The following is a 288,358-nucleotide window of genomic DNA, read 5'->3' as shown; positions in this document are numbered from 1 at the left end:
CACTTAACAACTGCAGTGGTTTGGTTAACAACTGTGGGAAAAAAGATCATAAAATCGGGCTCGGCTCACTGAACAATCTCCTTGCTTAATAATAAAAATTCCGATCCCAAATGTGGTTGTAAATCGAGGACTACTTCTATGTAAGTTTTGAGAAATCTGAGAGAGAGAGAGGAACATGCTAAAGAAACAGTTATAAAAGATATTGATTGAGTCCACTGGAAAATCCTTCTTTGGCAATTACTGCGCTGACCCCAATTGCAAATTTTAAAGTATTTGCTGTACCAGCACAAAGGTCTGTAATAAGAATTTTATAATGTACTTCCTTGGCTGCCCGGTTTGTGAGGCGAGGCGGCGGTGGCAAAGGACGATAATAAGAATGCAAACAGCAGCTTGTGTTTATAAGCCTATTAGGAGCTTATGTAATTTGCCATCTCTGGGTTACAAAGCTTTCTGCTCCTACCTAAATAAGGGCATTGCTCTCTTGACAAACAGGGGTACCAGTGCCCGAAGAAATGTAAAGGCCAAAGGGAATTGGGTGCCGGTAGTCAAAATGGCTTCTGTCTGCTTTGGGATGTGGGTTTGGCAAAGGGGCTTGTGCAAACCATCTCTTCGGTTGTCATCATCATCATCATTTTAGCCATTGTCTATCCACTGCAGGATGAAGGCCTCTTCCGCATGTTTCCAACCCATACGGTCCTAAGCTTTCTTTTGCCAATTCGGCCTGCAATAATTGCTGATGTCATCGATCCGTCTTGTTTTAGGTCTCTTTTGTGGATGCTTTTTATCAAATGGGATCCATTCTACGACTGCCTTGGTCCACCTGCCATCTGTTCTTCTTGCTATGTGACCAGCTTATTTCCATTCTTTTACTCTCTTGTGTAGGGGTCTCTAACTTTGGCAACTTTAAGCCTGGCGGACTTCTCATATTGTGGCACAATATGCTCCAGATTCAACATTCAGTTTGCTGAGAATGTAAGCTGTCATTAAAAAAAAAAAAATCTAGCTCTGTACCTTTTACCTCGGTTAGCTTTTGTAATTCTTTCATTATGTACAGGTAGTCCTCGACTTACAACCATGCATTTAGCAGCAATACAACATTACAAACAAAACGCACAGGTAAAGTGTATGTGGTACTTTGCTCAATAGTAGTAACTGTGAGAGGGATCTTGGAGTCCTAGTGGACAACCATTTAGATATGAGCCAGCAGTGTGCAGCAGCTGCCAAAAAAGCCAACACAGTTCTAGGCTGCATAAACAGAGCGATAGAATCAAGATCACGTGAAGTGTTAATACCACTCTATAATGCCCTGGTAAGGCACACTTGGAATACTGCATCCAGTTTTGGTCACCACAATGTAAAAAAGATGTTGAGACTCTAGAAAGAGTGCAGAGAAGAGCAACTAAGATGATTAGGGGACTGGAGGCTAAAACATATGAAGAACAGTTGCAGGAACTGGGTATGACTAGTTTAATGAAAAGAAGGACTAGGGATTACATGATAGCAGTGTTCCAATATCTCAGGGGCTGCCTCAAAGAAGAGGGAGTCAAGCAGTGAAGGGTTGCCCCCAGTTTGCATCGGTTCTATAGAACCGGTAGTAAAACTGGCAAGAGGCTCCGCCCACCGACCACGACATCATCAAAATGTTTCTGCGCATGGCCCCGCTGCGAACCGGTAGTAAAGGTAAGTAGAACCCACCCCTGACCTGATGGCAGGACAAGAAGCAATGGGTGGAAACTAATCAAGGAGAGAAGCAACCTAGAACTCAGGAGAAATTATCTGACAGTTAGAACAATTAATCAGTGGAACAACTTGCCTCCAGAAGTTGTGAATGCTCCAACACTGGAAGTTTTTAAGAAGATGTTGGATAACCATTTGTCTGAAGCGGTGTAGGGTTTCCTGCCTAAGCAGGGGGTTGGACTAGAAGACCTCCAAGGTCCCTTCCAACTCCGTTATTCTATATTCTACATTCTATACTATATTCTATAGAATATATTTTATATTCTATATCAGTGATGGCTAACCTTTTTGCCGTCGCGTGCCAAAAGTGGGGGGGAGAGAACGGGGGGGTTGTGTGCACATGTGCCCACACCCATAATTCAATGTGTCCTGTCCCCTGCACATGCACGCATGACCCCCCCACACTCCCCCCATTTTTGGCATGTGATGACATGGTGGGCCCGGTAGGCCTGTTTTTTGCCCTCCCCAGGCTCCAGAAGCTTTCTAGGAGCCTGGGGAGGGTGAAAACAGCCTTTCCCACCCCCCACCCCCCCGGAGGCTTCCAGAGGCCTAAAACAGCCCGTTTACCGACTTCCAGTGGGCCCGGAAGGCCCAAAAATCAGCTGGCCAGTGCGTGCATGCGCGCTGGAGTTGAGCTAGGGCAATGCTTGCGTGCCCACAGATATAGCTCCGAGTGCCACCTGTGGCACGCGTGCCATAGGTTCGCCATCACGGTTCTATATTCTATACAATGGAACTGAAGAAAGAGACTTACAATTGGCTTTTGCATTTACAGCCATCACAGAACCCGTTGACTTTGGTCAGGTGTACAAACTTGGGACACTTGGCAACTGGCCTGTATTTACAATGGTTGTAACAGTCAGAATTATGTGATCGCCATATGCAACCTTCCCAATTGGCTTCTGACAAGCAAAGTCAGTGGGGGAAGCCAGATTTGCCTAACAATCATGTGATTCACATCTGCAGTGGTTCGCTTAACAATCATGCTAAAAAAGAACATAAAATTGGGTGTGTCTCAAATAACAACCATCTTGCTTAGCAAAGGAAATTCTGGTCCCAGTTGTGGATGTAAGTGGCGGACTACCTCAGGTAGTCCTTGACTTACAACCATTCATTTAGTGACCATTTGAAGATACAACGGCACTGAAAAATGTGACTTATGACCATTTTTCATACTTAACACTGTTGCAGCATCCCCATGATCACGCGATCATAATTCAGAGGCTTGGCAACTGACTCATATTTATGACGGTTGCAGCGTCCCAGGGTCATGCGATCCCCTTTTGCAACCTTCTGACAAGCAAAGTCAACGGGGAAGCCAGATTCACTTAACAACCGTGTTACTAATTTAACAACTTCAGTGATTCACTTAACAACTGTGGCAAGAAAGGCTGTATAATGGGGCAAAACTCACTTAACAATTGTCTCACTTATCAACAAAAATGTTGAGCTCAGTTGTGGTTGTAAATTGGGGACTACCTGTATACCTCTGAAGGAAGAGCATGATTAAATTCTCAGATTTTAGGGGTGGGAACAGGTACCCTTGGCCCTCTCAGTTGCTCATTCCAAATTTACAAGTGTCAAAACATTCCCTCCTGACATATCTATCTCCCTTCCTGCTATGAGTGTTGTGAACATCCGATGTCCTTACCTACAAGTTCTGGACAGAGGCTGAGCTGCGTATTACCGAGATTAATCCTATTTGAGCTGCTAATTCCAAAGTCCAAAAATAGTTTGGTTAGCTCTCTCTCTATTACTCAGATACCTAGCCAGCTACTTATCTATCTATTTATCTATCTGCCTTACTGTCTCTCACTCCCATGTCTTCTGCTAGAAGATTATTCTATTAACCAATTGCTCATGGCAAAGGGATGTGATGGGAGAATTTTTGGCTAGTAAATATTACCTTTTCTGAGTCCCAGGGCCATCAAGAAGGCATGAGCATCTCAGAATCCCATATCCATGATGCCCCAAAGGACACTTCAGAAATTTACTTTCAGTTTTCCTTTGGGTCAGACCAATATCTGGGCAATTAAATAGCTGATGTCTTGGACATAACAAGAGAGTCTATTTTGGAGACAGTTCAATGATTCTACATGGCCACAGAGAGGACCAAGATGCTAATGCTAAAATCAATCATTGGACATCTGGTTTTATGCAGCCAACATGGCAGACTCAAAGGAAAGGAACCAGGGGTGAAATCCAGCAGGTTCTGACAGGTTCTGGAAAACTTGTAGCGGACCTTTTGAGCAGTTCGGAGAATTGGTAGCAGAAATTTTGAGTAGTTCAGAGAACCTGCAAATACCACCTCTGGCTGGCCCCAGAGTGGGGTGGGAATGAAGATTTTGCAGTATCCTTCCCCTGGAGTGGGGTGGGAATGGAGATTTCGCAGTATCCTTCCCCTGCCACGTCCACCAAGCCATATCATGCCCACAGAACCGGTAGTAAAAAAAATTGGATTTCACCACTGAAAGGGAACTCACAAGTTGCAGAAATTATAAGCGCACAAAACTACTGTTGTTGTTACTAGAGGACTCCCAATAATCCTTCTGATCATCCTGAAGCTTTTGAGCTTCAGATGGGATTGTGTTAAGCTCAGGATAATTCTGGAGTGGCGGTGTCAAAATATTTTATGCATCTCTAGCAGAAATAAAACAGGCAAGCAAAACACCCATGAAATCTCTCCCCCAGTTTTTTTTTTTTAAATAAAACAATAAAATAAGGTAAGAATTTCTTCCCTCTCTCCCAAGAAAATATAAAAGAGATTAAAAAAACAAAAGCAAAACAACTTTGCTTTTATAGAAGAGCAGAAAATTGAAGGAAGGAAGGAAGGAAGGAAGGAAGGAAGGAAGGAAGGAAGGAAGGAAGGAAGGAAGGAAATGGAATATTCTGGAAAAGTTTATGGCAGAAAGGGATTCCGAAAGGAGCAGTTTATGATGCAACGATGCAACACTTTTATTAACCTCAGAGACAGAGAAAGTGTAACCCTTCAAATGGTTTTGAACTACAATTCCCAGAATCCCTTATGACTCTCCTAACTAACCTGGCAGGGTCTGCTGGCAGTTGTAGTTCCTTGACAACTAGGATAGCTACAGGGACACCCCTCCCCACCCCAAAATTTAAAAATTTGGAAACCTGTCATGTTAATTAGGACTCCTTTTTTTTAAGAGTCAGAACTGAATGGGCAAAGAGTTGAAGCCAAGAGAAGCAGTATGGAACGTTGTGAAGGGTCTGCAGGCCAAAGGTCAAGAAAGTCAAGATGGCAGTCACTACTCTTGCTTAGGTTTGCAAAGGCATTAAAAAAAAAAGGCACAAGGATTCAATAATACTGTTGTGGCTGATATCCTGAATTTTGTAATTCCATTATGGATGCCCCTATCATGCTGGCAAGTTTAGAGAATTGTACAGGCCTTCAAATTTACTTCATCTAGTTCAGGGGTCTCCAACCTTGGCAACTTTAAAACTTGTGGACTTCAACTCCCAGAGTTCCTCAGCCAGCTTTGCTTTGCTGGCTGAGGAACTCTGGGAGTTGAAGTCCACAAGTCTTAAAGTTGCCAAGGTTGGAGACCCCTGAACTAGATGAAGTAAATTAGAGCTACTCTATCTGGGCTGCAAAAATTGGGCAATCCTTAAATGACGGAAGTAGGATTTAGAAAAAAACTAGCTCTCTGCTCCCATCTAGTGATTGTCCCAAAGTAAATCTTTAACCCAAATGCCTCAGGATTACAGAACATGTGTAGTAACATCCTACACAATTGTACACCACAAGAATTCCCATTAAGTTCAGTGACGTTTGTCTGGAGGCAGGTAGGTTTCAGTGTGCAACCTGAACTCCAAATTAAACAAAAAAAAAAAAAAAATTCCACATGCAAACCTTGCCTGACCCAAAATTAATTACAGTATGGTTTTCAATAATTTGGTCATTCTGCCTCAACTTTAGCCCTTCCATCTCCAGTATGGAATAATAATACCCTTACAAAGTTGTTGGCTTACAGCAAAGAGAGCCAGTTGATATGGGAGCCAGTTTGGTCCAGTCCAGTGGTTAAGTCACCAGGCTCGAAAACTGGGAGACCTTGAGTTCAAATTCTGCCTGAGCCATAACCAGCTGTGGGTGATTTTGGGCCAGTCTCTGTCTCATACTCCATCCCAACTCACAGGGTTATTGTAGAGAAAATAAGAGGAGTCCTGATTATTTGTAAAAATAATAAAGGCAGACTACAAAAAAAAAAAGAAAAGTAAAATAAAAAAGTGTGCATGTCAATGTCTTTATTTCAACCATTTAATCCAGGGGTGGGAAGCTTTACAACCTGTAGACTTCAACTCCCAGAATCCACCTGATTTAGGAATTCTGGGAGTTGTAGTCCACAGGTTGTCAAGTTTCCATAGTTGCCCACCGAGCTATAATCTGAAAGTTTCCTTTGGGAAATGCTGGAATTAAGGTTTGTTCCTTCTATGGATTTCTCCTATGGATACCTCTAGCTCAGGGGTGGGTTTCAAAAATTTATACTACCGGTTCTGTGGGTGTGGCTTGGTGGGCATGGCAGGGGAAGGATACTGTAAAATCTCCATTTCCACCCAACTCCAAGGGAAGGTTACTGCAAAATCCCCATTTCCTCCCAATCAGCTGGGACTCGGGAGGCAGAGAATAGATGGGGGCGGGGCCAGTCAGAATTTTTACTACCGGTTCTCCGAACTACTCAAAATTTCCACTACCGGTTCTCCAGAACTGGTCAGAACCTGCTGAAACCCACCTCTGCTCTAGCTATCTTAAGCTTTTGGAAGACAAGAGGAGCTCTATCTAATTAGTCGACACAAAGCAAATCCCATTGAAAACATAATTTCTGTATACAAAAATGATCAAATATGATCATTTGTTTAATGATGGTTCAAAACAATAACAATGCTGAAAAAGTGACTTATAACCTATTCTTGAAGGTACAACCACGATGCCATCCCCATAGTCCAGACGTGAAATGCTACAGTTTGTCCTGGTTCACTACCAGTTCGGGCGAACTGGTAGTGAAAAAAAGCTACGGGTTCAGGCGAACCGATATTTCCGACGATCAGCTGTGCCGTGCGGTTTATATTTGCTAGAAAGCAAGAAATCCTGTGCATGCACATGCAGCATGCTTTTGGTGTGTGCTGTGCATGTGCACGCGGTGTACTTTTGGTGCGTGCTGCTCATGCGCGGGTGCAGCGCATGTTTGGCATGCAGCTCACGTGAGCGGGAGCAGTGCGTGTCTGCTGCGCAGCACACATGTGCGGGCAGAGAACCGGTGGCTATCCTCGGAGGATTTCACCACTGCCATAGTCATGTGATTCTGGTTTGGGTGCTTGCAACATTTATGATGGTTGCAATGTCCTACAGTCACATGATCATGATTACTCAGCTGGCTTCCAACAAGCAAAATTAATGGAGGAAATTGGATTCAATCAACCACTGAGGTGTTTTGCCTAACAATCACAGTAAAAATAGTGAATTCTGATCTGGTCACATGGTGACTCACTTAATGACTGCATTGTTAGCAACCAAAATTCCAGTCCTCATTGTGGTCATAAGTTGAGGACTGCCTGTAAAAATGATTAGACTTTTGTGATTAACTCTTATTTCTACAGGTAGTCCCTAACCTACGAGCACAATTAAGCCCAACATTTCTGTTGCTAAGTGAGACGTTAAGTGAATTTGGCCCATTTTACAACCTTTCTTGCCACAGTTGTTAAGTGAATCACTGCAGTTGTTAAATTAGTAACATGGTTTTTAAGTGAATCTGGCTTCCCCATTGACTTTGCTCATCGGAAGGTCACAAAAGGTGGATCACATGACCCTAGGATTGGCAGCGTGGAAGCTTCTGGGGTTAATATGGCTTCCAAAGCTGACACTGCAACCGTCATAAATATGAGTCATTTGCCAAGCATTTGAATTATTTATCACGTGACCATGGGGATGCTGTAATGGTCGTGTTTTTTTCAGTGCTGTTGTAACTTTGAATGGTCACTAAACAAACTGTTGTAAGTCGAGGACAACCTGTATTTACACTGAGGAAGACCAAATGTTCTAAAAACAGTACTGCTTAAACTCAGCACCACTACATAAATATTGCCATCAAATGGCAGAGTATTTATTGTTCAGCATGAAGAGAGAATTGTATGTGAGATCCAGACCTCACTATGTATTTTGACTGCCCACTCACTTTTTCCGCCGGGTACAAATTTTAGGGTAAACTGTGTTTCAATTCTCCTTGTTAAAAGCTGCATATAATCTTTTATGAGCCTCATCTCCAAGTGCAACATCCAAAGTACAATAAAACATGATTTTAATAGTCAACTTTGGCTGACTTGGAATAAAAAAGACACAGCAATCCTGGCTTACCCATTTTCTGCTTAGAGGTAGGCAGGGAAAAATATTTACTTAGCTTTAATTTGCACTGTAATTAGCCCACAGGACAATACGTGAATTTCTTTAGGGCAAAACTGTCTCGAAGCCTTCCTTGAGGTGGGTTTCAGGTTCTGTGTGTCATAAACACAACGGAAACATAATAGTTTCAACCCTGAAGAAAAGGCACACTGCACATGCTCAATGAAGGTCTTTCCTAGGTAGCACAATACAGGTAGTCCTTGATTTATGACCACCATTGATCCCAAAATTTCTGTAGCTAAGTGGAACACTTGTTAAGTGAATTTTGCCCCATTTTACAACTTTTCTTGCCACAATTGTTAAGTGAATCAGTGCAGTTAGTTGTTCAGTGAACTTGGCTTCCCCATTGACTGACTTTGCTTGTCAGAAGGTCGCAAAAAGGGATCACATGACCCCAAAGCACTGCAACTGTCATAAATGTGAGTCAGTTGCCAAGTATCCGACCTTTGATCATGTGATCATGGGGTTGCTACAACAGTTGTAAGTGTGAAGAATGGTCATAAGTCACTTTTTTCAGTGCTGCTGTAACTTTGAATGGCCACTAAATGAACTGTTGTAAGTCGAGGACTACCTGTACAAACATATAAGGCAGGGGTCAGCAACCTGTGGCTCCGGAGCCTCATGCGGCTCTTTGGGCCTTCTGCTGTGGCTCCCTGTCAGGTGATCCCACCATTGGCTGGCCCCACCCCTCACCATCCCCTCCCATTCACTCCTCGCCTGGCCTGATAAGGTAAGGGCGACGGTGGGGTATGGAGAAGCGGCCAGGGCAGAGACAGAGAGATACAGAGAGAGAGGCAGAGAGAGAGACAGAGAGACAGGGAGAGTGGGTGGGAGAGGGAGGAGGGAGGGAGGGAGGGGAGAGAGAGATATGTCAAAAAGATTTTGTAGTTCCTGGTGTTTTTTAACAACTGATTCTCTGCCCCAATGACCGGCTGGATAAGCGTGGCTGGGGGGGGGCATGTGACTGGTGGAAGTGAGTGACATTGAGTTGGCCACGCCCACCCAGGTTTTGTGGCTCCTGGTGTTTTCTTTTCTGTGGGAAACGGGTCCAAATGGCTCTTTGAGTATTTAAGGTTGCAGACCCCTGATATAAGGCTTCTAAGAAAGAGAAGCAGTTGTAACCTACTGAGACAAATTCATATATGTTGTAATACAGTGGTCCCCAACCTTTTGGGCAACATGGACCAGAGGTGGGTTCTACTTACCTTTACTACCGATTTGCAGCAGGGCCACGCGTGTGCGTTTGCTTTGCTCGTGCACGCGTGCGCTCTTCTGCGCAAACGCAGAAGCATTTTGATGTTGTCGGGGTCGGTGGGTGGAGCCTCAGGCCGGTTTTACTACCAGTTCTATAGAACTGATGCGAACTGGGGGCAACCCACCACTGCCATGGACCGGTTCTGTGGAGAGACGTTTTTTCCCCTGATCAGAGGAAGCGTGGTTTCGTGTGATGCCTGCATCCCACGGATGGGACTTTGCTTGTTTGCGTAGCCCAGTTTCTGGCATGCGGTGACCCTGTGCCGGTCCATGGATCTGGGTTGAAGACCCCTATCTTGATGTGATGGCCTGGGTCATTCAACCTGCTAAGACATTTCCTGAGTTTTCAGAAGATCTTGGATCACAAATTGCTCGGACCCATTTATGTTTAGAGAGCACCGGGATTGAGAAATCTCTGCTGTCAAACCTCAATCCCTCTTCCCTTCCATTATTTAGTCTAGAGAAAATGCCTGCATGGATAGAAACACACACGGCCTCCCAAAGTGTTTGTTTTAAAACGGGATGCTTTTGTTGTTTTCTTTCTTCTCCCTCTGGTTTGTTTTATCCTTGATGTTTTGACGATATTCTGTTTCTCTTCATAAGAAAAAGACTAAAAAAACCCAATAAATAAGTGATTCACTGTTGCTCAGACATCTTTGTTTCATCTTCTATGCAGGCCACACAATCAGGAAAGCTCATTTAAATTTATTTTATTTCACTTAACATATTGCTGTCTACCGAATAATGTTAACATGTGACATACTTGTAATATGAGATGTCACTTTTTTTAAAGGTAATCCTTAATACATGGGTTTTAGGGTTAGTCTTTTGAATTACAGGAAGAACTCGACTTACAACAGTTCATTTAGTGACCGTTCGAAGTTTCAATGGCACTGAAAAATGACCATTTTTCACACTTATGACTATCGCAATATCCCCTTGGCCACATGATCAAAATTCAGAAGCTTGGGAACTGTCTCATATTTATGACAGTTGCAGGGTGATCATCTTTTGCAACTTTCTGACAAGCAAAGTTATTGGGGAAGCCAGATTCACTTAACAATTATTGCAAGAAAGGTCTTAAAATGGAGCAAAATTCACTTAAACAAATGTCTCACTTTGCAACAGAAATGTTGGGCTCAGTTGTGGTCGTAAGTAGAGGACTACCTATCTTATATTTTTGTAATATGAGATGTTACCTATTTTTAAGATAATTCTTCCCACTTTGGTTTTAAGATTGTTCTTTTGGATTCCTTTGTATTAATGCTTCAGCAAAATTGATGTCATGGTTTTTAGAACTTCCTTCCTTCCTTCCTCCCTCCTCATTCCCTTTGTATCCCATCTTGCCTCTAGGACAGTGTTTCTCAACCTCAGGAACTTTAAGACGGGTAGACATTAACCCCCAGAATTCCTTCAGCCATCCTGGTTTGGGGGGATTCTGGGAGTTGAAATCAGAGGTGGTATTCAACCGGTTCTGACCAGTTCTGGAGAACCGGTAGCGGACGTTTTGAGTAATTCGGAGAACCGGTAAATACCACGTTTGGCTGGCCCCGCCTCCATCTTTCTCTGCCTCCCGAATCCCACAGTGGGTTTCAAATTTTTTTACTCCTGGTTCTGTGGGTGTGGCTTGATGGGCGTGGCATGGCTTGGTGGGCGTGGCTTGGTGGGCATAGCAGGGGAAGGATACTGTAAAATCTCCATTCCCACCCCACTCCACTCCAGGGGAAGGATACCGCAAAATCCCCATTTCCTCCCAATCAGTTGGGATTCAGGAGGCAGAGAATAGATGGGGACGGGGCCAGACAGAGGTGGTATTTGCAGGTTCTCTGAACTACTCAAAATTTCCGCTACCGGTTCTCCAGAACTGGTCAGAACCTGCTGAATACCAACTCTGGCATCTCAGCTGATTGGGAGGAAATGGGGATTTTGCAGTAACCTTCCTCTGGAGTAGGGAGGGAATGGAGATTTTACAGTATCCTTTCCCCTTCCACCCCCACCAAGCCACCCCCACCAAGCCATGCCACCCCCACCAAGCCATGTCATGCCCACCAAGCCACACCCACAGAACCGGTAGTACAAATGTTTGAATCCCACCACTGGTTGATATCCACCTGTCTTAAAGTTTCTATGGTTGAGAATCACTGCTCTTTGAACCAAGAAGTGGCTTACGAAGCAAGGTGGCTTCTAATTTTGTCCCGCAGCAACCATCCTGTCAGATGCGTTAGGCTGAGGGAAACACATTGGCCCAACATCTCCCAAGACACAGTTAGAAAGAGAGAGAATCAGAATCAAGTTTTCTGACTTACATTTATTTATATGGCAAACTAAAACAAACATTCTCTCAATAGATTGCAACATAAAAATAATCAGATTTCAGAAACAAACAAACCTGCCTGTAAAAAAGCATGGAGACACAAGCCAATTAAACCACATAATTAAAACTGAGGGAAAACACAAGAAAACCCACAGACCGGCTGCTTTGAAAAAGAAAACAGAGGGGGGGAAAGTTCATGGGATGAAAACAAAATTAAAACCATACCATGATTTAAATCAGGGGTCTCCAACCTTGGCAACTTTTAAGACTTGTGGACTTCAACTCCCAGAGCCAGCTTTGCTGGCTGAGGAACTCTGGGAGTTGAAGTCCACAAGTCTTAAAAGTTGCTAAGGTTGGAGACCCCTGATTTAAAAAACTTGGAAAGATAAAAATGCCTGGCATCAGAAGAAAATTAGAATATGTACTCAAGCAGGTAGGGACTTCCAAAATTTGGTTTTGTGCAGCTTAGGCTGATCTCTCTGGATGCTTGTGATAACAATGTATGTGACAGAAAAGGATTTTAATTTTTCCATCTAAATGAGTATTATAGCTTCATTCCTACAGGAAGTCTTCAACTTATGACCACAATAGGAACCAGAATTTCTGTTGCTACGCAAGGGGATTCTTAAATGAGTCACGTCCAATTTTACAACCTTTTCCCCGCAGTTGTTAAACGAATCACTGAAGTTAAATGAATCACATTTTTTGGTCTTTGCTTGTCAGAAGCTGACTGGGAAGGTTGCAAATGGCAGTCACATGACCTCCTAGGATGCTGCAATCATCATTAATACATGCTGATTGCCAAGCACCGGACTTTTGATCAGGTCACGATGGGGATGCTGTGATGGTCGTAACTGCGAGGACCCATAGTAAATCACTTTTTTTCAGTGCTGTTGTAACTTCAAAGTTTTGTAAAACTGTAAACTGAGCAAGAACTTTGCAGGATTACGTTGGGTCCATTTTATTTCTTAAATTAATGGTCCTTATCCTTCTTGAATGTTTAGAATGTCAAGAATTTCCTCCAAGGGAACAGGATTAAGGTCTCTAGGAAAAACTTCCTTGCATGGCCCTTAGGTTGCTGAAATTCCAGATTTTCTTCTAAATAAGAGACCTTTATCACAGGATAAAAACAATAACACTGCCATTTTTCAGAGCCTTCCTCTTTATAAGACCCCCAGGGGGAGGGCCTTCTCTGTGGCAGCACCTGCCCTCTGGAATGACCTGCCCCCGGAGATACGTAGGATCTCAGATCTCTGTGCTTTTCACCGTGCCCTTAAAACTTTTTTATTTCATCAAGCTGGGCTGGCTTGACTCCCCCCTTAGATATTTTTAATTATTAATTGATTTTAGTTGGGGTGTTTTAAATTTTATATTGGGCCAAAACTTGTTTAATTCTTTTAAAATTAATCTTAAATTTTATATGTGATGTTTTTATTCTTGGCTGTTCACCGCCCTGAGTCCAGTAGGAGAAGGGCGGTATAAAAATCTAATAAAATAAATAAATAAATAATCAATCAGAATAGAGGTGGAAGGATCCTTCGAGGTCTTCTAACAACTATCTTCCTTAGCAATTCTGGTCCCAATTATTATCATATATTGAAGACTACCTTAATAGGCACCATAATTTTTCGGGCAAGCACCTTGATTCTGGACTCTGACTCTGGATTTTGGATGGACAGCTCCCCTCCTATCTCTACAATGTTACCCTAAAGTTACTCATTCCTTGCTCTGCTGGACAGCTCCCCTGCTTACTGTTAGCTAAGCGCAGGGAACATCTGAGCATCGTTGAATCATGTCACTGTCGGGTAAATTGAGCACCAGCGCATGTAAGATTTCTGTGTGATTGTGGGAACGTTATTCTATGCTTAACTGATCTCATTTCAGTCTGGTTTATTGTGTGAACCTAACACATGCGATTTATGCTTCAGTGTGCCAAGTCAACAGAGGAAATTAGGTTAAGTGAAGAGCCCTGGTGGCGCAGCAGACTAAAGCACTGTTATTATACATCAGCTGCCTGCAATTACTGCAAGTTCAAATCTCACCAGGCTCAAGGTCGACTCAGCCTTCCATCCTTTCTAAGGTAGGTAAAATGAGGACCTGGATTGTGGGGGCAATAAGCTGACTTTGTATAAATATACAAAAGTATGAAGGCTATTGCTTAACGCATTGTAAGCCGCCCTGAGTCTCCGGAGAAGGGCGGCATATAAATCAAATTAAAAAAAAATAATAAAATAATATTTTTAAAAAAGTGAATACATCATAGTTCAGCTAATCATGGATAAGTGGACCACAAGACCACTGAGCTGTGTTTGCAGAATAACATAACCAAGTCACTTAAAGACAAACTGCTTTCATTTACAAAAAAAAAAAAAAATGGTCTCTTGGTTGATGTTAACTTTGGTTTGCTTTTTGTGGCTTAACATGTTGATCGACTCTAGCCTGTTTGGTTAGTTTATACTTCACTGGACTGGGTGAACCCAGGAAATGGGTTTAAATTAATAATCAGTAAAGTTTAAGAATGTAATCACACCCCTTCCTATTCTAAACCTCTGGATTTCCCCCCCCCTTTTTTTTTTTCTTTCCAAAGTGACCTTTGGCTCACTTATACCAAAGTTTGTGGGCATTGTTAACATTCTACAGCTGTGTTCTCATCGTCTTTTTCATGCCATCACAGAGCCTCAGCCAGTGATGGAGGAGAATAAAGGCAAGAATGACAGGCAAGGAATGGTCAGCCTTGGTTATTGCAATTTCTCTCCAGCCTAATTATGAAACTATTTGTTGTTTTTGTATCTGCCTGATGGTTGGGCCATCCAACCCAAATCCTGAAATTTAAGCAGCTTTGTGGTGGATCCTGAAAATGCCGGTTATGTATTTTAATTAGCAGACAGAATAACAGAATTGGAAGGGATCTTGTCTGACTAGGTGGCTCAGTGGCTAAGACACTGAGCTTGTCGATCAGAAAGGTCGGCAATTCAGCGGTTAGAATCCCTAATACAGAGTGACCAAAACTGGGATGCAGTATTCCAGATGTGGTCTTCCTAAGGCTTTATAAAGTGATACTAGTAATTCATGTGGTCTTGATTCTATCCCTCTGTTAATGCAACCTAGGATTGCATTGGCTTTTTTGGCTGCTGCCGCGCACTGCTGGCTCATGTTTAGATGGTTGTCCACTAGGATTCCAAGATCCCTGTGTGAACACTTCTGCTTTGATCAGGGGTGGGTTCTACTTACCTTTACTACCGGTTCGTAACCGGTTCTGCATGGGCAGAAACTTCCTGATGACGTCCGGTTCGGTGGGTGGAGCCTCCTGCTGGTTTTACTACCGGTTCTTGCGAACCGGTTCGAACCAGGGCCAACCCACCACTGGCTTTGATGCAATACAGTAATTGGGGCAGTGATTTCAAAAAGCTGCAACTGCATAATGTAACATTTTGGTGCACCTTGGCATGCAGAAAAATAGCAGATTTGAAATGCAGGAATATTCTTTTTTTAGAAGGCCAGATAATTATTGCAATGATACAATTAATGCTCAATACAACATTAATACGGTAAGAGGTATTTGTAGTAATCATCTTCATTCAGGCTCTTAATGTTATTTTCGTGGAGCATCTTGATTCCTTCAGTTTTCACTATTTTTCCTTATTTGATAGTGAGTGTAGCACATTTGTCCAATCCAAACTCCACTGCAATATCTTGGCTATATACACGGGCAGTGTTGAGCAGCGATTCTGTTTCAGATGGAGTTTTTCCATACAGCTTCAGATTGTCCATGAAAAGGAGGTGGGATAGTCTGGCAGATGTTTTTGATGTTTGATAGCCATGGCCCGAGTTATTCAGTAGTGTTGACAGAGGAAATAGTGCAATGACAAATAGTAGTGGTGATAGTGAATCTCCTTGAAATGTTCCTTTCTTGATATTAACCTCTCCCAGTCTCTCACCACTGACCTGCAACTGTGTCTTTCCTTGTGCCATCGATCTTTGCACAAAGCTTCTGATGTTTCTACTGACTCCTGTTATTTCTAGGCACTTGATTATCCAGTCAAGTGGCAGAGAGTCGAATGCCTTTTTGTAGTCAATCCATGCTACATTCAGGTTCGTCTTCTTTCTCTTACAGTTTTCCAAAATCAATTAGGAGTTGATCTTTTATTCTTCTGCTATTGGGGTGGGTTTTTATATTTTTCTTCTTTTTTAATAATGCATTCACATGCCATGGAAATGCAAATGCTCCATTGAATATCGGGCATCTTCCTTGTTGACCACATCACGAATGACACCATTCGATAACATTTTGGTGTAGCATCAATTATAGAGAAGAGAGAAGGCTGGCTCCATTGATATGGACATGTCCTGAGAGCAGCACCTTCCACCATTGCCAAGACTGCCTACCAACTAGAAGTCAATGGCTGGGGATCTCGTGGATGTTCAAAACAAAGATAGCAAGACACCAGCGGTGAAATCCTCAGAAGTCTGCTACCGGTTCATGTGTGCTTTGTGTGCATGCGTGCCTGAGGCGCACCTACACAGCACTTAAAAAGGAACATTTTGAAGCCTTCCGCATCTGCAAAGGTAAGTAAAACAGCGAGGGGTGGGGAATCCACTGTGCCACATGATTTAGATTAGAAAGCAGGAAATCAGATTATATAATATAAATATAAATCGCGCGTCACAGCTGATCGTCGCCTAGCTGATTGTCGGAAATACTGGTTCCCCCTGAACCAGTAGCATTTTTACTACTGGTTCGCTCAAACCGGTTCAAACTGGTAGCATTTCACCCCTGCAAGACAGCATCAACAAAGATATGCAAGCTATGGACCTGCGCCCTGGAGACGCAGCTGACCATGCAAAGTGGTATTCAATTATCCGAAAAGCGGACCCTGCACTTGTGGGAATACGCTAGGAAGAAGAAGATTCTTGCTTTGCTTTTGCGATTTCTCCATGATTGAGATCCTGTGTTGTCCAGCTGCGTTGTTAGTTGTTCATGAGTTTGTGATTCCAAACAGACTGAAAAAAAAAGTGGTCCATGGCTTCCGGAAGGCATTTAATGATAGTGTTGCATCCCTGGCTTATCCACAGGGCTCTTCTTGGCAGAGATACTAGGAGAAGCCATAGGCATACTCCTCCCCTTTCAAATGGGGAGGGGGATAAAGTATAGCTGAAGAGAAAAGAGCGGCAGAAATGGGAGTGATTGACTTATATTTTATCCGTCTGGCAGTTATTTGTTCTGATTGATTATAATTATGATTTGCTCACATAATAACAGAATTCTGGGAGCTGAAGTCCACATATCTAAGTTGCCAAGGTTGTGAAACACCGATTTACGCACATAAAGCATTATTTTTGGATGATATAAAGAAAGGAGGGGATCAGATATAGATAAAAGAAAAAAGATGTAATGTAAATTAAAGGGAAAAAGGGGAAGGGGAAGGGAAGGGAAAGGAAAGGAAGGGAAGGGAAGGGAAGGGAAGGGAAGGGAAGGAAAGGAAAGGAAAGGAAAGGAAGGGAAAGGAAGGGAAAGGAAAGGAAAGGAAAGGAAAGGAAAGGAAAGGAAAGGAAAGGAAAGGAAAGGAAAGGAAAGGAAAAGGAAAGGAAAGGAAAGGAAAGGACAAAAAGAAGAAGGGAAGGGAAGGGAAAGGAAAGGAAAGGAAAGGAAAGGAAAGGAAAGGAAAGAAGGGAAGGGAAGGGAAGGGAAGGAAAGGAAAGGAAAGGAAAGGAAAGGAAAGGAAAGGAAAGGAAAGGAAAGGAAAAAATGACAGTCCCTGTCCAAGGAGATTATAATCTAAATTGTCATAATCTGGACCAGTCTGGAAATTTAGGAAAATACTTCCTTTTGTTAAGGTGAAAACTCCATCTGAGATAGGAGGGTACTGCCACACTCTTAAGAATATAGGTTTAGAACTCATTTACCAAACTCTTTTTTATGTATTTAATATCAGCCTCTAATTTCCTAAAATCCGTTCCAGAACAGTCCCTGAGAGAATAAACCTTCTACTAATTGTACATTCAGCACATTTGAGCCAGATGAAGAAACAGGAACACCTACGGGAGAATTGTCTCTCGTCTCATTCATGGCCTGCTAGAGCACAGACAAGGGGGTCGAAAAGGGTTTTCTATTTTTCCCCCTAATTGGCAGAGGCCATTCTGACATTCTGCTGTTTGGCACTACGAGATGACCCATGTTATTACTCTTAAAATCAAGGGACGGGGGAGAACGGGCTCAAACCTGCTTAGTAGACAAGAATAAATATTGCCCTCCCTTATCCAGAGATGCCTGCCTGCCTCCCCCATTGCTGCGGTTGGATCGAGCTCGGCAGCTCCGCCTTGGCACACTGGCCCAGATCTGCCATTCCACATGGCTGCTCCATCGAAGTCTTCCCGGGGGCCAGCCCTGAGCAGGCAGAAGGACCTTCACTGTGACTGGGCTAATCCAACATGACTTTTCCATTAGGGTTGAGAGGCTAGCAAAGAGCTTTTTAGTGTAGGGAAGAGCTCTTCCGCCCCCTTTTGCCCTCCCCCTCCACGTTCTCAGCAAGCAAATGTGCCATCTCTACCCGAGACCTTGCCTTCCTTCTCCCCGGCACGATCTGCTTAAACTTGCCAGTAAAGCCAAGGCAAAGAGAAAGACGGCAGGACAATATACAGGTAGTCCTCGAGTTACGGCCACATTTGGGATCACAATTTCTGTTGTTAAGCAAGAGGTGTCCAGTTTTACGACCTTTTTCGCCACAGTTGTTCAGCAGGTGGCTGCAGTTGTTAAGTGAATCGGGCAGTTGTTCAGCGAATCCAGCTTCCTCCGTTGACTTTACTTGCCAAAGGATGACTGGAAAGGTTGCAAAAAGTGATCATGTGATCTTGGGATGCTGCAACCATTGTAAATGAATATGCTGGTTGCTAAGTGCTCAAATTCTGATGCTGTGATGTTTGTATGTGCAAAGACTGGTCCCATTGTAACTTTGAACAGTCACTAAATGAATGGTTGAAAACCGAGGACTGCCTGTATGAAAAAGGCCAAAGCCTCTGACCGTTATTAGATTCATTTCAAAATGCACTACTGTAAGTGTTACTTGTTGGAATTTTGAATTCAGCAGGAGCCCTGATTAGAAGGTTTGCTCCTAAGCATGTGCAAAGTGTTGAACAATATCAGGTGAGTAAGTAGCAGAGGCCTTTTTCAAAAAGAAAAAAAATGATTGCAATGTAGGTGTCAGATCCAAAGAAAAGACTTAGCCTGACAATCAGGAAATGCTGACAGACCAGAGGTGAAATTCAGCAGATTCTGGAGAACCGGTAGTGGAAATTTTGAGTAGTTCAGAGAACCGGCAAATACCACCTCTGGCTGGCCCAAGTGGGGTGGGAATGGAGATTTTGCAATATCCTTCCCCCAGGAGTGGGGAGGGAATGGGGATTTTGCAGTATCCTTCCCCTGCCATGCCCATCAGGCCACGCCCACCAAGCAAATATTATTATAGGAACTAAAACAATTCGGTAAAGTAGCAGGGCTTAAAATAAATAAAGAGAAAACTAAAATGTTAACTAAGAATCTTTACCAATAGACAAATTGAAGAACTGGAAGAGAAATTGAGGATTTTGAGGGCCAAAAAAATTAGATATTAGGGAATATGGTTAATGGTGAAATCAGTAGTTGCCTCCGGTTCAGACTGGTTCGTAAGAACCGGTAGTAAAACCGGCGGGAGGCCCCGCCCATCACCCCGGATGTCATCATCAGCGATCTGCGCATGTGCAGAAGCAAGGCGTGTGTGCTTGCTTTGCTCACGCGGGCACGCAATCCCGTTGCGAACTGGTAGTAAAGGTAAGTAGAATCTACCCCTGGGCAAAATGTATTACGATAAAAGAAGATAATTACAACAGACTATTACAACAAATACAAAAGGACTTGGACAATTGGGCTAAATTACAGATATCATTAATTGGCAGAATCTCAAGAATTAAAATGAATATACTACCTAAATTACTGTATCTCTTTCAAACAATACCAATAAAATTAGGGATTTTTTTTTTTAACAATTAAACAAAATGGTATCCAAATTTATTTGGTTAGGGAAAAAAGCCCGCATAAAACGTAAACTCCTGCAGGATAGCAGAAATAAAGGAGGTTTTGACCTCCCAGACTGGGAACTTTATTATCAGGCCGCAGCCATGATGTGGCTCAAGGATTGGATCCAACTGAAAAATAAAAGGATACTAACAATAGAAGGTCTCCAACTTGGCTGGCATGCTTTCCTCTGGGAGGGGAAAAATAAATCCCATTCATATTTCCAGAGGCATCTAATAAGAGATGCCCTGCTAGATACCTGAGAAAATTTTTTAAAAAATCATTATACAAAGATCCCAACTTGGTTATCGACGATGGAGGCAATGATCTATCCAAACACTACAGATCTCAATAAAATGGTGAGCTATGCAGAACTTTTGGATAACAAAGGAGAATTAAAATCGTCCCAGGACTTGAAAAAACAAGGAATTGCTATGGAATGGTGGCCTTATTTACAAATTAAGACAAGATTCAAAAAAGATTGTGAACAATATGGCATATATGAGAAACAATTGTGGAATTGGACCAAATATTGCAAGGAATAGGAGGGAAAATGATTACCAAAATATACAATTTTCTTTTAAGATATAAAATGGAGGAAGAGACAGTAAAGGAGACAATGATAAGCTGGGCCAGGAATTTTGGTTATAATATTGAGCTAGAACATTGGGACAAATTGTGGGAAAGAAATTATAAGCTTACGATAGCGATAGCCTGTAAGGAGAATCTATATATTATGTTCTACTGATGGCATTTATCCCCAGCGAGATTAGCCAAAATGTTCCCAAACTATCCCCTCAGTGTTGGAGATGTAGACATAAATCTGGAACATTCTATCATATGTGGTGGACATGTCCCAACACCAGGAAATATTGGCTCAAAATTAAGGAATGGCTGGAAGAAATCACGGAACATAGGATAGAATTGAAACCAGAATTATGTTTATTAGGCATACTAGATCTAAAAATGGGTAAGAATTATCAATACATAATATTACACATACTAACCGCTGCCAGGATCGTTTTTGCACAAAACTGGAAACAAATAAATACTCCCTCAGATGAAATGGTAATTAGGAAGATACTTGAATGTGCTGAAATGGACAGGATGACTATGGAGTTAAAGGAAAGAGAAGAGTCGGATTATTATAAAATTTGGAGTAGACTGTACAAGTGGGTAGCGAATAGCAGCCAAAACAAGAAATAAAAGTTCAAAAACCATTGAATATAATATAAAGATAAATGTATATACGTATAATCAGAACGTATTATATTATTATAATACAATTATAGTATTACTAGAATTGTTAAAATTTATGAGAAGGCAAATATTGAATAGTGAATTATAAAAGCAGAATATAAGCAGAAAATCAGAATGCTGATACGGAAAGCTGTAAAATTAAATTACATTGTTGTGTTGCTTGTGTTTTTTATTTGTTTGTATTTGTATTTTTCCCCCTTTTTTCTTTTGTACTTGTGTTTTTTTTAAGTTGAAAAATGTTCAATAGAAACTATTTTTTTAAAAAAATAAATAAATATGTGGGTCAAACATTTAACAAGTTACTAGGAGTTGCTGGGAATAGGACAGTATAAAAATTTAATAAAAGAAGTAAATAAATAAATAAAGACAAATCTTTTTATTTTGTTTATACTTTAGTTTCTCCCTTGATAATCCTCACACGCATTTTCTTGATGGTCGCTGTTTATCACAAAGACCCATTCTTTTTCCAGGCTGTAGATGCTTTTCTACAATGAAAATATATTTGTTTTGATACCTGTTAAGGGTTTTCACAATTTTCTTTCATATTTTTTTGTCTGTTTTTGATTCTGACTATCATGAGCCCTGGACAGAGAAAAAAAACGGTTCAAAGATGGTTTCCTAACAAGAAGCACTAGCTTTTTATTGCAATTTAATAATTCATCTTAAACACTGTTGGGTGTCTCAAAGAGGCATTATAGAAGGTTTCCAGCAATACTGGAATGGATTTAAATATATTTTAAATTTGAAGTCCATTTTTAATCTTTTAAAGGACAGGCAGTCAAAAAAAAGAGAAAAGGTTACATCGCGGGCTTAGCCTTAGCAGGGTGAGTGAATCTGTCAAGCTCACTTTTGCTCATTTCCGAATTTTCCTGTTGTTCCATTGACTTGGGAGTTTCTGCATCAGTTCACAAATTATTTTTAAGGTCCCCACAAAATTTTAAGTCATGTCTTTGTCACTATGTCCACCATATATGCAGTTTGGAATGCATGATCACTCAAGTGTACAATTTCCCTGATGTAATTGCTATTTTTGCATTATTTTCATGAATGTGTGCCGTTACGTGTACGCTTTCCCTTAATAAACGGATTTTTGTGTCCTCTTTCTGATGGGTGGGAATTCAGGAAAAGTGTATCATACTTTCAATGAATCATACAGTCATAAGTGGAAGGAGATGGGTGGTGGGAACAATGAGAAGATTAATAGTAGTGTAGACTTAGTATATAGTTTGACAGTGTTGAGGGAATTATAGATATAGATGATACTTGCTGATCTATTCCCTTCTAGCCCCTGCCCAACCTGGGGAGGATTTTTGCTCCCCTTGTGACATCATGGTTGGAGCGAGGGGCTAGCGGTTTGGGAGAGGTCCTGAAGGGTGCTTGGGACGCCGAGGACGCCGCGGAGCGCCGCAGGGTTGGTAGCGGCGGCGGCGGCGGCGACGGCGACGCTGTGAGACCTTCCTGGGCGCTGTGGGACTGCCTGGAGCCCCGCGAGGTTGTGGCGGCGGTGAGGGCGCCGTAAACAACTGAGGGCGCCGAAGAACAGCTGAGGGCGCCGAGAAAGCATCGGCGGTGATGGCGGCGGCAGCAGCAGCAGCGGGAATGGCGGTAGCAGCGATGGTGGGAGCAGCTTGGCGTGGCTGCAAAGAGTCATCTAGCTGCGGTCCTTGTTTTTTTTTCCATCGGAGAAGAGGGGCTGGAGGGGGACGGTGGCTCCGGCGGTGGTACGAACTGCCGTGGGGCGATGCCCCCCCCTCCTCCCCCTCCCCCCCCCACTCAAAGCAGCAGAACCAAGGCGGTGCTGGCGGTGGAGGCCAGTTGGCGGCGCTGGTTCCCCCCCCCATGCATCTGTTATGGTGCTGGGGTGGGGGGTGACACTGGCTCCGGTGCGACGTCTGCCACAGAATGCTGCAGTGGTGGCTTGCTGAGAGTGGAGAGGAGAAGCCGAAGTGAGGGGGCCTGGACTTACAGATCGGCAGAGGAGGAGATGTTACCCTCCTCTGGGGATATTGTTTCCCCCCCCCTCCTTCCCCCTGCCTTCCCCCCCCCTTTTTCATGGGGGGTGGGGCTTACGAACTACTATGCTGTGGACATCCTGGACCCCCCCCCCACTATGTTCCACTCATGCCCTCGCTGGTAGGAGAGACTGAACACCATTTGAAAGAACTGAGGAATTTTTGTATCCCAACGGGGAGGATAGAACATTGTTCCCGTTAACCCTTGTAACGGGACCGGCCATCGTGAGAGGATGGTTGGCTATTAGCCTCTGTTGGAGAAAAAGAACATTGGACCTTCTCCCTGTCGTGAGAGGACAGTGGAGTCCAGCTCTACAAATGGACATTTTTGTGATCTGTATGTTCAGTCACCCCTTTGGACTATGATAGACCCCCGGACTGGCCTTTTTCCCATCTTTGGTTCGGTTGATGCTCCAAAAAGCCGACCTTCTTGCGCTGCGAGACTCCCCCCTCTCGCAGGCCTGGCCCTCCACATTATCGAGGGCCTATCTTGATGACGGGCTTTGGAACCCCGAGAGATGGCATGTAGCGAAGAGGGGGTTGAGGGGTTTTTTAGGAAAATTTTTTAAAAAAATTTTAAGGGGACCCGGGAGGGAGGGGGGGGTTGTAAAAGCGGACCTGGGGGGGTCCAGATAGCAACCGAGCGGGATGATGGGTCGATTAGTTGCAGCAGGAGGGTCGCGAAAGGAAATTCAACCGGGAAGCAGGGGGATGACAGGAAGGGCTGTGAAATTGAAATAATGAGTGGGAGGGGCAGGTATGACGGACGCAGGGGGCCATATCAAGTGTCGGGGGTGCGCATACGCTGTTTACGAGCGATTGCGCACTCCGGCCCCCGATGCGTGACTCGTGTCCTGGGTTGTGTAGAGTCTCAGGCCCTGGGTCCGCGGCTGATGTTGTGTAATGCCAGGTCGGTGGTTAATAAAGCCCCCCTCATTTGTGACCTTATTTCGGAGGGGGGTGCGGACCTGGCAGGTATCACGGAGACCTGGTTGGGCCAGGAGGGGGGGGTCCCCCTCGTTGAGATGTGCCCGCCAGGTTTCCGTGCATTTCATCAGCCAAGGGCCCAGGGGAGGGGTGGGGGAGTGGCGGTGATTATTAGGGAAAGTCTTTGTCCGAGGGAGACCACTGTTCCTCAGATAGCCGGATGTGAGTCCCTCTGTGTAAAGTGGGGCCGTGGGGTGCAGATGGGTTTGCTGACTACGTACCTGGCTCCCTGCCACGTGGCAGCGACCCTGCCCGAGCTACTCGACGTCATTGCCGGGGTGGCGGTTGATACCCCCAGACTTATTGTCATGGGGGATTTCAACCTTCCATCCGCGGGTGAGGCGTCAGAGGTGGCTCGGGAGTTCATGGCTTCCATGACGGCCATGGACCTGACCCAGTTAGTTCAAGGCCCCACTCACATAGGGGGACACACTCTGGACCTGATTTTTGTCTCTGGTCAGTGGTTGAATGATCTTGGTAGAGGGGACCTAGATATTAAACCCTTGTCATGGACAGATCATTCGCTCCTCCAACTAGACTTTCCTACCGCCGCCCCCCGCCGCAGGGAGACGGAGCCAACTAGATGGTTCCGTCCCAGGCGCCTGATGGAACCCGAAAGGTTCCTGACGGAGCTTGGGCCGTGTCCTGAGACCCTAGCACACGACTCGACTGAAGAGCTGGTGGCCGCCTGGGAAAGGGCGGCCGCTGGAGCTTTGGACCGCGTCGTGCCTTTGCGGCCTCTGACCCGATGCCGATCTCAACTGGCTCCTTGGTTTTCTGAGGAGCTGAGAGAGATGAAGCGTCGGAAAAGACGCCTAGAGAGCATTTGGAGGACTAGCCAATCCGATTCCGACCGGACACAGGTGAGGTCTTATATCAAGACCTACCTAGTGGCGATAAAAGCGGCAAAGTCTAACCACTTTTCCGCTCTTATCGCATCTGCAGAGAACCGCCCAGCCGCCTTGTTTAGGGTGACCCACTCCCTCCTCCGGGGGGGAGTGCGGGAAGATCCCTTGCAGGGTCGCGCTGAGGATTTTGTGCAATTCCTGCACGATAAAGTCGCTCGGATTCGGGATGGCTTGGACTCCGACTGGATGAGTCCACGGGAGGAGACGAGGGCAGGTCTTGAGAATGTTATCTGGGAGGAGTTTGATCCTGTGACTCCCGAGGATGTGGACAGGGTTCTGGGTAGGATTAGTGCCGCCACGTGTTTATTGGACCCGTGTCCCTCCTGGTTGGTGCTGGCCTCCCGGGAGGTTACACGAGGCTGGCTCCAGGGGATTATAAGTGCTTCTCTGAGTGAGGGTGCCTTTCCTGCCGCCTTGAAAGAGGCGGTAGTGAGGCCCCTCCTCAAGAAGCCTTCCCTGGACCCGGCTGAATTAGCCAACTATCGTCCAGTCTCCAACCTTCGTTTTGTGGCGAAGGTTGTTGAGAGCGTGGTGGCACGACAACTTCCCCGGCACCTGGATGAAGCTATCTATCTAGACCCGTACCAGTCGGGCTTCAGGCAGGGGTACAGCACTGAAACGGCATTGGTCGCGTTGGTGGATGATCTCTGGAGGGCTCGGGACAGGGGCTGCTCCTCTGTCCTAGTCCTATTAGACCTCTCGGCGGCTTTTGATACCATCGACCATGGTATCATGCTGCAGCGGTTGAGGGGGTTAGGAATAGGGGGCACCGTTTTGCGGTGGTTCTCCTCCTTCCTCTCCGACCGCTCGCAGTTTGTGTTGGCAGGGGGACAGAGGTCGACCTCGAGGCATCTCGCATGGGGAGTGCCACAAGGGTCGGTCCTCTCGCCTCTCCTGTTCAACATTTATGTGAAGCCGCTGGGTGAGATCATCCGTGGTTTCGGGGTGAAGTGTCATCTGTACGCTGACGATACTCAGCTGTACATCTCCACCCCAGACCACCCCAACGATGCCCTTGATGTGATGTCCCGCTGCCTGGAGGCCGTGCGGGCCTGGATGGGGAGGAACAGGCTCAGACTCAACCCCTCCAAGACCGAGTGGCTGTGGCTTCCGGCGCCCCGATATGGTCAGCAGGTGCCATCGCTGACTATTGGGGGTGAATCTTTGCCCCCCACAGAGAGGGCTCGCAATCTGGGTGTCCTCCTGGATGCACGGCTGTCTTTAGAAGAGCATATGACGGCCGTGGCCAGGGGGGCCTTTTATCAGGTTCGCCTGATTCGCCAGTTGCAGCCCTTTCTGGATCGGGACGCCTTGCGCACGGTCACTCACGCCCTTGTCACCTCCCGGTTGGACTATTGTAATGCTCTCTACATGGGGCTCCCCTTGAAGAGCACTCGGAGGCTCCAACTGGTCCAGAATGCGGCCGCGCGGGTGGTTATGGGTGCAACCCGTTGTGCCCATGTGACACCCCTCCTGCGCGAGCTGCACTGGCTCCCAGTGGTCTTCCGGGTGCGATTCAAGGTGTTGGTTACCACCTTTAAAGCGCTCCATGGCATAGGACCCGGGTACCTTCGAGACCGACTTCTGCCACCAATAGCCTCCCACCGACCAGTTCGCTCCCACAGAGAGGGTCTCCTCCGGGTGCCATCAGCCAAGTTATGTCGGCTGGCGACACCCAGGGGGAGGGCCTTCTCTGTGGGAGCTCCAGCCCTGTGGAATGAATTGCCCCCCGAAATACGAAAGATTTCCGACCTCCGGGTGTTTCGCTGCGCTCTGAAGACCCTGTTGTTCCGCCAGGCAGGGCTATTAACATAATGTTTTAAATTGGGGTATTTTAAATTTCTGGGATTTTAATTGGAGCCTAATTATTTAATGATTTTAAATTTTAATTGTTGTCGTGTTTTTTGTTTTGTGTTTTTAAATAGGCTGTACACCGCCCTGAGTCCTTCGGGAGAAGGGCGGTATAGAAATAAAATTATTATTATTATTATTATTATTATTATTCACCTAGCAAAATATTTGGTGGCCTTGTATTTATCTCCAATTCTTGCTCCATGAGATTCTTTTCTTACAACCTTTGATTTAGTTTATGGGTACAGGTAGTCCTCAACGTACGACCACAACTGAGCCCAAAATTTTTGTCGCTAAGTGAAACAGCTGTTAAGTGGATTTTGGCCCATTTTACAACCTTTCATGCAACAGTTGTTAAGTGAATCCGACTTCCCTGTTAATTTTGCTTGTCAGAAAGTTGCAAAAAGTGATCACATGACCCTGGGACACTGCAATGTCATAAATATGAACTAGTTGCTCAGTATTCGAATTTTGTTTGTGTGATCATGGGGATGCTACAATACATCAGTGTGAAAACAGTCATAAAGTCATTTTTTTCAGTGCTGTTGTAACTTCAAACAGTCACTAAATGAACTATTGTAAGTCCAGGACTACCTATATTTGCAAATGGGGGGGGGCAGAGGTGGGTTTCAGCAGGTTCTGACCAGTTCTGGAGAACTGGTAGCGGAAATTTTGGGTAGTTCAGAGAACCAGTAGTAAAAATTCTGACTGGCCCCCCCATCTATTCTCTGCCTCCCGAGTCCCAGTTGATCAAGAGAAAATGGGGATTTTGCAGTAACCTTCTCCTGCCACGCCCATCAAACCATGCCACGCCCACCAACCCACACCCACAGAACCGGTAGTAAAAAAAATTGAAACCCACCACTGGGGGTGTGTGTGTTAGGAAGTAACATTGTAATGACATCATCTCGTAAATGTCAGAAATAACATAATTTTTGACATTTGCACAGTGGCCTCTTCCAGATGCCTATCATTTAGTCTCCTCATATGGAAACAAAAACATACTATGAACAGAGAATTCATAGGAAAAATGATAAAGAGGAAATGAGCATTGAAGAGAAACTAGGATTTTATTAGGATGAGTAAACAGTATGAATCATCACAAGATGCTGAGGTGGACAAAAACAAGCATCTTTTTAGGGATGGGTGCATCTGTCGGTTTTAGTTTTTCTCATTTTCTCATTTTTGAGACACTGTCAAATTCAGTTTATCCAAGTTGAGAGGCTTTTGTGAAACCTGCACTATATTTTGCGTGCATTTGAATGCACCTTTCTTCAAATATAGATATTTGTTGTCCTTTCACAGGATTTTTTTTTTTTTGCAAATAAATTTCAGGAAACCTTATAAGTTATTTTTCAAGAAAGTGTGCATTTTAGGAAAGTCATTTCTGAGGTGTATATTTTTTACATGTTGCATATTTCCCCCCCATCTCTTAGAAACGGAAGTAAAAAGGACAAGAATTTCAAATTTGTGCATTTACACATGGAATACTTCAGTTTATCCCTTTTGTTTTAGTTACCAGCTACCCACTCCCCCATTCAATCCCATGAAAAATCCACTAAGTGAAACAATTCATGAAAAAAAATAAAGCTCTTTTGAGACTTACAGGCCTTTTAAAGACAAAATATGTTACCATTTGAATGGGTTTCGTTCAACTACTACAGGGGCTATTATGTTTGGTGTTTTTTTTTAAATCACATCTTTAAGCTGAATAAAAAGCATCTGGCTGTCAGATGAGTAGAAAATGGATCATGGATGAAGAGAGAATTGGAAGGTGGAGCAGAAATGTTGGCACAGGATGTTGCAGTGACTTTGATATAATAATTGCAGAGTGGGGCCTAGATTGCACTATGCAAGCATATCCTTGATTTTTCACCTACAAAATATGGGTGAAGATTGTTTAATAGCCTTGAATGTACCAGAAAAAAAGAAATAATCTGATAAGAGCTGCTGCTGCTTCAATGGGAATCCCCCCTCCTTTTTTTCCCCCTACATTCCTATCAACAAATATGTGCCTCGACCTGATGCTCCACTTTGATTTATCTCGGCACCAATCACATCCTTTTCCCGTTTGCTGAAGATCAGACGCTTGCGCCCACCCCAACTCCCATGGCGTTTTATTTATTCATTTATTTGCATACCATCTTATAAAATCAAACTATACCCAAAGCAGCTTATAGAGGATTCTGAATTATTAAAAAGACACGGCGATAGGAACAGAACAAGCTCTTCCCTGATGCAATGTTTTAACAGGCTTGAAACTGCAGAGCCGGGAGGGCGGGTGGCAAGGAGCTTAGACGTCCTCAGAAGATTACGGCCTCGTGCTTTATTTCCCCCCCTTCCTCCCCCCCCAAATATTGCAAGCGGCTCAGGAGCACTAGCCCGGATCCCCACCCTCATGCTGAGCCTGCAGTGCGGGAACCGGGAATGGTGGCGGGGACGGTGAAGGAAGCTCCTGTCAAAATTCATTAGGGCCTCCTCGCCTGGCACAAAAGCATGGTGCCCCCGCTGCTTTGCTGAGCTGGTTGGAAGGAGGTGGAGGAGCACCCTTCCCCAGCCAGGACCAGTCAAAAGCAATCAGTTGATGGGAGGGAAAATCCAAAACCAAGAAAGGGCTGCCACCCACAGATCAGGGTGGAGAGCCATGTCTGAGTGGGCTTTTACGCTTGGTCCTGGGGAGAGGGCACGTTTGGGGCTTGAACCCCAAGGGGAAAAAAGCAAGAAAGTGGATTGCCAACAAACCCCCATTTTGGCCAATTTAGAGCAGGGAAATAAATCTCTGCATGCAAAGGGGGCGGTTGCTCGGCCGTCCTCTTGCCAGGCCCCATTGATAGGTTCCCGGCAGCCATTTTCCATAAAAATCAGCAAAGGGAAGAAAGAAAAAAAAAGGCCAGCTGAAAAATGGGGGATCTGTCTGAAGGGATTTGTCTCCTGTGAACAGTCAGGCATGAATAGCAGAGATGATGCGGAAGTTTGGGTTAGGCCAGGATCTTTCGTCTAAACATGGACAGCGGAGGAAATCTCTGGAGTTTCACTAGTCATCATCGCATTTTTTTCCCACCCGCTTGTCATTTAAGGTTTACTGCTCCTAAAGATGGAAGTTCCATCCTACGGTCACATCTAACGATTTTTTCCTTAGGAAGACCCAATTATCCATTGAGCATGTTTGGACTTTTAGCCTTAAAGATGTCACCGAGAGGACACAAAGAGGACAAGGCCCAGTTTGTTCCTGATGTGTGCACTTCCAGCGAGGTAGACTGCCACTGAAGAGGGAGCTTCCCACAGGGGAAAAAAAAACAAAAACCCCACCACAGGCATGTGTTGATTTGTTCATTTGGCCTGACACACTTTCTACACGAAAGACATAAAACCTGCTCTACAAGTTTAAAAAAGCCCCACTTACAGCATCTAATCCTCGGACCAATAAACGATGCTGTTTTTGTTCGGCATCCCAACACTGGTGCGACCTTAAGCATCTGTTTTTCTTCTCCGCAACCCAGAGAAGAACTCTGCGACGGGGCCCTCATTCAGACCTCTATTATTTGGTTGCAAACTGCTTAATCTCCTGGACAACAACAACGAAATTATATTTTTGTTGCTGTTTCTGTTGTTGTTGATGGCCTGCCTCCCCCCCCCCCCATTTTCTGGTGTGGTACAATCTGGGGGTGGGGGGGGCGGTGTGATTCTATTCATCCATTGCCACGGCAACCAGACTCCATCAATGGCCATCAGTGACTGTGGACAATTAGAGAGTTGCTGTGGAAAAAGGAAGTGGGAGGTGGGAGATGAGCAGCCCCCTCACTCCCGTCCCATCTTCGACAAATGACTTCAATTATCCGCGCGTTATTTCTTCGCTCCCCCCCCTCCTACGATTGCATTCACTGGCACCCCAGCTGCTTTGCTACTCAATTTTGTTACATAAATGCCCAGCGGGAAGAAACGCTGGTAGGCCAAGGCTTAACGGGACAACTGGGAGTGACCTCCAGCTGTAGGTGGCTTTCCTTCAGCTGGCTTTCCTACACCTTTCCTGCCCAGCTCAATCCCTCCAAAGCAGGTTACTGGAGCACCAGCAGGAGTAGTCATGAAGAGAGGGAACTAGAGATACTCGCAAACTGCCATTGAGACCCCAATTCTCTCCCTTCCCATAGCCCTGTTTCCTGTTTTGCTGAATAAAAACATAAATATGCCCTTGGCTTGATCATTACTTTTACTGGAATTCTCTGAGCAGCCGTATGGAATTGATTTATTAGACTGCTTTCCAGGGGTGAAATGCTCCCGGTTTGGACCGGATCGCCCGATCCGGTAGTGATGGCGGCGGGTGGTTCGGAGAACCGATAGCAAAAATCCCTGCCTTCCCCCATGCCCAGCTGAGCCGCGCGATCATCAGAGGTTTTTTTTTTTTTTACTTTTAAAAGCATTTTTTCTTTGGCCGAAAAAAATACTTTTAAAAGTTAAAAAAAAAAAAAAAAGGCGACGCCCACCCAGTCACATTAACCCCCCCCCCCCACCAAGCCATGCCCACAGAACCGGTAGTAACAAATTTTACATTTCACCACTGCTGCTTTCCCACCTTTATTTGATGCAACTCAATGGCACCTGTATACAGGTAGTTCTTGAGTGACGACTACAATTGAGCCCAAAAATCCCGTTGCTAAACGAGACAGTTGTTCAGTGAATTTTGCCCCATTTGACAACTTTTCTTGCAACGGTTGTTAAGTGAATCACTGCTGTGGTTAAGTTAGTCACGCGGTTGTTAAGTGAATCTGTCTTCCCCATTGACTTTGCGTGTCAGAAGCTCACAAAAGGTGATCACATGATGTGGGACACAGCAACTGAAGCACCCACAATTTCTGAAAGCAAGCTGTTCCACTAGCTCAGGGGTCTGCAACCTTAAACACTCAAAAGAGCCATTTGGACCCGTTTCCCACAGAAAAGAAAACACCAGGAGCCACAAAACCCTTCCCGTGCCTGACTATTTCTTGAGCGGCCACAAAACTAGCATATGTAGTTGAATTAAACGTTCTGTTTTCTTCTGAAACTTTTCTTTTCTTGGATTTATCCACGGTTGGCCTACTGGGGGTTGAAAAGATCAATAAATTGCATGCCGGCGGGTGTCACACATTGGCAGTTGCGACACATATTTTGAGTGACAGGGAGCTGCAATAGAAGGGTGAAAGAGCCACATGCGGCTCCAGAGCCGCAGGTTGCTGACCCCTGCTCCTAAGTGTGAAAAATGGTCATACATCACTTTTTTTTCCAGTTCCGTTGTAACTTTGGATGCTTAATAAACAAATTGTTATAAGTTGAGGACTACCTATAATATTCTCTCCTGTTTTTCCTGCAACAACAATCTTGCAAGGTGTATTTTCTCTGCAACAGCTACTTTTCAAGATGGGCTGAGCTGAGAGGGAGTAACCAGATCAAAATCATTCAGCATTGTTCTTAATCCAGCACTTTAAACATTATATCCCACTGATTTGCTATAACCATCTTCCCTATCTTTTTAAAAATTTAAAGTAAAATTTCCTTGAATTAAAGGAAATTTCTCAAGGATTTAATGTCAGCCTTGACAGTTCCTTGTGGTCTCTCATCCAATTATTAGGCATCATTTTTAAGTCATCTATATGCTATCATCTTGTGTCAGGATACCTCCTCCAAACTGGCAGCAAAGACAAATACAGACTTTTTAAGCAAGCAATATTTTCTGCCATAAGGAAAGAATAGAGAAATATGTTCTCTAGTGATTCATCTACCACTACAACAAACTTTGATGTATAATGAGCATATTTTGTGAATGTTTTTTTTGTTGTGTGTGTGAATATTTAATGCTGATAAAAAGGGAACTAAAAATGGGAGAGGTAAAATAGCCCGAGAGTAGACCAGGAAGTGTATCAAACTGCAACGTTTTGTTGTAGATCCTCTTGTGATGATTACTGCACCGTGTCTCTTTATAGATCCTTTGCATTAATATAGCCAGTTTAGTGTCTGTTTCAAAGCCACTGTATTCTGATCCTTTTCCCCCCCCTGTTTTTACATTGCAATTTTCTTTGCCTGATAGTTCTTGTAAACACAGTGTCCTTAATCTTTCATATCTTGAACTGGCCAAAATCCATGCTTAATATGGAGTTTAGATTTTCCTTCTCTTGTCAGACAGCTTTATGAAAAGTTGATCAAAGTCTCATTTGTTGTTCAATATCGCCACCTGCTGGCCAAAAATAAATCAGCTTTATCCTTATTTCCTAGGACTAAGAATGCGTACTGCAATCTCAATTTTTTTTTATTCCCCAATTTTCTATCCATATTATTTTCCTTGTGGCAATATTTAGACTGCAATTTGCTTGTGTCAATGAATTTATGATCTGTAGAAAACTTACAGCCCCAAGCATATTTAAATAGCATGAAAGAATTTCTTGGACCTCCAGGAATAGAATAGAATAGAATAGAATAGAATAGAATAGAATAGAATAGAATAGAATAGAATAGAATAGAATAGAATTGAATTGAATTGAATTGAATTGAATTGAATTGAATTGAATTGAATTGAATTTTTTATTGGCCAAGTGTGATTGGACACACAAGGAATTTGTCTTGGTGCATATGTTTTCAATGTACATAAAAGAAAGGATACGTTCATCAAGAATCATAAGGTACAAAACTTAATGATAGTCATAGGGTACAAATAAGCAATCAGGAAACAATCAAATTAATATAAATCGTAAGGATACAAGCAACAAAGTTACAGTCATACAGTCATAAATGGAAAGAGATGGGTGGTGGGAACGATGAGAAGATTAATAGTAATGCAGACTTAGTAAATAGTTTGACAGTGTTGGGGGAATTATTTGTTTAGCAAAGAGATGGTGTTTGGGAAAAAACTGTTCTTGTGTCTAGTTGTTCTGGTGTGCAGTGCTCTATAGCGTCGTTTTGAGGGTAGGAGTTGAAACAGTTTATGTCCAGGATGTGAGGGGTCCGTAAATATTTTCACAGCCCTTTTTTTGATTCGTGCAGTATACAGGTCCTCAATGGAAGGCAGGTTGGTAGCCATTGTTTTTTCTGCAATTCTAATTATCCTCTGAAGTCTGAGTCTGTCTTGTTGGGTTGCAGAACCAAACCAGACAGTAATAGAGGTGCAGATGACAGACTCAATAATTCCTCTGTAGAACTGTATCAGCAGCTCCTTGGGCAGTTTGAGCTTTCTGAGTTGGCACAGAAAGAACATTCTTTGTTATGCTTTTTTGATGTCATTTTTGATGTTAGCTGCCCATTTTAGATCTTGCGATATGGTAGAACTTAGAAATTTGAAGGTCTCTACTGTTGATACTGTGTTGTCTAGTATTGTAAGAAGTGGAAGTATGGAAGGGTTTCTCCTAAAGTCTACCACCATTTCTATGGTTTTGAGTGTGTTCAGTTCCAGATTGTTCCGATTGCACCACGAGGCTAGTTGTTCAACCTCCTGTCTGTATGCGGAGTCATCATTGTCTTGAATGAGACCGATCACTGTTGTGTCATCTGCGAACTTCAGTAGTTTAACAGATGGATCGTTAGAGATGCAGTCATTGGTATACATAGTGTGAATACATACTATGAAAGATACATGCTCAGCATCACAAGATAGAAAGACCTGCAGATGGATTAGAGAACAAATGAAAGTGTACAATATCATCAAGCAGGGTGGATAAAAATCAATGATTTTTTTTAAAAAATCAAAAAAATCAGATTTTTTAAAATTAAATCGGATGTTTTTGATTTAAATCAGATTTTTTTGATTTTTATCGAATTTAATTTAATAAAAAACTGTTGGGGTAAAAATCTATCGTAAGATAGTGTTAGATCAGGCGCAGGAACAGAAGACGTAACCAGCTCGATACATTTAATAACTTTATTGGTTACAAAAGTAGCAAGACAAGACTGCTGGCGCGCTGCCGGAGCTCTCCTTATATTCGCTCCCGGCAGACGCACCGCCCCTTGACAGGGATTCAAATCTCCCGCCCGATTGCTAGCAGCCAATCAGGGCGGATGTCCTTATAAGGACATAACACTCCTCCCCCCTTAGTCCGAGCTGTCAATCTCATCCACAAAAGTCACGTAATCACGCAGGTACGTAGGACGCCTCGGCACCCTAGCTGACCTGCGCAGTCTCACTTGTTCTCCGTCTCCGGCCTGGATGGACGGGGCTCTGTCGTCTCCCGGTTCCCTCTCCGGAACCGGGCTTGGTTCGGCTGTCGAGTGAGCGGGGTCACCCCCAGCGCCTCCGGCCGGACCGCAGACCTTGGATGGCTGGTTCTGATGGTCTTCCTCCTGGCCTGTGGATCTATCGCCTCGTCTCGGTGGCTCGGTTCCAACCCGGGAAGAGCGTCTGAGTCTCGGTAAGTCCATCGTTTGCTCCTCCCTGGTCTCCCGGGCGCTGCGGTTCGGTTGCGGTTCGGCCTGGTGTTGGGTGAGGGGTGGTTCTGTTCGGTGCCCTCTGGACCGGCCCGCCGGCTGCTGGTGGTGCTGGCTTGTGTTGTGTTGTTCGACCTCGCAGGGGTGGTGTTGGTCTGCTAGGTCGGGCTGGCGTTGGTCTACCCCGTCTGGTTGGTGGTGGTCGACCTGGCCGGGCTGTTGTTGCGGCACTACCTCTGCGGGGCGGCGGAGGTCTCCCCTGCCGGGGTGGTGCAGGTCTCCCTGGCCGGGTTGTTGTCGGCTTTCCCTTCCTCCTAGTCCCTGGTCTACCGTCTGGTGGTGCCTGGGGCCATCTGGGTCGGGTTGTTGTTTTCTGGCTGCCTCTTGTGATGGGCGGGGGTCCCTCTCGCCGGGGAGTCGTGTGCCACCCTTGCCCATGGGTCGGGGGGTGCCCGTCTTGGATGGGTCCCGGTCTACTCGCCTGGAACTGCAGTCTCCTTGGCTGGGCTGGCGTAGGCTGCCGTCACTGGTGGGGTGCGCCGCTCCTCCTCTGGGCAGGTACCGGTCTACTTGCGGGCTGGGTTGGTGGTCCCTAGCCCCGTTGTGCCCGGTGCCCACCTGGCTGGGTTGGTGTTGCCATCCCCCGTGTGGTTGGCCCCGGTCTACCTCGCTGGACTGCCGCCGTGACAGTACCTGGTAGTGTGCTGGGCCGACCTCGTCGGGATGGCGTTGCTCTGCCTCGCAGGGGTGGGGTAGGCCTACCTCGTCGGGGTGTTGTAGGCCTACCTCGTCGGGGTGTTGTAGGCCTACCTCGCCGGGGTGTCGTAGGCCTACCTCGTCTGGGTATGGTAGGTCTACCTCGCCGGGGTGTTGGAGGCCTACCTCGTCTGGGTGTTGTAGGCCTCCCTCGTCAGGCTGGTTTTCATGTGATCCCCCCCACCTTTTCCGGAGTTGGTCGATGTGACGTCTACAGACCTGTCCATCTTCCAACTCGACGGTGTAGGATTTGGGGCCGGTTGTGCTGGCAATCTTCCCTTTCAGCCACTTAGGAGAGCCGTTGAAATTCAGCGCGAAAACTGAATCTCCCTTGCTGAAGGCGCGAAGCGGGCGGCTGGCGGTTGCGGTTACTTCCGGGCTGTATTGGGGGTGCAGCCGGTCCAAGGGTGACCTCAACCTTCTGCCCATCAGCAGTTCGGCCGGACTCTTGTGGGTGGTGGCATGTGGCGTGATGTGCTGGGTGAGGAGGAAGTTATCGATGCGTTCTTGCCAGTCTCCTGGGCCCATCTTGGTGATGGCTTCTTTGGTCAGTCTGACCATGCGTTCCGCTTGTCCGTTTCCGGCCGGCCTGTAGGGGGCGGATAGGGCGTGGCGGATGCCCAGTCCTGCCAGGAAGGACTCCATGGCCAGGGATGTGAGCTGGGGGCCGTTGTCCGAAACTAGCACATCCGGAAGTCCATGTGTGGCAAACAGACGGCGCAGGGCTCGGATCGTCGCTTCTGTTGTGGTAGATGCCATGGATATCACCTCTAGCCACTTGGAGAAGGCATCTACCACGATGAGGAGGTGTCGCCCCTGCATCGGACCCGCGAAGTCGATGTGGATCCTCGACCAGGGGTTGCTGGGGGTCTCCCACCTTGCGACTTCAGATTGCGGCGGCGCTGGGCGAACTTCTTGGCACGGGTCACATCTGGAGACCCATTGCTCAATGTCTCTGTCCATGGAGGGCCACCAGACGTAACTCCGTGCCAGGGCCTTCATGCGGACGATGCCCGGATGCCCTTTGTGCAGAGTCTCTAGCGTCCGCCGTTGCAGAGCGCTTGGGATCAGCACTCTGTCTCCCCATAGCAGACAGCCCTTTATGGTGGACAGCTCCTTCTGTTTCCTGGCGAATGGGCTGAACTTCTCCTCTGGCTTTTCCGATGGCCACCCTCTGAGGATCCAGGACTTCACTTGACGGAGTGTGGGGTCCTTTTGTGTGTGAACGGCCACATCTGCGGATGACACCGGACAGCTGGCGTCGTCATCAATATGGAACAAGTGGAGCGTGGGGGCTGGGTCTTCTACTGGATTTTTCGACGGGCATCTGCTGAGCGCGTCGGCATTTCCTATGGCTGTGCCTGGCTGGTGCACGAGCCGGTAGGAGTAGCCGGCTAGGAAGATGGCCCATCTCGTCATCCGTGGCGACATGAAGGTCGGGGTGGGTTGGTCGCCTGCGAGGAGTCCCAGGAGTGGCTTGTGGTCGGTGACTATGGTGAAGCGTCTTCCGTAGAGGTATTCGTGGAAGCGCTTCACTCCAGCCACGATGGCCAGGGCTTCTTTGTCCAGCTGACTGTAGTTCCGTTCTGCGCCGGACATGGTCTTTGAGAAATAGGCGATGGGGGCTTCCGTGCCGTTGGGCAGTTCGTGGCTGAGGACTGCCCCCACCCCATATGGCGACGCATCACAGGTCAGCTTGATGTGCAGCGTCTCACTGTATTGAATGAGGACGCTTTTGGACGTCAATAGTCCCTTGATGGCCCGGAACGCTGCTTCCTCTTCCTGGCCCCACTTCCAGGCAGCCGATTTCCCCAGCAGGCGGTGGAGTGGCTCAGCAACTGTGGCTTTCTGCTTTAAGAAAATGGCATAGAAGTTGAGCAACCCAAGGAAAGCCTGAAGCTCCGTTTTGTTTTTTGGGCTTGGAGCTTCATGGATTGCTTCCACTTTTGATTTGGTGGGGTGGATGCCTGTGCTATCAATGAGGTAGCCCAGGAACTCGACTTCCTGTACTCCTATGATGCACTTATCACGCCTGACCCTCAAGCCCTTGGCCTTGAACCGCTGCAGGACAAGCCTGAGCCTTTCAAGGAGTTGAGCTCTTGAGTCACCGGAGATGAGCACATCGTCGAAGTAAGGCACCACCCCTGGAACGCCTTGGAGAAGGCGTTCCATCATAGATTGGAAGATGCCGGGGGCAGCGCTGACTCCAAATTGGAGGCGGTTACATTTGAATGCCCCCCTGTGCGTGACAATTGTTTGGGCCTCCGCCGTTTTTTCATCCACTGGCAGTTGCTGGTAAGCCTGGGCCAGGTCCAGTTTCGCGAAAATTGATCCAGATCCCAGGGAATGCAGCAGGTGTTGCACCACTGGGACTGGGTATGCGCTCTGTGCCAACGCCTTGTTGATGGTACAACGGTAGTCGGCGCAGATGCGCACAGACCCATCATGCTTCAGTGGGGTCACAATGGGAGTTTCCCATGAAGCATGATCGATCGGTTCCAAGACGCCCTGGGCGATCAGCTTATCCAGCTGTTCATCTACTTTAGGCCGCAGGGCAAACGGAACTCGGCGGGGCTTAAGCCTAATTGGGGTGATTCCCTTGTCCAGATTAAAAGAAATTGGCCTCCCCACAAATTTCCCCAGCTTACCATCGAAGACTTCCTTGAACTCTTCGATGATGGTGTCGAGTTCGTCCCTGTGGATCTCGTGGATACCCTGAATTGAAAGTCCTAGCGGCTTAAACCACTCCACGCCTAACAGGTTCGGTCGGCTGTGCTCCACGATGGTGATGGGCAGCTTTCCGTTGAAGTCGTTGTACTTCACGTGGATGGTGGCTCTGCCCAGGATTTCGACGGGGTTTCCATTGAAGTCCACAAGCCTCGCCTTCGGGGTTTTCAGCTGGGTCTTTTTGTATGAGGGCTTCAGCTGCTGTAGGTGCTGCCAGTCCATGATGGAGTAGGCGGATCCGGAGTCTACCTCCATCTTGCACGGTGACCCCTCTGCCAGCAGCGTCACGTGGAACTTGGTGGTTCCCTCGTCGCTTGTGTGAGCGATGGTGGTCTGGTGCACCGTTCTGTTGCGGGGATATTCCTCCTCCCCGCGCCGGGACTGGTTCGAGGACCGTTTGGATGTCCTCTGGTTGTCCTTGCGATTTTCGCGGAAACGAGGTCTGGGCGGTTCCGGGGCTGGATCTGTTGCTCTGCAGGCCTCGGCGATGTGCCCCCTCTTCAGGCATCGACGGCAGGTCGCGTCCCTCCATTTGCAGGTTGTCCTGGGGTGGTCGCCTCTGCAGCTGCCGCATCGTTCTCCCCGGTCGCCATGCTGTGGGTTTTCCCGCCTGGGGGGGCGGGAAACCTTGTAGACGGCCATTTCCTCATCAGACTCGGATTGCGTGGTTGCCTCGTCTGATGAGGTCAGGCCCGACTTGTGGATCTTGTGGATCCCTCTGGCTTTCACCATTGCGGCGGCTGCCTTCTCGGATGTTTCAGCCGCTGTTGCTTCGTCGAGGACGTCTTTGAGTGGGATCCTCTTCCGGCTGAGGAACTTCTTCTGCAGCCCCACGTCTCGCATTCCAAACACAACGCGGTCTCGGATGGCATTCTCCACGTTGTCGAATTCGCAGTTGGCAGCGATTTGGCGAAGCGCTGCCACAAATTCCTTGATGGATTCACCTTCCCGCTGGTTTCTTTGCTGGAAGGTGAACCTGTTTGCGATGGGGGTGCCTGAAGGTGCGTAGTGCTCCTGTAGGACTTCCTGCAGGTCGTTCCAGGACATCTCCTCAATGTCCCTGGGTGCCACGAGGTCAATCGCCATCTCTAGGACGTCCGCTCCGCAATGAGCCAGGAAGAGGGCTCTTTTCCGCTCATCGTCGAGGTTCTGGTAGCCATTACCTCGCAGGAACTGCCGGAACCGGACCATGTACGACCTCCATTTCTCTCTGGATGGGTCGAATGGGTTCAGCGCGGTCATCGGGGCTTGCGGAGTTGCCATTCTGAGAGTCGCTGTGTGGTAGTGACTTCAGCTCGGTGGCGATCGTGCCTTGAGTCTTTCTCAGGTTCTCTTCTCTAGTCCTTCGTCGCCAGTGTTAGATCAGGCGCAGGAACAGAAGACGTAACCAGCTCGATACATTTAATAACTTTATTGGTTACAAAAGTAGCAAGACAAGACTGCTGGCGCGCTGCCGGAGCTCTCCTTATATTCGCTCCCGGCAGACGCACCGCCCCTTGACAGGGATTCAAATCTCCCGCCCGATTGCTAGCAGCCAATCAGGGCGGATGTCCTTATAAGGACATAACAGATAGTTTTCTATTTAAGATACATAAATAATTTAGTTTATTCAGCATGAAATGGAGCTTAGTTATGTAGCATGAGGCTGTATATTCTGCAACACTGGGACTATCGGTGAGTCAACAATGGGTCAAAGGAGTAGCAGAGATGACAGTTGCTCTTTAAAAATTATGATTTAAATCAAGTTGATTTAAATCAAGCCTTTTTACTAGTGATTTAAATCAAATCCACCCTGTCATCAAGAGAGTAAAAGAATGGAAATGGAAATGGTCTGGTCACATAGCAAGAACAACTGATGGCAGGTGGACCAAGGAAGTCATAGAATGGATCCCACTTGATAAAAAGCATCCATGAAAGAGACCTAAAACCAGATGGATCAACAAAATCAGCATGTATCGCAGGACAAATTGGCAAAAGAAAACTCAGGACCACATTGGTTGGAAATATAGGGAAGAGAAGAGGCCTTCAACCTGCGGTGAATAGACAATAGCTAAAATGCTGCTGCTGCTGAATACATCTTTTTTTATTCCTGAATTAGTATTTAAAACAGTTGGTGCACTTCAAGCTATCTGGATTTCTTTAGCTTCCAATTGATTCTCCAATCTAGTCCTTTTGTTGTTTTTTGGCTTTGATTCTCTAGCATCTTCTAAAATTCCATCTTTATTAAGGGGGTTGGGTGTTCTCTGACTGCATAAAGTTGTAGTTTGCTTTTGTCACAATTTGAAATAAAAATACAAAATAAACTTGTTAATTATTTGTGTGACTTTAAAAATTGCACTAAATTGCTTTATTAGCAGTGAAACAACTTCATTTGATTTAACTTGAGCTTAAAGTAGCAGACATTTTATTTTTAATTAAATGGACCCTTCAGACAATGTTTAATAAGGCTTGTTAAGTCTTGCTGAAGTTATACATAATTTAGTAGTTGGAAAATACCTCCCATCATTTGGGTTTGCCTTGAACTACAGGTGGTCCTTGACTTACAACCATGCCTGTTGCCTAGCATCTGAATTTTAATCACATGACCATGGGGATGTTGCAATGGTCATAAGTGTGAAAAATGGTCATTAGTTACTTTTTCAGTGCCGTTGTAACTTTGAAGTCAGTAAACAAATGGTTTTAAGTCTAGGAATACCTATACTGCAGGGGTGGTTTCTAAATTTTTTTACTACCGGTTCTGTGGGCGTGGCTTATTTTGTGGGTGTGGCTTGATGGTCATGTGACAATTATTTAGGATTTAGCAGAGGTACTGGTCTACCAGGCCTTTAACTGCTTGCAGAGCTGTACCGGTCTACTCATTTGTTTTTTGCAGGCACTGGTCTACCTATTTATTTTTGCAGGCACTGATCTACTCATGTATTTTTGCAGGCACTGATCTACTCAGGCATTTTTGCAGGCACTGATCTACTCATGTATTTTTGCAGGCATTGATCTACTCATGTATTTTTGCAGGCACTGGTCTACTCATTTGTTTTCTTTTAACACTGATCAGCTGTAGGGCGGTCCTTTGAAGCCCCATGGCAAGAGTTTAAACAGTTTTTTTCCCTCTAACCATCAGATGGGACTCAGGAGGCAGCAATAGATTGGGGGTGGGGCCAAATAAAAGGTAAGAATAACACGGGGGGTGGGTGGAGGCGCAGGGGTGGGGGATAGGGAGGGTGGGGGGGGCAGAACCGGTTCAGTGACATCATATTGTCACCACTACCGGCTCGGGAGAACTGGGCCGAACCGGGAGGAACCCACCACTGCTATACTGTAGTTTAAAGTTCATCAAATGCAGGTAGTCCTCAACTTATGACCATTTGCTTAGTAACTATTTGATGTTAAGACGGACATCCTCTAAATGGGTGGTAGTGTCTATCTTAACTTCAAATAGTATCCTCTAAAGCAGGGGTCTCCAAAGCTGGCTGAGGAATTCTGGGAGTTGAAGTCCACAAGTCTTAAATTTGCCAAGTTTGGAGACTCATGTTCTAAAGGTACCTTATGACTTGGTTTTGAAGTTTCAAGGCTCCCATGATTGCATTTCAGGGGCTTGGCATCCAGCCCACATTTATAGCCATTTGCAGTGTCCTATGGTCACATGACCACAATTTATGATGTTTTTGCTAAAGACTTACTACCAGTTTTCAGCCAACCCCCCCCCCCCTGAGAACCATGGGTTCGCTTAACGACTGCAGCAAAAAAAGGATATAAAATTGGGTTGGTCACAGGATGACTTGCTTATGCCCATCATGCCTTATGAGCCTTGGTAGTACAAGGGTTTAAGGCACCCTGTTATTAAGCTGGTTATTAAGACCAGCTGCCTGCAATTACTGCAGGGTTCGAATCTCGCCAAGGCTCAAGGTTGACTCAGCCTTCCATCCTTTCTAAGGTAGGTGAAATGAGGACCCAGTTTGTGGGGGCAATAAGCTGACTTTGTATAAAATATACAAAAGTATGAAGGCTATTGCTGAGCACATTGTAAGCCGCCCTGAGTCTTCGGAGAAGGGCGGCATATAAATCAAATTAAAAAAAAAAATGACTGTAATGGGCAGGTTAATGTACACAAATCTGATACAAACACCCACTTTATTTAAGATATAGACAACCACCATTTTATGTATGATACTTCTCAGCTATTGCGCAAGACAATTTTTTTGTTTGTGTGCCTTTGAGTCACTTTTGATTCCTGTTACGGCCTGCAGTTTTTTTGGCATGGAGTTTTGGAAGTGGTTTGGGATTAACTTCTTCCTAGAGTGGAGATTGACTGGCCCAAAGTCACTTAGCTGGTTTTATGCCCAAGGCAGGACTAGAACTCATGGTCTCTAGTTACTAGCCTCATAACTTAGCCCCTACACCAAACTGACTCCGGTGCCACATCATGGCTTCCTTTTATATCCATACTGCATTTTAATTTGGTTTTTATTCTGAGTTAGCTTTATTATCTCCCCACTGTTTTCTCTAGCCTTGTTTGTATTTTAGTTTGATAGAAGAGAAGCAAAAAGATCTTCAAAAAAGCAAAAGCACTAAAATTAATCAATATTTTTATTTTTAGCTCTGTCAAGTGGGAGTGACATAGCAGGTTTCCTGAGTGAAAGTGGATTGGACTAAGTCTCGCTGAAGGCCTCTTCCTGCTGTAGGCTTCAAAAGCTCTGTATTTCTACCACATTCTAACATACAAGGAATTGAATCCTAGTCTACTGAACTAACCCACTTTAAAATATAACACACAAATTTTAAACCACCCCGTAGGGTTGCCAGGTGTCCACTATTTGAGCGGACAGTCTGCTTTTTTCACATTATGTTCACTATTTTTTTTCACAAAATAGTGGACATTTTTTTTATATAAACGCTTTATGATGAAATGGTACGTAAGTTTTGCGAGTCAGAATTCCATGAAGTTTTGCGCCATGTTCCAACACGTTGGTTAAGTTTGTTTAAAGCGGTCGAAAGACTTCTTTTAAACTGGATACCTCTAAAATCGTATTTTATTTCTCTTGGATCTGATGAGTGCCATAAGGTTATCTGGAACCTTATTTCGGATCAGGAAAATGAACTCGCAAAGGACGATGAACCAACAATTTCAGAACTGTATTTATATTTCACGCACTTCTTCATGTCAATAATGCAAGACACCCTACTGAAGCTGGAAAGCAAAAAAATTCTTGCATGTGATCTTCACATTATCATGTGTAAGCTGCGTGATTCTTTGCAAAAAAAATACGATGAGCAGTTTTTTGGAATGAAAGTTTTATTTGCCTTACATAAAAAACATTTGTCTGAGAATGCCGTGCAAAAGTTCAAGAAAGAAGCCATCAACGTGTATCAAAGAGCCATTGCGTACCTAGAAAAGTGGTATAATTTCACCGATTCAGTATATGAGACGCTATGTTGTTTCAATCTAATTGATCGCAATAATCCTCCAATTTTAGAAGAAATGACGAACATCTGGTTATTATCACCATGGCAAGAAGAACTTCCACCCAACACTCTCTTCGATGAAATTTCTGCCTTAGAAGAAGTTTATGTTCATCTGCAGGGTGATTCATCCCTTGATAAGTGGACGTACTTTTTCAAGAAAGAGCCAGCTCCGAGTTTACTGAAACTGTTCCAGTATTGTGCATCAATTCCGGTATCAAATGCAAACGTTGAACGAATTTTCAGCATCATGGGAAATTTGTGGATTGACGAACGTAACCGACTGCTTGTACCATCAGTTCGAAGCGAACTTTGTATATTTTTTAATATTTCTCAACGTTGTACTGAAATTAAAGAATTATTCCTTAAACACAAAGAATTGATCAAAGCTGCGCAGTCAAATAAAAAATACACACGACAGCAAAGTAAAATGTAATTTAATATTATACTTATTATTAAAATATAATTGATGTTTTGAATTTTAAGTAAAGTTTTGAAGTGATTATTTTAATACGTGTTAAAATGTTTGTAAGAAAATATATAATTTAATTGTAATTTTATTTTTATTTTTTTACTACTTAACACCCCCCCCCCCCCCGCTTGTCTGCTATTTTTTGGAAGCAGACCTGGCAACCCTACACCCCAGTTAGAGCTACACAGTATAGGACAGTGATGGCTAACCTTTTTGCCGTCACATGCCAGGAGGGGAGGGCAGGGTGCGTGTGGCGCAGCTCCCCCCGCTCCTGGCACGCAATGGCCCGGTAGGCCCGTTTTTCTCTCTCACCTGGTTCCAGAGCCTCTCTAGGAGTCTGGGGAGGACAAAAACAGTCTTCTCCACTCCTCGGGAGGTCCTCTGGAGGCCAAAAATGGCCCATTTGACAATTTCCGGTGGGACTGGAAGGCCCAGTTTTTTTGCTGTCCCCAGCCTCCAGGGCCTCTCTAGGAGTCTGGGGAGGGCGAAAATAGCCTCCCCCCCCCGGAGGTCCTTTGGAGGCCAAAAATGGCCCATTTGACAACTTCCAGACCAGAAGTTGTCAAACGGGCTGTTTTCGGTCTCCGGAGGACCTCCGGGGGTGGCGGGAAGAAGGCAGTTTTTGCCCTCCCCAGACTCCTAGAGAGGCCCTGGAGCCAGGTAAGAGTGAAAAACGGACCTTCCCCACCCACCCCTCAGGCCCTCCGGAGGCGGGAAACATGTTTCCCTACTTCTGGTGGGCCCAGAAGACTCGAAAATCAGCTGGCCCGGAGCTGAGCTCGTGTGCCCACTGATACGGCTACGGCACGCGTGCCATAGGTTCGCCATCACGGGTATAGGACCATGGTTGATTCAACTAACCCCAGTTTATTCCAGCATATTGTATGAACCTTCTTTAAGAGAGCCAACTAACGTGTGCACACAACACACAACTTAATAGACGTAGTCCTCGACTTACAACCTTTCGTTTAGTGACCGTTCAAAGTTATCACGACACTGTAAAAAGTGACTTATTATGACCATTTTTCACATGTCCATTGCAGCATCCCCATGGTCACGTGATCAAAATTCAGATGCTTGGCGACCGGCATGTATTTATGACGGTTGCAATGTCCCAGGGTCATGTGATCACCTTTTGCGACCTTCTGACAAGCAAAGACAAGGGGGAAGCCAGATTCACCTAACAACCGTAGGTGAATCACTAACCAAACAACTTAGAATTGCTAACCAAACAACTGCAGTGAGTCACTTAACAACTGTGGCAAGAAAGGTCCTAAAATGGGGCAAAATTCACTTAACAACTGTCTCACTTAGCAATGACGGTTGTGGTCGTAAATCGAGGGCTATCTGTAATTGAATTAACCCACTTTTAGCTTTACATTAGATAAATAGATAGAGAGAGTTTCTGGCTCAAAGACATGGGCTTGTGCAGTTCATCTGTGGACAGAGAGATGACTGTGCAGTCCCAGTCTGGAAGCACAGAGTCTAGCACAATGGGAGCACTGGAAATCTATTGTTGTAATAATTGCGGGTGTTATTCTGTGATGCCATTCATATTGCTCTGTTGAGCGACGGGGGGCAGTAACTGAGGTAAGACAGGTGTAAGGGGAACCAAAGGTTTAATGCTGACAGCAACTCAGGCGTTTGACAGCTATTTCTACAGTAGCTGTCAAACCGCTCAGCCAATGGTGATGCCAGAATTCTCCCGCCGTCTCTGGGCGTGTCTTAGCCAATGAGGGTGCTGCGTGGTAAGTCCGAGGACCTCGTTGTAAGGCTGAGGACTTAGCACATATGTTTCAGGTTTTGTCTTCGGACCTTGTAGAAGCTTTGTAGCGTAGTTCTCTTGGCTGGATATCAGAATGGTGTAGGACCGTGATGGCGAACCTATGGCACGGGTGCCACAGGTGGCACGCGGAACCATATCTGTGGGCACATGAGTGTTACCCTAGCTCAGCTCCAGCGCACATGTGTGCAATGGCCAGCTGATTTTTGGGCCTTCCGGGCCCACTGGAAGTCAGGAAATGGGCCATTTCCGGCCTCCGGAGGGCCTCTGGGGGGGTGGAGAAGGCTGTTTTCACCCTCCCCAGGCTCCAAGGAAGCCTCTGGAGTCTGGGGAGGGCGAAAAAACGGGCCTACCGGGCCCACCATTAACCTTTTTGCCGTCATGTGCCAAAAGCGGGGGTAGTGCGAGGGGGGGGGGAGGATCGTGTGTGCATGCGTGGAGATGCGGGGTATGGGGGGGCATTGAATTATGGGTGTGGGCACACACGGGCACAACCTCCCCATGCTCCCCATGCTTTTGGCATGCAATGGCAAAAAGGTTAGCCATCACTGGTGTAGGATTTCCTTCACAGCACCTTGGTAGTGCTTGTGTGGATGACCTTAAGAATCTCTTCCCCAGTCTCTGGTATACCATAGAGCAGAGGTGGGACACAATGGCCCCTTTATGAGTTGTGGACTTCAACTCCCAGAATTCCTGAGCCAGCATGGCTGACTCAGGAATTCTGGGAGTTAAAGTCCACAACTCATAAAAGGGCCATCGTTCCCCACCCCTGCCATAGAGCAACTGGCAAGTCATCCATTCTGATGACATGTCCCACACACCACATGATCAGGGACTCAATGCTCAATGATTAGGACCTCCAGATTGTGGGCATAGTCTTGCCAATATATGCCGAGCAGGGGTGGGTTCTAAATTTTTTTACTACCAGTTCTGTGGCCGTGTCTTATTTTGTGGGTGTGGTTTAGAGGTCATGTGACTAGGTGGGCGTGGCTAGCTGGTCAGAGTCATTTCTAGAAGGTCCTCGCACTTACGACCAGTCCTCACACTTACGACCCGACTCATTTGTTTGCTTTTATCACTGATCAGTTGTAGGATGGCCCTTTGAAGCCGCAGGGCAAGAGTTTAAACAGTTTTTTCCCCTCTAGTCATCAGCTGGGACTCAGGAGGCAGCAATAGATTGGGGGTGGGACCAAATAAAAGGTAAGAATAATGTGGGTGGGGGGGTGGGATGGCGGGGGGGAGAACCGGTTCGGTGACATCATAACGTCACCGCTACCGGCTCGGCCGAACCGGACTGAACCGGGAGGAACCCACCACTGATGCCGAGGATGGCGCTCCATCACATAATGACATAATATACTAACCATAATAATAAAATCACATAATAAATAAAAAACACATAACACATATTGTGATGGTCCCTTAACACCTAGCATGCTGAGTTTGGAGAAGACAATGTTGATTGTAGTCTTCTGAACTTGCTTTCATATTTTGGGGGTGGTGGTGGTAGGAAGAATTATCCAGAGCTTCTCCAGACTAATGGATGAAAAATGGTGGGTTTACTTTAGCAACCCTGCAGCTTTCAAGTGGTCATCAAGAATAAATTCCTAATAGAGGGAACAAACCACAGGTGTCCTGCTCTTGGCAGGTAACAGCTACCAACAGCTGCCTGACAATAGAGCAGCCTAACACAACAGATGGTAGACTTTGCAAAGGCTGGATGGCCATCTGTCAGAGATGCTGCCATAGGGACAGGGAGTTGGGACAAATGATAACCAAGATCCCTTCCAAGCCTTCTGTCCAAAGTTCTCTGCATATAATACGCAATGTTGGAGTTTAGCTATGTGCTGTATGAACTCAACCACGGTAGCAATAGCAGTTAGACTTATATACCACTTTCCAATGCTTTCCAGCCCTCTCTAAGCCAGTGGTGGAATTCACTGGTTATAACAATCGGTGCGCTTTGTGTGCCCTCCAGAGGCTGGAAATGGGCCCATTTCCGGACTTTCGGTACTTCTGGTAGCCCGGTTTTCGCCCTGGAGCCTCCTGGAGGATGAAAACGGCTTCCCTCAGGTACTGGAGGCCCTCCGGAGGCCGGAAACAGGCCCGTTTCCAGACTTTGAGTAGGCCTGTTTTTCACCTGCCCAGAGACTCCGTGCTCGCCCTGCACTTACCTGGCATCCAAAATGGGCCACGTGAAGACTCCTGGGAGTTCAACCAGTCCTTGGAACAACTGGTTCGCCGAACAAGATTAAAATTAACATCCGGTTCTCCCAAACTGGTCTGAACCGGCTGAATCCCCCCCCTGAGTCTAAGCCCGCTCTAAGGTTTTACAGAGCCAGTCTATTGCCCCTGACAATCTGGATCCTCATTTTACCCATCTTGGAAGGATGGAAGGCTGAGTCAACCTTGAGCCTGGTGAGATTTGAACTGCCAAATTGCAGGCAGCTGGCAATCAGAAGAGGTAGCTTGCAGTACTGTTACTGTTAACCTACCTACAGTAGGTTAGGTTTATGTTTTATCTAGCACATAAGCACACACAAACACATGTATACATAGAAACTGTCCTTGACTTACAATAATTTGTTTAACGAAAGAGTTACATTAGCCCCGAAAAACGTGACTAATGACCGTTTCTCATACTTACAACTGTGGTAGTGTTCCCATGGTCAAGTAATCAAAATTTGAGTGCTTGGTGACCGGCATGTATTTAAGACAGCTGGAATGTCTTCTGCTCACCTGATCACCAGCTGCGACCTTCCCAGCTGACTTCTGATAAACAAAGTCAATGGGGAGGCTAAATTTGCTTAATGACCATGTGATTCACTTAACAACAAAGGGAAAATTATAATAAAATTGGGTGTGACTCATTTAACAACCGCCTTGCTTAACAACAGAAACTCTGGTCCCAATTTTGGTTTAACTCAAGGACTACCTTATGTACATATGCATTAACAATTAGGAGTCCTAGTGGAGAACCATTTTCGATATGAGCCAGCAGTGTGCAGCAGCTGCCAAAAAAGGCAACACAGTTCTGAGCTGCATAAACAGAAGGATAGAATCAAGATCCCGTGAAGTGTTAACACCACTTTATAATGCCTTGGTAAGGCCACACTTGGAATACTGCATCCAGTTTTGGTCGCCACGATGTAAAAAAGATGTTGAGACTCTAAAAATAGTGCAGAGAAGAGCAACAAAGATGATTAGGGGATTGGAGGCTAAAACATATGAAGAACAGTTGCAGGAACTGGGTATCTCTAGTTTAATGAAAAGAAAGACTGGGGAGACACGATAGCAGTGTTTCAGTATCTCGGGGGTTGCCACAAAGAAGAGGGAGTCAAGCTATTTTCCAAAGCACCTGAGGGCAGGACAAGAAGCAATGGATGGAAACTAATCAAGGAGAGAAGCAACTTAGAACTAAGGAGAAATTTCCTGACAGTTAGAACAATTAATCAGTGGAACTACTTGCCTCCAGAAGTTGTGAATGTTCCAACACTAGAAATTTTTAAGAAGATGTTGGATAACCATTTGTCTGAAGTGGTGTAGGGTTTCCTGCCTAAGCAGGGGGTTGGACTAGAAGACCTCCAAGGTCCCTTCCAACTGTTATTCTATTCTATTCTATTCTATTCTATTCTATTCTATTCTATTCTATTCTATTCTATTCTATTCTATTCTATTCTATTCTATTCTATGTACTTTATTGGCTTGCCAGTTATGGTTTATTTGAGCAAACCATGGCTTATGACATGATATACTTAATCAGATCAGAAGTAAACTTACTGACTGAATTTGCATAGTATACTAAGCTTAATATAGCAGTAACCTGCTCATTAGTTAGGGTATTCTTTGCACATTTTATAAATGAATGGGTTATATTTTTATATTTAATTTATATTTTATATTTGCATAGCATTAGTTGTGCAAATGCAGAGTACTGCAGAACACATTTATACCCAGTTCTTTGAATTTTTGCTTTTAGTGCAAAACACAGCAGCCCAGTTTGGTTACCTGCCAAGAGCATCTAACACCTGTGCTCTAGTCTCTAAGTGGTTACCAGTCAGTTTCCAGGAACAATTCAGAACTCTAGTTATTATTTATAAAACCCTGATGACCTGGCACCTTGCTAACTGCAAGTCCACCTTATCTAAACTGGCTCACCCAGTATATATGGAACCACGCATTCCCCACCATTTGTGGAGATTAATTTCTCAGAAACAATTTCTCATTTGTATCTTGTAGCCTTGTAGAATATTCTCCCATGAGAAATAAGATTTGCTGCATCCTTTTCTAAAGTTCAGGAAGCTATTTGCAACGGGACTTTTCCAACCAATGTTGCTTGAATTGATTACGACATCCCTCCTTGATTTATTTCACTTTGTGTATCTTATTATAAATTTAATTGGTATTATTCAGTTTGGCTTTTTAAGATTGTTTCATTACCCTTTTATCGTTATAACCTTGATTCATTTTCATTTTATGTCTACTGTGGTTAATAGTTTTTTTCCCCCAGTTCTTTGCTTGGATTTGGTAGTATCCAAATTGAATGAACAAACTGATTGCCTGGTTCTCCATCAAGCAGAGAAGAATTGGAGCCAAAAGTGGATAGGAACATTCGTCTCAAGTTGATACTCACCTTTTGTTCTCTCTGGCATATTTTTGTTTCTCAAGGAGGAAGCTGCAGAAGGACATTGATCAACTCCCTCGCAATAGAGCTGTATTACTTTAGGCCAAAGAAGTACATGTGGTCCTTGACATATCACCCACCTCTGGCTTATAGAAAATTTGTAGCAAATAGCAAGACATCTTGCAAAAACACTACAGAAAGCACAAAGTTAGGGTTGCAGGGCTGTAGGTCACTGCTGACGACACACACAAAAACAGTAGTGTGAGCCCAAATTCAAGTTTCTGGTCCCTAAAGTTGAAAGTATGTGCTTGAAAAAAATGTTCAGTTGCAAACTGGGTTAAGATGTTCTTTGGGCTTCAGAAATGTGTCTAGTTCCTTGCTCCGTCTTCTATGAATAAGAGAAAAGGTGATGGATCTCATCAGGGACCATATACAATTAAGAGGGAAATTTTCCTCCCTCCCTTCTAAATGGCAGAGAAACTCTAATTAGAGGATGAGCGAAAAGAATGTTCAAGGCTCCCTACCCAGGCCAACATTTCCCATCATCCCCTGCTGAAGTTAAAAAATATGGAACAGCCTGCTTCCTGAAGCTGTGGATGCTCCATCAATGGGATTTTTCAAATAAAGATTGGGCAGCCATTTGTCTGAGATGATGTAAGATTTTTTTTCACCGAGCAGGGGGTTAGATTAGAAGACCTCCATGGTCCCCAACAACCTTAGGATTCTGGTGTTTATACAAAGGAAAGAAGCCAGAATTTGCCAGTCAGGTACAGTAAAAGCCAGTAGATGCAGGCAGAGAGGCTGTTTTAGAGATATAGCAATAGCACTTAGACTTAGGGTATATATTGCTTCATAGTGCTTTACAGCTCTCTCTAAGCGGTTTTACAGAGTCAGCCTATTGCCCCCAACAATCTGGGTCCTCATTTTACTGACCTCAGAAGGATGGAAGGCTGAGTCAACCTTGAGCCGGTCAGGATCGAACCCCTGGCAGTCAGCAGAATTAGCCTGCAATACTGCATTCTAACCACTGCACCAGGACTCTTTTAATATGGGGAGAAACCTTCTTTTAAAAAATATTGCAGAGATTACAAAAAAACATTTTTCTACCATTTCTCAAAGAAATACAAGTTGTCCTCCATTTATGACCGCAATTGAACCTCACGATTATGATCATAGATTATTATGGTCCTAAAGTGGGTCATCCACTGACCTGATTTTGACTTTTTGCCTTGGGTGTTAAGTAAACATAATGGTCATTAAGCAAATGTGGCCTTTGTTAAGCAAATCCCTTGTTTGCTAAGGACTGGATTTTTGCTGAAATCTGAAAGTAAACACTGGTTTCCGGCAAATATGCCATAAACTGGAATCACGGGAACGTGGGATGCTGCAAAAAGCTGTGAATGCAGACTGGTTGCCAAGTGTCCAAAATGCGGGCGTGTGATGGGGGGAGGGGGAGTTGGAACTTTGGGGAAACCAGGTGGTCAGTTTTGATGGTCCCATCTTAAATTTGAATGGTTGCTGAGCAACCGGTCGTAAGTTGAGGACTATCTGTTATGTGCTTAGAGGAAGAATTCTATAAAACAACAGAATATAATTGGAACCGCCAGAAAATCAGTGTGATATAGTGGTTTCAGTGCTCGACTGAATCTGGGAAGACTCCTCCTCAGCCACAGGGGCTCTCTGGAGTAGGGGTCTCCAACCTTGGCAACTTTAAGACTTGTGGACTTCAACTCCCAGAATTCCTCATCAGCCAGGTTGCTGGCTGAGTTGGCAAGGTTCGAGACCCTGCTCTGGAGGACGTGGGGCCAAACCCTCCCTCTCAGCCTTACAGCCAAGATACATTCATTAAGGTGATGGACTAATAGCAGGGACAGCCAGTCCCACCTTCTCAGCCCATGAGCCAATAAGGTGTAGTAAGGAAGGGGAGTGGGGAAACCAAATTTAAGTCCCTTTTCAGCCTCAGAAGCAGGGGTGAAATGCTCCTGGTTCGGACCGGATCGCCCGATCCGGTAGCGATGGAGGCGGGTGGTTCGGAGAACCAGTAGCAAAAATCCCTGCCCACCCCCCCACCTCCATGCCCAGCTGAGCCGTGTGATCATTAGAGGCTTTTTTTAAAAAAATTTTTAAAAGCATTTTTTCTACCACCTCTTCGGCCGAAAAAATGCTTTTAAAAGTGAAAAAAAAAAAAGCCTCTGATGATCGCGTGGCTCAGCTGGGATCGTCAGAGGCTTTTAAAAGCATTTTTTTCCCTACAACTTCTTCGGCTGAAGAGGTTGTGGAAGAAAATGCTTTTAAAAGCCTCTGCCGATCAGGCAACTCAGCTGGGATCATCAGAGGCTTTTAAAAGCATTTTTTTTACAACCTCTTCAGCCGAAGGTTATAGAAAAAATGGTTTTAAAAGTTAAAAAAAAAAGTTGGCCACGCCCACCCAATCACATTACCCCCCTCACCAAGCCACGCCCATTTGTAGTACTACAAATTTGTAGTAACAAATTTTAGATTTCACCACTGCTCAGAAGCTCATTGGCTGACTTTGGGCCAGCTCCTCCCTCTTGACCCAACCCACCTTGCTGAATTCTAGACAAGCTATAAAGACAAATAAAACGTGTGAATTGTTAATTCCCAAGAGTGACATTACTAGATTACCAGGACATATTTGTCAGATAGTAAAAAGTCTTTTATTATTATTATTATCATCATCATCAGCATTATCATTATTATTATTAAGAAGGCTTTGAAGTTTAAAAAAAAAATAAAACTCTGGATACAATTTTCATAACTGTCAAGTCAGATCAACAAATATATATATATGTATATATATATTTATATGTATATATTTCAGAACTTTAGCCGTTGGATGGTTAAAGGTCTGGTCCTTGCCCCCACCCAATGCCAAGCCCCTTTTCTTAAAAAATAAAATATATTTTAGTTCTTAAAATTTATTCAATAAAGTAACTATTTTCCTAGAAATTCCCTACATATACACAGAGGTAAAAAATAAACTTTAAAAAGTCCAACATAAAAAAGAGACTTTTTTTTGCGTGTGCGTATTATGCTGATATTTATTTTTCCTTCTTTGCCCTCCCTAAGGGAGCCTGCCCGACTTCTCCCCTCCAGCTTATTGGTCCCCCTTGAGAGTTAGTATCAATTTATATAATTTGGGGGACCAGCCAAATGCAGGTAACACTTGTCTTGCCAACAACAAAAAATTATGTTCACGCTTTCTTTCTCTTCAGAACTGCATACAAAAAAAGGAAAGGAATAATAAGAGAGAGGAAGGAAGGAAGGAAGGAAGGAAGGAAGGAAGGAAGGGAGGGAGGGAGGGAGGAAGGAAGGAAGGAGAGTTGGTGGGAAAAAAAGAAAGAAGGAAAGAAAGAAAGAAAAAGAAATCTTAAAAGTGCACAATATGGACTTTTGCTTGATTTATCTTTGCAAAAAGGAATACTGTTTGGGGCAAAAGGGCATGAGGAACAGCAAACATTTAACCCAACCCAGCCTGTGCTTATGGGGTTGAGAGTTAAAGCTATTCTGTAAACAATATTTGAACAGATTTTTTGTTTCTTTTTGCCCAGCTCTGAAAGCTGGCTCTTGCCAAGCACAAAATACAATTCAGCCCTCAGGTGTGTGGTATTCCAAGTCCCAGAATCCTCAGCAATGCTTATGACAGGGAATTCTGGGAGCTGACATCGATACATCTGAAAGCTGCCCTAAATGATGAAGACTCTTATCGTCTTCTCCTCCCACCACCAATATTATTTTCCCCCTCTCTACCTCGACGTATCTCCTTTCACCAGGCAAGATCCAAAAAATACATATTCCATTTCCCTTCCCACCCTTTTCCAGGTTCTTTCGCATGTCCTGATTTCCAAAAAAAGGTTGATATAAACAATTAAGACGCTTGAAAAAAAGCCACGTTCTTTGTTGTTCTTGTGGGTTTGTTTTGGAGGGAAAGGAAGTGTGTGTGTGGGGGGGGGAGGGCAGTAAATGCATGGTGAGTCCCACCCACTCAGTGGCTATGAGAAAATATGGATGGCTTGCGTGGCTGGTGCGTGGCAGGCAGGGCACTGGGGCTCAACCCGGCCACAGATGCGCATGGCACACTCCATGCAGAAGAGGTTATGGCCACAGGGCACGAGGGCAGCAATCACTTCGCTCTCAAAGCACACCATGCACTCGCGGGAATTCTTGCGAGCTCGTTCCGAACTGTTCGAATCAGTAGGCGAGCCCGAAGTAGCGGAGATGCTGCTTGGTAACGGGGAAGAGGATGAGTAGCCGGTGCTGTTGGAGAAAGATGACATGGAGCCCTGGGCCGGCAGCCAGGACAGGGTACTGACTGGATCGCTCTGGATGCGGCGGGCCAAAGGATGCTCCAGAGCCACGCCAGGGTCTGGAAGGGTGGGTGAATGCCGAGGTGTGGCGGTGGTGCTGAGCGTGCTGTTGCGTCTCTGAGTGTTGCCGTTCACTGAGGAGGTGGAAGAACTGCTGAAGACCTGGAGGGGGTTGCTGGGAGCCTCAAAGGGGGACCAGATGGTGGTTGGCGTGGTGAGGTCCAAGGCCAAGAAGTCAAACCCAAAATCACCGTCATCAGAGCCCAGTCCGGGAGCTGGGGGTTCGCTGAATGAGTAACTGCTGTTGTTGGAAACAAAGGAGCCCGTGGGGGGACTTTCAGCCACATGGCCCCCGAAGTAAGGCTCGGTGGCCGAGGTAGCACTACCCGAGGAACCAAGGCTATCGTTGCGTAAACTGGGCACAGTCCGCCGGGTAGGGTGAGGCGCTTTTGACCACAGGCTGGACGGATTGCCACCCATCAAGTCGAGGCAAACGTCAGTGCCGTTGGAATGAAAGTCGTTGTTGATGTTGATGTCGATGAAGGAGCCCGTCCTCATGGTGATGTGAGCCTCGATCTCCTCACGCGCCCGATCCACATTCTCCGGCATGCCCGTCACTTCAAACACCGGTTCCTTGTCCCGACTCGGGGTCACGATGTAGGTGTGTGTCTGTTGCTGGATGCGCTTGATGGTGGCTCCCTTTGGGCCCACCACTAGCCCGACCACACGGTAAGGAACCCGTACTTGGATGGTGGTCTGCCCGGGGAGATTCGGAGGGGCCAGGACTGAGCCAGCCATGCCGTTGACTTTGTTGCGAGTGGCCCGGATCACGGAGAAGTGTTCGGCAGCCGAAAGGATTTCTCGCTTGGCCATCTCCACGTCTTCTTTCCGGCCCGTCACAATAAAAATGGGTTCTTCTCCTCTCACTGGTGTTTTGATATAAGTGTTAGTTTTCGCTCTCAGGGCTTTGATCTTGCATCCTGAAAGACAGAAATATCGAAGACGAGAAGAACAAAAGGGACATGTCAGCTAGTGGAGAACTCTATTTATAAATCTTAGTCTTGGTTAGAAATGTATCGCTGCATAAGAAATTGCGCTGTCAAAAAACAGTTTTCCATAACAACAAGTAGAATTTCTATGACTATCCCAACCTGGGCCTTTCAGATGTAATGCACCCCAACTCCCAGAATCGCCTCCAAATCCTGGAGGCCACATTTTCCCCTGCCCCAAAGCACTCCATCTGTAGCTACAGGTAGTCCTCGACTTACAACCATTTTGCACAGTTTTTTTTTTTTTCTAATTTGTATACCGCCCTACTCCCGAAGGACTCAGGGTGGTGAGCAGCCAAATAAAATACATATAATACAAATGTTAAAAAAACCCCATTAAAATACAATTAAATAATTGGCCCGGAAAACTAAATTTAAAACACCCCAAATTCATAAGACAAATTTAAAATTTAAAAATTTTAATTTTTTTTTTAAAGAAACAGTTTAAAAGAGAGGTTAGGCCAGGCCGGCCTGCTGGAAAAGAAATGTTTTGATGGCACGGCGGAAAGTGCACAGGTCCGGGATCCTCCGTATCTCCGGGGGGAGCATGTTCCAGATGGCGGGTGCCCCCACAGAGAAGGCTCTCTCCCTGGGGGCCGCCAGTCGACATTGTTTGGCTGACGGCACCCTGAGGAGCCCCTCTCTATGGGAGTGTACTGGTCGGTGAGAGGCTACTGGTGGCAGGAGGCGGTCTCGTAGTTAACAATTGTTGCAGCATCCCCAGGGTCACATGATCGAAATTCGGATACTTGGCAACTGCCACATATTTACCTGGGGACAGGTAATCACCTTTTGCGACCTTCTGACAAGCAAAATCAATGGGGAAGCTTAACAACTGCAATGATTCACTTAACAACTGTGGCAAGAAGGGTTACGAAATGGGTCAAAACTCACTTAACCGTCTCACTAAATAACATAAATTTTGGGTTTAATTGTTGTCATAAATCAAGGACTGTCTGTATTGTAACTCTCTGGAAGAGGTAGAACTACCTCTTTCTCCTCTTGCTATTTTAAATAACTGGAGAGGTTAAGGGCAAAATACAGATTTTTTTCTTAAGAACCCCTTCTTAAGAACCCCAAATTCTATCCCTTTTCTCCCGCATCCCAGAGGTCGTATACAGCAGGTTCTGACCTGTTCTGGAGAACCGGTAGCGGAAATTTTGAGTAGTTCGGAGAACCGGTAAATACCACCTCTGACTGCCCCCGCCCCCATCTATTCTCTGCCTCCTGAGTCCCAGCTGATCGGGAGGAAATGGGTATTTTGCAGTAACCTTCCCCTGGAGTGGGGAGGGAATGGAGATTTTACAGTATCCTTCCCCTGCCACGCCCACCAAGCCATGCCATGCCCACCAGGGGTGGGTTCTACTTACCTTTACTACCAGTTCTCAACGGAAGCATGCATGTGTGCTCACTTCGCTCACACGCGCGCTTCTGCGCATGCACAGATCGTCAATTATGACGTCCGGGCGGGTGGGCGGAGTCTCCCTCTGCTTTTACTACCGGTTCTAAAGAACTGGACAGAACCGGGAGTAACCCACCACTGATACCCGCCAAGCCATGCCATGCCATGCCCACCAAGCCACGCCCAAAGAACCGGTAGTAAAAAAATTTGAATCCCACCACTGCCGCATCACTTTCCACAGAGAGGGGAGAATCAAGCGGCAAAATCAAGATCATGTGAAGTGTTAATACCATTTTATAACGCCTTGGTAAGGCCACACTTGGAATACTGCATTCAGTTTTGGTCACCACGATGTAAAAAAGATGTGGAGACTCTAGAAAGAATGAATAGAAGAGCAACTAAGATGATTAGGGGACTGAAGGCTAAAACATATGAAGAACGGTTGCAGGAACTGGGTATGTCTAGTTGAATGAAAAGAAGGACTAGGGGAGACATGATAGCAGAGTTCCAATATCTCAGGGGCTGCCACAAAGAAGAGGGAGTCAAGCTATTCTCCAAAGCACCTGAGGGCAGGACAAGAAGCAATGGGTGGAAACTAATCAAGGAGAGAAGCAACCTAGAACTAAGGAGAAATTTCCTCACAGTTAGTCAGTGGAACAACTTGCCTCCAAAAGCTGTGAATGCTCCAACAGTGGAAATTTTTAAGAAGATGTTGGTTAACCATTTGTCTGAAGTGGTGTAGGGTTTCCTGTCTAAGCAGGGGGTTGGACTAGAAGACCTCCAAGGTCTCTTCCAACTCTGTTATTCTAAATTCTAGTCCCTGTGCTGTCTGATTATCTTTGTTTTCCACAGAAGGGTCTTAACTCCACAGGATGGGAAAATGTTCCAGTTTGCTTTGTGAAGGCAAAGCATGAGGATAAAGAGGTTTTTGGTCACATCAGTGATTGCAAAAGTGTTTTTTTCCAATCTGAATGGCCGAAAAGTGCCCTCCGTGCATCTTCATAACGCTTTTGTGTCAACAGTGCTTTTTAGGATAAATTAACATTGGGAGGCTCAGCATTTTATTTGGGGTCCTTTGTGTTATTTATGAGCAATAAATACTCATCGTTATCGACAGTTACGTGGAGCTTCTGTATACAGGAGCAATACAGGTAGTCCTCAAATTGCAACCTCATTTGAGAGCAGAATTTCTGTTGCTAAGCTATCGGTGACTCACACTCAATTTTACGGACTTTTGCCGCAGTTGTTAAGTGAATCAAACGGTGGCTAAGCGAATCCAGGATCCCCCCACTGACTTTGCTTGACAGAAGCTAGCTTGGAAAATCACATAGGATGATCACCTGAACCAAATGAATTGTTGTATACTAGAACCCAAAGACCAGCAACAAAACAGGGGAAGGGTTTATTTTCTATTTTATTATTTATTCTATTCTATTATTTTCTATTTCTCTTCCAAATTTCCTTGAGGCATCTAACTATTTGGTCTGATCTCTGGGAAATAAGAGCCTTGGTGGTGCAGTGGACTGAAGTGCTGTTAAGTAGCACTTAGCTGCCAGCTGCCTGCAATTACTGCGAGTTCGAATCTCACCAGGCTCAAGGTTGACTCAGCCTTCCATCCTTCCGAGGTAGGTAAAATGAGGACCCGGATTGTGGGGGCAATAAGCTGACTTTGCATAAAAAAGAACACCGCTTGGGGGGGGGGGCAAAAGCCCTACTAAGCAGGTATATACAAAAGTATGAAGGCTATTGCTTAACGCATTGTAAGCCGCCCTGAGTCTCCGGAGAAGGGCAGCATATAAATCGAACCAATAAATAAATAAATAAATAAATAAATAAATAAATAAATAAACTACACCTGGGATTTTCTCAAAATAGCTCCTCCAACTTTCCTGGGTGGTACAGCTCTAAAATCCAGCTCCCTTCCTTTCTGATGCCAAATGCTCAGAAGAAAATTTAAAGATAAATAACTCCAAAAAGATATGAGGGAATGGGGACAAAAAAAAAAAGAGATAGATTCTATAAAAATAGTCCGTGGACATCTACAGTCTCTATTCTAGGAAGAGAGGGGGTTGCTTTCTTGAACCATCCAGGAATCTTTTAAAAATGAACTTTAAAGCAAATGAAAATCTAGCTTTGTGTGTAAACCTTGCTTCCCTTGCCTAAGAATCTCCCCTTCTGTTAAAATTCTGTTAAAAAGAGCCTGGTGGCGCAGCAGACTAATAGCCTGTTATTAACATTCAGCTGTCTGCAATTACTGCAGGTTCGAATCTCCCCAGGCTCAAGGTTGACTCAGCCTTCCATCCTTTCTAAGGTAGGTAAATTGAGGACCCAGTTTGTGGGGGCAATAAGCTGACTTTGTATAAATATACAAAAGTATGAAGGCTATTGCTTAACGCATTGTAAGCCGCCCTGAGTCTCCGGAGAAGGGCGGTATATAAATCAAATTTAAAAAAAAAAAAAAGAACAAAAAGTTTCTAGTCCTTAACCAGTAAAGGTAGTCCACAACTTACAGCCATTCATTTAGTGACCATTTGAAGTTACAAGTTGAAGTTACAATGGCACTGAAAAAAGTGACTTACAACTAGTGATCACACTTACGACCACTGCAGTATACCTATAGTCATGTGATCAAAATTCGGGCTTTTGGCAACCAGCATATATTTACGAATCGTTGTAGCATCCCAGGATCATGTAATTGCCATTTGCAACTTTCCCAGCCGGCTTCTGACAAGCAAAGTCAGAATTCCCCATGCTGCCTGGGAAATTCTGGGAGTTGGGATCCACAAATCTCAAATTTGCCAAGGTTGGAAACACAACCTTAAGCGGCCGGAAATGGAGCATTCTATTCCTCTGTTTATGCAACCTAGAACTGTGATCCCTCTCACAGTTACTACTATTGAGCAAGGTATCACATATACTGCACCTGTGCATTTTGTTTTCCTTGCCTAAATGTAGAACCTTATTTTTTTCACCATTGAATTTCATTTTGTTAGATAGCGCCCAATGTTCAAATCTGTCAAGAACTAGCCACAATTACTCAGATAATCTGTCTGGCCTCCTCTTAATATTATCCAGATTGGCTACCGCTGTGCCATGTTGGGTCAGAGGAGCACCAACCTTTATTTAAGAAAATTTATACACATAGTCCTCGACATTTTAGGCCCAATGGAGCCTAAAATGTCCATCGCTAAGCAATTGTTAAGTGAATTTTATGGTCATTTTATGACCTTTTTTGCCTCAGTTAAGTGAATCCCTGCAGTTTTTAGGTGAATCATGAGGTCGTTAAGCGAATCTGCCTTCCCCACATTGACTTGGCTTATCGGAAACCAGCTGGGAAGGTTATAAATGGTGATCATGTGACCCAGGACAGTGAAACTGTCATAAATACAGGCCAGTTGTCAGGCGCCTGAAAGCGTGTGGCCATGGGGATGCTGTAATGGTCATAAGCGTGAAAAACTGTCGCAAGTCACTTTTTTTCAGTACCGATGTAACTTTGAACGGTCACTAAATGAATGGTTGTAAATCGAGGACTACTTATATGCTGCCAAATTCACTCCAGGCAGTGACTCCAGGCAGCTTACAAGGATTTAGTCACACTCTGCAAACTCCTCCATTTTATCTGCCACTGATCCATTATTCCATTAATATAATGTGCTTATGTGATATATTTACTAATCACATACCTAGTTTCTATTTGATATATTTTCTTCTCTTCTGAATCAATCAGTGGTGGGTTGCTCCCGGCTCTGTCCGGTTCTATAGAACCGGTAGTAAAACCGGCGGGAGGTTCCGCTCACCCGGTGCGACATCATCATTGGTGATCTGTGCATGTGCAGCGGTAGTAAAGGTAAGTGGAACCCACCCCTGGAATCAATGGCCTAATATTTTATAGGGGTGAATCCACTGTGATCTTAGCTCTGTCCACATCTCCAAAAGCTGCACACACACAAAAAGATATGCCAGGAAAAAAATGTGCGCAACACTAAATTTTTCAGGAGGCTGAAGAGAAAATCGGACAGAGGAAAATTATGATTGAATCCATACAACACTGATCGGGCCAGGAAATTGCTGCCCTCCCTATCACTATTTAATAGATGATCCTGAGGACAATCTTATGAGAAAGGAAATTTGCTCTTAGCCATGTTGCAGGAGGGAACAGAGGAAAAGCTATTTTTTTAACAAAAGAACACAATTTATGGAAAGGATTAGCTTGCAAAGCCTTGAGTTGCCGTGTGTGAATAGGCAGCAATATAAATTTCCAAATAAATAAATAAATAAAACCTAATTGTCCGGTTTCCTTTTTTTTTCCCAGTCTGAAGTGCTCAAGCTCACGTTCTGAGGAGGATTTCACAGGTACTTCTTATACTGAGACTACCCTGTTTCCCCAAAAATAAGACCCAACCGGAAAATAAGCCCTAGCATGATTTTTCAGGATGCTCGAATGATAAGCCCTACCCCCAAAATAAGCCCGTTAAGACTGTCAGCCAGATGGGTGCCTTTAGTACCGTATTTCCCCCAAAATAAGACCTAACCAGAAAATAAGCCATAATGCATCTTTCGGAGCAAAAAATAATATAAGACCCAGTCTTATTTTCGGGGAAACTTGGTAGCGTGGAAGGATTCTCCGTGCAATGCCTTGATAGGCATGGAGGTAGTCCTCAACTTACATACAGTGGCCAAAGTTACAACAGCGCTGAAAAAAGTGACTTATCGTTGGTCTCTGCACCTATGACTGTCACAACATACCCAATTACATGATCAAAATTCAGGGGTTTGGCAATTTGCATATATTTACGATAGCTGCAGCATCATTGGGGGACTGGGTCACATGATCGCCATTTGTGACCTTCCGGGCTGGCTTCTGACAAGCCAAGACAATGGGAAAAACCAGATTTATTTAACAATTGTGTGATTCACTTAACAACTTCAGTATTTCACTTAACCATGGCAAAAGAGGCCATCAAAGTGGGTGTGACTCATTAACAACTGCCTTGTTTAGCCACAGAAATTCTGGTCCCAATTGTGGTCATAAGTCAAGGACCACTTGTATGCTTCTAGAGCAGTGATGGCTAACCTTTTTGCCATGGCGTGCCAAAAGTAGGGGAAGAGCAGGGGATTTGCATGCGTGCATGTCCACAGCCATAATTCAATGCCCCCTGCCCCCTGCACATGTGTGTGACCCCCCCGCGCTCCCCCGCTTTTGGCACAGTGGGCCTGGTAGGCCCGTTTTTCGCCCTCCCCAGGCTCCAGAGGCTTTCTAGGGGCTGGGGAGGGTGAAAACTGCCTTCCCCACCCCCACAAAGGCCCTCAGGAGGCTGGAAACAGCCCATTTCCTGATTTCCAGTGGGCCCAGAAGGGTCGAAAATCAGGTGGCCGGCACACCCATGCGTGCTGGAGCTGAGCTAGGGCAACACTCGCGGGCCCACAGATACGGCTCCACGTGCCACCTGTGGTACGTGTGCCATAGGTTTGCCATCACGGTTCTAGAGCAACTTACACATGTGTAATTAAGAGCAAAGCATGCTTGGCTTCTGTTCACAAACCACAGGATTAAGCTCTGAAGCAGATTGGTTAAATTCTGACTAGGTGGACTATTTCTGACCCTAGAATTACAATTCCTAGAAATGTGACTTGATTGGGTGGGTGTAACCAACACTGGGTGAGAGAGACAGCCTGGGAACTCATAGTTGAATACCAAAGCTTTTTTTTTTTGCCTAGTGAAGGTTCTGGGTTCGATTTTTGGAATCTTTCAACAGGACCCCAAGGCGCCAAGATATACCACATTGTCTTGCAAAAGCACTTGGCCATTCTATCTTGCAAAGATCCAGGAAGACCAAAAAAATCCAGGAAGAGCTTGGAGTCTTTTGATCTTTTAGAGCCGAGGTGGGCAACTATGACCCTTTTTATGACTTGTGGACTTCAGTTCCCAATTCAGTTCCTGGCTCAGGAATTCTGGGAGTTGAAGTCCACAAGTCATTAAAAGACCATTGTTCCCCACCCCGGTTTTAGAGGGAATGTAGCCCTTTATAGAACAAAGGATAAATCTTTTATTGACCCGTTGACCATTTTGGTGTAGTGGTGAAGGTGCTGGCCTAGAAATCAGCAGACTATGAGTTCTAGTTCTGCTTTAGGCATGAAAGCTGACTGGGTGACTGGGCCAATCACCAGGAGACTGTGAGTTCTACTCCCGCCTTAGGCATGGAAGTTAGCGGGGTGACATGGCCCCCCCTCTCCCTCCCTCCCTCTCTCTCTCTCTCTCTCTCTCAGCCAACCCACCTCCCAGGGTTGTTATTGTGGGGAAAATAGGAGAAGGAAAGAGTATTAGATATGTTTTCTGTTTTGAATTATTTATAAAACTAATAAAGGCAGGATAAAAATCTAATAAATACTCATCCACTTCAATTCAGTCAAAGGCTGTATGCACCCTTATGCAGTCCAATAATGAATCTAAGCAAGGCTACTGACAGCTCAACTGGACTTAAATTACAATGCTGAGGGCCACAACCTGAAGGGGATTTTTAGATCTTTGATAGCGGGTTGTAGGCACTCTCACAGAATGGCTTCCATATAGAGGGAGGGCATGGTTGATTTATTTATTTATTATTTACTTATTAGTCACATTTTTATGCTGCCCAACTCCCGAGGGACTCTGGGCGTCTTACAACAGAGAATAAAACAATGCGGACAATATCCCATACAAGAGTTTAAAAGAAAACATTAAAACCCATACACTCCAATTTGTGGCTGGGTCTCGCAAGATCACCGTAGCGAGATCAACGGCTCCAGGCCTGCCAGAAGAGCCAGGTCTTCACCACTTTCCGGAAGGCCAGTAGGGTGGGGGCAGTCCGGACTTCAGGGGGTCATTGGTTCCAGAGAGCCGGGGCAGCCACAGAGAAGGGCCTCCCCCGCGGGCCTGCCAGCCGACATTGTTTAGCTGACAGGACCCAGAGGAGACCGACTCTGTGGGATCTTAAATCTTGATCTCAAAGCCCCACTTGAAATGGAGACCTTACTATTCATCAGCCTTTCTGGCTTCTGGTAGAAGATACTTTCTACCATTTCTGTCTTATTTTTGATCAGATGGACAAAGAGGCCCAATAAAGAGGCCCTTTATTTTCTAAGAATGCTTCTGTTCTTCATGGGATCCAGCAATATTGGCCAACTATCGTCCTGTTTCCAACCTTCGCTTCATTGCGAAGGTTGTTGAGAGTGTGGTTGCGCAACAGTTTCCGCAATTCCTGGAGGAAAAATCCTATCTAGATCCGTTCCAGTCGGGTTTCAGATCTGGGCACAGCACGGAAATGGCATTGGTCGCGTTGGTGGATGATCTCTGGAGGGCTCGGGACAGGGGTTATTCCTCTGTTCTGGTCCTATTAGATCTCTCAGCGGCTTTTGATACCATCGACCATGGTATCATGCTGCACCGGCTGGAAGAGTTGGGGGTGGGAGGCACTGTGTTGCGGTGGTTCTCCTCCTTTCTCTCCGACCGGTCGCAGTTTGTGTTGGCAGGGGGGCAGAGGTCGACCTCGAGGCCTCTCATCTGTGGAGTGCCGCAGGGATCGGTCCTCTCGCCCCTTCTGTTCAACATTTATGTGAAGCCGCTGGGCGAGATCATCCGTGGCTTCGGGGTGAGATACCACCAGTACGCTGATGACACCCAGCTGTACATCTCCACCCCAGGCCACCCCAACGATGCCCTTGAAGTGATGTCCCAGTGCCTGGAGGCTGTGCGGATCTGGATGGGGAGGAACAGGCTCAGGCTCAACCCTTCCAAGACTGAGTGGCTGTGGCTCCCAGCATCCCAATATAGTCAGTTGACTCCATCGCTGACTATTGGGGGCGAGTCTTTGGCCCCCACAGAAAGGGCTCGCAATCTGGGAGTCCTCCTGGATAGGCAGCTGTCTTTGGAGGAACATCTAACGGCTGTTACCAGGGGGACCTTTTATCAGGTTCGCCTGATTCGCCAGTTGCGGCCCTTTCTTGATCGGGATTCCTTGTGCACAGTCACTCATGCCCTCGTCACCTCTCGCCTTGACTACTGCAACGCTCTCTACATGGGGCTCCCCTTGAAGAGCACCCGGAGGCTCCAGCTGGTCCAGAATGCAGCAGCGCGGGTAGTGATGGGGGCAACATGGCGCTCCCATGTAACACCGCTCCTGCGCGAGCTGCCCTGGCTCCCGGTGGTCTTCCGGGTGCGCTTCAAGGTGTTGGTTATCACCTTTAAAGCGCTCCATGGCATAGGGCCTAGCTATCTCCGAGACCGCCTGCTGCTACCGACGACCTCCCATCGACCCGTGCGCTCCCACAGAGAGGGCCTCCTCAGGGTGCCATCAGCCAAACAATATAGGCTGGTGGCCCCCAAGGGGAGGGCCTTCTCTGTGGGGGCTCCCACCCTCTGGAATCAGTTGCCCCCGGAGGTAAGAAGAATCCATGACCTCAATGCTTTCCGTCGTTCCCTGAAAACCTATCTTTTTCAGCAAGCCGGGTTGGCTTAGAAGAAATTTTTAAATTCTTTTAATTAGTTTGTGATTCTTAACTTTCGGGCCAAAATTTATATATATTTTTAAATGTTTTAATATTTGTATTCTATGTTTTTTATCTTGGCTGTACACCGCCCTGAGTCCTCAGGGAGAAGGGCGGTATATAAATTGGGAATTAAATTAAATTAAATTAAATTAAATGGGGCCGAGTGATGGTTGAAGATCATGTCTGGTGTTTTGCTTTGCAAGCCTGCTAGTCTTCCATTGTTAAGATCTGAGGAGATGGGAGAAGTTAGGTCTCTAGGGAAGTGTCCCCATAACTGTGCTGCTTGCAGGTGCTATGTTGCCTATGTGCAGCACATATAGTATGGTATTGTCTAGTATTCCTTAGGTATCACTAGAAGTAATCTTCCATTTATAATCATTTATTTAGTGACTGTTCAAAATTACAGCAGCACTGAAAAAAATTGACTTATGACTGTTTTCACACTTATGACCGTTGCAGCATCCCCATGGTCATGCGATCAAAATTTGAATGCTTGGCAACTGTATTTATGATGCCCTGCATGTCCTAATGTCATGTGATCACTTTTTGTGACCCGGTCAATGGGGAAGCCAGGATTCACTTAACAACTGTGTTACTAACTTAATAATGGCAGTGATTCACTTAACCACTGTGGGACGAAAGCTTGTAAAATGGGGCGAAACTCACTTGACAACTGTCTCACTTAGCAACAGGGTGGATAAAAATCAATGATTTTTTTTAAAAAAAATAAAAAAAAATCAGATTTTTTTTTATTTAAATCGGATTTTTTTGATTTTTATCAAATTTATTTTAATAAAAAACTTTTGGGGTAAAAATCTATTGTAAGATAGTTTTCTATTTAAGATACATAAATAATTTAGTTTATTCAGCATGAAATGGAGCTTAGTTATGTAGCGTGAGGCTGTATATTCTGCAACACTTGGACTATCGGTGAGTCAACAGTGGGTCAAAGGAGTAGCAGAGATGACAGTTGCTCTTTAAAAATTATGATTTAAATCGAGTTGATTTAAATCAAGCCTTTTTACTAGTGATTTAAATCATGATTTAAATTGTGATTTAAATCAACTTGATTTAAATCAAATCCACCCTGCTTAGCAACAGAAATTTTGGGCTCAATTGTGATTGTATGCCAAAGACTACCTGTATTTGGTCCTCGAAGGGGCTAAAGAAAGAACTTTGCAAGGCAACATTCATTCTCCAAGACTCAGTTCCACCAGTCAGTCCAGAAGGACCTCACAATCCACTGAACTAAAAATCATCAAGAGATCCAGAAAGAAAAACAGGAACGGATCCATTTCTCCATGACGCTCTTGGGGGAGATAATCCTTCAAAGTGAGAAAAAGCAAACACACTCCTATTATTTGCCTGATTTCAAATTCAATCTTGGAAGGTGTTTTCAACAACCTTGGCTGAAAGTAATAAAAAAAATGACCATTATATAGAAGATGCTTCATTCTTTCCAACAGTGGTCTTTTCTGGACTGACATGAGATGTTTAGGCCCTTCAAAGGAAAAAAAATGCAAGATGCCATCTTTAAAAATAAAAAGCAAAGAGACCCTAAAAGAAAAATGACCCTAAAAGAATTTTTGACCCAATACCTATCCTGCAGGTGAAACTTTAGGAGGCACCAGCCTTTTTTCCATCCTAATTGCCTCCTCTTTAACAACAAAGCATGATGGCTGAACAAATGTGGAGAATCTGGGTTCATAACTGAAGTGAAATTTGAATTTCAGGTCACAAAGGAAGACAGATGGAAACTCTGTTCTAGAGTTAGAAACTTGAAGCTGAATAGGGGATCGTTGTGCATTTCCAAGACAGAAGATTGTGCTATTCTACACAAAACTCAGCTACCTAAGAAATCTTTTACCTAACAAAATATAAAAAGGAAATGCAAAAACTGTATATTTTGCACTGCACAATGAAACTTTATCGGATAAATTTCTTCTTCTATAAAATTTGTTGTTGGATGTATGCTAGTAATAACTTTTAAAAAAAGAGTTGCCCATGCATCAGAAAACATATTTTTCATGGTTGCATAAAAAATGCTACAGTTTAAAAAAAAATCTTTTAAGGCAATACTACTTTAATCAAAATCTATTTGGTCAACATCACTATTTACAAGCAGTGTGAGACAGGGCCAGATTTTCTAAAAAAAAAAAAAAAAAAGATATCTTTGAGCAAACACTGTTTTTATCCACCACTAACCAATCACACTCTTATATGTTAGAGATAGTGAGAAATTTTACCTGATTGGATAGTAAAAACCTCAGGTTGCCTTCTTGAGGAATTATTAAACCCTGACTTCTGCTAAGGCAGGAGAAGCAGAAAAAAAAGTTGGAAGGAGAGCTGCATGGCCTAATATAAATTGGGCGTGGTCAAATAGGGGCGGGAGGGGAAGGGAGGGCACTTCCAGAATTAGCCAATAGGATACAAGGAGCGTGATGTCACCGCGCTCAACACAGCATGGTCTCAGCTAACAAAGCGAACAATAGGGCAGATATGTGCCCCATTGACAAGGGGAAAAAGACTGATACAGACCCCAAAATTACAAACTTTAAAAATACAAAAATGTTACGCAACAACTTAGGCTGGCTATAAACAAAGAGGCAGAGTAGTTCTTATTTAGATGCTTGGACAGCTCTTAAAATGTCCCAGCTTTGGAAAAAAGAAAGGTACATTTTCCAACAAATATATTTTGGCATTTATTATGGTAGCTTTCAAATGTAAAACCAGCAAAGGAAGACAGGAGAGTATCAGTTCAAGATTCGGCCCACCAGAGGCTCATCTTTGCCCACTGAAACTTGCTCATTCTCTTTATATCTTTGCTGCTAAGAAATAGAATAGAATAGAATAGAATAGAATAGAATAGAATAGAATAGAATAGAATAGAATAGAATTCTTTATTGGCCAAGTGTGATTGGACACACAAGGAATTTGTCTTGGTGCATACGCTCTCAGTGTACATAAATGGGTTTTATAAATCAAAATGTTTAAAATGTATGGAAAGAAGGGATGAATAATCGGAATTATGCTGAGTGAGCAATTCACAAAAGGAACAGACATGGGTCCCAAAAGAAGCGGGACCTGAAAAACGGGGCACAGATGACACCCATTTCGCATGGATTCCAGAAGGTGGGTCGAGTTTGCCAACTTCTTATAGCCTTTTCATCCAGAAAGAATAACAAGCATCCAAACCTGTGCTCAAACGAATCTCCTCAAATGTGTAGCACCTTATCTTTTCAAAACAAGGATTACCTATTTTAAATACAATTCATAAAGATGCTTACTCGGTTCTCTCAAAACAAGGGAAAGTAGGTGGAAATGGAATATTGTTATTTCTGGAATAATTTTTCCAACTGTAAATGTCGAAAGTTTTTTAGTTTCCTTCCTTCCTTCCTTCCTCTCCACATTTCTATCACACGAAAGAACAAAGAAGCTTTTAAAAGTCTCCCCAAAGCCAAATGGAACAGGCCCAGAAATTAGGCGTTCCTTGGCTTTCTGGATTTCAGCAAAGTTTGAATTAAGGGAGAGAAATGCAAAGCCAAATACGGCTGGATTTAGTCACAGAAAAGCTGGAAAAGTTGGTACTGGGGAACAGAGAGACGAAGTCTGCCAGTTTTCACATTTAGAAAGCTTTTAAAATGCAGCATTTCTTAAACGCTTACACAATTTAAGATTGGGGTGTGCACATACATCGGTTGCCTCAAGCAGGCTCATCTACCCTTCCCAAAGTTTTGTTTTTTAAAAAAGGAAAAGAACACGACCAGCAGTTTTGTTTTATTTCTTCCAAACATGGGATGGGTAGTATGGATGCTGCTTTCAAATATATATATATATATGAAAGAAAGCTCTTTTCATCCCCAAATAAATTAAAGAGAGAGGGACAAACCCAGGTAAAATGCAACCCTCCCAAGACTTTTAAAAAGCTATGTAGGTAGGTAGATTGCTGAGTAATTGGGGAAGGGGGCTGAGAGGATCTTAGGGGCAGGTGGGGGGCAGAAACTAAGGATGGCGGACCCGCCCTTTTTCCTACTGATGGGCTAACTTTATGATGGGCACCAACCAACCAACTCTTTGGACGGTTTCTTTTTTTTTTTTTTACCTTGACGGCCCACGATTTCTGCCACATGTTCCGAGCTGGGCACCGAGACGCATTCCGTCATGTTGACACTTTTCTTGCGGCTGCCGATGATGCCCAGCTGCCCGGCCAGCAGGGGATGCTGTGGCGGAGGAGGGTGTCCCAGGTGGGGCGGGAAGGCCCCGAGGATCTCCACGGGGGAGACGGAGTTGGAGGCTGGGGGGCTGCCCTCGGCCTCCAGCAGGACCAGGCCCACACCTGAGGGCGGCGCTGCTGCCAGAGGGGGCAGCCCATGGTAGCTGAAAGGGTCCAGCCCTCCTGGATCACCTGCCTCCATCAGGTCGTCCTCGGGTCGTGGTCCTCCTCCTCCTCCTCCTCCATCCTCCTTGGCCGCCGCCTCCTCCTCCTCCTCTTCTCTCCCGCCTTCTCCTTCCTCCTCCTCCTCTTCCTCCTCCTCCTCTGCCGCCAGCCCTAAGATGGAAAGCTGCTCCAAGGCCAAGGAAAGCTCGGCCGCGGGGTCTCGGGGCGCCAAGGCTTCTTGCAGGAGAGGCGGGGAAGGCGGCTCCAGGCTGGGTTGCTGGAGGCCGGCAGGCAGGGCGAAGCTGCTGCCGGAACAAGCCGGTTGCTGCGCGATCTGGGGGGTCAGCAGCCCGCCCAAGCCAGGCGGGGGGCAGCAGCGGGAGGCTTCTCCATCCAGCTGGTAGATGGCGCTGGGCATGGCTGCCTGCAGCTCCCCCTCCGCCTCTTCCTCCTCCTCCTCCTCCTCCTGCTGCCCCCCCAGCCTGGGACGGGCTCCCTGCCTCCGGCTTCGGGGCGCTCTCTCGGGCTGCTGCTGCTGCCGCCGCCGCCGCCGCCGCACCGCCCCCAGATCGGCTCCGCTCGCCTAGGATCCCGCCCCCCTGCCTTCTCCTCCTCCTCCGCCTTTGTTTGCTGGCCCTGCCGCCGCCTTCATCCAGCAGCCCGGCCTGGAGAGAGGGTGGGGGGGAGGAAAGGGAGGGAGGGAGGTTGGACGGGGCGGGGAGCCCGAGCGGAGGCTGCCGGCAGCGGCCCCCCCCCTCCCACCCGATGGCGCCTCGCCGCGCCTCTGTCCCACCCAGAAAGAGGACGTCATCTCCAGCCCAACAATGAAAGGGAAAAAAGAAAAGGGGGAAAGCGCATGCGCGGGGAAAGCCTTTTTTCCTCCTCGCCCCCCCATCCTTCACCCCCCCCCACCCCTCCCGGGGTAGCCCCGCCCCCTCCCACGCGCTGTAAAGGCTCGGGGTTAAAACCGCGGCCACGCCTTCCAACTTCTGGCTTGGGAAAAAAAAAACAATAAATGGGGCCGATTTGAGCCGGGAGGGATGCTTTCACACACACACACACACCCAACCTGATTTCCAGAGCTGTCTTTGTAATCATAAAAATATATGTATGCTGGTTGAAGTCGCGTGGTGCAAGCGGGGAAGGGGGAGTACTTTTTTTTTTTTTTAAGGTGCGCTTAAAAAAAAAAAAGGAACCCCTTTCCAACCAAGTTTCTTGGGAGTATTTTGAGTGCAAAAGCGGTTTCCCTTGGCCGCTTTTGGAGATTGGTTTTCCTCTAGTTTGCAGCCTTGGGAGTTTCCTCGTGGTCTACCATCCCAGCGTTTCAGCCCAGTCCCCCTCAGCTGTCAGCTCCTGTAGACGTGGCATGTTTATTTAAGTCGGTAAAGAACCTAATTGGTGACTTGCAGAAAACGCCATACTTTGGCTAATATTACCTGTCCCCGCTCCCGCCCCCTTTTGGTTTAATTATTGTCCGATATCAAAAAATGAGTTGATAAAGGAACTGCATTGTGCGAGTGCAGTTACTAAATATTATAACGATCCTTACGATTTATATTGAGTTTCCTGATTGCTTATTTGTACCCTATGACTATCATTAAGGGTTGTACCTTATGATTCTTGATGAACGTATCTTTTCTTTTATGTACACTGAGAGCATATGCACCAAGACAAATTCCTTGTGTGTCCATTCACACTTGGCCAATAAAAAATTCTATTCTATTCTATTCTATTCCAAATATTATAACCTAGTGTTGCTTTGGGAGCCAACAGTGGTCGCATATGGATTTAGTGTATTGTGCAGAACTGTGGACTTGGGATAATAACAGGTCATGTTTATCCCAAAGTTGCTATTTCAAGAGGCTAACAGGACTTTCTGGTTTTTCTTTGAAGACGTTTCGCTTCTCATCCAAGAAGCTTCTCCAGCTCTACCATCAGAGCTGAAAAAGCTTTTTGGATGACAAGCGAAATGTCTTCAAAACAAAAAAAACCAGAAAGTCCAGTTGCTTCCTGAAAAAGCACCTTTGGGACTAACCTCATTCCAACATAGCTCCAAGTCCTGATCATCTTCTACCTTCTCTGCAGAAAGAATCTCCTCTCAGTTCAGAGATAAACCTGCAGGCATCTTTGAATTTCATGCGTCTCTGTCCCACTATTCCCACGCTTTCCATAGCCAGGAATGCAGAATTATCAGTCCTGGCTCTGGTTGTGATTGATTCATGGCCATCATATTGTTGTTAACTCTTGGTGACCTGTGTCCAAGTTGCTCCTTCAATGGTGCACCCATCCCAGCTGTAATCAAGCCCACTTTTATTTCTGCTGGCTGTCTTTTTCTCCTTCCACTTTCTCCAGCTTTATGGACTTCTCAAGGAGCCGGATCTTTGCATTCAAATTGAGCTTGGTCATTTGTGCACCAAGTGGAAACTCTGGATTGATTTAATGATTCATTTTATACGTTCTTGGTTGTTCTCCGGAGTCTTCTTCAACACCAAAGCGCAAAAGCATCTATACTCTTCTTTTTCCAAGTCCAATTTTTATTTCCATAGAAAATCACCGTATGGATAATTCTGATCTTTCGATGCAAAATACAGTTGAATGAATGAATGAAGAGCCACGTGCTTCTTCCTGGGTTGGGACCATTCATATGTCCAATGTAAATAACCCCAAAGGTTTTATTGCTTTTCATTCCCCCACTTACCTTTAAATCATTTGGATGCCACTTGATTGGTTAATGGTTAATTTAAAAAATAAAACAAAAAATAACTGTGACCAATTGAAAATACAAATGCAGACATTAAAACTTCAGAGAAAAACAAACACAATATACTGAACAAATCGAAGTGCATTGTTCTGGTGTTTCATTTATAAAACTAATTACTACAATAAAAACAAGCTTTTAGTAATATAATGAAGGATGCACAAATGTAAAGAACGGAGTATGACTATCTGTCCTTATTTCCTTACATCCCATCTCCCTGTACATAGTAAAATGATATTGTACTGCTTTGGGTCTTATTGTTACACATTTAGAGGGCAGGTGCTGTCACAAAGGTGTGCTTCTGAGGTCCCAATAAGATGCCAATCCTTTGAGTTTGAATTGGCTGGTCAGATACTATGGGAAATAGATGATGCCTCAAGTAACCAGGCCCAAGGCTATGTAGGATTTTATAAGTACTGAGACATGTCCATTGTTAGGATATGGTTTGAGCCTAACAAGTTGTCCAGGCAATATATGTGTTCTGTGACTTTAATCTGTAAATGTATTGTGTAACTTTAAGGCTTTAATGCAGTCATGCTGTAATTAGGTAATGACTGGTTGTGAGAGTATTTAAGCAAGGTATTGTAACGTGTTCAGTTGCTGCTATGATATGCTGCCATTGTGTATGAAGCTGCTATGATATGCTGCCATAGTGAGGAGTTGCTAACATTCTGCTAATCATCGTTTGATGGATCTGCTACCATCGTGGTTTGTGAACCAGAGTGAGTTTGTTATTCTAACCAACTAATATTTGTTTGGTAAGAAGATATCTGTAACTACTGGACTGATTTAACTGGCAAAGACTTGGAATTTGTTTAAAGACTATGAGACTGTTTTTATACTATAAAGTAAGCTTTTGATAAACCAGTTTGCACATCTCTTATTCATTGCTCTCAGCAACGTTTCTCTGTGCTCTACACTCTGCTGGTTGGTAACACAACAACAATATCCTTAACATTGGTTATGGGCCCAGAGCCAACCAGAACTAACTGGGATTGTTAAGAGCTAAACTGAGAGTTAATGTGAATAATACAAACTGTGTTTGTGATAAACAATCCAAGTGAAGATGGCACTAGAACAAGCAGCAAATTTTTCCATGATAACCCGGCTGGATGGAACAAACTATGTATCCTGGTCTACAAAATGTAATCTACTTTTGCGTAGTGAAGGACTGTGGGATGTAGTTAATAATCCACCGGATGTAACAGCATGGAATCCTGCTGATGAGGAAGATGAGAAGAAAATAACCAAGTTTAACAGAGACAATGAACAAGCTCTTTGCATTATTGGACTAACACTGGGTGACCAGCAGCTTGTCCATATTCGTGGCGAAGAGTCTGCTGCTAGGTGTTGGACCAAGTTGAAGAGACTATATGTTCGTAACTCTGTGGGTGCTCATATTTATCTCACACGGAGATTATTTAAACAACATCTTCTTAAAGGTGGAGATATGATGGCTCATTTGGAATCCGTGACCAGAATGTTCCAGGAGCTGCATGAAAAGGAACTTGTTTTCTCAGAACTACAACAAGTTTATATAATTCTTTCTTCATTGGACAATAGTTATGATGACTATGTTTCTTCGTTAGAGGTTTTGTCCAGAGATGAACTGACATTGGCTGGCATAACCGGTAGGTTATTAGAAGAATCCAAAAGAAGACAAGAAAGGGATCAGTTGAGAGTGCAACAACCAAAAGAAGAAAAAATGTATTCAACTGCCTATTTTGTAAAACGTTGTTTTGCTTGTGGGGCTAAAGGGCATATAGCTAAGTATTGTAAGAATAAGAAAATGCCTGTTAGAGACAATACTAGACCCAAGAAGGGTTGTAATTTAGCTATATCCAGCTCAACTACTGTTGTTAACCAGGATTGTTGGGTTGTTGACAGTGGTGCTTCTCAATCAATTTCTAGAAATAGAAAATTTTTTGTTAAAATGGAGAAGAGTAACCAAGATGTTAAACTAGCAAATGGTTGGAAAGTTAAGGTAGCTGGAGAGGGTATTGCTCGTTGGTCATTTAGCAATGAACCATTGCCTATGTTATATATTCCTGGGTTAAAATTCAATTTATTATCTGTTAAATCTTTATTGAAATTTGGGTTTACAGTAACATTTAAAAATGATAAGTGTTTTATTGAGAAAGATGGCAAAGTTGTTACTGCAAGTTTAGAAAATGATTTATTTATTTTAAGGGATAACCCAGTATTGGTGGCTAAATCTAAGTCTGTTTATAAGAATAATAAATAATACAACAATATCCTTAACACCCATCATTGCTCATACCACTGCATTCTGGACCAGTTGAACCTTCTGGGCTGTCTTCAAGGGTAACCCCGCATAGGTTTGCAGTAGCCAAGCCAAGCCATGAGATAAGCTTGTATGCCCTGAAGGTATACGTCATATTTATAACAGTTTACAAAACAAGTTGTAATAATATTTTGATATTCAGAGGAAAGATTTAACAATATTCAAGAACATTTGGAAGAACATTTCAGCAATCAAAAGCGAAGCCCATGACATTTATTTTCCTCCCATAAGAATTAGTAAAGTGCTTAATTTTGGCTAGATCACGTGCATCTAGTAAATATGTATTCCTTCTATCTTCAGTTGCAAAAATACATAAAAAATTTTCTGAATTTGCCCTAAAATATGTAATTGTGCAGAGAATTACTAAATTTGTAAATATTTCAGGACTAGGTAAGAATATATTTAATATATGTTGAAATTGTGCAAGGGAGAATTCTTAACTCCAAACGCACTATAGCACAGAAATGACTTTTTATGGATTTAAATACATTCCTTTTGTGTGTGTGTGTGTTTTTCCCCTTCTTTTTCATTTGGCAAGTTTACTTTTACTATAGGTAGTCCTCAACTTACAACCATTTGTTTAGCAACTGTTTCAAGTTACAGCAAGCCTGGAAAAAGTGACTTACAGCTGGTCCTTGCACTTATGATCCCCATGGTCACATGATCAAAATTTGGGTACTTGGCAACCGGCATGTACAGTATATCACAGAAGTGAGTACACCCCCCCTCGCATTTTGTAAATATTTAAGTATATCTTTTCATGTGACAACACTGAAGAAATGACACTTGGTTACAATGTAAAGTAGTGAGTATACAGCTTGTATAACAGTGTAAATGTGCTGTCCTCTCAAAATAACGCAACACACAGCCATTAATGTCTAAACTGCTAGCCACAAAAGTGAGTACACCCCTAAGTGATAATGTCCAAATGGGGCCCAAAGTGTCAGTATTTTGTGTGGTCACCATTATTTTCCAGCACTGCCTTAACCCTCTTGGGCCTAGAGTTAACCAGAGCTTCACAAGTTGCCACTGGAGTCCTCTTCCATTCCTCCATGACGATGTCACGGAGCTGGTGGTTAGAGACCTTGTGCACCTCCACCTTCCGTTTCAGGATGCCCCACAGGTGCTCCATAGGGTTTAGGTCTGGAAACATGCTTGGCCAGTCCATCACCTTTACCCTAAGCTTCTTTAGCAAGGCAGTGGTCGCTTTGGAGGTGTGTTTGGGGTCGTTATCATGTTGGAATACTGTCCTGTGGCCCAGTCTCCGAAGGGAGGGGATCATGCTCTGCTTCAGTATGTCACAGTACATGTTGGCATTCTATGAACTATAACTCCCCAGTGCCAGCAGTACTCATGCAGCCCCCGACCATGATATTCCCACCACCATGCTTGACTGTAGGCAAGACACACTTGTCTTTGTACTCACCTGGTTGCCACCACACACGCTTGACACCATCTGAACCAAATAAGTTTATCTTGGTCTCATCGGATCACAGGACATGGTTCCAGGAATCCATGGATTCCTTGAAACCGTTTGCGGGCTTTCTTGTGCATCACTTTTAGAAGAGTCTTCCTTCTGGGACGACAGCCCTGCAGACCAATTTGATGCCGTGTGAGGCGTATGGTCTGAATACTGACAGGCTGGCCCCCCCACCCCCACCCCTTCAATCTCTGCAGCAATGCTGGCAGCACTCATACATCTATTTCTCAAAGCCATGGTCGACCAAAGAAGTTGGATATCAACTTCTTTGGTCGACCATGGCGAGGCCTGTTCTGAGTGGAACCTGTCCTGTTAAACCGCTGTATCGTCTTGGCCACCGTGCTGCAGCTCAGTTTCAGGGTCTTGGCAATCTTCTTATAGCGTAGGCCATCTTTATGTAGAGCAACAATTCGTTTTTTCAGATCCTCAGAGTTCATTGCCATGAGGTGCCGTGTTGAACTTCCATTGACCAGTATGAGAGCGCAATAACACCAAATTTAACACACTTGCTCCCCTTTTACACCTGAGTTTACACTTTGTAACACTAATGAGTCACATGACACCAGGGAGGGAAACTGCTGCTTGGGCCCCATTTGGACATTATCACTTAGGGGTGTACTCACTTTTGTTGCCAGCAGTTTAGACATTAATGGCTGTGTGTTGCGTTATTTTGAGAGGACAGCACATTTACACTGTTATACAAGCTGTACACTCACTACTTTACATTGTAGCCAAGTGTCATTTCTTCAGTGTTGTCACATGAAAAGATATACTTAAATATTTACAAAATGTGAGGGGGTGAACTCACTTCTGTGATATACTGCATTTACAATGGTTGCAACGTTCTGGGGACCCATGATTCCTTCTGTGACCTTCCAATAGGCAAAGTCAATGGGGGAGCTAGATTTCTTTGACGATCTCAAACACGATTTGCTCATCAACTGCAGTGATTCGCTTTACAGCCATGGCAAAAAGGGTCCTAAAATTGGAGGTAACGAACTTAACAAGCACCGTGCTTAGCAACAGAAATTCTGGTCCCACTTCTGTTCCTAATTTGAGGACTAGCTGTATATTATTTTACACAATATGTATAATTTGTTCAATATTTTTGTCATCTTGATGCTTTGGAAGATGATTACAAGACGAGCGATGTTCATATATTCTTTCAGTCCTGAAAGCCAGATAGTAACTTGATAAATTTGATACAAGTTTATTTACCTGTGGCAAATTGCATCTTTTCACGATATTGACTGTAAAACCCACCCACCCCCGGTTCCTCTCCACCCACATTATAGAATAGTGATGGCTAACCTTTGTACTGTCGCATGCCACGTGCCCACACCAATAATTCAATGCACCCAGCCCCCCTGCGCATGCACGCGTGACCCCCTCACGCTCCCCCTGCTTTTGGCATGTGATGGCACGGTGGGTCCGGTAGGCCTGTTTTTTTTGCCCTCCCCAGGCTCCAGAGGCTTTCTTGGAGCCTGGGGAGGGTGAAAATGGCCTTCCCCACCAACCCCGGAGGCCGGAAACAGCCCGTTTCCTGACTTCCGGTGTGCTCGGAAGGCCCGAAAATTAACTGGCATGCATGCTGGAGCTGAGCTAAGGCAATGCTCACGTGCCCAGATATGGCTCCGCATGCCATCTGTGGCACATGTGCCATAGATTCGCCATCACAGTTATAGAACAAAATGTTTACAGACTAAGTACGAACATCCCAGTGGTGGGATTCAGCCGGTTCCCTCCAGATTGCGCGAACTGGTAGCGGTAACTGCGGGAGGCTCCACTCAACCGCCCAGACGTAATGCATGACTACTGCGCATGTACAGAGCACACATGCCCTCACATTTGCGAACCAGTAGGGAAGGTAAGTGAATCTGGAACATCCCCTTATCACATCAGCCTGCTTTAAGTCCAATTTATAAGGAAGACAGCCTCCTTGTTGCTCTTGTTCAATCACTAGGTCATGTCCGACTCTTTGGGACCTCATGGACCATGACATGAGGCACCCCGTCCTCCATTGTCTCCCAGTTTGTCCACATTCGTGTTCATTGTGTTGATAACATTATCCAACCATGCCGTGCTCTGCAGTTCCCTTCTCCTTTTGCTTCCATCTTATCCAACACCAGGGTCTTTTCTAAGAAGTCTTTTCTTCTCGTTAGGTGGCCAAAGTATTTGAGCTTCAGCTTCAGTATCTGTCCTTCCAAAGAACCGTCAGGGTTGGTTTTCTTTAGGGTTAGGGTTATTTGATCTCCCTGCAGTTCAAGGGACTCTCAAGAGTCTTCTCAGGCACCACAATTTGAAAGCATCAATTCTTCGATGCTCTGCCTTCCTTATGGTCCAACTCTCACAACCATGCATCACCGTAGCTTTGTCTGTACAGACTTTGTCAGCAAGGTGATGCCTTTGCTTTTTAATATGCTGTCTAAGTTTACCATGGATTTCCTCCCAAGGAGCAAGTGTTTTATTTTCTTGACTGCAGTCATCTTGGAGCCCAAGAAAATAAAATCTGTTATCACTTCCATTTCTTACAGCCTTCCTACTGTTCTCCTTTGTTGAAAGACAGTACCTGAAAGGCAAAATCATAGTCTCCAGATAAAATGAGGGTCAGTATCTTCTGTGCCGAAGATGTTGGAATAACTTTTTGTCGATGTCAGCTGATGGGGGGAAGAGACGCTTGTATCTTTAAAAGGGTGAAATGGATTCTATAAGCATTTGCCAGTCTTCAGACATTCATTTTGCAAGGACCATTTTCTCTGAAGAGGGTCACAGTCATAACCAATCATTAATGGTTTATCCATCAAGACCTTACACCGGCTCAGTGTCAGATTTTTTTCAACATAGACCACCCTGTCCTTGAATGGCTGGGTGGACTGGACATTAACATTTGAACTACTAAAAGTCCATGTATTTGCCATATGCTAAATAAATAAATAAATGGTTTAGTACAAGTGAACCAAATATTGTCAGTACTTGACAAATTTTGATTTAACACAAAGTGTGGATTCTAACATAAAGTATACTTCTCCAACCTGGTGCTTCCTACAGGCTGATCCCGATATTCTCCAGTCAACATAGGTCAGTGCTTCTCAACTTTGGCAGCTTTAAGATATGTGGACTGCAACTCCCAGGTATGCTGGCTAGGGAATTCTGAGAGTGGGAAGTCCACATATGTCAAAGCTGCCAAAGTTGAGAAACACTGACATCTGGGGATTGATATGCAGGATATCTCCAGCACCAAGGAAGGAAGGAAGCTAAATCTATTAGTTTCATTGTTCAAAATCCTTTTGGACATGTACATGTCTGCTTTGGGTTATACCGTGGGTGAATTTACACATCCCTAAAATATGGAACACTTTTGTGCAGAGCAAGCCACTGGCTGGCTAATATGAATGCTACTTTCTTACTACATACTTTACTACAGGCAGCTTTTAAAAGATTAAATGTATCATTCAGAATCAGAGCAATTGCCATTTCCACTTGAGTAAATGAAAAGTACTGGCTGGTCAGGATTCAGGTGAGATTGTATCTAGGAACTATACAGGAAAGGAGGGAGGGTCTGGCACATGCATTTAGGTTAAGCAAACAGGAAGGTTTAATGTGTCTGACACTTGTGTGTGTAGCTCTAACCAATAAATGATCTAACCAATGCAATTTTTTCAATGGGATTATGATCCAGCCGGTTGCAACTTAATAAAAGAGGTACTAATGCCATGCATGAATTAAGCCCCTTGTAGAGTTTGGGATGAGAGATTTAACTCGTTTGCTGCCATATTCAACTGAGCACGTCCTTGATCAGTGGAGTTAGCCGATCTAACTCTTGTCCATTGCTGCTTGACCAAGCCTGGAGTTGTGTACAGTGATTATTGATGGAGATCTTAAATGGGCTACAGGGCTATGAACTTGTCATTATGACTGATCTCCCTTCCCTAAATATTTCAGATACTGAAAAAAAAATCAGATTTTCCATTTTGTGATAATAGCTCTATAAACGTTGGCACACAGGTGGCACTACTCCAGTTATCAGGAAACGTTGATATAGATCCAAGCCTGAATGTTACCAAAACTTACTCTTTTAGACCCTGTTAACAGGCAAAATTATCAGCAATGAAGATTAGTCTCCTCCTCCTATGTAAGTGAAGGAAGTACTTTGAACCTGAGAATGCTTGTTACGAATAAGCATCTAGTCCTTTTTATTAATATTTTCATGTGATTTCATATGGAGATATTCATGATCAGCATTCAAGCAGGAAAACCCATGCCACATATTCCTTAATTTGCAGGATAAGAAAGCCCCCCTTCCACTTTAAGAAGTTACATCTTTTATTCCTGCTCTCCAACTTTTTAACTGGGCAACTTCAACCCTGTGGCTTACAGCAGTTTTCATAAATAGTTGTTTTTCTTGCACCTTAGCAATGCTGATCAGACTAGCAACCTATTAATTCCTAGTTACTTGATTATGAGAAACCCTTAAACAAAATATGGTAAAATGGCTTCACCCAATTCAGGCTTCCCTGCAAATATTAGTAAGTTTGCTGAGCCTGGAAATATATTTCTGTCACAACTGGCCATCCTGTCTGAACAGAAGCCATTGGCAAGCATTCATTTTATACATTAGTTATGCTTTTTTTGAGTGATCATTCCTGGTGACTGGACAGGTCCCTGCAGCTTTCTTTGCAAGTTTTTGAAAGTAGTTTGCCAAGTTTTTAAGTCTTTTTTTTAAAGGCTGAGAAAGGGACTGGCCCAGGGTCACCCAACTGGCTTTGTGACCATGGCAGAACTCATGCTTTCCTGGTTTCTACCCTGGTGCCTTAACCAAACTGGCTCTCTATTCTTCTTTTATTTACATTTTTTTTAAAAAAAGCTAACCACAATTGTAATGTTGCCCTGTAGGGAAGAATCTGACCATTTGGGGTTCTAAAATACTCCCAAGTAGGGAATAAAACCCAAAACTTTCATTCTCTTGTTGTTTCCATACAACTATTTAGTGGACTTCCTTTACTCATAAAGACAGAAATACTAGATCTCAACCAGTCATCTAATCTAATGACCATCATTACCTAACCCAGAAATTCTTAAACCCCTATAGCACTCTCTTGCCTGCTTTGAATCTCTTCCATTATGACTGCTACATACATTTTTTTTTAACTTCACCTCTTTTCTGGTCTATGATTGGGAGTAATATTATACATTAATTATGCTATTCATATTTCACTATATTTTCTCAAAAACATTAAATGCATGAAAAATTAAATGTATGAAAAACATTTTATTACAAAACTAATATTCCCCAACAAGACTGTACATTAAGATACTGTTACAATTAAGGTACATATCAGTGGTAAGGTGGCGACAGTGGTGATGAGTGTGTATTTAAAAGACAAAGGATTGAAGAATTTTCTAAATTCTTGTTAATGAACACCACACTATCAAATCATGGGTCAAAAAGGAAATAAATGCATCAATCTGGCTTCAGGATGCTGTGAAGATAGCCAGACTGCATTTCCTTTTCAACAGGGCTTTTATACAATTGCGTACTAGTTGCAGCTTCATTCTAGCACGACTTAAGCACGCAACATGATTTTGCAGCATAAAAAGCTTAAAGCAATAATTTATGACATTTCTATATGCCGAGAGGTTTGCTCCAAATAAGCAAAGAAAAGAAACCAAGCAGGGACTAACTCTTATGTGCATGCAAGAGCAGAAGAGAAATATACATGATGGATTTCAACCAATACTCAAAAATCTGAAAACAATTAAATAGAGACTACTGGACCAAAATCCTGAATTGCTTTTGTAAGTCCAAAATGAAAAGAGCTATATTAGGCCCAAGATCACATTTCTAACTTTGGGAATTAAAAAAGGAAGATACACCCCACATTTCCAAAATACGTAAAATCTAACCAGGATTCATGAAGAGGGTTTCCATCAGCCCTGGTGCTTTTTTTTTTTTTTTTTAAAGAGATGTAGTACTATCATCTAATCCTGAAATTTAAAATCCAGCACTGAAGATTTAGCATCCTGTTGATGAGAGTTTTTTAAGAGACAGTATGCATTAGGAAGCAAGCAAGAGCAAAGATGGTATTTATGTTTCTAGTAACCCAATCCCAGCTGAGGTGGAATTAATTAAGGCAAATTCTGTGTCATTCACAACTGGCCTGTTTTATTTGCTTCTCCTCAACTATGTTAGCAATCTAATATTACTACTTCTGAAAAGCATTTAATTATATGAGACAAAGGCATCCCCTCCAAGCAATTATAAAACAAGGAGATCAATAGCACTAAGTAATCCTTTCTTTCAAATAGTTGCAAAAAACTCACACAGCACCTTTTGGTTACACTTTCTCTGATTGGGCAATTATTGTCATCATTTAATATTCTTTCCACAATGGTTTGTGCTCATAAAGCCCTGCATGAATTATAGTTCTATGTCATATTATATTCATGCAGAAGAAGGGGATTTTGATCACAATGTGGATCTGTATAGCTTCGGGTGATCAGTTTCCCAGTCCACATGGAAAGGCACGTTCTGTTGATGGGAGGTTTTTTTTTTTTAAGCAAATAAAATTAACCCAAATTAAACAATCAGATAAGAAAATGAAAATCCCACAGCAAGATTTTACAAGTGGAATAGTTTACCTATGCCACCAAAACTATTTTGTTATATGGGACTTCAAATATGTAGAGAAAACTTAAAAAGAATTTCTTCCTGGCATCTCTGGGCTAAGCCAATTCGTTTAGGGCATGTACAGACACTATTAGAAAAGAGACTTGGAAAACCTGTTTCAACTGTTAGACTGGAAATGAGACAAAGGGATTATGCTCACAATTCGTGAATAACTTTTTTGATTCCTCTATTGCCCTGTGATACTTTTTAAGAGAAAAATGAGGGGGCAGAGGAAAGAAAAAACTGAGCTCAGCAAATTCTTCTTCAAACTACTCAGTCTGACTGGTCCCTTCAGCTTCTTGTGAACTGAAGCCAAACACGTTCACGCATGCAGATACAGTTAGTGCACAGCATTCTGAAGATGCACTTGCCTCTGTGTTGACCAAGTGCAGGCTAGGTCTTGAAAAAAACACCCTGAAGGAAAAGAGACACTTGATCAGCTACAAAGCATGGAAGATATGGCTCCAAAAGGTATCCAGGGATGGGGTGGGAGAGCGAATAATAAGATTCCTAACTTGGGTAGGGGGTTGGGCTAGGAGACCTCCAAAGCCCCTTCCAACCCTATGATTCTATGAGCATAATGGTGAAGAAGAGCCTGCCAGGCAAGCATGTAGCAAGATAAAGACCGCTGGCTGTGACTATGGGGAATGGGTGGCTTGCCAAATAATCCCAAGAAATGTTTTCCTATTCTGAAGATTCATGTGTACTTGCTATTCAACATTTGGGAGAGGTCAAGAGTATAGCCACTCCATTCAAAAAACAGGCCCAGGCAACTTGGCTTCAGGACCAAGAACCTGCCAAGAATACCATCTAATCCCCACTTCAAGTCCCTTCTAGTTAAAACAGAAATGGAAGAAATATTTTGGAAAAGTATTTTCTTAAAATCTTGAAAAATGCTATCCTTCATCCCAAATATTGAGCTTGGTAATAAATATAAAGAAATGTAGGATAAAGACACTTTGAAACGCTGAACCTCTTCAAGGGTTGGGAAAAACATCAACACGGCACTGCAACCCCATGGGTGATGGGGAAAAGGTATTAATGTGGAAATGAGCTACCTGGACTATACATTCTCCATCTCCTGTACACGATCACCATCTTCCTCCTCCTCCTCCTCTTCTTCATTACCCTTTACTGCAGGTGTCTCACCATCCCTGGCTATCTCTTCCACGTGAGCAAGCATGTCGGCCATCAAGGCCTCCTCTAGCCTCTTCCTCACTTGCTGAACCAGCTCTTCTTGCTTCCTGGAGAGAGAAAAAAATAGGTAAATAAATACCCCCAGCACATGTTGTACCTATTCCTATGTCGCATGCAGCAGATATAAGCGGAGAAACCCTGCTGTTAGGGAAGAGGTAAATTGTCAAAGAATAACAGGATCACTTTTATATCCCATGTTTCATTTCAGTAATTCAAGGTTGAATAGGCAGTGCTTCCTTTCTTAATTTCTTCCCAGGACAGGAATGAGAACGAACAGGCAAAAAAGCACAAAGTGAGCCTACTGAATCTGTGTAGGTAATCATCTAGCCCTGGAGACTTGTGAGATTTATGAAAAGTGGGCAGCTGAACTAAAGAACTTCTGTAAGTTGTCAATAGTACAGACTTCCTTCTCACCACTGATGTGGGCTCTCTTTTGTATAAGAATGATACCCGGGTGTTGTGTTTGGGGATTCTCTTCCCTACCAACCAAAATCTCAGATCTGTCCATTCTGTTTCCTATTTGACTGGTGGGGGTGAAATCAGCAAGTCATCCAGCTATTACATATGTATTCTGGAGATCAACAATGTAGGTTACAATGTAGGCTATTACATTGTGACTACAAGCAGCTTCGTGGCTGCCATAGTACTTATCAGATTTCTTTCTGAGTCATACAGTATGTGGTCAGAGCATACTGTTGCACTGCTAGATGCTGGCATACTTACTTGCCCTTAGCACTTAGAGTTCCTTCACTGTTTCCCAAATGCTGTTAGTGAGCTTGCTGGTCATGAATCCCCTACCAAATTTATGGGGGAACGCCCCCCCTCTCCACTAAGTAGCTCAGTATTTGACAGCTTCAAAACTCATCAAATTTAGTATTCAATGCATTTTTACACAAAAATGTTGTCCCAGGACTCATTTGTTTGGTACTTGGTGTGCTGCAATAGGAAAAGGGGGACAGCTACGGAGAATGGACAAGAAGGCAGCCTTGCTGGGAAGCCTACTGCAAAAGAGAGGGGGACGGCCAGGGAGGGCAGATAGGAAGTAGGCCATGCTGGGAAGGTCACTGATGTAGGAAAAGGGACAGACAGAAATCCTTCCTGGCCGAAACCAAAGGGTCATGTGGTAAATCACATCCTTTGTTTGGCACTCATCATTTTTTAGTACTTGTCATGCCTTCTGGAACCAATTAACGATGAGGTACCACTGTAGAAGAAAAGAGATCTCAATTGACCGAATTGTGGTCAGGCTGAAGTTGTGGTAGTCTTGTGTGCTTTCTAGAACAGGGGGAGGAGGAACTGGGCACAGAGATTATCTGCTCTTGCTGGAAACAACATCAAATATTTGTAGTCCTGCTTGTGAATTAGACTGAGAGGGAATGCTCAGGCCCCACTGTAGGCAGTTAATGTGTTCCATATTACATATTACAACAATTTAATTTTTTTTTGAGGAGGACAGAAACATAGATGTTTTTAAGCATCTAACAAATTCTGGTACTACGTAAAACACCAGGGGGAGAAATTCACCTCCTGCCCTGGGAGTCAGGTTTCATTACCTGATGTCTTCATCAGTCACCATGAAGGCTTTGCAGAGAGGCTGAGAAGTGTTCAGCCAGACCCCGGGGTTTTTCTCAACAGCAGCAGAAAGCTGTCCAGTGATGGGCATTGTGCTGGTATGCAAGGCACTGGCAATGGCTGAAAGGAGTGTCTCATCAGTACATCCAGGTCCCACACCTAAAGAGGTACAGCACGATAACAGTTAATAAATGATTGTCTTTTTTTGCTAATACTATTACAAAATTCCTACTGATCAGCATGATCATGTTTAAGGCACAAATTATACTCCATGATATCCTGATAGCAGTATCAGACACTAGCTAGAATGGTGAGCTGAGATTCAAACTTAAATCCCTACTCCATAGCTAAAGCTTCTTTAAGACTTTTTTTTTTTGGTAAAAAATTCTTCTTCCTTCTTAACCTCTTGGCCTAGAAACGCAACTAAGGGGGAAAGCCTTTCCTCCTTTACAGAAGGCAGAGCTAACAATATGAAGGCAGGATTAGCCTCCAAACAGTTTAAGCCCTGTGCCTTCTAGGAGAAGAGATAGAATTAAGCTCCTTCCTGTGGTCTCCCTTTTCAGCAGACTGAAAATCAGCAAGCTTCCCTTTCCTTGTTCCATTTTCTTCCCCCCCCCAAGGATAAAGGGGCGCAAAATGAGTATTTCATTTTATACACATCCCACCCGAATAGTGAGATTTTTTAAAATGTATTTTGTATTTTTAACAAATAGTTCAAGCAGTTGGTTATGATGAGACCTCTAAGTGCAGAAAGAAAGGAAACTGGAATCTGAAAGGATTGGATCACTTCTGAAATGGAGGTTAGGAAACAGCAATTTATACAAAAGGTGGGGCCAAAGAGGAGATTCTAGGCAGAAACTCTTCATGAGGCGTTCCTGGTGCTCTCTTGAACTTGGATGTTTGCTTGCAGACATTTGGGTAATGAAATGGCCTAAGGAAAACAACTAAGCTCATAGAGCACCAAGGACCCTCATTTAAATCCCGAGCTACAAATATTTTCTTTATTAGAAACTCTTCAACATAATTCAAGGATTGTGAACGAGGGAGATTTAAAGCTTTCATTACTGAAATGAATATATGGACAGACATAAACATTAACCTTCTATGTGACAGAACAATAGCTTAGGAAAAGATTTACTCTTGCAACTAGCAAGTAAAGACATATTTATGGCAGTGTGTTAAAAATGCTCTATTCATCTGACCTATCTGGGCATTTGTTTTTATGACTGGATCATTTATTTGAAAAATCATTACTTTTAACATAACATGAACATTTTTTGATAGTGGAGAAGTGGAATGTAAAATATTCCCAATGAAATAATCAACTTCATGATCCGAGGAACCTGGTCACTCTCTACCAACAGTTGTTGAAAGTACCTTGCAAACCCTTTGGAAGGTCCATTGTTTTCACCAGCTCCTCTGCAATGTCAAAGGCATTTAAGCCACTTAGTTTCTTTTCCCAGAAGAGCTAAAGAGATAAAAACAATGAATTGTTGTTTAAAAAAAAAGTGGGGTGGGGAACAGCGGGGAGGAAGGGGGAAGAACAGTTATGATTCTCCTGTTACACATCTTTAAGAAACCTGCAATATGTAATTTTTACATCTCATTCCAGTCTTTCCCAGTATGCATCCCTCCTAATGTTATTCAGCGTAAAAGCACTTTAACTCACTGTGGCTTTGAAGATCCTGAATGGCATACACATGATGCCCAGTCCCCAGATTTATCATTTAAAACAGAGGTGGAGAACTATGGCCTTTTATGATTTGTGGACTTTAGCTCCCACAATTCCTGAGCCAGCCATGCTGGCTCAAGAATTCTGGAAGTTGACGTCCACAGGTCATAAAAGGGCCATAGTTTGTCACCCCTGATCTAAAAAGACACGTTACAAAGGGACTAAGGGAGAAAAGTTGGGGCATGGAGCTAACTCAGGAACAAGTTCTTACAGTGACTAACTGTAATGCTGGAAAGCAAACAACTCAGAGAGGGGAAACAACTTTCAGCTTGAGCAAATAGAAAGGCCCAGCTTCCATTTTTTACATTTTTGTAACTGAATGGAACAGTTGCTTGTCAAGAGCTGAGGAAGATAGAGTCTGAAGGATTTATGTTTTGGATTTCATCTCACATCAGCACAAGCCCAACTGAATAATTATTGAAAATAATATAATCCAAGTTATCTGGAGGGTACCATGTTGTGAAACATTGGGTTTTACCCTGACTTTTCAGAAGATAGATGAATCTTCCCATCCAAGATATTTTTAAACCTGTAGAATAGGTGTATGCAAAAATTGTCAGTTTGTGGGATGGGAGATTTCAGCAGTAGCTTCTGAACTGGAAGTGGCTTGGGATTTCTGGCTGAACACCTATTTTATCCAAAGCATCTTGCATCATTCACAATTTGGAGACAAATTGGATTTTTCTGAGTTACCAGATTGGCCCATCCCAGATTGATGAATTTTGCAGCTCTCTATTAGACAAGATATGACAGGTATTTAATCTTCTGTATGCAACATATTTCCCCAAATATTTTAAACAAGAGTGTATAATTTTTATTGAAAGTTTCACTTGAAGACTGGATGAAGCTAGAATCATATATATAACTTCACCCAATCATTCATTCATAACACACATATATAGCTTTATTATTTTTACAAAGATCTCAAGGCAGTGACCATACCTAATACACCTTCCTCCTCCTATTTTTCTAACTGCAACAACCCTGTGACATGAGTTGGGCTGTGACTGGCCCAAGGTCACCCAACTGACTTTCATGGTTAAGGCGGGACTTGAACTCACCCTCTCTTGCTTTCTAGCCTGGTGCCTTAACCACTAGACCAAACTTGATAGAGGGTATCAAGGATTTCCCCCTTTTAAACTCTAGTCAAAATACCAAACTATGCAAAATGGGCCAATAGTGGCCCCATCCACTTGGGATAAGGTATTGTGTAAGTATAAAAGGAACTTGCATGCAGCTCCAAGGTCTACAAGTTTCACATTTTACTTCAGATTAATCTGAAAAGGAAGAAGCAATCTTTTCCTGCCTCAGCTAGGTTCTTTCATGCAACCCATGATTATGGGATATAGTTGGAAATAATCTAAAGCTCATGAAGTGCTAGTAAAATGAAACTTCTCAGTATTCAGAAATGTTAATTTCAAATTCAGAGCTAATTTAAAAGTTGCTAGAGATTGGGGGAGTAGACTGGCAATTTATATTCCTTGCAAACATTCTTGCAACATCTGGCTAACCACTCCTGAAATAAGATGCTGGATTAGGTGGATTTAACAGGAATCTTTTTATAATATTACAATAACTTAGTGTGGTATAATGGAGAAAGCAAACTGACTTTAAAGCAGAGATCAAGGTTCATATTGCTGCTCAGCCTTGATGAGGTTTCTGCTTCTCAGTCTAGCATTCTACGAGATCATTTGGAAAATACTTCAGAGCAAACCTCCCACCTCTCAATCACACCCCTTACCTGTCGGGGTTGGTCAACTGCTTTTTGGGGGTCAGTCTTCACTTTATTGCTGGGATGATTTGTGATTTTAGTGACTGGTTGCTTAAAAATTGAAGCTGTCTGCCTCACAGGAAGTGTGGTGTTTAGATCAGGTTTACCCTAAAGATTTGAGAGGATAGGAAGTGAGCAATAAAAAAAAATCATTCTGAAATTTAACTAAGATCCCAGTCTACAACATTATGGAGTTCGTGATGATGCAAAAATGTTTTGAATCAAATTGTTTCTAATCCAAAATACCGTTTCAAATGAGAATCAGCTGTGAATAGGCTGTGTTTTTAGCCAGAAACAACTATGTTCTAACAGCAAAGATTTGATTTTGAGTTGAAACAGTTTCAAAATGGTTCAAACTGACAATTTTGCAATTGAAGTGGTTTGATTCTAAACATTTTCAAGACTCCTAAAACTTAAAAGTCTACTGGCAGTTAAATATGTCTTTATAAATTTCAGATTTTTAAAAGATACATGACAAGTAAAATAACCCTTTCCTTATATTGTGATTCTGGAGAAATCACTCAACAAAAGGAACTTTTTTTTGGCTACAATGAATTTTCTCCATTGGCAGCAATACAGAATTTTCTTGTCAGGAATGTAACAGAAGGAAAAAGTTGCTTTCCCTTCATATCTATCTTGATCATGAACTATCCGTTTTTCCTCCCAAAACCATACAGCTTTTTATAAGAGTATACAGAATGCTCTTTAGCCCCATCTTAGTTCAGCCTTAGATCAACAGCTTGTCTTCATATAAGGCAACTTTAGGAGTCCAAGTATTCCCACCACCCATCTCCTTCCACTTATGACTGTAACCTTGTTGCTTGTATCCATACGATTTATATTAATATTGTTTCCTGATTGCTTATTTGTACCCTATGACTATCATTAAGTGTTGTACCTTATGATTCTTGATGGACGTATCTTTTCTTTTATGTACACTGAGAGCATATGCACCAAGACAAATTCCTTGTGTGTCCAATCACACTTGGCCAATAAAAAAAAATCTATTCTATTCTATCTTGGCCTTAGATCAACAGCTTGCCTTCATATAAGGCAACTTTAGGAGTCAAAGTATGTATGTATCATTAGAATAAAATAGAATAACAGGGTTGGAAGGGACTTTGGAGGCCTTCTAGTCCAACCCCCTGCCCAGGCAGGAATCGTAAGTCATATTAACACTCTGATGTACTTTAGAGTGATAAAAAGCTACAAATCAGTACAGGTAGTCCTCAACTGAAAACCATTTGTTCAGTGACAATTCAAAGTTATAACAGCACAACAATGGACATAAATGCACTTATGTCCATTTTTCACACTTTACGGCTGTTGCAGCATCCCCATGGTCACATGATAAAAATTCAGATGCCTGGCAACCAAGATGTATTTATGAGAGTTACAGTGTCCTGGGGTCATGTGATCACTTTTTGCAATCTTCTGATGAGCAAAATCAATGGGAGAGTCAGAGTCATCAAACAACTGTGTTACTGTGGTGATTCACTTAACCACTATGGCAAGAAATGTTGTAAAATGAGGCAAAACTCACTTAACAACTACCTTGCTTAGCAACAGAAATTTTGCCCTTGTGGTCATACGTCAAGGACTACCTATATAGGTCTGTGAACATAAGGCTGGTGCACTAATGGATCCTACACTGAGTAGAAGGTTGGAGCAGTTAACTTCTAAGATTCAATTCTAATTTTATAATTGGAGATCCAATCAGCTGTGGTCAGGAAGGCCTTAAAATAATTTTATTTTAGCAAGCTTTTGATCTCTAGGGTGATTATAAGCAGTTATCTGTTTTTGTTACTGCCATTATGATGATGATTTTTGGTGCAGGTTTTTAAAATAATTTTAATTGATCAGTTATTCTATATCACAGTTTGCTTGTATGCACCACACACAGGTGGGAGAGCTATAGAAAGTGCTAAATAAACTTTAAAAAATAAATAATAGGAGCCTTAATTCACAATATCTGAAGTCAAAGTTTAGTGCCGTTAATTAAGTCTGCAAGTGGCACATTCATGTCTATGAAAAACAACACAGTGTACAGACAATGCAGTTTGACTGATGATTGAGGGCAAAGTCTGCCGTCTTAGACAAGGAGGGAAAAGCCCTACCTTAGATGTGGCATTTGCTTACATGTACAGAGGATTGTAGGTTCAATTTCCAATTTAACAGCTAATGTTCACTTCTATTCTGGGAATATACGTTTCCCCTTCATGCTTTGTCATAAAATAGTAACTTGGCCAGGAATAGTAAATTACACAAAAGATCTAAAAATGGAGTTCCCCAATCCATCCCTTTTTGTTCATAGCTTGTTACCATTTGTTTAACTTCCAATGAGGATTCATGGCAAACTAGACATCTCTGAAGGAGCAGATAGAGATCAGCAGCCAGACATTTCTGACCAGCCAAGTCTCTCCGGATAAAGGAGAGTGTGATATATTCCCATACGCGTTCTGGACAGCCACTCCTCAAAAGCAAACTAATGGCTTGAGAGTTGAACAGCTGAGAATCAAGAGATTCCACCAAGCTGAACGCCACAATGTTGCCTTATGATGACAAAGTTCTGCCAAATCTTATTTCCTAATCATTTTTGATAATCTTTCAAAGATGTTTTAGAAGAGGAACAAGTTTTACCAGACTGAGATGGGTCTTAGATTTAAAAATGGCAGGATATAAGAATATGGAAAAAGATGTTGCGCTAGGTATACAAATGAAACTGACTGCTATCTTAACAATTAAAAGGGATAAAGAAATGACAAACCAAAAGAACAACTTTCTTATGTTGGGTTTACAAAAGAGACCTGTTAAAGTTCTTAAGGATTCAGTGAGAAGAGACAAAGAAAAATGAAAAGTAAAAAAACTCTAGGGCACTATTTGAAGGGATTAAAAGGCCAAGATTATTAAAAGTAAAAAGAGTATACGGTAGGTTTATTTGATCAAGGTTAAAATAGATATGTTGTCATATCTATTTTTTTTGGTAAACCTTAATAGACTTTTGGTGACTAGGACTGAATGATGAAGTTTTAGGGATTTGTTTATAGATAAAAGAGATGAAGAGATCGTTTTAAGACAAAGTGGTTGTTAAAATTCTTTATAATTGTTGTGACAAAGAGCAAAGCATTTCTTTATAATTTTTTTCTTTTTCTTTTCTTTATTCTGTCTGTCTGTCTACCTTCTTAACTGCCCATCTCCCTCATAGAGGGGCTCTGGGTGCTATACAATTTAATCAGTTTAATAAAACATTAAAAACCACATAATTACAATTATTAAAAAGAGTTCCAAGATGAGTTGTTAATATGTGGGGGGGAAGGTTCTCAAGGGGCCAGCCAACCCCATGGCTATGTGGGCTCCTGTGTCCCCCCATGCAAGGCTACACAGCCAGGTTTTGACCCCTTTGCAGAAGGCAAGAGATTGGGGGCTTTCCTCACCTCTGAGGGCACAGCAGAAAATACCTTTTTCCTTGACCTCACCATTTTTCTCTCTGGGTGCTTTTTTGCAAGTTTACTTTTGTCTAGTTTGTATTAATTTTTATCTGTTTAACTGTAATGCTTAATAAAATGCACACATATATAAAATAAGATCATTTGGTTCAACCAGACATTTTGTTTAGAATCAAGAACCTTGGATATGTTTTTGTCTTCCATTTGCCGAGATGTTACTTCAGAATTTTTAATGTGAAATCTATTTTAAACGCTATCTGCTTCAAGTACAAGTTATTAAAGAGCATTGACAAAAGTAAATAGACTTAATAAGCCATATCACCGTGTGCATTCAGAGTTCAATTGTAATTCTCTCCCTATAGTCAATAGGGTATTCAATTTTTTTTAAAAAAAGAGGGGGGGGGGGGAAAAAAAAAAGACCAGCCTCACCTTGGTTTGGCTTGAACAGTCATAGCGCATCCTTTGCCGGTTTTTGTTCACCTTGCTCATTAGCATCTTCCCTGTTCGGAAGTCGAACGTGCTCAGGTCCATGGAGTTACCCAAGTAACGGGCCAGCTGAGGTTTGCTGCGGAATTTCTTCCCACTTGGACTGAGAAATGGACAGAATTTGGACGGGGGGGGGGGGGGGGGATGGAAAGAAGAACCAATTTAGCTTTTGAACTCTGGGCAGCATGTGTTAGAATTATAGCCCAAATATAGCAATTAGTTTGGGGCTGTTTGCACTTATCCTTGCAAAATCATAATGGCTTTGTTCTGGCAGTTAACAGACCCCCTCCCCTTCCATTCAGTAACTACAGATGCAACAAAGCTAGTTAGAAGCAAGTCACTTTCATCATTGCTGAGGACACTGTGGACAGTATATTGCACATAGAAAGAAGATCAATGGTGAACTTAAGCTTTGTAAAGGGGAAAGATTAAGAGCTATAACTTAAAATTAAGAAAATACTGTACATGCTTTTCAACATACGAGATCTGTGCAACTGCTCAATACAAACAGAAATAATTCCAAAACTACCATTTTATCAGTATGATACAAACGTGCAAAGAAAAGGCTTTTAGACTGTGGATATGAAGTCCTCCTGATTTAAGGTCTGCAAGTCATTTGTGAGGAAAGTGTCCCATGTGGATTATTATGCTTTTTTACTAAAAAAGTGAATGCAGAAAGCATTTCTGATCCTCCATTGTTCAACCAAAGATAAAAAAGCAGCTGCAAAGCAATGGAACCAATTCTCCACGCTTGCCTGTCTTAAAGGTATGCTGGCATTGTAAAGTTTTCCATGGTATCCTTCAGACTCTGTTTACAAAAAAAAAAGCTGTCTACTTTTCTTTCACTCCTTTATTTAGAGCGTTACTTGAAATTCACAGACTTTTGAGAACATACATGGGCTGCAGGGGGGAAGAAAAGGGGAGAACTTAAAATGAATACATTGCAACCTATTCAAACTGGATTGAACAGCCTCCAGATGTCTACTCTGCACAGACAACCTGGACTCTTTGTTCTTTTATATTCTGATTTGCAAGGGAAAATGTATCTTTGTCCCAGTTACATGCAAATTCATTTCTATCACCAATTATTTAGCTTCAAGAAAGCACACACAGACATTTTATAGAACAGAGGGAAAAAACCCAAGGGGTTTAATTAAAACAAAAGCAAAAGTGTAACATCAAGCAGTAGTTTTTGAGCAAGTGGGTAAAATACAGCCGTAGTTTTCAAACTGTCTCCTTTCAGGGATTACCCTTTCTCACAGAGTCTAGGTATCCAAAATACTTTTACAAGGTAATTTATATCTATCAAGCCTTATTATTTGCATTCACACTCAGTTTTCATGGTCACTAAAATCTTTGCATAGCTGATTCCTATATCAGACAATGGTGAAAATATTTTTTTCCAGAAATAAAGCCCATCATTCCTTATTTTTTCACTGACAAATGTTAAATATTAAAGAAACATCAAAGAATACAGCTGAAAGTCACACGTATCAACAGTATATCAATTTAATTATGATTACTTGTACAGCACACTAAATGAATATGTGAGATTACCTAGAGTCAGACCACTGATTTATTGGCTTAGTATTGTCTACTTCACCTGGCCACGAATGCCCAGATCTCAGGCAGGCAGAAACACGTCTTCATCATTGATACAATTCTTTTACCATCAGATCCCAGCATGCAAAGCTGAATCACCATTTGTCCTGATGATAAGTGTCTTGCCCAGGTCATATTGTCTTGCCCAGGTCAAATTATTATTATTTGCTGCAATTTCCTGTATTTCCAGAGGTCTCAAATGCAGATTTTGCTCATCTCTTGCTTTACCAAGATCCATTTATGTAAATACAGCATCAAAATCTTACACTAAAACTATCAGGTACTTAAAGAACTCAAGCAGTGTGATGCAGAAAAATATTGCAATAACTGTTATTTAAGCATAATTAAAATGAGAGCTTCACTAAACCAATCCAACTTCTATTCAAAACAGCTTGAATTAAACATCTTTAGGATCTGTTAGGAAGGTAGAATATTTATTTAGACAGGACCCTCACAAAAAGCTTTGTTTTTTAATCAACTAGTTGATCCATATATATCTGTAAGTAATATGTCTGCAAGTGGAGGTGGGGAGGGGGGAAGTACTATACCTTAGCTCAGATTTAGAGCTCAAGAGCTTAATAGCAACACTTCAAATAGGGGCAGGAAGTGAATAGGCTTTAAGATTGGATGAATACACTCTATTATTTAGCACCAGCAAGCATATAAGCAACTGTCCTATATGCTATTTGAAGCATCCATACTATCCTCAAAGGGGGGCAGGGTGTGTGGCTGGGGGCATGGCCGGCGTGGGCGTGGCCAGCTCGACGTCACTCATCAAGACTCCCATTTTTGGCCGTGATGGCTTCCTGCAGCCCTCTGCTAGCAAAAATGGAGCTCAGGGAGGCCACATGTAGCCTGCCTGGGCTCCATTTTTGATGGCAGAGAGCTGCAGGAGGCTGTTGTGGCCAAAAACGGAGCCCGGGCGAGTCGATCATGGCCCTACCAAGCTCCGTTTTTGCTGGCAGAGGCACTGCGGCCCGTCCTTCACTGATTCCAGGGCAGGCTCATGGGCCAGATCTAAGCACCCTGTGGCCTGGATCTGGACCCTGGGCCTTGAGTTTGACACTCCTGCTCTAGTGCCATGTGTGTTTCCACACAGAGTTCAAAATCCAGAATGTGAAGCTACAAACTTTGGACAATTCCACAAGTTTATCTGCCTTGTCCATCAGTATTGTATCCTTATCCGTCCACACTGAAATTTGCCAACTGTGTAACACCTTCATTATGCTTTAGCCCAATCTCTAAATTGCTCTCTTCAGAGGCTTCAGGTTGATTTTTTAAAAAGCACAGGAGAGGAAATGGAATCATCTAATATTGTACTGAAAATATTAAGTGGTGCAGAGATCTCCCATCACTATAGAATGTAGCTTACCATAAAGGATTAGAGCCACTGCCTATCAGTTTCAATCCTACTTTAACTAGACCAAAGTATGATAAGCAATGATACAACTAAGAATTATTGTGGTTGGACATTCTAGGTTCACATTATCTATCAGGTTAAGGTAGTTTCTCATGTCCAAGTTGAAAGTTGGAGAAAGGGTGCAAGTAATAAACTTCATCGAAAACTCAAAGGAATTGAAATGTCACAATGTTTCCTTGATTAGAAAGCAGAACTTTTGTATGGGATATACCTATTTTTCCTTCTTGCTCTTGTTCACATATTTCATGACTATAACATGGTTCACTTTTACTTCTTTCCTCAGTGATTCCACGCCACAGCTCTTTCCTGTTCACTGCTTCCTAACTGTAAGGTACAATCCTCAACTTACGACCACAATTGAGTCCAAAATTTCTGTTGCTGAGACAGTTGTTAAATGAGTTTTTCCCTTTTTTACAACCTTTCTTGGCACAATTGTTAAGTGCATCACTGCAGTTGTTAAGTTAGTAATGTGGTTGTTAAGTGACCGATTGACTTTGCTTGTCGTAAAAGGTAATCATATGACCCTGGGATCCTGCAACTATCATAAATATGAACCAGTTGCCAACCAAATATCTGAATTTTGAACATGTGATCATGGGGATGTGGCAATGGTTGTAAATGTGAAAAACAGTCATAAGTGACTTTTTTCAGTACTACTGTAACTTTGAACTGTCACTAAATGAATGGCTGCAAGTCGAGGATTAGCTGTACTTCTTTTAAAACCAAATCCTGAACATTTTTAGAAGCATCCCAGATACATTTCTCCAACTTAGTACTTATAATTATTGTTTACTCAATCAGGCCAGCTAACTTCACCTTTAGTGCAGATAAGGAACAGAAAGGAATAATTCTGAATGGTTCTAGTAATGCTTATCCTTAAATCCTGCTCCTACATAGAAGTATGCATTTTGGTTTCTATTTCCACCTCAAAATATTCTAAGCAGTCATGTCTCCATATCACATTTTGTCAGCTATTTTTAGTACTTACTCTGTTGTATTTTATTCCTGAAGTTGTAAAATTATAAAAACCACTGGAGTTCTCCAAATCTTCCATCATGTGCATAATAGACAATACTAATTGATTACATGGGCACAGCACTAAAGCTTTGTTCTACACATCAATTAAAAAAAATACATATAGCTAAGTCTAGAATAGACAATTTGCAGCCCACCAGTATTTTTTAAAAAAGCTGATTTACTGATGCCATCCGAAGATACAAGCTTCCGTGTCACCAGTGCTGCCCTTCTGTTAGCCACCAAACCTGCTGATCAGCATGCCAGGTATTACTTTGTGGCTCAGGTTTATTCTTTTAATTTATCGATATGGCCCTTTCCCTTTTACATGTTGTGCATGCCTAATCTAGACCAATTCTCAAATCTCAAAGATATCTCTTAGTAGAACACAAATTCCAAGACACTCTATTATCATTATCATCCAAAATATGGGTGTTACAGGTGTTTTTTTCTAAAACTTGTGTTAAAAATTATCAAACATCCACTTAATTATACCTAGGGTTTTACATGTTCTGCCTTTTATTTCCCTCTCTTCTCAATTCATGTGAATTGTTATCTGAAGGATACAATTTATAAGCTTATAAACATGCAATAATTGTGCTGGGATCCTTTGTACTGCAGCCCTGAACCCCACCTCTACAGCTTCCTGAATGAACAAGCACAAGATGCCATCTCACAGCCTTCTTCCATGAGGTTAGAAGGCTGAAGACTTTTCATGCATTGGCAGTCTGGCATAATTTGATATAACGCCACCAGCAGCACATTGACAAGATCAGCAGCCACAATGCAATTTGTTTAGTTCCTGCTTAGTGTGATTTGTAAACCCAGACTTAATTAACAAATCATGGTTAGTGAAATGTGAACATAGTTACTAGTATCTTTATGCAACAGACTGTATCTTCTCTTATTACTAGAAATACTGTGACTATATTGTAAGAGATTAGGGGGGAAAAACTGTTTTGTATCAGACAGACTTACAGCTTCTACCAACTCATCTTCTGCAGTCTTTCTGCTTCCCATACACCCACATAGAAGCATTGTGAGAGCATCTCAGAGATATCTATGTAACTAAGCTAAAGGAAACCAAGGTGGCAACAACAGTACTACTTCGTTATTTTTTTTTTGCCTACACATATCCTTAAATGGCTGTTTCTACCCTGCTCCCTCAATCTTTTCTTGATTATCTTTCTACAATGTTTCTAGTTCAGTGGTATAGCAAAGAGGGAGCAGCTGGGTCAACTACTATTCTGCAGACTGGGGCTTCCTCTCATTTGCAAAGAAACTCAGTTCTCTCGTTTCCTCCCCAAAAACTCTCTTGCACTTAGGACAGCACTTCTGACAGTTTAGTTATCATCCACTACTGATTCCAATTGAATTTAGACTATCAATTAAATTTAAATTTATTTAAATCAAATTTAGATTATCAATCTGCCTTAGGCCTGAAAGCTTGGCTGGCTGACTTTGGGATAGTCGCTCTCTCTCAGCCCAACTCACCTCACAGGATTGTTGTGTGGAAAACAGGAAGAGGAAGAAGTATTAGGTATGTTCACCACTTTGAGTTATTTACAAAAATGGGGGGGGGGGATCTAAAATCAACTCATGCATTCTCCACATGATATGTTGCCCTTCCATGTGACTCCCACAACATGTTTGATTTTTTCTGTATCTGAAAGCCTCACGTTCTCTCTGTGCCACTTTCACAAACTCTCAGCAAATCTGAACTATTTAATAAATATTAGAAAAACACAAGCAATGTCTTCATCTCTGAAATCACTTTTCAACAAGTTATGACTGCATCTGTGTTATATTCTGATAAATATACATCTCCATTCTAAATTTTAAAGGCCCCTTGAGTTAAATTTTGTACCAAAAAATGAAATCTGAAATTAAGAATTTATTTATCACTTGAACTGGTGGGAAGACTCCATTTGGCTAATGTGGGGATGCTATGGCAGACCAGTTGGCCTGTTGAAGACCAGTTTGAGAACCACTGCTCTATTCAATACAGAAGTCTATTTCTCTCCAGAGAACCCCACACTGATATATTTCAAAACCCAGATGCAAAGTCACTGGAAAGGGGTATCATATTTTCACAGCCCCAAAGATAACAAAAAGCAGACAGCAACTTAGCTCCTCCATCTTGAAATAACAGCGTAAACTTCCACAAGAATATCTTGCAATTGCAACAGGACTGTAATTTCTTAGCATGTAGATACTAAGAGACTAACCTGCCCACAATTCACTGGGGGAAATCGCTCAAATGCTTCAACTCTGGTACAATAGTAGTAATCTAAAATCAGCTCTACTTGAGGATATACACCAAGTTACTGGACTTTTAAGATGTGAAATTGTCATTTGTAGTTTACTCCACTGCTGACCGAGAGAAAGCCATTGGCAACGCTCCTTTCAAGTGATTCTTTAGCTAAATGCAGAACAAGGAACGTCTGTAGCTTATATCAAACCTTTCAAAAATGCTAAAGATACCATTTTCAGCCCCGAAATCTCCAGCACAGCACACATGCAAAGGTTAGAAGTAACCATTCATTCCTTTCCCATTTGACATGCAGAAACCAGTTTCCCCCTCTCCCCACAGAACTAGACTTTCCACAGTAGCTGCAAACAGGGGACAGGAAAGACCAGCTATATCTCCTCCATGCAGAAAATGCAGACTGAGCAAACAGACTCCCCCTCTTTGTATGCATATGTTTGCAATGACAGTCTTACAGCAGCAAGCATGTAAAGATAAAGATAGGTGGCGGCGGCCACAGCAGCCCCATCACCCCCTCCATCTTCCTCCCTTCCCACCGCCAACCCTCCCTACCCAAGGCCCCTCCGCCGTGGCACATTCACCTATAATAATAGACATCACTCTTGCCAGCAGAGAGCCCCGATTTCCTGGTCACTTCTTCCCTTTTCCATCCCTGCGGGAGAGCTGAGCACTCCCACCTCTTCCGATCCATTGCTTCCACGATGCCTGGGTCTGGATCTGGATCGAGCCAGCCTCCTCCTCCGCCTCTGGCTCCTGCCTGCCGGCTTGCTCCAAGGTCCCTCCCAGCCAGGACTGCGGTGGTTTGCTTGCTGCTACTTGCTGACTAGCTTCTGTTGCAGCTGGTGGCGACTGCAACCTCCACTCTGGCTTCCAGGGCCAAGCTCTTCCAGAGTGCCTCCCTCTGCTGGGACTGGAACGTTCACAGTGGCTGTTCCTTTCAGTAGCTGTCAATCGCACCTCCCACCCTTCACTTCTCCCGCTGGATGGGGGCGCTGTTCCTTTTACCCGACCGCCGAGCTTCTTTGCTTGCATCATCGGCTCTTCTCAGGAGCTCCCTCCCCTCCCGCTGCTGTCTCTCATTCATTCCTTTTGCTTTTTCCTTAACCACGCACGTGCGCCTCCCCTCCGCGGCTGTTCCATTCACTCATGTTCCTCCCGCCGTACGAAGGAATGAGGCAGAGTGAGCGCAGGCAGCCGTTAGTGAAAAGCCAAAAGAAAAAAAAAAAAGTCCACTTCCCATCCCGCCAAATTAAAGAAAAAGCGCCCACATGATATCCCTCCGCTTTGGCAAGAATATAGTCCCCTCAGAATTTTTTTTTTTTGCCACATATACGTGAACGGGCGTTCATACGGGCACCTGCTGCCAAAAGCACTGACAGGGCTCGGGTTTTTGTTTTTTTTTCCTTACTGATAAACAGATTCCGGTTCTACGCTCCCAATCTCATTTCTCCTCACGATGTGCCTCGCTCTCTCCCACTAAACCCCGCAGCCGGACAGCTTCCTACGTGTGAACGTTGCCCCGCATGCTCAACTCCGGCCGCTTTCCCAACCGCCATCCTTTCTCTACGAAGCGTCTCCTGGACCCCCCGACGTTAAGCAAACCCCAAATCCCTGCGACCACTTTCCCAGAAAGCAGCGCGGGCTCTGCAAGCCGCCTGGAGTCCCTGCCCGAAAAGGCGACATCCAAATCCGCCCGGGGGTCCACCACACATTCAAACGACTTCCCATCTGCCCGGCTTTTGCACCCCCCCTTTTTTTAAATTTGATTTATATGCCGCCCTTCTCCGGAGACTCAAGGCGGCTTACAATGCATTAAGCAATAGCCTTCATACTTTTGTATATTTATACAAAGTCAGGTACCCTCCACCACACATCGTGGTTCCTCGCGGGAAGCTCTTCGCCCACCCCATTGCTCTCATTGCCTGCCCTGGGCTTGCTTGGACAGGCCCCACGGGTCTCCCCATTTCCTCGCTTCCCCCACCCCTCACACACACACACGTGCCTTCAGCGCCTCCGCCCCCCAGCTCCTCTCACAGGCTGCCTTGCCTGCCCGCCCGCCCTCTCCCTCCTTCCCTCCCTCCCGAACCGGCCGTTCGTTCGTTATTATCAACGGGCGTTTAATGTGGCATCTAACGTTACACCACGCGCGGGGCGAAGGAGGCCTTTCCGCGTCAGGGGAGCTCGCCGCCCGCCCACCCACCGGGGACCCCCAGCCCAGCCCCTCCGCCGCCAGCAAAAGGCCCTTCCTCCTTCCCTCGCCGGCAACCCGTCCCCTTCCTCCACCCCACGGCTCGGCCCTCCCCGCTCTTCAAAACTCCCGCCCCACACAGCGCGCGCCTGCCTCGCCGGCCCGCTTTCTTCGGCAACCCCCCACGGGAGGCGCTGCGAGGACCTCCGGGGGTGACCCGAAGCCGCCTCCCGGGCCCCGTTTCCCTCACGCTTCCGCTCCCTGTTGTCTCCCGAGGCTGTGGTGGAGCCCGACCCCCCGCCCGCCCGCCCGCCCGCCCGCGGGCTCGAGAGCGTCCATTTCCCGCATCGCCTAGACGCACCTAAGCACCCTTCACCCCCCCTCCTCAGCCTGCCCCGGGGCTCTCCGTGCGCCCAGACTTCCAGCGGAGCCCCTGCTCCGCGCCCGCTTCTAAGCCTGCTGACCGGCTCGGCTCGTGCCCTGAACCTTGTCCGTGGGGTTTCAGTGTCCCCCCCCCCCTTCCTCACTGCCGTCGCAGGCGCATCCCTTCCTCAGGCTCCCCTTTGCGCTCACCCCAAAGGCAGGCAGCGCGGGCTCCCTCTCGGACCCCCGGGTGCCCCCGGCGCCTTGGCCATCTTCCTCTTCCCCGGGCGGTGCAGCGGGCGCCACGTGGTCCCAAAGCCCAGGACCCCCGCTCCTTTCGACCCCAGAAGCCCCGCCCCGCCGGGCCAGCCCGCAGGGGACGGAGGAGGAGGGGGGGGCGGCCGCCAGCACGTGAAAGGCGCCTCGGCTTCACCCCCGCGGCCTTTGGGCGCCCAATTCCGGCTTCCTCCCTCGGCGCCTGTGACCGTTGCGTGGGATCCGTCGCGCTTGTTTCCCCCCTTTTTTTTATGTGCCTTTAAATCAGGGGACGAGCTCAACAGGTGAGGCCTGCAACGCTTCCTTCGCAAACCCATCTCTGCATCATCTACGTAGGCCCGCCGGGACTTCCTATCAATCATCTCCTGGACCCCAAAGAGCTTTGGTGCTTCCCAATTTATACCTACCTTGAAATTATAAAAAAACATTACAAATTGATTGGTGTTTTTTTTTTTTTGTTTGTTTTCTTAATTTATATGCCGCCCTTCTCCGGAGACTCAGGGCGGCTTACAATGCGTTAAGCAATAGCCTTCATACTTTTGTATATTTATACAAAGTCAGCTTATTGCCCCCACAAACTGGGTCCTCATTTCACCTACCTTAGAAAGGATGGAAGGCTGAGTCAACCTTGAGCCTGGTGAGATTCAAACTTACAGTAATTGCAGACAGCTGGTCTTAATCACAATGCTATCAGTCTGCTGAACCACCAGGCCCTTTCTGGTGTTGCCTGAACAATTTTCAAGGGGTTTCAAAAACAACACTGTTCCCCCACCAGCAGGTTAAGTGTCTTATGAACACAAAAGAGCAGAGCAAGTGGGAAAAGAACCAGTCATTTATCTTTATACTTTTTCTTTTGCTCGTAGATGCAGCCATGCTATCTTACAAAAAATTTAAAGCAACATGACAGGATTAAACTCAGTTAACCATTGAAATCCCTAGTGATAGTGACTCATCTTGCCACTTTCCTAAATTCTGGGAGAGTGGGGGCCAAGTGCTTCCCCCTGGGGAGAGCTTTCCATGTCTTTAGAAGGTGCACCAGAGAAGGGCCATCACCAATAGTTGAGCTGGCTGGGAGAATTCAGAGGAACCTCTCCTAAAGATCTCATTAAATTAGGCAGCTTCATTGTGGACAACAATACACTGAAGCCAACTTTCAGCTGGAAGCTGCAAATGTCCCAGGTGGGCCTTCATTTTTAAAATAAAATATTTAAAATATGGTCATGATTTGTTACACAACCAGTGGATGGACAATGAATTGTAGCAGAGTGACAAGCAAATATACCAGACAATGCATATTAAATGCATACACCAGAAGATGTCATCAAAAAATTCCTGACTCCTTACTGCCATCTGCAGGTTATTCAAACGCTTGCACTCCATAGCCTGAAGTTCTCATACTGGGAAAACCAGTATTAGAAAACCATTTCAGAGTATTCCGCCAGCAGCTGTTTTTTGGTAAAAGCAGCCTGTCTGTACAAGCTCAGGCTCCAGAACAGATTTGCTGTCTCAAATGTAGCAGCTGCTAAGGTGAGAATAGGGAGCTCCAATGTAAAAGATCTGCTTGGAGGCCTAGTGAGTTCTCCTTCAGGTAGGAGAAGCATTCTTTCAAATATTCAGGCCTCCAGTTTTTTAAGGCTCTAAATTATGCCTGGCAAGTGCAGATCTTTCAATGTAGACATCATGTGTACTTTGCACCAGTTAATTGTTTGGCTGCTACCTTTTGTACCAGTTGTAGCTTCTGAATTGTGTTTCAAGCATGACCCTCCATTTCAGCAGTCAAGGTAATTTTTAAAAAGAAAATTCCTTAGCTCATATGGACAGGATGGCATTGTACCCTCTTACAACTGGAAGCTCAGGTGAAAGGATGCAAGACATTAGCCATCCGCTCTGATACAAATTTGATCACCATTGTGAATCCAAATTTTGTTTTCCTAACATTTGCATTAGCATAGAGTTTGCGTTGCTTTATGATTACTTGCCATCAAGTTGGTATCAACACATATTCTCCATGATGATTTGCCCCAACGGTGCACTCACTGCTACCCTATATCAGCCCACCCACCTTGCTGCTCATCTTTTTCTCTTTTCGTCTCCCTTTCTCAGCATTAAAGCTGAGCCAGAGAGCTGAGCCTTCACTTAATCTGTTTGATATGGAATAATTTGAGACTGGTCAATTGTGCCTCTAGCGAGAACTATAGGTTGATTTGTTCACTGATCCATTGGTTTGTTTCTTTGGCTGTCCACAGTATTCTGAGTTTGGTTCTCTAACACCAAAATTCAAAGTTATCAATACTCTCCCATCATCTTTTGAAGTGAAATTGCTTTATAAGAATTACAAAAATAAAATGTGATAGATTTAGCAGATCAATGGGGGAGGGAAGCAACTTTTAAGCTGCTTAGATGGCCAATGAAGAATTGGATAAAATCTAAAATACCTATGCCTTTACTATCCGTTTTTTACCCTTTCTACTGACTTAATGATTTAAATAACTATACAAAAATAATTTTGAAACAAGAAAATGGCACTCTTCATTTGCAGTTTTAACTTGCATATTAACAAATGCAATTGGTAAAAATAAATTACATTTTAATTACTGTAGCTATTGTTAGTTTCTCAGAATGCTGAGAAAACTTTTTGAGATTTCTTAATCTCAAATGGTATATACTTCTAACACACACACACTGCATAAAAGAAGTAAACCACAATATTTTAAATATTAAGACTACCATGTGAGTACAAATTAGTATGAGGAACTTACAACGCTATGATTCCAGCAAATGATATCAGCAGCTAGAAAAGGCGAATTTCTCGATATTTTATACAATATGTGTTTCTGCCTTTGCTCCAAGGAAATTATGAGTTTACTCCTTTTTTATTGTACTGCCTTATTTTCTGCTTTAGCACATGGAAAAGTTTTGCAAGCTCTCTTGATTAGAAAATCATTTTGATTCATATAAAATTGAATACCTAATGAATTTATACAACAATACACTGCCTTGGAAATTAGCAAGCTCTGCTAAACATATTTTATCCATTTTTTCTTAATTTTAAAAAATATTTGCTGTAATAACACTGTTTTAATGTTTTTGCACTTTTTTGTACATTTTAATGTATTTTGTTATTTTTGTTTGGGCACTTTCATACAAGTTTTATCTTATTTTTACAAGCAGTTGTCAAAACAAATAATTTGATACAAATTAGCTAATGGTCATTTTCTTCAATTATTAAGCATTTAGATAAAAAAAGATTTAAGCTGACGATTCCCCCCAGAAGTCTGATTTTTGCTGTCTTTTATCAGTGAATGCATTACTAAAGGCATTACTTATTTTCCCCAAATTTGCCTAGTGGTGATAAGTAGCAGTATTTGTGCTGATATTTGTAATCAGTTACACCCTGGCTTAGAACGAAATGTCAGAATAATGTTGCCTATTTAAAATCCATCTCAAAGAACATTTATAGTTTTGGGTACTGAAAGTTTTTAGAGGAAGTCAGCAGGCTGAATGGAAGCAGGCAACAAAAATTAGTTGCTTTCCAGTTTGGATCACTTAACCAACCGTTGCGTATCATCAGCAGAATATTGCTATCGCTGTCTGTCTTATCTTCCTTTTAAACAGAATTCTAATCATGAATTGTTGTGCCCTTGTATATTACAAGAACAGTTTGTACTAGTAAATTATTTACTTTCAATAGAAAGTAAATAATTTGAGGGAGGGAGAGAGGGGGATAGAAAAACTCATTTTTTGGTTCACTTGAGGTGGCACTTCCCCAAACCTTTTAAAAAATGTACAAGCTAAAAAAGTTACACATGCAGAGATGCTACAAGGAATTGCTTGTAGGGATATTAGGAGCTCTGGCGGTGCATGATTGATAGTGGTACACTATAACAGGATTCAAGGAGCCCTGGTGGTACGGTAGTTAAGTGTAGTATTGCAGGCAAACTCTGCCTACAGCCTGGAGTTTGATTCCGATGGGGCTCTAATTGACTGAGCCTTCCATCCTTCTGAGATTGGTAAAATGAGGACTCAGATTGTTGGAGACAATATACAAATAATGCTTCTACATTGTAAACCAGATAGCGCTGTGGGGCAGTATATAAGCCTAAATGCTATTGCTATATTTGTTGGGCTTACAAGGCAGGTTCAAGTTAACGTTCTCTTAGTAGCTTATATATCTGGGCTTACGATCTGGAAGCTGCCATATCCAAACAATCTGTAGAAATATTTGTCAGAAGATGTTTCAACATCCAGCGCTAAGCAAGGTCTCTATTAAAGTTCTTAAAAGGGAATATGGAAGTTATAGTCTAACATGGAAGGAGGAAGAACTGAGAAGGGATGTAATGTTGACTGCAAACAAAACAAAACTGAAATGCATGGGAAGTGCAATAATGTAGAATAGCTATTTTTTTTCAACAATTATGCCAGAAGAAAAATCAGGCATGCCTTTTTCTGGGATTCAAACTCAGACATAAATACTTTTCTATTACAAAACAATCAAGATAGGTGAGTGAACATTCACATGTATATCTGTTCAATATTAAGCATAATTTTAAATATATATTTAGATACATATTTGGTTGCATTAATTTATACAATAAATACCCACAGAGGGAAAAAGAAAATACATTGCTGCGTAGACCCCATGAGCTAAGACATTTATTGGTTATACAGGACATTATATGGCAACTGCTCGTTGAGGATAAAATGAAGCTGTTGTGCACTTTCATGGAAGGTGACATCAGAGACTCAGACCAGGAACATCAGAGAAGCAGCTTCCCCAAGTCAAGGTAGCCTGGCCTGTAGGAGGAGGGAGAAGGGAGTAGGGAGTAGAAGTAGCAGAAAGGTAGTGAGTGCTGGATAAATGCAACTGATGAAAAAAGAAATACAGAATGCCAATGTTAAATAGCTATGAATGAATGAATGAATGAATGAATGTAAAGAGAATAAATGAGAACTGAATCATAGAACAAATATACGAAACTAAACTGAATGGGTTGAGAGGAAGGTAGACATTGAGAAAGTCTTGGAGGGAATGAAAGATCCTCAACAAAGAGACATTTACCTATAATTTAACAAATAAAAGACAATGTACAAGGCAATATATCTAGCAGTGAGGTATCAATATATAGAAGACAGAAGTAAGGATGGTTAGCAAAGACAAAGGTACAGTGAACAGTACTGATGCAAACTGGATTTGGCTTTTTTTTTTTCTAAGTTCAGACTTTATTTTGCTTACTACAAATGGTTGTTGATTTATGATCATAACTGAGTCCCACAATAATAAATCATAATGGTTGTAAAGCAATCACGTGACCAGACCCGATTTACAACTTTTTTGCAGTGGTCATAAAGTGAATACCAGAGTCACTAAACGAATGCTGCAATTATTAAGCAGACCCATTTTCACTATGGAGTGTTTTTTTTGCCAGTAAGAAATGCTGGTTTCCAGCCAAAATGTCGTAAATTGCAATCACATGATCATGGGGCATTGCAAATGACAATAAATGCAAGTCAGTTGCTAAGCGCCCAAAATGTGGTCATATGACCATGGAAGGGGAGGGCGATGGAGGAATTTTGAACCTGGTTCGTAAGTAACTTTTTCAGGGTCTCCCATAATTTCAAACGGCAGCTAAATGACGTTTGCAGTTATGGCAGACCCTGAAAAAGCTACTTAGCATCCTTACTTCTGCCATATGTCAAGGACTCTCCTTTTCCAAGTTCTGCATAACCTTGCTTCACCTTTAAGGTAATAAGACTAATGAACACATGTATATGTATTGTCTTATAACAAAAGTTATAAATCAAAATGTCTTGCTCTGTTTTATCTTGATACTCCACAGGAAGAAATCTTTTCTGGGATGGGAGTGCCTTGCAGTGATGTAAGCACTTTCTTTGCTTGTAGAAGATCAATTCCTGGTGGCTGCCAGTTTTAAAAAGAGAATCTAGAAAAGCAATGAATAATATCCTATATATTCTTGAAGGATTGGCAGAATTGCTGCCAGTCAAAGCAAAAATTATGAAGCAAGATGGGTGAACCGACAAAGGGTTCTTTTTTAAAAAAAATATGTTCATAATATGTCCTTTTACTCATTCCATTCCAAAGTTAAATTTATTTTTGCATATTAATTAACCACCCTCCTCCCAAAACACTCGATGGTTTACAGGAATAAAAACAAAAATATAAATGAATAGACTCTGTGTTTTGGTAACCAACAGGTACAAAAAAAACCCCCAGCAGCCTCATCATATCTCATATAACCAATAATAAGAATCATACCCAAAAGCTTAAACTCTCTTCACAGCCCTGCACGAGATCAATAAGGTGTACCTCTAAAGGCAGCATGGTGGAGGCCATTATACCAGACTGCCTTTGGACTCATGTCCCCTTAATTTTTCATAAGGATGGGACTCTGCATTCACCACATAACTCAAATGTTTATCTTGCTAGATTGTGGATTCTCAAATGTAGAAGTGCTTTGAAAAGGAAGTCGGCAACATCACGTCTAACCTGCGTCATATTACCTATCCAGACTCTATTTCTGTCAACAGACATCAAGAGCACAACTCATGAAAGTGACTTAGACAAAAGCCAGCATCTCAATCAGCATCTTTATCTTTCTCATCATTTGGCTCCTAACTCAGGGATCCCCAACCCCTGGGTTGCATTCCACTACTGGGCCATGACCTGTTTGGAATTGGGCCATGCAAGTGGTTGGCTGGCGCATGCACAGCTCAATTTGTGTGAGCGGTAGGCCGTCACGAACACGTGTGCAGAGTTCAACTTAATACGAGTGGTGGGCTGGTGTGCGTGCCAGCCCAATACTTGTGTGGGCTGATTTCCCTCTCCCCCCCCCAGACCACCAAGCTATAAAGGTTAGGGACCTTTATAACTGTCCTAACTATGATAAAGATTGAATATGCTTCCTTTTATAAAGATGAAAAAACATGGAACACAAATAACTGAAAATGAGATTACGATGCAGAAATCCGAGTGATTAAAAGTCTGTTTTAAAAGGAAATTAGTAACAAGGGTGAGGAACATTCAATTAAAGCCTAGAGAAAAGAGTGTGTGAGATTAAAATGCGTTTGTGATATGGGGGAGAAGGAAGCCCACAAGATAAGTAGAGGAACACAGAGAAGGAAAGAGAGCTGAGAGAGCTAAGCAGGTACATATTAAATATTTGGTGTATTAATTCAAGAAAGTTATCCATGCTTCTGGTTGCATGAATTCATAGCAATATTCATAAGTTTAGTGATTAAGGATTCAAAAAAATAATCTCGATGGCCTTCCCATCAAGACAAAAAGTTATGCTTGCCAAGAGTGTGATTTTTCAACTACTGGACCTTGGAGCTCTTCTTCATGTCAAAATATGAAGCTGGGAGGGGTACAGGTAATCCTCGATTTACAGCCTTTCATTTAGTGACCGCTCAAAGTTACAACAGCACTGAAAAAAGTGACTTATGACTGTTTTGCACATTTAAGATCATTGCAACATAGTCATGTGATCAAAATTTGGATGCTTAGCAACTGGCATGTGTTTATGACAGTTGCAGTGTCCCAGGATCATGCGATTACCTTTTGTAACCTTCTGACAAGCAAAGTCACTGGGGAAGCCAGATTCACTTAACAACTGTGGCAAGAAAGGTCATAAAATGGGGCAAAACAACTGTCTTGCTTAGCAGTGAAAATGTTGGGCTCCATTGTGGTTGTAAGTCGAGGACTACCTGCATACAATATTTTTTGGGGAGAAGGAAGCCAAATCAAGGATGGCATTGCCAGAAGGGCATACTTTTAAGAAGGGAAGCCTCACACATCACAAGTCTTACCTAATAGTACAAGTTTTGCTCATTCATCGTCCTTAAACTTGCCGTTGATCCACGGGATATAACCAAAGATCACCTTCCAGTCTGTGAGCCACACACCTCCTATGGCGACACTGGTGGCCCAGAGCGTATATACACCCTTCCTGCAATATGGAGAAAATGAGTAACTTGAACAGCAGTATTTTAAGTTCTAGAATATTTCTTGTTCTGAAAACTTGCACATTTGATGGGTCCTTTTTGCAGAGACCTTTCAGTCACTTGCCATGAACCTTTAAAGATCCGCTACAGACGCACCTCGCAAAACTGCAAACAGGCCACTTTGAAAAACTGTTTTCTTCTTCTCACGTTAGGCGTGCTTTTTCATTTAAGCATATTTTTTAAAATAAAATTTACGACAGCTGCTTAGGAATGAAGATTGGTGTGGCTTTTGTCTGGAAGAAACGTACCAGCGTTTCATTGATCTCATATGAATCCTGGCGGCCCCCAGGGGGAGAGCCTTCTCTGTGGGGGCACCTACCATCTGGAACGAGTTCCCCCCAGAGATACAGAGGATCCCGGATCTGCGCACGTTTCGTCGTGCTCTCAAAAACATTTTTATTTCAGCAGGCTGGCCTGGCCTAACTCTCCCTTTTAAATTTTTAAATCGTTTATTCTGTTTTACAAATTGAGTGTTTTAAATTTGTTTTCGGCCAAAATATTTAATAATTTTAATGGACTTTTAATGTTTGCATTATCTGTGTTTTATCTTGGCTGTTCACCGCCCTGAGTCCCCCGGGAGTAGGGCGGTATAGAAATTTGATTGATAGATAGATAGATAGATAGATAGATAGATAGATAGATGATAGATAGATAGATAGATAGATAGATAGATAGATAGATAGATAGATCCTACACACAGGTCCGGAAACCAGGTTGGAAAGGACATGGTAAAATGGACAGACTCTAGGTTGGCAAAGTCATGAGAAAATGTTGCATACTCTCCCTTTATTTATTAACCTACATGTCGAATACTAATTAAGTAAAGCTGAATTAGAAAAAGTTGAGCGCAATTTGAAAACTGGAGAAACAAACAGGGCAATCTATGGAGATTCTCAGTCCTCCAGGTCAGGGTTGTCCCAAAGGTGCTTTTTTTCAAGAGGCAACTGGACTTTCTAGTTTTTCTTTGAAGACATTTCGCTTCTCATCCAAGAAGCTTCTTCAGCTCAGAGCTCAGAAAAAGCAGGAAGTCTTGAAAAAGCACCTTTGGGATAAAACAGGGCAGTCCTTTATAATACCCTAAGTTTACAGTCAGGGTGGATTTGATTTAAATCAAGTTGATTTAAATCACAATTTAAATCATGATTTAAATCACTAGTAAAAAGGCTTGATTTAAATCAACTCGATTTCAATCATAATTTTTAAAGAGCAACTGTCATCTCTGCTACTCCTTTGACCCACTGTTGACTTACCGATAGTCCCAGTGTTGCAGAATATACAGCCTCATGCTACATAACTAAGCTCCATTTCATGCTGAATAAACTAAATTATTTATGTATCTTAAATAGAAAACTATCTTACGATAGATTTTTACCCCAAAAGTTTTTTATTAAAATAAATCCAATTTAAATCAAAAAAATCCGATTTAAATAAAAAAAATCTGATTTTTTTTATTTTTTTAAAAAAATCATTGATTTTTATCCACCCTGCTTACAGTATTATAAAGTTGTCCTTTATTATTTTGAAATGAAGAGTATGCCTTTATTTCAGAAAGCTGTCTTTTCTTAGAATATGCGTTTTTTCTAAAGTTACTCTAGGCTTTGCTTGCTGGTGGTTCGGACCGTCCTTAATTTTTAAGGTATCTCGGTTTTGTTCTTAGGATCCTCCAAATGAAACGATGTAGGGGTTAAATTTGGAGGATATTGTTTTACATTTGCATTCTTAAAACATTAATTTTGGGGTCTGGAGATGGGTGCTGAAGCCACCCTTCCTCAACTTGTTACCCCAAGCCCATGTTCTCCTATGCCAGTTCTCATAACTAGGATAACGTGGCCAAAGTGGCTCGAAATGCTGGGATATGTAGTCCCTGCAGGGCAAAACAAGGACAGCCGCTTGGAAATAGAGGGCAGAGTGAGATTAACTGCAAGAGCAACGAGCGTACTTCCAAGGGGGACCCCATTTCCCAGCAGACCGAGCAAGCAGAGCCGCACCCCAGCCCGACTCACTGCTTGCGCAGGTGCTCCAACAAGCCGGGCTTCAGCCCTAAGAGCGCCATGATACCCGCCATGAAGGTCGCCCGTCCGGCTCGCCCGCGCCCAGCGGCTCTCCTTCTCGACCCCCAGGGCGCATGCGCAGCGCCGTTAGAGCTACTCACCGGTCTATAGACCTAGGATAAAGTATAGAACGCTACGCTCATTTTTCAGCAGGAATGAAGAGTAGAGTAGAGTAGAGTAGAGTAGAGTAGAGTAGAGTAGAGTAGAATAGAATAGAATAGAATAGAATAGAATAGAATAGAATAGAATAGAATAGAATAGAATTGAATTGAATTGAATTGAATTGAATTTTTTATTGGCCAAGTGTGATTGGACACACAAGGAATTTGTCTTGGTGCATACGCTCTCAGTGTACATAAAAGAAAAAGATACGTTCGTCAAGAATCATAAGGTACAACACTTAATGATAGTCATAGGGTACAAATAAGCAATCAGGAAATAGAAAAACATTTTTCTCTAGCCAGTAGTAGGTTTTCTTTTTTTTAAAAGGAAAACTCAGTGAAATAGCAGATGAAACATACAAGAAAGCTACGGTAGGTAGGCAAGTGTGTGCAGGGAGTCCTCGACTTACACCAGTTCATTTAGTGACCCTTCAATGTTACAACGGCGCTGAAAAAAAGGGACTTACGATCGTTTTTCACACTTACGACCATGGCAGCCTTTCCGTGGTCATGTGTGATCAAAATTCAGGCGCTTGATAACAGTCTCACATTTATGACGGTTGCACCGTCTTGGGGTCATGTCGTGCGATCCCCTTTTGTGACCTTCCGACAAGCGAAATCAATGGGGAAGCCAGATTCACTGAATGACCACGTTACTAACTTAACAACTGCAGTGATTCCCTGAAGAATTGTGGCCAAAAAAAAAAAAAAGGTTGTAAAGTGGGGCTGCAAGTCCCTTAACAACTGTCTCACTTAGCAACAGACATTTTTTGGCCTCAATTGTGGTTGTAAGTCGAGGACTACCTGTATCTCTTTCTGTGATTTTTTGATGGGTTGTTTCCAAAATTTCCTTCTGTGGTCTGTGAAGTGATCCTGCAAATGAAACAATGGGGGTGTTAAGATTGGGATTCCCAGTTTTAATAAAACAAAATAATCCCATTGCTGAAAGTAGCCGCCCTTTAAAGAGGCTCACTTTGGAGGCAAATACTTAAACTACTTTCTCAACCTTGGCGGCTTGAAGATTTCTGCATCCCAGAATTCCCCAGCCAGCTTTGCTGGGAATTCTGGGAATTGAAGTCCACACATCTTCAAGTTCCTGAAATTGAGAAACACCACTTCAAATCATCCACTGATTGAAAAATATGTCTTGTAAATTCTACACATGCACAACAAAGCCCACACAGCTCCACAAGAATTAAACGGCGGAGTCGTAAAGGCGTAAACCCTCTGGGCTATTTTACCTTGGTAGACACAATAGCTCGTTTAAAAAAAGGCTCTCAATCTGAATAGATTTAGCTGACTGCGAGTCTGTAAAAAAGTCTATGTTCAATGTTATCCCGCTTTCCCCGCCTTCTCTGTGACGCAATGCAGTGTGCGGCGCTCGCGAACTACCCTTTCCAGGAAGGACCCTACCAAGGTTGTATTTAGTGGGAAAGGAGCATTGGGCGTCCTTCGCAGTGCCTTGTAAACATGTACATTCAAAATAATAAATATCGCAAAGGGTCCCGTTCTGAAATTCAGTCTTTTGCAGCAAGAGACATTTTGGTCACAATTGCAAATATGATCACACTTAACAGATATGGACTGGACTGGACTGTTTTTTTTAAAAGCCTTCAAACCTTGCAAACAAACCAAAAATGCATACTCTGCTTAGGGTTCAAATTGCATAACCATAATGAAAATCTTAGCCCAGGCTTTTTTTTAAAAGGGGGAAGTGGGGTGACTACACGTCCTTTGGGCAAGGCAACCGTTTCCCAGGTGCTGTTTTCAAGCTGATTGGACAATAAAGTCTCATTATTCTTAATTGGGCTGTGAAAGTTGGACCATAAGGAAGGCTGAGCGCCAAAGAATTGAGGCCTTTGAACTATGGGTGTGACACTCTATGGAAGCAGAACTTCAAAGCACAAAGAGTATTGAAGCTTTAGAAACTTGGAGACATTTCTAAGGTTTGGTGTTAAAAGTCCTGAGAATCTCATGGTCAGCCCAGAAATCAAAGCAATAATCAGAGGTGTCAAACTGGAAGCCCACAGGTCAGATGCGTCATGTGTAGGCTACGCACACCCCAGCTCCGTGAAGGGGAAAAACGTCATGATACTGTTGGAAGAAATGTCCATATAGGTTCAGTTCCAAGTGGGGAGAAAGACACTGGAAACATGGAGGCTATTTGGAAAAATGGTGGACAGGACCACATGGTTTGAGGTCCTGGGCAAAGTAAGCACATGGGTGAGAGAGAGAGAGAGAGAGAGAGAGAGAGATTTATACCCTCCCTTGGGCTTTGAACTTGCTTCCTGTTCCTGTGAAAGAAATGTATTCTGATTGGTTGTCAGACTCCCATGGGGCCATGCAGGGGTAAGTTTGTAGGTTGTCTTGAGTCCCAGGCTTGGTTGAATCTTGCTGGGTGATGTAATCTTCCCAAGTGCCATGTGGTGAGATGGGTAGAGGGCTAATCCTATTATGTCTGAGGGCTAATCCTATCTTTGTTGGATCTTGGGTGAAGGTATTTGCTTATGAATAGACCTAGCCATCTCTTTAACTCTTAAGTGCTGACATCTGCTGTGGGCTATAGAGGAGGTGGGTGGGTACTATTAACAGTGAGTCTGCTTCCTGCCTAAAAAAAACATGTTTCTCCATTTCTCATCCAGGGAGGTATAATACTCTGCCTTTTTAATATTTCCTAGAATATTTCATTCTTCTAGGAGAGGGGTGATTGCTAACTTCCTACGTCACATGATGGCAATGTGACGCCATGAGTTTGACACCCGTGCAATACATTGTCAAACAAATCAACCTAAAAGTTCTCACCTGAGGCCCAAATTATCCTACTTCAGAAACACGATACAAAGATCAACCTCTAATGCTGGGAAAGGTTGCCCTTGAAGAGCATCTGGAAGCTTCAGCTGGTACAAAATGCCCCAGTGCAGGCATTTATGTGTGCCCCTAGAACTGCACAGATCATATCTCTGCTCCACAAACTGCATTGGTTGCCAGTTTGCTTCTCGGTTCAATTCATGGTGCTGGTTATCACCTTTGAAGGCCTACATGGCAGGGGGCTACGTTATTCATTTACTATCTCGTCAGATCCAACAGAAATGTCATGTTATGGATTCCATCTACTAAGGAGTTTTATCTGCCAGGATTCAGGAGAGCATTTTTTGCAGTGGCACCTACTGTTTGGAACATCATCCCTTCCTATCAAGGTGAGGTTGGCCTGGACCAGTGGTGGGTTCCTCCCGGTTTGGTCCGGTTCGGCCGAGCTGGTAGCGGTGACGATATGACGTCACCGAACCGGTTCTCCCCCCCGCCCCCACCCACGTTATTCTTACCTTTTATTTGGTCCCACCCCCAATCTATTGCTGCCTCCTGAGTCCCAGCTGATGACTAGAGGGAAAAAAACTGTTTAAACTCTTGCCACGGGACTTCAAAGGGCCGTCCTATAGCTGATCAGTGTTAAAAGCAAACAAATGAGTCGGGTCGTAAGTGCGAGGACTGGTCGTAAGTGCGAGGACCTTCCAGAAATGACTGACCAGCTAGCCACGCCCACCTAATCACACAACTTCCAAGCCACACCCACAAAATAAGCCATGCCCACAGAACCGGTAGTAAAAAAATTTAGAACCCACCCCTGGCCTGGACCAGTGGTGGGTTTCTACTGGTTCGCCCCGGTTTGGGTGAATCAGTAGTGGTGGCAGCAAGAGGCTCCGCCCACCTGCCTGGACATCATCACGGACGCTCTGCGCATCTGCAGAAGGTTCTGCACATGCGCAGAAGCGCTACGTGCATACATGCTCCCCGTTCCAAACCAATAGTGAAGATAAGTGAAACCCACTACTGGCTTGGACCCTTATGACTTTTAAGAAATCCTTTAAATGTGACTTCTACAGCACGCCTGGGGATCTTATAGAACAGTGGTCTCCAACCTTGGCAACTTTATGACTGCATGCGCTCGCTGAGGAATTCTGGGAGTTGAAGTCCACAAGTCATAAAGTTGCCAAGGTTGGAGACCCCTGCTATAGAAGGACAGAATTTGTGAAGAAGTTGCATTGTTCATATGTTTTGGAATGCCCTCTTCTGTGCTTTTTGTTATATTTGTAAACTAAAAAACTTGTATTTTAATGTTTTTGTTATTTTTGTCTGTGCCACCCAGAGTCACATATCTGGGATGGTTGGCTCCAGGGGTGAAATCCAACAGGTTCTGGAGAACCGGTAGTGGAAATTTTGAGTAGTTCGGAGAACCGGCAAATACCACCTCTGGCTGGCCCCCAAGTGGGGTGGGAATGGAGATTTTGCAGTATCCTTCACCTGGAGTGGGGTGGGAATGGAGATTTTGCAGTATCCTTCCCCCGCCACGCCCACCAAGCCACGCCACGCCCACAGAACTGGTAGTAAAAAAAATTGGATTTCACCACTGGTTGGCTCCATAAATTTAATAAATACATAATTTTTAAAAAGTGCCAATTTTAACAGCAATCTGATTTTTGTCTGATGCAGAAACGGGAACTCTAGTTTCAGATTTTATTTTTTTACAATCACAAGATGGATGTCAGTGTAGTCTTGGTCGTTTTCCTTCCACGGTGAATGTTTTTCTCCTCTAAAAACACACCTCCATTTTGATCTGGGTTATGACTCAAGCAGCATGGTTTATAGGGAAAAGAAAAAAGCAGAAATAATGTTCCAGTTACAACATCAAAAAAATCTCAACCTTCAATCTAGCAAGTGATGGAAACAAAAAGACCAGCAAAAGCCGTTTTAGTACAAGGTAAAACCTTTATTACAACTTTTTTTTTTCATTGATAGGTATACAACATCTGAAAGACAGATCTGGGGAGTGGGGGAAAAGGTAATATTGTTATAAAATGTCACATTTATTGCTACATTACTGTTATATACAGGACAGTTCTCAAAATTCTACTTTTAAAAAAGTTAAGGATTATTTAAAAATTCCAAATAATCCAGCCAGCTGTTTTTTTTTTCTTGACACTTGTATAAAATTATTATATATATATTTTTAAAAAATGAACACAATCCATATCTTGAGGCACTCAGAAACACAACTTTAACCCCCGTGCTCCCCATCCCAGTAATTCTGAATCAGTCCAAAAAAATTATTTTTTAAACTATCTTGCCCTTTTCCCTCCCCCCCCAATACTTTTCTTCCTTTTTCTCCTTTTTTTTATTGGTGTTAGGCATATATATATATATTTTATTTATTTATACTATATATATATATATATCTTTAAAAACTATAATGTGTATCTGATTTAATAACAAGGATCTCAGCCAGTTAAGTACAGCTGGATTTTTACACATAGGCAGCAAACACCAAGACTCCAACCCACATACAGTTAGATAAAACCTAAGTCCGCCGAAAGACTTAAGTTAGTCCATTCATTTCCATAAGACATTGCCATGATTAAACTGTATCTGGCTTGAGGCAGCCCTCCCAAAGCAAAACAAATCATTTTTTTTTTAATATAAAAAAGCCGTAATAACAAAACGAAACAAAAAAAACCCTTAAAACACTCTACAAGGACTGAAAGTTACACAGCCTTCCCCACCCCTTCTAGAAAAATATATCTTAAATGGGAATCAAGTTATATTTTGTTCTCTGCATTGCTTGAACCCCTATTTTTGTTAACAAAACACGTTACATTTTCCCATGACAATTGGATTCTTTTTCTGCTTGTCCCTTTTTGTCTCCTAAAATCCACATTCCCCCCCCCCAAGAAAAATAAATATCCAAAGAGACTTTGGGACACATCTATATTACAAACCTAAACTGGTTTCAAACCCGTTTCTGGCTACAGCAGCTCCCCAATACAGGAGATCTGCAAAACGTAGTCTTAAGAGGGTCCCATTAGGAATGCGCAGATATTCATAAACCAAGAGCTGTTAACAGTGGTGGGATTCAAGTAATTTAACAACCGGTTCTCTGCCCTAATGATTTCTTCCAACAACCAGTTTGCTCAGAAAGTTAACAACCGGTTTTCCCGAAGTGGTGCGAACCGGCTGAATCCCACCACTGGCTGTTAACACCGTTATCAACCTGCAGGATTCCTCAGGGTATCTCCACCTTGGCAACTTTTAAGATCGGTGGACTTCAACTCCCAGAATTCCTCAGCCAGCTGTCTGAGGAATTCTGGGAGTTGAAGTCCACCCGTCTTAACAGTTGCCAAGGTGGAGCAAACACTGCTCCAGACAGTTAAACTGATCTGAAACTAGCTTAGCGCTTGTAGTGTAGACAGACCTTGGAAAGGTGCTTCCCTTTCAACAGAAATACCTTTAAGCAATCAAAACAAAACAAAACAAAAACAATAATTAGAGGAGAAGCTGGTTTCATGCTGGTGGTCTAGAAAGAGATTTGGGAAGATCTGGCGCTAGAAGGACCCGGCTGCTCTTTTATCTGCTTTGCAGAATCACATCGCCATGATGGTGGTAGGAAACGTGGTTCGGATTGCGACGTGCCATCCTGCTCCTGCCCTCCACGCAAAGCCGTTCGAACCCAGAGATAGGCCCCGATCCTGGTTCACAACTTTGCCCGTGGAACAGAGAGAAGGAAGAGAGGGAAAGTCAGAGCTCTCTGGAGGACCTTGGCCGCGTTTCTTCTCCGATGTTCTCGAGAACGTTCCTCCTGTTTCCGCTTTTATGCAAGAAGGGCTGCACTCCTGTCGTCAGAAAACGGCATTCTGCAATTCAGTCAAAACAGATGGCAAAAATGGAAGAGAATAGGCCGGTTTGACTTGGCTGGCATGTCCTTTGTCATCAAAAGGTACAGTGTCTGGTCTTTTCTCCTTCTTTAGAGAGAGGTCAAGGCGGACATTTTGCAGAAAAGTCCATCCCCACGGAGCCCTTTATGACGAAACGTCTCTCAACGGCATTAGAGCACTATTTCTCAACCTCAGCAACTCGAAGGCAGGTGGACTTCAACTCCCAGAATCCCCCAGCCAGCGTTGCTGGCTGGGGGATTCTGGGAGTTGAAGTCCACCTGCCTTCGAGTTGCTGAGGTTGAGAAATACTGCATTTAGAAGAAAGGGAAGTGGTTGTGGGGTTACCGCAAACTATCCAGCAGATGCTACATCCTTTTCTCCAACCAGAAAAAGTGACATGCGGCGAGAACGTTGCAGCTCCCATTTTGAGACTGCTCCATGCCCTTCAGCTGGCTCCAAATACCTAGCAACCCAAGAAAATGTTTAGTTACAGTCGGCTGTCCTACAGAAGAACGCAAACTCTTCTGTAGGTCTTCAAAGGTCTTCGGCCAATGGGCCACAGGATACCTTTCCTTCCTCCCCGGGGGTGAAGCAACCTTACACGGGATTGGATTTCTCTGGCATCAGGGAGACATCAAGTCATTCTCCTTCTCTGTCCATGAAAAAAAGAGGGAGGATCTCCCACGAGAGCACACAGGGATCAGGGGAAAACGGTGGAGCCACCTCACCAGCATTTTCTGCAGAAATGCAACAGTGATGGCGGCAGCCTGTTCTGAGACCTGTGGAGCATTGCCAAGCTGGGTAGGAGATGCGTCTTCTTTGGTGTGTGCATTTGTTTCACAACAGCAACTTGGACTCTGCACGCCACTCTCTCGTTCTCTCTCTCTGGCGCTATATATATATACATTTATTTATTTTTTGCTGGGTGAGGCTTTCTTGTTCCTTTTCTCCCATGAGATCTTTGTTCTGATTGTAACCTGTTAGGATCTTTCGCTTCCTTTTTTGTTCCACGTCAATTTGCACCAGTGCTTTTTTAAAAAAAAAGGCAAGTGGTTTTCCATCTCCTATGTGCCTTTGAAGAATACTTCTGCAAGCTCCCAGAATGTAGAAGAGCAGGCAGAGCTGGAGGGGGCAGAGTTAAACGTGTCATCAGCTTAGAGTCGTTACGTTCCCACAAACAGTCCGTCCAGCCCCCCCTGAATTCCTTTGACCCCTTATCTGGTGCCGGTTCAGATCTGAACTTTAGTCAAATGAGATTCTTGTGTATAAGCTCGACCAAGGAATCCTTTTGGATTGCGAATTAACGTACGGTCCTGATTCTTTGCGCCTGATACAGAGGCCGCCACCCAACTCAAAGCCATGTTTTCCAACCAATGTTCAGAAATGCCTTGTGTCATTCTTTGTCTTTTTTTTTTGTTTGTTTGTTTTGTTAGAAGGGATTGGAAATACTTTGAGTGGCAGGGAAGATGGGAGAGGGCCAGACCAAACAGAAAGCTTCCAAGAATTGCAACTGGTTGCATCCTTTGGGTGAAAGACATAAGCCACAACAACACAAAGAGTAGCAGCTGATGGATTCATTCCCCCTCCAACCCTCCAATATTCCAAGCGACAAAAAGGAATTGAGGTGATAATCAGTATTTTCTCCTCCCTCTTTTTTTTCCTCTTAATTATAAAAGCTACTAGCCTTAGGGAAGATTTTATTAACCCGCTTGCTAAACGCACGTGACTTTCTCCGAGCCAAAATGCAAATCTCTCTTGTACCAATCTCTTCTTTTGTTTTTCTCTTTTTTTTCTTTTTAAAAAACATCCAGTCTCTTAATACAAACTTTTAATATTTCTGGTTGATCTTATTTAAAAAATAATATGCAACATTAACTATAGAAACAGCAGCAGAAAAAGGCATGGGGAATCATCAAGTCTTTTTCTTTCTCTCTCTCTCTCTTTCTCTCTTTTTACATTTTTTGTTGTTGCTTACAAAACAGAGATGCAAAAGAAGCTTTAAAAAACAAAAAAAAAAGGCATTACTATGTTTGTTCTACATTTAAAAAATTATTGTAACTAATGTTCTTTTTTTAAAAAAGAAAAAGAAAAAAAAAAGAAAAGAAACAAACGCATAGGCACAATTTCTTCTGCTGGCCTTTTGTGAACACAAGCCACTTAAATGTTTCCCCCCACCTCCCACTGAAGGATATGCATTAAGAGTTCCAGAATATACAGTTAAGGCAATCTTTGCTGTTGGGTTTTTTGTGTTTTGTGTTTGTTTTTTTTTTGTTTTTTTTTGGATAAAGTTGTTGCTTTTCCTTTCTGGTGGAGGGAAATAAAAGTTCCTTCGAGCACACTGAATTTCCATTGCCATGTCAGTATTTCAACAAGACTGCAGTTTCTGGCGTGGACACCCAGCCGGGGTGTGAAAATGATCCAGTCCTCACTTCTTCCTACAGACATCTGCTTCCAGGTCAAGGGGGAAAAAAATCACCTGTAAAGAAATCAGAGGAAAAGGTATAGAAATCTTGATGTTCTGCACAGGTCACTTTGTAAGAAACAGCAGAAACAGCTACAGGTAATCCTCAACTTACGACTACAACTGAGCCCAAATTTTTTGTTGCTAAGTGAATTTTGTCCCATTTTATGACCTTTCTTGCCACAGTTGTTAAATGAATCCCTGCAGCTGTTACGTTAGTATCACGGTTGTTAAGGGAATCTGCTTTCCCCATTGACTTGGCTTGTAAGAAAATCACGAAAGGATCACATGACCCTGGGACACTGCAACCGTCATAAATATGAGTCAATTGACAAGCTTCTGAATTTTGATCACATGACTGTGGGGATACTGCAATGGTCATAACTGTGAAAAATGATCATGTCACTTTTTTCACTGCCGTTGCAACTTTGAACGTTCGCTAAAAAATCTGTTGTAAGTGGAGGACTACCTGTAATTTATTTATTATTTTACTTATTTGTGTCCCGCCTTTTTATTTTTACAAGTAACTCAAGGCAACAAATGCGCATCCCTCCTCTTATTTTCCCCTTTCCTCACAATCCTCTGAGGTCTGTTGGGTTGAGTGTCACCCAGCCAGCTTTCATGCCTAAGGCGGGACTAGAATTCAGAGTCTCTTGGTGATTGGCCCAAAGTCACCCAGCCAGCTTTCATGCCTAAGGCGGGACTAGAATTCAGAGTCTCTTGGTGATTGGCCCAAAGTCACCCAGCCAGCTTTCATGCCTAAGGCGGGACTAGAATTCAGAGTCTCTTGGTGATTGGCCCAAAGTCACCCAGCCAGCTTTCATGCCTAAGGCGGGACTAGAATTCAGAGTCTCTTGGTGATTGGCCCAAAGTCACCCAGCCAGCTTTCATGCCTAAGGCGGGACTAGAATTCAGAGTCTCTTGGTGATTGGCCCAAAGTCACCCAGCCAGCTTTCATGCCTAAGGCGGGACTAGAATTCAGAGTCTCTTGGTGATTGGCCCAAAGTCACCCAGCCAGCTTTCATGCCTAAGGCGGGACTAGAATTCAGAGTCTCTTGGTGATTGGCCCAAAGTCACCCAGCCAGCTTTCATGCCTAAGGCGGGACTAGAATTCAGAGTCTCTTGGTGATTGGCCCAAAGTCACCCAGCCAGCTTTCATGCCTAAGGCGGGACTAGAATTCAGAGTCTCTTGGTGATTGGCCCAAAGTCACCCAGCCAGCTTTCATGCCTAAGGCGGGACTAGAATTCAGAGTCTCTTGGTGATTGGCCCAAAGTCACCCAGCCAGCTTTCATGCCTAAGGTGGGACTAGAACTCACAGTCTCCTGGTGATTGGCCCAAAGTCACCCAGCCAGCTTTCATGCCTAAGGCGGGACTAGAACTCACAGTCTCTTGGTGATTGGCCCAAAGTCACCCAGCCAGCTTTCATGCCTAAGGCGGGACTAGAATTCAGAGTCTCTTGGTGATTGGCCCAGTCACCCAGCCAGCTTTCATGCCTAAGGCGGGACTAGAATTCAGAGTCTCTTGGTGATTGGCCCAAAGTCACCCAGCCAGCTTTCATGCCTAAGGCGGGACTAGAATTCAGAGTCTCTTGGTGATTGGCCCAAAGTCACCCAGCCAGCTTTCATGCCTAAGGCGGGACTAGAATTCAGAGTCTCTTGGTGATTGGCCCAAAGTCACCCAGCCAGCTTTCATGCCTAAGGTGGGACTAGAATTCAGAGTCTCTTGGTGATTGGCCCAAAGTCACCCAGCCAGCTTTCATGCCTAAGGCGGGACTAGAATTCAGAGTCTCTTGGTGATTGGCCCAAAGTCACCCAGCCAGCTTTCATGCCTAAGGTGGGACTAGAACTCACAGTCTCCTGGTGATTGGCCCAAAGTCACCCAGCCAGCTTTCATGCCTAAGGCGGGACTAGAACTCACAGTCTCTTGGTGATTGGCCCAAAGTCACCCAGCCAGCTTTCATGCCTAAGGCGGGACTAGAATTCAGAGTCTCTTGGTGATTGGCCCAAAGTCACCCAGCCAGCTTTCATGCCTAAGGCGGGACTAGAATTCAGAGTCTCTTGGTGATTGGCCCAAAGTCACCCAGCCAGCTTTCATGCCTAAGGCGGGACTAGAATTCAGAGTCTCTTGGTGATTGGCCCAAAGTCACCCAGCCAGCTTTCATGCCTAAGGCGGGACTAGAATTCAGAGTCTCTTGGTGATTGGCCCAAAGTCACCCAGCCAGCTTTCATGCCTAAGGCGGGACTAGAATTCAGAGTCTCTTGGTGATTGGCCCAAAGTCACCCAGCCAGCTTTCATGCCTAAGGCGGGACTAGAATTCAGAGTCTCTTGGTGATTGGCCCAAAGTCACCCAGCCAGCTTTCATGCCTAAGGTGGGACTAGAACTCACAGTCTCCTGGTGATTGGCCCAAAGTCACCCAGCCAGCTTTCATGCCTAAGGCGGGACTAGAATTCAGAGTCTCTTGGTGATTGGCCCAGTCACCCAGCCAGCTTTCATGCCTAAGGTGGGACTAGAACTCACAGTCTCCTGGTGATTGGCCCAAAGTCACCCAGCCAGCTTTCATGCCTAAGGCGGGACTAGAACTCAGAGCCTCTTGGTGATTGGCCCAAATTCACCCAGCCAGCTTTCATGCCTAAGGCGGGACTAGAATTCAGAGTCTCTTGGTGATTGGCCCAGTCACCCAGCCAGCTTTCATGCCTAAGGTGGGACTAGAACTCACAGTCTCCTGGTGATTGGCCCAAAGTCACCCAGCCAGCTTTCATGCCTAAGGCGGGACTAGAACTCAGAGCCTCTTGGTGATTGGCCCAAAGTCACCCAGCCAGCTTTCATGCCTAAGGCGGGACTAGAATTCAGAGTCTCTTGGTGATTGGCCCAAAGTCACCCAGCCAGCTTTCATGCCTAAGGTGGGACTAGAACTCACAGTCTCCTGGTGATTGGCCCAAAGTCACCCAGCCAGCTTTCATGCCTAAGGCGGGACTAGAATTCAGAGTCTCTTGGTGATTGGCCCAGTCACGCAGCCAGCTTTCATGCCTAAGGTGGGACTAGAACTCACAGTCTCCTGGTGATTGGCCCAAAGTCACCCAGCCAGCTTTCATGCCTAAGGTGGGACTAGAACTCACAGTCTCCTGGTGATTGGCCCAAAGTCACCCAGCCAGCTTTCATGCCTAAGGTGGGACTAGAATTCAGAGTCTCTTGGTGATTGGCCCAGTCACCCAGCCAGCTTTCATGCCTAAGGTGGGACTAGAACTCAGAGCCTCTTGGTGATTGGCCCAAAGTCACCCAGCCAGCTTTCATGCCTAAGGCGGGACTAGAATTCAGAGTCTCTTGGTGATTGGCCCAAAGTCACCCAGCCAGCTTTCATGCCTAAGGCCGGACTAGAATTCAGAGTCTCTTGGTGATTGGCCCAAAGTCACCCAGCCAGCTTTCATGCCTAAGGCGGGACTAGAATTCAGAGTCTCTTGGTGATTGGCCCAAAGTCACCCAGCCAGCTTTCATGCCTAAGGCGGGACTAGAATTCAGAGTCTCTTGGTGATTGGCCCAAAGTCACCCAGCCAGCTTTCATGCCTAAGGCGGGACTAGAATTCAGAGTCTCTTGGTGATTGGCCCAAAGTCACCCAGCCAGCTTTCATGCCTAAGGCGGGACTAGAATTCAGAGTCTCTTGGTGATTGGCCCAAAGTCACCCAGCCAGCTTTCATGCCTAAGGTGGGACTAGAACTCACAGTCTCCTGGTGATTGGCCCAAAGTCACCCAGCCAGCTTTCATGCCTAAGGCGGGACTAGAACTCACAGTCTCCTGGTGATTGGCCCAAAGTCACCCAGCCAGCTTTCATGCCTAAGGCGGGACTAGAATTCAGAGTCTCTTGGTGATTGGCCCAGTCACCCAGCCAGCTTTCATGCCTAAGGTGGGACTAGAACTCACAGTCTCCTGGTGATTGGCCCAAAGTCACCCAGCCAGCTTTCATGCCTAAGGCGGGACTAGAACTCAGAGCCTCTTGGTGATTGGCCCAAAGTCACCCAGCCAGCTTTCATGCCTAAGGCGGGACTAGAATTCAGAGTCTCTTGGTGATTGGCCCAGTCACCCAGCCAGCTTTCATGCCTAAGGTGGGACTAGAACTCACAGTCTCCTGGTGATTGGCCCAAAGTCACCCAGCCAGCTTTCATGGCTAAGGCGGGACTAGAACTCAGAGCCTCTTGGTGATTGGCCCAAAGTCACCCAGCCAGCTTTCATGCCTAAGGCGGGACTAGAATTCAGAGTCTCTTGGTGATTGGCCCAAAGTCACCCAGCCAGCTTTCATGCCTAAGGTGGGACTAGAACTCACAGTCTCCTGGTGATTGGCCCAAAGTCACCCAGCCAGCTTTCATGCCTAAGGTGGGACTAGAACTCACAGTCTCCTGGTGATTGGCCCAAAGTCACCCAGCCAGCTTTCATGCCTAAGGCGGGACTAGAATTCAGAGTCTCTTGGTGATTGGCCCAGTCACCCAGCCAGCTTTCATGCCTAAGGCGGGACTAGAACTCACAGTCTCCTGGTGATTGGCCCAAAGTCACCCAGCCAGCTTTCATGCCTAAGGTGGGACTAGAACTCACAGTCTCCTGGTGATTGGCCCAAAGTCACCCAGCCAGCTTTCATGCCTAAGGTGGGACTAGAACTCACAGTCTCCTGGTGATTGGCCCAAAGTCACCCAGCCAGCTTTCATGCCTAAGGTGGGACTAGAACTCACAGTCTCCTGGTGATTGGCCCAAAGTCACCCAGCCAGCTTTCATACCTAAGGTGGGACTAGAATTCAGAGTCTCTTGGTGATTGGCCCAGTCACCCAGCCAGCTTTCATGCCTAAGGTGGGACTAGAACTCAGAGCCTCTTGGTGATTGGCCCAAAGTCACCCAGCTGGCTTTTATGTCTAAAATGAGACTCGAATGCACATTCTCCTGCTTTATGGCCTGGTGCCTTAACCACTGTAGCAAACTGTCTCTCTTTTTAATTCCTAGAGAAGAACTTCTGTTTTAATTTAATTTAAACCCGTGTTTGCCAACCTTGGCAACTTTTAAGATGCATGGACTTCCCGACAGAAAAGCAGACTGTAAATTTTCAAAGGTAAGTAAAGCTTTCCAATGCTGTGAGGCAACTATGAGTAAGAGAACGTGGCAAGGCCCTCCCGTGGACTTTGTGGTCCTGCTGGCTTAGATTTCTGCAGTTCCACCCTCCCTGGAGGAAACCCTCTCTCTGTTGATTGAAATGATGTCCAATAGCAGAAATTCCTGGTTGATTTTAGCCTCTTCTTCCTCCTCCCTCAATTAGAGATCAGGCCATGAGCAACTTTACGTGAAAGGAACGTACATATGCATTCCCCCAGCTTATCTGAGGGACTGTCTTACCCCAATGGGACTGGCCTGTCCCACCTGTGCTGGCAGAGGAGGCATGCTATCTATCTATGCACCCCCTGGGTCAAGGAATTCTGGCTGGCAGGGGTCTAGGAGAAGAGCCTTTTCTTGTCATGGCTCCTGCCCTCTGGAACATCTTGCCTTCCAGAGTGAGGTGTGCTCCCACCCTCCTGGCCTTCTGCAAAAGTCTGGAGACTTGCCTCTGCCAGTTCATTGGGCCCCCAATGGGGGAATATCGCACTGGAGGTAGTTGATGGGCCAATGGAAGATATCACTCCCCTGCGCATCCTGCCCCTTCCTTCCCCATCTTTAATTACAATTTGTATTTGTACTGTTATCAGTAATATTTCTTTCTCGTGGTTTTATTGTTTTTAACGTTATAGTCACCTGTAGCAAGACAGGTGGCAAATAAATATTCATTCATTCATTCATTCATTCATTCATTCATTCATTCATTCATTCAGCTGCATGCTTCCATTTTCAGGAAAAGTCCCATCCCAGTCCCAGCAGAAAGTACCTTTACATATGTCCCACGGGGTTGTGCCCATCTCCTAAGCCTGCATGAGATGCCGAAAGTGCCATCTGGGGATCACCCACCACGCCAGACACTTTCTCCTCTTCACGACGTTTCAAGCAAGCTGCTTTAGGGTTCAGATTGCGTTCTGGGAGAAAGAGAAGAAAAAAACACGCGCCATGGGAAGGAGGAGAAAACCTAGATGGGGGTAAAAATATCTTGCAATGACCACGGTCTTTCTGATGTCCTCCCCAAGAAGCGTAAGAGAAGGAAAACAGAGGCTGAATATACATGCTGCTCAAGTGAGAGAAAGTACCCCAGCAAGGGAAACAGCAGGGTTTGGGGGAGCTGCAGTAAGGCTGCCACTTGGGCTGCTAGCTGGATAGCTAGACTTTGGGCTGCTCTCAAGGCAGATGGTCACTAGATGGCAGCAAAGAGAAACCAGACAATTCTCACGCTTTGCTGCCACCTAGTGATCAGCTAGTCTGTAAGCAGGCAACAGCTTGCTCTGGATAGCAAGTTCGAACTTGAGATGCTTAGACTCGGCGTACTCCCACCTCTGAAGAGTCATGGGCCGTTTGGTCTTCATTCTAGACACAGAATGACCCTCCGTCCTTTGAGGATCATTTCCGCCATGGTCCACGTGCAGCCGACAGAGCAATAAAGCAAAGCAAAACTTAAGAAGATGTTGCAACCAAAACCGTTCCGCTTAGCGCCCCGAGCAAAGGATGGAAGGGACAGGCATAGAAGACACTCATGCGAAGAAGGGCACGTGGGGGGACATCCCGGAAAGAGACAGCCTCCCACCCATGCAAGAGAATGACCTCAGGGTGGTGGGGCACCCCTAGCGCCGTACCTCGTACTTGCTGTTCCAAGCCTAGAATGACTTGTACTGCTTGCTGAAGGATGATGAGTTTGGTCTGTGCTTTGTCTGTTTTTAAGTGCATCTGGCACATGCGTCCCAGCTCTTTAAAGGCCTCGTTAATGTCCCGTACGCGCACCCTCTCCCTTGCATTATTGGCCATCCGCCTCTCCCGGTCCCTCAGATCTTTGTCCTCCAGGGATAGCGCCTCATCCGTACTGCTGGGTTCACACAGCACCACAGGGGTTAGTCAGGGAGCAAAATGTGACTTGGGAATCGGGGTGGGGGGAGAGAGAGGGGGACGGTGCCAAGGTGTGGTGGAAAAATGTCCACAGGAGGCCACTACAAGCCAAGATGGGCCAGGCCAATTGATCGTAGGGGAACCCTTGAATTGCACCATAGAGCTAAGAAGCTGCCAAGGACTTTGGGGCAGGATTAAAGTCCTCTGCCCTTTATTTCCTAGATGGTCTATTTAAAGAAACAGAAGACTTTTACATGAAATTAATTCCTTCCTTCATCAGAGGAAACCAGTAATCCTCGATGCTAAGGTGAGGACTCTCCTTTGCAAAGTTGAGAGAACCACGGTTTGCGAACAACAAAGCAATCAGTAACGCAAAAGTGGGAACTTCGTCCCCAACCCCTCCCCAAAGACTGGCTGAACAATAGATTCTCCACTGCTATAGTAAAGATTTAAGCCTTAAATAGTAGGAATCGGTATTGTCCATGTATTTGTTTTTATTTTCCCTTAGGGAATTAAAAATAAGACTTGCAATGTCTTTCTCTCTGCTTTTTTAGAAAGGAAGGGGCAAAAAAAAAAAAAAAAAAAAGTAAAATCCAAGTTAAGCATTAAAAATAACGGGCTGTAAACTTGGAGCCCCAATACCATTTTATGGCTTCTGGGCCCCCCTCAGATTGTGTTTTGTAGCAGTACAGTCACATATTTAAGCACAAAGAGTGTAGGATGTTGTAACCCCCCCCTCACCAAAAATAAAACAAGGGGTCTGTGATGCCACTTGAACACCAGCCATGAGCCCACCCATCCAAAATGTCCTCAGGAAATTGACCCTCACACTGGTAGTCCTTGACTTACGACTGATCGAAGTTAACAACCAACCCGAAAAAGGGGACTTACGACCTAAATCTGACGTTCCAACAGTCAAGCCCTCCCTCCACGGTCACCCATTTGCAGGGTCCTGGAGTCACATGACTGCGTTTTATGACGGTTTTGCCCAAAAACGGCACTTATACGATTGGTTTTCAGAAAAACCATGCCCATAAGCGAACCACTGGCTTGCTTAACAACTGAATCACCACCACAATAAAGTCCTAAATTCAGGCTGGTCACGTGATCGATCCATTTTATAACCATTTATGTGTCAAGATGCAAGAAATCAGGAGCCAAGATAGAGTTCAAAAGCACTACAAGTTTATTCAGTGCAATTTATATGCAATAATCTGATCTACTAACGGTCAAGGCAAATTGGCACCAGATTAAGAGTCAATAGACTTCAAGGAGGGCTGGATTTAGGTCTCTTTTGGGGGGGTAGTACCTCCAAACTGATGATGTATTTGACTACACCCTTGGGCTCAGACTGGTCATCTCCTACCTCATGACCATAAAGGGCGGGCTGTTCAACTTTTATTGAGCTACTCTAACCGGTGGGAAGGAATTAGAGAGAAACATCTGGTCCACGTTCTTCAAAATGCTCTTCATTACGTCAAGATTCTCCAGAATTGTTGCCCAATGTGTGTTTGAACGTGGCCTCTCTTCTGAAATCTGAACCCCGTCGTTATGAACTTAAAACTTCATTTGTTGAGTGCCTTAAGTGATTCCTGGTTTCTTCAGTTAATGGGAAAAACATTGCGCTGACATGGACGTGAAAACAGGATCAGAAAGGAAGTGTCAGGCAGGAAAGACCCAGGATCACAGGTGATGTTTTAATTTAAAGTGATTATGCAAAGCGATCCAACCGGTCAGTCCTAGAGGAGATCAACCCTGACTGCTCTTTAGAAGGCCAGATCTTGAAGATGAAACTCAAGTACTTTGGCCACCTAATGAGAAGGAAGGACTCACTGGAGAAGAGCCTAATGATGGGAAAGATTGAGGGCAAAAGAAGAAGGGGACGACAGAGAATGAGGTGGCTGGATGGAGTCACTGAAGCAGTAGGCATGAGCTTAAATGGACTCGAGAGGATGGTAGAGGACAGGAAGGCCTGGAGGAACGTTGTCCATGGGGTCACGATGGGTTGGACACGACTTCGCAACTAACAACAACAAATCCATGGGAATCTAACTAACAGCATTATTTTGGTGTCAGGTAAAGGTTAACATAATTCAAGAGGGGTGAGACTTCACCCATTTGTGGCTACTTAAGAGACTCTAGGCTGAGTCCTCTTTTGATTCCATCCCCAGATTCTGCCACTCCTTCTCTTACAGAAAGAGGGTCATTGGAGAATAGAAAACAGAAGCCACAACTCGCAACTGGCTTTGTAAAGTGGCTTCCTAACACTTGCCACGAATGGGAGCCTATGCAGCAGAAATAAACAAAGCCACTCGTTAAATGAGTCACATCCAATTTTATGACCGCTCAACTCATTAAATGAATCACACCATTGTTTCAGGGAACCCGAGTTCCCCTCCTGACCACATGACCCTAGGATGCTACAGCTGCTGTAAATATATATCAGTTGCCAAGTGCCCAAATTTAGATCACATGACCGTAGGAACACGGTGATGGTCGTAAAGGTGAGAACTGGTCACAAATAGCTTTTTTTCAGCCCCGTCATAACTTCGAACAGTTGTTAAAAGAATGGTTGTAATTCGAGGACTACCTGTACCAGCTCTGGAAAGATCTCCATCTAAAAAAAGAAGAGCCTACTTCTCTGATTCCCATCTTCCCCCAAGCCACCCAATCAGGCAAAATACTGTAGCTTCTAGGTATAATCAAACACAGCATCAAAATTGATTCTGTCTAAAATAATTATGAGCATTGGCAGCATCTTAAACTCTTGGCAGTTTGAACCTAGGAAATCCTTTTCTCTCCCATGACGCCCAGTCACATCCTGTTTTTATACAGGGAGACAGCCTTTTTCCCCCAGAGCAAAAAAAAAATAAAAAAAAAATAAAGAAGAAGAAAAAATCCTTGAAAAGGTAGATATAATTGCCTTCTTTTGACAAGGCATAGTAGATGTCTCCAATGAATTGAGGACACGGGGCAACCATTTTCCACTGGAAATGATTTCCTACTGAAATAGTGTGTGAAGGCACAATTCTAGGGCCTGTGTAGCTTGGAATTAAGCAACCTTTTTCTTATCCAACTAGCAAGACAAAGTAAGATGTATTTTAGTGTGCTCTTCATGTCCAACCTCCTAAAGCAGAGGTCTTCAAACTTGGCAGCTTTAAGACTTGTGGACTTCAACTCCCAGAATTCTCCAGCCAGCATAGCTAAAGCACCCTAAAGCAGAGGTCTTCAAACTTGACAGCTTTAAGACTTGTGGACTTCAACTCCCAGAATTCTCCAGCCAGCATAGCTAAAGCACCCTAAAGCAGAGGTCTTCAAACTTGACAGCTTTAAGACTTGTGGACTTCAACTCCCAGAATTCTCCAGCCAGCTATGCTGGCTGGAGAATTCTGGGGGTTGAAGTCCACAAGTCTTAAAGCTGCCAAGTTTGAAGACCTCTGTACCTAAACCAGTGTTTCTCAATTTAGCCACTTTAAGAGGTCTGTACCGACTTCAGCTGAAGAATTGAAGTCCAGACTTCTTAAAATGGCCACAGTTGAGAAACATTGTCCTAAACTACCAAGGGCAAGGCAGAAAAATATTCAATCTCTGTTGTTACCTCTTGATTTTTCATCTCCAGAACCATCCAAGACAAACTTCTCAATGACTTTATCTTTTCAGTGATTCACTACTTGGGAAGCTGCATTCTGAAAAATGACTCTTTGGTGTAAGCTTCACTTTCAGTCTGGATTCTCCTACGATCTTGTCTGGGAACTCAGCCTAAATCCAGAATGAATTTTTGATCCCATGGCTTTAAAAATTGTGGCTAAAAAAATGTAGGGCTCACTTAAGTGCCGTCTCTTTCTGTTATGTCTTCAAAATTCAGGCAAGGTATGGATTCACAGAGTTTACTTCTCTGAGTTACAGAATTAAAGCCATTCTCCCAGAATTAACACCTTATACACTGAACTACAAATTATCCAAGCAAACTCTGGCCACAACAACCTAAGCAACGGTAGAAGTAACCAAATTTGAAATTAAACCAATGATTGTTATTTTTCCAATAATAACCATGATTAAGTGGAAGCCAAGCCACTTTGCTACACCTGCGTGTGAGTTATCAATACAGCTGACAAGCAAGCCTCATTAAATGCAACAGGACATATTTCCAAGCCAAGTTCACATTTTAAATTCGTAATTATTCAAAGGATTGTCAAATTCAGTTTAAAACTAAAACCTAGATACCCACACCCAACAGGAACTGTAATAGCTAACTATGAATTAAAGAAATATAAGTTGAGGATTATAGCAACCAAAACTGAAGCTGTATCCAAACTCTTGGGATTGCATTTAGCCCTTCGGCTCAGTAGCTCCTGTCACAGAAGGAATCCAGACTGTTCCTGTGCTATAATAATCCTGTGCAATCCCAAAGCAAATTTAAACTTTAGCAGAGTATTGAGAATAGCTATCAGTTGTAAGTGCTGCCCGATTAACACCAGCTAGATGTTCCACAGAGTTTTTGGCCTTTATAAAATAAAGTACCACACTCTCAAAAGGATAGCAACATAATACCTTCTTAAATAAATTCGTAACTGATGGGATTGAAAGGGAGAAGAGAAAGCCCTACAGAAAACGCATCCAAGGTACTAGAAGAAGTAGAAGTTTGCATTTAGTGAGGATCCCGTTCTAACTTCAATCTTCACTGCTGAAAAATGCTATGGGCTGCCTTTTCTAGGATGATAGATGTCAACTCTCAGAAATATGAAGCTCATCTTATGGATGGTGTCTCTTCTTAAACTCTCTGATAAAAATGTCCAAGGGATCAAAAATATCCATAGAAGAGAATATTTGACATTCAGGGTTGAACTGCGGGGTCCTTGCGTGTTCTCTGAGCTGCGTTCTTGCTGATATTACAGTATCCAACTAGGTAACTAGGGAAGGGCTAGCACTGATCTTACCTAGTCGGTTAATGGAGTATCTGCAAGAAAACAAGCCAGTTCAGGAAGAAGCAAGGACTCCAACAAAGATATCCAATTGGAAAGTATTTTTTTCCCCAGGGGGATTAAACGTAGGAATGCCAACTGCTCACCAGTCAAGGCAAAACTTTGCTCATCTTCTACCTCAGGTAAAATGCTATGTATTTTTTTTTGAAATCGAAAACTGAACTCCAGATGAGAGGACCACGCGCCAACTCTTCCGCTCACAGATTGTTCCTTTCCTGCTCCCTATACCAACCCACCTCCCCACTCCTGTTTTTCCTTTCTCTCTCTCTCTCTCTCTCTCTCTGAGCAAGCAGCAAGTACAAGGTAGAGGGTGGGAACCACCGAGAGGTCACGGCTGGGGACTGTCTGTAGGAAAGCAGGTAAAAGGATTGGGGGAGAAGGGGAGAAGAACAAGAAAACGTTGGACAAGGAAATCAAAGTTATATACATGTTATGACAGGCAAAAAAAGGGAAACAAAAAGTGAAAGAGAGAAAAAGAGAGAGAGAAAAGCATAAATGAATTCCAGCATTGCAACATGACAGCAGAGTACAAAACAGGCTGTGGATCTTGACGGTAAATGCAGCCGCCTCTCTTGAGGAAAAGAGTCAAATCTGCCAAGGTAACCCCACGGGATGGGTTTCCAAAGAAAGGAAGGTTAGATGCTCACATGCAGAGCCAAGCATTTGCAGCATTCCCAGAAGGAAAAAAAATTAGCACAACTACACTGGGTGGGAGTCTGTCTTTCTCCTTTAGGGTAGCCACAGAGACCCATTTCAAATTTCCTTTCCCTCTTCTCCTTCCTCCCTCCCTCCAGGACATTCTGCATCCTAGAATCCTAACGGTAATCCTTGAATTCTACCTTTGCAGGGATGACTTCTGACGTTTAAGTTGGGATCTGGGACTACGGGACCCAACTGGAAGACTTGGGTTATAGACAGAAAATGACCTTCATAGTCAGAACCTCACACATTTCGATGTAAGTAAAATCCCAGGTCCTCTGAACATCTTTCGCTGGTTCAAGTTGCTGGTCCCAGATCTTAAAACTACCACAAGCTCGGACACAAATGTGTCCATCAGGTGTTATGTTCCCTATTCTCCTTGTATACCTGCTTGTCAAGGTATCACGCATGGTCAAAATTCAGTCATTCCTGGTGATGGGCAGAGAGAGAGAGAAACACCCTGAAGAACTACACCACAGGTTACATGTGTGCCTTGAGACTATTCTAGGCAGAGGGGTTTACGGTAATGTATTTTCCACAGGGAATTTTCCTCACAGGATGAGAAATGGTCCCACCAAAAAAAGGTCTCGAATGGGGAAGCAGAGGTAGTAACCTAGAAGACATGGTACCATTTCTTTTCAGCGTCGAGGATTTCCCAAACCCTAAATCTACATTTTACTACAGGTACCCCTTGACTTACGAGCACAGTTGGGCCCAAAATTTATGTTGCTAAGGGAGATGTTTGTTGTAAAATTTGTTGTAAAATTTTGCCCCATTTTATGACTTTTCTTGGCACAGTTGTTAAAGAAATGACGGCAGTTGTTAAGTGAATCTGGCTTCCCCAATGACTTTGCTTGTCCGAAGGTCGCAAAAGGTGATCACATGACCCCAGGACACTGCGACCCAGTGGTGGGTTGCTACCGGTTCGGGCGAATCGGTAGCGGCGGGAGGCTCTGCCCACCCACCCGGATGTCTCTGCGCATGCGCAGAAGTAGTGACAGGATTTGAAACCCAATATTGTTGTGACCGTCATAAATACATGCCCATGGCCAAACGTCTGGGTTTTGATCACATGACCATGGGGATGCTGCACCAGTTGTTAATGTGAAACGTGGTCATAAGATGCTTTTTTCAGTGTCGTTGTAATGGTCGCTAAATGAATGTTTGTAAGTCGAGGACTATCTATACTTAAGAGGCATGTACGAAAATGTTCTAGGAGGCTGGGGCCGGAAAGGGCGTTCCAATCAATAAGAAGGATATGGTATACATGGTTTTGCTGTGAACTCATCCTCAGTATGCACGAGAGCCTTGGTCTTTGCAGACGCTGCCCTTTCCCCATATTTAGCAACAAAGCGCTGAGGTCCAAGGTGGGCCGCCCTCTACAGCGCTAAGTAGCAGAGAAGGGAAGGAGGGAGAGAGAAGCAGAGTCCCCGCACAGGCACGAGGCTGGCTGGCATGCAGAAAGTGCAGCTTCTTTCTTATTCCAAATGCAACACAGGAATTACAGGGGATGCAAAACAGAACAAAAAACAAAATGGAACAGAGAAGTAAAACACAAAACCAAACTTAAGGCATCGTCATAAAAAAAAAAAAAAAGGATGCAGGAAAACGTCAGCAGGATGGAGAGCGTCGGGCAGGCCTGCCCACCACGGTGGGCCGGGGGCAAGGTTGAAAGGATCAGACAGACAGCCCCATGCCGTTCCGAAACGTCACCACATCGGAAGCCTCCACTGACCTCTAACTTGTTGTTCCAGATTCAGAATAACCGACACAGCCTGATGTAGGATTAGCAGTTTGGTCTGTGGTTTTTCGCTGTTAAGGTGTAGCTGGCACATGCGCCCAAGCTCTTTAAAGGCCTCGTTGATGTCGCGGACCCTCAGGCGCTCCCGAGCGTTATTGGCCACCCGCCTCTCTTTCTCTCGCTCGGCTTTTTGCTCTGGGGGAAGAAGGTCGTCCTCCTCATCCTCATCTTGACTGATAATTTGAAATAAGAATGAAACAAGGAGAAGGGGGGACATTTTTCGTGTGTGCACACCTCGGCACCGGAATATGTTCACAAAAAAAAAAAAAAAAAGGAAAACTGTAATACATATAATACACACATGTGCGCACCCCTACATGCACACACGACAGAAAACAAACATATCACAATGGCGTTTTTTTTTTTAAAAAAAAGATATTTGAAAAGGAAAAGTAGAAATTAATCTATTTTGCCATCATTGGTCAATATTTACTACAGGAATGCCTGACAGGGCCCCCAACCCCGCAATGTTCTGAATGGCGCCGTATTCGCTAAATAAAATTTGTCCTAGATTGTCAGGCTGTCCTAGAGCACATTTTTACATTTGTGTGAGATAAAAAGAGAGACTCAAGGAAGTAAGCCATGCCTTTCTCTTCTACTCAGGACCTTTGCAGGGAAATGGCGGGCGGGGAGACAAAGGATCAGGGAAGACAAATAAAACCAAAAGCTGTAAGTCAAATTGTCTCGATAGGATGCTTCTGCTTCTCCACAATTTCTCAAGGAAAAGTAGCAAAATTTGAAAATATTCATGCACCGAATAAAATTAAAATTAATTTGGGGGGGAAAAAAACCCACCACCAATATATTTGATCTTCTTTCAATTAGCCAGCCAAAGGAATTGCCTGGCTGGAAAATCCCTCCTCTGTGAGGGAGATGGATGGCTTCTAAATTTACTAAATAAAATGAATAAAAATTAGATGGAGGTTCTTCCTGATCCATTTCTCCAACAAGGCAACCTGCCCCAGTCTTGCAAAAAAGTTGGCCCTTTAATATTTGTAGTAGGTTCCTAGAGGTTTGAAAACAGTGGGTGGATTCTCCTTAAGCCTGAAAGGTTTTTGGAGGAGGCTGTTTTGCCTTAGGCTTCCTTTACAGGGTCAGGATTTTGTCCTGCCCGGTTAGCCTCCAAAGGGAACAGAGAAAGGTTGAGACCTGTTCAGTGAGCACCTTGTTCTGGTTCGAGATGGCTTCAGTTCCTTTTTCTCCTCTTCTGAATTGTCAGCCACTGACGTGTTTTCGTCATCCTCCTTGTCCTCCCGCTTGATCTCGCTGGTGCCAGATGAGACGCTGGCCCTTCCCAGGCCCCCAGTCAAGCCTGCAATGGGACCAAACCAAGTAGAAGGTTGACCCAAGGATAAAGTGAGAAATGTAGGAAAATCACCCTTTCTCCTCACCTATAACCTGAGTTTATTTATTTGTTCAACTTGTATGCCACCTTTCTCCAGACTCAAGGCGGCTTACAATACATTTAAAAACCATATATAAAATATTAAAAGTTAAACCATTAAAAACAATTAAAACCCATTCACACCATTCATGGCTGGATCTCGCCAAATCGCAGCAGCGAGATCAACGGCCCAAGGCCCGCCGGAAGAGCCAGGTCTTCACCGCTTTTCGGAAGGCCAATAGGGTGGGAATGGTCCGGACCTCAGGAGGTAACTGGTTCCAGAGAGCTGGGGCAGCCGCAGAGAAGACCCTCCCCCACGGGTCCGCCAGCTGGCATTGTTTAGCTGACGGGACCCGGAGGAGACCAACTCTGTGGGATCTTACCAGTTGTAAGATTGTAAGAGTTGTAAGTTGAAATCTTCAGCATGATTGTACTTAAGGCAGCAGACTAGAAACCAGAAAGTTGTGGGTTCTAGTCCCGCCTTAGGTGTGAAAGCTGGCTGGGTGACTTTGGGCCAATCACCAGGAGACTTGTGAGTTCTAATCCCACTTTAGGCATGAAAGCCAGCTGGGCCAATCACCAGGGGACTGTGAGTTCTGGTCCCGCCTTAAGCACAAAAGCCAGCGGGGTGACTTTGGACTCTCTCTCAGCCCAAGTCACCTCACATGGTGGTTGTTGTGGGGAAAAATAGGAGGAAGAAATAATACTTATGTTCACTGCCTTGTGTTATTTATAAAAATAATAAAGGCAGGATAAAAAAAAAATCTAAAACTAAAACCTCTAAAATAATAATTAATGAAATCATTTTTGATTCTAAGTTGCAGATTCACATGAAGAGAGAGATCCCAAAGGTTTTTGGGGGTTTTTTTGTCAAAAGGTTTTTCCTTGACGACATTTTGCTTCTCATTCAAGAAACTTCTTCAGTTCTGACAGTCAGAACTGAAAAAAGCATCTTTGGGACAAAATCATGACATGGATTGACTGAGAATCTCCATAGACACGAAGAGGGAGGATTAGTCTCATGGAGAAGAGTCCATTTACTTTGGTTCCTTTCCTTTAATTATAAAGGGAAAATATCGACTGTAATTTTGCAAGAGCTTCAATATCTCACTTGTCCGGTACCCTACCTTGCACCAGCCAAGAGACTGGGGGTTTTGAGATTCAGCATTCAAATTGTGCAACTCAGCCTTACCGCTAAAGGCATCTGAAGACTGTCCTCTGCTGAGGTCAGGAAGCGAGCTGGTCTGGGCAGGGAGAGCAACATGGTTGTGGAGAAGACCAGGATTGTTAGAGAGGCCGTCTTCAGGGTGACCTCCCCCCACCTGCCAAAAAGAACAGCAACAAGGTCCAGAGAGGCCAATATGTCAGTGATGCTGAACTGGGGAATTCTGGGAGTTGAAGTCCACACATTTTGAAGTCCCCAAGGTTGAGAAACACTGCCTTTGGCAGCGCTTAGTGACCAAGTGTAGAACTTTGAAAGTGGGCATATCAGCCCCTCTTTTAAAGCCTCAGTTTTCATTAGTGAACCACAGCAAATGCCTCGAGAGGAAATGGTGAACAAATTTAATAATAATGCCAGGATTGTTTTAAGTACTGGTTGCTAATCAAACAATACAATTCAGGTTTGAACATAACGCTAAGCCATTAGTCCAGTATGCCTATAGGTAGGGAATCTCTGCGGATTTTACTCTCTTAGTTGTAGAAGGCAGTGTTCATCTCCGATTCAAGTCCAAAGACATTTCTGCAGTCATGTGGCCAGCATGACATCATGGAGCGCTGTTATCTTCCCACTGGTACCTATTTATCTACTCACATTTGCATGCTTTCAAACTGCTAGGTTGGCAGGAGCTGGGGCAAGGACGAGGAGCTCACCCCATCGCGTGGTGCTCGGGGCTCGAACATGGGCTGCTGGTTTTCCAGCTGATAAACCCAGCGTCTTAACGGCTGAACCATTGTGCTGCCCAGTATGCCTGTATTAGAACTTAATCTGATGTGTAAACCAGGTCTACAGATAGGAATTTTAGATCTAGCAGCCCTTTCATAGAATCCTAAATACGCATTCTGACTATCAACTGCTATCAAGTGTCTGCAGGGCGTGGTTAGGAAAGGGCAGGATGACCGTTACAGCGGTGTTACTGAAGCTCCACCTGATTTTGAGTGAGTCATGAAGCATGTAAAAACAGGCAGAGGTTGATTCATGGAAAAATAAAAATAAATCAAGTTCTACAATATTGTGGGGTTCCTTGGTGCTATCTGAGCTTGGTGGCTTTCTTGCAGTTTTGGTTTCATTACCAAATTAATAACAACATCAGTGCAAAGCTGGTGATTTGACCGATGAGATTGGGAAAAAAAACCCCAGACTTCAGATTAGACAGTTTCCTATAACCCAGCCCTGAATAACCAACTTGACATTTTGTAGGGTGCAACCCAAATTTGGAAGAAGGAAAAATCCCACTCGGCTGTGAAACTCTAAAGCTGTCGGAGAAAAGTTGGATAAAATTATATTGCTGAATGTAGAGGCCATTGGAAACTGCCTTTTGATCTCAAGATACCCTGACTTCTGTCCCTCAGCCATGACCTTTTATCATAGAATATTCTCCTTTCCGCCTCTCGACCGGTACAACAAAGTCTCAGCCCACAATGAAAGGGTCTAAATTTGGTAGGACTTTTGAATATGGAGAATGTTACACAGCCTGCAAGAAGGATTTTTAACATGGACAGCCCAGAGTTCAGTGGAGGAAATCTCCAGCATCTACAAGGAAAAGGTGGTTTGACTGCTAGTTATACTAAGCTCGATTAGTCATAGAATTAGAATAGAATAGAATTTTTTTTTTATTGGCCAAGTGTGATTGGACACACAAGAAATTTGTCTTCGTGGAGAACTTCTGCTCTCCTGATGCTTTGGACCAATCAAGTCCCATCAACCTCCAACTGTATGTCTAAAGTCAATGGATTCTAGGAACCGTGGACCAAAATGCCTGGATCAGGTGGATTAATAGTCAAGTTATGCAAATAGGCCTTTAAAAAGCTTCTTGGAAGGAGAAGCCATAAAATTTTGAATGGTAGAGCATGTCTGAAACACAGCCCTCTCCCCTCTCCCCCAAATCCTATCTTACCAAGTTCGTATGCCGACTAGTAATTGGCAAGACAGAAGCCGGGGAGAAAGACTGGCTAAGGCTGCCCACAGAAGTGCTGTGCGCAGAAGCGGATGCCAACAAGTCGTGAATGTCCCTGTGGTTGGTCTGGCCCACTGCATGGCTCCTCAGCACATGGATGGCTTCGTCCAAGTGGTCTTCCATTTTGTTTTGCTTGAAGGATGGAAGAGAGGGAAAGAATGTGAAACAGGAGCCCACCATAGCCACTGCGGGGAGGTGGGGAGGTGCATGCCAACAATTGCGATTCAGGCACCAAACCAAGCATGAAGTTAAAAACAAAAAGCAAACACAGACAACATTTGAAAATTGGACACGAGGCTTTCTTTACAGTCCTGATCAGGTAGGCCATTGCTAGGCTGATTTTTCAGGCAGAAGAGCCAAGGTTAAAAAGAAAGCAGCTTTGGGGATATTATCAAGCAATGTAGAATAGGCTGGTGGACAATCAAAATTATGCTACCCTGTTTCCCCCAAAATAAGTCATCCCCTGATAATAAGCCCAATCGGGCTTTTGAGCGCATGGCAATAAGGCCAAGCGCCTATTTCAGGGTTCAAAAAAATATAAGACAGGGTCTTATTTTCGGGGAAACACAGTACTACTAAGGTTGCCATTTCAACTGCTATCTGCTAGGAACTTATAGATAGTTCTCGATTTATGACTACAACTGGGAGTGGAAAATTGATTATAAAGCAACGAAGTTATTATATGGTTAAATGATCATGATTTGTGACCTTTCCTGACAGCTTCCCCATTGACCTGCCAGCTGGGAAGATTGCAAATGGCGATCACACGAGACCCTGGGATGCTCTAACCTTTGTAAAGGTGAGCTGGTTGCCAAGCACCCAAAGTCCGATGATATGACCACCACGGAAAGGCTGTTTTTTCCAGTGCCGTTGTAACTTTGAATGGTTGGTAAACGAATGGTTGTAAATCAAGGACTACTTGTAATTATTTATCACAAAAACCAATGGCAAGTATGAGGTTGAGGGATACTTACCAAAGTATGGAGGGTGCCTTCGTAGCTTGGAGATAAGGCACCCTGTCCACTTGTTCGGGGCCACTGCGAAGAACCTGAGTAGAGGAAAAACAGCAGGGGACATTTTGCCCATTAACAAATACGTCTGATAGATAGATAGCAAAGACATCCTTTCTCTTCACAACTGCCAGGAAATACTTTCGGGATGATAGAAGTAGTTCAGGGATGAACTGTGGAATTTTTGGTGCTCTCAGAGCTGGGCTGTTTTTCCAGACATTTCATTACCCAACTAAGCAACATCATCAGTGCATTGCAAACAAATAAACAACCAAGCAAACTCTGGGAGCCCTAATTACTCCACCTTTCCAGGACTCATCAAAAGCCAGATGGAACTTCGGGAGTTCCATCAGAATCAATCACTCCTTACAGCCAATTTTATTAAAACTCGGGAATTTAAAAATGTGTGGACTCCAACTCCCAGAATTCCTCAACCAGCATGCTGACTGGGTAATTCTGGAAGTTATAATAATAACTTTTATTTGCGGGTCTCAGACCAAAATACAAATATAATTGCAAAAGAACGTGGTGAAAGTAACATCATAAACAGTTGGCTATCAGAAGCCTTGGCTGAGAGGAATTACATCGTTCTCCTCTAATAGTTACAGCTCTTAAGAAAAATTTAGAAACCTGAATAGTAATGTGTGAGGAGCCATCCCCTGGCTTAAACAATATAAGGTCAAATTATTGGCATTGGATCCAAAGAGATCTGTTTCTAAGAGAGATAGTAATTTAGTTCTCCCTGTGTTATACATAGGGCAGTATAAAAGAACATGCTCCACAGTTTCAACCTCAGCTCCGCTCACTTATTAGGAGCCTCTTGAATCGTCTGTCCAGCAATGCAAAGGGCAAGACGTTGAAACGAGCAAGGGAGAAGACTCTTCTATACTTAGGGATGGTTAAAGTATAAAAATATGAGGCCATCTCCATAATTGTTAAATTGGCTGAAGATCAGAGGGGAGGAGGTTTTATTAGCTCTAGCTCTTAGATATTGCAAGTCTATGTCCACAAGCCGTTGGACTACCCTAGATTGGGCGTCCTTAAGGCCACAGTCTCCCAATGCATCCCCCGAAAAACCTAGCAGGTGGAGTTTCTTCGTCAGCTCCCTCTCCCATTGAGAAGTATAGGAGTCAGCTAACACCAGGGAGAGGTAACTACCAGGGGCTGCCAAAAAGAGCGCCCGAAACCACCATTTAAAGGTGGATTCTGGAAGTTGAAGTCCACACATCTTAAAGTTGCTGAGCTTGAGAACCGGCATTATAGTCTTTTCCTTCCATTAGAAATGTGCTCGCTTCCATCCCTGTCACAGAAATGTCAACAAGGAAGCACCACCGCATCTTGGAAATGCATTTCATGTTTTAATGATGGCTTTTCCCCTCTACCTAGAAGATAGATAGAAACTGCATTGTAATCTTCTTTTCATATATCATTTAAAAAGCCAGGACAAAATGAATTGGGCAGGGAAGAAGATAAAGAAGATGGAGCCTTGTACAGGTCAGTTTTTACAAGCCACACTGCTTAGTGAAGAGGATTATTTTTTGAAACCCAACTTGCCATGAGTTTGCGTGCAGTTCTTCCATGTGACAGCAGGTGGAGCCAACAACCCACAAACTTCAGATCTGTTGATTTCCAACATATACCCTGGAGCCATAACTGTGCAGCTAAGCCTTAATAAATCTCAGACTAAGGCTGTCTCAATCTCAGGTTAACAGGACATTTTGTGGTCAAAGGGTTGCCTTTAGCTAGTAGTCTTAAGGAAAATTCACTTGCATTTTATTCTTCTGTTGTAGTTATTACACATTCCCTTAGGTCTTTGGAAGTAGGCAAACACGCAGTATAGAAAACTGTATTCCGACATCACACTTTTCAGTCCGGTACAAAACCAAGATGACAGCACTCTGTGACGTCATGCTGGCCAGATTACCGCAAAAATATCTTCAGACAGCGCTGGCTCAATGGCCTTGAAACAGATACGAGCACCACCCTCTAGAATAAGTAACGACTAGTGGAGTAAAATCCTTTACCTCCTTTAAAGGGACTCCTTTACCTTTACTTTACAAAACCAAGAATTTTAAATCACTTTCTGCAAAACCTTCTATTAGCATTAGTTAAACCCACAAGTACTTCTCTGTATTATTCCCCTATTTCATCAGAGTTCTGTTCACATGCAAAAGAATTAAAGGACATATTTTTCACGTCTTAAAGAAGAGGAATGAAAGAATTCCACTGGCAACCAACTTCGGTGGATATAGAAGTTTGATTGAGTGAATCTCTATACTAGTGTTTTTCAAACTTGGCAACCTGAAGATGTGTGGCCTTCAAATCCCAGAATTCCCCAGCCAGTCATGCTGGATGGGGAATTCTGGGAGCTGAAGTCCTTACATCTTCAGGTTGCCAAGTTTGAAAAACACTGGTGTAGACCTTGCTCAATAGGTTGTAAGGGGCGAGCTTACAAAAACTGAATACTTTCCTCATTTTGCTGAATCCAGACATTAGATACAGACGGAGGACCTGAATTGTTTGCATGGATACCACGTATTCTGCATGTTACCCCAAACTGGATCACGGGGCTAACACTGGAACAGGTTCAGAATAAGAAGGGTCATTTATCTTGAAAAACTCATTGATGAAATGCCAATCCCAGCTTCTCCTCTGAGATTTCCGCACACTGTTGCTTGTTCTAGATTTATACTGCTTTTACATGGGCAAAATTTTACAGCTTACCTGTTATTCCCTGAGGGGAGCCCACCGGAGTGGATGGGTTCGAAGAGAAATTATTGCTAGAATGATCTGGAGAGTAGATCTGGGGAGGAAGAAAAAAGAAAAGAGTTTGGGAGAAGAAACGGAGGGGAAAATATCATGCTTAAATACTCCTGAAAAACCAAGTCCTCTTTTTTTTTTGCTTGAGGTTGGCCACAATTGGGACCAGAATTTCCATTGCTAAACAAGGCGGTTGTTAAGTGAATCACATGGTCATTAAGCTTCCCCCGTTGACTTTGGGAATCCAGCTTCCCCCATTGGACTTTGCTTGTCGGAAGCTGGCTGGGAAGGTTACAAATGGCGATCATGTGACCCCAGGAGGCTGCAACCTTTGTACATACATGCTTGGTTGCCAAGTGCCCGAATTCTGATCTTGTGACTATGGAGATGCTGAAACACTTATTAAGTGCGAGGATGGGTCATAAGCAGTGGTGAAATCCTCCAAGGCCTGCTACCGTTTGCTGCACACACGCATGCACGGTGCGCACCAAAGGCAAGCTTGCGCACCTCAGGCGCTATCGCGCAGCGCTGAAAAAGAAAGCTTAAGAAGCCTTTTCTAAGGTAAGCAGAACAGTGGGGGGCGGGGCAGGGGGGAAGAACAGCTGTATCGTGTGATTTAGATTCTCTAGAAAGCAGGATTTCCTGCTTTCTAGTGAATATAAATCGCGGGGCACAGCTGATTGTTGGAAATACCGGTTTGTCCGAACTGGTAGCATTTTTTTTTACTACCGATTTGCCCGAACCGGTCCAAACTGGTAGCATTTCACCCTTGGTCATGTCACATTTTCTGTGCAGTTGTAACTTTGAATGGTCACTAAAGAAATGGTTGTAAGCTGAGGACAGCCTATAATAAACAAACAGTTCTTTACAGTTGTAGTTCCAACAGATCTACGTTGTGCTAGTTTTGGACGTCTTCCATAAACAATGGTACAAAGCGTCAGCAGATAAAAATCAAAGGTTATTAGAATGAGAAATCATAATGAGACTTACTGAAGCTAATGCTTTTCCAAGTGCATCCCCTGAACTGCCAGCGGTGGTTCCTCGATTGCCTGAAGGAAGAGAAGATTAAAATCAGGAAGGACAAATAAACAAATGGAATATCAAGCCCAGAAATTTTAGGACTACAAATGAACCAATACAAGAAATTCTGAGTTTGGAACATCGGGATGCCTTACGGACGGTCACTCATGCTCTCGTCACATCCCGCCTGGACTACTGTAATGATCTCTACATGGGGCTCCCCTTGAGGAGCACCTGGAGGCTCCAGCTGGTCCAGAATACGACCGCACAGGTGGTTATGGGGGCGACTCGGCACTCCCATGTAACACCTCTCCTGCGCGAGCTGCACTGGCTCCCGGTGGTCTTCCGGGTGCGCTTCAAGGTATTGGTTACCACCTTTAGAGCGCTCCATGGCTTAGGACCCGGATATTTACGAGACCGCCTTCTGCCACCGATAGCCTCCCACCGACCAGTACGCTCCCACAGAGAGGGGCTCCTCAGGGTGCCGTCGGTCAAACTATGTCGACTGGCGGCCCCCATGGGGAGAGCCTTCTCTGTGGGGGCACCTACCCTCTGGAATGAGCTGCCCCCGGAGATACGGCGGATCCCGGATCTTCGCACCTTTCACCGTTCCCTAAAGACGTTTTTATTCCAGCAAGCCGGGCTGGCCTAACTTTTTAAAATTGTTTTAATTTTTAACTTGTTTATGGGTCTTAATACAGGGGTGTTTTTAATTGTGGGCCAAATGAATTTAATTGGATTTTAATATTGTTTTAAAATTTTGTATTTCTTGTGTTTTATCTGTTGGCTGTTCACCGCCCCGAGACCTTCGGGAGAAGGGCGGTATATAAATATAAACAACAACAATAATAATAATAATTCCCATTGGAAAGTCTCTGTAAAAACTTCTTGAATATGTTTGTTTTGTTGGTATTAGAAACATATTGAGTATTCTGCATGCAGAAGTCTCTTGATCACCCATTCTTTACTGGAGGCATGACGACATACATGGTCATCCATGATATGTGCTACTTATCATCCAACTTACCAAAGAAATTATTTTTAATTTATCAAGGTTAGAACCAATCTAGAACCAGGGAGAAATTTCCTGCCCATGACAACAATTAGTCAGTGGAACAGCTTGCCTCTAGAAGTTGTGGGTGATCCAACAAAGGAGGTTTTTAAAAACAGATTGGACAACATTTGTCTGAAATGGTAGAGGGTTTCCTGCTTGAGCAGGAGGATGGACTAGAAGACCTCCAAGGTCCCTTCCAACTCTGTTATTCTGTTATTATTCAATTAGGATACCAAAAAAAAAAAAAAGCATTTTGGCTTAATGGTTGCTCCTGCTGGGAATTTTAACTTAAAAAAATATTACTGTTTTCCAATTGTTTATAGGTTGGGTGTTATGTAGCTTTGACTACCACCTCCCAAACATTATGACTATAGGAAATAAAGCTAAGAGCCAAAACATGTTCCAAGTTCCCCATTTTTATACAAGGAACATTCAAATGTCTCATGTTATCCAAAACTTGGGACAAAGTGTTAGAAACATGGAAACACTTTGTCCAAACCCAGGGAATTCACATTTTATTTATTTCATCCAGTTACAATGCACTCAAGCCAGGCTCAAAGTGACTAGTAACAGGAGAAAAAAAATCACATTAAAATAGAACCCATTATAAATCAAACAGAACAAAGCAATGGTACCCAAAGGAACAGCTACGACATTAAATCCATAGACTGTCCGTCCCCCATCTGTCTTTGGGGATGGGATGAATGCAAATGCTTAGGAAAACATGAGTGAGATGTGTTTTTTCCTGTTCCTTGGCTAAAACACCTCTTTCCTCTACAGGGACGGGATCTGAGACTCTGACTGGCCCCTTTCCACTCAGATTTTGTGACCCGGGGGTGGGGGGGAGGATGTGTCCATGAAGAGGGGCTGATGATATCTGGTGACTTAACACTCGGGGCTAAATCCCTTTTCTGGGGACACTGATCAGTCAACCTCCCAGTGACTTTATTTCCACCACCAACCACTTTCCCCAAATCTATAGAAGGAATTAGAGGCCCTTTCAAAGGGATTGCAGTCTTTATTTAATTTTTCTTAATTGCAGGGAAATAAGTTATTTGTATCCCACCTTTATTATATTTACAAATAACTCAAGGCAGCAAACATATCCAATAAAACTTGCTCCCCCTATTTTCTCCACAACAAGCACCCTGTGAAGTACGTTGGGCTGAGAGAGAGTGACGGGCCCAAAGCCACCCAGCCACCTTTCGTGGCTAAGGTGGGACTCGGAACTCATGGCCTGCCCCTTTCATTAATTGTTAATAAAATAATTATCAATAATATTAACAATAATAATATAATATTAATAATAATTATTAACCATTATAAAATTGTTCACTTTATTAATTTAAAAACACTAAGAGAAAAGATTTGTAACAGGTTCACATGAGAATGAGGTGACTGGAAGGCTGGATTCAGCGTCAGCCCCCAGCGTTTTCCCAATGGATCTAAATCACCCGGTCTCTTCTTCCCTGATCCGCATTATCCCCACCCCCACCCACCCCCCCGTTCTAATCCTTGTTTATAACAGCAGCTCCCAGGGACTGCTGTATTTTGTCTCACTTGGGTGCCTCTAGGATTTGTCGGGCCTCTATGGCTGAAGTTGATTAAATTAAAAATGGGCCCCTTCCTTAAGTAAGTAAAGTAAAGGCAACCTCCACTTCCAACCATTTTGAGGGAACCGGCAGATGAATCGAGGTGACATTTAGTCTCTTTCCTCCCCTCCCCAAGCAGCAGTGTGAGGGGAGGGCAGGAGGATTAAGAACAAGTCTTCAAGTCTATATGTAATAAACATGTGACGGATGAAGATTCTATGTCTGGCTGTCAAAAAGGGGAGACATTACTAAGTACGTCCCCCAGACAGGAGCTTAAAGCTAAATAGATCTATTTCCGTCTGCTGGGCTCCCCTGGCCCAAAGCCACTCTTGAGGGATTAACCTTCATGTGCCAGGAAGACACGAGAAGGGGAGGAATTTGCATTAGAAGAGTGGCAGTGCACCCAAAGCAGGTTATGTGGGTGTATGATTAGAAAGCAGACACGTCCAGAGTTATTTCTGCCCCATTCTTCTCCCTTCCACCATAGTTGGTGCCCCATAGCATGCTTCTAAATCTAAAATCCACCCAAGTGCTTGAAATTTCTTCAACAGTCTCACAGTATTCGAAAATCTCATGGGTTGCCACAAAGAAGAGGGAGTGAAGCTATTCTCCAAAGCACCTGAGGGTAGGACAAGAAGTAACGGGTGGAAACTAATCAAGGAGAGAAGCAACTTAGAACTAAGGAGAAATTTCCTGACAGTTAGAACAATTAATCAGTGGAACAGCTTGCCTCCCAGAGGTTGTGAATGCTCCAACACTGGGGAGTTTTTAAGAAGAGGTTGGATAACTATTTGTCTGAAGTGGTGTAGGGTTTCCTGCCTAAGCAGGGAGGGGGTGTACTAGAAGACCTCCAAGGTCCCTTCCAACTCTGTTATTCTGTTATTCTATTATTTTAATCTTATTGGAACTACTGCTTTCAATCATACGTTTTGTGACCACATGTTCACAATGTCAAGATGTTGTAGCTGCGGCTACTATTTTGACCCTTCTCTCTCTGTCTGACATAAAATTAAAACAGAATCGATAAATATTTTATAAATAACTCTTCGACTTAAATCAGAGAAATGGGGAGGAAAGGTTGGGGGGTTTTTTTGCAAGCTATTTGATCTTGAAAATATCTAGTCTCTCCAATTTGGATATGAAACTCAAATACTCTGGCCACCTAATGAGAAGAAAGGACTCACTGCAGAAGAGCCTAATGCAGGGAAAGATTGAGGGTAAAAGAAGAAAGGGACGACAGATAATGAGGTGGCTGGATGGAGTCACTGAAGCAGTAGGCGTGAGCTTAAATGGACTCCAGAGGATGGTAGAGGACAGGAAGGCTTGGAGGAATGTTGTCCATGTGGTTGCGATGGGTCGGACACAACTTCGCAATTAACAACAACAACCAATTTGGATTCTCAAACTTTGTAAGTTCCTATGGTAGCTCAACCCTTAAAATGAAAAAAAAAGAAAGAAAGAAAGCACTTAAATGTGTTTCCATGGTTTTGGAGAAAAAAGACCAAATACTTACCCATGACATTTTCTGTCCCACCAATCGGGGGAGTGTGGCTGGACACTCCATACTGAGTGGAGGCTGAAGAAAATCCAGGGACGGATGGGAGTCCACCGTTGACTTCGCCCGAATGCATCTGATAATTCTAGAAGGGAACAAAAAAAGGCATTTACAAAGGGAGGAAGAGGGATACACAATGGGGATCTTCCATTACATTTCTCCTTTCAGACTCACTTTAGAATTTTAGGAGATAAAAGCTTCAGGATTTACTCTTTCTACCCTTAATGTGAACCTCAGGAAAGTAGTACAGGTAGTCCTCGACTTACAACCACAACTGAGCCCAACATTTCTGTTGTTAAACAAGGCAGTTGGTTAAGGACAGTTTTGCCCCATTTTATGATCTTTTTGCAAAAAAAAAAAAAAAAAAAAAGCCCTGAAGTTGAACTCTTAACAAGATGAATGCGCAGAAATGGACAGATTAACGCTTATTATTAAGGACAGAGAAGAGACTGAATATTTTCTGATGTGGGATGGCTAGAAAGTAGAAACAGAAGTTAGGAAAGAGAAGATATAAGAAGAGAAAATGTTACTGTGGAGAGAAGCTTATGATGATGTTATGTACTATTGTAAATTATCATGATATAGAGTTACATTATCAATGTCAATGTAATGAATATAATAACAAGTATGCGAACTATGAATTTTCAAATAACTGTATCCAGCTCACACACAGTTTGATGGAGATGGAAAGTATTATAAATGAAATAAATAAAACTTTAAAAAAACCTAGATGAATGCCTATGGGGATTGTCACAGAAGTGCTTTTTACAAAAGGCAAATAGACTTTCTTGTGTTTTTTTCCCCCTTGAAAATGTTTTGCTTTTCATCCAGGAAGTTTTTTTCAATTCTAACTTAGTTCAGTTAGAACTGAAGAAGCTTCTTGGATGAGAAGCGAAATGTTTTCAAAGAAAACAAAACAAAACACCAAGGTAGTCCAGTGGCCTTTTGGTAAAAGGACCTTTGGAACTAACAAGATGAAGTTCTTGTTTGTACAGAAGTAATTTGCTCCCCTTGACTCTGGATCACATGGCGTTTCCCCCTGAAAGAAGAGGCCTGGAACAGGGGTGAAATCCAGCAGCTTTTGACAGGTTCTGGAGAACTAGTAGCAGAAATTTTGAGTAGCTCGGAGAACCAGCAAATATCACCTCTGGCTGGCCCCAAGTGGGGTGGGAATGGGGATTTTGCAGTATCCTTCCCCTGGAGTGGGATGGGAATGGAGATTTTGCAGTATCCTTCCCCTGCCATGCCCACCAAGCCACACCATGCCCACCAAGCCACGCCCACAGAACCAGTAGTAAAAAAAAAAATGGATTTCACCACTGCTCTGGAGTAATCTGGAACTTACAACTACGATAGTAGATTTTAAGATTTAATAGCCAGAAGGATGAAAATGTAAATAAAAAATATGAAAATATAGGATCAAACAGAACTGATAGAGAAAACTGGTTTAAAGATTGAGAAAGAAGTAAAATATTTGGGTGACAAATATGAATTATATGTTATTTCAAAGCAATTATGTGAAGACATGGAATGAAATTTAAAAAGACAAGCTAAGATGGTAGAAACAACATGTGTCACTATTGGGAAGGATTTCTGCGATAAAGATGAATGCCTTGTCTAGAATGATGTTTCTGTTTCACACAATACTTGTTTTGACAACTGATGTACCATTTAAACAATGGCCAAAAGATATATCTAAGTTTGTATGGCAAAGGAAAAAGCCAAGGGTTAAATGTAAGATTTTATCAAGCTGTAAAGGAAAGAGAAGGACTTGGGTTGACCTGATCTGAAATTGTAATTTGCAATTTATTGTTTGCCTTGGATGAAAGAATGGATGTATGTGAGAAATAAAAGACTTTTAGAGTTAGAAGAACATTACCTGATCTGTGGGTGGCATGGATACTCGTGGTACAATGAAGTCAAAGTTAGTGTAGATTTCAAAAATTGTTATGTGAGACTTGTCACATTAAGAATATGGAATAGATACCAAATCAGGTTGTGTCTGAAAACACTGTTAGGGCTCTCAAAACAGAGAAGCATTTTATAGACAAGAAATAATAGATAAGGATAGATGGATAACCTACGGTCAGATATTAGAATTTTATCAAGGGGAAGAAATATAAAATCAAGAGTACAACTGATGATAAAGTCAATGGTTTTCTTGATTTAAAAACAATTCAAAATAGATTCATGGTACTGGACAATGCAAGGCAGAATTTGACACGGAATAGCGGGGAGATTGCTGTATGCATGCACTAAACAAATGGTTGTAAGTCGAGGACTACCTGTACAGAATCTTCCAATTTCTACACGTACTCACAAGCACACCAGAGACCCAGGTTTTATTACCATGCGTTCATGCTGGTGAAGATTGCTGAAGTTGCTAGACTGGGGAAGCGGGGAGGAAGAAGCGCCCAAGATGGCCCCATAATTCGACTGGCTCATGCTGCTGGAAGAACTCCACAGATCTGCCGAATTGTGAAGCCCATCTGCAAGACAGAAAGAGAAGAATCAGAAACAATTGGGTTGAAGAGTTGGCTGCCCATTCCGCTTCACACCCTCACAAAGTAGGAGAAGGTTTCATAACTGGAAATCTGTAAATCTACATTTGGATAGGCAGGCACTTGAGACCTCAAAGCCCAAAGTAAGTTGGGAAGCCAAAAGAATTGCTGAAGAGGGTCCAGCTAAGGATTATGCAGCTGAACCTTCAGTCCAACATCCTTCTTCCCACCAGAAGCCCTTAAGATAGACTTCCCCAGTCTGAAACCCTTCAGTCATGCTGGACTGCCAACTCTCAGAATTCGCCTGCAGTCATTTTAATTATTTATTTTTAAGTATGATATCTGTAATACTATGAGATATTGCATGTATGGTAGTCCTCGGCTAATAACCATTCTTTTATCTCCAAAGTGCTTTTTCAGGAGGCAACTGGACTTTCATGTTTTTTCTTTGAAGACGTTTCGCTTCTCATCCAAGAAGCTTCTTCAGCTCTGACTGGATGGTGGGGAATGGAAGGATTTGTATTCCTTGCAGACAGCTGGCAATTGTCTGCAAGGAATAATTCATAACAACAAGGAATATAAATCCTTCCATTCCCCACTATCCTGTCAGAGCTGAAGAATCTTCTTGGATGAGAAGTGAAACGTCTTCAAAGAAAAAACATGAAAGTCCAGTTGCCTCCTGAAAAAAGCACCTTTGGGACAACCCTGACCTGGATGACTGAGAATCTCTACAAACAATTCTTTTAGTGACCGGCAGCAAAACGCACCCCCCCCCAAAAAAAGTGACTTAGCACTGTTTTTCAGAGTTATGACTCCGTTGCAGCGACTTCTTGTAGTCACATGATCAAAATTTGGATGCTTGGCAACTGGCATGTATTTATGACAGTTACAAGATCATGCGGTCACCCTTTGCGACCTTCTGACAAGCCAAGTCAATCCAGATACACTTAACAATCGTGTTACTAACTTAACTGCAGTGGTTCACTTAACAACTGTGGCAAGAAAAAGTCGTAAAAGCAGGGCAAAACTCATTTAACAAGTGTCTAGCTTAACAATGGAAATTCGGGGCTCAATTGTGGTTATTAAGTCGAGGACTACCTGTAATGGCAACAACTGCTGACATATAACAAAAAATTTCAACCCACCCCATTTCTCCCAAAGTCCAGCTTTCTCCAACCAGCACTCCCCAGAACTACCAACTACAAGTCTCAGAATTCCTCAGTCAGCATGGCCATCGCAGATAATTGGTTAAACGCCCACATCCCCAAGCCTATATATAATTTGGTGATGGCTACTAAAGTTGAATTCTTTAGGTTACCTACCTGGCATGTAGAAGGCTCCAGGGTAAACGGTGCTGGGAGGCTTGGAAGGTGCGTAGTTGGCTGAGTCCCTGCTGTATTCGTCACCTGAGTTGGGTGGATACACCTGGGAGGAAAAGAGGCAGAATTTAACTTTTTCCAAGTTATATTATGTTTCATTTGCTTCTTTTTGGTTTTTCAAAGGAAGGCCTGCTTCCTTTATTTCAAGCAGGACTTCTCACTCTTGGCAACTTTAAGACGTGTGGACTTCATCTCCCAGAATTCTGGGAGTTGAGATCCACACATCTTAAAAGTCACCAAAGTTAGGAAACCTTGATTTAAAATCTTTATATTCCATCTTTCCATTTCTTGAAAGCTGAACAATGAGACAGTTCTACAGGTAGTCCTCAATTTACGACCACAATTGAGCCCCAAATTTTGATTGTTAAGTGAGATGTTTGTTGCGAGTTTCGCCCCCTTTTATGAGGCTTTCTTGCCACAGTTGTTAAGTGAATCACTGCAGTTGATAAGTTAGTAAACCAGTTGTTAAAATGAATCTGGCTTCTCTGTTGACTTTGCTCATCCGAAGGTCGCAAAAAGTGACCTCGGGACACAGCAACAGTCATAAATATGAACCAGTTGCCAAGCGTCTGAATTTTGATCACAGGATCATGGAAATGCTACAAAGGTCGCAACTGTGAAAATGGTCACAAGTCACATTTTTCAGGGCCGCTGTAATTTTGAACGGTCACTAAATGAACTGTTGTAAATCGAGGACTACCTGTAAATTCAAGAGATCTCTTTCCTATGCCTAAAATGAGTACCGCATTTAAAAACTGATAAGAGATCTTCTTTACATATGAAAGCATGTTAAAAAGAGAATCATGTTAGGACTGATTAGCAAATTCAAAGCCAATTGCTTGATCCAGCCTGACAGATTAAGATTCCTGCAAGTGTTTTAGAACTCTTTGCTTCCCATCGTCTCCATCCATCAGCCATGAAGTCTCAACAAACCAAGAAGGATTCGCAAGTGAGAAAAGTGGCTTAAGCTGACAGGTAACTTGGTAAACACAGAACTCTATATTTGCTCTCTATTCCCTGTTATCAACTGATCCACTGAAAAGAAAATACTCTCTCCCAAACATATGGATCATTCATTCATCAGAAGCCCCACAGAGTAAAACACTGCCTGTGGATTAAGCAATGAGAATTATGCAGCGTTGACTCTAGCATTTACTCAATGCACAATATCGGTAGTCCTTGACTTATGACCCCAGTAGAGTCCAACGTTTCTCTTGCTAAGCAAGATAATTGTCAAATGAGTTTTTGTCCCATTTTACGACCTTTCTTGGCACAGTTGTTAAGTGAAGCACTCCAGCTATTAAATTAGTAACATGATGATTGTTATGCAAATCTGCCTTCCCCAGGTTTGACAGAAGGTGACTCTGCAACCATCATAAATACATGCCAGCTGACAGGTGTCCCAATTTTGATCATGTTACCTTGGGGACGCTACAATGGGCTTGTGAAAAAATGTTCATAAGTCATTTTTTTCAGTGCCGTTGTAATTTTGAACAGTCACTAAATGAATGGTTGTAAGTCAAGGACTTCCTGTACATAATGGGTGTGTGGGTAGGTGTGCTTTGCAAACTACTGGAAACACAGGGAGCTGTGTGAACCCAGCCAGTTGTGAATTATTCAATAAAGTCCAATGGAAGCAATCTATTAGCTTTTATGAGGATGAGCTTTCTGGTGAGAACTTACTCATCTCCACCAATGCAACCCATGTTGAGTTGACACTTGGGCAGCATTGCAAAATGTTTCCATAAAACTTCACAAAGATCTTATTGGGAGATCTTGCTGACTCCAACTACACAACACAGCGTAGTTACTCCCAACAAGCTACTGGGGCACAATTTACCAACCCAGCCGAGAAATACAAGCTTCACCACCTTTATTGCCAGAGTAGAGACTCAAGCGTGAGTTCATACATGTTTCCTTCTGGTTGTCCTCCAACAATGCTTGTTGTCTCTTTTTGCTACTTCATCTCCAGATGTTCCTCAGGATCAGGAAACAGAACAACCTTAAAAGCACTGTGGTCACTTCCATATTTCAGAGCTGGACCAAGTGCTTAGACCTCTCTCCCAAATTGCTAGGAACTCTCCAGCACTTGTGGGGATCTACTCAGATCCATCCACCTCCTGGAGCAAGCCAACTTTTAATGGGTCCTTCTATCCTGTTGGAGTTGGGGATAGCGACTAATCTTAGGTGAACCAGGAAGGGATCCAACTATCGCAAAAGACTCATTGAAATGTCCTCCAAATTCAGATCATCCACCAATTGCTCTGAGGAGAAGACAAGATTATCTGGGATAAGTTTATGGCTGTCATGGAAGCTGAATTCCTAAGTTTTCTCAGGATGCTACATAAAGGCATGGAGATTAAGATCCACCCCCCCCCAACTTTAAATCAGGAAACTTCAAAACCAGCCTTGAATTAAGGCTCAGGAGTTGAGGAAAGATGGATGTTATCTTCTACAGCAGGGGTGTCCAACCTTGGCAATTTTAAGAGTGGTAGACTTCAACTCCCAGAACTAGCTGAGGAATTCTGAGAGTTGAAGTCCACCAGTCTTACAGTTGCCAAGGTTGGACACCCGTTCTATAGGCAGAATCCCTAGTCACAAGGGTGTCAAACTGGCAGCCCATGGGCGAGATGCGTGACGCGCAGGCCACGGCCACCCCAGCTCCGCGAATGGGAAAGATGTTGTGAAATATCACATGGCGGCAACGTGACACGGCAAGTTTGACATCCATGCGCCTAGCAGGTCTCTCCAGTCCACATTTTGGCAATCGCAACCCACCTCCTCTGAAGAAGTCACCAAACTTCTTTTGAAGATTATCACCACTCTTCCTTCCCCACCTTGGGATTATAGCTGACGCAAGACCCAAAAGCACAGTGGCTAAATCTCCGAGAGCGCTGTTGCCCTCATCCAATCAGGTTTGAGTAATGATCTCTCGATTCTCCTCTTTTTTTCACCCCATTGGCAAGAGTGATTCTATCAACGGTTCCCATCAACGCTGCTCTGAGGTTCATTGGAGCTTCTGAATCCTCCCACCATGTCAAGGTAATTGCCCTTGGTGCAGCTGGTATCAGTTCCACTAATAGCTTCCCATCCAGCTTTAACTACCAAAATACACAAATGCCTAAAGACAAAGCTGAGGACACCAACCTTTAATGGGAAATGCTATTTCCTGTTTTATAGCTCAACTTTCTAGACCTCAAGGATAGAGAGAGAGGCTTGCAAGTTCCTAGTTGATGGGAAACTACATTTCTGTGTCTTCTTGCCAAAGGGGAAAAAAAATTCACAGCACCCTCCTTGGATATTGGATATCAGGTCAAAACAAACGTTATCTCTCCTGCACATCAAAATTTTGCAAGATGATGTTCTTTGTTTAATCTCTTGGTTCTGGCTGGTTTAAGGAGTGGCACACCTCTGTAACAGGGTGTCTCCCCTGTTTTGGGTGCTGCTGCATCTATGGGTTTGGGAGAGATTTTTATCAACGCTGAATTACAATTACAGTTTTTAATCTCTGAAGGGTAAAAAGCTGAAGACATTTTAAATGTCTGTTTCATTTGCAGGCAAATACATGGGGGCCAATGGCAAAGTCTAGCTTTCTTGGTGTAAATGCTGGAATTTCCCTTTCCAGAGGAGAGGGCAGGAGCAGCCCCATGGACAAGGAATAGCGCTACACAAAGTACAACTGGCTACAATCCATGTAAGAGGTGGCTTTTGATGGCTAGAAGCCAATCAACATTTTTTGGGAAGGCAAGGGCTGTGAGTGGGCAGGACCAGTGATGCAAGAGAGGCAGGTCAAAACTTTGTGCTGTTTTTCCCCCTCTGGGTTTTCCGTCCGTGTGTGTGTGTGTGTGTGTGTGTGTGTGTGTGTGTGTGCACACGCGCATGAGTCTTTGTTTAGCTGGGTTCAGTCTATTTTAAGCTTTTGCTTTGAACAATTCAAAATGGAAGGAACCCAGGATGTCAATTTTCGGCAGTGCAGGTTGGAGCAGACCTCAGCAAAGGCAGAAAAAGAAACAAAGAGGGGTTACAGTAGTCCTCAACTTACAACCGTCCGTTTAGTGACTATCTGAAGGTAAAACGGCACTGGAAAAAAAAAACATTGCAGCAACCCTGTGCGATAAGAATTTGGGCCCTTGGCAACCCGCATCTAGTAAGAATAGCTGCCGTGTCCTGCAATCATTTGATCACCATTTGTGACCTGCCCAGCCAAAGTCCTTTCAATGGGGAAAGCTGGATTTACTTAAAGACTGTCTATTTACATAACTGCACTGATTCATTTAGCAACCATGGCAAAAAAAGATCATAAAAATTGGGCGTGACTCATTGAACAGCCGCCTTTTTAAGCAATAGAAATCCTGGTTCCAACTGTTGGTCATAAGTCAAGGATAGGGGGTTAACACACAAACTTAGCTCTCACTGCCAGGTAAGAGCTGGCAATTGTGGTCTTCACTCCAAAGGCTGGCAAAGGGGTGTGTTTTTTTTTTTATTTTGGAAGCAGGAACAAAGAATAGATTAGCTTTAGTTCTGATTCTGGAAACAACAAAGACAGGCAAGCTTTTTTGTGATGGCTTTGTGTTTGTGTTGTGTTGTGTTGTGTGTTGTTGTTTTTTTTGTGTGTGTGTGTAAGTGGTTTTTAAAAAACTAGACCTCTGAAGATCTCTTAATATACACCATTATGAGAAACCATATAGTAACCATCAACACTCAAGGTTAGCAGGAGTAGCAACTTGATTCCTTCTTTCCTCAAAGGATTTAAGATGGCAGCTAAAAAAAAAAAAAAAGCCTTGAAAATTCAGGAGACACATCCTTTACCCGGATGAAATGGCCCAGCAGTTAAGCAAGATTCAAATCGCATCAGTTAAAACAAATACCGTAACTTGTCTTCTCAGAACAGAGTAAGCCTGTGCTGAAATGGCAAGTGAAAGGCAAGGCTGGGAGGCACAGTCAAAAACACTCAGCATCAAGAGATTTGGGGGGTGGGGTGGGGGGGAAGAGAGAGAGAGAGAGAGAGAGAGACTGAGCAGCAGGCAACGGGACTTGCCAGCAGAAATTGGTGGATTTCTTGCAGAATTGCTTCTAGGTAGAGCAAAACCTGGTCTTTGGGCTGGAATGTTAATTGCAAAAGGCTCATCTGGCTTTGTACAAGAGTTTTTGCATCTGTCTATGCATTTCTAGGGCAGTGGGAAAGATGTCTCTCTGCTTTAAATCCTAGAGTGTCTCTCCACCCTCCAGCTAGGGATGAATGACACTTCCTGTCCTTCCTGCCCACTGGCCACACACATTTCTATTACTGTTTATATTATCTCTAGTCCACCAGTTAACTGAACATCTCCCAATGGATCTTGGTTAGAATAGCAGAATACAGAGTTGGAAGGGACCTTGGAGGTCTTCTAGTCCAACCCTCTGCTCAGGCAGGAACTCGCAGGCCTGGATGCATCACGTGCTGGCCACGCCCACGCCCGGTTTAGAGAAGGGGGGGGGAAGTCGTGATACGTGATGGGACGACGCAAGGTTGACACCCCTGCCCTATCGCATTTCAGATAAATGGTTGTCCAATCACTTCTTAAAAAATTCCAGTGTTGAAACTTCTGGTGGCAAGTCGTTCCACTGATTGATTGTTCTAACTGTCAGGAAATTTTTCCTTAGTTCTAGGTTGCTTCTCTCCTTGGTTAGTTTCCATCCATTGCTTCTTGTCCTGCCTTCAGGTGCTTTGGAGAATAGCTTGATTCCCTCTTCTTTGTGGCAGCCCCTGAGATATTGGAACACTGCTAAGCTGAGGGCAAGTTTACCACCCTCCTCCTGCGGCGACAACAACGTACAAAAGTCCCCAACCACCAGGAGTCACTTAGGTGAGGTCGGCAGTGTAGAAATGGGATAAATAAATAAAATTCCAACTTATCTGGAGGCAGGGGTGAAATCTACCCTCCTTCCTTACCGGTTCGGAAGTGCACGTGCCGCACACCCGTGCTCACTTTGCTCACGTCACATGCACACGTGGACCTTCTGTGCATGCGCAAAACCTTCTGTGCATGCGCAGAAGGTAAAAAACACATTACTTCCTGGTTAAAACCAGGGTGGGCTAAGCTTTGCTCCACCATCGCTACCGGATTGCTGAACCAACCGCGACGATCATTAAGGGATCGCCCGATCCGGTCCGAACCGGGAGCATTTCACCCCTGTCTGGAGGGCACCACATTGGGGAAGGATGGAGAGTTGTTCACATTCCAGAGAATGATGAGTCTCTCAATATCTGGTCCTCTTCAGATATGCTGGCTTGTTTTTACAACATCCTCAACTAGCATAGTGGAGGACGGTGGGTGCTCCTGTCCAACCAATCCCACGACATCAGGCATACAGGTAGTCCTCAATTTACAACCATTCATTTAGTGACCGTTTGAAATTACAGCAGCACTGAGAAAGTGACGTGGCTATTTTTCATGCTTACGACCGTTGCAACATCCCCATGGTTACAGGTTCAAAATTCGGGCCCTTGGCAACGGGTTCATATTTACGATGATTGCAGCGTCCCAAGGTCATGTGATCCCCTTTTGTGACCTTCTGGCAAAGGAAGCCTGATTCACTAACAACTGTGTTAGTAACTTAATAACGTCAGTGATTCACTTAACAACGGTGGCAAGAAAGGTCATAAACTAGGGCAAAACTCACTCAAAAAACGTCTCCCTTCTGCAATGGAAATTCAGGGCTCCATTGTTGTCGTAAGTCGAGAATTACTTATAATATCACATTATGCCATTTTAAGACTTAACCGGGGTATTGGAACCCGGAGACCAACCCTCAGCTTAAATATGACTAATCAAAGAAACGAAAAGAAAAGAAAAACACCAGTCATGCCCCCTTTTGATACCGATCGAGGAGTTTCAGAATGAGGACTGCTTGTAAAATTAGGCCTCTCGAAAGATTCTCAGGCATTAAAAACAATGAGGTGGATTTCTGTTTCATTTGCATATCACGGGGGCGGTGTGTTTGGGCTGCATTATTATTATTATTATCATTATTTTTTAAAGGATTTTTTTTTCTCCCTGCGGGTTGGGCCTGTACATCTTAATGGCCCCTTGGATGGCCTCCTTAAAGAAGACCCAACCTACTGCGTGTCAAGGTGGAAGGATCGAATCCAAGAAACCAACTTCCCTGACAATTGCAAATCTTTTACCTTCTGCACTCTGTGTGTGTGTGTGTGTGTGTGTGTGTGTGTGTGTGTGTGTGTGTGTGTTCAGGGGGGTGGGAAAGAGAGAGAGAGATGTATACTACTAAAGCAAAGAGGTGGGGGAAGGAAACAAAGCGGGAAGGGGGGGTGGAAAGAGAAGGAGAGCACAGTGCGGGGGAATGAAACTCGCTGCAAAGAATAAGAAATCCAGTAAATTGCCTTTTCCTATAATTTGATTAAATAGCAGGAGCTGGGACTGGGACTCGAGCGAAGGAGGAGGAATAATAGCCGTGCGCCATCTGCCAATGCCTGGCACCTGGCCAGTTCTCCAGGCAGCTGTGTGGTGCTGGGTTGGGAGGAGGGGAGGAAAGAGACAAAAAGGAAAAAAAAAAAAAGAGAGAGAGAAAGAAAGAAAAAGAAAGGGGGGGGAAAACAGGGAAGGGGGGGGAATGCAGCTTAAAATTCAAGGCATTTCCAACTTCTCCTATTGGAAGACGGGGAGGGATGCCTGGCAAGTTCCTTACTTCCCCTTTAACAAACCATCTTCTGAGGGGAAGGAAGAGAGGGCTGGAAACTCGGGGTTTAGTCTGAGATTCGTAAAGTTTGCAGGTTAAATTAAACATTCTCCCCCACCCCCGCTATCTTCCCTCATAAACATTCAAGCCTTTCCTTTATGGAGGCGGCTGTGCTCCACAGTCTCTAGCACCAATCCCACCCAAACAGTAGTTTTCTTCCGCCACCGTATTTCTATCAAGGCTTTATTTGCAGAGCAAGGGAGGAGCAGAAGGGGGAATGATTTTAAATAACAATAAAAAAAAAGAGAGAGAGAAGGAAAATGGAAAGAGAAAGAAAGAGAACCACCACATGCGTCAAAATGATACTTGGCCAGTGTGCCACACTTAACCGTATGGTTGTCGGGTTTTTTTAAAAAAAAAAGTTGGGTATAAAAAAATAGGGAAAAAAAAAGCAGAAACCACATATGTGTTTTCAGGTAAAATAATGAAATGCAACAGAAAGAAGTAAGAAATCTTGATTCTCGTCTGTGTACTCTCTCTATTAAAGATTTTTTTCCCCCTAATTCCTGATAGGATTTTCAAGGGCTGAAAAATATCTAATTTGTGGGGATGCAGAGAAACATGACATAACATAACAATGGTTGAGGCCGTCAGAAGAGCAAAAAACTGAACTTTTACATCTCCCTCAACACCTGAAATGGCAAGAGGAGGAGGAATAGAGGAGAAGAGGAGGAGGAGGAGGAAGAAGAAGATGAAGAGGATGAGAAGGAATAGAGAAGAGGAGGAAGAGGAGGAGGGGAGGAGGAAAAGAGGAAGAAGAGAAGGAGGAGGAAGAGAAGAGGAGGAGAGGAGGAGAAGAAGAGGAGGAAGAGAAGAAGGAAGAAGAGGAGGAGGAGGGAGAAAAGGAGGAGAAGGGGAGAAGGAGAGAAGGAAGAAGAGAAGGAGGAAGAGGAGGAGAGGGGGAGGAAGGAGAGGAGGTGAAGGAAGAAGAGAAGGAGAAAGAGAAGGAGAGGAGGAGGAGGAAGAGGAGGAGGAGGAGGACTGGAAGCAGCGTGAAAGATTTTGTATTTCCCCGATATACACTCCTATCTATGAATGACACCTCCATTGGATCAGCCTGAGATGAGAAGAAGAGATGGGCAGGGCAAATAAAACATGGAATTTGCACAGCTATAAAACAAGAGGCGAGAAAGAGTGAGTGCAGAAAAGAATGAACTCCGGGAGAATTCATGCCATGATCGCCTTCTTCCCTCTGGAGGGAAGCCAAGAAATGGGGCCCCCCGAATGAACCCCAGATGTAAAGGCTGGTGCAGAATGCAAATGCTTCTCTAGCCAGATCGACTTCGGAAAAGGGGCAAGGACAGAATCTTACCCAAGCAGGAAACCCTAAATCAAAGTTTATCTCCTCTGTGGGTGGGTTATTCAACTCCACCCCTATTTCTCCTCATCCCACCCCACAGAAGCCATCATGGCCCTATACCATTCCAGACAAATGATTGTCCAGTCTCTTCTTGAAAACCTCTAGTGATGATACCCACAACTTCTGAGGCAAGTTGTTCCACTGATTAATTGTTCTTACTGTCAGGAACTTTCTCCTTAACTCTAGGTTGCTTTTCTCTTTGATAAGTTTCTATCCATTGCTTCAGATGCTTGCCAACTGACTGATATTTATGACGGTTGCAGTGTCCCAGAGTGATGTGATCACCTTTTGTGACCTTCTGAGAAGCAAAGTCAAAGAAGAAAGCCAGATTCACTTAACAAACATACTCCTAACTTCACAACTGCTGTGATTCACTTAACAGCTGTGGCAAGAAAGGTCGCAAACCGGGGCAAAATTCACTTAACAGCTGTCTGGCTTAGCAACAGAAATTTTGGGCTAAATTGTGATGGTAATTGAAAGACTATCTGTAGGAGATACCAAAACAGACAGGTGGAAATCGTTAGTTCAGTTTAATAAAAAAAATCCCATATTCCTTCTTAAAAGAAAATAACCAAAAGAACTTGCATCAAAAGGATGTGTTAACACAACAATAAAAAAAATGATTCCCTCACAAGCCTTTGATTTGCCTAGGAGTGAGAAAGCAGTGATTCATATCTTAATGGAATACAACTTCTCTTATTCCAGCCTTTCTTTACAAGCATGGGCACATAAATTCACAGGCAATATTAAAAGGGGTTTTCGAAAGCTCCTTTCTCTAAATAGCAGTCTTTTGGGTATATTGGTATGTACCCACATTGTCAGAAAGGTTTAGGGGTTCTATCACTCAGCTTTACTGCCACTAATTTGTAATTGAAACAAAGGTGCAATGAGCAAAATATCACACACATGCGGACTGCCAGAATGATGGAAAGTATGGTTACATAAATATAGGTATCCCCCAAAATCTGACCCGGTTAGATCAAGATTACAATTGAAATTATTATAATATCCTGTATAGCAGTGTTTCCTTGACACCTTTTAAAATATGTGGACTTCAACTCCCAGAATTCCCCAGCTAGCCAGCCATGTTGGCTGGGGAATTCTGGGAGATGAAGTCCACATATCTTAAAGTTACCGAGGTTGGGAAACACTTCTTTATAATTTGTATTCAGGATCTTGGCCTTCATCTCTTTCTAACACTTGGTATAATGTTCCCTGTTTAAACAAGGATCAGATGGACACCTAATCAGTATTTTGTAGTAGTAGTAGACTTTCTAGCCTGATAAAGGGTTGAGCTAGATGATCTTTAAGATGCCCTCCACTTCTCCAATTCTGTCTGCTATCCTCTACTTCTACTGTCCATCTCATTATTGCTGAGTTTATTTGTTCCCCTTCTTACCCTGACTCCTACCCTCCCACAGCTCTTTTTCTGACCTGTCCACACCCAATTGTGGTCCCTTTCTCCTCAATACCACAAGCTTCCTCCCCTTGACTTAAATTGTTCATTGGCTTTTCTGAAATCTAGCAGCCTCTTGCAGTTAAACTGGCCTTGGGCTCTGCTTTATACTAGTTAGAAACCACTTTGGCACTCTGCCAGCATCCTTCTCTCTCTCTCTCTCTCTCTCTCTCTCTTTCTCTGTCTCTCTCAGCTAGTGGCTCTCAAATGTTCTCTGACATCACAGCAGTTCCACCAATCAGAAAGAGGGAAAGATCAGGAACTGCCTTCAATGCACTAACGGCTAGACTCTTGATCAACTTTGATAGATGGGTAGAGAAAATTGTAACTTACTGAAGACGGGAGTCCTGGAGGCACCTTTCGGACTTTTTTCGGTTGTCCATCTGAATGTGGAGTAGAAAAACAAAGAAATAGATAAAAACAAAGCCAGTTAGAGACAAAGCTTTGGAGCAGCACAATATAGTAGGAAGATTTGAATCCAGATTTTGAAACTCATTTTACAGATGGGTTACCTTGATTTTCCCAAGGTTTACCAGAGCTTAACAACAACAATAACAACTTAAATTTAACAATTTGTAGAGTACCCTGCTCTTCTAAATGAATGTTTGGAGACAGATTAAAAAATAAAAAAATCAACCTCAAAATATGCAACTGAAGATATTTGGAATGACTGCAGGTAAAACCCACCAGCTTTAAAACAAAACTCAGCTAAAACAGTCTCATGCAATAGCCCTTGCATCAACATAAATTTCAGTTTCGTGTTTATTTTTCACCTTCTTCCATAAAGCTGAGGACAGCAAATATATTCCCCCAAATACATCCTTTGCAACCATCTTGTACGGTAGGTTAAAATGAGAAATATCAGCTCATCCTGGGTCATCCTCAGCAAAGGATTAGATTTCTTCTGTATTTGACTTCAATACAAAAGATTAACCGCAATGTCTGGTTGAATGCTGGTCTGCACTGATGGACTTCGGAGTCAGAAACGACGTTAAGGTGGAGTTGTCGTTTCCCCTCCCCGCCCCCATGAAATCAAGGAAATTGGGAACAAAGAAAAGAAAGAACTTCATCCCAGTCGCTTAGCGACCGTTTGCATTTTTGACAGACCCCGAACATGGGACTTACGACCCAGACTCGAAGGTCCGATGAATGCCCCACCATGACGTCATGTAATTTCATTTTGGGTGCTCAGCCATTGGCTGGTATTTACGACCATTTGCAGCACCCCAGAGTCACGTGACTACAATTTATGTCATTTTGGCCGGTAACCAGTGTTTATTTCTGGTTTCTGGCCCCAAACACCCGGTGTTGGACAATGGATTCATTTAAATGACTGTGGCATTCATTTTACGACCATTGCATTTGCTTAACAACCACCATATTTAAAGGTCATAAAAATCAGACGGGTCACATGATGGCCCACTTTATGACCGTAACTAAAATTGTGGACACAATTACAGTTGTAAGTCGAACTATACCAGTAATGTTAAGTTACAGATATTGATGGCTCTAAAAAGGGACAAGACAAACTTATCAAGGAGAAATGGAGTATCTGTTAGAATTCATCAGCCAGGGGCAGCAAAGTAAGGTCCATGTCCCAAGGTGCTTTTTCAAGGGCAACGTTTCGCTTCTCATCCAAGAAGCTTCTTCAGTTCTATTCTCAGAACTGAAGAAGCTTCTTGGATGAGAAGCGAAACCACTTCAAGGAAAAACAGAAAAAAGTCCAGTTGCCTCTTGAAAAAAGCACCTTTTGTTGCAACCATGAACTGGATGACTGCGAATCTCCACAGACAAATAAGGCCCAGTTTTAACTCTTGGAGGGAAATATATCAAGGGTGTGATTGAATCTACTTGCTCTTTTCATATCCTGCTTTAGCTGTCCTTTACTAAGGACTGAATAACTGGGCTATCTAACAGAGCTCTGCTTACGACTGCTAAGCAATGTTTTGAGATAAAGGCAGCGTGTATTTTTGGCATTCACAGTTTCACACCGTTTTGTCTTCCTTTCGTTCTTGTTAATTATATCCCATTATTAGTGAAGCTTGCACTTCCAGTGACATTTGTTAAATTTTCCAAAGCCACCCAACACCATAATGACTCTGAGCCATGTACAATATTAAGAACAGCACATTATTAGCCAGGAAAAAAGAATTAACAGACATCCGGGTACAACATAAAATTGTAACCCTTATCTCCGCATATTCCCAAGGGTTACGGAGGGACTGATGTACTCCCTAACCCATGGATTGGGGGAAGAGCCAGATCTTCAAAACTTGCTTAAACAAGGTCAGATTGGGGGTCATCTGAACCATTGGAGATACTGTGTTGGGAGAGCAGATGCTGTGACAGAGAAGGTGGGGCCCATTGTAACTCTGTTCAATCAATGGGACTCAAAAGCATGCCAACTCTACAAGAGACAGATGGCCCCTTAAATATTCATCAAATATGAACTGCCTTTGCACCTCATGATACAGTCTTTAGGCCCCATCTTCCTCTACCCAGCACATCCCCAAATCTGCTGGACTACACCTTTGTAACTCCCTAAGGATGATGGATTTTGTAGTTCAAGGTACCCAGAGAGTACTGAGCTGGAGAGAACTTCCTAATGATCACACGGAGGGTGCTTTCTTCTTGAGAACATTTTTTGACATGCAAATGAGACGAACAAATTGAATCATTGAAGGAAGGAAGCATTTGTTTTGTTTTGCAGGATCTTCATAAAAGAGGAAAGAAGAATTGATCTAGGGGAAAAAAACTGCTAGAATTTAACTCCACTTCTGTGAAGCTATTCTCCCCTCTACCCCACGAGTTCAAAAAGAAGGAAAAGGGTGAGCATTATGAACTCTTGTTAGGTTTAAAACATGGTTCTCCTTTTGGGGGTTTTCTTGGAAGTAAGAAAACAGCTCTTTTAAATGAGCTATTTTGCAGAAAGAGGGGAAAAAAGAGAAAAATACACAGACAGACATTGACTTATGACTAGTTGTTTAACAACTGGTCAAAATTACAATGAACTGAAAAAAAGCTATTTACCACCCATTGTCAAAGTTGTGACTTGTTGCAACCATTCAACCACATGACTTACTTAATGACTTGTAAAACAGTCATAAAATCGAGTCTGGTCATATGGTGTGTCGTGTGTTCATATTTTGGATCCTTGGCAACTGGCCCACATTTACAACTGGGTGCAGGGTCCTGCAGTCACAGTTGGACTAGATGTATAATTTTTAAAAATATGTAATGCTCAAATCTAAAGCAACAAAGGTGGCTCGGGACTAAAATAGACCCCCTTGTTTATTGTGCTGATGTTGGATCTGAAAGCATCACTCCCGCTATGGGTCAGATTTCTGCACACCTCTAATTATTAATTTTTATTTGTTATGGTGATTAAGAAGGCATGGATAAAGGCCTGAGTGTTTTACCCTACCAGTTCATCCTCCTTCTCTTCATCCTTGCTACTATGGCCCTGCACTCTGCTGCTGCCTCTGTTTCTCCCTTTTCTGTTTTAAATTCTAAGGCCAGGGAAACGGGGCCAGGACCTGTGCACCTGTTCTTTGCAAAACACCGCCTGCCAGACAGCGTTATATACATTAATAATGTTTGCAAATGGCTGATTTCTCCCTCACCTTTGGTCCTGGCCGCCGAGTGGCAGAGAAAAAGCCGCATGGCTACGTTCACTAAAAGGACTCCATTCCTGAGATTCTTTTCCATCAATGAATGCCAGATGTCTGGGTTCTCCTGAAGGCAAAATCCAGCAACTACCTCCATTCCACCTCATAAAGTCTGTGTGTGTGTGGGGGTGGAGGGGGGTGTCGCTTGAAAAGAGATGGGAAATTGGTTTTTTAAAGGAAGATCTCCTAGCATCCTCCCTCTGCTCCTCTGAATCGGACAAGGTGCTCATCGAGCAGGTGGGGGAGGATAAAGGGAATATTTACATGCAGCTTGGATTTGGCTGGCAAAATTGCTTGCCAGGAAGGATGTGCTGGAAGCGATCTCAAAACATCCTTATGAGACTCCGATTCATTTTTGAAGCTTCTCTAGCTGATGTTGCTTGCAGCTTTCTGGGGAACTGACTTCAAAGCAATGGGATGCAGGATACCTGACAGCTGGCTGAGCTTCCCAAAGCACAGAGCACCTGAAGATGCTTCACGCAGGAAGTGGGTCGCACCCAGCTCACTGATCTTCTGGCCTTCTCTATTTGTTTCACACCCCACATGACAAGGTGAGTGGAGGGGTATCAGGAGACCTGGATTCAAATCCCATCTTTACTGAAGTTCTATGGCCTGCCTTTACAATAGACCCATTCACTATCAGAGGAATCTGCCTTGCATAGTCTATAGATGATTGAAACATGAAGGAGACAGCCAGTTTGGTCTAATGGTTTAAGGCACCAGGCTAGAAACTGGGAGACTGTGAATTCTAGTTGTACTGTAGCCATGAAAGCCAACTAGGTGACCTGGGCCAATCATTCTCTCAGCCCAACTGACTTCACATGGTTGTTGTGGGGAAAATAGGAGTAGGAAGGTATAGTGGATGTTTGCCACCTTGAGTTATTTGTAAAAAATAATAAAGGCAGGAAATGAATGAATGAATGAATGAATGAATGAATGAATGAATGAACCAACCACAACAATTCAGGCAAGCTTCAGCTTCTTGAGGGGAAAGATTTGATATAGTAATAATGACATTTTGTCTATTATGTTTTCATTGTCATAACATTGTTAAAATGACAACAATATTGCTACTAAGGCAAAGGTTTCTTGGACTCATGGATTCCACAAAAGGCTTTACCGCATGGATTGCTAAACCTTTTGCCATCACACCTCCCTTTAGCGCAATCTTAATATACACACTTTCCCTAAAAAATCCAAACATCAAAATGAACAGAAAATCAACGATGGAAATAACACAATGAAAGTATGGGAGAGCTGGATGTACTGTAATTGTACACTAAAAAGTGCTTCACACTTCCCTGGGATTCTTCGCACTTTCCGTGGATTCTATCTGTACCTCCTCAAAGGAGATACACCTCACAGTTTGGGAAACACTTGGGAAAGTGTCACAAAAAGATGGTTTCTGTTGTAACAAGTGTACGTGGCCATTTTCCCTTTGTAAAATAAATATTGCTTTTGTTGCTGTTATTACAATATATTACATCATTGATAAAGTATGTGTCAATAGTAGATCAACAACTTTTAGAGACCCAATATCAATCACTGGTGGACTCCTTGGACAGGGAAGGCCACTTTGTAAGGTTTCGGACACAGTTTCAACAAGATAGCAGTGGTTAGAGCAACGTTTCTCAATCTTGGCATCTTTCAGACATATGACTTCAACTCCCAGAATTCCCCAGCCAGCATGGCTGGCTGGGGAATTTTGGGTGTTGAAATTCTCACATCTTAAAGTTGCCAAGCTTGAGATACACTGAGTTAGAACCTCTATCTCTAAACTGGTACCTCTCCAGATACATTGGGATCATAATTCTCCAAATTATCTTTGTAAGACACCCAGAGTCACTGAGTCTGAAGTGAGCCACCACATAAAATTTCTTAAATAAAAAAAGTAAATTATTTTTTTTAAAAAATCCCAAACCTTCAGTTTCTTTGAATTTATTGTCACAGCACATCTAGAGCGAAACTAATTTGAGTTCAGCTGATCTACAGTGTTAAGATTTTTTTTTTCTCTCTGTCTCTAAATATTAAGATTCTTGGGTCATCCAATGGCAGGAAAATAATGAATTGAAGAAAACAAATTCATACTTAGGTCTATTTCAGGCTACTGGTGATGATTCAAAGGAGGCTGATTATCTGGAATTAATCTAACCTTGAAGAAAAGTTGTGGGAAGCACATCTACTCCTCTCTATAGTATTCAGTTATTCAGTATGGGCCTAATACAACTGTCCCTCCCTAGGAAAGACAAGACGGATACAATTACATTAAAACCTTTCCTCCAAATGCTGGCATACGGTTTAAAATAGAATAGAATAGAATAGAATTCTTTATTGCCCAAGTGTGATTGGACACACAAGGAATTTGTCTTGATGCATACGCTCACAGAGTACATAAAAGAAAAGATACATTCGTCAAGAATCATAAGGTACAACACTTAATGACAGTCATAGAGAAACAGTCAATATAAATCTTAAGGATACCAGCAACAAGGTTACAGTCATACAGTCATAAGTGGGAGGAGATGGGTGATAGGAACAATGAGAAGATTAATAATAATGCAGACTTAGTAACCAGTTTGACAGTGTTGAGGGAATTATTTGTTTAGTAGAGTGATGGCGTTGGGGAAAAAACTGTTCTTGTGTCTAGTTGTTCTGATGTGCAGTGCTCTATAGTGTTGTTTTGAGGGTAGGAGTTGAAACAATTTATGTCCAGGATGCGAGGGGTCTGTAGATATTTTCACAGCCCTCTTTTTGACTTGTGCAGTATACAGGTCCTCAATGGAAGGCAGGTTGGTAGTAATTGTTTTTTCTGCAGTTCTAATTATCCTCTGAAGTCTGTGTCTGTCTTTTTGGGTTGCAGAAAAATAAATCAAAGATGATTACTGCCATCATAATTAATTTTTGGGTTTCTTAGAAGCCCTTGGTTGTTCCCTGTTTGAGCAAGAATGGTGGTTTACATCAGGGGTCTTCAACCTTGGCAACTTTAAGACTTTTGGACTTCAACTCCCAGAGTTCCTCAGCCAACAATGCAGGTTGGGAGTTGAAGTCCACAAGTCTTAAAGTTTAGATAAGTATTTTTCAACCTTGGCAATTAAACTGTATGGCCTTCAATTCCCAGAATTCCCCAGCCAGCATGCTGCACAGGGAATTCTGGGAACTGAAGTCCACACATCTTAAAATTGCTAAGGTTGAACAACAGTGGTTTAAATGAATCTGAGAAACTCTCAAAACAATAGGAAAGGAACTTTCTGTAATGGAAGGGCTACAGTGAGACCCTGACAGGAAACGTCTTTTGGTCTTCCTCCTTTGCAACAGAGAATTTTTACTACACACATCCCTCACAAAGGCAACTGCTCCAGCCAACACCCTCACTAAGGCCACATACCTATGTTGCTGTCTGCGACTCTCCTGCGAGGGTTGTTGGCGTATGGGTAGTACTGCGAGCTTCCCTTCACCCCCGTTGGGGAGAGCGTGCTGGGACTCGAAATCCCTATTTCGCTAGGCAGAAAGCCAGGCTGCAGAAACAAGAAAAACAAGAGTGCACCATCACAGCCTGAACAAAACCCAAATCTCTTGCCGAACATGGTTTTCCAAAACGAGAAGCCGAGCACCAGGTGTGGACGCATGGGAGCGATAGTGCCAGGTTTATATTCCAGTTTGGCTAGTCTAGTTCTTTCATACCTTTGCCAACTTGGCAGAAATCCATAGCAACCTTCCTCAATGATAACCTCCGGGTAGGATGGACTTCAACCTCTGCAATAGCACAGGGATTGTAGTCCAAGACACCTGGTCCTATCCAGCATGTCCAACAGGAAAGGGATGCTGGTAGTTGTAGTTTGGCAACCTCTGGTAGGCCGCAGATTCCTCATCTTTACCAGGAAAGGGATGCTGGTAGTTGTAGTTTAGCAACTTCTGGTAGGCCACAGATTCTTCAACTTTGGCCAAATGGTACTCTCCAGTTTACGGACTACAGATAGTCCTTGACTTACAACCATTTGTTTGTTTGCTCAAAATTAAAGACACTTTAAAAAGTGACTTACAACTAGTCATCACGCTTACAGCCATTGTAGCAATCCCCCAATGGTCACGTGATCAAAATTTGGGCATTTGGCCATTGGCATGCATTTATCGTGGTTGCAGCATACTGGGATCACGTGATCACCATTTGCGGGCTTCCCAGCTGGCTTCCAACAAACAAAGTCAATGGGGAAAGCAGGGTTTGCTTAACGACTTCTTGATTCACTTAACAACCATGATAAAAAAAGATTGTAAAATCAGGTGCGACTCACTTAACAAACGCCTTACTTAGCAATGGAAATTGTGGTCTCAATAGTGGTCATAAGACGAGGATTTTACTTCCTGGAGATGGATGGAAAGAAGGAAGGAAGGAAGGAAGGAAGGAAGGATTAAGGAGGAAATTAAATATTTGGAGGGTTCCCATCATTTTAGCCTTTCAGATATGGTGAAGATCTGGTTCAAGCATTGGGCTAGAAATGAGCCCACTCAATGTAGATTTAATGAGATATTGTGGAGCTGTGGTGAGAAGTATGTCTTTAGTAGGATTTTGTGGGTTTGTCTATATCCTTATTTTTATGAACATTGATGTGAGCTACCTAGGATTATCATGTCTAAAATAGGGGGTCTATATAAGTTTTCCAAATAAATGCATAAGAAAGCAAACAAGAGGGAGGATTTCCATTTCTAATTTTGAAAAAAGATAAGAAATGCATTACAGGTACTTCTCAACTTGCGACAACCATTGGGACAAGAATTTCCACTGCTAAGCAATGCTAAGTTAAGTGAATCACACCCTGATTTTGACCTTTTTTGCCATAGTTGTTAAATGAATTACGTGGTCATTAAATAAATCTGGCTTCCCCCGCTGACATTGCTTGCCAAAGGACATCTGGAAAGTTGCTAATGGAGATCACATGACCACAGGATACTGCAACCTTTGCAAATGATTGGTCGTATGTCTTTTTTTTCCCGCTGCACCGTTGTAACTTCAAACATTCACTAAACAAATGGTTATAAGTGGAGGACTATCTTTGGCAGCAAAATCTTGGGAGTGTCACAGTTAGGGTGCCAAGGTCTCATTTCTATTCTAAACATTCTACCTTGTGGCAAAATGGGCGGCTAATAAATTTTACAAATAAACAAACATTAGATATTGGAAGACAAATGCAGGTAGTCCTCGACTTACGACCAGAATTGAGCCCCAAATTTCTGTTGCTAAGTGAAACATTTGTTAAGTGAATTTTGTTTTATTTTACACTTTTCTTGCCACAAATGTTAAGTGAATCAGTACAGTAGTTAAGTTAGTAACGGTTGTTAAGTGAATCTGGCTTCCCCATTGACTTTGCTTGTCAGAAGGTCGCAAAAAGGGATCCATGATGCCAGGACAGTGCAACCGTCATAAATAAAGAGCCTTGGTACTACAGTGGTTTAAAGCACCCTGTTATTAACACAGCTGCCTGCAATTTACTGCTGGTTCGAATCTCTCCAAGGCTCAAGGTTGACTCAGCCTTCCATCCTTTCTAAGGTAGGTGAAATGAGGACCCAGTTTGTGGGGGCAATAAGCTGACTTTGTATAAAATATACAAAAGTATGAAGGCTATTGCTTAACGCACTGTAAGCAGCCCTGAGTCTCCGGAGAAGGGTGGCATATAAATCAAATTAAAAAAAAAAAAAAATACGAATCAGTTGCCAAGCATCTGAATCTTGCTCATGTGATCAAGGGGGTGCTGCAATGGTCGTAAGTGTGAAAAATGTCACTTTTATTCAGTGCTGTTGTAACTTTGAATGGTCATTAAACGAACTGTTGTACGTTGAAGATTACCTGTAGGAAAGGGGAACTGTTCCTTTTTTATGTCTTACTTGAGAAACATCTGGTTTTGTATCATCAGAATTTTCATCTCTACCAATTCTTACAAGACCAGTAACTAGTAAGTATAGGTAGTCCTCGACTTATAACAGTTCATTTAGTGACCTTTCAAAGTTACAACGGCACTGAAAAATGTGACTTATGATCATTTTTCACACTTACAACCATTGCTGCATCCCCATGATCACATGAACAAGATCCAGATGCTTGACAACGGGTTTCATATTTATGACCTTTGCTGTGTCCAGGATCATGGGATCACAGTTTTGCGACCTTCTGACAAGCAAAGTCAATGGGGAAGCCAGATTCGCTTAATAATCGTGTCACTAATTTATAAACTGCGGCAATTCACTTAACAACTGTGTCAAGAAAAGTCGTAAAATGGGGCAAAATTCACTGAACAAATGTCTCAGTTAACAACCAAAATCTTGGACTCAATTGTGGTCATAAGTCGAGGACTACCTGTATTAATCATCATCGTTTAACGGCCCCATAATCCCTTGCGGGGTGGAGTCTGTCTTGGCAACTGAATGGAGCCAGCAGAGTGTTTAATGGCCGGATGCCCTTCCTGTTGCCAATGCAGAATTTTGTTCAGCAGATATATTTTCAGTGTGCCCAGAGAGAGAAATATCTGCCTCTACCTAGGATCGAACTCACAGCCTCCTGATTGTGAGGCGAGAGCTCCACCTCTAGGCCACCACACCATTCCCGTGGACTACCTGTATTGGGGGGGCGAAAAATGAAAACTCCTTGTTCAAAAGCATTCTACCACGGAAGAGTTGTTGCTGGAAATGTTTAGACTGTGTCTCACCAATAATGTTGGATTTGGCAGACCCCTTGCCTGAGAAAAATTTACAGGCTATGCTTTCTTCCCCTTGATTTATGGTCTGCACAGCAAGAGCCTTGCTCTTCCCACTGACTCTTCCATTCATGACGTCACCCTTTCAATTATGTCTCTCTCCTCCTCCTCCTACCAGAAAGCAAATTAAAACAACAACAACACAAGCAAACTCCAAACCCATACTATTTAAACACATGGCCGGCTGGCAAGTCTCCTGTTCTGTTTTTAAAATTACATCTATTTTGGCACCCATAGCAGTCCTTGCACATCTGCTTTGAAATTCAGCAGAAATATATATATATATATATATATATATATATATATATATATATATATATATATATATATATATATATATATATATATATATATATATATATATATATAAATCTGCCTGTCTCAGAAGTTTTGGAAAAATTGGTCTAATGGTTTGTTTGTTTTTTTTTGAAAAAAAACCTTTTTTTTTTTTCCTCCTGCCACCATTTTAGGATCTTATCTTATTTTTCCTTTAGAAGAAAGGAACACACAACTGTGGCGCAGCTCTGTTCAGACAGGTGGGGATGGGATGGGAGAGAATATATATATTTATACCCCATATTTTTCGGACTATAAGACACACTTTTTTGTCTCCCAAAAGGGGGTGAAAATGTCTGCGTGTCTTATAGACCAAATATTGCCAAAGTCCCGCCTACCCACCGGCCGTTTTTTTAGCCTCCACACGCCCCTTTTTCGGCCTTTTTCAGGCCTGTTTTCGAGGCTTTTTTCAGCTTGTTTTCAAGGCTTTTTTCGGTCCATTTTTTCCAAAGATAGGCTGAAAAAAGCCCCAAAAGCAGGCCAAAAAGAGCTTCGAAAATGGGCTGGAAAATGGGGCAAAAATGGGGTGCACGGAGGCCAAAAACTTTTTTTTTGCTGTTTTCCTCTTCTAAATTTAGGTGCATCTTATAGTCAGGTGCGTCTTATAGTCCAAAAAATACGGTGTGTGTGTGTGTGTGTGTATATATATATATATATAATAATTATAATATAATATAATATAATATAATATAATATAATATAATATAATATAATATAATATAATATAATATAATATAATATAATATAATATAACATTATATATATATATATCTCAATTTTCTTACTTCTTCGTAGGGTTTATGTGTGTTTTTCTTCTAGCCAGGTTTTCCCTACGTAGCCAAGATTCTACTGAGCTGGAGCTACAAAAAAACCTTGGCTACGTAGGGAAAACCTGGCTAGAAGAAAAAAAACATACATACATATATATATATATATATATATATATATATATATATATATATATATATATATATATATATATATATATATATGTTTTCTCAGGTTTTCGCGGGTGTTTGTATGTAGGTCTTTGGTTATTCGGGTCTTCTCCCACGTAAAATTGGAAGTGTCTTGGCGACGTTTCGACGAAGTCTCATTCGTCATCTTCAGGCTGGTGTTCTCGGCTTCGTGCTTCCAGGAGCAATTTTGCTCCTGGAAGCACGAAGCCGAGAACACCAGCCTGAAGATGACGAATGAGACTTCGTCGAAACGTCGCCAAGACACTTCCAATTTTACGTGGGAGAAGACCCGAATAACCAAAGACCTACATATATATATATATATATATATATATATATATATATATATATATATATATATATATATATATATGTTTTTCTTCTAGCCAGGTTTTCCCTACGTAGCCAAGGTTTTTTTGTAGCTCCAGCTCAGTAGAATCTCATCTACTCGGTTCTGGGCTTTTTTCTTTTCTAACACCTAGCAAGCTCTCACTGCTAGGTGGGAGACCTAAATAGATCCATTTCTAGCTCGTTAGCTTTCATCAGTAGGCCACACCCATCTCCTCCCTGTAAAGGCATAGTATCAATTTTCTTACTTCTTCGTAGGGTCTATGTGTGTTTTTCTTCTAGCCAGGTTTTCCCTACGTAGCCAAGGTTTTTTTGTAGCTCCAGCTCAGTAGAATCTCATCTACTCGGTTCTGGGCTTTTTTCTTTTCTAACACCTAGCAAGCTCTCACTGCTAGGTGGGAGACCTAAATAGATCCATTTCTAGCTCGTTAGCTTTCATTTAGGTCTCCCACCTCTTCTCCAACCTAGCACATTCAAAATATGTCGGTTGGGAATAACCACTGTAATTCGCAGATGACATACCCATTAGGATGAGAGTTATAATCCAAAATATTTAGAGAACATCAACCGGCAGGAATGACTAGCATAACTGTGAAACTGAGAGGATCTCTCATTCGTGTGGTGCTGGCTTCCTTCAACAAATCATTTGTCTATACCAGGGGTCCCCAAACATGGCAACTTTAATGATTGTGGGCTTCAACTCCCAGAATTACTCAGCCAGCCATGGTGTTGAAGTCCACAAGTTGTCTTAAACTTGCCAAGTTTAGAGACCCCTGGTTTAAACCTCATCTCTGTGTCCACAGATTGTAACACAAACCGTGAAGAATGAATTTCCAAGTCCGTTAGCCCAGCATTCTGGGCAGATTGCAAGAAACTCACAAGGAGAGTCAGGGGTTACCAGTTTACAGTGTTCGGACACAGGCAGTTTTTACACTATTGCAAAAAAAAAAAAAAAAAAAAAAGACTCTTTTTTTTAATTGGAAGGGGAGGAAAACCCAAGGAAGTGAAGGTATTTGAACATGGGAATGTAATGCAAACTCCATTTGCAAGGAGAGAATAAACAAGCAGCAGATCTCAAGACAGTCACAATGACTTTCCTTTCAAACTTCCTGCACAACTCTAATTACGATTGATCGATCGATCTAGGCAGATAGCTAGATAATAGGGACAAATAATAGCTAGCTATAGCTATAACTATAGCTATATAACTATATATAGTATCTATAGCTAGAACTATAGATATATAACTATATAGCTATAGCTATAATATACTGCTCAAAAAAATAAAGGGAACACAAGCAGAAGACATCCGAGATCTGAATGAATGAAATAGCCTTATTAAATACTTTGTTCTTTACATACAGTAGTTTATACACTGCTCAAACAACTAAAGGGAACACAAAACTACTGTATGTAACAAACAAAGTATTTAATAAGGCTATTTCATTCATTCAGATCTCGGATGTCTTCTGCTTGTGTTCCCTTTATTTTTTTGAGCAGTGTATATAGCTATAGAGATAGGGATGGATGGATGAGTAGATGGATGGACGGATGGACAGGTAGAGAAACTCTACTTGTGAAGCTACCCAGATCCTGATCAGAATTGAAAAAAATGAAAATGCTGGATTAGCAGGACTTGGTCTAGTCTGGCGCATCTCTTTTGGATAAACAGCAAGACTTAAGCTAGATTTGAAAGCCAGAGAGCTCCAGCAGTTGATTCCTCCTTGGAGGCTAGATGACGGCTCTCCCTTGTGGACTTTTTCAAATGGGGATTAAATAGCTTCCCCTCCCACTATTGTGGAATGATTTAGTGGTTTCCTGAAATGAGCAGGGGATTTGGACAAGATGACCTATAAGATCCCTTCCAATTCATATGTTCTGTAATGCACCCTAGAGGAAAAGTGAAATTCCCTTATTCTGCTTACGAGAAAGAAAACATACATCTCTTTGTTCTAAGACAAGAGTTCCCAAACTTGGCAACTTTAAGACTTGCGGACTTCAACTCCTAGTATTCCACAGGCAGCCATGCTGGCTGGGGAATTCTAGGAGTTGTAATCCACAAGTCTTAAAGTTACCGAGTTTGGAGACCCCTGTTCTAAAAGATCAAGACTTTGCTGAATAAATCTTTAAAACACACTTCAAATTAATGAATTAACTAAAATAAAAGAGCAGCCTTGCTTACCTGATTGATAGCTGGCATGCCTGCATCTCTTCCAAATGGGTAGTTGCTTCTTTCTGTACCTTTTCCTAGAGATCAAGAATCAAAGAGACAAAAGTCTGTCTGGGGAAATATTAGGATGGTTGAAAGCAGGTAGGCATCCTGGTGATGGGGATTAATCCTCCCGTTCTATTCATCTTCCAATTCTGTTGCATCTTTTTATCAGACACCCTCAAAACCCAATTCAACCTTCTAAAAGTTAAATCAGGGTTAAAAATAAAGATACAGTTCAACGATATCTCAAGGCAGCCTGTTTATGTACACCAGGGTTCCCCAACAGTGAATGCCCCAAGAGCTGGTGATAGAGAATTTTTACATCTTAGTCTCACCTCCAACCTGCTGGGAGCAAATCGGAAGTGTTGGAAAATTACCCATAAATGGAGACGTAAGTCAGAATACAGCAAGAAAACAAAAATTTCCCTCATCTGCTGGAGCTTTGTTGGAAATCCAACATCTTGGGATGTGCAATGTTCTGTATCTGAAGCCAGAAAGTTACTCTGCAACAGTTGGCGCATCCTTTAAAAAGTGCATGTTTTCCCGGGTTTGCGTTGTTGCTGTAGGATTGCAGGAAAATATACATTTGAGTTTAGGAGGTAGCAACAGCACGCCCTGAAACAGCTTGTTGCATATCTGGATAACTCAAAAGGATATTTTCCTGGCTGCTACATGAGCTCCCAAAAAAAGACGCGGCTTCTCAGAGGAAACGCTGATGGGTGTTGCAGCCGTATTTGTGGCACCTCTTCAATTTTGGATTCAAATCACTGCACTTCCCTACCAACTGCCAATATCCCAGATCTTCTCAAACCAGTATTATTATTATTTTTTATTCAATTTCTATAGCTGCCCATCTCAATGATTCTCAGCAGTTTACAATTCAAAAACATAATTAAAACACTGAGAGCATTTTAAAACAATAAAAAATAACAACATCCAAAATAAATATTATACGTAGCTGCTGAGATACTTGGCCCGTTGGCAATAACTTTAAAATAAAACAAAACGAAATAAAATTAGTGTGCTTTTTTCGGAATTGAAAGAAGTAACCCTATAAATTTCTAGTTGAGAAGACCTCTCCATACTTCAGCTGAAAAGACCCCTTCTTCTCCACATTCTAGCTGGAAAGACCCCATCCTCTCCATTTTCTGGTTGAGAAGACCCTCACTTTCTCCATATTCTAGCTGAGAAGATCCTATCTTCTCTATATTCTAGGTCAGGGGTGGCAAACTCAATTTCATTGAGGGCCGCATCAGGACTGTGGTTGACGTCAGGGGGCCAGGTGGGTGTGGCCAATTGGGCAGGCGTGGCCAGCTTGACGCCATTCCCCAAACTGCTGGCATGTTTCCTCTTTGCATTGGGTAGACCAGGCCAACGCTACACTGCCCGATCTTTCCTCTTCGCACTGGGTAGACTGGGCCGAAGCCACCCTGGCCCAATCTTTCCTCTTTGCACTGGGTAGACCAGGCCGAAGCTATGCTGGCTCAATCTTTCCTCTTCACATTGGGTAGAGGAGGATGGCCCTGCGGGCCAGATCCGACCACACTGTGGGCTGGATCTGGCCTGAGGGCCTTGAGTTTGACACCTCTGTTCTAGGTGAAAAGATTCCCTCTTTTCCATATTCTAGCTGAGAAGAAGACCCCATTTCATATGAGAACTCTTCTATGCTTCCACATATTGCATCAATAAAGCATTATAATTTCTGTGGCCCTGGGCAAAAGTCTAGATCTTATCTGAGACATGGATGAAGCATCTTGTAACCATACTTATTCCCTCTGCTAAAAAAAAAAAAACACCAGTTCCCTCTATGCCAAATCTTATAAGGAAATGAAATAAAACATTTTTCAGCGGGCCCCTTTATTCCAGAAACAATGTTTTATACACAGACAGGATGTTTATGGGGCCGTATGGACGTAACATTAGACATACATTTTACACTCATGGGAAAGAATGCATGCCAAAGTCACCCTCTCACTGATGTATACACACTCATACAAACCTCAGATTGCATTTATGGAGATAAGAATAACTGTTTAGTGTTAATTATCATTTTTTAAAAGGCGAGAAAGCCAGGATAACACAGATAAATTTGCTTTCACCAGAACCTCCCCAGTATCTGCCTTCTTTTTCCTTTCTTAGGCCCCCACTCCCCCTCTCCAAATTAGCTTGCAGCTATTGATATTTCTCCCTACTTTTTAAGATTTTTCATCCTCCAAGCAATGTAATCAGGGTAAGATGGCGTGCCAGTCAAAAATACCATAAGGATTCAAACCCAGCTTTTTCCTTGTCCAATGATCTCGCCAAGACTGTATATTGCAATCTCCTAACTGTTTGCTGGCTGAACCCCTTCATTCCATCTAATTCAAAGTTTGTTTTGGGTAGCAGCCAGTTAGTCTGCTGGTGGAGAGAGTGGGGCTCAGAAGCAAGATCAGCCTTCGCTCTTGCCAGAATTTCTAACTCTTCAGCTGCCTTCCAAAGGAGGTTCCTCTGAATTATCCAAATTTCCGGTCCTCTTTTCTGCATCTTCCCCCAGCTTCATGGCAAGACCCAAAGGTGTTTCTCCCCCCCCCCCAAAAAAAAGGAAACTGGACTTTGTCTTTCCTTGAAGACATTTCGCTTCTCATTCAAGAATAAGAGAACTGAGGAAGCTTCTTGGATGGGAAGCGAAATGTCTTCAAGGAAAAACAAAGTCCAGTTGCCTTTTGAAAAAGCACCTTTGGGACAACCACAACCTGGATAACAGAGGATCTCCATAGACATTTGTTTAAAGACTTAAGAGGCTGTTAGACTTTAGCATATAACTGTGTCACAGAGCTCAAATTATTTCAGCTACTGTTGGGAGAACGGATGGCAAAACGTGGGGTGGGGTGAAAAGGAGGATCAGCCTAGAATCCCTACGTAGCCATAAGAGAACTGAGTCTAGCCCCCTTTAAGTGCCGTTGACTCTTATCTAACTCTAAGCAGGTGTCCACTGTTAGTTGAGAAGATTCCTGTGCATAGGGTTTTAGTAATAAAAAGTTCCTGTGCATAAGCTTTTAGCAATAAAAGATTCCTGCACATAGGCTTTCAGCAAAAAAAATCAGTTTATTGAAACTTCATGTGTGAACCTGGTCTTTCACACCTGACAACTACTTCTCCCATGCTGAAAACTCACACTAAAATAAATGTCATTCACACGAATGCAAACAGCTGGCTCAGATCCCCTGGTCCCATCTGGTTCAGCTGCCTGTTCTCACCATGGCCCACCCACCTGCACCAGGAAGTCCACCAGTCTCCCAGCAGATGTCCTTCAGAGGCAGTCATTTGGCCATCAAGGCCGATCCTGACTTTTCTCAAATGTACACCGGTTGGAAAACCCAGCGGTGATATAACATTTTTCAACAGCAAACAGGCATTAGGCCACGCACATTCCCATTCATTTGAGAGGCTTAGCATTAAGTAAACAGGAGGTCAAAAGGTTGTAGGGCGAAATCTTTTAACTGACCTAATTTTTTAAAAGCGGTTTAGGAACTAATTTTGCCATATGACTGCCCTCATTCTACTCTCCGCCCCCCTCCCACCGCATAAAAATAGCCCTAGTGGGTTTTTTTGCCACCGTGCTGACTCGGGTTAAACCACAACAGAGACGTTCAGGAGCCTTCGAAAAGCAAATGGCAAGATCTTTCCTTCTAGATTGGAGCTTCTATAGCTATGCACAGGAATTAATCTTGACAAGATCAGGATGAGAGGGGAGGTAAATGGCGGGGGGGGGGGATTTTCCTCTTTCTCGGCCGGCTCTCTTATCCCAAGGAAAAAAAAGCACTTTAGAAATTACTTCCTGGCTTAGTGTGAGTCCGTGTTATTTTCTTTTAATCAATTGCCATGTATTTGCTAATACGTCCAAGTTAATATTATTTTTGTGGCTAGGCATTTGTATTTTAATTTTTAATTTAATGTTAATTATTTCCCCCTTGAGTTCTAAGTGCTGCAAGAGACAAGGTCTTCATGATGTCCCTGCAACGAGCAAAGCCTTGTTCCCGTGAGACAAAATAGATATACCAAGCACATCTAATGCACTAATTTCCTCCTGTATTTTAGCAAAAAGGAATAAAGGAGGGGGCACGGCACATTGACTTAGACTGTAGACCTTGACTTACAACCACAACTGAACCCAGAATTTTGGCTGTAAGTTGTTGTGGTGGTTAAGCAGGTTACCACGTGACCAAATTTGATTTTTGTGACCATTTTTACAATGGTGGTAAAGTGAAGTCATCGCAATAAGTAAGCGAACCACAGGGTTGTTAAGCAAATCCAAGTGTATCCAATAGGAGGGTTTTTTTAAAAAAACATTTTCTGCTATAAAACGTCAAAACATATCGTAAATTGCAGCCACGTGACCATAATATGCTGCAACTGGACATAAATGCGAGCCGGTTGCCAAGTGCCTGAAATGCAATCATGTAACGCAGGGGGAGGGGTGGGGGGTAGAGGGGGCAGTTGTAACTTTGGGGATGAGTCGTAAGTAGCTTTTTTGAAGTCTGTCATAACTTTGAACAGTTGTTAAGTGACTAGTAAGTTGAGGACTATTTGTATCCCTAGAAATAGCAATAGCACTTAGACTGGGTTCCTTCCCACAAGCATTAGTGCTTAGATTTATATACTACTCCATAATGCTTTACAGTCCTTTGTAAGCTGTTTATGGAGTCAACTTATTGCCCCCAACAATCTGGGTCTTCATTTTACCTCAGAAAAATTAAAGAATAGAATAGAATAACAGAGTTGGAAGGGATCTTGAAGGTCTTCCAGTTCAACCCTGTACTTAGGCCGGAAACCCTATACCAGGGGTGTCAAACTCAAGGCCTGGGGGCCGGATCCGGTCCACGGGGTGTTTAGATCTGACCCGTGGGGCTGTCCTGGAAACAGCGAAGGACTGCCCCGCAGTGCCTCTGCCAGTGAAAACAGAGCTCGGGAGGGCTGTGTGCAATCCTCCTGAGCTCCGTTTTCACTGGCAGAGGGTTGCAGGAGGCCATCGCAGCCGAAAACAGAGCTCGCAAGGGCCACGGGCAGCACTCCCAAGCTCCATTTTTGCTGGCAGAGCGCTCATAGGCGCTCGCAACGTGAGTGACATCGAGCCGGCCACACCCACCCAGGCCACGCTCATCCCAGCCCCCCAAGGTCAAACACAACCGTGATGCAGCCCCCAATGAAATCGAGTTTGACACCCCTGTCGTATACCATTTCAGACAAATAGTTGTCCAATCTTCAGTGTTGGAGCATTCACAACTTCTGAAGGCAACTTGTTCCATTGATTAATTGTTCTAATTGTCAGGAATTTTTTTCTCAGAAAGGATGGAAAGCTGAATCAACCTTGAGCCGGTCAGGATCAAACTGCTGGCAGCCGTCAGAATTAGGCTGCAATACTGCATTTTAACCACTGTGCCACCACGGCTCTACATTTTTCAACATTTTTGCAGCCAAATTTCAGAAATACAATTTTGGTGAATTCCTGGAGCTATAAAATGGAAAGGGATACTCATTATCCACCTTCAACCTATGCCCATTGGGTCTCAGATGTCTTTTTTTGGCTGGAAATAGGGAACAACTTTTGCACGGCAAACATTTTAATTGAAGCTTATAAAATTCTTACATCTCTAAGTTCTATAAACCTAGAAAACAATAATACACTCAAATCTGTATTTTTCTGAATTCCAAAAATTGTGTTATTTGGGAAAACCCAACCCTTAGTGAGAAATGGCTTCCAAAAAATGCAAGTATTGGAAAATTGTGTGCAAAAGTAGATTGTACAGCATAAGGAAAAAATGGACAAAATTTATGCAAATTTTTATGCAGACTCCCTTGAAAATTCATAAACGGGAGGAAACCAGGCAAAATAACCTTAACACTGGGGAAATAAACAGCTAAGCTAAATGGAAGTTGTCAGAGCTCTCATTACGACTCTATGACTCTTTTTCAAAGCCTTTGGGAATAAATTAAAATACAAACTTATTTTTCAAATATGAATGAACTGGAAATAACAAAGGTCTAGCACACCAACCAAATCATGGTTAAATAAGAAATCTGAATCATGTAAGGGCCATTAATATACAAATTGCAGGTCATGGATAGGTCATCATTGCAAAGGAATAGTCAAAATGGAAATTCCGTGAGGGTTTGCCTGCAGGGATTTCTTGATTTTGGCACACAACAATCCTGAATCCTTTCTGCAGAGTTGCAATACGGTTGAGATAATGGCCCTAGCTGCATGCATGCATACACACATAACATTCAGAGTTGCAACCAATGAACCAAATTAAAGCAAAGCTGCAGAGTAAGAGAGACACACCAGTGACTTTAGGGTATCTTTCTCCATTTGACAATGGATTTCATCAGGGAAGAACAGGTGTGTTCCACACAGGCAATTTGTTCGGCCTACTGGGAGTTTACACACGGATGCCTTCAAATCAGGGCTGCTGCTTAGACATGACGCGAGGCTGGTGGGAGAAGAGAACTGCAGCCATCTCTCCTTCCTTGCCCCTCATTTTGTAATACAGGTAGTCCTCGATTTACAACCATTCATTTCGGGACCGTTTGAAGTTACTACAGCAATGAAAAAAGTGACCTAGGGCCATTTCCCCACACTTACGACCGTTGCAGCGTCCCCATGGTCACGTGATCAAAATTCAAAGGCTTGGCATTTTGAATTTTCACCTTTTGTGACCTTCTGAACAAGCAAAATCAACGGGGAAGCCAGATTCACTTAACAACCATGTTACTAACTTATCAACGGCAGTGATTCCCTTAATAACTGTGGCAAGAAAGATCGCAAAACGGGGCAAAACTCACTTAGCTACTGTCCTGCTTAGCAATGGAAATTTGAGGCTCAATTATGGTCGTTAAGTTGAGGACTGCCTGTATATTAAAAGCTGGTATGTTTTCAAGTGCCAGCTATTATAATAGCGATCATGCATCTGTTATTGCTTGATTTCAAGATGGTTAACACTATCAAAATGCCCAAAGAACTACTGGCTTCAGTCTCAGGACCTCCCCCCACTCCTGTCAGATAACTGGTACAGTCCTAGGACCTTTTTGTCTCCCCCCCCCAAGATAATTCTTAGACCTGACCATTTAATTTTAAAATCATCACTGCTAACTTCAGGAAATTATGACGAAATCTACACTGCTATAAGGGTGGTCAGTAGAAGTACATATGAAACAGAAAACATGTCTCGTTCTATGCATGGATCTAATACATTCTGCCCTGGAAAGCAGGTTGCCTTAGCAGGAAGGATGTGATGTTGAATTTTGATTGCCTCTCTAAAGGACGTCTGTTTCCGAAAGGGTTAAGAATTGTTAATAAGGAGACAGATTGGCTGGAGGGGGCGGGGAGGAGAGAAGGCAATTAATCCAATTAGTAGGTTGGAGAAATTCAGAATTTCACATCTACTCCTCATAGGCCTTATGCAGATATACATTTGTGAACTTTTTGACATTTGTGAATTTTTGCGCTTGACTCCTGCAAAAATAGAATCACAATCCAAATAAGCTTCACTTGGGTTAGCAATAACCATGGTTTTTTTAAAAATTTGATTTATATGCTGCCCTTCTCTGGAGACTCAGGGCGGCTTACAATGCGTTAAGCAATAGCCTTCATACTTTTGTATATTTATACAAAGTCAGCTTATTGCCCGCACAAACTGGGTCCTCAATTTACCTACCTTAGAAAGGATGGAAGGCTGAGTCAACCTTGAGCCTGGCGAGATTCGAACTTACAGTAATTGCAGACAGCTGGTGTTAATCACAATGCTATCAGTCTGCTGAGCCACCAGGCCCCTGTTTTGTTGCCTTCACCCTAAGGTAAGTCTTTCAATGTATTGTGGAAACTATGGTTTAGCTTGGCTCTGCCCAGTTTGTTGCTCGCACTAAAGAATGATAGGCAAAGATACAAATTTGTTAGTTCTCAGTCAGAGGGGGAAAGAAGCTACCTTACCTGTGGAGATTTTTTTAAAAAGTATGTTTAACTATGGTTGGCATTCATTGGCTCATCTACACAAAATGCTATTTGGTTGGCAGCTGACTTTCCAGGATCAATTAACCTATCTATTGCTTCCCCCCCCCCACATGCTGTGTAAATGAACATGCTCTTGATGTTTCAACACACAATGGTTAACAAATCCTGGCTTAGCATTAAGTCAGGAAACAGCCAATGTAATCCTAGGCACGAGCAAAACCCAACATTCTAGGATCTTGGCCAGAACACACCCCAACAGCTTCCGGTTCAGAGGATTAAGTTCCAGAAAAATATGCCAGGCCATCCCAGGGCAGCAAGATTGGCATTCAGGAGAAAGATGCAATGGTTCTTTTGCATACCTCTCTGCCCTACAAATTGCTAACATGTCTCAGCTGGTGGCCAAACACGAACATGTGGATATTTCAGGGTCTGGTTGAAGGAACACAAAGGGTTTCCCCCCTCACTGTGGCATTTGGAAGAAAAATGGGATTTTCAAAACCAATCATTCTATTAAGTATATAATTCCTAGCAAGGGAACAGAGGAGGAAAGATAACATGTTGAGATTAAAGGCAGTTGGGAGGGAGGAGCGGAAGACTGTGAACCGATTAAAACCCATTGTCCAGGATGCACACCAGTTACAATGCTGGCTAGATTAGCAAGCTTAGCCCTGAAAAGGAGTTAATTGCTAGAAATAATTACTTGAAAGAGATCTACTCAGGCGGTTTGGTTTCCTTCCTAACAGTTAAATAATTCCCACCAACCCCTTTGCTTTTCTCCCTTACTGTTGATTAATTCACAAATGCTCTCAGGAGGTGTGGGGGAGGGGGATCCGTTAAGAGTACCTCAAAAATGTGAGTCATGTGGCTTTATATGTACAAACACCCCTTCCAAAGGAGAATATTTGTAGCTCTGGGTTGAAATGAGGGATCCTTGGTGGCTCAGTGGCTAAAACACTGAGCTTGTCGATCAGAAAGGTCGGCAGTTTGGTGGTTCGAATCCCTAGTGTAGGTCTCCTGCGTGAGCAGGGGGCTGGACTAGATGACCTCCAAGTTCCCGTCCAACTCTGTTACTGTTACCTTGGTGCTGTATGAACTTGGTTGTTTTCTTGCAGGCGTTTCATTATACAAACTAGGTACAGGTATTCCTCGACTTACAACAATTTGTTTAGTGACCGTTCAAAGTTACAATAGCACTGAAAAATGTGACTTACGACCATTTTTCACAGTTGTGACCTTTGCAGCATCCCTCTGGGCATGTGAGCAGAATTCAGATGCTTGGCAACTGACTCGTATTTATGACGGTTGCAAGTGTCCCAAGGGTCATGTGATCCCATTTTGCGACCTTCTGAGAAGCAAAGTCAACGGGGGAAGCCAGATTCACTTAACAACCGTGTTACTAACTTTACAACTGCAGTGATTCATTTAACAACTTTGGCAAGGAAGTTGATAGTACAATGGTTTAATGCACCTTGTTATTAAGACCAACTGCCTGCAATTTCTGCTGGTTCGAATCTCTCCAAGGCTCAAGGTTGACTCAGCCTTCCATCCTTTCTAAGGTAGGTGAAATGAGGACCCAGTTTGTGGGGGCAATAAGCTGACTTTGTATAAAATATACAAAAGAATGAAGGCTATTGCTTATTGCTTAACGCATTGTAAGCCGCCCTGAGTCTCCGGAGAAGGGCGGCATATAAATCAAATTAAAAAAAAAAAAAAAGTTCGTAAAATGGGGCAAAACTCACTCAACAAATGTCTCACCTAGCAACATAAATTTTGGGCTCAATTGTGGTCGTAATTCGAGGACTATCTGCCACGTCATCACTGTTGATGATGTTACCTAGTCTGGGTAATGAAACGACTGCAAGAAAACAACCAGACTCAGACAGCACCAAGGACCCCTCACCTTCAGAAATGGCCTTGCAAGAAAAGCGATGCTGCTGGTTCCATTTAACTGGGGCAGCCAGAAAAATTAATTCCTATGCAATAATTCCTATGCAATAATTCCTATGAACGTAAGGATTCTCTTGGTTCTGAGCAAGATCGACATTTCCCATTTTTCCCCACAAGGGAATCAGGAAATGGTGATGGCTGAGAGACAAGTCACACAAAGACTAATAACCAAGGTCAGGGGTCTGCAATCTTAAATTCTCAAAGAGCCATTTGGACCCGCTTCCCACAGAAAAGAAAACACCGGGAGCCACAAAACCTGGGTGGGTGTGGCCAACTCAATGTCACTCACTTCCACCGGTCACATGACACCCCCCTAGCCACGCCTACCCAGCCGGTCATTAGGGTAGAGAACCAGTTGTTAAAAAACACCGGGAACCACAAAATCCTTTTGACATATCTCTCTCTCCCCTCCCTCCCTCCCTCCCCCCTCTCTCTCTGTATATCTCTATGTCTCTCTCTCCCCCGCTGTTTCTGTATCTCTCTGTCTCTGCCCTGGCCGCGTCTCCATCCCCCACCATTTCCCTTACCTTCTCAGGCCAGGTGAGGAGTGACTGGGAGGGGAGGGCGAGGGACGGGGCCAGCCAGTCTTGGGATCACTTGACAGGGAGTCACAGCAGAGGGCCCAAAGAGCCACATGTGGCTCTGGAGCCATAGGTTACTGACCCCTGACCAAGGTGGTCAACAAAGCATCATCAGAAGGCTGATGAGATGACCAGGAAGAAAGCAGGTTACGTTCTGCTATCATCTCCCTTTCTACTAAAATCAAACAGGACCAGTCCCATCAAATACAGCAGTCATCTTGTTGGTGGGTAGAGTTCCAGGTGAGCAAAATTTTACAATGTCAAGACTTGCTCCAAGCAGGGACACTTACCTACTATTCCAGACCCCAGGAATGATGACGAAGATATGCTGTTATGGGATGGCAGGTCCCTGTGTTCACTGTAGTGTGAACCTTCGCCATAACCCTGCTATAAGGGGAAAAAAAATTAGTATCCATAGTCATGAAGCACATTGCCTACCCACTCCTATCTCAATCCACAAGATTATGGGTATCCCAGAACCATTTCCAAATCAAAATACACCTTTACAATTCAATTTAGTTGGATCGTATAAAGGCCAGCTATCTTGGAATGGATCAAATCAACTCCAACTGACTAGCAAACTGTTTCTATATACCCAGGATGGCAAAACTATGGCACGTGTGCCACAGGTGGCACACGGAGCCAGATTGGTGGGCACGTGAGCATTGTCCTAGTTCAGCTGCAGCACACCTGCACGCGCCAGCCAGCTGATTTTTTGGGCCTTCTGGGCCCACCGGAAGTTGGGAAATAGGCTGTTTCCGGCCTCCGGAGGGCCTCTGGGGAGGTGGGGAAGGCCGTTTTCGCCATCCCCAGGCTCCAAGAAAGCCTCTGGAGCCTGGGGAGGGCGAAAAATAGGCCTACCGGGCCATCATGTGCCAAAAGCGGGTGGGGGAGCACATGCGCGGGGGCACATTGCATTATGGGTGTGGGCACACGTGCGCGCGACCCCCCTCATGTTCCCCCTGCTTTTGGTACACGATGGCAAAAAGGTTAGCTATCACTGCTATATACTCTCATTTTTCAATTTTTCCCCCTCCTGTTCAATCATGCCCGATTCTCAAAGATTGCCTGGACAAGTCCTTGAAGTTTCTTGGCAAGGTTTTTCAGAAGTGTTTTCCTATGCTGAGAGAGAATGACTGGCCCAAGCCAAGTCAACCAGTTGGCTTCTTGCCCAAGGTGCGGGACTAGGATTCACCATCTCCCAGTTTCTAGCCTGATGCCTTACACCAGACTGGATCTCGGCTGAAGTGGTGCACAAGTTAAATAAGTCAACACACTTCCCTTAAGCCATGCTGCCTCAGGGTTATGGAGGGAAGTGAGGAAATCACAAAACCTCAGCACATACAGAAAGCCTCCATCATAAAAGACGGAATCCACCTCAGAGTTAGATGGGTGGCTTCTAAATTCCATAAGTAAATAAATATGGTACTCTCCAGAACAGGGAAGGTTCTGGAAAAACCATTCTCTTCACCTGCTATTATCGTGGGAAAGAAAATAAATCAAACATAGTTCAAAAAGATGGATGATTAATGTTGGAAGGAAGACAGATCAGACTCAAAAACAAGATGACCAAACAATTCACTGAGATAGCTAAGCAGAACCTTAATCTCGTGGACAATCTCTTAGTGTATATCAGCCATTCCATTAGGTTCCATGGAATAAACCTCATCTTTGTTAAAATACCAATTCCTTCAGGCTCTGTTTTTCTCTCAACTACTTCCATTCCAGATGATCATTTTATGATCTGAACTTAACTTGAACTGCAATAGAACTTTAAGAATTGATTCGTAAGCCTGTCATTTCCTCTTCCTTCTTCATCTCTTTTTTTTCTGTATTAGACTATAAACTGAATGAGAAGCACCGATTTTACATTATTATATGTAAGCAGGTCTGGGAGATTTAGGAGCAAGGTAAAGAATATCTTTGAAATATGATCCCACTAAGCATATACAAGCAAGAAAGTTGTTGTTTTCACCTCATGCTTATGGATTGATTTCCTATAGGACATATGACAGGATGCTCTCAGAAAATAATTCCTTAAAATTAAAGATTTGATTTCTCAAAATTAAATAGCTCAGCAAGAATTAGGGTGAGAGGAAAGCTATTTTTCCTACATTTTCAAGAAAAAGGGAATTCGGGTAGTTCACTTTCTCATCTCAAAAGACACATGTATGGACAAACCCCCAAAGATCCATTTGGATCTTGCAATGAACAGATCTTCCCGATCCTTACCCTGACTTGGTCAAACGTGGAGTTGTTCTGATCTCCTGTTGCCCAAGAACCTGAAGTCGGTCGCTCATCCAAACCTTTCGGAGAAAGAGGGGGAGAAAAAACAAAGATTACTTTGATCTACAGGATCTTCAAAGGACAGACTCTCTCAAAGTTAACTCTTCCTTTCACAAATACAAAAATATTTGGATGAAAATCCCAAACCAACACTGACTTTTCCTGTTTTGCAAATTTTCCACACAGATTCAGCTTCAAAGGAGCCTCAGTTGATATGTTTGGCAAAATTGTGAGAGGGCAAATTTTATTTAATATGTGTAACACCTCAAGGGAGTTGTAACACATACCACTTACCTTTCCCAAAAGCTGCTTTGGCTAGAGAAACATTACAGGAAAGGAGGTGGGAAAATTCAGTATGCTCAAATTATGAAGGGGGGTGGATGGGAAGGAGACAGTTAATGGAACCAATTATTTTCTTTCTTAGCCAAAGCTAATTGGTCCACCATTTACATTCTAGAAGAAATTATAAGTGGTCCAGAATGAGACATATTGGCAGCACCACCTTGGCACTGCCATCTTGCCATAGCTGTGTCACCACAGCCATCTCAGCGTGGCCATCTTGGTGCCGTCATCTTAGCACAGGACAAATCACCATGGGAAACTCGCCATGAGACAACTCGGTGTGACACCTCCCTTCGTCAATCACAATGTCGGAACAGGCCGTGTCTCCAGATCTGGGTCCAGCCTCCAGCAGGATGGCAATCTGTCCCACACTGAGATGGTGGCGCTGAGGTAGCCGCGCCGAGGTGGACATGGCAAGATGGCCATGGCAAGATGGCCGCACTGAGGTGGACCCTTGTTATCATCAAGAAGGACCTTCCTCTTTTGTTGATATCTCCATCCCATTTCACCACTGACTAAACTTTATTTGCATCCAGATAGGAAATGAGGTCCCCAAAAAGCAAACCATCTTCCCCAGAAGTCTGAAGAAATATTGCAGCAAAATAGACCTCTTTATTTCTCATCCACATAGAGATTTAATTCCTTGTGTTTGTTATGGAAGTAGCAGCACAGCTGCAGATTACAGATTCTGGGAAATGGCTATGGACATCCGCTTGGGAGAAGCTTGCTAGATCTCGCTGTAGTATTATATACATTCACGAACGCTATGAATGGTCCATTCCAATTGAAAATTCTGGGAATTTTAGCCCTGATGCATCTTGAGGCTGCCAAGTTGGGGAAGGTCCAACTCAAATACTGACAAAGTACAAGAAGAATCAAGAATGTACTCCTGGCTTCCCTGCAGAGGAAGATGGCTTAAGATGAGCTAACTGCCTTTTGAAAAAGCTATTCCACTATTTTTTCTCTCCTTAGATAGACTAGAGCAACCCCTCCCTCTCAAGCTGCCAAGTGTTTTTGTATGAGAACAGGGTGAATTCTGCAAATATATATAAATAAATAAACGAAGTCCCTACAAAATAGGATGGCAATTCTATGCTGGTCTCCTCCCATTGAACAGCTTCAGGCATTTTTTAACAGGTCAGAAGACCATTTTACTGCTATTGTAGGAGATGACCAGGCTGAACTCCAGGGAGGGGGTCAAACGTGTTATCAGTCTCGAATCCTTTCCTGCTCACAAGAGATCTAAGTCCAGCCCCGCCTTGAATTCCATTGACTCTTATCTACCGCCAATGTGCTTTAGTAGCTCAGATTCTTGTAGAAAGCTTTAGCATACAATAAACCTGTATATTCCTTTGAACTGCCTGGATTTCCTTAGCTTCATCTCTGCTCTGATATGATTGCAAATCAAACATGTCTGGAATAAGACCGTCCCCTTCCATGTCCAAAATATTACGGGCAGGGAACGTTTTATGTGTACAATGGGTATTTTTCGTTTCCAATAGGATGTTTCCTCTCCTTGACTAATGCCAGTATTAGAGATCTGGAAATCAGCCAAGACCAAGATGGCAAACCAGCTTCATTTGGAGACGGTGTCCATCTTAGAACGATTCCTTTAATTTCATCTCATGCTCAGATAGTAACTACAGCTCTATCATCACAAGGAGGCTTTGAAGTCCAACTCTACTATGTTTGTATACGTGTATTTTTTTAAAAGCATATTATTATGAGAAACACACCATCTTTTTCTCTCCTTCCCTCTCCCTACTGTTCATTTAACCAGAAATTTCTTTCAAAATTACATGCTTCCATTCCGAAGCCTTTTGTGTTAATCATTTCCCCGGAGAATTGGTGTTTAATTGCTGTCTAATTTGCATAATTATGCATATTAATCTCCACTCCTAATGAATATTCATAACTCTCATTTAGAGTTTGTTTTCTAATAAAAAAAAATCCAATGTGATTACATTGCAGGATTGAGGCTGGCGGTGGAAGTAAGATGCTTAATGCAACTACGAAAAACACCAAAGTGCTACCTATTCTTCTCAAGGCTGGCAATACTGCAAATTTTGCTCTGCTGATGTTTTATTTCTTCCTTTCCATCCTGCTCTTTCAGAATGATATCAGCTGTGTTTTCTGGAACTGGTGGGGGGGATCAAACCGAAGTACGTTCCAGACAGATGCACACAAAATTTAAAAGGTAGGAAAGGTGGTAATGTTCAAAGACTGTTTACAAAATTAACAGAATAACCAAGCTGGAAGGGACCTTGGAGGTCTTCTAGTCCAACCCTCTGCTCAAGTAAGAGACCCTATATCATTCCAGACAAATGGTTTTCCAATCTCTTCTGAAAAACGTCCACAACTTTTGGAGGCAAGTCATTCCATTGATTAATTGTTCTGTCAATAAATTTCTCTTTATTTCTAGGTTGATTTTCTTCTTGATTAGTTTCCATCCATTGCTTCTGGTTCTACCTTCAGGTGCTTTGGAAAATAAGTTGATTCCCTGTTTTTTGTTGCAGCCCCTCAAATAGCAATAGCAATAGCACTTAGACATATACCGCTTCATAGTGCTTTTACAGCCCTCTCTAAACAGTTTACAGAGTTAGCATTTTGCCCCCAACAATCTGGGTCCTCATTTTACTGACCTCTGAAGGATGGAAGGCTGAGTCAACCTTGAGCCAGTGAGAATCGAACTGCCGGCAGTCGGCAGAACTAACCTGCAATACTGCATTCTAACCACTGCGCCACCACAGCTTTTCCAAATATAATATATAATTAATATTATATAATATAATATAATTAATATAATATAAAGTTTATTGTCATTGTACATATATACACAGTATACCCATACAACGAAATTCACATAACACCCAGAGACAAAGCCCAATACATATGACAATCACCAGACACACCCCCACCCACCAAATACTCCCCACCCCTAAACCCAAGCATCCACACAGCAGACCAAGTAATGCTGTCCAACAGCTCATTGATGGTGGCCCTTTAGTTCATTGTTGAGTGCAATTATAGCTCTGGGATAAAAACTATTCAGAAGACGTTCTGAATATTGGAAGTCTGCTCTTGTGTTTCCCCTAGTCCTTTTCATTGAACTAGACATACTCAATTTCTTATTTTTCCACCTGTCCAGATCTTCTGTTAGGATCCTGCCCCAAGGAGTTGCAAAGCACATGGCACAGGGAGGAAATACAGAAATAAGAAGGGAAGGAGGAGTTGGGATCCATGTCCCTTTTCTGGAAGAGACCTATAATCAACCACTGTGTTCAAATGAAGTACTCAAGCTTAAAAGCAATGTAATTGAAATAAGTAAGGAAACACAAGAGGCAATGTTTAAAGAGAACACAAAAACCCATTTTTATATTCACTTAAAGCTTTTTTAAAGTGAAAAGTACTCAGAAGCTATCTAGGGTTCTGTAAAGAGAAGAGGCCAAATCTTGTTTTTGAATCAATGGAGATGCTTTATGAATCCAAGTCAAGGTAATATGACTGACTTTCCCACCTTGGGAATGTGTATTTGTTAAATTTAGATATCCAAATACCTAAATTTAGATATCCATCTCAATATCCAAATATCAATCTGCCTCTGCAAAGCATAAAGGTAATTGAAAGTAGGCAGATGACCAGGTAATACAGGAGCATATCTATTAAAAGCCAAGGTTTCACACTCCCACTAAATTTTCCACAATGGATAACTTTTCTTTTCATTTCATTACTATAAATCATTCTTCCCGAAGCCACCTCAAGGTCTTAGGAAGCCACAAATAACATGGATGCACCAAATTGGCAGAGCCAAACCTAAAAGATCATCTCAAATAAATTCAGAACTTGGCTGTTTCTCCTTACAATAAATACATTATATATTAAATGCATAGTTCTTGACCTATGACCAGAGGTTGCTCATCATGGTTGTAAATCATGATGGTCGCAAAACAATTTTACAACCTTTTTTGCAGCGGTCATAGGAGAATCCACAATAATTACATGAACACCATGGTCGTTAAGCGAACCAAAGATTTACTATGGGCACAGTTCCGCTGAAAATTAGAAGTGCTGACATGACTGCGGTGTGTGTGTGTGTTGGTCCCATTTTCTGGGTGTATCGTGACTTTGAATTATCACTAAGCAACTGGTTGTAAGTCGAGAACAAATGAAATCTTTAGTTCTGCCTTAAATGGTGTCATTTCCATTTCTTAAGATAGCTACCAATCTTGAAAGTGTAAAATATTCAAATATTTGAAATATTCAAATTTCACACTTCATAAGGCGTTCACCAGCTGAAAGAGATGGTTTGTCCAATTAAACTGGAACCTGCAAACTCAGTTCTGTTCAAAAAGATTCGATGTTTTGCTGAGCCTTTCCATTTTTTTAGAAAAAAAAGAGAAGAAACATCTTCCCTTGTGCTATGGGACCAATGGGGAAATGTTCACAAAGAGCCCTCCAAGCTCCAAAATAGACTAAAAACATAGATAGTGCTAGGTACGCTCTATGCAGCCACATATATATGCACATTGTATCTTCATGCAATTTAATATTTAATGCAATAATGCAATACAATGCAACACACACACAATGTCTTCATGCATTTTTTGCAGTTACAGAAGCTTTCCCCAGCCTCTTAGGTTTATTTTACTACACTTTCCATCATCCTTAGCCAGCACAGACATGTTTAACATATCTGAAACACATCAAGATGGAGGACAGATTAGAGTACTAGATTAAAAACAAGAGATTTACATTCAAATTCTCATTTAGTCACAAAGCTCATAAACAATTGGGGGCAACCCTACATGAGGGCTCTCTGGAGGAAAAGGAGAGCATTAACTGGAATAAAAATAAAAGGAACAGGAAAATAAACAGCAGATAACGCTTTCAGCTTGCCAAAACTTCCTAACATCGCATGTTATTTCCCAGACTGGAAGGCATAAGAAAACACTCATTCTCTCTCCCTCTCTTTCTCTCTCTCTCTCTCTCTGCCCCTGGCTTCACCCATCCCCATTCCATTAATAGAGTTATTAAAATGGTGGGGTGGAGATAGAAACTCTATAGATTAATTATGCATTTTAATAACCCCACTCATGAATATTCATGAAGCATTCTGTGCTCATGTTCTAATTAAAATATACTAATAGTATAAGATGTAGCTGTCAGAAAGAGAGAACGTTCTTTCTCCGTGCCCCCGCCCCCTGCACGAAACTCCCCCCCCCCCGGTCACTTTTTTACACTGGAGTAGATGCAGGTAGATACAGACTGACTTCACCCAGTGACCCACTGCACAGATAAAAGTATCTCACTGAAGTTCAACATTAACGACATATTTAGGCAGGGTAAAAAGGGAACTGTAGGTAGTAGGCAAATACAAACACACACGCACAGACTATAGTGGTGTTTTATTTTTTTTGAAAAAAGGAATAACAGCTGCACGTGCTCTTGCTGAAGGAAAGAGTTAAGATTAGGGTCAAGTGCTTGTCACTATTTGCACGCGCAGAGAAAACCTACTTCACGTGATATGGAGTCTCTGCTAAAATTTTGCAACAGAATGAGAATGAATTGTACGGAGTCAGGTTTGATGACTCAGGGGAGAGAACATCAATCAATCAATCAATCAATCCAAATAGAACTGGAAGGGACCTTGGAGGTTTTCCAGTCCAACCCCGTTCAAGCAGGAGATGCTATACCAGTGATGGCTAATCTTTTTGCCATCGCATGCCAAAAGCGAGGGCAGTGCGGGGGGAGGGGCGGGTGTCCACACCCATAATTCTATGCCCGCAACCCTCCCGCACTCTCCCCGCTTTTGGCACAGTGGGCCCGATAGGCCCGTTTTTTGCTCCTAGAGAGGCTCTGGAACCTGGGGAGGGCAAAAACGGCCTCCCCCCCCAGAAATCCTCCAGAGGCCGGAAATAGCCTGTTTCCCTACTTCCTGGTGGCCCAGAAGGCCCGAAAATCAGCTGGCCGGCAAGCGCATGTGTGCCGCAGCTGAGTTCATGTGCCCACCGATATGGCTCCGCGTGCTACCTGTGGCACGCTTGCCCTAGGTTTGCCATCATGGACCTATACCATTTCAGACTGGTGGCTGTCCAGTCTTTTCTTAAAAACTTCCAGTGATGAAGCACCCATAACTTCTGAAGACAAGTTGTTCCACTGGTTGATTGTCCTCACTGTTAGAAAGTTTCTCCTCAATTCCAGGTTATTTCTCTCCTTGATTAGTTTCAATCCATTGCTTCTTGTCCTGCCCTCTGGTGCTTTGGAAAATAAGTTCTCCATCCTCAGCTTTTCAAAGTTCAGATCTTGGATTGGTTCAACCAGTCTATTTGCGTAGCACTGAAGAAATGGTGCCCAATTGCACAAGGAGGCAGAGATGTTGCAGGTTGGCTATTTATCCATGTAAGGAAGTAGCTAAATCCAGTAAACCAGTATAGTAAACCAGTAAACCCCATGCCCTACTCCCTGCCATCCTAAATTGTGAGCCATCATAAACTACAGGGTGAACTAGGAAGCTACTGACCTGAAGCCCCACAACTTTAAGTGCCACAAATCTCTCAAGAACCCGTATTGATTGAATACTAGGAATAAGGTTTTCTTGCCTTGGGCAAAGAAAAAGCACAGAATTTGCTGAATAATAACAACTGGTAGCACTTAGACTTATATACCACTTTACAGTGCTTTTACAGCCCTCGCTAAGCGGTTTACAGAATCAGCATATTGGTCCCCATTTTACCCACTCTGGAAGGATGGGAGGCTGAGTCAACCTTGAGCCAGTGAGATTTGAACTGCCAAATTGCAGGCAGCCGACAGTCAGCAGAAGTAGCCTGTAGTACTGCAACCTAACCACTGTGCCACCGCAGCTCATAATAACCCACAAAGGAATGTTTTTAATTGATATTTTTAATTAATCCACAAAGGAGATTTGAGAGAAAAAATAAAAAGGGGAGAAGAAAGATGAGGAGGAAAAAGAGGTGCGGGAAGGGGAGGAAGCAGATCTCCTCCTCCTCCTCCTTCCTTCTGGTTATTTGCTCCCATTCCATCCCACCTGAGCCAAACAATCCACAAAACTTCAAAATCTTTTACCTCTTGGGGAGAGGAAGGAAGTACAATTTTTCAGTAATTTTTCCTACGCGTACACACCCAAACTCCAGCCTGTAGAACACAATGTTCTTGGATGTCATAAAGCTAGAAGCCACAACTTAAAAGGTCATGGGAGAGAGGTGGTGAGACCCAATGTTAGAATCCTTTTGGTGTCAGAATGTACCATCTAGCTCCTTTGTGGAGGAGGGGAGTAAGGGATGCGGTAATTTGATTTGAAAAAGAGGTGGCAGACAGCTGCCATGATAAACACTTTCATAATAAGCCGCTTTTGCTGCCTAATCAGCCTGAGAATCAGCCTGGGACAAGCAAACTGCTGAGTGAGATTTGGAAAAATCAATGAAATTAGTTGACTGATAATTAGCTTTAATTCTCATAGCAAAATTGTTTTCCCACTAGCTACCCACAACAGGAATGCCATTCTCCCACAGACACGGATACCCATTCCTCTGGACCATGCTTTGCAAAAGAGGAAAACACATTCGATTGCATGGACCCTGGAGAGTAAATTCCCACATGCTTTTAAACGTCTTGAGAGGTGTTATTTTTATCAGGCTCTTCTGACAACCACCAAGGCAGCGTGCAGAAATTCCTAAGCAGTAAAATAAGAATCGTAGTCTAAGCTGTAAGATTTTTCTTTGCCTGAATGGTGATATATCAGGACTTACCTTGCTATTGGTTCTAATTTAAATTTTATGATGTTATAGGCAGTCCTCAATTTACGACCACAATTGGGATATAGAATTTCTGCTGCTAAGCAAGATGGTTAAGTGAGACATGCCCGATTTTATGACCTTTTTTTTTTGCCACTGTTAAGTAAATCACTGCAGTTGTTAAGTGAATCATGAGGTCCTTAAGTGAACTGATTGACTTTGCTTGTGGCAAGCTGGCTGGAAAAGCCACAAACAGCGATCACAGGATTCCGGGATGGTGTAACCATGCTGGTTACCAAGCACTCAAATTTTGATCACATGATCGTGGGGAGTGCACCAATGGTCATAAGTATGAGGACTGGGTCGTAAGTTACATTTTTCAAAACTATTGTAACTTTGAGCGGTCACTAAACGAATGGTTGCTGAGTCAAGGACAATTAATAATGATAATCTGCCTGGAATTCTTGGGAATCAAGTGGCATATATGATGAAATAACATATAAATAAATACTAGACGTTTATAGAACACTGAAAAAAAAACTTTTCAAATCAAAGTTGCAAGTGAGAGGAAGTAAATAAAGATCTGCAGCCAAGAAGTTCAAACTATCCTTCTCCACGCTGTGAGTAGTCCTGCCTGTTTCCATTGTAGGGAAATGAATTTGGAGGCCTTGCAGAGAGAGCATCTGTGCATGCTAACACACTACTGTAGTATCTGCCACTAATCCACACCTGAAAAGCAAACACAGATGTACATGTCTGTATACATGCATACATACAAATCCTTTTCCAATTGGTTCTGTACCCTTAAGCAAAGTTTCTCTTTCAATTTGTGGGGGAAGGGGAGGAAGACCACAGAGGTACCCTCCGCAGAGGGAGAATTTAGAGGTGAGATGCTTCTGCTGCTTTTAATTCCTCTGATCTGGAAATTACGCTTTTAATGGAGCATAAGCTTTTATGGCAGCTGCTTCATGCGGTTTGCTCACATTTATGCAGTTTAAACCTGTTTATCTCACTTTTCTATTTGAAAAAGGATTTCTAGCGGTCAACAAGATAACCAAGAACAGAAGTAGAAGGATAGCCTATGTCAAGGGTGTTCATTGAGGGCCGCATCAGGACTGTGTTTGACCTCAGGGGGCTGGGGTGGGCGTGGCCAGGGTGGACATGGCCAGCTCAATGTCATACATGTCGGAGGCACCTGTGGTGGCCCAGGAGCTCTCCCAGTGATAACGGGCTCCCGAGCTCCATTTTTGCTGGCAGAGGCACTGCGGGCCAGTCCTTTGCTGTTTCCAGGGCAGCCCTGTGGGCCGGATCTAAGCACCTTGCAGGCCGGAACCGGCCCCTGGGTCTTGAGTTTGACATCCTGGCCTATGTTGAAAGCATTTAAATATGTACATTATATAGCCGTGATGGCGAATCTATGGCATGTGTGCCGGAAGTGGCATGTAGAGCCATTTCTCCGGGCATGTGAGCTGTCGCCCGTTGCTCTTCCGGGTTCTGGTGCACCGGCCAGCTGGTCTTCATGCACGTGGGAGCGCCAGAAACTGAAAGAGCAGCCGCCAGGTGCGCATGGGCATGCGTGAAGACCACGTGGCGGCGTGGTGGAACCTGGATAAGCAAGGGGAGCAGAGCTGCCAGCCAGGACAGGCAGGCTGGGGCTTCCCTTCCTTCCCGCCCGAGTGGGCTTCTTGCCCGGCCCCAGCCTTCCAGCCCGCGGCATTGACGTGTATCCACGGTCTGGAGTGCCTGGTCAGCTTGGGCGCATGGGGCAGTGTTTGCCTGCTGCTCCTGCCGCGGTTCTCGCACTGCCGCTTCCGACCGGGATGCTGGAGCAGCCAGGAGGGAAAGGAGGTGAGCTGCCCCAGGAGGGCCGGAGGAGACAGCAGCTCCTCATGCATGGAGACGCCACCGAGGGGTAAGAGGCGCATCGGCCTGGAAGCGGGAAGGCGCCGCCAAGGGGTAAGACGCATGCCAGTCGGGAAACGGGGAGCGTGCTGGCTTGTTCTCATGGTGGGCTGGGGGTCTGTGTGTTTCATCCTGGCCAGAGTTGGGGTGAAGCTCTCCTGCCTGCTGGCCCCCCAACTGAGCCCCGGGAACGCCGATGCCCCTTTCCTCCGAGGCCGGGAAGGTGCTCCGGATTTCCAGCAGAGGGAGGTGGCATTCCCCGCCCAACTTTCCCTCCCTGTCCGGGGCTGCAGAATCAGGTCGTCCCGCCACCCAGACGGGGATGTCCCGTCACCCTGACAAGGACCAGGGGGTGGGCAGGGGGCGCGAGGACCCCCGAAAGGCCAGGTGGAGCCGGCAAATGTACATCGGACAGCTCATCTTCGCACGTGTATGCACTCCAGAAACAGGAAGACCAGGTTGGCGCACATGTGAGTGCCGGAAACCAGACGTGCGCATGCACGCTCCCGTTTCAGCACTCGGTGCAAAAAATGTTTGCCAACACTGCCCTATAGTCAAGTGAATAATTGTATTTCTATATCCAGGCTCACCACTTAGTGCTGATAAACTGCCAGGCCAAAAATGTGAGTATCACCCGGATAGACTTACCCCTAACTGGGGTAAGTTAGGGAAGAGCAACTTTTGACTGGCCAGAGTTTGTTAAGGGGTGTCTGAGGGTCATGGGAGTACAATTAGTGGGACCATGATTAATTGTAGAGGTCTGTCAATCATTTCTACCTATACAGATAGTTCTTGACTTACAATAGTTCATTTAGTGACTATTCAAAGTTACAGCAGCACTGAAAAAAGTGACTTATGACCCTTTCTCACACTTCATGACCATTACAGCCTCTTCATGGTCATGTGATCAAAATTGAGATGCTTGGCAACTGACTCATATTTATGACAGTTGTAGTGTACTGGGCTCATTTGATCACCTTTTGCGACCTTCTGATAAACAAAGTCAATAGGGAAGCCAGATTGACTTAACAACCGTTTTACTAATTTACTAAATGCAGTGATTCACTTAACAATTGTGTCAAGAAAGGTTGTAAAATGGAGGAAAATTCAACTAACAAATTTTGGGCTCGATTGTCGTTGCAAGTTGAGGATTACCTGTATTTTGATGGGACAGACATTGGGGGAGTTTTAAGAAACCAAACCGAGTTTGCTCTTTAAATTTCCCAAATGTTTTTAAAATTATTGGGTTGGGTTTTTGTTTTGTTTTTTGCTTTTTTAAGGGTGAAATGTATCCCTTAAGCCTTGATAACACCTAAGATAACTCTTTGGCTTTTTCACAACACTCCCCAAATGTTGGTCTCAACCAATTTGCAGGATGCCCACCTGGGTTAAGTCACAAAGATTTGACTTATGGTTTATTTATTATTACTTTGTTTACTGATGTTTGCAATTATCCTTTTCCTTCTCTATGGGAGCCCAATGGGTTTCTTATTTTATTTGCATAAGAGCCTTGTGAGACAGTTTGGGCAGAGTGCAGAGACATCCCTGGGTGCTGTGTGTATTTGTTTTTTAAAAAATGAAGACTGGTAAATTTTCCAGGGACTATGTAGCATTGTGAAATCTTAAAGTACAGATAGGATATTGGTGAAGAGGTTGGAATATGAGCAGAAACTCAGCTTCAAGTCCCCTTATCAACCACAGAGAGCCATCCCTCTCTAGCCAAACTTTCCTCACACGATAGTTGCTGTGAGCAAAAAGGAGGAAAAACTATTTATGACAACTGAGGCTCCTGGAAAAAAAAAAAGCAGGATATAAACTTAGCAAACAAATGAATGAATATAAGTGCCTAAATATCATGAGATTCGTTGCGTTCTCATCCATGGACCTTGAGCAAACTCAAGTGAGAATACTGAAATCTTCCCAAATTTTTATTACTTTTTTTTTCTTTTAAAAGGTTTTTGAGGGTGCCTTTTAAGAACATTTAGAATAATATATAGTATTTCTGAGGGAAAAAAGTCTGTCTTTCACCTACTAACCTATCTAATGCAGATATGTCTATCAATAAAAGAGAATATTTGTAGCTCAGGGTTAAAATGAGGGGTCCTTGGTGTTCTCTGAGCTTGCTTTCTATTCTTGCAGACGTCTTATTACCCAAGCTAGGTAACATCATCAGTGCTGATAATGTTATCTAGTTTGGGTAATTAAATATCTGAAAGAAAACAAGCAAGCTCAGAGAGTACCAAGGACCCAACAGATATTTCTCCCTAACTGGAACAAAATTGTGAACAAGCCCACAGAGGACCAGTTCAGGCCCAAATAAATAAATATGCTGATCAGGACTTCATACAGAGCCAAACAATTTAAATTTGTACTGTCTCACTTCAAAACATGGGACAACTCTCTCATAGGGCCGAGTCCTTCCTCATGATAAAATTCTTGAATATAGGAAACAAGCACATTTGTTTTTATATAACTGGGTGTTTAAATATAATCGCACAGAAGCAATCCATCCATTCCTACCATCTGCAGGAGCACAGCCTCGACAGAGATATAGTGCCTTGCTACGGAATAAGCCAGAATGAGCAGCCTTTAAGGAAACATTTCCTCTGTTTCTTGATTTATGGCATTGAGGAATTGCTGAGGCTAAGGTATTTGAGGAAACCCCTTGGGAGAAACATAGTCCAGAAGGATTGGTTGACTGTATAGGGTGATGGGCAGGGGGCCAGAATATCTACCAGCTGTGGGTGCCTCTTCAAGCCATTAAGGGCAGCAAATCTATTTTCTGTCACATCTCCCAAGACATAATTTCTGGAAGGGAAATAAAAAAGACCCCAAAGTAGAGTTCTTTCCTTTGGCTGTGGCTCATCTGTTCTCTGCCCTGCAACAAAGCCTTGCCCAGGATACTTCTATGTGCATCTCACCCTAGCTAAAATAAAAAAATAAAAATTAAAGGGGGAAGTGCAGTGGCAAGAGTAAATAGAGTAAATATAAAAGAAAAAGCAAAAAAGAGGAAAAAACCCAAGAGCCCACAAATCCAGATGGATCGAATTATCAAGTATTTCACTTGCCTGCTAAATGTTGCTGCCTCCAGTCTGGAATTAAATAAAATGTATAATCTGCTGCTAGGTTTGTGCAAGCACGAGAGTCAGGAAATATAATGTTCTGCTGATCCTGCCCTCTGTGCACCAAATTGATCCCTCCAACCGAGATTTACAGTCATGTGCTGCAAACTGAATTCCTTCCCACAAGCAATAGCAGTTAGACTTATATACCGCTTCACAGTGCTTTACAGCCCTCTCTAGGCGGTTTACAGAGTCAGCATATTGCCCCTAACAATCTGGGTCCTCATTTTACCGACCTCGGAAGGATGGAAGGCTGAGTCAAACTTGAGCCAATAAGAATCGAACTGCCAAACAGCTGGCAATCGTCAGTCAGCAGAATTAGCCTGAAAAACTGCATTTCTAACCACTGTACCACCACGGCTCTTGCCTTTAGCTTCTTACACAAGCCATTTTTGTTTTCACATTCAAGTCACCATCCCCGGCTGAACAACATAGAATACTGATAGAGGTTTTTAAGAAGAGATCTGACGGCCATTTGTCCTTAATGGTACAAAATCTCCTTCTTGAGCAGGGGGTTGGACTAGAAGACCTCGGAGGTCCCTTCCAACCCTGTTATTCTGTTAATTCTGTAAACAATCTGAGGGAGCCTAATGTAAACTGGTCATCCAATATAAGGATGTCACTAAAATGGATAACTTTCTGCAACCCAGCCCCCATGGATAGGAAACTCCCAGGTTCAAATTTCATCTGTGTGGCAAATGCCAAAGAAACCATTTTCTTGTCTAAATTACTGAGGCAACAGGACATCTTTTACGTGCAGATAGGAAAACTCCGTGGAACATCAACAGGCTACTTATTAACTGAGGCAAAAACACGACTTTTTTTCTGTAGATCATCTGAAGAGACATTCAGATCTCTCGTGGGAAGAAGAATGAGGGCTGTGTGTGTGTGTGTGTGTGTGTGTGTGTGTGTGTGTGTGTGGTGTGTGGGGTTTTTTGGCAAACTGACTTTTAAAGTACATCAGATACTTCCATCAGCATAACCAAGGGATACACTTCTTAGAGAAATAAAATGGGAGGTTAAACATTCCCATGTCATTTACAGAGGCAATAAAGTGATGCTCTTTCCCCCTAATTATATCTTAATAAATATTAGGGCACATTAAACTCTGCCAAAGACTAATTTCCATAGGCCTGCCTTCTTTTGTTCTCTATATTTGTATTTCTCAACCTTGGTGACTTGAGGATGTGTGGACTTCAACTCCCAGAATTCCCCAGCCAGTCATTGCTGGCTGAGGAATTCTGGGAATTGAAGTCCACACATCCTCAAGTCGCCAAGGTTGAGGAACACTGCTGAGTCTATATTCTCTAACTTGATGCCAAGAAGCGGAAGCTGGACTGTAGAGTATACTTAATGTTATGCATATTGCATGCACGCACTGCCACATGGCCAACACATCCTGGCTCATACTTGCGTGTGGGGCTGGGACTGGGGATTTGTGAGCAGAGGAAGTGGTCTTTCTAGCTTCAAGGGGTAGTTCCCCCATGTAGGCCCAATACTGTTTGGGAGAGGGGAGAGTGAAAGGGGATTTCCCACCAAGCTTGTGGGACCAGTTTATGCAGAGGACAGGTGTAGAGACCCTCTTCCCACAGAACCCCCCCCCCCTCCTTTCTCACCATTTGCTTATTTAGCGCTCAACACCACTGTGCTGTTGGGCCCCCTACAACACCATCATCATTTATTCTTTCATTAAATCTCTGGCTGTGCTCATTTTGTTAATATTGTCCAGCAACGATGGCAAATTACAAAAGGTTTCACTCCAGTCAGCATCCTCCTTCAATGAAAAGATCGTCCTGGAAGTTCTTGCTTCAAGTAAACAGTATGCCACAGGGCAAAAGACCTTATTTATTTATTAGGTTTTTTTTTTAAATCCCGCCTTTATCTCCTTATGAGTAATTCAAGGTGGCAAATATACATAATTCTCCTCCCTAATATGATTTTACCCACAACAATAACCCTGTGAGGTGGGTTGGGTTGAGAGAGAGGGACCGGCCCAGAGTCACCCAGCCGTCTTTCAGGGCTAAGGCAGGACTAGAACTCAGAGCCTCCTAGTGACGTCCAGCTTGTCTGAATGACCAAAGTATATATTTTAGAACAGGACCTTTAATCAAGGAGAACAAGCATTGGTCAAAACAGTCACTGCTATTTCCTGCTCAAAACAAAGGAATAGGAATTGCACAAGGAACCAGGGAGATGTTTTTGTCCATCCAGAGAAGATGGCTGTAAGTTACTGCTGAGTTTTCATACTTGTTGTTAAAGCCAATGAACATTGCTGTCAAGCTGCAAACTGTTTTTAGAGCAGGGGTGTCCAATCATAGCAATTTTAAGACCTGTGGATTTCAACTCTCATGGCTGCCTGGGGAATTCTGGGAGTCCACTGGTCTTAAAGTTGCTAAGGTTGGACACCCTTGTTTTAGAGCCTTTTCTGAATGGGGTCGGAACAACAGACATTTTTGGAGCAGTTCCTCCCAATCTGGTGCCCTTGTCCAGATGTAGTAGAGAATGGATTTCATCACTCTCAAACAATCTGGCCAGCATGGCTGGGAACAGCGAGGTCAGTGGGATGACATGCTAGAGAAGGTAGTTTTGGGGGATACCTGCAGGGAGCAAACGAAGCAGTTTGTGGAAGAGAGCAGTTGATTCAGCTAGGGAGGGGGGAGAGGAGAGAAGAGTGGCACCTGGGGAGAATGGTGAAGTAAATCAGTGCCCTAAACACTTCCCGGCAGCTGTAAAAACAATTGTGCAAACAAAGGACTCCAAAAGGAGCAGCACTGAGTGGAAAAAAAAGGTGTATGTGTGTGTGAGGGAGGGGGTGAGTTCAAAGTCTTACAATAAAATCAGATTTAACACACACACACACACACATCAATACACACACACACACACACACTTGTGGGGAGACAGTTTGGTCTACTGGTTAAAACAGCAGGCTAGAAAGTGGGAGATCATGAATTTTAGACCTGTTTTATGCATGAAAGTTGGCTTTGGGCCAATCACTCTCTTTCTGCCCAGCCCCACCTCATAGGATTGTTGTAGGGAAATTAGGAAAAGGAAAGTGCATTGGATATGTTCGCTGCCTTGAGTTATTTGTAAAAATATTAAGGGGGGTGCGTGCGTGAAAAATAAACAAACAAACAAACAAATAAACAAACAAATAAATAAACAAATAAATAAATAAATAAATAAATAAATAAATAAATAAATAAATAAATAAGCTAAGAAATGTGAGTGGGGCAACAGGTCTACAACAGGTCTTCTGCAACCTGCATGTTGGAGATAATCAGAATGCTCAAACTTCCCAACTCCTGCCTTGTTTCATCAGCCTCTCTTCGGATCAAATGTCTTCAGAATTTCAAAAGGAAAGATTTTTGTTACCAGAGATGGAGACGCAGAAATGGATCATTCATTATTAGATTTATGCAAATTCATGGACAGAAGGTGCCAGAATACATGGCTGTTCACTTGCCCGATTGTAATCCAGCTATCAAGACCGTATTGCATTTGCTTACATCTTGAGAGCAGCCAATACTGATACTGAATTCACACAACATGTTAAACTAAAAGGGGATGGATAGGGGGGGTGTATGAATCAGATTTCCCATTATGTCAGAATGCAGTCTATTTGTTCAAGTATAACAAATTATACTAACATAGGAACTGAATTTGATTCAACCAGGTTTAACATGCTGTGCTAATCCAAGCTAGGATAAAATTAAGTGTTCTATTAAGCAATAACTTTTTTATTTGTTTACATCTCTATAGCATTCTCTGGAAATGAGCATTCCAGCCCATTTTACTAATTTATAGTGTGCCACAGCAGCAAAAGCTAATGAAAAATATATCGTTCAGAATGGAGCTATTGTTTGGGAGTGAGATGTCAGATTTGAAGGTGTTACATTTCCATCCTGGGTTCAAATCCTCGCTCAGCAGTGAGAAACCACTGAATAGTCACTTTTGCTAAGCCTAATAAACAAAGGAAAAGGACAACTCAGATGATTTAAGGGGTTGGAGTAGCTTCCTTGTGAAGAGAGGTTGTGACACTTGAGTCTACTTTGTCTAGAGAAAGGGTGAACAAGAGGGAACATGATTGAGATGTACAGATAGTCCTCCACTTACAACCATTTATTTAGTGACTATTTTAAGTTACAACACCACTGAAAAAGTGACTTATAGACTTCTTCACACTTGACAGTTGCAGCACCCCCATGGTCATATGATCAAAATTTGGACGCTTGGCAACTGGCTCATATTTATGACAGTTACAATTTTTCGGGGTCATGTGATCACTTTTTACGAGCTTCTGATGAGCAAAAACAACAGGAGAGCCAGATTCACTTAATAACTGTGTTACTAACTTAACAACTGCAGATCTTCACTTAACAACTCTGGCAAGGAAGTTTGTAAAGTGGAGCAAAACTCACTTAGCAACTGTCTCGCTTAGCAATGGAATTTTGGACTCAGTTGTGGTCTTAAGTTGAGGACTATCTATAAAAAATATAAGCCCGGCAAGGATAAAGAGAACAAGGAGAAACTATTTCTCCATTCTATAAATGTGAGAACTAGAGATCACCCAATGAAATTCCATTGTGGAAGAATCAGGGCAGATAATACTATTTTAAACAATCCATTTGGGATTGGCTACCATGAGATGTGGTGCTGGCTATCAGCTTGGCTAGCTTCAGAAAAGTTTCGTGGAAATTGTGGGTAGAAATGGATATTAGCTCTGACGGCAGTGAGTTTGCTCTTTAAAGGCCATCTGCTGGGAGCCTAGCAAGCTTTCTTGGGCAGTTGGTGGGCCACACTGAGAAAAGACTGCAAGACGAGAAGGGCCAGGGGTCTAATCCAACAAAACAAGGCTTCAAGTTTTATGTTCTCACCTTGCAAGAATAAACTGAGTAGTGCTTTCTCAAATCTCAAATTCTTTGAAGGAAGACTGGGATAAAGCCCTAGCTAACAACTGCAATAAAAATTTAACTCTTCCTTTTTAAAAAAAAAAAAAAAAAATCTCTTTCCACTCCATACCAAAATAACTTAAAGGAACGGTGATAATAACACAGTTAAATAACAAACAACAGTTGGAGGCAGATACTTTCAGCCAAAAGAACCTGGATGCAAGAAAATGTGTAACACGTGGCCAATCCATCTTATTTTTAAGCACTAGAGAGCAAGTAAGGCGCTCAGGAAATATAAGAAGGAGTCATGATCCAAGGGTCGCTTCCGGTAAATAAATTGCTCACAAGCCAGACGGTGACTCATAGCAGCGGAAAGAGATAAGAAGAATTGTTCAGCGCAAGGCAGGACAATTCCTTGTGTACCAAAAAAACAAGCAACCGTGTTCCCCCCCCCTTCTTCCTTAAAACAAACTGTTCCTCAGCCATCACCTGCCTCTTTAAAAACTGGCGGAAACTCCTTCTGCTGGCAGCCTTTTGTTAAAGGCTGTTGTTTCAACTCCAGTTGCCACAACAAAGGGAATGATTACTTTCTTTTCTTGGGGACACCCTGGTGTTGTTGTTTTTTTAAAAAAACCTTATGTGTAAAAGTCTACTCACTGATGCCTGGAAACATTAAGCCCGTCCATCCCCTGGACTGATGGACGCTGGTTTAACGTACAATCATTTCCTTTATCAGCAGGAAAAACTTAACGCTTTGTTTTTATTACAAATATTCCTTATTTATTCCTGAGCTTTAGAGGCGGCCCACCTTAAAAACAATTTTGGGAAGTTTGCATTGGAATGAAGAATACAATCAACGAAGCAAGAAAAGTATTTTGCAGGTGTCACTGGGAGAATTCACAACAAGAAAACCAGCAACACCTTAAGAGCCTTTGTTCCTGGTTGAAGTGGATCAAATCTCCAAAACAGGATTCTCAACAACTTTGTTGCTGCATCAGCTTGTATCAAACGATGGCAAAAATCTTTCAGATTAATAGGACAAATCTTTCAAAAAAAATAATAATAAATAAATCTAGAAATATACTCCCAAATATCTTGTTAGATGAAAGCAAAACCAGTTTGTGCATTGCACAATCATAATGCGGTTTGTTTGAATTTGAATTTATGTGATCTGCAAACCCAGCAATTGTGTAGGATGGTTCTTCGCTTAGTGAGATGTATGAATCAGGCCACCATTTTCAACAAACCATGGATAAAACTGACCAATATATAAATTCAGTCAAGAGAGAACCCAGCTTTCATCAATAATAAGCCAAATTAACTCTTCAACTCCAGAATATTTCTAATTTTAGCTCTACTTGAGTAAGCCCTGATGTATCCTGCAATTCCAGCTGAGTTGGTAGCTATGATTCCACCCTCCACCACTCCAAGCAATGGCACTGCCACACTAACTTGGAAAATGAAAGGTGGTTCAGCACCCTTTGTATTTTAAAAGTAACAGACATAAGCCCTAAATTCATTCTCTTTTTATTTTAGTATATTTTTATTATTTTTTTAAAACAAAAAGTAAAAGCTAACACAAGCAAATGACAGTAAGAAAGGGAAAGAAATCAAAGAAGAAAGAAAGAGGGGAAAAGTTCAATTAAAAAGTATAAAGAAGTGGCTTCCGATATCCTTCATAGTACCATGTTTCCCCGAAAATAAAACCCTGTCTTATATTTTTTTGAACCCTGAAATAAGTGCTTGGCCTTATTGCCATGCGCTCAAAAGCCCGATTGGGCTTATTATCAGGGGATGTCTTATTTTGGCGGGAAACAGGGTAGTTATAAATATATTTTGAACCCTTTCTCTCTAGTTTGTTAGAATATTTAAATTTAGGAGCTGGAACAGTAAAGTGTATAATGGGCCAGAACAGGGGTGGACAATTGTGGCTCTTTTACAATCTGTGGACAGCCAAGCTGTCTCAGGAATCCTGGGAGTTGAAGTCCACAGGTTGTAAAGGAGCCACAATGGCCCACCCCTGGGCCAGAATACACGGTTGCTGATTGGCTGGAGAGTACTGGCTCCTGCATGAGGAGGCAATCTATGTTATGATTGGTTGCTGTGGGTGTAAAGTTCCCTGCCTTTTTTTCTGCTTGTTCTGTATGCTCTGTGATAACCTCATGGTGTTAGTGTATACCTGACTATCTTGTCTGTTGTAAATATAAATATATTTATTTATATAAATATTCATATATTTATATAAATTTATATAAATATAAATGTTAAATATATTTATTTATATAAAACTACAAGTTTGTAAAGAAGTGGCTTCTGATATTTTTCACAGCAGTTATAAATATATTTTGACCTCTCTCTCTCCAGTTACATCATCTTATCTTCTTTCAATAATCTATCCTGTCTAATCATCATAATCATAAGCCCTAAATTCATTCCTGATAACTTGAATGCAGTAAGTAAACCTCAGGATATGCAAGCCTAGTAAATGGGGCACAGGAACTCAAAACAGTCGTGGCCAAGACCACAAACGCAACCAAATGCTCCCTGGCTCCCTGCCACGTGGCAGCAGCCCTGCCCGAGCTACTCAACGTTATCGCCGCGGTGGCGGTTGATACCCCCAGACTTATGGTCATGGGGGATTTCAACCTGCCGTCCGTGGGTGAGACGTCTGAGGTGGCTCGGGAGTTCATGGCTTCCATGACGGCTATGGATCTGACCCAGCTAATTCATGGCCCCACGCACATGGGGGGAAACACACTGGACTTGATTTTTGTCTCTGGACAGTGGCTGAGTGATCTCGAGATAGGGGACATAGTCATCGAGCCCTTGTCATGGTCGGATCACTCTCTCCTTCGCCTTGATCTTCGAACCGCTGCTCCCCACCGCAGGGAGACGGAACCGATAAGATGGTACCGCCCCAGGCGCCTGATGGAACCTGATAGGTTCCAGACGGAGCTTGGGCCAATGCCTGAGGTCCTGGCTCACGCCTCGACTGGAGACTTAGTGGCCGCCTGGGATAGGGCGGCCGCTGGAGCTCTGGATTGAGTCGTGCCTTTGCGGCCTCTGACCCGGCGCCGATCTCACCTGGCTCCTTGGTTTACTGAGGAGCTGAGGGAGATGAAGCGCCGGAAAAGACGCCTAGAGAGTAGTTGGAAGGCCAGTTGCACTGAATCTGACCGGACACTGGTAAGATCTCATATTAAGAATTACCTAGTGGCGATAAAAGCAGCGAAATGTACTCATCTTGCTGCTCTTATTGCGTCATCAGATAACCGCCCGGCCGCCCTGTTTAGGGTGACCCGCTCCCTGCTCCACCAGGAAGCGAGGGAGGACCCCTTGGAGGGAAGAGCCGAGGACTTTGTTCAGTATCTGTATGACAAAATCACTCAGATTCGGGAAGATCTGGACTCCGACTGGGTAGATCCAGTGGGGATGACGGAGGCAGGTCCTGAGAATGTTATCTGGGATGAGTTTGACTCTGTGACCCCTGAGGACGTGGACAGGATTCTGGGTAGACTGAATGCGACCACGTTTGTTGGACCCGTGCCCCTCCTGGTTAGTGCTGGCTTCCCGGGAGGTGACGCGAGGCTGGCTCCAGGGGATTATAAATGCTTCATTGAGTGAGGGTGTCTTTCCCGCCGCCTTGAAAGAGGCGGTGGTGAGACCTCTCCTCAAGAAGCCTTCCCTGGACCCGGCAATATTGGCTAATTATCGTCCAGTCTCCAACCTTCGCTTTGTTGCGAAGGTTGTTGAGAGTGTGGTGGCACGACAGTTTCCCCGGTACCTGGATGAAACGACGTATCTAGATCCGTTCCAGTCGGGCTTCAGGCCTGGGTACAGCACGGAAACGGCATTGGTCGCGTTGGTGGATGATCTCTGGAGGGCTCGGGATAGAGGTTGTTCCTCTATCCTGGTCCTATTAGATCTCTCAGCGGCTTTTGATACCATCGACCATGGTATCATGCTGCACCGGTTGGAGGGGTTGGGGGTGGGAGGCACCGTATTACGGTGGTTCTCCTCCTTTCTCTCTGACCGGTCGCAGTCTGTGTTGACAGGGGGGCAGAGGTCGACCCCGAGGCCCCTTATATGTGGGGTGCCACAAGGATCAGTCCTCTCGCCCCTTTTGTTCAACATTTATGTGAAGCCGTTGGGCGAGATCATCTGTGGTTTCGGGGTGGAGTACCATCAGTACGCTGACGACACCCAGCTGTACATCTCCACCCCAGACCACCCCAACGATGCCCTTGAAGTGATGTCCCGGTGCCTGGAGGCCGTACGGATCTGGATGGGGAGAAACAGGCTCAGACTCAACCCATCCAAGACCGAGTGGCTGTGGTTTCCGACGTCCCGATATAGTCAGCTGGCGCCATCGCTGACTATTGGGGGCGAAGCATTGGCCCCCACGGAGAGGGCTCGCAACTTGGGTGTCCTCCTGGATTCACGGCTGTCTTTAGAAGAGCACTTGACGGCCCTGACCGGGAGGATTTTTCATCAGGTTCGCCTGATCCGCCAGTTGCGTCCCTTTCTGGATTGGGACTCGTTACGCACGGTCACTCATGCCCTCGTCACCTCCCGTCTGGACTATTGTAACGCTCTCTACATGGGGCTCCCCTTGAGGAGCACTCGGAGGCTCCAACTGGCGCAGAGTGCGGCCGCGCGGGTGGTGATGGGAGCGACGTGTAACGCCTCTCCTGCGCGAGCTGCACTGGCTCCCGGTGGTCTTCCGAGTGCGCTTCAAGGTTTTGGTTATCACCTTTAGAGCGCTCCATGGCTTAGGACCTGGTTATCTATGGGACCGCCTGCTACCACCAATAGCCTCCCACCGGCCAGTACGCTCCCATAGAGAGGGGCTCCTCCGGGTGCCGTCGGCCAAACAATGTCGACTGGCGGCCCCCAGGGGGAGAGCCTTCTCGTGGGGGCACCTACTATCTGGAACGAGCTCCCCCCCGAGATACGGAGGATTCCGGATCTGCGTACCTTCCGTCGCACGCTTAAGACGTTCCTATTCCAGCAAGCCGGCCTGACCTAAACTTCTCCTCTTTTAAATGGGAATTTTAAATTTGGTTTTAAATTATTGGGGTTTTAAATATGGTTCAGCCAAATTTATTTAATTTGTTTTATCTCTATTTTAAATTTTGTATTTATATGTTTTATTTTATGGCTGTTCACCGCCCTGAGTCCTTCGGGAGTAGGGCGGTATACAAATTTAATAAAATGAAATGAAAATGAAAGTACAAAGGTAAGATTCAGAATGCGTCAACATTCTGCATTTCAAAATTAGACCCGCACATATAAACACAGATCTAAATCAGGAGGAAAGTTTTCAGTCTTCTCATTCTCTAAATTCCAATAAATGACAGCGTGTTTGTCTATATGCATACGCAGACACACAAAGCATAAAAGGATAAAAAATGATTATTTTTAAAAAATAAAAAAAAAGCAGTTTTAAAAAATTTAAATCGGGTTTTTTTAAAATTTAAATCGGATTTTTAAATTTATCAAATTTATTTTAGAGATTGGATAACCATTTGTCTGAAGTTGTGTAGGGTATCCTGCCTAAGCAGGGGGTTGGACTACACGACCTCCAAGGTCCCTTCCAACTGTTATTCTATTCTATTCTATTTTAATAAATTGCTTTTGGAGTAAAAATCTATCTAAAGATAGTTTTCTATTTAAGATGCATTAATTATCTAATTTAGTCAGCATGAAATGGAACTTAGTTATGTAGCATGAGGCTGTATATTTTGCAATATACAATATAGTGAGTCAACAGCGGGTCAGAGGAGGAGCTGCTGCGTGACAGAGATGACAGTTGCTCTTTAAAAAATTATGATTTAAATCGAGTTGATTTAAATCAAGCCTTTTTCCTAGTGATTTAAATAATTATTTAAATCGTGATTTATATCGACTTGATTTAAATCAAATCCACCCTGACACAAAGTATAAAATGTAGATGTTAATGCCACAGGAAACAGCAATGGGAAACTGCATACAAGAGCTGCTGAGTGGAATTACATTCCAAATTATGTAGGAAGGTTTACCTGAAGGTCCAGGGGCCATCATAACTAACAGCCTCCATTTCAGTGGCAGTGTATCTCTGAGCGACATGCTAACAGTAAACCAGGATTTTCTAACCGTGGCAACTTTAAGATGGGTGGACTCTTAATTCCCAGAATTCTAGGGGCTGAAGTCCGCACGTCTTAGAATTGTCAAGAGGGGAAGGGCGAGGCTTTTCTGCTCCTTTGGCCAGAAACCATCCTGTGATTTCGAGTATGGTTTGTTGAACTGCAAAAGTGTTAAAAAGATAAGACTCATTCAAACGTGGTCCAGTCGGGCAAGATCTCACACTCACCGCTCTTCAATGAGGGTCTAAGTGGGAATATTCCTTCTGTTCAGAGGTGGGTTTCAGCAGGTTCTGACCAGTTCTGGAGAAGCGGTAGTGGAAATTTTCAGTAGTTCGGAGAACCGGTAGTAAAAATCCTGACTGGCCCTGCCCCCATCTATTGTCTGCCTCCTGAGTCCCAGCTGATTGGGAGAAAATGGGAATTTTGCAGTAACCTTCCCCTGGAGTGGGGTGGGAATGGAGATTTTACAGTATCCTTCCCCTGCCACACCCACCAAGCCACGCCCACAGAAACGGTAGTAAAAAATTTTGAAACCCACCACTGCTTCAGTTGAACTTAAAGGCTCAATTCTACTCTCCTAGGGAAATATCATGGCTTCAGGAAAGTAACCATAATCCAGGAATCAGAATGAAGGGAAAGAGAGCTGAAGGCAGAAGAAATTCCCAAGGCAATTTAAAATAGCCAGTCCAATGGAGTTAAAATTAGTTTTTCAGGCCCAGTTCCTGGCCTGAAGCGCTATTCCCCAGATCTGGAATTGTCATCAGGGATATAAAAGACCTGGCATGTTAACTATGCAAGCCTTCCTCTTTGGCAAAGTTATGCAAGTCTTTCGTTTCACTCTTGAGGAAGAGAGTCTTGTCCAGTTAGGGAAGAAAGTGGTCTCCAGGGTTAGGAAAAGAGAATTTACAGGATCTAGATCCCTTCTTGGAAGAATGAATGATCTTCCTAAGCTTTTTGAAGACTAGAAGTAGTCCTTGACTTACAACAGTTCATTTACTGACTGTTCAAAGTTATAACGGCTCTGAAAAAAGGGACTTATGACTGTTTTTCACACTCACAACTGTTGCAGCATCCCCATGGCCACATGATCAAAATTCAGGCACTTGGCAACTGACTCATATTTATGACGGTTGCAGTTTCCCAGGGTCATGTGATCACCTTTTGTGACCTTCTGACAAGCATAGTCAATGGGGAAGCCAGATTCACTTAACAAGTGTGTTACTAATTTAATAACTATAGTGATTCACTTAACAACTATGGCAAGAAGGGTCATAAAACAGGGCAAAACCCATTTAATAACTGTCTTGCTTAGCCACAGAAATTTTGGGCTCAATTGTGGTCGTACGTTGAGGATTGCCTATATTCGTAAAATGGAGGGCACACCCTGAGCAGTTGGGAGAGGTTTCATTTGCTTGAGGGGTAAAATGACAGGTGTCAAATGCATACACTTGGTGTGGTCCCTCCACAGCTTCCAATGACCTACGGTATTAGTTAGCTAGGGAAGACCTACGACGTGGTCAACAAATCTAAGCTACACTGAATTAATGGCTAAAGGAGTTGCCAGCTTTTTTTTATTATTATTATTATTATTTAATTTATTTATTGAATTTATATTGTTGCCTATTCACCCATGGTGGCTTACAGAATATAAAACCACATTTAAAACAATAAAACTAATAAAAAGAATCAAATAAATTAATATAATATAATAAAATCACCCCCACCCCGGTGACAGCAGAACACATGAACCATTTAATGGGCTCCATCCCGCTCTGGGTTCCCCTGGCCCACTGGCAGAACCAGGACTTCAGCGCCTTCTGGAAGAACATTAGAGTGGGGGCTGTTCTAATCTCTGCGGGAATGATGTTTCAGAGAAAGGGAGCCACCACCGAATAGGCCCTTCTTCTGGGTCCCACCAGATGTATCTCCCTTGGGGATGGGATCCGCACCATTCCCTGCCTCCCTGCTCCAATGGGTCGGGTAGATGTGACCGGCAAGCGACGGCACCTCATATAACCTGGTCCCAAGACATGAAGGACTTTAAAGGTGACAACCAATACCTTGAACTCAGGGGTGGGTTCTAAAAATTTTTACTACCGGTTCTATGGGTGTGGCTTATTTTGTGGGCACAGCTTGATGGTCATGTGACAATTATTTAGGATTTAGCAGAGATACTGGTCTACCAGGCTTTTAACTGCTTGCAGAGCTGTACCGATCTACCCATTTATTTTTTGCAGGCACTGGTCTACCCATTTATTTTTGCAGGCACTCATGCATTTTTGCAGGCACTGATCTACTCATGTATTTTTGCAGGCACCGGTCTACTCATTTGTTTTCTTTTAACACTGATCAGCTGTAGGGCGGCCCTTTGAAGTCCTGCAGCAAGAGTTTAAACAGTTTTTTTCCCTCTAGCCATCAGCTGGGACTCAGGAGGCAGCAATAGATTGGGGGTGGGGGCAAATAAAAGGTAAGAATAATGCGGGGGGGGCAGAACCGGTTCGGTGATGTCATATCGTCATCGCTACCAGTTCGGGAGAACCGGGCCGAACCGGGAGGAACCCACCACTGCTTGAACTGTACCCAAAAGGAAATCGGCAGCCAATACAGCTCCCGCAGGAGGTGTGATACACGTGCACACAGGGGTCTGCACAAAACCATGCAGGCCGCTGTATTTTGCACCAACTGGAGCTTCTGGTTGCTCTTCAAGGGCAGCCCCAAATAGAGCGTGTTGCAATAGTCAAGACAAGAAGTGACTAGGGCATGAGTGACTGTGAGTAGGGATTGTTGGTCCAGGAAAGGGCGTAACTGGTGCACAACCTGCAGTTGCGCAAAGGCCCCCCTGGCCATGACCACCACCTGCTCTTCTAGCAGGAGTCGTGAGTCCAGGAGAACCCCCAGATTACACATAGGGTCTGTTTGGGATCAAAGGTGGCAATTCTCCCTGAGCCAACGAACCCTAAACCTAGAGCCACTTGGCCTTGCCAGGGTTTAGTTTCAACCTGTTGCTCCCCATCCGACCCAACAGCCTCTAGGCCCTGCGAGGAGGAGGACACGGCATCACTTAACTCACCACAGGCCGACACATACAGCATATTAGTGAAACCTCAGTCTATGGTGATGGATGATCTCACCCAGCGGCTTCATATAAATGTTGAACAGGAGAGTAGAGAGTACCGAGCCCTGCGGAACCCCGCAAAGCAGTGGGCGAGGGCTGGATCTCTCCCCTCCTATCAATGCTGACTGAGAACGGCCACAGAGGAAGGAAGTGAACCAGGATTTCATTTCATTTCATTTCATTTCATTAGATTTCTATACCGCCCTACTCCCGAAGGACTCAGGGCGGTGCACAGCCAAACAATAAAAACACATACAATTCAAAATTTAAAAAATAGAATAAAATCAAATTAAATAATTTTGGCCCCGACAAATTTAAAACCCCAAACTTTTAAAACCAATTTAAAATTGAATATATAAAATACTAAAAGATATTTAAAATTTTAAAAATCTTTTATAAAAGAGGGGGAAAATTAGGCCAGGCCAGCCTGGTGAAATAGTAAGGTCTTTAAGGCGCGGCAGAAGGTGCGCAGATCCGGGATCCTCCGTATCTCTGGGGGGAGCTCGTTCCAGATAGTAGGTGCCCCCAAGGAGAAGGCTCTCCCCCTGGGGGCCGCCAGTCGACATTGTTTCGCCGACGGCACCTGGAGGAGCCCCTCTCTATGGGAGCGTACCGGCCGGTGGGAGGCTATTGGTGGTAGTAGGTGGTCCCGCAAGTACCCGGGTCCTAAGCCATGGAGCGCTTTAAAGGTGGTAACCAGAACCTTGAAGCGCACCCGGAAGACCACCGGGAGCCAGTGCAGCTCGCGCAGGAGGGGTGTTACATGGGAACGCCATGTCGCTCCCATTACCACCCGCGCGGCCGCGCTCTGCGCCAGTTGGAGCCTCCGGGTGCTCCTCAAGGGGAGCCCCATGTAGAGAGCGTTGCAATAGTCCAGGCGGGAGGTGACAAGGGCATGAGTGACCGTGCGTAACGAGTCCCGATCCAGAAAGGGACGCAACTGGCCTCCCACTCCCATCCCCTGAAGCCGCTCCAGGAGAATACCATGGTCAATGGTATCAAAAGCTGCCGAGAGGTCAAGTAGAGCAAGGATGGATGCACTACCCCCATCCCGCTCCCGCCAGAGATCATCCAAAAGCGCGACCAATGCCGTTTCTGTCCCAAATCCAGGCCTGAATCCTGACTAGTAGAGGTCGAGATAATCCGTTTCACCCACAAACTTCTGGAGCTGCCACACGACCACCTTCTCAACCACCTTCCCCAAAAAAGGAAGATTGGAAACAGGTTGGAACAGCTTTAACCTGGGCTGGAGGCACCATCACCTTCCAGATGTTTTTAGACTCTATTTTGTATTTACCGCAACACCCTGGCTGGTGGGATTTGGGTTCAGTTGCATCTGGAGAGCTTCAGATGCCTCATACCCGTGTTATAAATAATAATAATAATAATAATTGGCCTATCTCCGGTCCTTGGGAAGGACTTGATAGGGAGATAAAAATGCCAAATCAAGTCTAAACATCTGGCTGACTATGCGACGAACCATATTTACAAAAGACCACCCTGCTTGGATCTGCACATATGCGTCGATACATTACGATATCATAGGTTCTTGGAAAGACCTTGATGTGTATGAAGGCCAACACCAGTTAAAGAAGTGGCAGCTGTGATTTCACATTGTTGTGTGTATAATAATAAAAAAATATCATACTGTCTTTAATAGGGAAGCTTCTGCCTCAAATCATCCAGGAATGTCCATGGCTGAGGGGTGGGGGCTTAGAAGCCAAGTCTCCCTGTCATAGCCCAGCATCTTTCTCTCTGCAGCTTAAAAATAGAATTACAAAGTTGGAAGGGACCTTGGAGATCTTCTAGTCCAGCCTTCTGGCCAAGCAAGCGATCAAGTCGTTCCACTGGTTAATTGTTCTCACTGTTGGGAAATTTCTCCCTAGTTCTAGGTTGGTTCTCTCTTTGATTTGTTTCCTTCCATTGCTTCTTGTTCTGCCTTCTTCAGGTGTTTTGGAGGATTGATTGACACCCCCCCCCCCAAACTCTTCTTTCTGTCAGCCCTTTGGATATTGGAACCCTGCTATCATGTCACCCTTAGTCCTTCGTTTCATTAAACTAGGCATACCCAATAACAGAAAGCTCTTTTAATTTTTAAAGGCAAATTAACAGGACAATTTGATGAGAGAGTGAGAAAGGCTGTATATATGCATCTGCAAATAAATTCCTCCAACAGGTCCATGTGGGTGGGAAAAGCTTCCTTGCACAAAAACATATGCCAGAAGCCCAATCTTTGCTGATAATTTGCAAAAGATATCATCTTCTTCAATTAAAAAAAAACCCTTCACCTCTTAAAAAAGGAAAACGCACTCCGGAAAAATAAACAGATTTCAATTCCATCAGGAAAGTACACTGAATTTCCTCTCCCTTCTCCCCCCCCACCCCCCCCCCCCCAGTCTTCCCCCATAGCAACCCAAACGTGGAGGCTGCTCATATGGCGAAAATCCCAGCTCTGCGTTTGAAATGCAGTTGGACTTTCAAATGCAAATACCAACAGAAGCATAACATATGGTGGAGGTTAGCTCTTATTTTTCCTAATTAAATGGTGTACTGCTGTTTCGTATAACAATGTTAATAGGGTATTTGCAAGCTTTTGGAAAGGAGACCACTGTGATTGTTAAGGGAAAAAGAAGAGGAAATTGATTGGGCAAGAGCTGGAGAAAAAGGGGAGCGCCAATCACCCCACGACACCATCCTTTTTCATTAGCATGCTCCCAATAGTATTGGTGGTGGTGGGGGGGGGGGGAGGCAGGAAGAAGAAGAAAAAAGAAGAGATTCCTGAAATAGAGAGAGGGTTGTCCCTCAACACCGTACTCCAATCCTGCTTGTCCAATCTGTAGTTTTTGGATTTTCCGAAGCTCTTTTCCAAAAGCATAGGGGTTAATCTACAGTTGGACTGGCAAATATGTCCTTCTTCCGGGGGGGGGGGGCACAAATAGAGAGCATGTTTTTTAAGAAGAGAAGCTAAGTTACCGGTATCCCTTTGGCTGTTTTTTCTCTCTGGGAATGTCCTTCTCTCCTTCCCAGGGGACTTGGTGGGGAACAAAGGAACCCAGAGGTAAACGAAGGGTTAAGCTTGCCAGGCAAATTCAGAGATGGGTAGCGATTTCATAGTTCAGTTGCCAACTGCTTTTCTGTTGCCTGTGTCTTGCACAGACTGGCACAAATGTGGAGTCAACTCGCTCTCTTTTACACGCACAAATCCACGCTGGCCATCCAATGAATTGCAGGATCCAATCTGGGTCAATCCCTGGGACCAGAGGTTTAGTCTTCCAAGCTTTCAGATTCATGCTAGAGCCCAGGGGTAGGCTTCAAAAATTTTAGCAAAGGGTTCTCTGTCCTGTTGCTGGGTGGGCGTGGTCATGGCGGGTGTGGCTAGTCAGCCTCCTGCACCACGGTTGGAGGGGGCTTTTTTCCCTCCCTGGGCTTCAGAGGCTTTCCTTTAGCCTCCGGGAGGGTGAAAACGGCCTCCCCAGGCTCCGGAGACCCTCTAGAGGCTTCCCAAACTTCCAATAGGCCCGTTTTTTACCCTCCCCGAGCCTCCGCACGTGCCCTGCACTTACCTGCATCCAAAACGGGCCGTGTGGGGACTCCTGGGATGGGTGGGGTGGGCGGGACCAGCCAGGAGTGGGATTTGGGGGTTCTCCGAACTGCACAGAATCTTAGCTACAGGTTCTCCCGAATCCCTGCGAACCCCCAGCAGCCCACCCCTGCTAGAGCCCACACAGGGAATGTCACACATTCTGGTTAGAGAAAGGCTCCCTGAGGACTGACTCCAGCATGAGTCCGAATGCTCGGAAGACTAAACCTCTGGTCCCAGTGAAGTGACCTAAATTGGATCCTGCAACATTATCCTGGGACATGTATATTTGCCTTCATTGGTAACAAAATGTATTGCCCACCACTAACATGGGATGCTTACAAAGCACTGCCCCTAATTCACATCTGGCTTTCCAACTATACCAAAACTAGTAATCAGAAGCTGTGATCTTGACTGTGGCTGCAGACATCATGCTAACCCATGCTTTAATTCTGGTTTTGTGGAATGAACGAAAGTAGCCTGATTCACGTATAATAATACCATGTCCTCATTTTATAAAATTGCAGTGGCAAGTTGCACTAAGTAGAACATCAAAGATAAACTTTACGAAGGCGCACAGTGTATAAATCAGGAATATACAAAACCTATGTAGACGTTGTATAGACAACATAATAAAACATGGGACTCATTTATGCGGAATATAGTAGGTTTAAAAATGATAGCTGTATAAATGTATTAGAAATATATACATACTTGTAGGATGTGTGGCAGAACCTGAGGCCAGAGTTAAAAGAGGGATCAGCCTAGAATTCCTATGTAGCCACAAGTGAACTAAATCCAACTTCCCTTGAATTCCATTGACCCTTATCTAACTCCAAGCAGGTGCTAACCTTTAATTTGAGAAGATTCCTATTCGTAAGCTTTTTTTTTTTTTAGCAATAAATCAATTTGATTGGACATTCACATATGTGGACCTGGTCTTTCCAGCCTGACATTATTTGGATAATACATTATTTGCATCAGATAAGTATGCTGGGAAGTGTAATTGTTTACTGTTATAATGATATATCACATTATAATTTTCTTTGTTGTATTTCTTTCACTTTTCTTAGAATACTTTTGCGTGTTCTTTGTTCCCCTCCTCTTTGACAATGTATGTATCTTGATAATTATTATTGTGTTTTGTTCTTTTTACTTACTCGTTTTTGTTATTAAAAAGCAATAAAAAAAATAAAAAAAACAGGAATATGAAAAAATAAAGATTACAAACGGTTTTGAGCCATGTGTTGGGGGTTACACACCACAATGTAATATGTGCAGCAAAATCAAATTGAATTTAATCTCAATGACATGTTAGTTTCATTAACGTTATATAGTTATAACGCGATTATTCTCCAGTCATGTCTTTATAATTTCCCCCTTAGGTCATGTTTAAAATTACAATTTGATAACAGCTTTTGGATGTCTAGAGCTGCATTCAAAGTTTATAAAGGAGGCGGGCCATGTGGTCTTAAATTGTGCATCTTTAGTGTAATCATATATAATTTTTAATACCCTGGCTTGCAAGCACAAAAAGAAATATGCACCCCTTCTTTTCCTTATTCTTATTTAACAGTCTTGAGGTTCTGGTTTTAGAAAGCAAGCTGGAGTTTTCCCACTTTGGGTACAAAACACAAGGATAAACCTGGAGAAATAGAAACCATCCATGGTGCATAATTCTGGGTTTGAGTCAAAATTGATCCTTTGATCCATACAGGTAGTCCTCAATTTACAACCACAACTGAGCCCAAAATTTAATGCTAAGCAAGGCGATTATTACATGAGTTTTGCCCGATTTTACAATCTTTCTTGTCACAGTTGTTAAGTGAATCACTGCAGTTGTTAAGTTAATAACATGGTTGTTAAGTGAATCTGGCTTCCCCATTAACTTTGCTTGTCAGAAGGTTGCAAAAGGTGATACATGACATTGCAACCATCATAAATACATGTCAGTTGCCAAGAACCCAAATTTTGATCACATGACCATGGAAACACTACAACAACAGTGTGAAAAATAGCAATAGCAACAGCACTTAGACTTATATACCATTTTACAGTGCTTTACAGCCCTCTCTAAGCTGTTTACAGAGTTAGTATATCTGCCCCCAACAATTTGGGTCCTCATTTTACCAACCTCAGAAGAATGGAAGGCTGAGTAAACCTTGAGCCTGGTGAGATCTGAACTGCCCAAATTGAAGTCAGTCGGCAGTCAGCAGAAGTAGCCTGCAATACTGCACTCTAACCACTGTGCCATCGAGGCACCCAGTGCAAATGGTCATAAGTCACTTTTTTCAGTGCCATTGTACTGCTAGCAGTCGGCAGTCAGCAGAACTAGCCTGCAATACTGCATTCTAAGCACTGAGCCCCCACCTCTCTTTTCACTGTTATAAAAGTGAGCTACACCTTTTAATAAAATTTGTTGGTCTGAAAGGTGCTACTGGATTTCTTCTGATTTTCTGACATACAGAAATACACGTCGCTCAAAAGGAGAGAATTTTTGTCCCAGCTACTGGATTTAATCTTTACTGGAGACCATATCCAGGCAATAATAATAATAATAATAATAATAATAATAATAATAATAATAATAATAATATAATTTGGGTGAAAAGAAACTTGTGAATCCAAAGAACACTTTCTTTTCCATTGGTCTCGGGATATTACATTTCAGAATTCTTTGCTATTTCCACTAGAGCAGACCTCAGAATGGGAAATAAATCTAAAGGTCGTTGCCGCTGCAAAACTAAAGATCTGGAAAATTTAAAGTGAGTGATGCCACCATAATGCCTTTAATGCCAAGGAAGGGGCCAAGAACATTTGATTTGGTATTGTTTTAAATGTGATTCTTTTTTGCCTATTTGTTTTCTGCTGGACCTATGTGATGTGCACCACATTATTTCACTACAGCCTAGTTCAATGATGGCTAACCTTTTTGTCATCGCGTGCTGAAAGCATGTGTGTGTGTACCGGCACCCATAAAGCAATGCGTGCACGACACACACACACACACACACACACACACACACACACACACACCGTTTTGGGCCTAGTAGGCCTCCCTGTAGCCTCCTGGGACAAAAAACGGGCCGCGGGGTGGGTGGGTGGGTGGGTGGGGGCACACCGCACCCTCCCCGCGCATGAGTGCATGACCGCCCCATCCCATTTTGGGCCTAGTAGGCCTCCCTGCAGCTTCCTGGGACAAAAACCGGGCTGCAGGGGGGGGCGCACCCTTCCCGCTCATGAGCATGCGTGCATCTCCCACATGTGCGGCAGAGACCCGAAAATCAGCTGGCAGACGGGAAGACATACGTGCATATGCAGTGGATCTGAGCTGGGTAATGGCTTGCGTGCCTGCCGAGAGAGGCATCACAGGCCTAGTTAGAACCTCAAGCAAATATTTTTGATGGTACCAAGTATTACAGCAATAATACCAGGATTCAAAGGCCTGGTCAGAAGATTTGAGCAGGTTTGTGAGGTCTGCAATGATTAAGACAGAAATTGGAATTTAAATTTTATGTGTGCACAAGAGATAGGGCAAACACACACACACACAACTTGCTTGTTTTCTTCCAGTTAAGATTACTGGGCAAAAAATGGAGAGCGCAAGGTGTCACACTCTTTGCAACAGGCTCCGAAATCCAGATTGGATACCTGGTCAAGCAAAGTATTCGAACAATGCATTGTGGATCTTGTTACTGAAGGCCATCACGTTGCAAATTGACCAGCCAGTTGAGGACCAATTTTTGGGGGAACATCTCATTTTCTCCTGCATTTTATTGAGCTTGGAAAAAGGAGAATGAGAAGATTCATAGGCCTCAAACATGTTCTGCTGAATTGAGCCAGGGGTTTGTTAGGCTGGCATCTTGTTTCTGAGACAACTAGTCACCTTGTTCTACAAAAGGCTGCCAGCAGGGTTGGAAAAGATGGATGTAATGGTAATTACGGCTTTATTAAAGCTTTCCTTCACATTTGCGTAGCTCTTTATAAAAATCTTGCACGGAGATCTGAACTTCCGTAAACCCCCAACGGATAGCTCTGCAAGACACCGTTGCCAAATTTTTATTTTAAGCAGGTGAACAGAAAGGCTGGTATCATCCACGGCTCTACAATAAAGGGTGGAGACTTTATTCCTTCTTCTATCCAGGTTAGCAGTTTAATTCTTTGTTTGGGAGATGAAGAAGGAGAGAGGCTTGTTGCCGGGACCGCTGCAGCTCTCAGAAGCTTTGCCAACACATTTCTTTCGTCCTCTTTTGGAAAGAGATCAAAGCGTGCCAGGTTAACAATTAAAAAGAAAATTCAGAGCCGGGAAAGAACTCTAAAGCCTTCCCCAATACATTTTTTTTTTTTTGCCAAAAAGGTAGCTAAAAAAGGCAGCAAAGGGATTACTGGGTCAAGAGATGTGTGATTGGTTGGGTAGGCCCAGAGAGATCTGAGCACAAAAATCACACAGTGCGGGCATGAACAATACGTCAACCCAGGGGTATATGTAACTTATTTTTTAAAATCTGTATTCTATTTCATCCTTCAAAACCAAGTTTTCCTAGGGCACCTCACAGCCTCAAATGTACTGCCCAAACCTGTTAGAAGTTCAGCCAATTTTGTCAATCTTCTTTCATTCTGCCCTTGCGTTTTTTGTGTGGCCGGTGTTAGGGGACACAAGGAGGGTCCAAGAAGGAACAAGATGCACTGTCATCTCACCAGCCTTTAGAACGCTTCCTCAGATTTCCCTCAATTTCAGCTCTTCATGTTTTTAAAGACACGGTCTCAATCTTTGAGGACTAGGAACTTAAAAAAGACTGGCGAAACTGAACCCTGGATCTCACAGCTCTTTCTCTGACACTGCAGATTTATGTGTGGGTATGCACACAAGTTTCGTCTTTCGCATATATATTTTTTCTAAGCCAGCAATGTATAGTCCAGAGGTCTTCAAACTTGGCAGCTTTAAGACTTGTGGACTTCAACTCCCAGAATTCTCCAGCCAGCTGGCTTGAGAATTCTGGGAGTTGAAGTCCACAAGTCTTAAAGCTGCCAAGTTTGAAGACCTCTGGCCTAGACTGAAGTTCCAGAAACTGCAAAAGTAGCTTCTACTGTGTAATTTTTAAAAGAGGTAGCCATGCAGAACCTACTTGCTTAATGTAATTTAATGTAATTAAAATGTAATTTTAATTACATTGATGTGCACAGGAAAAGCCAACCAGGGTTTGTTTTCCCAGCCCCGATTACTTTTATTTATATATTTATTTGTTAAATTTATTTGCTGCCTATCTCACCATGGTGCTCCACCCTCTGGCAGCAGTCTTGTCCCCAAAATTGCATGGTTAGCTTTGTACATGGCTTTTAAGCTTTCCAAGGCCTAAATGCCAAGACAGGAAAGGTGTTTACATATTGATTTATATGCCACCTTCCCTCCAGAGCAGCTCAAGGCAGTGTATAGTATCACTCCTCCAATTTTGCCACATGCCAACTTTGCGAGATAGGCCAAGTTGGACTCCCGAGTCTCCTAACTCCTAATTCAGCACCTTTGCCATTGGATTGGATTAGCTATGGGGCTGAAAGGGACGGACTGGTCAAGTCAGCTAATGAATTTCCATGGTTGAAAAGGGGGCAAGAACCTGGATCTCCCTCCTCCTAGTCCAGCCCCTTCGCTGCTCTTGATTGTTCTGGGGCTCAGAGGGAGGGACCAGCCCATAGCCTGCCAATGAATATTCGTGGCCGAAGGTGGGGGGACCAGAACCAGGTTTTCCCACTTCTAATCCAGGCCCTTCACTGCTCTTGATTGGTTGAGAGGGAAGGATTGGCCCAAAACCAGCCATTCGCTTTCATGGGTGTGAGACACGGAAGGGGTGGGGGAAGAGTACTAAACCCCAGGTCTCCACACGGTCCAGTTTCTTAACCCCTATACGTCATTGGCGCTCATTGGTTTATTTTTAAGAGAGGAAGGATGCTGGCATTTACCAGGATATCCTCTTAATTTTCTGTATAACATTAGACACAAATATAGGAAGCTAATTTACTTTAGGAAGCCATTTATGTAATCCATTTCAGTTCTGTACGGTCTGTTCTAACCGCAAGTAGCCGTGCTCAACCCAAGACACTTAACCAGTTCATTTAAAGACCAAGTGGCTACACTGGAGTAATGTATTAAAGGCTGGTTAAGTATTCAACCCGGTCACTTTTTTCCTCAACAAATGATTCCTGCCCGTTTGGTTGGCCAAAACTGCAAATGTATTATGTGACCCCGGAAAAATGAGTTCATGTAATAATAAAGGTAAATAAATAAAGGTTTGAAGTTTTTTTTTCTGATTCTTGTTAATTTTAATAATTATTCTTCTATTGTAAGCCACTCGAGAATCACTTTGGAGAGTGAAATGGGTGGCATATAAAGGTAATTAAAATCTCTTCCCCCCCCCCCCAGTTTTTCTCCCAGGATTTGGTTTGAATGTGGGGTGTGGCTCCTTAACAATTGTGATTGTGCAAAGAGAATATGGGGCATCCCCTCTGGATTAATTATTGGCTGATGTTAATCGGCATGCTTTATACCTCTAGGACAATGATGGCGAACCGGTGGCACGCACAGCCATATCAGTGGGCACACAAGCTCGGCTCCGGCGCGCCAGCTGATTTTCAGGCCTTCTGGGTCCACCAGAAGTAGGGAAACAGGCTGTTTCCTGCCTTCGGAGGGCCTGAGGGGTGGTGGGGAAGGCCCATTTCTCTCTCTCACCTGGCTCCAGAGCCTCATAGAGTCTGGGGAGGGCGAAAACGGCCTTCCCCACCCCTCCGGAGGCCAGAAACAGCCCGTTTCCCAACTTCCGGTTGGACAGGAAGTGACTTTTTTGCTGTCCTCAGCCTCCAGAGCCTCTCTAGGAGTCTGTAGAATTATGGGTGTGGGCACAAGCATGCGCGACCCCCCCCTTCCTGGCATTCGACGGCAAAAAGGTTAGCCATCACTGCTCTAGGATATGCAGGGTTGTCTGGAGTCAGGTGGCCTTATGACAGGCAGACATATCGTGCCCAATAGTCGCTATTCTTATTTAACCATCGATTACATACACGCTTTGACACAGACTTGGGACTTTATTATTTTTTTAATGAGAGGTTGAATTCTGACTCATGTTTCTCATGCTCTTGCGCCACATCAGCAAATATTCTACCTGCCACAAATGCTCCAGAAAGCTGTTAAGAGTCGAGCCTGCTATTGCTGAAGACGCGCCAGATCGGGGCTGTGCTCAAATCCAAACAAAGTGGGAGAATGCAAAGAGAAGAACCACAGCAAGACACCCCCGGATTGAGGTGTGGTGACCCAGCACACTGTCAACACACCCATGGGAAAAAAAGCAGATTCCCAACTTTTCAAAGAGACAACAAAAACATGAGGCATAAAAGCAGCTGGCAGATCTGATGAAGGTATAAACTTTTTCTGTGCAAACAGCAGGGAAGGTACATCATTTTCCCCTGTTCCTCTCTAACTATATTAGCACAGCTTTGCTCAACCCGATACTCTGCAGATGTGGTGAGAAAAACATCTGGAGGCTCCCAAGATTAGGGACATCTGCATGAGGGGAGAATGGGGGAGTTACCCCCAAAAATGTTTTTTGAAGAATGGGACAAAAAGGGAAGCACAATTTGACAAATCACTGCCAGATGAGATAAAGACCAGATGGCCTTTTTAAAAAAGGGATTTATAAGTTCACAAAAGTTCAAGGGACTTAGGAGAATGCTGGTACCAGATGAGTCTGCTTGGTCTGGCTCATTGGACTAAGCCATGTTTCTTTGTTGGCTGGGTTATGACTTTCGCTAATCAACTGTAGCTAACAAACTATGATGGATTCTCACAACTCTCCAAAAAGCCACATTATAGCTTAGCATCTGGGAGGACCAAGCCAGGGTTTTTTTTCTGACTACTAACTTGCCCCAAGCTTTTTCCCAGTGTTTGCCAGTATTAACCTCTTAAAGGGCAGTGAGAACTATATCTCAGCCTGTGTGCATGTAAAAAATGGGCCATACCATAAGCTTTAATTTTTAGACAAAACACTGGATAATTTTTTAATATATACAATGCTTGGCATATTATTTCTTGGGCCAATAGGCTGATATATAAACCAAAAGCCTAACATAAATGAGTTAAGCCAGGAGAAATAATGCAGTTGTCATTTGATTACATAAATTAAATGCAGGTTAATTTAATTCCCATGCATTCATTCTTTTTGCCCCTTCTCACTTTAAAATATTGCAATCTAGAGGCAACTTGTGAAGCTTTAAAACAGACACGTCAAACATGCGGCCTGCGAGCTGGATCCGGCCCACAATAGGCCCAGAGTTGTCCCGCAGGGTCATCCCGGAACAGCGAGGGACTGGCCCGTGCCACCCCGGCCACACCCACCCAGTCAGGCCACGCCCACCCCAGCCCCTCAAAGATGTTCTAGCCAGCATGAGAAAAATTCTTATGGCAAAATGGAGGCTGTCACACTCACACACACGATGATATGTGGTGGAACTATATCCTTCCTATCCAGGGAAGAGCGCACTGTTTTTCAAATTTGGCAAATTTAAGACTTCAACTCCCACAATTCCGTAGCCAGCATTGCTTAGCCCACATGTCTTAACTACCAGGGTTGGGAAACATTAGAATAGACCATGCACTTTACAGCATGTTATCTCAAACCTGGGATTCTCCAGGTTAAATCACATGCTTTTCTGCTGTCCTCCAGGGACTGTGCCAAAATTCTATCCCTGCAGCCCATTTGCCCACAAATGTCACACTTCTATCCCCACTTCCTCAAACTAGGGTTAAAAACACAGTCCTTTGCCATACTACGAGCAATTATACTGAAGCTTTCCTCCCTCCTTCCAGCTTCTCAAAAAGGTCACGTCTGCTGCCTTGATACTGCTACAAGCTGCCTCAAAAATATAGAGGAAAGACATTTTTTTAAAAAAAGTTAAAAGCTAGTTTGCAAAAATTACCTCACCACCACCACCACATGCACAAAGAAACCCCATTCTTTTTCTTAGATGATTTGGGAGGCTTCAGGTCATTCTAGAAGGAAAGCTATAGGGAAAATTTTTAGCATAAAATTCTTCAGTTGTATTTATTTATTGAGCAATATACAGCCTTTTGTAGAGAAGTTGAAGGCAGCCTACATAGTGTTCCCTCTTCTTGGTTTTCCCTACACGAACGGTGCAAGGTTGAGCTTTGAGGTAGAGATTGGTCCGAAGTCAACCAATTAGCTTCCATGGCTGAGAGGGATCTAGAATCTGTAGGTCTCATCACTCCTAATCCAGCCTCTTCCCCACTAGACCTGATAGGCTGAGAGGGGAGGACTGGCCCAAAGTCAGCCAATGAGCTTCCATGGCTGAAAGGGGGAACTGAACCTGGGTTTCCACACCCCTAGTTAGTGGTGGGTTGCTACCAGTTCATCCTGGTTCAGGCGAACTGGTAGCAGCAGTGGCAGAAGGCTCCACCCACCTGCCTGGACATCATCAAATATATTCTGCGCATGCGCAGAAGCTTCTCCACATGCACAGAAGTGGCGCACGTGCGAGCAAAGCAGTAGCAAAGGTAAGTGAAACCCAACACTGCTCCTAGTCTAGCACTATTCATACTAGGCCATGCTGCCTTTGAACCAGTGGTGGGATTCTACCAGTTTGGGCGAACCGGTACCTCCGACGATTAGCTGAGAGCGAACCGGTTCGGCCCATCAATCAGATGGGCCCACTCGCCCACCCGCGCTATTTTCCTAGCTTTATGTCCTCAGCTGATTCGCACTGCAGAGCTGATTGCCGTGCGAATCAGCTGTGTTACTCCTCCAAAGAAACCCGGAAATGAAGGTTTGTTCAAACTTTGTTAAGCCGGGAGGATCCCGCCACTGCTTTGAACCCAAACCCTCTCTCCAGATCACCAACATGCACATAAAAAGGGAGAGAGGTTTTGACTGTACAGCTGCATCCATCATTGTGACTTATTGCCCCTCCCCCCACTTCCATGATCTCTCCTCTCTATTTATCTATACACAGCTTATATATACATAGTCATTGCATGCCCTTAGAAAAGGTGTGTGTGTATATAAACTCTTAAAGCAGCAGTGGCAGCAGCTCAAAACTACCCATAACAACACTGGCATGAAATCAAATTAAACTGCGATTATAATTTATCCATCACCCACCCCATCAATGCACGAGAGAAAGGAAAGATCTGGGAGGGAGCTGAGTTTTGCTAACTTATTCCAGGACATCTGGCTTCATAGTGAAATTTGGTAAAAACTATAACTCCATTATTAACTTGTTTCTGAGTGGTTGGATTAAACTCCTAGTAATCCTTACCAGGTTGGGAGGGCATGATGGGAGGATCCAGAGGGCAGGGCATTGAATAAATAAGTCCTGGAAAAATAGATATTTTTGTGAATGTACTTTTCTGTATCTAAACAAGGTGTCCATATTATCGGTGATTAATTGCAGCCGCTCTGAAGCTGCATCTCAAAGAAGTACATGGGACAGTGTGTGTGAATACTCAGACATAGTTCCTAGTATAATAATTGTAAGATTATTGGTTTGGGGTTTTTTGTGAGGTGTGCATCCAGCAGACAAAGCTAGTCTTGCTCTGCCAACCTATAGGTGTGGCTTGTTCAATAAAGTACAGTTAAAAAGACCAGAGTTTTGCACAATGTATGAACAAAACATTAGTCGTCGCTTAAGAGAGAAAAATATTCTTCCAAATCTGTAATGTGTTGTTCTCTCCAGAATGGCAGATCCCACAGTTGCTGTTGGCATTTCTTGCATCCGCAAAGGTGTAGCTGGTGGGTGTGGCAGGAGGAGGATGGAGAAAACACCATAATAATTGGTGAATTAAAACCACCGAATAATGGGGCAGAGCCGGCCTGGGCCCATTTACAGGCCGCACAACTGATCTGAGTGGCTGATTGACGCTTCTGGTCTCTGGAATTCACACACAGAACTGATAGGAAATCCTGAGAACATGTTTGGATGGGTGTAAGTGTTGGGCGTATCACTCACTCAGAAATAAATCAGAAAGACAGTTCCTCCGAGATGGAATAGCAAATCTGGGTGCAGAATTTCCTAAGTTTAAGACTTTGGCACTTCCAGTTCATAAAGGTGAGGAAATAACAGGCGATGGAAAGAAAGCTCTCTGTTTGAGAGAGTCTAGAAGAGTTTTTCTTAACATCCTCAGCAGCTTTAAGATGCCTGCACTTCAACTCCCAGAATTCCCCCAGCCAATATGAGGTTGAGAAATACTGGCCTAGAAAGACTGCTCATCACTGTGGCAATATGGGGTTAGGTGGACCTCTGCCCTGCCCTCTTTTCTTTAAACGCTTCCATGCCATTTTACCCAGCTCGTCTTTTAATTACAAAGCCGGCAGCCTGAATCAAAAGGAGCCGATACAAAGCTGGTGGATTTTCTTCCAGCCCTAGAGAACGAAAGTCAGGAAGAGCTGGAGTGTAAATTTACGGATTCAAATCCCAAGCATGATTCCTTAAGTATGGAACCAAAGAACAACAACAATACCCCTCAAGCAAATATATCCCATAAGGGTTGACTGTGGCAAGTATCTTCATTTTGAAACACTTTTTTTTTTTTTTTTTTGGTGAAAAAGAGCATCAAAGGGGGAAAACACAGCAGACACGACAACCTTCAGGCACAGAACATGTGGCGGGGAATTTGGCTTTGTTCTCACCGCCTGTAGCTTCAACATTCAACACTTGCACAAACTTGTATCGCCCGCTGGCAGAAAATAAGAGTTTTCTCCAACACACGCCCCAAATCAAAGTGATCCCCAGTGACAATGGAGTTCAGTTCTTTACTTTCATGCTAAAGGACCAGCCCAAGAAGAAAAGAGAGCACTCTGTAGCTTTATACCATTAATAAATAAAAAGGGTGGGAATTTCCCTTCATTTTCAACTTTGTTTGGCTCTTCATTCACAGCGGGGGGACCTTCCAGGTGTTTTGGGACTATGACTCTTCCATCTCTTGCCCAGGGCTAGGAGGCCAGGGTTGAAAGTTGTGACACTCTTGTTTCTCTAAGGGACCAACCTGACGGTTCCAGAAGTGCCATACACAACACTGAGAGATAGATGCTTTAATTGCTTAAATCACTGTTTTTAAATCTTGGCAACTTTGTGTGGACTTCAACTCCCAGTATTCTCCTGCAGAATGCTGAAGTTGCTAAGATTGAAAACCACTTCTTTTAAAAAGGAAGAAGAAGAAGAAGAAGAAGGAGGAGGAGGAGGAGGAGGAGGAGGAGGAGGAGGAGGAGGAGGAGGGGGGAAGAAGAAAAGAAGAAGAGAAGAAGAAGAAGAAGAGGAGGAGGAGGGGGAGGAGGAGGAGGAAGAGGAAGAAGAAGAAGAAGAAGAAGAAGAAGAAGAAGAAGAAGAAGAAGAAGAAGGAGAAGAAGAAGAAGAAGAAGAAGTCAATTAGCTTATAAAATATGAGCACTTTGCTAAGTAAGTACGTGCCAATAAAGAAGAATAGCTCAGGGTTGACATGAGGGGTCCTTGGTGCTCTCTGAACTTCTTTTTTCTTGCAGACATTTCATTACCCAAACTAGGTAACATTATCAGTGCATAAAGAAGTACATTTTCAAAAATAAGCCCATATTTTTTTTAAAAAAAAAAACCCATAGCACAGTCAAAATAGCAGGATGTCATTTTCTTCCTTAGATCCCTGCTCCAGATCATCTTTTATGTGAATAGCCCTCCAGATGAGATCAAGGCAAACAAAAAAACCGAAATAGTGGTGTTTAACTGGGAAAAGGAAGCCTTAAGTCCCCGGACCAGATTTTTAACCATAGTCTCAATATTTGAAAACATGTTACATCTATATCAAAGAGCTTGGGCTGTTTCCTACCCAAAGGGAAGAGAAAATTAAGCAATACCTGATCCACCAAACTGCGTGCTACCAAGAGTCGTGGGTCTGTTTTTTCCATTAGTCACTGGCAAGGGAAACATCTAGAAAAAAAGAAAGCAAACAATAACAAGATTAAACATTGGAGAACATGGGTGTGGGGAGAAAGGGAAATAATTCAGCAATTAAAAACATTCTGAGAGGTACTGCCACAGATTTAGCTATGTAGCCAAAATCCAAAATGAAACAAAGCTGTTGTATTTCATCAGTGAGCTCTTCAAACTGTTTGCAAAAACTGTTGCTGTTTTTGTGTGTGCAGTTGCTGGATAGACCATAAATCTTCTGCAGAGTTAAATTATTGGGCTGCCTATCTTGGGTCTGTTTGCTATTTAAAAACCACTATGCAAACAATAGAAAAACCCACCCAGAGAGCGTTGCAAGGATAAGATAAAAATCAGAAGCGGCAATAATCAAGGCAATAAATTAAAGCATTAAAAATCAGAATAAAGCAGCAAGGAAACCCTAATGTTCTAATATTCTGAAATAGCTCTTCAAATGCCTAGGAAATGAAAACATCGATTGGATATCAAAAATTTCAGAAGGGCATCTCTAGGGATTGCATTTCACAGAGGAAGCCTGATCCCATAAGAGTCAAAGAAGTGGATTCTTAAAATGAATGTAGATGGTCAGTTGGAAATGCATTTCTATTTCCCTTAAAACTGCATTTCTAAAAGATCTCAGTTATGTTCACTTAGGAATCGTTCCAAAAAGTACAAGGTAGATTTCGTCCTTCCCTAAAGAACAGGTAGAAGCACAGCTGTTAGCATAGCTTTCCCCAACCTGCTATCAGGCGTGTTATCTAAATGAAGCAATAACCAGTTCCTGAGCAGGTAAGGGGCAGATAAACCTGAGCAGTGGGAAGAGGGAGGAAGGACCAACACACTAACTTCCAGCAGAGTGTGTGTGTGTGTGTTTTCACCTCTTTTCCCAAATAGCTGTGGGAGCCGCTATACTGCCTTATATTGGTCCTTCTGTATGGACATATTTGATGCCTCTTTCCCCTTTTAAGTGTGCTGCCCACAAAGGTTGAACAGAGAAGTCCCCATTCTAAAAAAATAATTGAACAGTCCCCACAAACCAGACAAATAGTCCTGCCTGATATCCTCCAGATGTGTCAGGATGAGACCCAGCACATCTGGAAGGCTTCAAACTGGGGAAGACCGATCAACTCGAGGGTCACTCCAAGGTCTTGGCTGAATGAAGAATGCTCCTGATGGGCATAGGCAACTGTCCAGTGAGAAGCCAGGTCGTTGGCCTATCTCTGTTCTGCATTCTGGGTCTATCCAGCTGTAATTTCAAATTCCTCTGTTTTGAGCCAGTCTGCCCAATGATCAGAGATAGCGTGAGCTGCCTTCCAGAAACATCTGGAAGGACCACAGACTGGATTCACACAACATATTTAACTAGACTAGAAAGAGGGTGAGTAGACTGGCTCAACATGTTCAAACCAGGATATCACGTTTAGCCCATAATATGTTATGGGAACTTAGAAATGGCATGTTTTTTTGTTAAAATGGGTTAGGGGAGAAGATGTTGTGTGAACCCAATTATTCTGTCTTCTCTGTAAGACAGCTAAAGGTCAATATCCTGCCAGAGGAAAATGCCTTTGGCAATTCTAACACTTTTACATGGAGCTGCCAGGAACTGAACTAAAGGTAATTAACAGAATAACAGAGTTGGAAGGGACCTTGGTGGTTTTCTAGTCGAACCCTTTGCACAAGCAGGAGACCCTATACCCGTGATGGCGAACCTATGGCACGCGTGCCACAGGTGGCACGTGTAACCATATCAGTTGGCACGCCAGCTCAGCTCTGGCGCACATGCATGTGCCGGCCAGCTGATTTTCGGGCCTTCTGGGCCCACCAGAAGTAGGGAAACAGGCTGTTTCCTGCCTCCGGAGGGCCTGGGGTGAGGTGGGGAAGGCCCGTTTTTCTTTCTTACCTGGCTCCAGATTCTCTCTATGCATCTGCGGAGGGCGAAAGCAGACTTTCCCACTCCCTGAGAGGCCCTCCGGAGGCCTGAAAGGGCCCATTTCCCAACTCCTGATGGGACAGGAAGTGACATTTTTTGCTGTCCCCAGCCTCCAGAGACTCTTAGAGAAGCTCTGGAGGCTGGGGACAGCAAAAAACATCACTTCCTGTTCCACCGGGAGTTGGGAAATGGGCCCTTTCAGGCCTTTGGAGGGCCTCCGAGGGAGTGGGAAAGGCTGCTTTCGCCCTCCGCAGATGCATAGAGAGGATCTGGAGTCAGGTAAGAAAGAAAAATGGGCCTGCCAGGCCATCATGTGTCACGAGCGGGGGGGGGGGGGAGAGAGGGAGTGGGGTTGCGTGCGCAGGGCAGGGCGCATAGAATTATGAGTGTGGGCACACGCGCGTGCGAACCACCCCCAACCCCCCCCCTCTCCTGGCACGTGATGGCAAAAAGTTTAGCCATTATTGCCCTATACCATTTCAGACAAATGCATGTCCAATCTCTTCTTAAAAACCTCCAGTGATGGAGTACCCTGAACTTCTGGAGGCAAATCATTCCACCGATTAATTGTTCTGTCAGGAAATTTCTCCTTAGTTCTAGATTGCTTCTCTCCTTGACTAGTTTCCACCCATTGCTTCTTGTCCTGCTTTCAGGTGCTTTGAAAAATAGGTTTTACAATTGGGACTAGAATTTCCAACACTAAGCAAGGCGACTGTTGTGAGTTGCACCGAATTTTACCATCTTTTTTGCTACTGTTGTTAAGTGACTCACTGCAGTTGTTAACTAAATCATCTGGTCATTAAGTGACTTTGGCTTCCCCCATTGACTGTCAGCTGGGAAGATCACAAGTGGTAACCACATGACCCTGGGACCACTGCAACTGTTATAAAGACATGCTGGTTGGTAAATTCTGATCACATGACCGTAGGGATGCTGTAATGGTTATTAAGTGTGAGGACCGGTTGTAAAATGCTTTTTTTCAGTGCTGTTGCAACTTTGAACCGTTGCTAAACAAAGATTATAAGTTGAGGACTATCGGTGACCTATTCAAATTAGGCTACAAAGCATTTTTCAGATTTTCAATTGGAGTACATTACCCGTGAAATGCAAGTTGTCAGACCCTCTCAAGAGGCAATTCTGCCCTGGTCCAGCAAGGCATCACAGAAAATGTGGAGTGCTTAGTGCTCTCTGAGCTTGGTTGTTTTTTTAGCAGGTTGTTTTTCATTGCCCAGTTGAATAACATCAGTAGCACTGAAGATGTTACCTAGTTGGGTAATGAAATGTCTGTAAGAAAACAAATAAGCTCAGAGAGCATGAAGGACTCCTCATTTCAACCCTAAATCACAAATAATCCCTTATGTTGGTCTCATAGATCAGGGGTCTCCAACCTTGGCAACTTTAAGACTTGTGGACTTCAACTCTCAGAATTCTGGGAGTTGAAGTCCACAAGTCTTAAAGTTGCTAAGATTGGAGACCCTTGCCATAGATAATGCCTCCTCTGATCCTTTCTCCTTTTCTGTTTCTCAAAAATAGAGGGCTTCTTTTGGGGAAAGGCATTTCCACTTATTCTAAGGAATGGGGAATATGAGCAGTGAGGGGTCCTTGGTGCGCTCTGAGCTTACTTGTTTTCTTGCATTTCCCCTCAATGTCAATCCTGAGCAGCAAATATTCTCTATTTATATGAGCAATTTATTTATTTAGAAAAGTTATACTGCCACCTACTCGCACATGGGCGACTCAAGGCGGCTTACAAGGATCTAAAAACACCATATAAAAATAAAAATAATGAAATAGTAATGCCACACCCCCTCATTTTTTTTTTCGTGTGGAACAAGTGAGGATGCTGTTTTCAGGGAGTGATGGCTGCCTTATATACCTTCTGCATGTACCATGTTTCCCCGAAAATAAGACCCTGTCTTATATTTTGTGGAACCCCGAAATAAGCGCTTGGCCTTATTTTTGGGGAGGCCTTATTATTTTGGGGTGCATGGAGCAAGATGGGGCTCCTCTTACCGTCTTACCTGATTTTCAGCTCTGCGTTTAAATATTTTCGGGGGAAGGCTTATTTTAACGCATGCGCTCAAAAGCCCGATTGGGCTTATTATCAGGGGATGTCTTATTTTCGGGGAAACAAAAGAAAGATGTTTCTCGTTTTTTTAAAAAATAGTCTATCAAGTGAAGTGACTAAGGCCTTTAACTTAGCGGTTATTTAGAAACAGAAGACAGGAGTTCTTCACAGGCACAAACTAGAAACAACTGGCGTTAACAAATACTATACTATTCCATTTTAATTCAAAGTAGTCATCTTTTTTTAAAAAAATCATCTTGCTTTTCTGAAAACTTTTTGTCGAATTTCAACATTAACACTAAACATATGGATAAAAAAAACCCCCACCAAATACCCATCTAGACCTTATTTGCATAGCCCCGCCCCCACCAGATCCTTGGGAGTTCTACTTCCTGCTCACCCTCAAATGTGACGGGCTGTGTAAGATAACAAACGCCAAATCTTAAGAACAATAGCAAAACAGTAAAACAGGCAGCACTTGCAGTGACCTGCCGAACATGACAAAATTAATCCCATCTGTCTGGGAAATGTTCTCTTTCGGGCCAAGAGAGAAAGGAAGGAAGGAAGGCAGATTAAATTCAGACCAGTTCAAAAACATTTGCACGATGCAAAAAAAAAAAATCATAAAAGTAGAAAGATCTCCCACATTTATCATTCCTTATTTTACCCTCGCTCAATACACATTCACAGTCTCAGTCCAGCTGGAAGTTCCCTTCCAAATTAAAAAAAAATCTTCCTGCTTGTACCCCACAGGAAGGCCTGTGAAAATATCTATCAATCCAGCACTGGGGAGGCTTTCAAATGAGACCTGTTTATAAAATCACAAATACAAAATTGTATCTAACTGATAACGTACATTAAAAGCTAGTTATGTCTTCAAGTGCCAGCTATTACAATAGCAATCATGTATCTGCTATTGCTTGCTTTCAAGTAAGATGGTTAACACTATCAAAATGAACTCCTTAGATATATCTGTTTATCCAATTACTGGCTTCCCAGTTTTACTATGTTGCATGCTATCAATTTATGGCTTTTGATTCAGCTCCAATAAGGTCTCTATTCATCGCTGGGCCTCCCATCGTTCACGCAGACTGCTTTTCAAGCCACCTAACCTCTTAGGACAGTGATGGTGAACCTTTATGGCACCGAGTGTCCAAACCGGAATGCACATGCGTGCCAGAGGCCTGGAAACTCCGCATGCATGTACCGGCTACCTGGTCTTCAGGTTTCCGGGGCTCCAGCATGCGCGACCAGCTGGCCGGTACGCATGCGTTCACCGGAAACCAGAAGAACAGCTGGCAACAGCACGCATGTCCACAGAGAGGTCTTTGCGTGCCACATCTGGCACGCGTGCCATAGGTTCGCCATCATGGTCCTAGCTGCTCCTCTTCGCCAGTAAAAATGCCTGCTTTGAAGTTTCTGTCAGAAAATCCAGCCACTTGTAAAGAACAACGGATCCTACTCTAAGATGTAGCCTCAATCCAGAGAAGGGATTGGCTAAGGTTCTGGAAAAACCTTGTGGGAATCGAGGTTAGTTCCTTCAGACATGGCCAATGTCCAACTGAGCCGAATGCTCTTTCAGTTGAAGAAAAAAAAAAAAAATCCTAGAAAGATACATCAAGCCAACCATGTTAGTAACCGATCTTCCAGGCAAGATTCTTTTTCCAGCCCTGGAAATTGCAGGAGATGTGACTGTGTTCAGGGCAAATCACGATATGCGACGTGAGATACTTGCATGCAGAAAATTAACAGGCCAGGTGGCTTCATCTGTGGCACATTAGTTTTAGGGTCGATTGCCTCTGCTCGATTACGCTGAATTGTATTCAGTCCAGGGTAGCTATGGTGAGGGACCACACTAATTAGGCCAGTCTACAGGTAGTCCTCGACTTACAACAGTTCGTTTAGTGACCGTTCAAAGTTACAATGGCACTGGAGAAAGTGACTTATGATCATTTTTCACACTTAGGACCGTTGCAGTGTCCCAAGGTCATGTGATCACCTTTTGCGACCTTTTGACAAGCCAAGTCAATGGGGAAGCCAGATTCACTTAACAACCGTGTTTCTAACTTAACAACTGCACTGATTCACTTAACAACTGTGGCAGGAAAGGTTGTAAAATGGGGCAAAACTCACTTAACAAATGCCTCACTTAACAATGGAACTTTGGGACTCAATTGTGAAATCTTCTGAAATCTTGCAGAAAACTATAGGAACTTGTCCATGCAGTCACCAGGAATCAAGAGTGCTTCGAAGATATAGGTCGAAGAACTCGACTTACAACAGTTCGTTTAGTGACCGTTCAAACTTATAATGGCACTGAAGAAAGTGACTTATGATCATTTTTCACACTTACGACCGTTGCAGCATCTCCAGGGTCACATGATTTACATTCAGATGCTTGGCAACTGTTTCATATTTATGACGGTCCCAAGGTCATGTGATCACCTTTTGCGACCTTTTGACAAGCCAAGTCAATGGGGAAGCCAGATTCACTTAACAACCGTGTTACTAACTTGACAACTGCAGTGATTCACTTAACAACTGTGGCAGGAAAGGTTGTAAATTGGGGCAAAACTCACTTAACAAATGCCTCACTTAACAACGGAACTTTGGGGCACAATTGTGGTCATATGTTGAAGACTACCTGCTATGTATATGCAGTAGTTCTCTACTTATGACCACAACTGAGCCCAAAATTTCTGTTGTTAATAAGCCAGACATTTGTTAAGTGGGTTTTGCCCCATTTTACAACTTTTCTCACATTTGTTAAGTGAATCACTGCGGTTGAATAGTTAGTAACATGGTTGTTAAGTGAATCTAGCTTCCCCATTGACTTTGCTTGTCAGAAGGTCGCAAAAGGAGATTGCCTGACCCCAGGACACTGCAACAGTCTTAAATATGACTCAGTTGCCAAGCATCTGAATCTTGATCCCGTGGCCATGGGGATGCTGCAATGGTCGTAAGTGTGAAAAATGGTCATGTCACTTTTTTCAGTGCCATTGTAACTTTGAGCGGTCACTAAATGAACTCTTGTAAGTCGAGGACAACCTATATCTCTGAAGTAGTCTTGATTCCTGGTGACTGCATGGACAAGTTCGTATAGTTTTCTGCAAGATTTCAGAAGTGGTTTGCCATTGCCAGCTTCCTAGGGTTGAGAGACACCTGGCTGGCACCAGATCTCCCAGCTGTGCTTAAGGTAAGATTAGAACTCACACTCTCCCAGCTTCTAGCTTTTAACTATAACACCACATTGGGTCTCTACCTTAATATGACTGAGTGCGGCCACATGTTTATTGGACCCGTGTCCCTCCTGGCTGGTGCTGGCCTCCCGGGAGGTTACACGAGGCTGGCTCCAGGGGATTATAAATGCTTCTTTGAGTGAGGGTGTCTTTCCCGCCGCCCTGAAAGAAGCGGTGGTGAGGCCCCTCCTCAAGAAGCCCTCCCTGGACCCGGCTGTGTTAGCAAATTACCGTCCTGTCTCCAACCTTCGCTTTGTTGCGAAGGTTGTTGAGAGTGTGGTTGCGCGACAGCTGCCTCAGTACCTGGATGAAATGACCTATCTAGACCCGTTCCAGTCGGGCTTTAGGCCCGGGTACAGCACGGAGACGGCATTGGTCGCATTGGTTGATGATCTCTGGAGGGCTCAGGACAGGGGTTGCTCCTCTGTCCTGGGCCTATTAGACCTCTCAGCGGCTTTTGATACCATCGAACATGGTATCATGCTGCACCGGTTGGAAGGGTTGGGGGGCACCGTCCTACGGTGGTTCTCCTCCTTTCTCTCCGACCGGTCGCAGTCTGTGTTGACAGGGGGGCAGAGGTCGACCCCGAGGCCCCTTTGTATGTGGGGTGCCGCAAGGATCGGTCCTCTCGCCCCTTCTGTTCAACATTTATGCGAAGCCGCTGGGTGAGATCATCCATGGTTTTGGGGTGAAGTACCATCAGTACGCTGATGACACCCAGCTGTACATCTCCACCCCAGACCACCCCAATGATGCCCTCGAAGTGATGTCCCGGTGCCTAGAGGCCGTACGGATTTGGATGGGGAGGAACAGACTCAGGCTCAACCCATCCAAGACCGAGTGGCTGTGGTTTCCGACGTCCCGATAGTCAGTTGGCGCCACCACTGACTATTGGGGGCGAGTCGTTGGCCCCCACGGATGGGGTTCGCAACTTGGGCGTCCTCCTGGACTCACGGCTGTCTTTAGAAGAGCATATGACGGCCATGGACAGGAGGACTTTTTATCAGGTTCGCCTGATTCGCCAGTTGCGTCCCTTTCTGGATCGGGACTCGTTACGCACGGTCACTCACGCCCTTGTCACCTCACGCCTGGACTACTGCAATGCTCTCTACATGGGGCTCCCCTTGAGGAGCACTCGGAGGCTCCAACTGGTCCAGAATGCGGCCGCGCAGGTGGTGATGGGAGCGACGTGGCGCTCCCATGTGACTCCCCTCCTGCGCGAGCTGCACTGGCTCCCAGTGGTCTTCCGGGTGCGCTTCAAGGTTTTGGTTACCACCTTTAGAGCGCTCCATGGCTCAGGACCAGGGTACTTACAAGACTGCCTTCTGCCACCAGTAGCCTCTCACCGACCAGTTCGCTCCCACAGAGAGGGGCTCCTCAGGGTGCCGTCGGCCAAACAATGTCGACTGGCGGCCCCCAGGGGGCACCTGCCATCTGGAACAAGCTCCCCCCGGAGATACGGAGGATCCAAGACTTACACACCTTCCGCCGCGTCCTAAAAACGTTTTTATTCCAACAGGCTGGTCTGGCCTAACTCTCCCTTTTAAATTGGGTTTTAAATGTTTTATATAAATTGGATGTTTTAAATTTGTTTCTTGAGCCCAAATTATTTAATCTATTTTTAATAGCTTTTAACTTTTGTATGTTTTTTGTATTTTTATCTTGGCTGTTCACTGCCCTGAGTCCTCCGGGAGTAGGGCGGTATACAAATATGATAAAATAAATAAATAAATAAATAAAAATAAAAATAAGAAATACATAGTTAATTCTAAAGACCCTGAAAATGTGTACTCCCATCACCATGTTAAGGGGCATGAAATTCATTTGCAAAGAGTAAGAATTTGGTTTGATCTAGTGGTTAAGGCACCAGTTTAGAAAGCAGGAGACTGTGAGTTCAAGTCCCACCTTAGTCATCAAAGCCAACTGGGTGACTTTGGACTTATGACTTAGAGACTATGAGTTCTGATCCTGCCTTAGGTATGAAAGCTGGCTGGGTCACTCTTTCTCAGCCCAACCCACCTCACAGGGTTGTTGTTATGGGAAAAATAGGAGGAGGAAGGTGTGTTGAATATGTTCATTGTCTTGAGTTATTTATAAAAATAATAAATAAAGCAGGATATCAACAAAAAATAAAAAAAAATTAGAGGAAGAGAAAACTGGGGGAAGAGAACAGACCACAAAGAAGATGGCAGTCCCTTTTAAGCAGAAAAAACCCTTCCTGCCAATGTGGAACAAGTGAAAAAAAAAACACAAGCTTTTACAGCAACCCTCGATGATCACTGCATGACGCCCCCAAACATTCATGACCAGGAGAAAATACTAACCAATCATTAACAGAGCAAAGGGAACTAACCAGAACAGAAGATACACAATCGGCCCACTGCTCCTCCCATGGGCCACCGAATATTGGGGAACAAACCACATAACATTGGCAGAAGGGACACTGCTACAGAACCAGGATGTTCCCCGTTCGAACAAGCCACGAAAAGAACAAGGATCCAGCAAGGATCGCCCCTAGTCATCCTTTGCTCTGCACTTATCTCTTTATCTCCCTCCACGGTGTGGAGAGCCTCTGCCAGCTTCCTTCCAAAGAGCCTCTTATCTTAAAAAGGCTCTTATCTTAAAAAGCCAAGGTCTCCCACCCTTTGAAGTACAATTTGAATGACAGTTTTCCAACTGCATCTACTCCTGTCAGTGAAGGCTTGAAAAAAGTATTGAGAAGAAAGGGAAAGAGATGCTGGACTTACTGGTGAAACATCCAGCAAAATATGGCGCCAATGGCCATGAGGATTTAATGCACTGTTCATTCAACTATAAGATGTGTGGACTTCAACTCCCAGAATTCTGGCTGGAGAAAATGTGCGGACTTCAAACTCCCAGCATAGCTGGCTGGGGAATTCTGGGAGTTGGAAGTCCACAGATCTTAAACTTGCCAAGTTTTGAAAAACACAGTTCCAGGACAAAGAAATTACCCTCGATATTTTCTCAGGTCCTTGGCGCTTAGCCTGGGACATTTGGGGTTAACATAGGTATAGAAAGATGCAACAGAGAAGCCAACCCAATCCAACTAATACCCCCTCTGGAAGAATTAAAAGGTATTGGGCAGGAGGGGACCCCCAAACAGCACCCATTTCTTTTTCTTTTTTTAAAAGTTTTTATTTTTTTATAAAAATGTCAAATCAATGCGTGAACAGTGTGGCACTTGGACGCCATACATTCCAAACTGATCAGCACCCATTTCTGAACTTTGCCTGTTCTCTGACACGTCCCTCTAAATTCCTGCTTTAGGCAAGCGTACCTACTCAACAAGCCAACGCTACTTTCCCTGTCCATTTCAGATCGTTTGCAAGAAATTCGGCCAAGCAGGACTTATTTCCCAGTACAATAAACACAAATTAAAATTCTGGGCTTGGCCAGAAAACAGACGGAGAGAGGGGTGGGCTGAAAACCAAACCTGGATTAATGGTAGCATTTTGCAGAGTTAGGAGAACCTTACACTTTTATCTGTTGGGGGGGGATGGGAGAGAAATTTAAAGGGTGGAAGAAGACATCCGATTGATTTACCTGCTTTGTTTTCTTCCCATCAGGCCAAACTACTGTATCTCCTTAAGCCTTCACAACAAGGAGACTATGCAATTACTGGTCCCCCTTGATACTCTTAAGTACAGAGAACAAACAAGTTGAAGCTTGTAGTTTGCGACTCCCAGTTAACCCCCCCTCCCTTCTGCCAGGGGTATCCTCCAACCCCTCCCCTTACAGCCCAGAGCATGCCGGGTACAAAATGGAGCTGCTGCTCTTTTAGACATCTCCACCCCACCCCACCCCCACGCACACACACAAAACGACCCCAAATTCAGGAAATTTACCGAGCCTCCATCGCCCCCAGCGTCTCACTTACCATACTGAAATCTAAGAGATCGCTTAATTCCTTGTCGGTTCCTGCTGCAGCCATTCTTTGTTGCTGGTTCATATTCCCACCGATTGAAATGGTCTCCTGTCTTTTTTAGAAAAAGGACACGGGGAAGGAGGGAGGGAGGGAGGGAGGAAGGGGGCGATACCGGAGGAGAAAGGAAGCAGGATAGGAGTGGAGAAGAAAGAGAGATTTTTTTTTTTTTAATGGAATGGAAGCGCTTCAAAATAAGCTCATGTTATTCAATACTAGATACAATATGCAACTATTTCTCAGAATTATAAATCCTCCCGGGCAAAAATTCTCTAGCAAGCAACAAGTGAGTAATTAAAACTCTTTCTCTCTTGCACACACAGGCAAGCGTGCGCACACACACACACACACAGAGTATCTTTAAGTGCCAATTTCTTGACTGGGGCCACTTCAAAACCAATACAAATTTAAAAAAAAAATCACAAATAAATGCAGGAATGGGGAGACAGCAGAAATCTAAAGGTTACGGCCTTTTCTATTCCAGATCACCTGTTACTCCAGTTACCGATCTAACACTTGGAAAAGTTGCTGACCTTTGATTTTAAGGTTCCCAAAGTAATTCTGCAGTTAATACTAATACTGCATCTATTTACAAATCCATCAATCACAATTCCTCCCCCCTCTCTTTTTTTTTCTTTTTTTTTTTAATACGGACTAGAGGAGTTGTTGTTCTTGCAAATAATAAAGCAAAGGTTTCATTTCCTGTGCCCTTAAAAGACACAGTAGGAAATACTTAAAATCTGAATTTTGAATACTCTCTATAAAAACTAAAAATCAATGTGTGATCCAACCTCCACAGGGCAATTACACTGCGATCTTACACTAACCTGAGAATAAGCTCTGTTGATCTGCCTGAACATTTGAGCAGAAATCCAAAAAAAATAATAAAAAAATGGCATGTCTTATATAGCAAAATTCAGGTTAACAGTGAACACAAAAATTCCATCTTTTCCATACACAGATTTTGCTTTATCTGTGGAAGAGCTAGTTGTGTTGACGAGGAACAATTTTCTCTAATCAACGGCTTCATTTGGTCACCACCTCACTTTCAATCCTCCCCATATAAAAAAATAAAACTATAAAAAAAAAACTGTAGTGTCCTTGGGGCAGAAAGCTTTTGTTAATTTTGACTGCCCCATGCTGCTGACTGTGTGGTTTTTAACGTCTGTCTTTTTGCAAGCTACCCAGAATCATTTGGGAGTGGGTGGCATACCAATATGTAAAATAAACAATAATTACTAACAGCTCCTTGGCTTGGAAGAGGCCACAGAGGTCATCAAATCCAGCCCCCTGCTCAGCGCAAGAATTACAAAATAAAGACCCAAATTACTTGATGGATTGTAAGAGCGTAGCTTTATACTCGCACCATGAGAACACAGATAGTTTATTGTACTTGTAAGTGAAGTAAACACTGCACAACTCAGTGGGATCTACTGCAGAGTAAACCTGGCCCAGTTTTAAGCAACCCTTTTAAGCATAGAACATTTTTTTGTGTGTGTGCATCTGGGGACCTCCAGATACAACAACAATGTCCACAATCCTTAGTCAACAAGGAAAGGCTGCTGTAAAACATTGATGGGGGGGGCAGGGGGTGGAGAGAGTTGTCCTGCTTGTGTGAATCCGATCAATGGGGATGCAGCCTAGGAAAGCAGCCAGATAACAGCTTTAAATTTGTAGTCTTCAGAAGAAAAAAAAAAAAAAAAGAAAAAAAAAATTACTTCACGCTGTGATGTGAGATGTCCTCACATTTAATCTCGTTTGTTGGTAAAACCTACAGATCAGAGAAACTTCAAGGCTCAGGAATTGCAACATATAATTATTACCAAAAAATAATATTTTATTTAAAACCCCCTCATAAGACTTTAGAGCTTATTGGTCACCCACCAACGACAAGAACAAACAAAAGGATGTATAACTCTCTGCCACAAGGTATGGTACAAGCCATTCATTATATATATATAAAAAAAAGGGGGTTTCAAATTAGACAAGAGGACAAATGAAAGATCTTAGTACTTCTTAAGCATGAAAGTGGGATTTAATTTCCACACAGGCCTTTGATCCCAAATGAGACATGTCAGGGCACAAAACAAATACTAGAATCCTTCATTTTTTTTTTTTTGAGGCTCGTGAACAGAAAAATACTTGTGCACTTACGCTCACATGGAATCACACAGACTTGGAAGAAAAGATACACCCAATTATTTATTGATAACCTTCCCTTATTATTTTTATAAATAACACAAGGCGGCTAACATACCTAATACCCCTTCCTCCTTCTATTTTCCTCACAATAACAACCCTGTGAAGTGGGTTGAGCTGAGAGAGAGGGTCTAGTCCGAAGTCACCCAGCCAGATTTCATGCCTAAGGCAGGACCAGAACTCACAGTCTCCTGGTCTCTAGGCTGGCGCCTTCATCACTAGATCAATCAACTCTCCTGCTCGGTGCTCCTATTTTTGCTGGATAAAAATGGGAGACACCCCCCCAACTCTATAGAAATGCATAAGTGGGGTTTGCCCCAAATTGCCAGAGCACACTTTCTACAATACATGCTAATCAGGGGTTGACAACTCAACAAATTTAACTGCTCTTGTTTTCCTGAGATTCCTTTACTGGTTCTCTTCCTTTTCTCCATGATCCCAGGCCCCATTGCCTCTTGTAAATCAAAAACTCTTAAGTACTCTAACTATGCCTTATATATTCATTGTTGATCTTATATTGATCACTGGGAATAGCAATCTTTACCTTTGCAGATAGATAGACAGACAGATAGATAGATAGATAGATAGATAGATAGATAGATAGATAGACAGACAGACAGACAGACAGACAGACAGACGTGTGTCGCTTGAGTGGGTTGGTAGAAAGTCCAGAATCCTAGACATGTCTACTTGAGAGTAAACTCCATGATTGCCAACGGGCCTTACTCCACACAAAGCACAATTAGGATTGTAATCCAGACTTTTCAGGCTACGCCATGTAATGGGCAGAGAGGCCCACTGAATACTATGAGGTTACAAGACTGTGCAGCAAATCCAGTTTACTCTATAATTTAGAAGGGAAAAAGAAAGACTCACACCCACTCACTTTCTCTATGAACTTAGTGAAGGCAATTGAGTAATGGTGCAATAGAGCCTTTAATTTCAGCAAACTATCTGGCAATTACTTTTTATCTGAAAGTTGCTAAGCGTGTTTCCAGAAACTCCTTGTAATAAGGGCTAAATTCGAAGGTGGAAAACAAAACTTTTGATCATTGCCCAGAAGGCCAGATTGCACTCCCAAAGACCTGGATTCAACTCACTGTTGGAAAACTCACTGGGCCTGTCTCTTCCTCTCAGTTCCAGCCTACCTCATGAAGATAATCTGGGAAAAGCAGATTGCTACACGGGAGGAATGGTGGCAACGAAATAAAAATAACCCCAAAGATGTGGGGTATCCCTAGAATTTCTCCTCACTTTTGGGGTGAGGAGCAGAAAAGGATGTTAGAAAGCATTGGTACCCTACCAATCTACCTCTTCATCAAGGTTTGTTTGTTTTTTACAAAAATAAATCTCCCCCTGCTCCATTCACATATGTGTGTGGGGTGGGGCGGGGGGGGGAGATGGAAAAAGCACCCCCTTAAACGGCATTTCAGCCCTCCTCCACCGAGGGCACTTGCCAGTCTTAAGCTGAGGCACGGCAGAATCCCAGACACGTGCTCTGGGCATGAGCAATCGCCTGGATCCGGCTGATGAACCCGGTCTCGCTCACTCCAGACACGGATATTCTAGGAGAGCCCGGGGTTCAGCCCTGCCAATCGGCTGGTGCTCTCTCTCTCTCTCTCTGCTCTCCGCTGGCAAAGATCCACACAAGAACACAAGGGCAAATTGAAGGCGGCTGGACTTCAGGCAGGAAACGCGGTGGCGTTGAGTTTTCCCCTCCCCAAAATATTTCTTCAAATCTCTCCCTTCCCCCGCCCCCGCTAGAGAAAGTGGCTGTCCCCCCCAGCTGACGGGCGTCCCCCAACCTGCTCCCCCCCCATTCCAAGCGGTTTTCTCCTCCCTCCCTCCCCGCTGCCCTTCAACCTGACTCATTTGGGGTTCCTTTCACTACTGAGAAGCGGGACACTTTTTTCCCCCTTCAGGACAAAGACTCCAAACCAGCTCCCCCGGACCCTCCCCCCATCCCCCAGGCCCCTCCTCCTCGTCCTCCTCCTCCTCCCCCTTCCCCTATTACCATACTTTTAAAGAAAAAAAAAATTAAACAAACTCCAGGCAGGTTTATGGATATTTGCTAGAACTCTTCTGGCTTTCTAAGTGTTCCATCTTTAGGCAACTTAATGTAGTCACCAACAGATCAAAAGGCGGACTGAGGGTGGGGGAGAAGGTGGAGAGCCAGCCAGAGGAAAACAAATCTAACACAAAGCAAAGTGTGTGCGTGTGTATGAGGGGGAGGTCTTGCCTGTGCATTAAAAAGAAAAGTTTGTAATAAACTCAAAGGCTCCCGACATCTACTTCCAACGTTCACACAGAGTTTTTTAGAATTTCTTTTTAAATTACTGGTGGAAGGGGGGGGTGTGAGAATTCACATTAGGTTTTTTTTCCCCCTTTCCAGTTTGGTTTAATGCAGCAGACAAGGAATCTCTTATATGCAAGCAGCTGCCATCTGGGGCCTCACCCCCCTCCTCAAATGCAGCGGCAGCACCCATATTACTGGACGATAAATGCTGTATCTGAGGACCAGCGTGGGAGTCTAACCCTTTTCTCTTTCAGCAATTGAGGCCTAACTTATTTTACAGCGGTCAACAACTTGCTCACAATAAAGCAGCCAATTAGCAGATTCATTAATATATTGTGCTGCTTTAAGAATACTACACACAGGTATACAGAATGATTTCACACAGATAAACCTATAGATTTTAGACATGCGATAGATACGTACAGGAACAAGTGATTGAAGAAAACATTATCTAGGCAGATAAGTAAAAAGATCTACGTTACAACTCAGCATAAATAATGACCTGTTTTATTTAAGGTCTGGGGAACAGTTTCACTCAGAATTTGAAGCAGTATTTCAAATTACACAAGAACTTTGTGGCTATTTGTTATCTTTCTCGAAAACTAAAAAAGCAGAGGTCTGTGCCCATTCAATTGGCAAACAGCAACAACAAATATTTAAACCAGAGACAATTGTTTTATACACAGGGACACCGAAGTCAGAAGAAATAGTTTTGCCGACAGACTTAAGTTCTCAGAAAGAATTCTCCCCACAGAGTTCCAAAAATCTAGTGGTTGCACTTAAATTCTGGGATATTCTAAAAGTAGGCCTTAGATTGCTGCCATACAAAACTTCCCAAGGAAATTGCTGAAGGGAAGAGGGAAGGGGGGTAGGTGGTGAACCATACCTCTTTCTTAAATAAAGTCAAAAACCTGAAATAAATAATTAAATAAAGCAGGCATTTAATCCCAGGCTTTGCTTAATTTCATTCATGGCCTAAAACCTTGTATTTTCCCGATTTCCTTTGTGCAGTTCATCTAATAATTGTGGAGAGGAGGGTAGCATACGTTGGGGTTTGGTACATCAAACCTGCTGTAGAAATATTAGAGTTACAAAAGGAATGGAGGTTTCTTGGGTGTGTGTGTGTGTGGGGGAGGGAATTTATAAATGGAAGCTGGAGAAGAATAATCCAGTCAATGTGATGTGTTCTCATTTTAAAAGTTTGTCACTTTCATTAGCGTGTGCTGGGGTTTTGTTTTGTTTTGAAGCAAGGGAGGGTCGTATACTGGTAAAATATAAATTAGGGTGGGCGTCTGTGGGATGAAAGAGAAAGAATTGGCAAACTGGGATTTAAAAGGGAGACGAGATATTGTAATCAGGGACATCAAACTGGTGTGTGCTTTTCTCTCCAGAGTGAGAGTGTGAAGAAAGAACATTAAAAACTTTTTTTTAGAAAGGGTGTCTTGTAAAAGTAGGATAATCGGGAATACAATCACCCTCCCGAACACCTTCTACACTCTGCCCTCTTGAATCCATACCGTTTGATAATTGCACACTAAATAATAATAGCCGACACACCAAGTTTTGGTGCTGGACAAAGTCTAATAAAACGTCCCATAGGCAAGAGGGAATTTTGTGTGTGTGTGTGGGGGGGACTCTTGTGCATGTGTGTACCTACTATGAGTGAATTCTGGATCCCTTCATTAAAATGAACAAACTAACTGCAACTGAAAAGAAGCATCTGTATTCTTTGCCGGGAAATTAAAACATCACTTCCCAGTGTTTCTTTCTTTAAGGACAATAAACTTCACAGGCAAGAAAATGGGGGAAAGTCAGCCCCCTTCTGCTTTAGGTTATTACTCCCTCCCCCCAAAGCTGAACTCCCCCGCAGGTCTAAAGGAAAGCTCAATGAAGTAAAAAGCTTGTTGCTTTCCCCCTCCCCGACCCTCAAAAGGAGTGAAGACCCCCCCCTTTTGCTTCAGCTAACTTCCCGCCCCATGAAGTTTAATGCCACTTCCGGGGGGGGGGGGAGAGAGAAAGAAAGGACAAGTGTGCGTGCGTGTGGGGGAAGAATAGGAAAAAAATACACCTAAATTAATAACAAACATACAGAGAGAGTAATTGCTAAGTAAGGGACAGAGCCGAGGAAAGTAGCAAAGTTAAATCTATAGACCCGCAAGAAAGAGAAGAAAGACTCAGACTTAAGTCAACTCTGCCCCCTCCGAAAATAAAATAGTTCCGTGGAGGGGGAGGAGTCACAAACGAACCCCCCAAATTAAAAGCAGAGGCCCTCCCCTAGTCGCTTAACCCACCCACCCCCCTTTCCTCAGGCTTACCTGCTCAGCTTTGTGATGGGGGAGGGTTACATCCACAAGTATGGCTGAAGATTCCCGGGGCGCAGCCGGGGTGGGCGCCCCGGTCGCCCCTCCTGCCTTCCTATTGTTCTCCCGGCGGCGACGGAGACGGTGGAGGCAGCTTTTAACAATGTCCAAGCAAACGGAAATGGCTACAATGTAGTAAAAACGAGGGAGGGAGGCTTTTTTTTTTTTAAAAAAAAAAAGAAAGAAAGAAAGAAAGAAAAAAAGAAAGGAGAAGGAAAAAAAAAAGCGAGAGTGGGAAAATAAATTAAGAGAGGACGGGGAAAGGCGCTCCCCCGAAGGTTCAGTCTGTCTTTGCCCGTCGGGCTGCGAGTTCGGCCGCGCCGACGTTCGATCGAATGTTTGTCCCAACGTTCGATCGGGTGTTTTGCCCCCCGCCAGGAGCTTTTGATGTGGCCTCCTCAACGTTCCATCCGCGCTTGGAAGATAAAAGTGCTTCCGATCCTCCGGCCGCGGAGCCCACTTAGCGCTTGCTTCGCTGGCTCATGATAGCCGAGCTTCTTTCTCTTTGCGTTTTTCAACCCCCTTGCTCGCTGGGGCAGCGGACGGGCGCCCCCTTCTCCTTCGCCGCCTTCTCCTCCTCCTTTGCTTCCACACATCCACACACACACATGCACACACACAGAGAGAGACACTCGCATCAAGACCTTCCCCCTCCTTCTCTGGCGTATCCTTCCGCCGCAGCAGCCACCATCACTACCAGCTGCACAAGCCCCCAAAAAAGTGGGGGGGGGGAGGGAGGAGGAGGAGTGAAGGAGGGAGGAACACGGCTGATTTTGCCCACAGGGTTCTTTTCGGAGCTCCCAAGTAGTTGGGAAAAAGAATGGGAAGCTGAATTCTTCCCAATGGGATTTTCTTTTCATTTTACTTAACAACCGGCTGACAAAAAAACTCCGCGCGCTCAAATATTTCCGAGGAAAGTGGAAAAAAAGAATGAGGGATTTTGAATGGATATTGCCCTGACTACTAGGTCTTGCCTACAAAACTCCAGGCAAACTACAGATAGTAGAGAGATTAAGGAACACACTCCCCCCCCCTCCCTCCGTCCGTCCGTCCCAGCATTCTGCTGCCCTTTTTGGTAGTTGGGGGTTTCCCTTTTTTTTTTTGCAATGAGATTCACTAGCCACGTAGTTTTCATAAGTTTTGTACAGGTAGTCTTCAACTTGCATTCGTTTTGTTTTGTGACCATTTCAAGTTACAAGGGTGCTGAAAAAGGGGACTTACAATTGGCCCTTGCACTTTATGGACTGTCGCAGCAGCCCCAACACTCACATGATCAAAATTTGGATGCTTGGCAACTGGCGTGTATTTTACAACAGTTGCAACATCCCAGGGTCATGGGGTCACATCTGTGACCTCCCCGGGGCAGCTTCCGACAAGCAAAGTCAATGGGGGAAGCTGCCAGGTAACAATAACAGAGTTGAAAGGGACCTTGGAAGGTCATCTAGTCCAACCCCCTGCTCACGCAGGAGACCTATACTAGGGATTCGAACCGCCAAACTGCCAACCTTTCTGATCGACAAGCTCAGTGTCTTAGCCACTGAGCCACCTAGCCAGGCCTCATTAAGCTGCATTTGCTTAATGACCGCATGATTCACTTAACAACTGTGGTGACTCACTTAAGAACCTTGGCACAAAAGGTCATAAAATTGGGAACGACTCACCTAACAACCACCTTGCTTAGAAACAGAAATTCTGATCCCAATTGCGGTCGTAAGTCAAGGACTGCTTGTAAAGAGTCAAGGAATTACAGCCACTGCTCTCAATTCTCTTGAGTGTGAAAGAGAGAGGAAGGCAGTCGCCAAATGATTGTCTCTATTGGTTTTGTAGGGTTCCAATAATGTTAAGACCCATCCCAACATAATTATATGTTTGTTCCTCTATCCCCTCCAGGGGTGTGAAGCTGGCGGCCTGCGGGTCAGATGCGTCACACGGGTCAGACGCACAGGCCACACCCACTCCAGCTCCATGAATGGGGAAAAACGTCGCAAAATGTCACGCGACGGCAATGTGATGCGGTGAGTTTCACATCCGTGCTCTAACCTAAGAGAATGAGTGGCTTTCCTCAATGTGTTGGGATAAATGGGTTGCCAGTGTCTGGATGAATAGATTGTAGGAACCCAGCCATTTTTTTAAAGATGTTATGTGAACGCCAGCATCATGTTATGCCATAATTTGATTTTATTAGGAGACATGCCAGGGGTGGGTTCTAGTTACCTTTACTACCGGTTCGCAATGGGACCGTGTGCGTGCATTTCTGCGCATATCACCCATGATGATGTCGTGGCAGGTGGGCGGAGCCTCCCGCCAGTTTTACTAACGGTTCTATAGAACCAGACCGAACCGGGAGCAACCCACCACTGGGACATGCCATGTCATATGAACACATTATTCCATATAAGCACTGCCCAGCGTCTAGAGCACATCTTCCCATTTCCACCACAACTCGCTTACCTTTTTTTATAAGGGAAAAACCTCTTCGCACAGCTGTCCAATTCAATTAAAATCCCATGCAAAACACATTAGTGATCCAGCAAATATGCAGCCCACAGCATCTGTCCCTTCCCCATCAAAAATATGGAACCATCTTAACTTTGAGGAATTGACTGATCTTAAGAAGTGGGCTTTAGCCATCTGATAGGGTCCTTGTCTGAGATCTGATGCTCAGCGGAATTGGACGTTGTTCATTGTTGGAAAGGAGGCTGCCAAAGCTGAGGGCTCGGCTGTAAAATTGCAAAAACATTCTGTAGGAAAATGCTGGCAAAGCTCTTCCACGCTGTTGCAAACAAACCGCCCAGATGCATGTCCATAGATCATCAGGAATCAATTGTATTTATTTTTATTTTACCCCATCTTATTATTTTTTTTTATAAATAACACAAGGCGACGAACATACCTAACATACATACCTACCGACTGATGACCCCGAGGGGGAGAGCCTTCTCTGTGGGGGCACCCGCCCTCTGGAACGAGCTACCCCCAGGAATACAACTGATCCCGGACCTCCGTACTTTCCGTCGAGCTTTGAAGACCTTCCTATTTCAGCAAGCCGGGCTGGCTTAAAATTTTAATGGGTTATTTTATGGGTAAAGGGTTTTAAATTTTGGGAAGCCAATTTGATTTAATTCGGTTTTAATTTATTTTAATTTTTATATTGCATGTATTTTAATCTTGGCTGTTCACCGCCCTGAGTCCTTCGGGAGAAGGGCGGTATACAAATTTAATAAACCTAACCTAATCTAACCTAACCTAACCTAACCTAACCTAACCTAACCTAACCTAACCTAATACTCCCTCCTCCTCCAGTTTTCCCCATCCTATAAGGTGGGTTGGGAGATGTTACAATATTTTTAAAAGAACAATAAGCAAATATTTTCCCACTCCCCCCAAGCAGTCAACCTGCCAATTTAAAGATTTGATGAATATTGAGTGGACCTCCTACTAAAATACTGCACAGGAAAACACATACTGATTGCCTATGCCAGGGGTGTCAAACTCATGGCCCATGGCCCAGATGCGTCGTGCGCTGGCCACGCCCACCCCCGGCTTAGCGAAGGGGGGAAAAAAGTTGCAATGTGTCACATGATGATGTGATGCCACGAGTTTGACACCCTGGTCTATGCAATTGCTCTTTCTGCAGGATCATACATTCCTATTCAAAAGCTCCTAGACCAGCCGTGAAGAACTAGAGAGTCTTTATGACTTGTGGACTTCAACTCCCAGAATTCCTGAGCCATGCTGGCTCAGGAATTCTGGGAGTTGAAGTTCACAGGTCATAAAAGGGTCATGTTCCCCACCCCTGTCCTAGACAATGCCCATTCATCTATTGCACCAAGTCATAATGGGGTGTATTTGGTATTGGCTTAGCGTGTTATGTGAATCCATCTATCATGGTGTATGAATCGTGGTTTATATCTTGGTGCATGGTTGAAACTAATTGGAACTGAGACCTTGAATTATATATCCTCAGCTTGCAGATCTCCAGAAATGGTTAACTAAACTCTAAAATTATTAGCTAGTGTGCTAGCTGGAGATTGGGAGAATTAGACTAACATCATAGTAGGGCACCAGATTGGGGAAAACTGCAATAAAACTATGGGTAAGTAGATAGTGACCTAGCACAATATGTGAAGCCATTTGCTTAGTCCAATTTCTTAGATGGAGCCCAGAGGTATCTGCAGGCTGGTGATTGAAAAGCATCAAAACAGCATCTGCAACCTACATGAATGAAGATTGGTCCAAAGCTGCCATCTTGATATTTTTGAATCCCCTACCACCATTCCAACCCTAGACAACAACATAGATATCAAGTATTAATCACAATGACACACAGTGATGTCACAATATGTTTTGCAGAATGACATCAGAAGGGACATCACACCCAGTACTTCCTCACTACAGGCCTAGTGAGATGAAATGAGGATGTAAGGATTGGATTCTGAAGGCACTTAAATGGGATTCTACAATGACTTTAGAATGCCCACAAAAGAGGATAAAGTACTATTAGCTGCTCTCAGCAGTAATATTAATCTGCTCTGTAACTAACACCTAAGTTTCAGAGAGTCAGCCTTCCCCTATTGCAGGGGTGTCAAACTAGATTTCATCAGGGTTGTGTTTGACCTGGTGGCGTGGAGGAGTGGGTGTGGCTGGGGTGGGTGTGGCCAGCTCGACCTCACTTGTGTCGGAGGCGCTTGTGGTGACCTGAGCGCTCTGCCAGCGAAAACGGGCTCGTTTTCAGCTGGGACGGCCTCCTGTAATTCTCTGTCACTGAGCTCGGGATGGCCGCACGCAGCCCTCGCAAACTCCATTTTTGGCTGCGATGGCCTCCTGCAACCCTCTGCCAGCCTCTGCTGGCAGATACACCGCGGGCCAGTCCTTTGCTGTTTCCAGGGCGGCCCCACGGGCTGATCTAAACACCCTGCGGGCCAAATTCGGCCCCGGGCCTTGAGTTTGATACCCCTGCCCTATTGCAATGTTTCTCAACCTTGCCAACTTTAACATTCAAATGAGCCTGGTGGCTCAGCAGACTGATAGCACTGTGATTAACACCAGCTGTCTGCAATTACTGTAAGTTCGAAACTCACCAGGCTCAAGGTTGACTCAGCCTTCCATCCTTTCTAAGGTAGGTAAATTGAGGACCCAGTTTGTGGGGGCAATAAACTGACTTTGTATAAATATACAAAAGGATGAAGGCTATTGCTTAACGCATTGTAAGCCGCCCTGAGTCTCCGGAGAAGGGCGGCATATAAATCAAATTTAAAAAAAAAAACCATTCATGGACATCAACTCCCAGAATTCCTCAGCCAGCATGGTAGATCCTCCCCCCCCCCCCCCCCGTGTAGGCCAAATACAATACCCAAATACTGTTTGGGAGAGTGGAAAGTAAAAGGAGATTTCAAAGTGGGGAATATAAAGCAATGTTTCTCAAGCTTTTAAGATGTATGGACTTCAACTCCCAGAATTCCCTAGCCAGCCTGGCTGCTGGGAATTCTGGAGTCGAAGCCCACATTTCTTAAAGTTGCCGAGTTTGAGAAACACTGCTCTACTGCTCAATCCTAGCACCTTGTTCCTAAAAAGTAGTCTGTGTCTAACAATGGATGTTCTCTTTCGTTAAGAAGGCATAAGAAGATCTAAGATGAGTCAGAGCAAAGGCTCAAATACTGTAATGGAAAAGTCTTTATTTTTAAAAACTGCCAGGCAGATCCTCTACATTGCACTAACGTTCTCCATCATCCCTTGGTGGCCGGTCCACAGTATTTTGCTTTCAAAGCTGAGCAGTCTCTAAACACAGGTTTTCTTTGCTTGCTCACAATTAATCCTTTCTTCTCTGTGATTTTGTCTGGTTAAAAAAAAATATACGATCTTGATTGTTTTTACCTTGTAGCAAGGAATTCCATAAACTGACAATCCTTAATCTTAGAGGCTGTAAAGACTATTGAGATGGTAGGTAAGCTGCATAAATAAATAAAACTTAAACTAGGACAAATTTGACCCCTTGATGGGTATTATGTCCATGTGACCTCAAAGGTCACAAAGGTTTTTTTTTTTCTTTGAAAAAGCTCTAAACTATTGACCTGGTTTACCTTAATTTGAATATCTGCAGTCTCTACTTATGAGGTTTTTTATTTTAACTTATGTATAACATTTCACATAACTAGGTTTTCCCAAAGTGAAGTTTGAACACATAGTTCTTTCATTTCCCTTGTTCCAGTTTTTGTCCTATGTTTCCTCTGAGGCAGGGGTATCAAACTCGCAGCCCGTGGGCCAGATGCAGTGGTGGGATTCAGCCAGTTCGCACCTATCCGGGAGAACCGGTTGTTAACTTTCTAAGCAGTTCAGAGAACCTGTTGTTGGAAGAAATTGTATTTTGTTTTTTCCTACTTTACAGGGCTAATCCTGTAAGGAAGGAAACATTCTGGTGGTGTTTCAAGCCTAATCTTTATTGCCTTGCTTACAGAAACTGCCTCTCTGGTTAACCCTTATTACATTGTAACAGCTAAGGCGAAGCGCCCATCAACGTGAGTGACGTTGAGTTGGCCACGCCCACACGGTCACCTGGCCACCGAGCCACGCCTAACCAGCTGATCATTAGGGCAGAGAACTGGTTGTTAAATTATTTGAATCCCACCACTGACCAGATGCATCACACACTGGACACCCCCACCCCCGGTTTATCAAGGGGGAAAAAAGTTGCTATACATCACGTGATGTCATGATGACAGGGGTTGCTTTCAGGGGTCCTTGGTGCTCTCTGAGCTTGATTGTTTTCTTGCAGAAGTTCATTACCCAAGCTAGGTAACATCATCAATGCTAGCAGTGCTAAGATGAGTGGCTGTGGTTCCCGGCATCACGATATAGTCAGCTGATGCCATCGCTGACTATTGGGGGTGAGTCTTTACCCCCCACAGAGCGGGCTCGCAATCTGGGCATCCTCCTGGACACATGGCTGTCTTTAGAAGAACATATGACGGCCGTGGCCAGGGGGGCTTTTTATCAGGTTCGCCTGATCCGCCAGTTGCAGCCCTTTCTGGATCGTGACACCTTGCGCATAGTCACTCACGCCCTTGTCACCTCCCGACTGGACTACTGCAATGCTCTCTACATGGGGGCTCCCCTTGAAAAGCATCCGGAGGCTCCAACTGGTCCAGAATGCAGCCGTGCGGGTGGTTATGGGCGCAACTCGTTTTGCCCACGTGACACCCCTCCTGCGTGAGCTGCACTGGCTCCCAGTGGTCTTCCGGGTGCGATTCAAGGTGTTGGTTACCACCTTTAAAGCGCTCCATGGCATTGGACCTGGATACCTTCGAGACTGTCTTCTGCCACCAGTAGCCTCCCACCGGCCAGTCTGCTCCCACAGAGAGGGTCTCCTCAGGGTGCCATCGGCCAAATTATGTCGGCTGGCAACACCCAGGGGAAGGGCCTTCTCTGTGGGAGCCCCTGCCCTTTGGAGTGAACTGCCCCCAGAAATTCGTAAAATCTCTGATCTCCGTGTATTTCGCTGTGCCCTCAAAACCTTGTTGTTCCGCCAGGCTGGGCTATCAATGTAGATTTTAATTGGTTTTAAATATGGGATTTTAAATTTGGGGTTTTATAATTGGGCCTATCATTTAATAATTTTAATTATTTTTAAATTTTGTCTGTCTTTGTGCTTTTAATCAGGCTGTACACTGCCCTGAGTCCTTCTGGAGAAGGGCGGTATAGTAATAAAATTATTATTATTATTATTATTATTATTATTATTATTATTATTATTATTATTATTATTATTATTATTATCATCATCCCTCATTTCAACCCTGAGCTACAAATATTCGCCTTCCTTCCTTCTGCCTGATAAAAAATTCCGGAGACATTGAACAGTTTTTTTTTTTAAAAAAGTTCTGAGTTGGTCAAATCAACAGTGCGCATTTATACAAATTCTGGAATTTTCTGCTATACTATAGTCAACATTGCTTTGCTCTACTTAGCATTATTTTTCAAGCCATAACTTTCTTTGACCAAAGTATAGTTCTTTGAGACGTATACATTTGCACTGTGTTTCTTTATTATTCTTTCTTACTCGTCTGTGGAAACAATTGCACTTGCCGAAAACAGATCGATGAAAAGGTACGGTGGGAGGAGTTTCCGTGGAGTGGGTGGAACTGGGAGGAGCCATGCCGAGAGGTGGAGGAATACGAACTATTTTTCAGAGCGGAGTGACACAAAAAATTGTTGTAGGGAAAAAACGAGAGCAGCAGCAGCAGCAGCAGCGTGACGAAATGGGAGCACCGAAGAGATGGAATGATAAGGCCGCGGGGTAGGATCCAATGGAACGGCACGATGCGGTGGAGTAGCAAGACGATTGACCAATCAGAGCGAGCCTCCGGTCTCTTTCCTCTCCATCCCTCCATCTGACTGTCTGCCTAACCCTGCGAGCCCTTTTTTCGCCCACTGAGCAAGGGGGAGGCCGTGCAGGCAGCTGCCGTGATCTTTTGTTTAACGGGCCTCGGCCGAGTTATTTTTGTGAATTGTTTTTGTTTAGCAGTTTTGCTGATTAAAAAAAAGAAATCGGGAGGAGAAATTGAAAAGAAGTGAATGTAACACAAGTGCTGGAATGAGAGTGATTCTTTTTTTAAAAAAAAAATAGTTTAAAACGGATGGTCATAATTTTGCTTTTATTTACTTACTTTCTTGTTTGCTTATTAAGACAAGCGATAGATATGATTTATCTGTTTAGAGCGGGGATGTTTTGCACTTTTAAAAAAGGTTTTTTTTGATGCTTTGCATTCTTCAGAAAGTGTTTGAAGCGTGCAAAAGCTGCGAATAGGTCTATTCAAAATATCTAACTGCGAATATGACTTCAGAAGCAAGGTGCATTGAATTCAATGAGGTATCTTGACTTTTAAAGACGGGAACATGCAGAGTATGTTGAATTCAACCTGGTTCTCTGGCTAGGCCTCTATATGCTTATGCTACCAATAGCATTTATATAAAGGGCCTTTACAGAGCCATATGATCTATTTTTTATGGCTGGCAATTCCTGGCATCGTGTATTTTGTAATAATAAAAAATTCCAACAGCTTGAACCGCTGGTATATTTCCGTAATTGGCTTGGAATTGCATCTGCAAAGTAAGGTATGATAGGCAATTAAAAAAAAAAAAAACCAGCTGCTTTTGCACTATTAAATCACATCTGATGCCAGGATGGAACAGAATTTAAGAGTCCAGTCCCGAAATGTATAGTGACTTGGTCTAGGGATTACATTCTTAATGTACTTTTTCCAAAGTTATGTACTCTTGTAAATTGGTAGAATAGATATTACATGGAAACAGCAGATTTATGTGTGCCTTCTAGGAAGTAAACCCATCTGAGTCTAATGTTATTTTATGGGCAAATGAACATTGAACGCCTACAGGCTTAAAAAGTTCTGATTTTTACGCTTTTGCCCTACCCCGTCTTTCTTTGCGTGGTTCATAGTAGCAAACAAGAAATCAATCCGTCTGGGCTGATTCATAGACCAGTGGTGGAGCTAAAAGAAAGAAAGAATGAAAGAAAAAAAAAAGTGGGGGGAGGAGAAATAGGATCACTTTGGAGAAAAATAGAGCGGGGGAGGGGAAGCTCGGTTGATTAAAGTTGTAGTCGCATTTCCCACTCGTCAGTTTTCCCCCAAAATCCCCAAACGGCACTTTGAATTTATTCTCGAACTGAGTGTTAACAATAGTTCCACAATATTATTGCTGGAAATTGTATGCTGCAAAAAAAAAAAAAAAAGTGCCTGCCGTGGTTTATTTTTATGTATTTTATTTTATTTAGTTTGTCAAAACATGTAGGAGAAAACATATATAAACATGGACATGAACACAGGAAATGAGTAGGAATAAATGGGAACAGTAGGACTTTATGGTTATACTGTAGAGAAAAACACGCATTAGTCCCTCAAAACTAAAAAAAATCTGCTTTCTTGTCTGTTTTCTCCCAAATATCTAAGTGCTGAGGCACGTTTTCAAGTAGGGCTGTTTCACTTACACACACACACACACACACACACACACACACATTGGGACAAACTTAATTTCCAGAATCTATGAAAAAGAATTCACATTCTTGTTTACAGATAGTCCTCGACTTACAACCATTTGTTTAGTGACCGAAGTTAAAACAGCACGGGGAAAAAGTGACTTATGACCATTTTTCACAGGAGCCTTGCAGCATCCTCATAGTTTACGTGATCAAAATTTGGGTGTTTGGTAATTTAGGTAATTTACAATGCTGCTAACCATTATAAATTACCTATTTACAATGGTAGCAGCATCCAAGGGTCATGTGATCACTATTTGTACCCTTCTCAGATGGCTTCCAACAAGCAAAGTCAATGTGGGAAGGCAGATTTGCTTAACAACCACGTAATTCGTTTAACTGGAACGGCAGTGATTTGCTTAACTGGCAAAAAAGGTCATAAAACGAAACATATCACATTTAACCACTGCCTTGCTGAGCAACAGAAATTTTGGCCTCAACTGTGGTCGTAGGTCAAGGACTACCTGTATTTGTGAACTATAAACATTTTCCAAATAAAAATTTGGAAAAGAAACAGAGTAACCACAAAAACTCTTTTAACGGTTGATACTCCTGGCATATCCTCTGATCTGGAGCACCTGAATAATGGAGTCACACCTAATTCACACAAAGGGCATTAGACCAGGGGTCTCCAACCTTGGCAACGTTAAGACTTGTGGACTTCAACTCCCAGAGTTCTTTGCTAGCTTTGCTGGCTGAGGAATTCTGGGAGTTGAAGTCCACAAGTCTTAAAGTTCCAAGGTTGGAGACCCCTGCATTAGACATCTTCGCTAGAATGCAGCTGTACAGGACAGGGACTCAACCAGAGCCCCAGCAGGCAGCCTCCTGTTAGAACTAGATAAGTTTTCTGATGCTCTGAAATAGCGACTAGAGGCCCGAACTGAATTGCCTCTCTGTCCTTATCAGAAACAGGTCAAGATGTCCAGCCATCCAGCTACTTTTCTCAGGCTTTCTATTTATTCCTTACATTAGTTTCACACGGAACTTGGAACAATGCATTTCCTTCTGGGTTACTTCCCTGTGAAAGGGAAGAGCTGATCCCCCCCCCCATTTTTTAAACTACTGAAGGCAACAAGGCTTTTCTTTAATTCTGATAAATTAATGGGATAAGCTTGTTCCCTTGCCCGCCTTTAACTTTGTTATAGTTTGAACTATATTGTAATTTTAACTTTGTTGTTCTATTTCTCTGGCACAGAACAGAGTGGGGAAGAGAGAATATCTCCATTTTTGAATGCCAGATGAGCACTGCCTGAGAAATATTTAAAATGCTTTCACTCACACCCATGACAAACCCTTCTGAAACTTTAGGATATGATTAGAAACATGGTCATTTAGTAAGTATCTTCCTGAGCTAAATGCACAGTTTATGGTATTCCCCTATTCACGTCCTGTTCCCATTAGAGCAGAATATGTCACCAGTCCTCTAAGTGTGGGGTCAAAGAAGGCTGCCAACTTTTTTTTGCCCTATTTTTCAAACATAGGCCATGAAATATCCCACTTCCTCCATATCCCCAGCTAAACAGTTAGCCCAAGGATAAATAAATAAATAAATTGATCCATTTCTGGAAATCTCTAGTCTCTACTGATCAGATAGACTGCTCCTGCTCAGAAGGCTCGCAGCCACGCTAGCAAAATTTCTATACTGTACTTCACAATTTTGCCTTTCCTATTTTCTCCTCCACACTATTAAAAGTGGAGGTTGGGGGCAAATCAGGGGTGAAATCCAGCAGGTTCTAACAGGTTCTGGAGAACCGATAGCGGAAATTTTGAGTTGTTTGGAGAATCGACAAATACCACCTCTGGCTGGCCCCAGAGTGGGATGGGAATGGAGATTTTGCAATATCCTTCCCCCAGGAGGGGAGGGAATGGAGATTTTACAGTACCTTTCCCCTGGAGTGGGGTGGGAATGGAGATTTTGCAATATCCTTCCCCTGCCATGCCCACCAAGCCACGCCCACAGAACCGGTAGGGAAAAATTTTGGATTTAATTTCAGGGCAAATGACTGGGTAAGATTCTCCACAAACCTGAATGAACAGAGAAATTAGATGGATAATTTTGGGGGATTTCTCTGGGGAAACATAAATCTGGGACCACTTTTTCCGACAGACAAATTTTGTTAGAAGATAGAAGCTTTCCTGAGCAGCAATTCACGAACGCTTAGGCCTTTAATACGATAATAATAAAAAAGATCCGATCAGATTCCTTCTAACTTTTTACTACTGTAGATTAACATGATTCTTTTCCAACACTGCCAGAGGATGGAGAACTTTTCTAATTATTTCTCAAGGATGGGACTCCCTTTAGCCACAGCAAGACCCATCAATATTCAAAACATTCCAACATATTCAAAATGTTTTGGTCGCCACAATATAAAAAAGATGTTGAGACTAGAAAGAATACAGAGAAGAGCAACAAAGATTATTAGGGGACTGGAAGCTAAAACATACGAGGGACAGTTGCAGGAATTGGGTATATTTAGTTTAATGAAAATTAAACTAAAATTTAATTTAATTAAAGAGGTGATATGACGACAGTGTTCCAATATTTGGGAGGCTGTCACAAAGAAGGGGTGTATTTCCAAAGCACCTGAAGGTAGGACAAGAAACAATGGATGGAAACTAACCAAAGAGAGAAGCAACCTAGAGCTAAGGAGAAATTTCCTGACAGAACAATTAATCAGTGGAACGGCTTGCTTTCAGAAATTGTGGGTGCTCCATCACTGGAGGTTTTTAAGAAGAAACTGGACAGTCACTTGTCTGAAATTATAGGGCAGGAATGTCAAACACAAGGCCCATGGGCTGGATGTGGTCAGATCTGGCCTGCAGGGCCATCCTGGGAAATGTAAGGGGCCAGTCCATGTTGCTTCGGCCCAGTCTACCCAATGCAAAGAGGAAACATGCCAGCAGTTTGGGGAGTGGCGTCAAGATGGACATGGCCACCCAGTTGGCCACACCCATCCAGTTGCCCCCACACACACACACACACCCTGAGGTTAACCACAGCCTTAATGCGGCCCTCAATGAAATTGAGTTTGACACTCCTGATATAGGATCTCCTGCTTGAGCAATGTGGTTGGACTAGAAGACTTCCAAGGTCCCTTCCAACTCTGTTATTGTTATTCATTCCAAAGTAAAAGTTTTCTGCCCCGGGACATAATCAAAGTGAAAGAAACCATGGAGTCAGTATGTTGACAGATACTTCTGCATTGACTTTTATACACGTGGTTAGCTGGACTACCTAACAATCAAAGTAGTTAATGAACAACATATTTCCCTCAAGCCAGGGGTGAAATCCAGCAGGTTCTGACAGCTTCTGGAGAACCCGTAGCGGATATTTTGAGCAGTTAGGAGAACCCGTAGCGGAAATTTTGAATGGTTTGGAGAATCGGCAAATACCCCCTCTGGCTGGCCCCAGAATGGGGTGGGAATGGAGATTTTGCAATATCCTTCCCCCAGGAGTGGGGAGCGAATGGGGATTTTGAAGTATCCTTCCCCTGGAGTGGGGTGGGAATGGAGATTTTGCAGTATCCATTCCCTGCCACACCCACCAAGCCACACCACACCCATCAAGCCATGCCCATAGAACTGGTAGCAAAAAAATTTGGATTTCACCACTGCCTCAAACCTTTCTCCAAAATTACCTTTCCCTTTGAAAGTACTGCATTTTGGTACTTCTTTTATCAAATGCAGATAGTCTTGTAATGATCCCTCCCTCAGTGACTGTTCAATGTTATGACAGCACTGAAGGAGGAGATTTACAATCCCTGTCCTCAAATTTGCAGCTGTTGCAGTGTCCCCCTGGTCATGTGATTACCATTTGTGGCCACCACAGCTGGCTTCTGAGGAGCAAAGTCAGTGGGGAAATTGGTGGAAGGTTGTAAGAAGTTGTGGTCATGTGATTTCTCGCTTAATGACTGTGTGATTCACTTAGTGACCGCAACCAGAACTGCCATCCTAAATTGTCATGGTCCTGTGATTTTTGGCTTTATGACTCCATTGCTTAGTGACATAATTGTTATTTTCAGTTACAATACTTAACTGAGGACTACTTGTAGAATGAGAACTAATAGAGGAAGAGAGGTGGACGTGGAGAATATTTTCTCTGCCGCAAGATTTTACTATACAGTAGTAATTTTCGACTTACCACCACAGTTGAGCCCAAAATTACTGTTGCTAAGAGAGACAGTTGTTAAGTGAGTTTTGCCCCATTTTACAACCTTTCTTGCCATGGCTGTTAAGTGAATCACTGCAGTGGTTAAGTTAGTTGTAAAGTGAATCTGGCTTCCCCATTGACTTGCTTGTCACTACAACCGTCGTAAATATGAACCAGTTGCCAAACATCCGAATTTTGATCACATGACCATCGGATGCTGCAGCTGTTGTATTTGTGAAAAACGTCGTAAGTCACTTTTTCAGTGCCGTCGGAACTTCGAGTGGTCACTGAATGAATGGCTGTAAATTGAGGATTATTTGTATATCTGAATGCAGACCTGGGCCCAAAAAATCACTTTAGAATGTTAATTCCTAGCCAGCTACCCCTACTAAGCCTTTGAAGAAGTTCCCACCAGGCTGGCCCGCTACCATTTTGAAAAGAGGCCCACTGATTCTGTGCTGTAAAAAGAAGGCCTAACAAAATGAAGCATTTGTTTCAATTACCGTCCCATGCATGGGCCTTCTGGCACTTCCGAGCTGCCATTGGTTAGCCTGCAGTGATCTCAAGGGCTGTACCATCCATGGGAGGAGTTGAGATTTCAACTTGATGCCCCTACAACACCCCCTCCCACACACACACACACACACACACACACACACACACACAAGTAATACTGTATTAAGAGATGGCTTCAGGCGATGAGCTCTGACTGATATTTCACGAATGCAAACCCATCTTTCGGCAAGGCATTTGTTGCTTGCTGTGGAGATGGAGCTGTGTAATTCAATCCTGTGATTCACAGCACTGGCAGGCAGCAATAAACCGTGATAAAGCCATTGTAAATGAAAGTCCAGTGGGAATGGCAGGAATAAGATGATAACTGAGAACCTAGCCTCATCTCTATATTTGAACAGGCATTTTATTGCTGAGACTCCCAATTACAGGATTACTTAGAAATCTGAATTGCAGATACAAGTGTATACGGTTAGCTTCCTTTCCCTCCCCAATGTTAAGTAAACGGACTTGCTTGTTAATAATTTAATTGTATAACTGATACAAATATTTATATAAGACTAATTTCATTCAACAACCCCCAAATCCTGTTTTGCTGCCTTACTGAGGCTGTGCGTGTGTGTTTGTGTGTCTGTGTCCGTGCGTTCCTGGGAAAGATGGGTGAAGAACGTTGGGAGTATATAAATACAGGTAGTACTCGCTTAACGACCAGTTGCTTAGTGGCCGTTCAACGTTATGATGGACCTTCTCAGAGCTACTTAGGACCTCATTTTGAAGTTCCCATGGCCACAGCCCCCACGGTGATATGATTACATTTCCACTCGCTTTTACGGCGGGTTGTAGTGTCTTGCACTCACTTTGAAGTGAGAATAGAATCAGAATAGAGCTGGACAGGACCTTGGAGGTCTTCTAGTCCAGCCCCCTGCTCAAGCAGGAGACCCTATACCAGGGGTCAGCAACCTGCACCTCTGGAGCCACATGTGGCTCTTTCACCCATCTGCTGCGGCTCCCTGTCACTCAAAATATACATCACAACTGCCAATGTGTGACACCTGCCAGCACGCGATTTATTGAGTTTTTCAACCCCGGGTAGGCCAACCATGGATAAATCCAAGAAAAGAAAAGTTCCAGAAGAAAACAGAATCTTTAATTCAATTACATATGCTAGTTTTGTGGCCGCTCAAGAAATAGTCAGGCACGAGAAGGGTTTTGTGGCTCCTGGTGTTTTCTTTTCTGTGGGAAACGGGTCCAAATGGCTCTTTGAGTGTTTAAGGTTGCAGAACCCTGCCCTATACCATGCAGCCCTCCCAAGCTCCGTTTTCGCTGCCAAAGGGTTGCAGGAGGCCATCCCAGCCGAAAACAGAAATTGGGAGCCTGTTTTTGCAGGCAGAGGCACTATGGCTTGGTCCTTCACTGTTACCAGGGCGGCCCCGCGGGCCAGATCTAAGTACCCCCGCAGGCCGGATCCAGCCTGTGGGCCTTGAGTTTGACACCCCTGCTGTACAGGAAAAGAACATCCAAAGCTGCAAAGTCACAATTACAGTAGGAACTTGGAATGTAAGAAGCATGAATATAGGAAAGCTTAAGATACTGGAAGATTAAGCGAAACAACTACAAACCGACCTCTTAGGCACCAGCAAATTGAGATCGGACACTTTCCATCAGAAGATTGCATTGCTGAGGACTCAGGACGTGAAAAACAAAGAAGAAATGGTACTGTTTTTATAATTGGGAAGAGTATGACAAGAACCGTACTTGACTACAATGCAGTCGATGACCAAATAATATCGATGAGACTTCGTGGACAACACTTTAATGTGATGATCGTTCACGTTTATGCTGCAGCTACCAATACACAGGAAGAAGAGGAAAGTTGATAAATTTGAGGCTTAAGTTCAATTTGAAATCGACAGAACATGCAAGCAAGATGTGCTGTTTGTGGTCAAAGACCGGAGTGCCAAAATTGGAAAGATGAAAAAGGCAAATGCAGTTGGAGTCTGTGGCTTAGGATATTGGAATGTAGCAGGAGGCAGATTTATCAATTTCTGCCACTCCGGTGATTTCTTCATAGCTAACACGGTCTTCAAACAGTATCCGTGGGGATAAAAAGATTCCCCTTGTTGCGATTGTGGTGTTGATATGCGAACTATTAAATATATTGTGCAAAAGTGCCCACAACGTGTGTTCCCTGGCTCCCTAGAAGACTTGCACAAAGTAACACCAGAGACGATCAATTGGACAGCCAGGTATGAGGCCACTGTGATACACCCATAGAAGTTTCCTTATAATTACATAGACTGTGCATATATCTTTACTTCTCGTCTGTCATGTTCCCATCATATGCTAAATGATAATAATAAATAATAATAAACAGTCTTTAAACAACCAAAATGGTGCTTCTATACACAAATATCACCAGGTAGAATACAGGTAGTTGGGGGTGGGCTGCTACGGGTTCGCCCGGATTCGGGAGAACCTGTAGCTAACATTATGACCAGTTCAGAGAATCTCCAAATCCCACCCCTGGCTGGCCCCTCCCATCCTGCCTTGCCCCTCCCACCCCACCTTGCCCCTCCCAGGAGTCTCCACGCAGCCTGTTTTGGATGTGAGGTAAGTGCAGGGCCCACATGGAGGCTCGGGGGTGGGGTGGGGGGAATGGGCTTCCCAGAGGTTCCGGAAGGCCAGAAATGTTTCTGGCCTCCGGAGGGCCTCCCGAGCCTGGAGGAGGCAGTTTACGCCCTCCCAGAGGCTCAAGGAAAGCCTCCAGAGCCTGGGGAAGGTGAAAACGCCCCCCCCCCTCCACCTGCCATGGTGCAGGAGGTCGACTAGGCCATGCCCACCATTGCCACGCCCACCCAGCCACTGGGCAGAGAACCCTTTGCTGAAATTTTTGAAGCCCACCCCTGCAGGTAGTCCTAGACTTACAACCTCTCATTTGGTGACCATAGTTACATTGGCACTGAAAAAGTGGCTTTGACCGTTTTCCACACTTACAACTTTTGCAACATCCCCATGGTCACATGATCAAAATTTGGTTGCTTGGTAAGTGGCATGTATTTATGACCGTTGCAGATTTCCCTGGAGTCACATGCTCATCTTTTGCAACCTTTTGCACCTTTTGCATTCCTTCCTTCCTTCCTTCCTTCCTCCCTCCCTCCCTCTTCCTAACTTCCATTTTAGCTTAAAACTGAAAAGAACCACAGCAACTACAACAGAAATTCACTGTTGAAAAGCTGAACAACAATCCAAATGGGTTTCACATTCCTACATCAGCATGGAATCATTCTTCTAATACGCAGAAGCTCAAGCAAGCAGCCAAGACATTTTCCAAAAATAGAGCAAAATTAGTTCAACAGATTTTTCCACCAGGAAGGGGTGAAAGAGGTGGAAATGTCTGTTTGTCTGCCCACCTCCTTATCTCGCTGTTAGTTACCCATTTAGTACACGTAGCAGCTGATCTCTGATTAAAAAAAATTTGCAAGAATATTTGAATGCTCAAACAATAGCGTTTGATGTTTACTGGTATTTGCTTGAAAGAATCAGGAGTCAATAGCTGAGACTTAGTATGTCTGCTAATGCCTAAAACCGCTGGCTGATTTACTGTGATGTCTTAACCTAGTATAGTTGGGTGCATTCTGGGAACATTAGGAAAGGCCCCCTTTTTTTTATGGGTACAGATGGTTAGAATTAAAGGGAGTCCTTGACTTATGACCACAAGTGAGCCCCGAATTTCTGTTGCTAAGAAGGCAGTTGTTAAGTATATTTTGCCCCGTTTTATGACCTTTCTTGCCACAGTTGTTAAGTGAACCACTGCAGTTGTTAAGTTAGTAACACCGTTAATTTTTTTTTTTTTTTAATTTGATTTATATGCCGCTCTTCTCCGGAGACTCAGGGCGGCTTACAATGCGTTAAGCAATAGCCTTCATACTTTTGTATATTTATACAAAGTCATCTTATAGCCCCCACAAACTGGGTCCTCATTTAACCTACCTTAGAAAGGATGGAAGGCTGAGTCAACCTTGAGCCTGGTAAGATTCGAACCTGCAGAAATTGCAGGCAGCTGTGTTAATTACAGGGTGCATTAAACCACTGTACTACCAAGGCTCCTATTAATTAAGTGAATCTGGCTTCCCAGATTAATTTTGCGTGGCAAAAGGTGGGGAAAGGTGATCACATGACGCTGTAACTGTCATAAATACATACCAGTTGCCAAGTGTTCGAATTTTGATCATGTGACTGTTGTAGATGCTGCAACAGTTGTAGAAACAGTCATCGTTCACTTTTTTCAGTGGCATTGTAACTTCAAATGGTCACCAGTGGTGAAATCCAACTTTTTTCAATATCGGTTCTATGGGCGTGGCTTGGTGGACGTGGTGTGGATTGGTGGGTGTAGCTTGATGGGCATGGCAGGGGGAGGATACTGCAAAATCCCCATTCCTTCCCCACTCCTGGAGGAAGGATATTGCAAAATCTCCATTCCCACTCCACTTTGGGGCCAGCCAGAGGTGGTATTTGCCGGTTCTCCAAACTATTCAAAATTTCTGCTACCGGTTCTCCAGAACCTGTCAGAACCTGCGGGATTTCACCCCTGATGGTCACTAAACGAATGGTTGTCAGTTGAGGATTACCTGTATTAGAGCAGATTTCCCCACAGGAAGTCATTTTCAAGCAAAAGGAAAAGAGAACTTAAAAGCCTGAGATTTTCCTACAATAAAGCAACCTCACATTCATCATAGGCAGCTGACCGCTTTGAAACCATGGCTGACGGAAGAGGGTTATTCCCTGTCCAGTTTTTGCATGCCAGCTTCCCTTTCCAGAAGCTTCGCAGAATAGCAAAGCCTTGATTATACAATGAACCAGGCATCCCAAAACTTCTGTGGCCAAAACGTCTCTGAACGGACTTCTCTCTTCTTGACACAGGTGGCCTCTCTTTCTGTTCCCCTCCTTCATCAGAATCACTCCCCAACCCAACAAAGCACGCATTTTTCCTTCCCCATCTTCTCCAAATTCACTTTCTCTAGATATGGTATGCAGTGGAACTGCAAATCCTTTTTGGGCCTGCTAGTTGGACGTTCTCGGAATTGCAGTTCAAGAGATATCTGGAAGGAGCCAAGCTAATCACTTGAGAACACAGAATTTCGAGATCACTGGGCTTAAACTCTGTTCCTTTGTCCAATGTCTTATAAAGCAGGGGTCTCCAACCTTGGCAACTTTAAGCCTGGCGGACTTCAACCCCCAGAATTCCTCAGCCAGCTTTGCTTTGCTGGCTGGGGAATTCTGGGAGTTGAAGTCCACCAGGCTTAAAGTTGCCAAGGTCGGAGACCCCTGTTATAAAGTAGGCTGATGGAGCTGAATATTCTAAGACAGTGATGGTGAACCTTTTAGACACCAATGTTCTGTCCCTGTCCCACACGCACACACACCAACAGACGTTCAAGAGTTAAAGACTAAACCAGCCAACAAAATCCTTTTCCTTATGATAACGGAACTTGGCAACAACCTAGTGACTGCCTGCCAAGAGTTTATTACTTACGAAGAGGAGAGATAACTTCTCCCCGCTTCTGGTACATCAAAAGAAACAGCTCAATAATTACAGAGTCAATCAAGTCCGGAGATAATCCAGCAAAGTCTATAGCAAAAGTCCGGCAATGCAGAATGGTGTGGAAGCTTTCAGCTTTGTTCGTCACAAGGTTTGACTGGCCACCACGCTCCCTTTTATACCTTGTGGGGTGTGGTCCAGTGACTCAGCCTAATCTCGGGCACGCCCTTTCTTCTGTTGCGCGCGCTTATCTCTGCGACGCTGGCGTGGATCCAGCCAAGACTCATTACTCTCATCACTGTCCACCTGTGGCTGCGTGGACGTGCTTGGCCCCGGCCCTATCTCTTGCCCTTCGGCAGACACCGAAGGCATTGCCAAAGAGGAGGGTCCTGGAGAGGGAGGCCTTGCCAACTCCTCTCCTTCACTCTCGGAGTCCTCTCCTGCCGATGACACAGGCTCAGATAACAGAGCCACAACAACCAAGTGCCCAAACTGCGCATGCACGCATGCCCAAACGGAAAGCTGTGTGTGAACGTGTGCATGCATGGACATGCGTGCATGTGCATGCATGGACATGTGTGAACACAGACATGCACGGACATGCGTGCATGTGCAGCAGAGACCCGAAGACCAGCTGGCTGGTGGGAGGCAGGGCATTCAAACACCAGGAGCGCCGCAAGAGGTAAGATCTTTTTCTTTCGTGAGCTTCTGTTTCGTCGTTTGCAGAGAAACAGAAGCTCACGAAAGAAACGCCACGGAGATCTGACCTGGGGTGACGGCGCGTGTGCCAGCAGAGAGGGCTCTGCGTGCCACCTCTGCCACGCGTGCCATAGGTTCGCCATCACAGTCCTAAGATGTTATTTATGGGTGAGAAGAATCTGCCTTGATGGTGTGTATTGAATTCTTCTTGGGAATGATTTCCTCAGAAAGCCAGGATGTTTCAGTGATGAAGGTGCTAGACGAGTGGCCCCCAAGTGTTTTGGGCACCAGGGACCACTTCCATGAAGAGAGGTTTTTCTGCAGACCGGAGTGGGCGTGGTTTCATGTGCTACCTGTGTCCCGCGGATGGGGCTTCGCTTGTTTGCGCAGCCCTGTTCTGGCATGCTGTCAACCAGTGCTGGTCCACAGATTGGGGGTTGGGGACCCCTGTTTTAGACGAAAGAAGTAAAGAGCCAGGTTCTAGTCCTCCCTTAGGCATGGAAACTCTAGGTCCGTGATGGCGAACCTATGGCACGCGTGGCACAGGTGGAACGCGGAGCCATATCGGTGGGCACGCGAGCTCAGCTCTGGCATGCATGCATGCGCCGGCCAGCTGATTTTCGGGCCTTTTGGGCCCACCGGAAGTCAGGAAAAAGGCTGTTTCCAGCCTCCGGAAGGCCTCTGGGAGGTGGGGGTGGGGAAGGTCGTTTTCACCCTCCCCAGCCTCCTAGAAAGGCTCTGGAGCCTGGGGAGAGCGAAAAACGGTCCTACCTTGCCATCGCATGCCAAAAGTGGGGGAAGCGCAGGGGGGGTTGTGCGCGCATGCGCAGGGGGTGAGTCGCATAGAATTGTGAGTGTGGGCACATGCACGAGAGACATGATGGCAAGAAGGTTAGCCATCACTGCTCTAGGTGATCTCGGGCCAGTCATTCCTTCTTATCCCTAATCAGTGTCAGGCTCTGTAACAAGTCAGCTAATCAATCAAACTCTCTTATTCCATCCGGCACTGGGAACCTCGGTGTTAAGCCAATGCAAAGCAAACCCAGATTCTGTCGCTGTGCAGGGTTAGGGTTTAAGAACTTTAACTTTAAGAACAAGCAACAAGGAGACTTTTATGAATCTCAAGTTCAGCTGGACTCATTCTTTCTTTTTTTCCTTTTGTTTTCTTTGTGAAGAGGGAGACAACCTATTTTCCAAGGCCCCTGAAAGCAAGACGAGATGTAATGGATGGAAGCTTATCAAAGAGAGATCCAACTAAGAAGAAATTTCCTGACTGAGAAAAATTAATCAGTGGAATAGTTTGCTGTCAGAAGTTGTGGCTGCTGTAACACTGGAGGTTTTTAAGAAGAGATTGGATAGCCATTTGTCCAGAATGGTATAGGGCAGAGGACTTCAAACTTGGCAGCTTTAAGACTTGTGGACTTCAACTCCTAGAATTCTCCATAGCTGGCTGGAGAATTCTGGGAGTTGAAGTCCACAAGTCTTAAAGCTGCCAAGTTTGAAGATCTCTGGTATAGGGTGTCCTCCTTGGGCAGGGGGTTGGATTAGAAGACCTCCAAAGTCCGTTCCAAGTTGCTATTCTGTGTTCTGGTGTAACCTCTGCCCAGGGTAGGAATCTTGGGATAGGCAAGAAGTTAGGCTAGAAGGACTCCCAAGTCCTCTTCCAATCCTATGATTTTATGATTTATGGCTTAGTGCAATTTATGGTTTAATATTAAACATGAATCCAGCTGTGATGTGATTAATTCAGAATCATATTATGGCCAGATTCACATGTCATACTAAGCCATTATGTCTTTTTCCTGTTATTGACATGTTCGTTATGGCTTAGCATTATACAGTATATGAATCAGAGCATTAGGGTTTATTCTACAAACCATTAATAAGTGTTGACTTAGTATGACAAGTGAATGCAGCTACTGTGTGAAGAAATGCGTTCTCTTGTCCATCCTGAATCTATAGTCAGCTCCATTTCTCTGGCAGCGTCTGGTCCAAAAAAAACACCCTGTGCATTACTTCACAAACCATCTTCCCAGAAAAATTATGGATATAAGAACAAAGAATCTTTGAAGAAGATCTAGAATTATTTGGAAGGGGAAAACATCTCACTTATCACTTGTTCCTCCTTGCTGTTCATCGTTTTATAAATCTCACCTCTTGCTAGAAGCCGCTCTTTCAGGAAAGGTGAAATAACTGTTAGTTTATTTGGGGTGGTTATTTCCTGCACATTTCTCAGTTCTACTTTTTTCTTTTTTTTAAGAAGAAGAAAAAAAATTTGTGGGCATCTGGAACCTTACGCAGTATGTTGAAAGGTGACCTCACCATAGTTTTTAAATAGAGGCATTATAACAATGGATGCTTTATTTTCAAATCCTTTTCTAATGATCCCTTACATGAAATTTACTTTCTTCCCCACAGCAGTAGCCTTGACAGGGCGTTGACAGATCAGGGAATGATGGTCCAACTGGTGAAGGTAATAAGTTCAAACATCAAGTGGAACCCCTCTCCTCTTAGAAAAACATCCCCTCAATCTTAACACCAACATTTAGCTAATAAAGCTCTAACTGGATTCTTTTTTTAAAAAAGTCTTTGAATTACTTCTTAAATGGATATTTTAAAAATATCGAGGTTCTTCCATCTTGTGTTCTTTAAAAGCCAAAGGTTGTACAGTAGCTGTTCCCAGAAGCCAAAGTTGAAGATAAAATAATATTCAAGCTCGGCTAAGTTTGCTCTGTGGCATCTCTGCATGAGTCACCTTCAGTGTTCTGAAACATAGGTAGCCTTTGACATAACAACCTTTCATCTGGTGACTTTTAGAATTTACAAGGGTATTGAAAGAAGTGTTTTATGACCATTTTTCACCCGACAGCTTATTTTTGTTTCTTCCAAAATGCTCTTGCTCCCAAGTAACAAGTAGCCACCTAGAGTTATCCTGTGGTAAAATGGGAAGCCCAAGAAATTAAAAGACGCTTGTTCCTGGGGAGGAAAGTCATGGCAAATCTAGATAGCTTACTAAAAAGCAGAGACATCACCCTGCCAACAAGAGTGCGTATAGTCAAGGCTATGGTTTTCCCAGTTGCAATGTATGGCTGTGAAAGTTGGACCATAAGAAAGGCTGAGCACCAAAGAATTGAGGCCTTTGAACTATGGTGCTGGAGAAGACTCCTGTGAGTCCCTTGGACTTCAAGGCGATCAAACAGGTCAGTCCTAGAGGAGATCAACCCTTACTGCTCTTTAGAAGGCCAGATCCTGAAGATGAAACTCAAATACTTTGGCCACCTAATGAGAAGGAAGGACTCACTGGAGAAGAGCCTAATGCTGGGAATGATTGAGGGCAAAAGAAGAATGGGACAGCAGAGAATGAGGTGGCTGGATGGAGTCACTGAAGCAGTAGGCATGAGCTTAAATGGACTCCAGAGGATGGTAGAGGACAGGAAGGCCTGGAGGAACGTTGTCCATGGGGTTGCGATGGGTCGGACATGACTTCACAACTAACAACAACAACAACAACAATAATGGGAAGCCAATAAATTAGGGAGGTAGGGAGGTAGGTAGGTAGGTAGGTAGGTAGGTAGATAGATAGATAGGCAGGCAGGCAGGCAGGCAGTATAGTACAGTACAGTACAGTACATAGATAGATAGATGTAAGTAGGTAGGTAGGTAGGTAGGTAGGTAGGTAGGTAGATAGATAGATAGATAGATAGATAGATAGATAGATAGATAGATAGATAGATAGATAGCAAGCAGAAACAAACAATCTCACTTCTTTCAACAGTCAATCCTCATAAAGATGGTATACTTCCTATTACCTTTCTACAAGTCTTTGTTCATTTTACCATCTATTTCCCCATCTTTACTAAGAATTCTGCCACAAACCTACCTACAATACCTGCTCTAAATGTTCACTCTCTATATTGAAATTGTTCATTCATTTTCATTTTCTAATGCAACAACCTTGGTCCTTGGGAAATATTTGTTGTGGACAAAGGCACTAGGCTAAAATGCAGTTATATATTTTGTAATTCAGTGTCTTGTGAGAATAAGCCCCCCTTTTTAAAAAAAATCTCATGGGGTTGGTACCAGGCTATCCTGTTAAACCCTAACGTACTAAATCCATATGCTTTCAGGTGGGGCATAGGGATGCAGCACACACAGAAGTGGGCAGGAATTTGAATTTGATTTGTGTGGTTGCAGCTGCCATCTTGACTTTTTTGACTCTGGATGTCCCTGGCAGAGTCTGTTACAGGTACTCAGAAAGCTCTTTTGTTAAAAATGGATTTAGGATTTGTGGTATTGTGTTTCTATTTAGAATTTCAAACTTCATCTTATCTTTTACTAAGCAGGAAAAATGACATGTATTCTTTGAAGAGATTATAGAGTAAAGCTGCAGTTCTGTCCAGCATCTACATTTGTACAAAGCACCAATCACTCTTTCTTTCTTTCTTTCTCCCTCCTTCCCTCCCTCCCTCCCTCCCTCCCTTCCTTCCTTCCTCCCTGAAAAATATAAGGCATTGAATGCATGACAAAGAGTTCAGTCAATCTGGAACAGGTGCAAGGAAGGACAACTAAACTGAGTATGGTAGGAGACCAAAAACTAAGTTGTGCAGTAAGACATTGAATCATCAGATGAAGTTTGGATCACAAGAGTTGTGACTCCCAATTTGACTTTTTTGGTCTGCCCTCTATGGATGTCTTTGCCCTGCCATTTTGGGGGGTTGTTTTCAATAGGTGCCAGACCTCCAGAGTAGCCCAAGTCAAGAAACAGACTTTTCTCAGGAGTTTCTCAGAAGCTTTACTTTATTGACATATGTTATATTAGCTGAATCTTGAGAGCCTCCGCTGTTTTCCCCTTCCCTCCCTCTTATAACCCCATGAAATGAGGGAGGATCCAGCCTGAGTTTCTTTCTTATGTGGGGATGGGCTGCTATGGCCCTTTACCTGTGGGTTTTCGGCAAAGCCGTGGGCATAGCAAACCATTGGTTCTATCTAATCCTCAATTTACGATCACAATAGAGCCCAAAATTTCAGTTAGTAACTGAGACATTTGTTAAATGTGCCAATATCTCAGGGGCTGCCACAAAGAAGAGGGAGTCAAGATATTCTCCAAAGCACCTGAGGGTAAAACAAGAAGCAATGGGTGGAAACTAATCAAGGAGAGAAGGAACTTAGAACTAAGGAGAAATTTCCTGACAGTCAGAACAATTCATCACTGGAACAACTTGCCTCTAGCAGTTGTGAATGTTCCAACACTGGAAGTGTTTAAGAAGATGTTGGATAACCATTTGTCTGGAGTGATGTAGGGTTTCCTGCCTAAGCAGGAGGTTGGACTAAAAGACCTCCACAGTCCCTTCCAACTATGTTATTCTATTCTATTCTAAGTGAGTTTTGCCCCACTTTGCCATCTTCCTTGCCCTCTTTGTTTTTTTAATATTTTTATTCAGCATTTTTAACCTTTAAAATCACAATTACACTATTACAGCTTTCCGTTATCGGAAAGTCTTTATCTTTGTTAAGTGAATCACAGCTGTTAAGTGAATGACACAATCGTTCAGTGGCTAAGCAAGACAGTTATTAAATGGGTTTTGCCCTGTTTTATGACCCTTCTTGCCATAGTTGTTAAGTGAATCACTATAGTTATTAAATTAGTAACACACTTGTTAAGTGAATCTGGCTTCCCCATTGATTATGCTTGTCAGAAGGTTGCAACAAGTGATCACATGACCCTGGAATATTGCAACCGTCATAAATATGAGTCGGTTGCTAAGCAATTGTGAATCAAAATTGTGAATTTTGATCACATGACCATGGGGATGCTGCCATGGTCGTTAAGTGTGAAAAACAGTCATAAATCACCTTTTTCAGTGCCATTGTAACTTTGAACAGTCACTAAATGAACTGTTGGGACTACAGGACTACCTGTAATCATGATTTGGAATATAGAATAACAGAGTTGGAAGGGACCATGAAGGTCTTCTACTCCAACCTCTTGCTCAAGCACCCTATATCATTCCAGACAAGTGGCTGCCGAGTCTCTTCTTACAAGCCTCCAGTGATGGACTATCCAGCAATTCTGAAGGCAAGCCATTCCACTGCTTGGTTTTTCTCACCATTAGAAAATGTCTCCTAGGTTGTTTCTCTCTCTCTCTCTCTTTTTTTTTTTTAATTTGATTTATATGCCGCCCTCCTCCGGAGACTCAGGGCGGCTGACAATGCGTTAAGCAATAGCCTTCATACTTTTGTATATTTATACAAAGTCAGCTTATTGCCCCCACAAACTGGGTCTTCAATTTACCCACCTTAGAAAGGATGGAAGGCTGAGTCAACCTTGAGCCTGGTGAGAATTGAACTCGCAGTAATTGCAGGCAGCTGGATGTTAAATGCTGCCTTAGGAGGCATTAGCTTCCTATGCCACTCAGGCTCCTTGAATAGTTTCCATCCATTGTTTCTTGTCTTGCCTTCTAGTGCTTTGGAAAATAGGTTGACTTCCTCTAGCAGCTGCTCAAATATTGAAACACTGCTATCATGTCTCCCTTAGTCTAGATTAACAGATTAACAGAGTTGGAAGGGACCTTGTAGGTCATCTAGTCCAACCCCCCCACCCAGGCAGGAGACCCTGCCTACACCCATTTCTGACAGATAGCAGTCCAGCCTCTTCTTGAAAGCTTCCAGTGATAAAGCTTTCACAACTTCCGAAGGTAACTTCTGTTCCATGGGTTGATTGCTCTCACTGTCAGAAAATTTCTCCTTATTTCTAGATTGACTTTCTCCTTGATCAGTTTCCATCCATTATTCCTTATCTGGCCGTCAGGTGCTTTGGAAAATAGCTTGACCCCCTCCTCTCTGTGGCAGCCCCTCAAATATTGGAACACTGCTATCATGTCTCCGTTGGTCCTTCTCTTCACTAGACTAGCCATGCCCAGTTTCTGCAACCGTTCATCATACGTTTTAACCTCCAGTCCCCTAGTCCAGGGGTCAGAAACCTGTGGCTCTGGAGCCGCATGCGGCTCTTTGGGCCCTCTGCTGTGGCTCCCTGTCAGGTGATCCCACCACTGGCTGGCCCCACCCCTCACCCTCCCCTCCCAGTCACTCCTCGCCTGGCCTGAAAAGGTAAGGGCGACAGTTGGGGATGGAGAAGTGGCCAGGGCAGAGACAAGGAGATATAGAGAGAGGGGGAGAGAGAGAGAGAGGGAGGGGGAGGGAAAGAGGGAGGGAGGGAAAAAAGGATTTTGTGGTTCCCGGTGTTTTTTAACAACTGGTTCTCTGCCCTGATGACTGGCTGGGTAGGCGTGACTGGGGGGGGGTGTCATGTGACTGGTGGAAGTGAGTGACATCGAGTTGGCCACACCCACCCAGGTTTTGTGGCTCCCAGTGTTTTCTTTTCTGTGGGAAACGGGTCCAAATGGCTCTTTGAGTATTTAAGATTGCAGACCCCTGCCCTAGTCATAGATGATGCCTTCTAGCTTAGTGGAAGTTGGCAACCTGGAAACTTTTCCATAGGAAGCACAGGTCTCCCTTTCCTGTAGGTTCTTCTTTGACACCTACATATCTCTCAACCTCTCTCTTTTCTAGACTCCGTCCTTCACCAGCTTACGGAGACCCTCTTCCCAATTTTGATTGCTCTGCTGGCAGGCAGCACGCATCTTAATTTTTCAAGAACGATGCCGGCGATCGTTCTTTGACACACATCCCGTCAGAGCCAAGCACAACCGGACTCTGTTTGGATCAATAGCTGCGGTTTCCCCCATCCTCTCCTTTCCCCTCGGGGAGATATTTACTGTCATAATTCAGCTGATAGAATTATAATCATGCCGAGGCTGCTTCGAAACGTTCCCAGAGACTGTCAGCGTCTGTCGTTGATAATGAATAGCCCCCAAAGGAAACATCCACCCAGCAAAATTAATGATCCTCTGGAAAGAGAAACTGGCAGAATGATGGCCCTTGCAATCGAAAGTGAGAGGTTATAAAGTGATTTTAAGAGAGATGTCAGAGTGATTTCCAGGGGGTCCACCGGGCTAGAGCCAGGGCTGGTAGGAAAAGTCCCTGAAAGGATGGAGTTGCAGGCCTGTCATTTGGGGGAGGGGGCTTCCTAGATCAGTGGTCACCAACTGGTGGTCCGTGGACCACTGGTGGTCCATGAGAAAATTTTGGTGGTCCGCAGAAAAATTATTTGCATTTTTTATATTGCACTAAATCAGAGGTCCTCAAACTACGGCCCCTGGGCTAGATAAGTGCAATGAACGTTTGTGTTGCTGCAGAGAGTCCCCCTTCGGGGTGTTTTTGTGCGGGTCGGAGGGGGGCAGAAATTCCGACTTAGGGTCTGCTTCAATCTCCTGGTGTAGGGCTTTGGGCGAAGGCTGGAGGGAAGTGCCGCTGGTGGCGAAGAGCCGGGGGCCTTGTTCCAGTGGGACTGCCTCATGGCCTGGAACTGGCTGACCATCTCAGCCTGCTGAGCCTCCAGGCGCTGGTACCTGGTCTTGCATTCCCATAGATCTTCCCTCTGCTTGGAAAGCCTATGGTCGTAGTCCTCAGTGAGGTCAGAACTGAGCCAGCTGTTGCCATCTCTTTCTTGTGGTGGCTGCTTAGCTCCAACAACTGCTTCCTGTTGGGGCCCTAAGGAGCCTGGGTGGGGAGGGGAGGAGTGGCTGGGGGGAGGGGCAAGTAGAGGTTGGCGAGGCACCCCTGAACGTGAGGGACATTGAGTTGGTCATGCCTACCCAGTCACATGACCACCTAGCCACGCCCACCCAGCCGGTCATTAGGCAGATCATCCATGGGATTTAAAATTATGAATGTAGTGGTCCCTGAGGTCCGAAAGGTTGGTGACCCCTGTCCTAGATAAACCGCTCTTCATAGCCAGTATACATGAGATCTCAAATGGTGTCCTCAAAAGGTAGTCCTCAAGTTATGACCAGAATTTTCATTGATAAGCAAGGCGGGTGTTCAGTGAGTCATGCCTGATTTTACAACAGTTTTTGTCATGATTATTAAGCTAATCACCGCAGCGGTTAAATGAATAGCAATAGCACTTAGACTTATACACCACTTCATACAGATAGTCCTCGACTTCCGACCACAATTGAGCCCAAAATTTATGTTGCTAAGTGAGAAATTTTATTAAGCGAGTTTTGCCCCCTTTTACAACTGTTCTTGCCACATTTGTTCGGTGAATCCCTGCAGCAGTTGTTAAATTAGTAATCTGGTTGTTAAGTGAATCTGGTTTCCCCATTGACTTTGCTTGTGAGAAGGTCGCAAAAGGGGATCACGTGATCCCAAGACACAGCAACCATCATAAATGTGAGTCAGTTGTCAAGCATCTGAAAGTCATAAGCATGAAAAATGATCATAAATCACTTTTTTCATTGCTGTAACTTCGAACGGTCACTAAGTGGACTGTTGTAAGTGGAAGACTACCTGTAGTGCTTTTACAGCCCTCTTTAAGCAGTTTACAGAGTTAGCATATTTCCCCCAACAATCTGGGTCCTCATTTTGCCGACCTCAGAAGGATGGAAACATTGAGCCAGTCAGGATCGAACTGCTGGCAGTCGGCAGAGTTAAGCCTACAATACTGCATTCTTAATCCCTGCACCACCACGGCTCACAAAATCACACAGTCATTAAGTGAATCCAACTTCCTTCATTGCCTTTCTTTGTTGGAAGCCAGCTTGGAAGGTTGGAAATGGGGATCCCATGACCTCGGGATGCTGCAACCATTGTAAACACAGGCTGGTTGCCAAGCGCCCAAATTTTGTTCATGTGACTGTGGGGAGGCTATGATGGTCATAACTGTGGGGATTGGTCATAAGTAGCTCTTTTTAGTAGCATTGTAACTTCAAACAGTCGCTAAACAAATGGTTGTAAGTTGAGAACTATCTGCAGTTGTAAAAACATTTCATTAGCAGTGGGGACACACAGATTTGAATCCTTCTCAGCTAAGGAAGCTTCCAGGCAGATTTTGGACCGGTCCGTCTCACTCAGAATAACAGAGTTGGAAGGGACCTTGGAGGTTTTCTAGTCCAACCCCCTGCTCAACCAGGAGGCCCTATACTAGTGATGGCTAACCAAGTGCCCAAAACATGCGAATGTGTGCACAAATGCGTGTGCATGCGCCTGAACCCCCAAAATGCAATGCGCGTGCAGCCCCCCGCATGCCCCCCGCCCCTGCATTCATCCCACCCCACATGTGTGCCTGCCCCTGCATGCGCACGGCCCCCGTGCATGCGTGCCTGCCCTGCATGCATCCTTACGCATGCGCACACAGTTCCTCGCATGCGCCCCCCACGCATGCGGGCACAGCCCACCTGCATGTGCCCCACTCCCCTGCACATGCGCAGCAGAGACCTGAAGACCAGCTGGCTGGCAGGAAGCATGCACATGCGCAGCGGAACGGAACTGGGGCGACGGCTTGCGTGCCCAGAGAGAGGGCGCTGCATGCCACCTCTGGCACGCATGCCAGAGGTTCGCCATCACGAATATACCATTATACCATTTATACCCTATACCATTTCAGACAAATGATTGTCCAATTTCTTCTAAAAGCCCTCCAGTGATGGAACACTGACAACTTCTGAAGGCAAGCCCTTCCACTGCTTAATTGTTCTCACTGTTCGGAAATTTTCTTTTATTTCTAGGTTGGTTCTCTCCCTGCGTAGTTTCCATTGATTGTTTCTCGTTTTGCCTTTTGGTGCTATGGAAAATAAGTTGATTCCCTCTTCTTTGTGGCAGCCTGTCAAATACTGGAAGACTGCTATCATGTCACCCCTACTATGCCTTCTTTTCAGACTAGACGTACCAGCCTTAAAGCCAGGAGAGTGTGGTGTGAAGATACTCGACGAGGAGCAGGGAGACCCATGTTCCACTCCCCCTCAGCCAGATAAATTTCCTGGAGGACTTTAAGCCAACTAGCAAAACAGGCTGAGTTCATATAACACACCCACGCCAAAATCAGTCCAAAAACGTTAGTCAGTTGCTAGGATTTTAGCCAAACCGGTTAAGCATAGCGTGGGTACGTTGCTACTGCCTTTCTTCCCATGGCCCTTTCAGTTTTTTTTCTCTTAAATTTGGCATTCTGGAATTAGACTAGATATAGAAGCCAATGAGGTATAGCGGCCAACGCTAAACAATGAGCCCTGACCTTATTCCTTCTGGCAATGTAACTTCCCTTGGGTTTTAGCCATAACTGGAGATGTTCATTAAATGAGCCAGTTTAGTCTAGTGATGAAGGAGCCAGCTTAGAAACCAGGAGACTGTGAGTTCTAGTCTCTCCTTAGGCGTGAAAGCAGGTTGGTGACTTTGGACCAATCACCAGGAGACTGTGAATTCCAGTCCCGCCTTAGGCATGAAAGCTGTCTGAGTGACCTTCAGCCAATCACAAGGTTTTCCTGCACCTTTGGCTACAAATCAGCAGAGTTTCTTTCTCGTGATTGGCTTCCTTTCAACCATAGTCTCACAAAAAGGAGAGGGAGAAGGAGGGGAAGGGGAAGGGGAAGGGGAAGGAGGGAGGGAGGGAAGGAAGGAAGGAAAGAAGGAAGGAGGAAAGGAAGGAAGGAGGGAGGGAGGAAGGAAGGGAAGGAAGGAGGAAAGGAAGGAAGGAGGGAGGAAAGGAAGGAGGGAGGGAGGGAAGGGGAAGAGAAGGAGAAAGAGAAGGAGAAGAAGAGGAAGGAGGGAGGTAAGGAAGGAAGGAGGGAGGGAGGAGGAAGGAGAAGAGAAGGAGGGAAGGAGGAAGGAAGGGAAGGAAGGAAAGAAGGAAAAAAGGGAGGGAGGGAGAGTGGAAGGGCAGGCGGGAGGGATTCACCTCTTAAATGGGTGCAGAAAGAAGTAGCAGAGAAGCTGGGTTCAGTTTCACAGCATATATACTAAGCTCTAAAGCCAGGTGAATAAAAAAGTCAATTGTTCTGTTTGCATAAACACGCAATATCCAACTGACATCAGATTATAGATTTTAAAATGTGACAGGCTCCCACTGGGGAAGAGAGACACAGAGATCCAAGAAAATGTCATAGGAGGGAACAAGAGAAAGAAGGGAAGAATTGGAGAGGGGGCAGAGAAATGGGGGGTGATGTTCGAAAGAGTCTAAGGCTGGTACACTGATTCCTCAGCCTGTGCCTTCATCTAGAACAGGAGTTTATAACCTTGGCAACTGTAAGCCTGGAGGACTTCAACTCCCAGAATTCCCTAGCTTTGCTGGCTGGGGAATTCTGGGAGTTGAAGTCCGCCAGGCTTAAAGTTGCCAAGGTTGGAGACCCCTGTTATAAAGTAGGCTGATGCAGTTGAATATCCTAAGACTAGGAAATCCTAAGAGTAGAATATCCTAAGAGAACCGGTTCGGTGACGTCATATCGTCACTGCTACCGGCTCGGCCGAACCGGGCCGAACCGGGAGGAACCCACCACTGGTGAGGATTAGTTGTAAGTCACATTTCAGTGCCATTGCAAGTTCAAACAGTTGCAGAGGAAATCGTTGTAAGTCACTGTATAATTTTCTGTTTTCTGCAAATGCAGAAAACGATTGAGAGTTAAACACATTGCCGTGCCACATAAACAAAAACAAAATATATCCTCTCAAGTCAAACTCCTGGTGATTCCATGTCAATATTTATGTACAGGTAGTCTACGACTTACGACCACAACTGAGCTCAAAATTTTTGTTGCTAAGCAAGAAATTGGTTCAGTGAGTTTTGCCCCATTTTATGACCTTTCTTGCCACAGTTGTTAAATGAATTACCACAGTTGCTAAACATGGCCGTTAAGTGGATCTCCCATTGACTTGGCTTGTCAGAAGGTTACAAAAAGACGATCGCATGACTGTGCGTGACAGTGCAATCGTCATAAGTATGAGTCATTGCCAAGCATCCGAATTTTGATTACGTGACCATGGGGATGCTGCAACGGTCGTAAAGTGTGAGAAGCAGTCATAAGTGTGAAAAACGGTCAGTTTTTTCAGTGCCGTTGTAACTTTGAATGGTCACTAAATGAACTGTTGTAAGTCGAGGACAACCTGTAGTTTTCTTGGACAAACCGAAAAGTCTTCATGAATATTTCTGACTTTCCAATCCAGGGGTTTCGATTTCATTGAGGGCCGCATCAGGGTTGCGTTTGACCTCAGGGAGGGGGGGGGCTGGGGGGCATGGCCAGGGTGGGCATGGCCAGCTCAACATCATTCATATTGGGGGGCCCTGTGGCAGCCCAAGGGCTCTGCCAGAAAAAACAGAGTTCTCACAAGCTCTGTTTTTGCTGGCAGAGGGCTTCAGGAGGCCACTGCAGCTGAAAACGGAGCTCAGGCAGGCCGTGCATGGCCCTCCCAAGCTCCATTTTCATTGGCAGGGGCACCGTGGGCTCATCCTTTGCTGTTTCCAGGTTGGCCCGCGGGCCAGATCTAAGCACCCCACAGCCTTGAGTTTGACACCCCTGTAAATCCAATCTAATTTTACAGCCCTGGATTTCCTGAAG

The 288,358-nt window shown here is 43.7% G+C and overlaps 3 protein-coding genes across 7 annotated transcripts; all 3 read right to left on the bottom strand.

The window, feature by feature from the left end:
• Positions 1-54,290: 54,290 nt before the first annotated feature.
• MEX3D (mex-3 RNA binding family member D) lies at positions 54,291-71,087 on the bottom strand. Its single transcript, XM_070931793.1, has 2 exons — positions 70,394-71,087; positions 54,291-56,294 (listed from the first exon to the last, which is right to left on the bottom strand). The coding sequence occupies exons 1-2, from the start codon at positions 71,085-71,087 to the stop codon at positions 55,000-55,002; spliced, it is 1,989 nt and encodes a 662-aa protein (XP_070787894.1). The 3' UTR covers positions 54,291-54,999.
• An 11,437-nt stretch (positions 71,088-82,524) lies between these two features.
• MBD3 (methyl-CpG binding domain protein 3) lies at positions 82,525-101,309 on the bottom strand. The gene is made up of 7 exons (XM_070931792.1): positions 100,970-101,309; positions 94,027-94,186; positions 90,122-90,259; positions 88,026-88,116; positions 86,630-86,807; positions 84,938-85,123; positions 82,525-84,293 (listed from the first exon to the last, which is right to left on the bottom strand). Exons 1-6 carry the CDS (start codon positions 101,077-101,079, stop codon positions 84,943-84,945), a joined length of 858 nt encoding a protein of 285 aa, XP_070787893.1. The 5' UTR covers positions 101,080-101,309; the 3' UTR covers positions 82,525-84,293; positions 84,938-84,942.
• A 20,654-nt stretch (positions 101,310-121,963) lies between these two features.
• On the bottom strand, positions 121,964-254,570 carry TCF3 (transcription factor 3). Of its 5 annotated transcripts, none has more exons than XM_070943820.1 (20): positions 253,911-254,570; positions 247,056-247,155; positions 235,851-235,923; positions 192,084-192,157; positions 190,142-190,238; positions 179,307-179,371; positions 172,124-172,253; positions 165,404-165,453; positions 154,461-154,563; positions 152,987-153,126; positions 150,596-150,722; positions 146,407-146,465; positions 145,381-145,459; positions 142,621-142,694; positions 141,587-141,778; positions 139,663-139,792; positions 138,236-138,398; positions 137,021-137,259; positions 128,505-128,649; positions 121,964-122,626 (listed from the first exon to the last, which is right to left on the bottom strand). In XM_070943820.1, exons 2-19 carry the CDS (start codon positions 247,125-247,127, stop codon positions 128,507-128,509), a joined length of 2,010 nt encoding a protein of 669 aa, XP_070799921.1. In that variant the 5' UTR covers positions 247,128-247,155; positions 253,911-254,570; the 3' UTR covers positions 121,964-122,626; positions 128,505-128,506. The 5 variants fall into 5 exon arrangements, with proteins under 5 accessions (XP_070799921.1, XP_070799927.1, XP_070799935.1 ...); XM_070943826.1 differs by having other exon boundaries at positions 138,251-138,398; XM_070943834.1 differs by lacking the exon at positions 137,021-137,259 and adding an exon at positions 129,358-129,584 and having other exon boundaries at positions 138,251-138,398.
• Positions 254,571-288,358: the final 33,788 nt, after the last annotated feature.

Source organism: Pituophis catenifer, unplaced genomic scaffold (genome assembly GCF_029215685.1).
Source record: "Pituophis catenifer annectens isolate HBS135680 unplaced genomic scaffold, rPitCat1.0.hap2 SCAF_1, whole genome shotgun sequence".
NCBI classification, from domain to species: Eukaryota; Metazoa; Chordata; class Lepidosauria; order Squamata; family Colubridae; genus Pituophis; species Pituophis catenifer.
The sequence above is the reverse complement of the archived record's forward strand: the minus strand, read 5'-3'. Positions and strand labels throughout refer to the sequence as shown.

Coding starts and splice junctions, on each gene's coding strand:
- MEX3D (XM_070931793.1), bottom strand. CDS start 71,087: ATGCCCAGCGCCATCTACCAGCTGGATGGAGAAGCCTCCCGCTGCTGC. Junction 56,295..70,393: donor AGAAATCGTGGGCCGTCAAG/GTAAAAAAAAAA, acceptor TCTGTCTTTCAG/GATGCAAGATCAAAGCCCTG.
- MBD3 (XM_070931792.1), bottom strand. CDS start 101,079: ATGGATCGGAAGAGGTGGGAGTGCTCAGCTCTCCCGCAGGGATGGAAA. Junction 90,260..94,026: donor ACTGTTCAAGCCAAACCAAG/GTGAGGCTGGTC, acceptor TCAAATCTTTAG/GGTAAACCTGATCTAAACAC. Junction 85,124..86,629: donor GTGACTGATGAAGACATCAG/GTAATGAAACCT, acceptor TTCTCTCTCCAG/GAAGCAAGAAGAGCTGGTTC.
- TCF3 (XM_070943820.1), bottom strand. CDS start 247,127: ATGAACCAGCAACAAAGAATGGCTGCAGCAGGAACCGACAAGGAATTA. Junction 146,466..150,595: donor TGGGACAGAAAATGTCATGG/GTAAGTATTTGG, acceptor CTCTTCCTTCAG/GCAATCGAGGAACCACCGCT. Junction 138,399..139,662: donor GTCTTCAGATGCCTTTAGCG/GTAAGGCTGAGT, acceptor GTCCCATTGCAG/GCTTGACTGGGGGCCTGGGA.